This window comes from Lissotriton helveticus, chromosome 12, assembly GCF_964261635.1.
Source record: "Lissotriton helveticus chromosome 12, aLisHel1.1, whole genome shotgun sequence".
Lineage (NCBI taxonomy): Eukaryota > Metazoa > Chordata > Amphibia > Caudata > Salamandridae > Lissotriton > Lissotriton helveticus.
Window position 1 is genome coordinate 113,177,635 of NC_136073.1, and position 288,358 is coordinate 113,465,992.

The 288,358-nt window shown below is 46.7% G+C and overlaps 1 protein-coding gene across 1 annotated transcript; it reads left to right on the top strand.

Annotated features, from left to right (window-relative positions):
- Window positions 1-18,260: 18,260 nt before the first annotated feature.
- On the top strand, window positions 18,261-234,044 carry LOC144798985 (transmembrane protein 272-like). The gene is made up of 5 exons (XM_078670127.1): window positions 18,261-18,300; window positions 45,750-45,866; window positions 106,738-106,788; window positions 110,219-110,407; window positions 233,562-234,044. The coding sequence occupies exons 2-5, from the start codon at window positions 45,785-45,787 to the stop codon at window positions 233,765-233,767; spliced, it is 528 nt and encodes a 175-aa protein (XP_078526253.1). The 5' UTR covers window positions 18,261-18,300; window positions 45,750-45,784; the 3' UTR covers window positions 233,768-234,044.
- Window positions 234,045-288,358: the final 54,314 nt, after the last annotated feature.

Sequence of the window (288,358 nt, forward strand, 5' to 3'; positions counted from 1 at the left end):
GCAAGCAGAAGAGGTAATTGTTGGGTTGAGTTAATCTGTGGGGCATCTTGTACATTGTAGTATAACAGATTGCATTCATGAGCTAGGCGTCAACGTAAGCCAGCTTTCCTTATTTTGCAGGCTTTGTGGGACAGCAGGTTCAAACCGGCGGGTACGGAAATGTTCAAACGCAAAGCTGTATCTTCGGGAGAGTGCAGTGCTTCACCGCAAAGGAAGAAATGTTGCCTTGTATTCAAGGAAGAGTGGATGAAGGAAATTGTGGAGGCTGAGACACAGAAGTCACGAAGCAAAGTTCGCATGCAACTCGGGGAACTATTTCAATGCAGTCCAGATGTGGGCTTGATTTGCAAAGCATGTGCCGAAGCCAAGATTGTTGGGGACTTTTCCACAGGGAAGAAATGGAGTGATGGCTGGAAACTGGACTACATGAAACGCCATCTATTTAGCAAAGTACACAAGTCTGCCATGATGATATTGAGAAACAGAAGTGCTGCTGCCAGGTTTGGTTTTAGAGTGCGGGCAATGCTGACAGAAACTGCCACTGACAAAGCAAATAGAATGGAAGTAGTTGAACGCCAAAGATCTATGCCTGAGGAGATAAAGATTCTCATCAACAAAGTGTTGCTGGCAGTCAAGATGAATACTTCAATGTTATCTGTACAAGACATCCATGACCACCTAGCTTTGTATGTGAAGATCCAGACAGCTGGAGAAGCAAGAACTATGCCTTTGAGTTCCTTGAGGCCATCAATAGCGTGATACACTGTGAAGCTATGACAGAACTTCGGCAAGATTTGTATCACACCTTGATAATTGATGAGAGCACAGATATTTCTGTTACAAAAATGCTCATCCTGTACTTCAAGTTCCGACCTGTAACATCAACTGAGCACAAAACGTAGTTTGGGGGCATAGTGAAGCTGACTAGCTGTAATGCTGAGGCTATCACTACTGCCGTGAAAGAATTCTACACTGCCAATGAACTGGCCCTCATGAAATGGTCATGTTCACATCTGATGGTGCGTCTGTGATGCTGGGGAAGAATAATGGTGTTGCTACTCGCCTTAAACAATCCATTCCTCATCTAGTTGAGCAGCATTGTGTCGCCCATCGAGAAGATTTGGGAGTTGATGATGCCTGGAAGAGGGTGATGATGATCACATCAACACACAAAAGGGGAGAGTGCCAAAATTGTTTAAACTCCAATACCCCAAGCCCCCTGGAGCAAACCAAATGATCACACACAAGGGGTATAGAGAGTACACAACTACAACAAAGGAAAATTCTCCAATTTGGAAAAACTGCCCTCACTCACATACCGAGGTATGTGACATGCTTCATCATAGGGCCTGCTACAAACGCCTGGAAGAGGGTTCCAATGATTAAAGAGATGGAGACATTATTAAGGACTGTCTACACTGTCTTCTCCAGATCTCCTGCAAGGAAGTCCAAGCTGGATGAAAAATTGCATCGGTCACTGAATGTGAAGTTGTCTCTTTTTGACCACTGAATGAAGTCCGGTGGCTTTCAAGGCATTTTGCTGTTGGTGCACTAATTCGTAATTACGAGACTGTTCTTAAGTACTTTGAGCATGAGAAATTTGAGGAGAATGATCCAATTGCTAAATATTGTTATAAAAAGCTATCGGACTCCAACTACCATATTTCCCTTGCAGTACTTAATGACATTCTGGGTGAATTTGCATCTTTGTGCAAACTATTCCAAAAAAGTTCTTTAACTACTGTTGAAGCTGTACAGTATGCAAGAGCAAAGATTGGCCAAACTAAGCAACAGTATTTGGAAGACACTGTCCTTTGGAGCAGCAATGTAAGAGAGCTGATGGTGTTGTACAAGGAAAGGCAAGAGTTTGAGAGTGGGCCTATTTTGTCTTTTGTTTCCCTTTTTTGTGAGCACATGCAAAAAAGGTTCCCTGAAGATGAGCTAAAAGAATGGGCAAGTTTTGAGATCCAGGCAATAGCCACACAATCGCATTTTGATTTTGGGACTGAGAATATTGAAAGACTTGTTGAAAAGTATAAAAATGTTTTTGCCCTGGGTGATAAGCTAAAAGAATGGGCAAGTTTTGAGATCCAGGCAATAGCCACACAATCGCATTTTGATTTTGGGACTACGAATATTGAAAGACTTGTTGAAAAGTATAAAAATGTTTTGGCCCTGGGTGATTGTGAAACACCATAAGATGTTGTTCGACAGTACAGAGACTATAAATATGTGGTGGCAAAACATGTAAAGGGTGGGTTATTTACCACCTTTCAAGACATGGTGATTTTCACTGTATGCAATGCTGCTCAGTATAGTGTGGTGTCTCAGCTTGTTGATGTCTGCGCAACATATCAAGCATCTAGTGCAGACTGTGAACGAGGATTCAGCCTCATGAATACTATCAAGAGCAAATTGAGGAATAGACAAGAGCAGAAGCATTTGGACATGCTGATGAGGACAAAGGCCTACCTCCTGAATGGGAAAGTTGACCTAGACCGAGTTTATCAACACTGGAAAAATGGTAAGGATCGCCGTGAGAAGCAACCCTGTCACCCATCTTGTGACGCCACTTGACGTGTCTGAACAGCCCTCTCCCTTCTTGTGTATATGTGATATTGTATAGGCTTGCAACATTTCCCCACCCAATGAACTGTGCTCCAATTAAGAATATTTATTAAAATCTTATGATGGTACCACCATTGAAGTCTTGTGCTTTTCTAAACTTGAAGTGTACTTGCCAGTGTAACCAATTCATGTCATGGCGTGCTTATCCAATTTGCAAACTGCCCTTAAGAACCTTATTGTGGCGCTGTATGTGTGAAAATGCACCATCTTTTCACTTTTTAAAGTAAACGTTTTGAGTGCCATTTGGCGCTGCAGACACGCACGGTTTGGTTCCTGGGGCACATAGCCATGGTTGCAGCGCACAGAGACCCTCCACTGCTGCACACAGACGAAAAAAATTAGAGGGAACATTGCTTCCAGTTGGTCAAATTTCTTTGCAAGCTAATGAGGCATATAGTCCTTATCTTGGGGGCACTTGCCCATTACCGAATTAACCATGACGGGACTAATCGACATCCCGGCCAGTCCAACTGGTTGCGCCGCAGCTCCAGGTGCCCCCACCTGGATGTTGCTTGAAAAGTATTGCACTAAAGCCCTATGTACTCCAACAACGGAGGTGTAGAGAAGTCGCAACTCGGCTATATGGACTGTTAGATAACGTGGATGTGGTGTGAACCCAGCCAAAACTGGCCAGGTGGCCCCAGGTATAGACAACGGGCCTAAACGAACCGGAGTGACGGGGTGGGGAAGGGCGCCTTTAAACCAGATATGATGCTGCCAAGCAGAAATCGGAATCTCCTGTGTCCTATATGGTGTATATATGTTAGGTAACGCAGTGGGAGTGTAAGTATGGAATGTATGATCATCCACATTCACTGCAGGAAACATAACCCAAGAGTAGAGAAGCTCAAATGGGTACTGTGCATCGGCACTCACCATGAAAAGAACCGAAATACCATCAGCAGGCACCCCAAACATCATCAAATGACACTGAAGGGCTGCACGACTATCTGGAGCTATATCAATATCCGTCACTGCTGTCAACCAGAAACAGGAGTGAGCGTGTTGTGGACTATTATAAGCACTACTCAAGTGTCTTGACTATAAGACCAAACGGTAGGTGCACCATGTTGCGGGGATTCTGCACATGCACAGAACTATGCACAGGAAACCAGGACCTCAGTGAATTGTGGTGTACCACAAAACTCACCTCAGTACCCAGAACCCCTATCCGACTAGCATCAGTGTTTCATTAGCTCTCCATCCTATAGTGAAGCTACCAATGATTAGACAACCCAGAACAAGCGACTTAGGGTACTCTCTGGAATGGTGGGAATCAAGAACACTGTTTTTATTCTCATAACAGACCACAACGTGAGTAATCAGAGACACGGAAAAGTTTAAAATGTTTCTTTTTAACTATGTGCTCTAAGATGCAGTATTTTGACTAACATAAGCAGGCATATGATTAGAAATAAAACAATCAGCATTGTTACAATTCCATAAAACACAATGGGAGAAATCATATTATAATGATAGTGGAAACAAGTCATAAAGCGCCTTGTGTACCACCCTCCCCTTGCTAGAAACTAGGTTTTATAATAATAGAAGATCTCTTAGGCTTAAATGGGGAACCCCATACCTCCAAGATCAGCAGAGGTGAATAACATCTCAGGATCAGCAAAGTTCTCTGTTACTGGAAAGGTTCTTTCTCCAAGTGCCCAAATCATGCATGCACTGTAATATTAAAGGCACTCGAATTTCAGCAATGTGCAGCTGTGTGCGTGTTTTGTCTAGAGCGTGGGCCGATCAACCTGAATCACAGCATACATTGTTATTATGACCCTGAAGACTTCTGCACACGGTGTACAGACTAAGGTCGCGGTGTAAGTCTAGGGATGTGAAAAACAGACCATTCTCATGCGAAGAAAATCAAGCAGTTTAACTTACAACAACAGTTACAGTTAGTGTTGTGTGCAAAAGCTGCGAAGTGGCAAAATGGTGTTTAAACTTCTAATACGCTTATGCTTACATAGCAATGTGTGCAAGCAGAACCCTGTCTTCACTACAACTGTAAATAAGCAGTTTCCGTTCATACCTTACCTTGGAGGATAAATGTTTTAGACAGCGCTGTTGAGGTTGAAAACTTGAGGTTGTAAACATTTCTCAGCACAAACCTTTAACACCCTAAGCTATCTTAACTACATTAAATCCAGGCCATATGCCACAGTGTTTAAATTTCCTATTTGCATCACCTTTCTTGAAAGCCAACCATACTTTAAGAGAAGACTGAATGGTTAACAATTTCATCTCGATGACACATCTTAAAATACCTTCTCTGTGACTTAAGTGACCAAGATAATCGATAGGTTGCAGTTATGTGGCAATTAAGAACAATAGGCACATTAGTCCTTTGGACACCTGCTGACTAAGCCTCAGCTTTAAAAGGAAAAAAACTACAAGCCTCAAGTAGGGATGGTTGTGCTTCCCCCATTTAATGCTTGCTATTATAAACTTTTCTGTTGGCAATTCAAGACGAGAGTGGGAAGAAGGCAATTCCCCATTGTGCTTCACAGCATAGGTAAAGACAACAACACAAAGTATACTAACAATGCCACTTTAGCACAGCAGAAGATGTTTATAGAAAAGAATATACTTACTAATAGCTCCCAGTGATTTGAAAAAAACCATACTGATTCATATGGCAGAAACAGCCTGGTTTCCCTGTTTCATATTTATTTGCAAGAAAACTTCTGCTCCAAGTAGCTTGACAAACATAAAAGGAGAAGAAAGTGTTAGTGTGATAACTGAGTAAAAGTGAGTGACAGGAGCCACATAGGCAAAACACATCTTTGAGGAAAATTGAAATAGCGTATATGTGATGTTTGTGAACCTCAGAATTGGAAATCGCATCCATTGTTAGAGCATTATCCTCCATTGTCCGTGACTCCAATGACCACCTCCTTCGGAGATTGCAGGAGTGCGGGTATGGGGGCACAGTGTTGAAGTGGATGTCCTCCTTTTTGGAGGCAAGGCATCAGGAGGTGTGGTCACCCCCTTCCTCAGCGGGACTACCTCCTCTTGAGGTGGGAGTGCCTCAGGGATCCATTTTGAGCCCTGTTCTCTTTAATCTATATATGGCCCCTCTGGCCACACTGTTGGAAGCTGGTGAGGCTGTAATTATATCTTACGCCAACGACACCCAGCGGCTGTTTACTTGCAAAAAGAATGAGGCGTTTAATGGGGAAAAAATTAATAAATGCCTGAGAGACGTTTTCGCTTGGTTCCAATTGAACCATCTTAAATGCAACTCAGAGAAGTCTAAAATCATTGTCTTCGGCACCCCGCCCCTGGACGCCTGGAAGCAATGGTGGCCCCCTGATATGTCCCCTCCTCAAACTCCAGTTAAGACGGTAAAAAACTTAGGAGTAAAGCTGGATGAGACATTATCCATGAAGTTACAAGTACAATCAGTTGTAGGCACTTGTTTTGGCATGCTGAAGATGCTGCGCAGGTTTCTGTTCCTGTTACCTATTTCTAATAGGAAGACAGTTATACAGGCCCTTATTACTTCTAGGCTCGACTATGCCAACAGCCTTTATATTGGACTCCCGGAGTGTCTGCTCAACAGATTGGAAGTTTTGCAGAACTCGGCAGCAAGGGCAGTTCTCAGCCTTGGGCCCAGAGAGCGGATCTCTCGACATCTGAAGGCAATGCACTGGGTGCCAATCCGCTGTAGAATACTCTTTAAAGCTCTGGTTCTGGCTTTCAAGGCCCTGCATGGTATGGGGGCACTCTACACACGTAAAAGAATTTCATTCTACACCCCCGGCAGACCTCTTAGGTCTGCGTCTCAACATCTGGTAGCAACTCCGAAATGTGCCAAAGCCCGTTGTGGGGGTCGCTCTTTTCAGGTCCTGGTGACCAGGTCCTGGAATAGGCTCCCTCTACCGCTTCGACAAACAGCAAATGTTTGTGTTTTCAGAAAGAAACTGAAAACATGGCTGTTCCAACAAGCAGGCTGTCCTTCCCACTTGTAGGACCCTTGTCTCTCTCGCACTGACTGTGTTTCTGCATCTTTTTCTCTGTCTCAGCACCGGGACACTCTTTGAGTAGCTGTGCGCTCTATAAATCCGCCTTTACAGAACATAACATTGTGAGATGCACATAGAGCAATAAGGGGCAAATTGAGTACATGGTGACTTGACCTGTCCAGGAGGAGACCAGGCGGGTAGATGGTCTGTGAAAATACTGCAGATAGGCACTTTGGTTTGGTTAGGCTGCAGCAGCTGTGGCCCATGCAGGTAAGAGCGGTAGGGGGGTGGGGCCGTGTGGGGGGATTTCGACAGACGACGAGGAGGGAAGATAAACTATTTATTTAATTTTCCACCAAGGTCATCTTTCAAATCCCCCACCAACCCGGTCCCACCTCTCTTACCTGCAAGGGCTGCGGCTGGAATGCAGTAGACGTGCCCCATATAGCTAGAGGACTATTAAAATTATTTATCATATAGAGCCATTTTTTAGGTCCATCATAGGCAGTGCTTGTGCTGTCTCTTTGAGACATGTTGTATACACTTTGTGGGTTTACAGCCTGCCCACTGCCTTTTTATTCATTAATTCAATTGTCCTTTAAAAATGTGGTCTTGCTAGTGGTTAATACTTCCTACCTACCCCTCCTTATTGTGTTATATTTCCTCCCACAGAGCACTGCCTAATTACTGGTATCTTTACGCGTTAGTGTTTATGTGTTCATTTTGGGGGACTATTTTTTCTTTTTTGCTTGCTTTTTCTGTTGCCTGCAGCACGTGTGTGCATGTTTGTAAATTATTGTATTTTTTACTTTAAATCCAAGAGCAAAGTGATTGCGTGTTGGTGTCAGGTAAACAAACTTCCTTTTATTAATTATTAAGGTAGCGTGTGTGAATGGGTTATGCCAAGTGAATGCGTGTTGGTAACGTATAAACAAACTTTCTTTTTATTGGCAAGGTAACGGGTGTGTTGTTTTGCAATTGATTAATTTATATGCTCCAAAGTTGTGAAGCACAATGTATTACAAGCATAAAAACATTTATATTTAAAACTCGCCCTCACACGATATTTGTTTACAGCACTTTAACAATAGTGCTTCAACCAGATGATATGCGAATGAGGCAATGTTTACCGCTCCCTTGGCATGCCCCTCACAACCAGCTCTCCCATTCTCTTTTAAAAACTTGCTACCCATGTTGTCTTAGCATCCCCCTGCCCTTCTTAGTGTTGCTTCCATGATTCCCCTCCTCCCTCTTTTCCTTTCCCACGAAGCCCTCCCTGACAGTACGGTTCCAGCTATCTCTCTTCCCACCTTCTGCAATGAGTCGCTCTCTCGCAACTTGCTTCTGTGCACCGCTGCATGCAGTGTCGCTGTCTCACCAGCCAATATTACTTCCTGTTGCCCATATACTTCTGTTCCCCACTCTCATTGCTGTCTCTCTTTCGTGTGACTCTACCTGCCATCTGCTTCGCTCCTTTTTTTGTCTGAAACACTCAATGAGAGTGCATGTTTTCTAGCTCTAGAGTATAAATTACAGAGTAAATTAGAAAAATGCATGTGGGGGGCTGAAAGGGCACTCCCCTCAGCCTACTCTGGAGCTTGGGGTGCCACCTGCCACAGCTGCATAGCAGTTGGATGCCCGCTGCCTTTTCCTGTCGTCCTCCACTTCTCAGAACTCTGATTTCAAAGCACATTTATGGCAGCTCCCCAGGGACTGGGCTGTGAGGCATTACTTGACTGCCCACTCTCACACCTCATCCCAGCCTGCACACAAAGAGCACCAGAGATTACGTCTTAGATGACATCACCGCACCATCCACACCGACCGTGAAGGGATCTCTAACTGCCGGTTCCACTACACCACAGTTGAAGTTGAGTCTGTGTCATACTCAGTGGCGTAGCTAGAACTTTTGCCAACCAGTGCGGTCCCTGAGTTTGCTGCCCAGAGATGGCCGGGGCAGGTAGAGCGGATGTGGGAAGTTGAAAAAATGACGAGGGAAAATAAAATGTAAAAAAAAGAAAAACACTTATCTTGCACTTGCTGAAATTGCTCACCTCACATGTAGTGCCACCACCCTCAAAAAAGTGCCGCCCAGCACGGACAGCTCCCATCATCCCCCCTGGCTACGCTACTGGTCGTGCATGCAAACTACTTTGGGAATCTTTGGAAGGAAAAAGTACTGCGTTGTCAATTTGGACATTGCTCTAACTTCACTCCTCAGTCACTCATTATTCCAGTTTGAAGCACTCTTAGCATCTGGTTCCTCCTGTTGCTTTTAGCTATGCTGTATTAGTACATGCTCCGTTTTTAGGTCGAGGACCTAAAGGCTGCGCTTGCGCAGTCTGGGGTCGGAGAATTAATGTCCCTTAGTAGCGCTTTGGAACCCGCCTCCCTGCCCTGCCTCTCCTCCATTGGCTGGCTTCCTAAACGGAGGCCAGCCATTGGAGGAGAGATGCATCACTCCGATTTAGCGCCGTCTTTTTCGGATTTGGGGGCGTACGTTTTGCTGTTCTTTGGACAGTGACGTTGTCTGTCACTCAAAACAGCAAAACCACGCCCCCGATTCCGAAAAATTCGGAAGCTTGCGGCCGCCATTTTGCTGCTCGAGCAGCGTCTACCAGGACATGAGGTAAGCCTCTGCCCCCCCTGTTTGTGCCTCGTTACTTGTGTGCGTGTTCGGTATGTATTTCTGTCTGCCTGCTCCCCTGGCGAGCCTCACCCCCTCTCTGTATCATTAAGGGAAGCATCCCGGGAGTGTAGTGTGCGGGCCGCAATGAAAAGCGCATGGCATTCTGACTGGTTTCTCTTTGCGCTATCCGGGGTGAGCACCCGCCCGCTCCATTCTTTTCACTTTTCCCGCTCCCTGCCCGCAGCAGCTTCTCCTGCTTCTCTCGCGGGGGGGGGAGGGGCTAGGGCATAGCTTCGTCGGCACTTTGATGCGGGTGGGCTCCGCTTTTACTTCATGACGCCTAGCAGCTCTTCACACGCTGCAGGCGCTCCCTTTCAAACTTCTTCACCCCCGCCACCGCAGCTTCACAGCTTACTTGCTGCGCGGTGGGGAAGGGTGCTGGCACTGTTCCCCTTTCACCCTCCCCAGGGCCTGGCGCTTTCACAGGTGGGGCAAAGTTAGCGATCACAGCGGGTAGGCTCCGCTTGATGTAGTGTAGTTCATGCGGGTGGGCTCCGTTTATTTTTACTTTCACTCTCCCCGCCCGCGGCAGTTCCTCTGCTCACACGCTGCACTGGGCGGGGAACAGGGGACGCTTCAGGCAGGCCGCGGGTGGGCTCCGCTGGCCTCGCCTTAATCTGGGCAGCTCTCCTTTAATGTTTATTCACCCCGCCGCCGCACTTCACACACACGGCGCGATGGGGGACGGTGCAGGCAGGCCGCGGGTGGACTCCGCTGGCGCTGCTGTCATAAGGGGGGTCGCTCCTGGCATCCGCGACCCCCTGGGGCCATACACAGCACCTGGGCTCACCTACGGCCCACGGGCCTTTTCCCCAGCGCGGGTGGGCTCCACATGGCTCTTGCTTGTTTTATATAGCGCAGACTCGACCCGAAGGTATCAGAGCGCTTTACATTAGCACCAGTTGTTTTACAGACTGACACATTTATTTTGTTAGGCAGGGGGATATTAAGTGATTTGCGCAGGTGACATGGGATGGACAAAGACCACTCGCACGTCTGGGAGGGGTTTGGTTCGTGCAACCCCTCCCATCTTGATGCCTATCCACCCTCTTAATTACACGGCTTCTGTGCCACCCCCTGCCCTTTTGTGATTCATTCTTCTTAAAATCCTTGGTGCCTTCCATCCCACCCCAGGAACCATACCAGCCCCTTACAGTGACCTCAGTCGTGCCCTCCCATTCCCGCTGCACCCCCGAAGCGCCCATTCGTTCTCTGGTTCTTGTTCCTATCGTGTCCTCGCCCCCAGGATCCTTCCCCCATTACCTGTATGATGTTGAAAATGATGTCTGTTTACCTGGCCAACAATCTGAGCTGTGCTCTGCAAGTGAGCCCAGCTCTCACGAATGCAGCTCCCAGTGTCTGCTCTAGAACAAAGACACGGCTCAGGCGGCAGGGGTTGAGGCATCCGAATTTACCTGTAACCCTTTACTTACAGACCATTTCTGAGATGTAATGAATCCGAGATACAGGCAATTCCTGGAAATGACTGCGCCCACTTTACCTAAGACTCTCAGTGCCAAAAACAAGCGATCTATTCTGTCACAATAAGCAGAGTCAGGACAGGAAGGATGAAATTCTCTGAAAGGGCGAAGCTTGTGATGCACAGGCTCCCAGGGTTGGCACAGCGACCCACAACACGTTCTTAATCTAGCACACTTTTTTAAAACTGAATACACAAGCAGATTAACCTGCCCTTTTGGCTTCGCCCATTGGGGTCACTTGATGATCCCAGAGCACCCTTTTCCGACCCCAGGCTTTATTTAACAAATGGGTGTGTTCCAGAAATTGTAGTCTTGCTTCCGTTTAATGGAAGTGCTGGGGTTGACATGCACGAAAACAATGGTTTTTGAAGGTAAGTCATAGGGCTACAGCTCACGTGGCCTGATGTCGTCATCTGGTAATCCTATTCATTGCACAATGTCCATTCTTCCATTTGGTCCTGTGCCCTGGCTGCCAAATGTGTCTTTGTCCTGGCTGGCAAGCTTGCTAGCGCTGTGCACTGGTTGCCAGGTGTATCTCTACCATCCCTTCCCCGTTTGCTATGTCTGCATTCAGAACCTCTGGTGTGTCAGTCCTGTATATTGCCTGCCTCCTGTAAATTGCCTGCCTCCTGTATATTGCCTTCCTCCTGTATATTGCCTTCCTCCTGTGTCTGTGCTTTGCCTGCCTCCTGTGTCTGTGCTTTGCCTGCCTCCTGTGTCTGTGCTTTGCCTGCCTCCTGTTTCTGTGCTTTGCCTGCCTCCTGTTTCTGTGCTTTGCCTGCCTCCTGTTTCTGTGCTTTGCCTGCCTCCTGTGTCCGTGCTTTGCCTGCCTCCTGTGTCTGTGCTTTGCCTGCCTCCTGTTTCTGTGCTATGCCTGCCTCCTGTTTCTATGACACATAAGCCTCGTGTCCTGTCTGCTCTGTATTCCTGTGCCCTGTCTAGTGTTTATTACAGACTCAGTTAATTTAGTTTATGTGCCTGCTGAATGCAGGCTTCTGTGTGCAAGCTGCAGATTGCAGCTTCAAATCCTCCTGTAAATTGCCTGCCTCCTGTATATTGCCTTCCTCCTGTATATTGCCTTCCTCCTGTGTCTGTGCTTTGCCTGCCTCTTGTGTCTGTGCTTTGCCTGCCTCCTGTGTCTGTGCTTTGCCTGCCTCCTGTGTCTGTGCTTTGCCTGCCTCCTGTTTCTGTGCTTTGCCTGCCTCCTGTTTCTGTGCTTTGCCTGCCTCCTGTTTCTGTGCTTTGCTTGCCTCCTGTGTCTGTGATTTGCCTGCCTCCTGTGTCTGTGCTTTGCCTGCCTCCTGTTTCTGTGCTATGCCTGCCTCCTGTTTCTATGACACATAAGCCTCGTGTCCTGTCTGCTCTGTATTCCTGTGCCCTGTCTAGTGTTTATTACAGACTCAGTTAATTTAGTTTATGTGCCTGCTGAATGCAGGCTTCTGTGTGCAAGCTGCAGATTGCAGCTTCAAATCTTAGTGGGCTTCTGTAGTCTTTTATACTTCAGAGCATTTTCCAGGCTCGCTAGCATTACAGAAATCCTCTTTACTACATGATGGGCGGCATACTGTCAGTCAAAATACTCTTTATTCGATTTTTGTTAAAATCATAAAAGACATAAAACAAACACAAATACAATATTCTATTATAACATTACACGATCTAATTACAAAACAGATTTCTGCATAGTGATTACATATCCTCAGGTTATTACTCCCAAATACAAATATATTTACAAATATTAAAAGTTTTTCTTTTAAGAACAATTTTAAGTTTAAAAAAGGTCTGTCCGGGGTAGTGGGCGGCATACTGGTTTGTTAATGATGCAGTGTTTATCACTCATGCTTACACAACTGACATCCTTGTTGGCTGACCTGCTTGTACTTAGGACCTTGTGTGGGTTCAAGATGTGTATGGAATAATACACTTTTCTGCAAACTGATCTGCCTTTGGTGTCACAAGAGAATAGGGGGCCTTTACACCTTTTCGTGTTTCTGGTTGTTTGCCTCCTGTTTATTTCAGACTCACCACACCAAATGTCCACCTTTTGCAAAATCAACTCACCTTTCCAGAGTGTGTGAAGCGTAGAGGGCTGTGAGAGCTGTGTGGGCTGTGAGAGCTGTGCAGGCACGGTGCGTCCATTGGGGCGTAGGGGCGTAGCCCCCCTAAGTCCCATGGCCCACCGCGTCGTCGCTAAAATAAAAATGCTAATATTTAATGATTGCGCTACCTGCCGGCCGGGAATGCTGGAGACACCTGACTTTTCCGGAGTGCGAAGGGGGTGCTGGGCCTGCTGCAGCTTGAGTGACAGTCCACTCAGCTGCAGCAGTACTGCGCACGTGAATGTTTGGGCAGAAACTAGCCTGCGCATGCGCAGATGGGTTTCCAGCTCAAGTTCCCCTTACAGAGAGGAGCAGGGGGCGGGCCGCAGCCCCCGGGGTTGCTAAGGGGACTGGGCGAGCAGACATGGTGCCCCGCTAGCCAATCCTGGCGCTGTATGCAGCACCAGGATTGGCTGGTCCAGTGGTCCAAGTGCAGGCCAATCACTCTGTGACTTCGGGATGGCCGCCGCTGTAACGTTGTAACTTCCACTCTTAAATTCATCTAGCCTGGAGCTCGCTTCGTGCCAGGCTGCAGATCGTGTATGACTCCCGAGTCCCGCCTCACCTTCACGGTACAGCCAGGTAAGGCCAAGCATTATGCGTTATGTTTTGCAATGTTATGTTTCCCGTTTGTCTTGCCTGCTTTTAATCCGGTTTTTTTGCCCTCTTTGCATTCGTTTGCCTTACCCTCTGAGTTTCTCCCGATTTCCTTGCCCTCTGTTCCGTGTGTGTGTGTGGGGGGGGGAGGTGCTTCGTGCTTTGTGTGTGTATGGATGCAGGATGGGTGGGTGGATGGATGGGTGGATGCATTAATGATGTATGGATGCAGGATGGGTGGATGGATGGATGGGTGGATGCATTAATGATGTATGGATGCAGGATGGGTGGATGGATGGATGGAAGGGTGGATGCATGAATGAATGATGTATGGATGCAGGATGGGTGGGTGGATGGATGGGTGGATGCATGAATGATGTATGGATGCAGGATGGGTGGATGGATGGATGGATGGGTGGATGCATGAATGATGTATGGATGTAGGATGGGTGGGTGGATGGATGGGTGGATGCATGAATGATGTATGGATGCAGGATGGGTGGATGGATGGATGGGTGGATGCATGAATGAATGATGTATGGATGCAGGATGGGTGGGTGGATGGATGGGTGGATGCATGAATTATGTATGGATGCAGGATGGGTGGATGGATGGATGGATGCATGAATGATGTATGGATGCAGGATGGGTGGGTTGATGGATGGGTGGATGCATGAATGATGTATGGATGCAGGATGGGTGGGTGGATGGATGGGTGGATGCATGAATGATGTATGGATGCAGGATGGGTGGATGGATGGATGGATGGGTGGATGCATGAATGATGTATGGATGCAGGATGGGTGGGTGGGTGGATGGATGGGTGGATGCATGAATGATGTATGGATGCAGGATGGGTGGGTGGATAGATGGGTGGATGCATGAATGATGTATGGATGCAGGATGGGTGGGTGGATGGGTGGATGCATGAATGATGTATGGATGCAGGATGGGTGGATGGATGGATGGATGGGTGGATGCATGAATGAATGATGTATGGATGCAGGATGGATGGATGGGTGGGTGGATGGATGGGTGGATGGGTGGATGCATGAATGATGTTTGGATGCAGGATGGGTGGATGCATGAATGAATGATGTATGGGTGCAGGATGGGTGGGTGGATGGATGGGTGGATGCATGAATGATGTATGGATGGATGCATGGATGCAAGCATGATGGGTGGATGCATGATGGATGGGTGGATGCATGAATGAATGATGTATGGATGCAGGATGGGTGGGTGGGTTAATGCATGAATTATGTATGGATGATGCAAGGTGGTTCGGGCTCGCTCGCTCGCTGCGGTGCAATATGCAAATTAGTTTACGCCTCACCACTTTCAAATGTCACCAGCCGCCCCTGGAGCTGTGAGAGCTGTGTGGGCTGTGAGCTCTGTGTGTGTGTGTGTGTGTGTGGCTGTGTGTGTGTGTGTGTGTGTGTGTTTGGCTCTGTGTGTGTGTGGCTCTGTGTAGATAGCTTTTTTTGTAGGTAGTCTGTGTGGGTGGCTCTGTCTGTGTGAGGGTGGCTCTGTGTAGGTGGCTCTATGTGAATGACTCTGTGTGGGTGGCCCTGTGTGGGGGGGCTCTGTATGTGTGTGTGGGGGGCTTTGTCTGTGTGGCTCTGTGTGGGTGTAAATGCAATAGGTCATGCATTTGCGAGCGATTATGCTATTGGCATTGTAAATGCCAATGCCATTTATTTAAAGATTAAGCTATTGGCATTGTAAATAACAATGCCATTTATTTATGATAAAAAAAATCATCAGCAATGCCAATAGCTCTACCTTTAATAATGCTGAGACCATTGCATTGTAAATGCTTGTTTGTAACATTTATCAAGAAAGCAGCTTCAAGATGGCCGCACACAGGAGGTGATAGTGCTTTGCCTTGCATCAAGTAAGGGTAGAAGGATTGTTATTTGCATATAGAAGCACAAAATACAACTAAATTGAAGTAACCATAACAATCAAATGTGCACTGGGAGTGTTACAGTGAATAAACGGCGCAGTGACACATGTGATTAGGAAACAACGCAAGGCGGTGAAAAAACAGTGGATCAAACGAGTCGACGGAGTTTCGACCACTTTAACTTGAGGTCATCATCAGGATGATGGTTGCACGATTAGAAGAGTGCTCTGGAGGCACTGTAGGGTGGCGAACGGGGAATCGTCCCCTGACCCCCCGGACTAATGCCAGCCCTCTAGACCACAAACTAGCTGGTCCGATTCTTCACCAGTGCCAAGGCTCCATTCCCCTGCAGCCATCATTATTCATCTCTGAGAGCGCAGCCCAGGTACCCATACGCCACTTCCATTGACATTGGATGTTGAACCTTCCAACCGATCTCACATCAGCTATTCACCGCTGCCTTCTCCCAAGGGACGCTTCATTGCGGCTCCTGACAATGGATTTCATCCTCTGGACTCCCCTCTCGCTCCCCTATAGTGCCTCCAGAGCACTCTTCTAATTGTGTAACCATCGTCCTGATGATGACCTCAAGTTAAAGAGGTTGAAACATCGTCGACTCTACAAGGCCATTCGGGGCAACCCAGGGGGCATTTGCAAATAACAAAATTATGTTTGAGTTTGTAAGTACTTTCATTTGATCCACTGTTTTTTCGCCGCCTTATGTTGTTTCCTAATCACATGTGTCACTGCGCCGTTTATTCACTGTAACACTCCCAGTGCACATTTGGTTGTTATGGTTACTGCAATGTAGTTGTATTTTGTGCTTCTATATGCAAATAATAACCCTGCTACCCTTACTTGGTCTCCCTCGTCCCCTTTCTGTGCTAGGTGATTGATACACAATTTACACAGTCCCCCTGCATGATATACCAGTTGAGACATTGTCTTATTGTTATAGTACTTGCCCGGTCTCAGCTGGGATAACGGGTTTACTCCTTTTCCTGTTTACTTACTTGACTTGCATCGAGGCTCCTGTCTTTCTGTCTGTGCGTTAAAAAGCCTTGGAACGTGTCCATAAATATTTCCTCAGGCAAGCATGTATTCCTGCATCAGAGTGCATACTCCAGTGTGCAGTATTTGTGTAGCTTTTCAATCGCTGGCGGCACAGCACCCATGACAACGTGCTGCATGGCTAAACACATAAGGTCCCAAAGGCGAGACATGTTGGCTATACCAATGTGTGTGCTTTTAAGGCACGGGGAGGTTACGTGATTTGCCCAGAATCACAGGATGTTGAGCGCACACCTAGACTCGAGCCTGATTTCACAGATCCAAAGCCGGCATCTCTGGCCACACCCACATCTCCTCCCATGTGCGATAAAGTGCTCTGGAACAGTCTCAAAAGGCTCGGTCCTCCTCCTCACTCCTGTATTTGGGAGGCCTTAAAAAGCAACACTGTTATAGGAAAAAAACTTTTTTCCTTCTTTCCACCTATTTCTGACAGGGGTGTGTCATTGACTTTGGCTTGGATGACCAGAATTTGAAAGCCAAAAACCGGGACATTTCACACAAAAAAGAAGGACTACAATTTTACTTCAAGAGATGAGAGTGCTCCTCAGCAGAGAATTACAGAACAGGCAGTAAGAAAATACATAAAATACAATTTTTAAACCCAGTAGCTTGCCTGTTAATTAAATTGCTTTCTTGAAACAACTGGTAACTATCCCTGCTTTGTAAAACATAAAAAACACCCCCCGCCGTTTTCAGTCGACCTCTTTAAAAACAAGGACATGAGCTACACAGAGACCTGAGCTGCAGCAGCAGGTGCATTAACTCTCAAACCAGTTCGCGGCTCAGTTCTCGTTTGGCGGCATACCACGGGGCCTGGGGCCAAATGTGTATATCCATATAGTATATCCAGTCTTATCCCCTCCCTATGTATATAGAGATAACTCTAATCACTAGGACATGCAGTAGTCCGCTTTGCTCTCTTCCATTCCTATGTGACTTTTAGAGTATATCCAGTCTTACCCCTTCCCTATGTATATAGAGATAACTCTAATCACTAGTTTATGCAGGAGTCCGCTGTGCTCTCTACCATTCCTCTGTGACTCTTAGAGTATATCCATGTGTATCCCCTCCCTAAGTAGATAGAGATATCTCTAGTATATGCCTAGAGTTTATCCATTTGTATCTCCTCCTTGTGTGACTCTATCTCTTGTACATTTGCAATTTTTTCTGTTTGTACCTTTTTTTGTAACGCATGTAATCCTAAATCCGTATGTTTTCAACTGGTTCTTATGTAAGTCAAAAATTTGCAAATCTGTTTTTCCGAATGTAACCATCAGTCCTTGTGGTTGAAACTGGGTCCTATGTAAAGCGCTCTGACACCTTCGGGTAAAGTTCGCGCTATATAAAATCGCATAAATAAATAAAAATAAAGAAAGAAACACACAAGGGCCTCCTGCTCTGGCAGGAAGCCGCCAGGGCTCCATCATTAGACGGTGCGCAGCACGTGGTGCCGGGGAAGGGGCGCGGCTGCTCCAAAAAGCAGGAGGCGGAGAGGGGTTGTGCCAGAGCGTCGGCCTCCCCCGGACATCAACAACCACAGAGAAAGCGTAGCGGCGGCCCCTGGAGACGAGTTTCGGCGCAGTCTCTCCAGCTTAAGTGCTATCTCTGCTGCTACTGACTTGTAAGTGCGCATCGCCTACTGAGGGACAGGGAGAGAGGAAGGCGCTAGGGGCCCAGGCTAGCATCTGGGGCCGGAGGCGGCACCGAGGGGGCTTACTAGCAGGTACTGGGCACAACCTGAGCCTCTCTTCCGCCTGCACACGCCCTCCCTAGCTACTTTCACTTTTACCTCTAAAGAGGGTTGCGCCTGTATCACGAAACATTAAGACTGGCGCCGTTCCATGTCCTGGTGGTAAGGCGGTACAACCTCCCCGTACCACCGTGTTATAGAGGTGGAAATGTGTGACAAGAATGTTTGTGCATGTTGATTATGCAGTGTTTCTGTTGTGGTGGTGAAGTGTATTTTGCTGTTGTGTTTTTGTGATGCGTTTTCTCATTGTTTTGTTGTAGTTTTGTACTGCGTGGCTGCACTATATTAGTTTGTAAGTGTGTTGTGTTATGTTGTGTATTATATTGATTGTGTTACTTTGTGTTGTTGTTTAGAGAGGTCCGCGCGTGCTGCTACATTCCCAGCAGACGCAGCTCCTTTTCCTTTAAAGTTCCACGACAAGCAGCCATTCACCACAATCGGCGGCGCCACACACGCTGCTGCTCCTGCGCTGTTTAAGACGCCAGCATTTCAGGCGACCCTCCCCTTGCCCACTTTCAGGAAACGAAACCGTTCCCTCGGCACTAAAGGCACCCCTCCCCTAGACGCGGGGGCTCTCAGTCTTGACTCAGCAGCTGCGGGGCGCACTTCATCCGCCTCCACCAGGGGGAAGTTCGGCACTTCGGTCCTTCTCAAAGCCATAAGGTTGGGGCTCAGTCAGTCACATCTCAGTAGGTTGGTGCACGCGCAGCTGTCGGTCTTTTAGTCGACAATGTTAATGTCTCGCGTGACACACTAACACTATCTGCTATTACAAAGAATTTTGTATCAAAATCATAAGCAGAGCTTTAAATGGCCGCGTACTCGCAGCTACTGAGTACTTGCACTTTTTAATTTCAAGAGACAGTACCTTCACTTATCTGCCAGAGCGCAATACTTCTAATAGGGGAGTACCCGGCACTTATCAATAGCAAACAGGTACTCTGGGAAGTGAGTACCTGCACTTTTCAATTTCCCTTTCAAGCACTGATCACAAATATAGTTAAAAAAAAAAAGTGACAAGTTGAACTTCCCGCGCCTATCGTGGGACATTTGGAGTCGGACTAACTTTCTTCTTTGGGCCAAGTTATGAGACGGTGGGCAGGGGCGGCTCTAGGCTCATAGTGGCCCTGGGCAGGGAGCGTAGGTAGGGGGCCCGGAAGAGGGGGTCGGGGCGGAGCGCGGAAGCCAGTGAAGAGTGGGGGGTCAGGGTGTTTGAAAGTGGAACAGAGCCAGGGCCGCCAAATCCCTGCCAGGGTCCTCCACGCAAATATGTATCCATCCTCAGAGGATTATTATATTAAGGTTATATAGTGTCGTGGTAGCCCCTGGGGTTTGGTGGCCCTGTGCAGGTGCACAGCTTGCACATGCCTAAGGCCAGAGGCGCAACTAGGTCTTAATTTCGGGGGGGGGGCTAACATGGCAGATTAAGGGGCGTGGCTAATGTAAATCAATGGGGCGGAGCTAAAATGGCAGATAATCAGGATCGGTTAATGCTCAGGTCAAGCTGAGAAAAAAATGTGGTGAATTCTGCATTTGAAACTGGACAACAATTAAAGCACACATTTTTGTTAGTTTGATGCATTGCCCCCCAAAACCCATACTCACCCTGAATCTTAAAATTACCCCTGGCACACCAAAACACATACCCACGCTGAACCCTAAAATTAACCCCCTCACACCCTAAAACCCATACCCGCCCTGAAATCTATAATTACCCCTGGCACCCCAAAACCCATACCCACCCCACACCCTAAAATTACCCCCTGGCACCCCAAAACCCAATACCACCCTAAAATCACCCCCCTGGAGCCCCAAAACCCATACCCGCCCTGAACCTTAAATTACCCCTGGCACCCCAGAAACCATACCCATGCTGAACCATAAATTCCCCCCTTGCACCCCAATACCCATACCCATGCTGAACCATAAATTACCACCTGGCACCCCATAACCCATACCCACCCTGAACCCTAAAATAGCCCCCTGACATCCCAAACCCACACCTGCCCTAAACCCTAAAACTACCCCTGGCACTATAAAACACATACCCACGCTGAACCCTAAAATTAATCCCATGGCACCTCAAAACCCACACCCACCCTGAACCTTAAAATTACCCCTGGCACCCCATACCCATGCTGAACCATAAATGCCCCCTGGCAACCCATAACCCATACCCTCCCTGAACCATAAATTGCCCCCCCGGCACCCCATACCCACCCTGAACCATAAATTCCCCGCTGGCACCCCATAACCCATACCCACCCTGAACCCTAAAATTGCCCCCTGACACCCCAAAACCCACACCTGCCCTAAAATTACCCCTGGCACACCAAAAGACATACCCACGCTGAACCCTAAAATATCCCTTGGCACCCCATACCCACCCTGAACCCTAAAATAGCCCCCTGACATCCCAAAACCCATACCCATGCTGAACCATAAATTCCCCCCTGGCACCCCATAACCCATACCCACCCTGAACCCTAAAATTGTCCCCTGACACCCCAAAACCCACACCTGCCCTGAACCCTAAAATTACCCCTGGCACCCCAAAACCCATACCTACCCTGAACCCTAAAATTGCCCCCTGGAACCCCAAAACCCATACCCGCTCAGAACCCTAAAATTACCCCCTGGCACCCCAATCCGGAACCCACCCTGAACCATAAAATTACTCACTGGCACCCTAAAACCCACACCCACCCTGAACTCTAAAATTACCCACTAGCACCCCCCCAAAAAATGAACATTACAAACTTACACTACATTTGCATATTTGGAGGGGACTGTCCTCTTTGACGTTTCTATGTATGTAAGTCAAGAACAACATTCACAGTAACCTAGATATGCAGGCAGTAGGTAATGCTGTGCTGAAAATGCATTAAAGTTACTGGAACTTACACAAAAAACTGCTGCCTGCTCTTCTGATACTATACTGTGGAGTCTGGCTGATCTGCAGCTCTGTGTCCTGGCATCCAGCCCCTCCCGAAGGTCTCACTGTGTAGATCAATGTGGGTCAAATGCATAGACAGCAGGGGGAAAGGGATGGCAGTGCAGGTGACGCTTTTTTTTTGTAAATTAATTCCTGCTGGCGTCATACATAGCCCAGGGTTTGCTGTCTGTGCACTTGTATGGTATACACATCTATACAAGTGCACAGACAGCACACCCTGGGCTATGATGCCAGCAGAAATTCCTTTACAAAGGAAAAGCTTCACCTGCACTGGCCATGCCTTCCCCCTGCTGTGCACATCTTCATACCCCATGCTCACAACCCATCAAGTGCTTAGGTGAAATCCCTGCCTTCAGGCAAGGATTTCACCTCTGCACCACTCTAAAGGAAAACAAGAGGTGGGGGCAGGGGGGTTCACTCGCTGAAACAGTTCAGAGGCTGGCTGGCTGGCTGGCTCGGGCTGCTGGGCCTCTCAGAAAGCATGAAAAAAATCACATTCTCGGATCGGATGCGCAGCCTTCTTGCATCATTTCAGTGCGTGTCATCTTAGCCCGGGCAGAGGAGGCGAGGGGGGGGGGGGCTGAAGCCCGGTGAGCCCAATGGGTGTTGCGCGCCTGCCTACGGCCGCCCCTGCGGTGGGAAGTAATCCGCTTCAGCTGGTAACCGCAGGTGCAGTATACATTCAGTTTACAAATTATTTGGGAACAATGCCACGCGCGCGTTTAGCCAGGAAGTAACATTTTGTAATGTTTTTCAGAAAAAGGGACCAGGAATAGGTGGAAATGTATACCAATGGGTGTGCCAATGCCCCCAGGCGTGGGCGTGCCAAGGCCCCCTGGCGTTCCCCATTCAACAGGTTCTCACCAGGGGTCGGTAATACCGCGCCCAGGATTCGCAGGGCGGCACTACAGCGCTGGTTTCTACAAGGACGCCTTATTGAGGCTGTTGTTTTAAAACACTCATTTCTTTTAAAAATGACAATTGTGACCTCCAAGCAAAAAGATCTGATACTTAGTAGAACACCACAAGAGCGCACAGTTTGCTGTGTGACAGGTGTGCGAAGGTCAGCCCTTCCTATTTCTTCCCTTGCATTCCATTTTATCGGTTTTTGTATAATAAATGCAGAACTACAAGTAACAAGTAGCAGAATACAAAGCGAACAAGCATTGGCAAAGCCAGTAAACCTGGCCTTGGCAGACTGACGGGGTGTTTAATATTTGTAGCATCGCCAGCTAACCAAGGACTCCAATCACGCGTACCTCCAGTGATACAAAGTACACCCAAGTGCTTTTAACAGTAACATTAAAAAGAAGACAGAAAAACGAATTAAGATTTTACTGGGCAGCCGAAGTGCAAAAATAATAAATACATGGCTGATACTTGGAATTAATAAAAAAAAATACAAGTAAAATAAAATACTATTTAAGCCAGTTTTGTTACTGAAGAGAAAGGAGCTACTTTAAGTGGATGTGACAGTGTGCCCAGACTTTGCATAGTTACTGGAAGTGAAGGTCGCCAGTTGACAATGGGGGCTGACTCATTGCCCCTGTATGCTGTGCTGGGGGCGGAACCAACATGTGAATGGCAATTGAGCAGTACAGGGGGCGGGCTAACCAAAAGCCCCTCCAGGTATGTGGATTATGTGTGAATTTGTGGAACAATAATGGTCTGATGAGAAAGGCCAGACCTAAAAACTAGACTTGTTGATCTACTTATAACGAAGGATAATTAATAGCCGTTCAAGGACCATCGAATAATCATGTTATCTACTGATATTATTTTAATAATATCATGTATCATTCTACAATAAACCTATTCTTTTTGTGATGCAGTTCACACTGCACTGTCTTACTTTCATACAATTCAATCGTTTTGTGAAAAATCCACCCCAACCCTTCATTCGCCATTTTCATAAAAACAAACTGCATAAAATGTGGCCGGTTCCACAGATCCTGCCTCTTCCAGGGCAACATTTAAAACCTCTTTGTAATGCACAGAAGACACGGCTTTTGTAAGCAGCAGCTCCCTGCCGTGTGTAGGCACCACTCTCCAGAGGGCTGTCTGATGACTCTTATCTCTCACTTCATCTCTGTGGCTCCAGCTTCCAATGTCAGCTGGTCCATGAAGCAATGATGCTTTGACTAAACATGAAACCACGAGCAGAGCGTGACGTCAGAAGGACAGCTGGGAAAGTGTGGTCTGGAGGCTTCCAGCCTCTCAAGTCCCTCCAGAGACAGTTGGCCACAAACTCTTGAAAAGTAGGCATCGGTAAGCCACTCCTTGGCGGGAACGGGGTGATGAGTCCAATCTGTGTCAGCGTTGTAGCTGCCAGGCCTGCAGTACCTCTAAATCCTCAGGGGACCCTATTTCGATCATTGTCGGCCCTAGAGTCCATCCAATTGGGTCAGTGGAGCAACTCATGACTACAAATCCCAGAACGCATTAGGTTGTCACATGGATGCCCAGGAGTGGAAACAAAGTGGAAAAAAGTTCCCACAATACATGCTAGGGCCAAGTTGGTCCTGCATCATAGCGGCTATATAGTGGTCATGTCAGAGGAGTTCAGTGAAGACTGGCCTTGCATGGTGTGAGCCCGGTTAGTTCTGCAAATAAGCCTGTGTATTCTCATTGGCCAGGGTTGATTTTGGATTCCTCTCTGACCCTGCCTAGGCGGGGCGCTTCCTTGGGAGGGGAGGTGTTTTGTGAATGAGCGGTGTTTGGGAGGGCCACACTTTACTTGTCCTGTGGCCCCGCCCCCAGTGACCAGGCGTTACCAGCTTGCTGATTGTGTTCCCTCCCTCTACTTGGGATCTAGCGCTTTGGAGAGTTGGCTCCAAGTTGATGGGCACTAAGGCACATCATCCCGTAAGGCTGCCACATTACTCCTTGGCACCATGTTTCCAGCCCAGGGCTTTTTCTGTTGCAAATATTTATTGTAAATGTTATTTCAAAGCAGTCACTAGAAGAAAGCCAAGACCCCAACTTCATAATGCATTTATTTCAAACTAAATCCCAGGACTGCTCTCCCGGCTCGACATACTTGCGCTTTCACTTTCGTTCGCAGTAAGCACACGCGCGTGCACCACTTGCCGGCTCACCTCCAGCTCCCTACCTCCTCTCTCTATCTCTCTTCGCCCACACGTCCCTCTCTTTCCTTGCCCACTTGCTCCGTGGCCCTCAGTGTGACTTCCCATTGCCTTTTAATCTGCCTGCCCGCATGTTACATTTGTAATTGTAATTCCATTAGTCCAGGCGTTGCCCCGTTTGCCAAAATAAGCGTGTGTATATATACAACACCTACATACGTACAGAAGATGGCCCAGAGTCCCTCCCTCTCTCCAGCCTGCAGCTTTCTCTTTCAGACCCCCTTCCATGAGTAAATTGTCCTGAGAATCTTCGCCTGCTTGCACTGTTTATTGTTTTAGGGACAGTGTTTCGTTTGATGTGGTTGCCATAGAGCAAGGCTGCCTGGTTGTGATTCCAGCTCATGTCTTTCTTCTACTCTCTTCCACTTCCTGCTTCTTTATTTGACTCTTCCAGACTCTTTACGATCTCTCCTTTCTCGCTCTTTATCCACATTTGATTCATCCTTGTTCCCGCCCCCCTCTCTCTTGCTATGGGTAAAAGTCTGACAAAGAAAACTTGTAGACCTCAAAAAAGAACACAGGTGCATACTACTTAGTGGCATGAGCACACATTAAGCACTAGATGTGCTTAAGAGGAAGATCAGTGGTGCTACATTAAAGTGTGCTTGCTATGTAAAAACTGTGGCTTTATTTGCAAGGAATGTCAAAGGGCAAATGGGTTTGTTTCAGGATGACGTGTGGATGGTATTTAATAAAGCTAGTGTTCTACCTTCTGTAGTCTTAGGCAATATGGATATATATGTTAAGCTGTCCTACATGTCGATGACGTGCATTGGTTCCATGGGTGATGCTGACATCATGGTTGGAAGGACATTTTACCTGTTGGACAAGATAATGTATCATAAGATCCCCCTGCTAAGTGACACGAAAGATTATGGATTTATTGAACCATTCACAATATGTTGGTAGTTCATAACATCCCACACATAGCCTATTGAACTATGTTAATATAAATGCAAAGTAAAACAAATAGAAATTAATTATGCCACTGCCCAAATAATTGCAAAAAAGAACAATTGATGGACAGAATGCAGAACAATGTCATACAGTCACCCCATTACAGAGATCTGGGGCTAAATCGATCGTTTTTTGCTCCTCATGCCATTCCTGTTTGAACCCAGCCATATGCAAGGCAGTCTTGACCCTGTGCCCAAACAGAACAGTTCAGCCCGAACTGCCAGGCCAGGTCTTCCCTGGAGTGGAAACAAGCATCCTAGATCTAGTTTAGGGGGTTCACCCCTCATCAGTCAGGATAGCTTGACTCCAGTGGCATGGAAAACACAGGACCCACTTCTGGGCATACCCATCCCACTCGGGGTGACATGCAAACAAGCATTTGCAGTGCAATAGGTTTCGCATTTGTTAAACTTAGAGCTGTTGGCGTTTGAAAATAACAATTTTTTTACTTTTAGTTTTTTATTTGTAGTAGTTATATTTGCATAGCACTATTGGCAATGGAATAACAAGCATTTGCAATGGAATAGGTCTCGCATTTGCAAGAGTTTGAGCTATTGGCATTGTAAATGACAATGCCTTTTATTTATGTGTTTTGAAAACATACAAGGGGTGTGTGAACATGCATTTTGTACTTATTGTCTTTGCTTACGAGAAGCAAGGCTGTCAGTAAAAGGGGCGCAGTTACTGCCAGCTTTGCTTCTCGTAAGCAATGGCTATAAGTGCAAAGTACTTGTTTACGCATTGCTTTCAGGTTTTCTAAACACATAAATAAAAGGCATTGTCATTTAGAATGCCTTTAGCTCAAAGTACCGCAAATGCGAGACCTGTTGCATTGCAAATGCCTATTGAGCATATTAATCTGAAACTGCTATTGTAGAGGCCTTTGGAAAGGGAGGGGAGGTGTGGGCTTGTATTGTGCACAGTTCATGAAGGAGTTTATAAAGCCTTATTAGAGTACAGTTGCGTGTAAGTGTGGAAATTAATTAATAAGGGCAAAATGAAATATGAAGAATCAGATTAAATATCGGTAGTAATAGTGATTGGGCGAATGCTTATTTGAGGGACAGCGGCTTACAACTGCTACAGCGTTTGTTTATTGCTCTACGATCTTTTGATTAGCAGTAGAACATGTCAAAGGACGGCCAACACGGGGGAAGGTTAAAAGCAAGTAAATGGCGAAAAGAGTTATGCGGCAAGGCGATGCCAAATGGTGGGAAAGATAAGATTTAGAAAAGTGTTTGAAGCAGCCGAAAAGGGCTGGAGGGCAGGTGTTGAGGCCGACTGTTTATTCTTTTGTTGGCGTGTGACTAGCAGCCAATGAATGGAGGGGGGAGGGGCTGGGCCCAGGAGAGAAAGTGTGTGCGGAAAGGGATACAAACATTGTGGTGTGGTGGGGTGGGGGGGTAAAACCCTAAAAATATACAGAGATGTAAGGGAAAACAAGTACATTGTTAAACTACACATAGACACGCAGACAGAAGCGCACAACACCTACACACAAAGAGCAAACCAGACAAACTGACACCACATATATACAACACCCGCACGTCCGGGATACCAGGGCGAACGTACAAAGACGAGAAGGGAGGGGAAGGGGGAGAAGTGGGGGTGGGCTCGTCACCTCAGAGCACTGGGCCGGTAACATTTTGCCGCGGAGTACTTGTTAGGAGCCAGCCCTCCACCAGAGCACTGCGAAGCTCAGGGTGCACGGGGGTGACATTCAGCTCCCAGCTTTAAGAGAAGAGCTGTACACCTTTGCCGCTGCGCACCCAGGGGCAGGGGAACAGTTCAGAGCTAAACGCTGTGCACCAGCCCCTGACCAAGGGCTGTGAACAGCATGGCACTGGGCACCGGTCCCGAAAAAGCTCAGATCCGCAGAGCAATGCAGGCTGTGAAGTGCTTAGAAGTTAGCACTTAGCGCCAGGCTGGGCAACGGCTCCGTAGTGGTGGCTACTTGTCACTTAGAACCAGGGGACAGAGCAGTACTGACTGCCAGGCAGAGGGCGGCTCCGGTTTATACAGAGTCACACACAGATGCGAAAGCCATTAAACTTAAAGTAAATGACAGCGTGCACCATGCTCGCGCTATATACATGAATGCATCCTAAACCTCCAGGCAGAGGGTTTATACAGAGTCACACACAGATGTGAAAGCCGAACGTTTTTATGCAGTTAATGTCATACAAAGCTGAGTTTGCTAAGGAAAAATCAAAGCAAAAACTTTATAATTGCTACATACCACCCATTTATATAAATAACCAACTTAAGAGTTTGCTGAAAGCAGGTTTAAATCACAGCGCTAGCTCACCATTTTACTTGTAATCCCCATGCCTACAAAAAAAAATCTAGTAACGTTCTCAGCAGTAGACTGACTCCATGTTCTAAACAGCACCTACTTCCGGTTTGGCCGGCAATGCTTCCGGGTCGCCGCAGGCAGCGCGGCGGCCCGCCCTGCACGGGGAAGGGAGGCAGCTTTCGAGGAGGACAGCACCTGGCCGCGAGCGCGTTCTCGTGCGCGTGACCTTAACAAATCGCCGCGCGCGGCCAGTGCTGTCCTCCTGGAAAGCTGACACGCTAACTATAGGTCTTTGGCGAGAGCGAGCTTCGCTCGCTTCTAGCCGAGACCTAAAAAAGCAAAAATAAAAATAATTTTCAATGCAAACCGCTCTAACTTTAACAAATAAGACCTATTGCATGCCCCCACGCTGTGCTTGTCCACTCATCTCCTCTGCTCTCAAAGACCCTCCTACCCAGAAAGTCTGGATGAGCACGTCTACTTATCTGGACCAGCTTATACAGGTGAACTCTGTCATCAGCTCATGAGAAGTGACTGTCCGATGTTTAGCTGAGACCCATCCTACCTGGTGATGAGAGGAAGTGAGTGTGTTTCTCTAGAGAGATTGAAGAGCTTATGGGAGGCAAACTTGATTACTTCACCAAGGAGGGATGAGACGTATTACTAAAGACTGATGCCCTGCCTGGACTTTGAACTTCGCCTTCTTGTGCTGAGGGCAGTGGCATTTGCTGGCCTGACACTTCTCCTGCTAATGCAAGCCGCTGCAGCCAGACTCGGTGCACCGGCTGCAAAAAAAGTGCTTACCGCCTTCAGGGTGGCCCTTAGGCATGTGCAAGCTGTACACCTGCACAGGGCCGCCAAATCCTAGGGGCCGCCACACCAATATATATCCTTAATATAATAATCCTCTGAGGATGGATACATATTTACGTGGCAGGGATTTGGCGGCCTCTGGCTCTGTTCCACTTCTAAACGCCCTGACCCTCCCCCCCCCCCCCCCCCACTGGCCTCCAAGCCAGCGCTCCTTCGGGGGCCCCCTACCTACGCTCCCTGCCAAAGGTCCGCTATGAGTCTAGAGCCACCCCTAAGTTCTTCACACTCCTTTCTCTCTTAAACATCCTTCTGGTGTCCCAGGTCACTGATTCACACGCGCGCTACCTTTTCTCACTCCCCTCTCATTAAATCCCCCCCCCCCTTGCACCTCCTTCTTCTACTCAATCGATAAAACTGGAATAACCAGTTCATCTGGCTTTGGGAGTGGGGGCTGAAATCATGCAGCCTGTCTGATTCAAACAGTGGTGGAGGGAGGGAAGGACAGGTACATTAAGACACAGCCATTGACATAGCCAATAGGTCTCTCCTTTGGGACCTTATAAGTGTTTAGTTATCAATCACAATATCCTTGGTGCAACAACATCAGCTGTTGCATGGCTAAACACTTATAAGGTCCCAAAGGCGAAACCTATTGGCGATGCCAATGCTTGTTTTTTTAGGAGTCCGACCACCCTCGGCTGCTGTATACAGGTTGACACCTTCTTTTAATGAGCAGAGATGGCCCCCAAAATGGGGGGGAAGTCATTGCAGAATATTATAGCAGTGCAGAAGGTGACACCCCTCCTCCTCCCTTCCCGGAGGGTGCAGTAAACGCTTGCCTATGAGATGCCCCCTGCGAGGTGGACAGAGCTGCTGGCTGAGGTCTGATGGAGGTAAGGGGTGGGCAGAAAAGCGAGCAGACCACGACGGCAGGGGAACCCTGGGGGACAACCCACCTTTAAATCTAAATCTAAATCCACATTTGTAAAGCGCACAATCACCCGTAAGGGTCTCTAGGCGCTGGGGGCCGTCGGGAAGATTAAGCGAGCTATTGCCCAGAGTCACATGGTGCTGGGCTAACCTGCCGCCGGCGTTGGGGATCGAACCGTGATCCCCAGATTCCAGCGTCAGTCGCCCTGGCCGCGGCGCCACACCTCTTCCACCTTTGCATTTCGGAGTTTTATTCCTCTGCACCCCTCCTAGCGCCTTCTTCTTCACTCGTGATTTGTTTATCCCCGTCTTCCCCTGGGGTGTATCTATCATGGGTGCAGGGGCACCCGGGCCTGAGGGGCCCACCGAACCCTGATTGTTGCTGTACTTCACACTTCGGGCAGCAGGGGGCTCATGTCCTTCCTTGCACGAGGGCCCAGTGCACACTGGCGCCGCCACTGGTCTTCCCCAGGCCTTCTGTTCTTTGCTTCGGACCTCAGGCCACGCCTAGAAACAGCCAGCACAGAGCGCGCGTCCAGGAAACAAAATCACAACAAGCAAAGTGGATGCTCTCAAGCTGATTTCTGGAGTGCTGCAACTTCACACCTGCTTTCTCTTTGGACAAGGCGAATGCCAGATTTAGAAATCTCCTAATTCTGGCAGCCTTCAAGAAAAGACTCAACCCCTGCTCCTTCACTGAGCGTTTCACGTCATTCCATGAACCCACTGTGTTGATCAGGGACCGAGCCATCAGGGGCGTAGCCATCAATAGTGCAGCAGGTGCAGTAGCACCGAGGCCCAGGGGTCTGAGGGTCCCCTTCGCAGCGACCAGTGGTCGTTTTGTATTGCCAGGCACGGGGATGTATGCACAGACAAGTGGATGTATGCACTGACCCCTCTTCACTTGCATTACGGCTCGTTATACCCCAGCTACACCATTGAGGGCTCCTGCTGAGTGCAGATCGACCTTCAAGGACAAAGCTGAGTTTACAACAGGCAGATCCCTATTCTGTATCTACACCTTCAGCCCCTGCAAAGCGATCGGCAACAGTGACAGGCATTGGCAAAGCCAATTAGCGTGTCTTATTGTTTGGGGATGTGTTTGATGACAGATCAGTGACTGTGTCTTACCACCAGCTGTTGTGGGGAGAACATCTCCATAACCAATCAACATCGTTGTCTCTATTGGGATCAGTCTTCATTATCAGGGTGAAGCTGCACCCCGAAAAAAGAGAGTTAAGAAAAGGTGTCATAAGAACAAGTTTGCATTGTGAGTGTGAACTTAAGACAAAATATTTCACAATGGAAACTTTTGACTAAGGGTCAGTATTTTCAATACATCTTGAGAAAGCCTACGTGCATGCACAGCTTTAGTGAGTGAGCCTAAAAAGCAGCAAATCATACATGTTATCTATCATGTAAAGCTGACAAACATACAAGGACAATACATTAATATCACTGTAAAATAAAAAAAAAGTCAAATTAGAAATTAAACTGCCATTGTGTCAACAAAGTTAATATATATAAAAGAATACACACAACATATCTGCAGTTTAACGAAAGGCACACTGGATGCCAACCCCTATGGGAACACAAATGGGACAATGGAACCATCTTCGAAACGCCGTGGCCTGGTGGAGAGCCCCACTCAACAATGGTAACCATGCAAAAGGCATGGAAACCAGTGGATGAAAGGGGCTGGCTCAAAGCAAACTCTTCTGTATTGCTTCACATTGTGCTTATTTGAAAAATTGATGGCCTGAGGTCTTTCTGTCAAAGGAAGCTGTCTGCAGCCAGACCTAAAAAAATAACTGTCTAACTAACGGCTCTACGAAGCAGCTTTCTATCTCAAATAAGCGCTTTACCAAACTCCAAAATAAAACCAAAGAAAGAAACCACCTCTGAGCAGGGCCTTGTAATCTGGTTCAGCCAGCTCTGGCTGGTCTGGATGATGGCTTTGATTGCTGCATAAAGATCTAACCGCTTCAGGACCCAAATGCTCTGGGAATCGATCTCGATTTCAGTTTATTGAAAAAAGTGGAGGTGTTTAAGTCTATACTTTCACGCGTAGCAAAGGACGTTGTACAACATAGCGATGAATGTTGTAAATTGCAGCAATGCCTTGGACTTGAGCACCTTCCTCGGCGAGGGACACTGGCAGAATCCGCTGGCCTATTTTTTGATAGGAGGGCTTCTTTTGCCTGTCTGTAATAAAGTGATGAACAGCAAGCAAGACCAGTTTAATAACTGCAAGATCTATGACTGCAGCACAGTACAGGTGTAGGAAGCTGGCTCTTTGTGTGATCTATCAGAAATCTGAAATGCATTGTTAGGGGGTAGTGTAGTCGAGCAGCCTTATGCTTAACACGGAGGAGTGCAAGACATTTGCAATTCCACACAATGATCAAATAATGACCCATACGACTTAAGAAGGAGATCCACACCAATTTATAAAAATAGCAAGTATCTTTATATATGTTTAGACAGAGAAAAACCATTCAGGTAAGCCTGTTTTTAAATATAAATTCTTTTCAGTTCAAAAAGTGGACACTGTCATTTTTGAGTTCTGCAATGTTATCACATGGAAGGAAGAAAAGGTTCTGCAAACAGATACAATACAGCAACTTACAGGACCAATCTCCAGGAGTTAAGGTGAGTGGTGGGCAAGGTCCAAGGCCGCAACAGCCACACACTGCCAAAGGCATGGGCGCGGCCGGGTGCAGGGTGCAAAAAAGAGTCAGGAGCCCAATAGATTTCTTTGGCGATTGGTCACTGTGAAAAGAGGCTGCATGCTCTGGCTGGAAGGCCATTCAGGGTGAACCTAGTCTTTCAATGCTATTGGGACTAGGGACACATTGGGTCCTCTTCTCCACAGCCCGGTGGCAACGGATGCAGAGGTGGCTTAAGGCGTTTGATTTTCTTACCTGGAGCAGTCACATTCGAGGTGGGGGAGGGCGGGCTGCGTGCAGAGGCTGCAGGTGGCATCGGGGAGTCCACGAGGGGTGAGTCCAGGCATCAGAGTATCCACGAGGAGTGAATCCATGATTGACTCGAGGGCTGGGGGACCTTGTTGACACCATAGGTCCACTTCAGCTCTAGCCGAGGTCGACTGATGCAGTGGTTGCTTCAGGTGTCCCTTTTGTGACGGCTCCGGAAGCCTCAGAGTCTTAGCTTTAGAATTCCTGCAGGGTGCAGGAGAGCAGGTCCTTTGTTCACAGGAGATCTTGGGTCTGTATCAAAGGCAGGCAGTCTTCCCAAGCTTCTGGAGTCAACAGCTGCAGGACTAGTCAACTTTGAAGCAGATTTTGACGAGGGATACAGACAGACGGCAGAGGTGCTACCAGGTCAGCTGCTTCTTCTCCCCTCTCTGCTTTTGTGGCTCTTCAGTGTTCGCTCTCTTCTTAGGTTGTCGGGGTCTGGTTTTCTGGTGCCAGAGACTCCCCTAAATGCTGGATGTTGGGGCATTAGGGGAGTGTCTGGTAGTAGCCAATGGGCTACCGACCCTTGGAGTCACTACGCCTCATATATGACTACTTTCTGTGCGAAGTGGGCATAACCCGGTCCCAGAATTCCTAAGTATGCCATCACAAAGACGGCTACTTCTGGAAAATCATGTCCACCCCAGTGTAGCCCACCTTTTGGGTGGTACTAGCCTGGAGGTGGCACGCCTACCTGACTCAATTTGTCGTCATTCCGTTCAGCGGTTTGGGTTGGAGCGTGTCAACAAATTGCAAATCCCAATAGACACTGCATGGGGAGAACTTTTTTTTAACACCCCCCCCCCCCCTTTTCACACACTGCTTCACAAATTACCCCAAAACTTTCCACACACCAGCTAAAGTTAGTGTTGAACTATTTTGAATTTTTCGAAAGGATTTATCGAACTGCACCAAAGATATTGGCAAAACGAAAGTGCTTTGTCTATGGGAATAGTTGGTCTTCACTATAACTACGCACTGGCTATTGCCAGTAGGATGACATATGTAACTACCTACTGGCAGTTGCCAGTAGGTTGTTATAGTGAGGACCATGTTTCCATAGGAAAAGCATTTTTGACTTGCCTATATTTTTGGCGCTGTTTGACAAATCTTCACAAAAGTTTCCCAAAAAAGTGTGCCGATTTAGTTGGTCATGGAACGTTTTGGGGCTATCCATCAAGCCTGGGCTGAGGAACAATGGGAAGTTAAACAAATATTTGTTTCCTTTGTTACTAACTGTAGGGATTTTGAACACAACTATAGCCTGAACCGCTTGACGGAATTACGCTGTGTTTGTGCCCACTCTGCTCATTTTTCTACCTCTTTCTGCTTGTTCCTGCCCTTTATTTGACCTCTTTCTGCTTGTTCCTGCCCTTTATTCTGCCTCTTTCTGCTCGTTCTTGCCCATTTCCCTCCTCCTGCCATTTCTTTTCCTCTCAGCGCTTGCCCCCTCCCTCCCAGGACCTATGTAATGGAGGCCGCAGCATGACCCCAATGAGCAGGTCCTCTGGCCAACTTCCCCCCCCCCCCCCCCTTTTGTACCGCTTTTGGCCGCCATAAGTGTGGCAGGGTATGCTCAGACGTGAGTCCCTTGCTCACTTTGCCACTGGATTCAAGCAAGCCGGGCTGAAGACGGCTGGAATGCCAGAAACCGGTCCTCGGAAGCTTGTTTCCGGTCCAGGGAAGGCATGGCTTGGCAGTTCGGGCTGGACTGTTCCCATGAGGCACAGGGTCGGACTGATTTGCATATAGCCATGTCTGAACTGGGGTGGCAGAGTGGGCTAAAGAACGGTGATGGATCAAACCCAGATCTTTTGACTGGGGGTGAGTGTTTGATTGGTTCAGATGCTCCGTCCATTACCACCCCCTTTTGTACAACTCCCCCCCCCCCCCTGCCTGTGATGGTCCTCCTGTCCAGCTTGCCTGCAGTCCACTACCCTTTGCTCCCTTCGTTTTGTTCCTCCTCTGCTCATATTTCTCCTTCTCTATTCGCTTCTGTCCTGTATTTTGTCTTTCCGCTTCTTTCTGACTTTTATTCTGCCTCTTTCTGCTCGCTTCTTCTTCTTTCTTTTTAAAATGTTTATTATTTTCCATTCAGCACATAATTTTTTAGACAAAGCGCTGGCATTTCAAGGCCGTAAATTGATAAGCGTAAACATAAACATAGTCATGACAATACTTCATCTCTGATTCCAATAAATGAATTTAGAAACATACAAAAAAAGAAAAAAATCCTACTTACAAACATTTCCTAAACATTACCCCAAAATTGCCGTGATCCTCATGCCTATCCCAACCCCGCTCTCCATTTACTAATAGGTTCCCAAATTCGTAACCCCAACTGTCTTCCTTTCCTGCCTTTCCTTGTGTAGATGGGTTTTTCTAAATTATATGCTGCCAACAAATTAGACAACCATGTTTGCAACCCAGGAGGGTTCTTATCCAACCAAGCCCTGGCTATGCATAACCTATACACAGCCATGGCAACAAAGATGAAATCCCGCTGCGAGATATCATCTTCAGGGACTACTCCTAACAATATGTGTACAGGTCTAAGACTTATCTTAATGCTTAAGGAAACCTGAAAGAAGTTCTCTATATCCTTTAAAAGTGTGTGCAGCTGTGGGCATAGTGCAAACATATGTATTATATCTGCTTCTACTGAATTGCACCGCGGGCAGGTAGTGCCTGTAGTCCCACCCCATTTCGCTATCCTGGCCGGAGTATAGTAGAGTGAATACAGGGTTTTATAGTGTTGCGACTGCAACGACGCAGAACATAGAACTGTCCGTCCTAAATCCATTGAATCCTGAAACCACCCTATCTCGCCCTCCAGTTTCCCTGCCCATTTATCGCTATGCTTATCCATATCATCCTGCTTTGTATCTAAGAGACTGGCATAGAAACTTCGTATCGAGCGATCCCCCCCTAACCTTATTTTCTCTATGATCTCAATTCTGTTAAACCCCACCTGCCCCCCATGCTTACTCCCTAGATAGCTCCTTATCTGTAAGTACTTAAAAAAATCCTGTCTATCCAATCCGTACCTATCCCTCAAATCTGAAAATAATATAAAACCCTCCGAATTCCTAACATCTCCAATCTGAGCAATCCCCTTTGCCGCCCACCTTCCCATTGTCATATCCCCAAATACCTCAGTTGGAAAATATCTATTTTTAAACAACCTTGTATACCGGTTAAATCTCCCTATGCCCAACTTTTTCATAAAAGCACTCCATACCTTAATACCCGCCTCGACTGTCTTAAACCTGGTCCTTTTATAATACCCATGTTCTACACATGTTAAAAAGCAGTTTTCCACATCCTCCCCCAGGACGGCAGCATACATTCTAGATGAGCAGTCAGTTATTCTTTGATCTAAACCCCCCCTCCTATCAGCCCTTGCAGATACTGAATTGCGGCAGCCCAATAATATAGTCTGAAATCCGGAGCCCCCCATCCACCTCTTCCTCTCGGTAATGTCATGAATCTGTATGCCCTTCGAGTTTTGCCCTGTGCCCAGATAAATCTATTGAGAATACCTTCCAGTGTATTGAACCATTTTGCTTCGAAGAAGAGAGGGATTGCCCTAAAATGATACAAAAATGTAGGCAGTATAGGCATCTTAATTATGTTCGTGCACCCCACTAAAGAAAGATGGAGGTTATTCAACCGTTCCAAATCCGATTTTACACTAGCCATCAAGGGAGCCATGTTGTTCTGCACGACAACTTCAACATCCGCCGATATTACCACCCCCAAGTATACTGCTGACTCTACAACTCTTGGGTCTATACCCCCTTGAACGTGCTGATTACAGATTATCTGGGTCTTAGATTTATTCAAACTGTAACCAGAGACCTGGCCGAAATTCTGAGCCTCCATCTCAACCTCCCTAATGGCGCCCTCCGGGCTAGATGTTAAAATGGCTACGTCGTCTGCATAAGCCAGTGTTTTTGCTTCACAACCATTCAGGCTCAATCTGGGGATCCCTTGGTTACCTTCCAGTTTACGCAGAAAGGGATCTAAATATAGTGCAAATAGAAGAGGGGATGATGGGCAGCCTTGTCTAGTTCCTCTTTCTATTTTGACCGCAGCTGAATACCCTCTGTTGACCCTAATTCTAGCTGATGGGTTCTTATATAAAGTCTGCATTGCTTTAATAAACCGTTCCCCTATACCGCTCCACCTTAAGGTGCACCATAGATATTCCCAGGAGACCCTATCGAATGCCTTTTCGGCGTCAAGGAAAAGTGCCGCCATAGGGTCTCCCAGAATACCTGCTGCATCAAACATTGTGATCACCTACCTGGTGTGTTGTGTAGTCCCTTTGCCCGGTATGAAGCCATGCTGTGAACAGATTACTAAGATCTCAATAATCCCTGCAAGTCTCTTGGCCAGCATTTTCGAATAGACTTTGACATCAGCGTTCATGAGGGTGATCGGTCTGCAGGAGCCTGGCTGGTTTGACGGTTTCCCCTTCTTAAGAATCACAACTATATCTGCTCTACCCCATGAGTCAGGAATTGCTTCCCCAAGTTGTGCTTGCCTCATCATATTAAACATATCTGTGCCTAATACTCCTTGAAATGCTTTATAAAATTCCACCGGCAGTTGGTCAGGACCGGCGGCTTTACCCGATGGTAGAGTACTTAATGCCCTTAAAAAATTCCTCCGCCTGGAAAGGTGCTTCCAGCTCCTCCTTGCTTTCCACGGCAATAAGTGGCGGTGTGACACCACTTAAGTACCCCTCAATCTCTTGGTGCGCCCCCCCCCCCCTGCCCTCCCGGTATAAGGATGCATAGAACTGCCTAAAAACTTCCCTCACTCCTTCTACCCCTACAACACTATCCCCTTGGCCATCTATGATCTCCAAGATATCTGATGCTGCAAGCCTCTGCCTAGTTCGGACCGCCAATAGATGGCCCACCTTTTCACTAAACTCATATGCCCCTTCCTTCCTAATTAAATAGTTTTCCGCTGCCTTCTTAGATATATGCTCTGTGGCTGCTGCCTTAAGAGAGGCGATTCTAAGTAAATGTGTTTCTAATGACAACCGTTGCCGAATGGCTACCACCAATTCCTCTTCAGCTTCCATCAGTTTTTTGTTTGTTTCCTCTATTCTGCTTTTTTCCCTTTTCTGTGCTGAGAATACATAGCTCATAGTTTCCCCCCCCCCGCACACCGGCCTTGAATGCATTCCAGACCACCCCTGGAGCAGCTGTTCCTCTATTAATATCAAAAAAGCTCCTAATCCAACCTTCCATGTGCTCCCTATATCCCTCATCCTTGAGCAAAGCTCTCTCAAAGGTCCGTTGTCTTTACTTCCTCTGATCCTGACCTATTTTAATAGTTAAAACTAAGGGGCTATGGTCTGATACCACGCGGGGATGTTTTTCCATCTGTGCCCCCTTCAGCAAGGACCCAGAAATCAAAAAATAATCTAATCTGACCATCACTCTATGAGGGACAGAATAAAATGTACTGCCATCTCTACTTGGATAAATCTTGATCCAGGGATCAATCAAAGAATTGTGAATAACCAGATCAGATGGTGCTCTATACGTTATCCTTTTCCTTCCTGGATAACAACCTCCCGCCTGTGAAAAAGTACTTTTTAGATCATGTATATTAAAGTCCCCACAAGTTACTATTGGTTCTGCCCAATGCGCCAATTCCATGTCCAAATACTGAAAGATCTCGGGATCATCCTCCGTTGATCCATAGACCGTAACGAGGGTAAATTTCTCTCCTTTAAAGGTTAATTCTAGAATTGCCCATCGCCCCCACTCATCCTCCTTTTTCCTAATCGCAGCCACGTCCCCAGTCCTACCCAAGATAGCAACTCCCCTATTCCTAGATCCTTGCTTAGAATTTGCAAGAACAGCAAATCCCAGTTGTCCCAAAAGATAGCTTTTTGATGCCTCTATGTGCGTTTCTTGCAGGCATACTAAATCCAGCCGCAACATTCTCAACAGTGCCGCCACCCTGAGTCTTTTATTTACATCATTTAAACCACAGACATTTATGGTAGCAATCCTACAACTCATTTAGACATTTCAAACATCTCCCCATAGGCTGAGATCCCTTCCGTACATGATAGTAACCAACCCCACATGCTATTTCTCAAGTTGAGACCGTCACTTGATTGCATGTATTGTCTTTTCATGACCAAGTACTGTGTTTGCTGTTTTACTTGTGCGCTACTCTGTCCTCCTCTGTGCTGTACCAACCAGTGCAACCCAATTCTTCTCCACCATTTCTTCCCTACCCCCCCTTCCTGACCCAACCCCCTCCCCCCCCTCTACGGGCAAATAGGTCAAAGAGACCTATGCGTGGTTGCTACAGTATGCGGAAGTCGCTAACCTCCCTCTCTGCCCCCCCCGAATTCCTTATAATCCCCCGTGCTCTCCCATTAAAAATACCCGAACATTGCCATCCTATACCATATCCTTAGACACTTTAGCTAAGCGCCTACTTTTTAACCTCCTTTCTGTGACTTTAATTGCTCCAGAAACTACCGAGCTTTGATTTGTGACCAAAACATTGATGCTTTCCCTCTTGTAACCACCTTTAGCATTGCTGGAAATAGGAGATAAGCCACAGAGCCCAATGACTGAAACGGCTTAATGAGCTGCCTCAGCCTCCACCTCCTCTCTACGGTGACATGGCAGAAATCTGGCCTGGCGAAAAAGGAGGTACCCTCAAATGTCCGTCTACTATCTGGCCTTGCCTTCTCCATAAGCTCTTCTCTAAGGAGATAATTCCCAACATATATCAGAATTGCTCTAGGGAGGGGTGGTTTACCTGTCTGACCCCCTCCTCGCCGTCCTTTCCTGATTGTAAAGGGGAACCTATGGGCCTGTTGTATCTCCCTCTCCCACTGCCAGTCTGATTCCGGAAAAGCCCCTCGAAGCAAATTTACAACAAATTGCAGAGTATTCTGCCCCTCTGTCCCTTCTTCCACACCCAAAAGGCGAATGTTATTCCGCCGCTGGCGGTTTTCAAAGTCCTCCATTTTCCAGAGCATATCGTCAGTCACCTTTTCCTGGTTGATTTTAAACTCCTGCCAAGCTCCCACGTCGTCCTCCAATCTTCCTGTTCTCTCTTCAACCTCAGTGACCCTATTTGCCATACCCTCATATAGTTTGTTGACCTTCTTCATAGTGTTATGTAGTTTTTTCGTCGCGTGTCTTGCCCTTCGACTTTCGGCCCTGGCCTCCCCTTGGATCTGCTTCAGCGTGCTGGTAATCATTTCCAAAGGGGCCTGAAGCTGTGCTGAATTATTCTCCTCATAGGTCTGTGAGGTGGCCGAGTAATCCCAGAGAAGCTCCTTCCCCACCCTAGTAGGTGACCCTGATCCCAAGGCCTGCTTTCTTCCTTTAGTCCATCTCTTTTTCTGTGTACTTTCTTTCCCTGACATGCTAGAGTCCGAGAGTGACCCATCGTCCTCCTCCTCTGACCCAGTCTCGCTTGTAACTGAGCGATCCGTATCCTCGTTCACAGAATAGAAGCAGTCTCCCTCTACTGAGCCTCCTTCAGCTCCCTCGGGCCCCTCCACATTGTTCGATAACAAACTCCTCTTATTAGCCAGGCTGGTCTTGCTGCCCCATGAACTCCCTGCTTTCAGCTCGGCCTCGACCTGCATTAGGGCCTCAAGCATGTCTGCACTCCCTGCTGTACCGGACCCTAGCCCCTCATTCACCCCGCTGTCAACCAAGGCGTTTGCCCCTCCGGTATGCGTAGTCTTACCCGAGTTTCTGTCTGCCTCATGGGCTGCGGGAGACACCGTTGTCCTGCTTACGCTCGGCGTACTTCCAAGGAGCTCACCGTCACCACCGCCTCCATGCGAGCCTGAAGCCGAGTCTGTGTGCGAGTGTTGCCTAGCAACAACCAAAGCCACGTCAGAAGTGGCGTCCTCTGCAGCGTCCTCGAGGACGCTTTTCAGCACGGGCAAACCCTTCCTCAAGCCGCTGCCCGATTTTTGGGGTAAAAACTTCCGTCAGGGTGGGCTGCCGAAGCGCAACATCCTTGCCTCTTACCAGCCCCCCTATTTTCTGTTTCTCCGCATCCGATGATGCTACTGCTGCGGGACCCCCGTCCACGGGTTGCTCCCTTGCTGGCACTTTACTTCGGACTTCTGTTTTTTTTCCTTTAATTGCAGGAGCCGGCACGACAATCTTCCAGATCGCACCCGATTTCAGGGTCGCAGGTATGACCTCCTTCCTTACAGTATCAGGCGGCTGTTTGACTGCAACAGAGTCCGGGAGAGACTTCCCCTTCTCCTTATCCTTCTCCTTCTCCGACCGCTGGGGTCGTGGAGGCATCCTCCTGAAGTATTTCACCTCCCGGATAGCTCCAAATACTACAAAAGCGCTTGCCACCTTCAGATGCAGGGCCCTGGGACTGAGTCTTTTGACGAGACCCCTTTTCAGACTCTCGTAGCAGCGAAGGCTTTTCTGAAACAGGAGCTCAAACGTCATCGGTGGGGAGCACGCATCTTTTTCAGGTAAGAGCCATCATGGGGGGGGGTGCAGTGGAGAGAGGTCTTGCAGCGACTGCTCACCACAGCCTGTCGGCAGCCATCTTGCCCTCTTTCTGCTCGCTTCTGACCTTTATTCTGACGTTGCTTCCACAGCGTCCAGATACTCCTAGGTGTGACAGAGCTGCGCCATACAAACGCTGATTGATTGACTAAAATTGTCTGGTAAGTGGTTGTATTATTGAAGAAATGGGTGTGTGAGTAGTTGTATGGTTGAGTGAGTGGCTGTGTATCAGTATTTGTATGGGTCTGTGAATGTGTGTGTGTCTGAGGTGTGTACGAGATGTTGTCAAAAGTGATGTCACTGACCCTTTCATGAGTGATGTAATATGTGAGGTCATAAGCAGTGCTTTACAAGGGCATAAGACAGATGACTCAGGCAACTAAAACTATTGAATTTTAATTTTGTACAAGTGAAATGTGAGCCAAACTATAACTTCCATGTAAACTTTGTTTTTTGAGTGCAAATATATATTTTAAATACAGCCTGTTTTCCTTAAAGGAAATGGTGCTACATTTTAATAAAAACATTTCGAAAGTTTGTCTGAGAGAAGACAGCGGTCCCCTGGATCACTTCCTGTTCCACAACAAACTTTTTTTTTTCTTTTTCTTTTTTTCCTCTCATTAACAGAGGGGAACAAGAACAAGGGGGGTCATATGACTTTGTGAAAGGCTTACCACACCATTCTGGGAGTTGGTAAAATGTCATTGTTTTGCAAACAGATTTTGGTCACAAATATTGATGCATACCTTACCAAATGGTTATTTGGAAGAGAAGCCCTATTAACGCCCCTTCCAAATAGCGGTTGGTTATACCCTTCTAGACCCATTGAGAGATTCTGTAAACTTGTGCTGAATTTCAAAATGGAGCGATACCAAACTCTGAGAGTTTGTCAATCTCCGGTTTTGCAACTGCTAAATGTCCCTATTCCTCTAAACATTTTGACAGAGTAGATGAAAGAACCTTTGGTTTCTAGTAAGTTCCTTCTCCAAAGTGAGGAAGTGTAGTAGCCTCCATTCCACCCATGGTTCTGTTTTCTTTTAAGAAGTGGTGGATTTTTTAGTTCAGGGGAGACTGATTTATTATTGCGGCCATTGACTTTCCCAGAGCTCCTCTTCCCCTCATCCTGATTGACGGCCCAGCCTGCTAACATGTATTTGTCTCACTGTCTTGAAGTAATAAACAAAGACCCACTTCCAGCTACACCTAGTCATATGACCCAGGATACAGGCTGCAGGCACCAGAAGGGTGGGACAAGAAATGGTGAACTTTCCAAAAGTGACATTTTCATAACTGTGACTTAAAATCCAACTTTACAGTTTACAATTATTTAGAGACCAAACTAGACTTTCCTACTAGCTCCCAGTTGAAAGTTAGCACTTTGTATAAAGAGGTGACCCAATGTTATCCTATGGCAGAAGTGGGCCTTACAATGGTGAAATACACATTTAGGAGTTTTTCAATACCAGGACAGGTAAAACTTAAAGTACATGTACAGCCTTTTATGTTCACCGCACTCTGCCCGGTGGGCTGTTTAAGGCCTACCTCAGGCGTGACCGGTATTAAAAAGGGAGCTTTAGCCCTAGCAAAAGGTTTATTTTGCCAATTTGAAATCACATTTTAAATCTACACACAGTTTGCAATAGGAGGCCTGAGACTGCGTTAAAGGACTACTTATGTGGATGGCACAATTGGTGCTGAAGTCCCACTAGTAGCGTTTAAATTACATGCCATGTTTACATGTTGTACCACCTCATTAGGGATTTACAAGTAAATTTAAATGTGTCAATCGGGTGTTAGCCAATTTCACCATGTTTAAAGGAGAGAGCACAAGCACTTTGTGTATTTTACTACTGCTAACCAGTGCTACAATTCTAAAAACAAATTCAATTCGTCAAAAATAGGAGAAAGGCAAAAAGTCTGGGGAAAACAACTCTAATGCTGACAGGTTTAACAGAGCAACTTGGTCTAATATACAGGTTGGAATGCAAACAATCGATGTATCGTTGGTAACGCATATTCCTCTTGTGGGATGGTGGTCAGTAACTGGTTTCAACTAGTCTCACATCTTGTTATTGTTAAGTAAAGAAACATATTTTTTTGGATTGCTATTGACTGTCACTGCTTGAGGGGGTGTGGAGAAATCCTTTTTCAGAAATGAGTCCTCAAAACCTGGCCTTGGGCATCAGAGTAACCCTAGCTACCAGGATGGACCTGTGTCACATCTTGTCCTTTTTTAAGCTAACAGCAGGCTGCTATTGTTTTTAACACTGTCCTATTGGTTTAAAAATCTCGGTGAAGTGATGCTGCCTAAAAATCATGGACTGTTAGACAATGTCACACAATACATGAGACTACATACTAGTTACAGAGGTAGTCTGACATGGTCCACCCTTCCCTAGTAAGACACGGGTGTAAATGTCAATATAAAGAATTACCAGTCATGCATTCAGGGAGTTGTAATCTACACATGCGGTAACTGAACTAATGCCTGGAACAGCGTCTCATGGTGACATGGAAAGAATACAAAGACAACTTTGTTTGTCCACAAGAACATGGGTAGATATAATAAAGTCAAACAATTATCCTGTGGGACTCCTTCATCAACACGTGTGCATCTGCTTAGAGGTGTGAACATTCAATAACATATATCCTAAATATTTGTAAGAAGGGTACAGGACAAAATATTTTGTATGATAAATATTCTTAAGTTTGTGATATAGGAACAATATACACTTATTACATTCTAAAAATAGTGCGAGAAATGCAATTTCATGACCTATGTGAAGATCTTATCTGTACATATATAGTATCTCTTCACAAACCATGAAAAGGTAGCATGCAACTTAGGAAGGGCTTGGCGTCATATCGATCTGTAGTTATTATTTGGATCTCATCAGGTCAGGTCATGTCATCTGACTGAAGTAGCCTAGAAAACATACATTTTGGGCTCTTCAATCAATTCTTCTTTGAGCAATGCGCAGAAAAAAACACATCCCATCAGTATAGTGGGTCCAGCCCCTATTAAGTATACTGCATGCCGTGAGTCCAACTCACCCCCAAGTTGCACTATATCCAATAACCTCAACTCTGTTGACGTGCACCCCAGTAGCTTCAACGCCCCATTGACATGCACTAGCTTCCACCCCTCCCATTGACATGCACTAGCTTCCACCCCTCCCATTGACATGCACTAGCTTCCACCCCCCCCATTGAGATGCACTAGCTTCCACCCCCCCATTGAGATGCACTAGCTTCCACCCCCCCCATTGAGATGCACTAGCTTCCACCCCCCATTGAGATGCACTAGCTTCCACCCCCCCATTGAGATGCACTAGCTTCCACCCCCCCCCATTGAGATGCACTAGCTTCCACCCCCCCCTTGAGATGCACTAGCTTCCACCCCCCCATTGAGATGCACTAGCTTCCACCCCCCCATTGAGATGCACTAGCTTCCACCCCCCCATTGAGATGCACTAGCTTCCACCCCCCCATTGAGATGCACTAGCTTCCACCCCCCCATTGAGATGCACTAGCTTCTACCCCCCCATTGAGATGCACTAGCTTCCACCCCCCCCATTGATATGCACTAGCTTCTACCCCCCCATTGAGATGCACTAGTTTCCACCCCCCCATTGAGATGCACTAGCTTCCACCCCCCCCATTGAGATGCACTAGCTTCCACCCCCCCCATTGAGATGCACTAGCTTCCACCCCCCCCATTGAGATGCACTAGCTTCCACCCCCCCATTGAGATGCACTAGCTTCCACCGCCCCATTGAGATGCACTAGCTTCCACCCCCCCATTGAGATGCACTAGCTTCCACCGCCCCCCATTGAGATGCACTAGCTTCCACCGCCCCCCATTGAGATGCACTAGCTTCCACCGCCCCCCATTGAGATGCACTAGCTTCCACCGCCCCCCATTGAGATGCACTAGCTTCCACCGCCCCCCATTGAGATGCACTAGCTTCCACCGCCCCCCATTGAGATGCACTAGCTTCCACCGCCCCCCATTGAGATGCACTAGCTTCCACCGCCCCCCATTGAGATGCACTAGCTTCCACCGCCCCCCATTGAGATGCACTAGCTTCCATCCCCCCTATTGAGATGCACTAGCTTCCATCCCCCCTATTGAGATGCACTAGCTTCCATCCCCCCTATTGAGATGCACTAGCTTCCATCCCCCCTATTGAGATGCACTAGCTTCCATCCCCCCCTATTGAGATGCACTAGCTTCAACTCCCCATTGAGATGCACTAGAACGAATAGCGTGAATTCGCCTGTGTTGCACTAGATCCACTAGCTTTGACTCCCCATTGAGATGAACCAGATCCAAAACTTCAGCTCTGGATTGAAATGCTCTAGATCCCATAGCTTGAGTCCCACCTTGAGCGGCCCATCTCCTAACTGTAGTACTCTGGCTGTTTGTGAAAGAGAAACATCAATAACAAAGTATGGTCAATGGTCAGTCTCGACTTATACACTGTGCATTCTAAAGAGTGAGTCCCAGAAAGTGAGTATATTTCTAAAGAATAGATCACTGCTAACATCGCGAGCCTGTCACCAAGGAATACATATCTAGAGCTTCTCAGTTACTGAACAAGCACGAGCGCGACTCTGGAAAGGGGGTGGTGAGTGAGGCTCAGAAAAATCGTGTGAAGCCATTGATGGGAAATGATTGCAGCTTAGAGGAAGCTTGAGCACCTGGTGATGGGAAATAGATCAGGGTCCTATGAAGCGTTTGCAGCCTGTGAAGGGCACTGAGTGGCACTCCCATGAAGCATCTACAGGCAGCATTGGGGGACTGAGTGACTCCATTGAATTGTATGAAGCCAGGAGGATGGTTATTACTCCTGTAATGTGAGACCAGTTGTGTCTCTGGTCACCTTCAATGTGGATTTGATTTCACCTACTCGCCTCTCTCCACAGCTCCATCTCTGCGTCAAGGCGGCCGAAGCAGAAATATGGCGGAAACATCAAATGAGGGTTCCTTCCCCCCTCTCCTCAGTAACCTCAAGGAAAAGAAGATGCCCCAAGAGATGTCCGGTAATATTAAGGGGGAGAGGGAGACTTTGCAAGGTATAAAGCTACTGTGTGATATCAGTGATAGACTGGTACAGGAATTGTCATATCAGTGATGCACCAGTAACAAGCTGTATAATTGATGCATAGGGGGCGGAGCTGTGAGGGAGTTAGGCAGATATAAGCGTTACTCAGGTATAGAGGTGCAAGGGTCTTTGGGGATCATTTCAGAGATGCACAGGATCAAAAGATGTCGGCTCCTGTTGGGGTGCATGTGAGTGACAAGTCCTAAATGAGTAAAGTCACTTGGAATGATATCTGCAACGTGCATATGCTGGAGCAGTGAGGGTTTGGGAGAGATATTGGTGATCGCAGGTAAAGATGTGACAGTGGTGAATATAAGTGATACCAAAGGGGATGATGGACGGAGCGTTTGAGCAAATCAAATACTCACCCCCAGAAAACTGATCTGGGTTTAATCCGTCACCGTTCTTTAGCCCACTCTGCCACCCCAGTTCAGACATGGCCATATACAAATCAGTCTGACCCTGTGCCTCATGGGAACAGTACAGCCCGAACTGCCAAGCCATGTCTTCCGTGGACCGGAAACAAGCATCCTGGGACCGGTTTCGGATTCATAATCCTCATCAGCCAGGCTATCTTGAATCCAGTGGATGCTTTAGCCCAGTCCCGGGAGGACCTGGCTTGGCAGTTTGGGCTGGATGATGTATTTAGGCCCAGATCTCTGTACTGGGGTGAATGTATGACATTGTTCTGCATTCTGTCCATCAACTGTTTTTGCGTTTGTCACCCCGAGTGGTAACGGGTATGCTCAGACGTGAGTCCCGTGCTCTCCATGCCACTGGAATGAAGCTATCCTGGCTGATGAGGGCTGAAAGCCCGAAACCAATCCTAGGATGCTTGTTTCCAGTCCTGGGAGGACCTGGCTTGGCAGTTCGGGCTGGACTGTTCCCATGGGGCACAGGGTCAAGACTGATTTGCATATGGCTGGGTTCAAACTGGAATGGCATGGTGAGCAAAACATTGATGGATTTAGGCCCAGATCTCTGTACTGTGGTGAATGTATTACATTGTTCTGCATTCTGTCCATCAACTGTTGTTTTTGCAGTGGTGAATATAAGTGGCTGGTTTGATATCTGTGATGACACATGGTGTCACAGCCTCTGCGAGCGACGTCAGTGACTCACAAGTGCAAAAGGTCTGATGATTGGTGATCTCTGTAATGCCCACGTACAGGAGTAAGGGTCAGATGTATTAAATTCCTATTTTGCATTTCCTAAATGGTGATTCCACAGGAATCGCTTTTTAGGAAACACAAAATGGTATGTACAAAATTAGTGATTTCCTAATAATGCTTCCTAAAAAGTAGGAAGCGTTATTAGTAAATCACAAAAAAATGCTGTTGCATTTCCACCTATGGGCCAAATATGAAATGGTTTGAATTTCCTAAATTGCGATTTCCTAATTGGAAAAAGCAATTTAGGAATTCCAAACCCAAGGGTGCCTCTGGGATTAAGCCCCCCCCCCCCCCCCCCCCTTGAGGCATCACAAAATTAGTTTTTCACATGTAAATGATCATATGTCGTAGGGGCACATGTGCGCTTTATGTCACATTAAAAAAAGTTTTTTTTTTAAATTTTGCACATGGTTACCATCGTCTTTGAGTTGTTGGTAAATGCATTTCCAAAATGCCCAATTCGCATTTAGGAAATTCTTTGTACATGTGCTTTAGGAATTACAAATTGGTCATCCTTATTTGTGTTTCCTAAATCGCAATTTCTACTTGGTAGAAAACTCAAATTGTGACAGTTGTTTAGCCTTTGTACATAAGAAAAAGCGGCTTTGCATTTCTTTATTTTTTTTTTTTAAGACCTTTATTTGCATCATTAGGATAAACATGTACGGGCCTACAACCAATCCGGCCGGCCACAAATCAAAGACAGTCAAGAGGCAAAAGAGGCGACACAAGGCCAGGTGGCAGGCAAGCAAACATAATCGAACAATGCTAGAAATGGGAGAAGCAGCAATAACGGCCCAACATCAGGATCAATGAGGTCTATTTTATAATAAGAGGACAAGCCTCATGGCTGACTCGCAATTACGGAAAAACCCAAAATCAGGATTAGACCCATGCCAGAACGAGAGAAGGAGGAAGGGGGGGTGGGGGGAAGGAGGATATAAGGGCATGATACGACCATAGCACAAAACAGACGCAAAATGTAGTGGAAAAGCATACAAGTGCTACCAAGATCTAATGACCCCCACCCAATAACACGCTCACGGAGGCAAGGGGAGCGGAAAAATGTACAAATCAAGCCCACTTCTCACAATACGAGCCTGGGAAAAAGGGGGAGGGGGGGGGGGAAAGGGGGGGGGGGGAGAAGGGAAGGGGGGGAGAAGGGAAGGGGGGGAAAAAATAGGAAGGAAACTAGGGGGAGGAAACCGGGAGGGGGAGGAAGGGAGGAGAACAAACTAAAGAAAATTAAAAGAGAAACACAATCGCGCGAGATGGGCGCCACCCCGGGCCAAGCAACCCGTGGCTAATAGTACAGAAGAAAGTGGTAGCTGGCGAAAAGAAGGGTATGGCAGTCGCAACGAAGCATCGAGACCGAGAAAAGTGGCAAAGCAATAGACCCCAACCCACCCAAGCCTGAGAAGCGAGGACAGAAGCGGCACCGCTATAAAGGGATAGAAAAGGGCCATAGAACCAAAAGAAAACATCTGAAAGACCCCACCCACCCGTCCCACCCCGCACCCCTGCAGAAGGCTACGGCCTACCCTCCAAACAGTGTGCCTGTCGCCCTAATCTGAAACCCGAAATATAGTGAAAGAAAAGTAGAGGAAGAAGACAAAAAGAGAAGGAAAGGAAATACAAAACAAAAAATAAATTGTGAGGGAGGAGCCAGAGGATATGAACAAACACAGTCGGCCACGACCCTCCCCCGACCAACAAATGAATAAGTATCAAATCAGTACTACACCTTCACATACAGCAAGAACCACAGGGAGGGGGAGGAGGGAGAGATCGTAACGATTCACCGTGTCGGGAATACAAACATCAATGCAACGGGCAGGTAGACCAGCAAACTATCATGTCGTGCAACTCACCCCCAACCCTTCCTGATCACGAAACCAACCCAATAAAGGATAATGTGGAGCGGACCACCCAGCAAAAAATAATCATAACGTAGTCCAGAGTCACGGTAATGATACAAATCAGGTAAAGCTTTCGTACGGAGGGAATACAAAAAGTCAATTAAGCAAGTCAATTGTAGCAATAACGACAAGGCAAGCAAAGGCAAGCCGGAGTCCAGGTGTGCAGTTCGACAGTACAAAGGTATCCCTCCAGAACAAAAGTTCGAATCCAACGAAGTAGGAGCAAACAGCGGCCCACCATGAGTCCCAGGCACCCGGGAAGGAGCAGATCTCCGCGGCGTGTGGAAGTCCTCGAAATCCAGGCGACGAGGAAGCAGAGGGTCAAAAGTCACCGGCCCATCAAGCGGCCGAAGAACAACAACAGCAACTCCTGGCGCAGCCGAAGGGGGTGAAGCAATGGCGGCATCAGGACGATAGGGGTGCATGAAAGAGCGGCGGCCCAAAATGGCGGCGAGCCGCACGGGGTCAGCAGAGGCACCGGGGGCCAAGACAGCGTACAATGACATCAAGGCGTCCAGGACATCTCCGGGCGTGGGCGCTCTAGTACACACCCAGGCCTCTGCACAATCCGGCCGGCAAGGAGCATCGGTGCAGAGCGGAGTACCCCCCACATTGTCGGCAGCCATCTTGTGAGTTTCGCCGCCCCACACTCCACCGTGGGCCCCCAAACAGTTCCCAAATGTAGGACTTTACAGACCCCCGGAGGCTCCCAACAACGGCCTCACCGGCACAGGATGGGAGAGCGCCCGATTGGGGGGGGGATCCTCTCCGAACAGCGGCAGGCCCCACAGGCGAGAGCCAGGCGCGGGGTCCAGGACCGCCGGACAGGACAAAGGCGAAGGGACCCCTTCACACGGTCAGCCCCCAACACAGCTCGTCCCCCTCCAGCCGCACGGCCCAGTCATCGGGCCGGTTCAGGATCTCCGGGGCACACGCACAACGGTTCCCACCAGTGGCTCACTTTCGCGGCCGGGGCCGGCAATCTCTTCTCCGCCGGTCGGGTCCCGCAGGAATCTCTTCTCCGCCGGTCAAGTCCCGCAGGCGAGGTCCCGGTCTCGAGCGCCCGGAGGCCCCAATCTCACCGAGGGCACAGCTGCGGATCCACAGCACCCAGGGACCTCCGGATCAGACGGTGAGTAAGAGTGGGTGTTCAAAGTTCGAATTCTGTATGGAAGTAGCGTCGCAGTGCAGGATATATGACAGGATAGTCAAAGTTAGCCGGAGGGTCGACGGAGCCGAGCTAAAAGGTGGCCATTACGTCCGCGAGCTAGGCTCCTCCGGCTTTGCATTTCTTAATGGACCGAAATTGCTATTTGGCTTGTTAAGAAATGCGAAAAGTTTTCGCTCATCTGGCCCTAAATGTCCCAGGCATTGGCATCAGTGATTCATAAATGCTGATAACTTGAGGGCCTTTGTGGGTGATATAGTGATATACAGGTGAGGCACTTATACTGACAATCTGAGGGTCACTGAGAGCAATATGAAGCAGAGGTACAGTGATGTCATGACCTGACCAAATGCAGGCCCATCCCAAACTCTTGAACATTTCTGTACAGAAAGCTGTTCCAATGCTTGCAACACATTCCATAATCGGCTCGGCCCTGTCCCCGTGGGCTGCTGCACAAATAGAACTGAAGCAGCTAATCTCCACTTGGCACAAACTTGTTATGCTAGATATTCTTGTTCTACCCGGGCTCTTGGTAACTTTGGATACAGTCAACCAACCCATTTTTATTTCCAGACAGAATAACATGAACATCTAGGGTTTTATCCACATATGAGCCCTACCATTCCTCACAGCACGTGGCCCCTTTCTCCTCTGATGCGAGCAAACTTCAATGTGGAGTGGCCAAGTGTTAAACCCTCTCGCCCTTCTTCAGCACCTACAGAAGATTCTTGTTCTTATAATACAAACGTTTGGCCTGATCTCCTCCCCATATGCGGACAACACTCCATGCATAGAAAATATGTGAATCGCAATGCAATATGTGCTCCCACTAGGTATCGCTCAGCCACCCATGATATTAAATTAGCGGACATTATCTTGTACAGCGTCCTAACAATAGGTCGACGTGAGGGATAACGTTGAAAGGGAACCAATTGGTATTTTGAACCGTTATGTAGGAAACCTCTAAAATTGGGCTTTTGAGAGCACATATTTCAGGGGAAAGTAGAATATGAAACACAGAAGGAATCCCAATTTTGAGGGTGGTACTTAAAAAAACCTGGCTATTGCAGTGTCTCAAGATCAGCCTTGAATTGTGAGTGGTAATGCACTGTGATCGAAAAGAAGACCTTTAGGATCAAAAGAGGTTTCATGTGATCCTTTGATTTATGATTTGGGGTGACTTTAATGAAGATGCTAAAAATGAGATCCTTACATTAACATGAAGTATATATACCTCACTCTTTTTTTTGACAGATTCTAAAGATTTTAGTTTATATTTCTTTTCAAAATTATAACGAACACAGTCATCAATAGATCTTTCCTTACTCAAACACGCATTTTTCTTTAGAGGAAAAACATTACCACTAAACACAGGTTTCACATTTTTTTTTGCATCCCTGCCTTTCAATAAAAAGAAAGGTGTAAAACCTGTAATTGAATGTGGTGTATTTAAATAGCTCCAAACTTAATCTTGAATGTGTTTTCTAACATCAAGACCTGAAGATAGTGCCGTTTGTATTCCTTCCTTAAAAAATGTATTCGCCCTTTCAACCAAACCATTAGCAGAAGAAAAATACAAAGGTGTTTTTTCATGCTTAATGTCATGTTTTTTAAGGAAATTTACAATTTTTTTTAGAAATAAAATGTGGTCCCATTGTCTGAAACTAACTTCTTTGGAAACCCTTCTGCACAGAATGTTTTTTCCAGAAAATTAATAACAACATCAGTTGTTGGAAAATCAACAAAATCATACACCACCCACTTAGAATAATAGTCTGTTAATACAATTAAATATTTCATGTCACCATTCAAAATACTGTACGGACCTGAAAAATCTATTGCCAGTTTTTCCCAAGGCTGATCCGACAACAAATTAGTGGTAGTAGACTTTTTAGATATCTTCCAATGTTTATCTGACAATAAACACTCTGGACATTTATTGACAAACTGATCTATATAAGAATCCATACTTGGCCACCAACAATACTTTCTAAACAACTTCTTAGTTCCTGATATACGTGGATGGCCTAAATGTGCCTTCTTAACCAAACCATCAATAAGATTCTTGCGTGGCACAAAAAATCCACTTCTTGTTACTAATTCATTCTCAATTGCTAATTCGGAAGATATTTGTTGAAAAGGAATCAAATTCTTGTCTAAATTTCTTACTGGTGGCCACCTATTGATAATGTATTTTTTAACCTTAGATATTATCTCATCATTCTTATAACCATCAATCCAATCCTTTTCATCATAAACCCCAATGGAATTCTCAGAAGCATCAATAGCTGAAACCACAACACAATCATCATCCTGACCTTCCAAATTATCAAAAGAACTATCATAAGGTAATCTCGATAAGCAATCTGCTCTAAAATTAGCACCTCCAGAAATGTGTTTGACTTCAAAATCATATTCCTGCAATTTAGATATTATTCTAACTAACCTTGAAGAAGCCAATCCTGTTCCATTTCCATTCATTAAATATATCAATGGTTTGCGGTCAGTTGCATCGACAGTGACAGTACATTTTACACCACAAGTATTGGGTTGTAATGCTGGAGCACACTTAATCATATCCTTAACTTTATAAAAAGATTCTTCTTGTTCTGGATTCCAAACAAATTTTTCATTTTTCCTAGTCAACAATTTGAATGGCTCTACAGCAAAAGCATATCCATGCACAAAACGTGCATTGTACTCGCTGAGTCCCAAAAAAGACCTCAGCGAGTCTTTATCAACAGGTGCAGGTGCTTTGATTATCGAATCAATAAGATTCTCTTTAGGCTTTATACCATCTTTAGTGATAGAATGTCCTAAGTAATCCAATTAATTAACCAAAAAATTCTCTAGACACAGTCATCCCTCTTTTCCTCAAGATGTTTAAAACTTTTTCAAGAATTGCATTGTGCTCATCAATACCTTTACCAAAAATGAGAATATCGTCTTGAAACGCCTGTACTCCTTTGATGTCTTTAAACAATGAGTCCATAAGCTTCTGAAAAACGCTAGCTGCAGAAGCTAGTCCAAATGGAATCCTCATATGTTTAAAGGCACCAAAGGGTGTCACAAACGTAGTTCACTCCTGGGATTTTTCAGAAAGAGCAACTTGATGATAAGCTGACTTTAAAGCTATGAGAGAAAAATGCGTAGATTCTCCTATGGCCATCAACATCTCTTGGATCAAAGGTAATGGATGACAGTCGACTAATATGTTTTTATTTAAAGAACGTAAGTCAGCACACATGCGTAATTTTCCATTTTTACGTTTGGCTAAAACTACAGCTGACACCCATTCAGCTGAATCAGATGTTCTTTTAATTCTTTCCTGATACTGAGAGGAACACTCCTAACTTTATGTTTTACAGGCAAAGCACCATCTTTCAACCTGATCTCATGTTCAACTCCCTTAACACATCCTATCTTGTCCTCCAACACATTTGTACTTTTTAAGAATCTCATTAATATCACTTGAAGTGTGACTATCCTTGTATAGTTCAATGGATGAAACAGGAATATCTCCTAAAATTATTGGAGTGTCACAGCCTGGTTTGAGAATTATTCCCATTCTCCCCAAATCACGCCAACCAATAATACCTCTACCTTTCTTAGCCACATACACCTTGGTTGTAATTGTCCTACCAAGAAGTTCCACTTTCCCATTAAAATAACCAACCATATCAATTTTCTGCCCTCCAAATGCTCTTGGGTTAACATCTGTATCTAAAAGGTCAATGTCATTAAACATTTTGTAATATGTAGAATCATCTAAAATAGTTATTGGCGATCCAGAATCCGCCATTACTTCTAAATTTACATTTTCTATGGTGGCTAAACCCAAAGGTGCTTTAAATGAACCATCAGAATCAATTACATTCACATTAACAATGAGATGATTTAAATCATCTTGCAACTCTTCTATTGCATTGACACTAGTACGAGATACATTTCTGTTCTTAAAACTAGTTTTACAAGAATTTTCAAAATGTCCTATTTTTTTACATTTTGTACACCTCTTGCCATGCGCTGGGCAAATGAGATTATTTCCAATGTGATTTTTTTTAACCACATCGATAACATATAAAGTCTTTTTTTAGGGCTCGACCTCTGCCAATGCTCTTGCGCATTGCAGATGTCGGGACATATTGGGGCTTAACGAGAGCTTAACCAAACAGGCGATTTGATGCTGTGCCCGTGAAAAAAGCGCGTGCACGCATCAAAGCCACCAGCCTCCCTCCCACAAGCTTCCCCCAGCGTGCGCTCTGGCATTTCTCCTCCCCTAATTATTCACTGCCCACGGCCGGCCGGCACATCAAAGGCTGCTGCTCCTCGTGCATCTCGTCACCCTTACTCTCCCCTATTCGTCCCTTCTTGCCTCCCCCCCCCCCCATCCCCCCCCACCACAGCAATGCAGAGGGCTTGTTTTTTTTAACGTCACGCAAACAACTTTTCGTGGCTTTGCAAATCCCAAAATGGCAAAAAATGTGATGCAACCCATCGCAATATCTTAGTAAATTACGGCCAAGAAGTAAGGATTTCTACCATCGCAATATCTTAGTAAATCACGGCCAAGAAGTAAGGATTTCTACAGGTTACATTAAATTAAAAAACAAAAATACTCACGAAAAAAAGCATGATCTTTTCACCTCTCCTAGAAGCATTTTACGCTTTGCATTTCTTAACACGCAATATAAAATGATGCGACAAAACTAAAAACATTTACTTCAGAGGAAAATATCCAAAAACTAAACCCATGGCGTTCTCCGTGTGCTGATGAAATAGGAATGTCAGATTAACAGTAAAAGGTCTCTGATGGGATAATGTTGCATTGTTTAGTGATAGCTGATTGAGACAGCCTAATCACCTTTATTGTTTGGATTCAGAATACTAACTGATGATTCAGAAATGTGCTGTTATGGAATTGTCCCAGACAATTTCCTACCGCTGTAAAGTGATCAGAGCAACCCCGAAGCATCAGATGCAGAAAAAATTGCACTTATGAAAATGACGTGTATTTTCAGCAGGAATCCGTCGCAAGAGAGTAAAACAATCAACTGACTCTTGTGTAGAATAGCAGTCATTATCAGCAACGGCAGATAATGACTTTTCAAAAATTTATGAAACGGAGTCAATGATATGGTAAGCAAAATATAGGGAAAATCTAACCACTACAAAAGGCCGCAGAAATGATATGATTTCTGTAAAATTGCACAGGCCACACAACCACTCTATCATGGGCTGGGAAGAGGGAAGATAGGAGGGGGCAAGGTAATGGCACAATACTTACGAACACATTTTTTAAAATTTCGACTCTTCGCTGAGCATAATATTGTTGTAATGAAAATGAGACCAAGCTGAAACAGACTAAAAAGTATTGTGTAGAATAATAATGTGCCAATATTATGTGAGGTCGTTACCCATATCCATGACAATGCAAATACAACCTAGTATTATCACAAGTAAGAGTGCGTGCACGTGTTCCCTGCTGACCAGAATATTGGAGACTTGATGTGAAGTGGAAGGATAATCTTTCATTGTCTCTCTTGGTAGAGTTTTCCTGTTCCCACAAGCATGTCCCTAGCACTTTGCTTCCATTAGTTTGGGTCACGTTGAAGCCGATTCCCATGCCCTTGAAGAATGCAGGTGCGTGCATGTAAAGGCTGTTGGCCTGTATGTGTAGAGTGCAGCGTGTTGACTGAAGAGATGCTCTAGTTTCGGGCAGAGTGAAAGTAGCAGCAAAATTCAGAGCTTGCATGGGACAGAAATAATGGAAGGAGGGCAAAAGGCAGGAAATTGGAGAATAGCAGTAGGGCGGAATTGCAGAGGAGGGTAGAGTCTAAGTGAACAGGAGTATAAAATGGTAGATTGGCTTCATATAGCTGTAGGTGAGATGCATGATTGCCAAATATGTTCTGTGATTGTGCCTCTACTAGTGGGATGGGTGGTGGGTGAAGGAGAGTCCCTGAAAAGATATGTAGCTAGGCTTCCCCAGCCATTTTTCCTCCTTACTTGAAAGCAACCCCGTCTTTTTTTTGCTTTTTAGAAACAGTTTCTAATTCATCTATCTATCGCCCTCACGCCATCTATCTATCGCCCTCACGCCATCTATCTATCGCCCTCACTCTATCTATCTAGCGCACCACCACCGCATCCCTCAGGGGCACCACAGCATCACTATGCGCTACCACAGCATCACTGAATGCCACAGCATCACTCGGCGCCACCACAGTATCAATCTGTGCAACCATTCAACAACAACTGGTTCAAATATTTTCTCTCAATGTTTCAAGCTTTATAACAAATGTCACAAAAAGATGTTAATATTTCACTTCTGTTCTTGGATTTTCGTCACAATAAAATACACTGAACAATTTACAAAAGTTTAAGCTATTGCCATTATAAATTACAATAACTTTTATTTAAGTATTAATTATTTAAAAAAATTAAAAGCCATTGTTATTTGTAATATCCATACATCTAAGTCACGTAAATACAAAACATGTTGCATTACAAATGCTATAGGTGTCACATTTGCAAAAGATAAAAGTATTGGCATTGTAAATGACGAAGCTATTAATTTCGCTATTTTCAAAACCAACACATGAATAAAAAATTTGTCATTTACAAGACCAATAGCTCAAACTTTCCTAATGCGAGACCTATTGCATTGCAAATGCTTGTTTACATTAACATTCCCTTTCATTTTACTATTATCCTGAACTTTTAACCTGTTAGTAACCGCACAAATAGCTTCAGTATTACTGTCAGATCCAGTAATAACTTTCGTCGATACTGAAGATCTTTCAATTCCAATAGCAATGTCAATTACTTCATTTAAAGTTGGATTTCTACATGCCAAAAGACGTTCCTGAACCTTTTTTGAGAAACAATGAAAAACCAACTGATCACGCAAATAGATATCAAGCATTTCTCCAAAATCACATTTAGATGCCAAAATTCGTAAATTAGAAACATAGCCTTCAATACTTTCTTCAGCTAATTGTTTCATTTTGTTAACCCCTTCGATGCTCATGACGGAACGGTTCCGTCATGAGCTACGGTTGAGCTGTGCTCATGACGGAACCGTTCCGTCATGACCACGCCCGTTTTTATTAGGGCCCAGCACCGGAGGGGGAATCGCGGTCGCGCTGAAAAGGTTAAAGCTGTGTCTCTACCATTATGTTTGGCTGTTCAATAAACCTTTCTTCCAACCTTTTAACTGCTTCTGTGTACACATCCCAAGGAATAAATTGTCCCGGAGGAGGTTCAGATTCAAGAATATTATCGAAAATTTCCCTTCCAGCATCTCCCAATAAACCATAAAGTACTGCTTTTTTCCTTTCTTTTGAATAATCCTTTCCATCAATAGCGATAATGTAACTTTCAAATGATTTAAACCATTGTTGCCATCGTACTGGTGGTTTTCCTGCATTTTGTAGAAATGGATTAATCTGATATGGCTGTATTTGATATGCCATACTACTTGATGAAAAATTATATATAATATCTCACCTTTAGGTAGTTGTCAAAGTAGTAAAATACTTCAAAATGATTTAATTCTGCAAATAATTTATTAGTTTGAAATATACTTTCAAAATAGAGACACCTAGTGTAGTAAACCAAAGGGTGGAATGAATTTTTCCCCTTTGAAAAGAATGCCTCCATCAACAGAAAGTTCATCTAAGACTTTGACATAGGGCCTGACAGAAACTGAAACAGAGCTTTCACGCCTAGACCCCAATCTAACCAATTTTATGACCTCCTGAAGAGTGACGTCCAAGCTCATTTCCCTAGACCAATCACTAGAGGAGAAAGCACCTTCACCCACAAAAACTGCATCTTCAACAGACGCCACAGCAACATCCTCTAACTCTTCAGGTTCCACCATACTACTAGAAGAACGCCAATCTAAAGACAATCTTGAAAGGCAGTCCGCTTGGACATTCCTCCAACCAGGGATGTATTCCAACATGTATTGAAACTCCTGTAACCTGGCCGCAAGCCTCATCAAGCGAGCAGAGCCTTTTCCCGCTCCACCAGGTGAGAGAACCTTAATGAGTGGTTTGTGATCTGACCTTAATGTAAACTTCATGCCCCACAGATATGTGCGAAAATATTCCACAGCCCAAGATGCAGCTAACGCTTCCCTTTCAATGACAGCATAATTTTTCTCAGTGTCAGTGAGTGTTCTGGAAGCAAAAGCCACTGTGACTTCTGATGTCCCTTTTATCTGAGATAACATGGCACCCAAACCATGTGCACTGGCATCCACCGTGAGTATTGATTTGTTGTGAACGTCGAAAGGAGACAACATAGCAGCATCACAGATCTCATTTTTGATATTTACAAAACAATCCTGTTGTTCAGTCCCCCTGACGAAACTAACACTACGTTTGAGTAAGGACCTTATGCATGCAGTTTTGTCAGAAAAACTTTTCACAAATTTTGAATAGTATTCTATTAAACCCATGAAAGAGCGTAATTGGTTTTTATCACAAGGGGCAGGTGCAGAGCGAATAGCTTCACACACCTCTTTTGGGTTTTATGCCAGCAGAAGTGATGGTGTATCCCAAATAATCCACCTCACTTATCCCAAACAAACATTTGTCTTTGCGAAGAGTGAGACCAGCATTGGACAGTTTCTCCAAGACAACTTTAAGAGTAAAATTATGCTGATCTTCAGTGAGTCCATATATCAATATGTCGTCCTGGAAATAAACAACTTTAGATACCCCTTCAAAAAGATTCGATACTAATCGTTGAAAAACACTCGCTGCTGATTTTAGGCCAAATGGGAGTCTAGTAAATTGATAAGTACCCCAAGGAGTGATGAATGCTGTTAAACTCTTGGAGTCCTTGTGTAAATCGATTTGGTGATAAGCACTCCTCAAGTCCAGCTTCGAGAAGTACTTGGCACCATTTAATGTGGTAACTAATTCAGCTATATTTGGTAAGGGAAATGTGTCGGCTATAACACAATGATTAAGCGACCTGAGGTCCACACAGAACCGAAGCTTGCCGTCGGATTTCTTGGTGACGACAATAGGCGAAACCCAAGGAGACGCCTCTACAGGTTCAATAACTCCTGACGCTAACATTTCATCCAGAAGAGACTTGACCTCATCTCTAATGATAATAGGGATGCGTCGCACTTTGTGTTGGACAGGAATTGAATCTGGTTTAAGAATTATTTTATGAGAGTAGCCCTTGAGTCGACCCAAACTTTCTCCAAAGACGTCCTTAAAATTCGACAATAAGGGAAGCAACTCCATATCCTCCGCTACCATGACCTGGGGATTTGCCCTGGGATTAACAACTATGTAGAGGTCATATTGGTGTACCCAACCTAGTATAGCTGGGCCAGATTCAGAAACATAAACTTTCCCAAAGATTTGTCTAGTGAGAAACTTAATGTTCGCTTCAAAATAGCCTAAAATGTTCAAGGGTTCTCCCTGATACCCACCAGGAGAAATATCTTTTGGAAGAAGTGATAATCCCCACGTATCCATGAAAAGAGAATTAGGTACAATGGTGTATCTCGAACCAGTGTCTACCATCAAATGTACACTTTTATCATTAATAATGAAAAGTGCGTTTGGTCTATTCTTTCTCTTATGGTCTTCATGCTGGGAACACTCAGTATTTTCTACAACTAAAATGTTGTTATTTTCATCAGTAGTATCATCAGAAATGTCATTTACACAAGAGACTGATGGACGAGCTTTGCTCCTGCACACACGAGCATAGTGCCCAATTTTACCACATTTCATGCATTCCTGTTTGGCCGCAAAACAAAATTTCGAGTCAGACGTGTGACCCACACCTAATGCACTGTTTTGAAGGAAAAGATTTAAAACTATTTTGACTCTTGACATTCAATGTCTTCTTGTTAAACAATTTCTTCTGTTTGACAACCGCAACATCATCTTGCTCTTCATCCTCCTGTGGAGAATAATTATGAGAAAGGCAAGACACTTCACTTACATCACTTAAATTAGATCTCTTTTCAAATTCTCTCATACAACCTTCGGACTGTTCTACAACTTTTGCTAAGTCAATTGCTGTCTGAAGATTAGGGTTCTTTGCTGCCCATAGACGCTGTTGTATTTTTTTGTTATTACACTGTACCATTAACTGGTCCCTAATCAGTTCGTCTGTCATATTACCAAATTTGCACTTTACAGACATTTCTCGCAATCTTGAAACAAAGTCGTCTATAGTTTCTCCTGTTTTTTGGCTCTTGGTGTAAAACTTGTATCTGTTCATTACAAGGTTCTCTTCTTTTGCATACCTAACTTCGAGACGAGATATGGCTTCTTTATACTCGTCAACTGGAGCCTGCGCACCAGCCTGTAGCGCCTGTGGTAGGAACCTAAAAACACGCTGGCCTTCTTTACCCAGTGAACTTAGTAGTAGAGCTTTTTTTCGCTTTGCCGAATAGTCTTGTGCTTCTAAGGCATCTAAGTAATTCTCAAACATGGGGAACCAATCCTCCCATGATACACTGGGTTGGCCTGGATTAGATAAGAAGCTGGGCGGTAAGACTACAGCACCACTATGAGGAGCTATCTGCTCTGAGATATTCAATTAATGACTGTAAAAAGGTTAGTGAGGAAAAAAAAACGAAGGAAAAAAAAACGTACTTTCACACAGTCGATTTTGAATATGAATAGTCAATAGTCAATGCTGAAGAACAGTATACAAGTATCCACTTTTAAAATTTTCCAAAATAAATGTTTACTTGCTTTGAATGCGCAAAAGACGTGCGCATCGTCGTTGCTTTGCCGGGGATGAATTGGTTACTATGGTAATCCAAGATGGCCACCTTGACGTGAGGACGTTTGACGTTCGAGCGTAGCCTGCAGCGCTGACGTGTATTAGCCGCGAGGGATCGCAGGAGTGGAGACTCTTACACGGATAGAGCGCACAGGCTGGCTACGTCATTGAAGTAATCGCTAACTCCCTTCAGCATTCTAGTACGTCATCACATTAGACGAGGGAGCGATAGGAGTAAGAAGTGGCTGGAGCGCGAAGAGTCTAAGTCAGGTAAGAGGATTACTGTAGACAGGAACATTTAACAGTCATTTTTCACTTGCCGTTTTGTCGAAGAGGAAGACGAGGCGTCGTAGCAGATGCACTCCGTACACAGTTGAGTTCCTTCAGATTGTCATTTTCGTCAGTTTCATCCCGATTTGGTCTGCTCTGTTCTGTTTTTGACTTGCCGGTTTTTAGACGATGGGTTCGTTTGGAATTCCTTGCGTCGCCAAAATATTGTAGTAAATAAGCCGGAGATGAGAAGATTATAAATGAATTCTTTATTCCAGATAAGCAGTCATGAAAGAGCAGACCTTCCAGTGCGGTAGCAACAGTCAACTGCCACACCGAAGAATCCACATACAAGGAATACAGAACACAGAACACTTACAATGAATATTATATGAAAAGCTAGAATGATAACTTACTTCTATGTACTACACCTAGCTCGTCACGTTTTAAATGAATATTGCTCCGTGTAAATCGGTGAGGTTGCTATGGAAAACAAAACTTAAAGTGGCCGCCACGTAGTCTCACGTTGTTGTGACCTTGCATGATGATATTGCTATGCGCAATGACGTTCACACGCAGCGTTTTCCTTCCGTTCCAAGGATGACTACCTCCATTCATTCAGAGTGACGTAGAAAGGTTCCAGCGCACTCAGCAATAATCCAGCACGCTCTGTCCAACTCGAGCCTCGGTCAAATGAAAACAAGGCAACGGTTCAACGCGCGTTCTTCAGAAACCTAAGAAGAGGTAAATTAATCTTACCCTTTGTTTCTCGTACTCCGCGTTAGAGTCCTGAGTCACTTTCCAGAATTAAAGATGTAGAAGATTGCCGATCTTTATCCTTGGTGGGTTAAATGAAAGAAGAACTCCAAAAATGACTTAAAAATGATTTTAAAAATCCCATCTCATCGTCGCCAAAATTATGTTGTATTGATGACTACATAAATCCTTAAATATACAAGGAGTTTATTTAAATGTAAATAAAATATGTTGAAATAACCCACAGGAAAAGATAGAAGATCCAGATGCGATGTTGCCAGGTCTTAAGCTGAAGAAAGTATACCTACCAACAACGCATCTGGAACAGAACACATAGAATGTAGAATGCATACATCAAATCTAAACATAACATCATGAGGAACATGAGCTGTTAAAGAAATATGCACACAATATAATACCATGTATATGGATACAACACAGTGACACGCAAGGAAAGGAGATGCGAGGGTTCCATGGGAGACCTGCCAGTGACACGCAAGGGAAGGAGGTGCGAGGGTTCCACAGGAGACATGCCAGTGACACGCAAGGGAAGGAGGTGCGAGGGTTCCACAGGAGACATGCCAGTGATACACAAGGAAAGGAGGTGCGAGGGTTGCACAGGAGACATGCTAGTGATACGCAAGGAAAAGAGATGCGAGGGTTCCATGGGAGACATGCCAGTGACACGCAAGGGAAGGAGGTGCGAGGGTTCCACAGGAGACATGCTAGTGATACACAAGGAAAGGAGGTGGGAAGGATCCTCATTAGACATGCCAGTGACACACAAGGAAAGGAGGTGTGAGCATTCCACAGGAGACATGCCAGTGATTCACAAGGAAAGGAGGTGTGAAGGGTGTCGAGGGGAAAGCCAGTTGTGCTTTGGGACAGAAAGTGTGCAGGTCCTGTGAAGGGATGTCTGTTCCTGGAACGGAGTGCAGAAATGGGAGAAGGCCTGATTTGTGGTCTTTCCTTTCTTGAATGATTGTGTCTCCAGTCTGAGTTCTGGGCTCCTGTTCCCAAATGTCATTCATTTCTCAGCCAGGCATGGAGGGTGTCATTTCCAAATGCCCAGGAGGAGATGCTGCTGGTCTAGGAGACATTGCAGGCTTATAAGGGGGAGCAGTTTAGGTCCTTTGGCATTGGGGTGATGTAGTCACCTTTCTTCAGGCTGCTGATGAGATGCGATGCACCATGTATGAGGCCTGTCAGCAGTCTCAATTTATTGTTTGAGCACCGACTGAGCATAGCAGGGCCTCATTGATGGTGCAAGAGGCCCAAGACCTGCACTGTTGTTCTGAAGTTTGTTTCCGGTAGAAATACTTGTATCTTTTTTTCAGGGGGAAAAGCAGATAGTATGCACACTTGGTTTGGTTGGTGATGTGCTCATTAAATGAGTGGTCTGAGGCAAGGAAGAAATGTGTGATCACCTTCATTGACTGTCAGTCAGTAAATCCTTCTAGGCTCATGGCAAATACTTGGGGTTGCACATGTGATTGTTCGGTGCTATTAGTGATGGAAATAAACAATTTCATTCCTCCTGTAGTAATGGTGCCCAACAGAATTCATGCAATCAGTTGTTCATCTGATGAGTGAGACCCATGGTGCCAGCTTGGGCAGTGAAGTCTGGCAGTCTGATATCCTTTACGCGCCCCTGGCTGTTGGAGCTAGTTTGACAGCTTCAGGGCCCGAATTCCAGAAATTTAATCCGGTTACCTCTGATGTCCTGGGGCTGACTTACTATGTGATCGAAAAATAGAGCACCAAGTCACCCCTTCAGCATTTGACTCTCAAGGTAGTGAGATGAGCAATCCAGGGCTTACTCTGGGGGAGTTGGTGTATTCAGTAAATTACAAACTAACTTTTAATAAATCTATTAGTAAGCCAGTACTAAATCTTCAATAAGAGAAAGTGCTTTATTCTACCTATAGCACTACCCTACGCTACAGTATTGGGATATGCGAACAATTACAGGAAATAAACATGCAACGCTTCAGGTTTTTGAGCAATTCCGCTTCTGGATATGATCCTAGGGTTTAGTCTTTTAGTTCTTACACCGGCTGTGCCTTTATCGTTATCACAGATGCCAAAGGGGAGGACTGTATGTGCAAATTTAAAGTCTCACTTTGCTATTGGCTTCGAAGGGCCCATTTACCTTGATTTCTGTGCAAAGGACTCAGTTTGCGGTGCAGGTGCACAGCTGCTGCGGCTGCCTGGTCACATCTTCTTGAGCTGCCATATTACTTGGATTACATTCCGGTAGTAATCTTCATTACTCCGATTCTCTCTTCCTTGTCCCAGTAGTTAAACCTTGAGGTTTACCTCTGGAATCCCCCTCAGGCACAATCTACTAAGCTGTTTTCTCTCTTTACTAAAACAAAACTAAGCCCCTCCCTGTCCTATCACACTTCATGTACACCGAAGGTGGAACTAAAGGCAGAAATGGCTAGAGACTGCACATGCAAGATAGTTTCCTGTTTTTTCCACACCACAGAATCGGTCTTATCACAACAACTTCAATAATGCATTGAACGAACCAAGAAACTCGGTATAATCAAGACATAGGCTTGCACAGGGAAGAACCTTGTCTCTGATAAAGAGGTTACCAATTCTTCACGTGGACCAGATCAAGCAATTACCTTATATTTTGTCACATCAGCCAACGTTATAACGTGTTTTACATCTAGGATCCTGTAGCGCTGGGAGCGGGTGGTGGCGCTGCAGGGATAGGCAATAGACGTGTTCTGGGTAAGATGGGTTTTATTGAGGCAAACAACTGGTCTGTACAACTCTTTCTCGATGAAGGGGGTCTTCTGGGGGACCGGCTTCTGCTTCTCCTCCGCTGGCGAACCTTCTCTGTTTTGCGACTCCCTTCCGGTACTTTCGGCGGGGGCTCTTCTTCCTCGGAGTCCGTCTCGTCGTGGGGAGTAGCTCTCCAGCCCAGAAGCAAAAGAGAAGACAAGACCGGGGTGAGAGTTCCGTTCAACACCAACAGAACAGGGAAGGGAGTGAAGGGATTTCACACCGGTGCTCTATTTTTACAGTGCACTAAAGTGAGGAGGGATATGTGCACAGGGAAGGGGCACCGGGTGTCAGACGTCCCGTGGGTTTGTACCTAGTGTACTCTTGTTCCCTACCCAGCCCCTAATCCGATCACGCACCTGGCTGAGCCACGCACCTCCCCTGGGTGAGTGGCTGGGCGGCTCACAGGAACGGTGGCCTCCTGGCTTTCCTCCGTCCGATGCAGGCGCCGAGTCTGCTCTGGTGACGTCCCAGGGTCTCTCGCTTCCCCTGTCGCTGGTGGGCTCCCTCCGGGCTTCTTCCTCCGATATTTCGCTCCTCCCGTCCTCCTCTCGTCCTGCCTCCAATGTAATTCTCCTTTCGTCCTCCGTCTTCTCCTCTCGCTCTTCCGCACTCCAAACACTCCTTCCCGCCGACCTCCGGGTATACAAGCACACCTGGGTCTCGGTATGCTCACCTTTTGTTGGGAAGCGGTGATAGGCCGGCTCCTCCCACTCCGACTCCGTCCAAGATTTAAAGGGCCACTCCTCGCAGTCCAGATCCGTCACGCTGGCTCCGGGGTCCTGCGATGGTGGAAGAGAGAGAAGGGGGGGGGGGCACATTCATTAAGGCAGGCTTCCCCTCGGTCCACCCCCCGCCTTGGGGGTGACAGGCACCAAGTTTCTGGGGAGTCATGACATCTCCCGGACCCCTCCGGTAGACCCCGTTACAGATCCCCAATAAGCCTCACGCAAGACCTACATTCTTCAGCCTTATCGTTTGGAGATGTAGCATCAGAGTAAACCAGTCATCCTTTTACAATTATAAGACAGTACTTTCATTTTAGCAGACCAGTTTATCGGCTACAGGCACCAAGGATATGCCTCGCTGGTTTCATTAGAACAGGTTCTGCAACCATTCCAACTTCATATATATATGAAATAGAAACAAGTGCCACAAGTTTTTTATCAAGATTGGTGTTTCCGCAATAATTACAGCCAGATCAGTGTTTTAGATATAAAGAGAATTTCAAGCACTTTGATTTGGAAGACCGAGCCAGATATCAGCACATTACATTCTATGCTTTATAGTAAATTAGTATGCCACTGGTAAATTCACCCTGAGGAAGGTTGAACACCGAAACGCGTTGGTGATAATGTCTGTTTGATACCAGTGCTCTCTGCACATTATTCATTGATTAATTGGTGCTTATATATTGGACAAATTCATCTTTTAAAAAAAGCATTCCTATTAATTTGCTGATTTATTTTTGTCTTTCTGAGTAGTTTTTCCTATCTAGGAATTAAATTGTTCGTGTCTAGAAAGAGATTAGATTTGATTCATTGTTATTTGTTCATGTCATGATACAAAAAAAAAGTTTTTAAACACGGTTTTATCATTTTTTTCTAATTATGTGAGAAAAGAAAGAAATATATATCAACTTCTAATGAAACTATATAAAAAAAACACAATAGACAAAATAAAGATATATTTTTGACTATAAACGTGTGGTGTATACTAAACTAACAGTGTTGTTATGATACAATTGTAGCACAGAATTATTAGTAGTACCTTAACCCAGTGCTTGTTCTTCTTTACCCACTACGAACCAAGAAACATTCATTGCGTATTTAGCAGACTTCATTCAGGCACCATTTTCAACATCAGCCCAAAATATGAAATACAAACTGTTCATTGTCCACCACAACTGCTTACGCATTCTGCTACACGGATACCATGTGCACACCTATGACATATGTGACACACACCATATGCTGCGAAGGAACCCGGTACTGGGCACTGGCGGACCAATAAAAAGGGTTGGCTAGTAGAGCATATTAACGCAAGTGTATGCCCAGTGAGAGGCACTACCTCTCCCTGGGCACAGCCCAGTGAGCTGATTGTAGTCGCACTCGATTAACGAGGGTGTGCATGAACCCCGCTACATCATAAACTGGGCCATCCATGTGCACGCTTCATGTTGTGTACACAGAGGCAAAAAGAAATGTATCAAACTCCAGAGGCTTGGTCGTTGCACACTCTGAGCCATGGAGGGACATTCACGTCCCAACACTGGCCTTTCACATCGAGGTGCCCAACTGGCCGTCAGCCTGACTGCTGAAGTCTTACTCTGTCAGCACCTTCATCTTCCATGTCAATTTACAAATTCCATTTTTAAGTTAAAAAACAAACTAAAACTAAGAATCAAAGTAATTAAATGCATTAGTCAGTTTAGCATAACTTTAAAGAGAAAATGACTGGTATGTAAATTGATCAGTGCAAATAAAAGAAGGTTACAATTCATGTAAAATCTTAATACAAAATGTAAAATAACCAGTTAATAAAAATATCAACATGAGTAAAGTCAAGGAGGTTTAGAGACTTCTTGTTGCACTGGATTCAGGGAGAAGGAGCGTCTAGCACTGTAGTGTAGTTCCTATATTCCCAATAGGCTCTGCGCATTGGAATAACATAAACGGTAGTTTAGACGTAGGACTGAGGTCGACTAGGTCTCCACTGAATATGTTAGACTTAATTAGGTATGCCAGCTAGCTCAGAGGTTACTAGAAACTTTATCGAATGAACAGGAAGGAGTTAACTTTCCTGATTAGACAAGAAGGGATTAGTTTCTGACAACCGCATAAACATGACAACTTTGCTCCCCCTAGAACAAGGAGTATATCTCCAGAGTCGTGTGAAAACAATAGATAGCTATTTCACTCAGTCAAACGTGCATGCTTAGTTTCACCAGAGTGCAGAGAAATAGAGAGACGGGCGTTTTCAATAAAAGGTGTTATTTATTGAGCAGTCTTCTTTCTCATTTGCAATACTTATCATAAAGTAAAGTGCGTACAGTAAAAGGAGTATTATGAAATAATACTGTAAAAGCATTTATATGGTTTCTGAGCCATATGATACTTAAAACGGGTAAAATATATACAATTACATACAATGATAAAAGTTGACTAAACGTACTCAACTGGTGCTTCTAAGATACGCCTACCCCCGGTGTACCTAACCTAAGCCTAGTACATGGGAAGGAGTAAGAGCTGCAGTTTAAGTTAAGTTAGTTTTTGCCAAGAATCTGAATCAAGAATTCTCAAAGGATCTAATCAGCTCCGTACCTTGGTTTTAGAATGAAGGAGGTCTTGTATCTCGTTCTCAGGACTCGATCTCCCAGTAACCCGCATGGGTGACTGGAAACACTAGAGCTGGATTTTCTCAGCAGGAGAAAAGACAGCGTCTCTCTCAGTGCGTCAAATGGGAGGGACGGCTTCCTTCGGCACTCACATCAGCTGGGCTTCGGATAAGTAGATAGCCGATCTGCTCCAAACCACCGTGTGTTTGCTTAAGGCAGAGGCTGGTATATTTATACCTGGAAGGTGCCAAGTTTGACGTAAGGTTGGACATAAGACGTCACTAAGAACTGTCACTAAGAACTGGCAGTTCTTTCAGGACTCTCAGGAGTTCTAGGACAAATCAAAACAGAAGCAGGGGGAATTCCCGGTCTGCTGGAGGTTTGGTTTGTTTAAAGAACGCGTTGTACTTTCTAGGAGTCCATGGAAGTAGCCTTGCCGTATTTGGACGGCATTGGCCATGACTAAATATGGATATGATTCTTGTGCCTTTATAAGGATATGATTTGTTATAACCGCATAAGGGCATGAATCGGGAATATTTAATTAGGGTCCTAGATACATTCACAACACCCACTCCACGTATAATGTCCATCATTACTAAATACTAAGCAATATATAAACATATAAGTATGCATCTGTTTTCCAGCCCACCCCAAAATACATCAAATGCATTTGAAATTGTATAGATACACGAAAATGAGTATTATAATGTACGCTTTCAAGCATTGGTATCATTCAGATACATTTTTTTTGTAGTGCATTATAATCTTCACTGAATGAATCACGAAAAATTACATTTATGAAATGGCTCTTAATACAGAAGAGAAGGTCGAGACCATTTCATCACATATTTATACAAGATTGTACATGTGCTAGAGGCTGATTCAAAATATTGTCTCTAGAGTCTCTAAAAATAGAAGTTCTGTTCTCTAAGAATAGTTCTACTTTAAGCAGAGTACCATGTGCCAAAAATTGGTAAATATTTTGGGAACTGGAGAAAAATAATTTTGCTCTCGAAGGGAGAAAAAAAATAGTTCCAATATCTTCTGTTTATCAAAACTGAAGGCCGAATTCAAAGTTCAGGGAACGCTGTGTGCTCGCTATTTCAAAAGTTATTCTCGTTGTTAGGAGAGAACATCAAATCAGATAGGCAGGTGAAAAATTTGTCTACAACAGTAGGTGAAAGTCATACCAAGTTTGAAAAAGCTGAAATAGTGCATATGTGAGAATCATTGCCATCATCGATTTCTACATCCGCAAAGCTCACAGAAGGTTGTACCTGTGTGGTGGCGCTTTCATCTCGTACTTAACCGCCATCTAATCGTAATGGTGAAGTCTCAACGAATGCCGTCATCAGAATAGGTAGCCGCTGGGGACAACACGTTGCATGAGTCGTTACCGGACCGAGCAAAGCATCGATATCCATTGGTACTGCTGATGGTAGTGTAAGACCGACGGCCAACACGCATTCTTCTCCGCATAGCAGACATCGAAGCACAGGTAAGATGCAATCTTGCCAGATTGGTCTGCATGAGAGAAACCAGGTAGTATTCAGGTCTCTTAGCCGGGCCAATCCGAGGACTTTAGTGATACGTTCTCGGTATCGTATTGCTAGGATCGTTTCACCCATTGTTGCCTGGGTTTTGTCAGTGGCTTGGCTTGCCATATCTGAGCAGAAGGAACAAAAATAAAATTCCTGCTACGAGTCCCAAAAGAAGAGGCAGGCCGCCGAATAGAGAATGCACAAAATTCGGGAAGATGCCAAGAACTGCTTCGAAGGGTGTTGGCAGTCCCGAAAAAATTGTCTTAAATACATGTGCGATGCCACTGGTATCAGACATGTTTAAGATTTGACTTAACATTTCTACGAAATGCACGGGGCAATTTGTCGATAATAGGGTATGTATCTCTGCCGCTGTCCTTGCAACTTGCAGATCATACGTCTCTTTGGACGAGGTTAAAGGCAGAGTTGTCTGTAAAAGAATAGACTTCATTCTGCTTAATGTATCAATTTGAATAGAAGAGATATTCACATAAGGCCATATTGCCGCCTCCATGTCTGGATTGCTGGTTGGATACAATACTTGCATACAACAAATGACCCTGGAAGTAACGCTCACGAGATAGGCTTTTCCTGGCATCATGCCACAACAGCTGTGGTCACTTATTATAATGTAGCTACCGTTGGAAAGTTGTCTGAAAAAGGGCTCTATCTGTGTAGCAGGGGTGCCGTGCAGATGACATGAAAGGTTGTTTGATGAACCTTCGCAGGCTCAATGCAAGTTAATACCTTGACATAGAAGTGCACCGCTTAGTGATTTTTTACAATTGTTACCACTAAGAAATACCTCTTTTTTTTTTTTTTTTTCTTTTTTTTTTTTTTTTCCCTTCACTATAACATCTATGTGTATAAGGTAAATTCCAGGTTGACTTGATGTATCCTTTACCCAACCTTTCATACAGGCCTGCTGGTATATACTTTTGGCAGTATTGAAACTAAAAAGTTGTTATCTGGATTGTAATGGTGCCATGTATTATCCATTCAATGACCGGTCTTTCTGACATTGTCAATGGTAATCTTTCTAGTTTTTCAATGCTCAGTATCGTATAGTCTGCCCCTCTTTGTGCCAAAGAGATTTGTCTATCAGTAAGGTTAAAGATAGAAAATAATGACGTTATGTTGATTAAACGCCATGGCACATAGCCTGAACGCAGGTTTTGCAACGTCCAGCCTAGCTTTATAATAGAACGTAATTGGGATTGGCCATGTTGTAACATTAGCATATCCTGTTCTATTATATCAATAGCAGATGATACAATGCTGTCCAGTGAATAAATTCTGGAGGACCGAGTCGTTAACCCATTGTCCACTACAGAAAGTGATTTTTCCAAATTAATACGATCAATTTCTCGTATTTTTTCTGCAGTTTCAATTTGTTTTAATTTCCAAGCTTCATTGTAAGCTGCGTATATTCCGGCGTATATAAAATGTTTTTGACGCTGTTTGCGAGGTCCCATTATGAAATCTTGCAAGTCATCACCTTCTTTAAGTAAAGTTAGTGTCTGTGGGCCAGATCAACCATTTGTTCCAATCAGGAATTGTTTTAAAATATAGAACACGTCTAACCCCTCATCTGTAGTGGTGTTTCTATCAGGCATAGGCTTTGGTATAGACTGGTTGTTTAAATCTTTTATCTTGGCTAGGTCAAGAGCGGTTGTTTGCTGAATGGTGTCATTCAGGAACAGGATTTGTTCTGGGATCATGCAGGCTCTAAATAATGATTCTAAACTGTTTACCTGCCATTCTTTTGTACCCCAGACAGTTTTTGTCTCAATATTGTTTTTCCAAAATTCAAAACCAAATGTAGACATTTTTTCATAACATTTTTCAGAATAAATCAATTTAGTATTTGTCAACATGTTTTTCATTCCTGTCTTATTTAACATTTTGAAATAAAACGTTTCTGGATCAGTGATGTTAAACCCTGAGAAGTATTGGAATTTCTCATAAAATGTTTTTGAACTGCCTTTTGGCGGAGTTGGACAATGTTCCCACTGATTATAACTGAAAACATTTCTAGGATTAGCAGATTTATGCAGATAATGATGCCCAAAGTGGTTGAAGCAATACATTTCTACATAATTCGATGAACCCTGTAAATAATCATGTTATGTAAATTTTGCTGACATTTCTAAATCTGACATTATATTATTAATATTTTCAAAGTCCCAATCATCAGAGAAAGTACTAGGTGATACAAAGTCACTTAAGGAGATCTTGAATTGGTGTGGATATTTCAAGAGCTCAACCGGGCCATAGATTTCATAGTCAGTTTTGTCCCAAGCTATACCACCAGGTATAGAGATGGCTGTGATGTTCACGGATGATAGTTCTCTTTTTTCGATGTGAGAGGATCTGTGTGGTTTTAGGACCAAGTTGATGTTCTGACTTGCTGTGTCCATTGTACTATATTTTCCATCAATAAATCTACCCAAACGTAATACCAAGATGAGCCACAGAAGGAGGAAAAGTACACCTTACACAATCCATAATTTAATCCATGGTGAAATTGGATATGTTTCTCTGAGTTGATGAAGCTCTGTGATTTTTCTTTTTGAAAGTTTTTGTTGCTGGCTTGTCTCCATGTTCACATGGATCATCGGAAAAGTCATCAAAGTTGATAAAGTAGCCAGATGCAGTTCTGTCAATTGGTGGAATTGCTTCCGGATTGTTATTAATCTTTGGATTTGTTTCTGTTACATTTGTATAGTTCGAGGCTACATCGTTGTAGACAGGTGTTTCTTGACGAACTGTTGCAATTTGGGTTTCAAGAGGCACAAGTTCCATGGCTTTGTTGCATAGTCCTTTTTAGGTTTTGCCTGCAAGTGCGCACGTAGTGCGCATGCGCTAAAAAACCTTATGAGTCTTATGTGGGATCGATGACCCGCCCCCGGCTCCCATTGGCTAGCTCCCTAAATGGAGGCTAGCCATTGGGAGCCGGATCTGTCCGTCAAGGCCGGACCAGATTCGGGGGCGTTCCCGCGTTTTTTTCCCTGGGCGTGGTTCCGTTCGTCTTGGAGGCGGCCTCTCCTCTACCGGGCCCGATTACACTGCTGCAGCCGTCGGAGTTGGTAAATGTGCGGTGAGCGGAGTTTCGTTTGGGTTTGTTTTCTTGAGTCCATGCCGGCCGCCGTCGGAAGAAGTCCAGGTGAGTGTTATTTTATTTATTGCTTTCCCGCCCCCCCTCCCGCTCTCTGTGTGCTGTCCTGTCTTCCCCGCCCCCCCCCCTCCCGCTGTCCGTGTGTTCCTGTCCCCCCTGCCCCCCCCGTGCCGAGGGGTTTCCCAGAGACCGGAGTGTTTCCCAACTTAGGGCTCGCACTGCACGGATGGTGCGCGCTGAGTCCTCGAGGCCGCCTGCTCACATCACTGGGGCATTGGGCTAAAGGTATATTATGTTTCATTGTATGTGCTTTCAGATTGCGTTGCTCGTTCCCAACTGCCGGTGACCGGGACACAGCCCTGGTAACTTCCTTTTTTTTGTGCAAGGCATTTACACTGTAAGTATTCCAGATACCCTAATGATTTGGCAAGGAGAACAAAAAAAACCTCTAGAACATGATGTTTGGATGACTTCAAATGATCTCTTGTGTTCGTTTCTGTGGAATCACCGAGGCTTGATGAACACTAAGTGAATCTGATGCATAAACGCAGCTTCTACCTCGATTCTGATGAGTGCCAGATGTGGGGCGCATGTGATGTGTGTGTCTTTGTGATCAGGCAGAATCCATTGCTGTTTTTAACCTACCGTAGCGCTGTCATGTTGATTGCCCCCACTCAAGGGCTGCTGCTACGGGGTTTGACTGCAAGGGGCTGGATCTTTTCAAAGGTGGGGTGCTCTGGTGGTGCTGGAGGCAGCAATAGGGTGAGAGAAAGGTGGGGGTCGGGCTCATTAAAAGCTGCATCTCAGAATATACACTCAGAAAGAAAAACAGCAAAGCGCACACTGCAAAAATAAAAATCATGCAAAGCACCAAGTGCTTGTTCTCACACTGGAACAAAAGCAGTGATTTAATTCACTTTTAAAATAGATAGGAAGTCGGGTGGGCTAGATTTCTTCTTTTATTTCACTGGATGCACAGTTTTTTAGTGGCTGGTGTCTTTCTACGGACTTTGCCTTGCATTCTTAACAAAGTTAGGCAAAATGGATCATTTGCAGGCCTGGCGAATTAACATTATTACGTGTCTGTTGATTCGATCTTGAATGTAGAGCAACATTTATTTGAAAATGTTACTTTAAGAAAAGGTAACTCCTCAGACATCTGTAGGCAGTAGTGCTTCATTCAAATAAGCACACACACTACTATCGAAGTGACAGATTTTGTATGTACATGTCCTCCATTTACACTCACGATTATCTGATATCCTTCGGGATCAAGTTCGCGCTATATAAAACTTTATAAATAAATAAATAAATAAAAAGTTACTTTCCGTGAATTGCTTCGAATAAGTCAGAAGCGGCCCATGGTCTTCCGGTGAGGTCATCGGACACCCCAGACTGAGAATGAAGAGAAACGGAAACACAACTTCTCTAATGCACCCCAGGTGTGTGAATGTGCGAGAGCCGCCCATGGTAAATGGAAGACCAGAGCTGTAAATACTGATGGGAACCAGGAGATGGTATGACAGAAGCACATTACGAACGTCGGCTTCTAATCCTGGTTACAGAATCAAAACTGGTGGAATGTGATGGTCGTAAAGTGCACTTACGCACCGGCCTCCAAGGCAGAACGGCGGCATTCACACATTCAAGATCAGGGGTGGGGTTCTAGGCGTTCTTTTGTGTGGCAACCTGAAAAAGTATTTTACACCCACAAACTTACTCCTGTCAAAGCAGGGAAAAGTTCATTTTCATAGTGTGGCAGCCTGATTTACACCCACAAACCTACTCCTGTCAAAGGCAGGGACACCTTCATTTTTTTTGTTTTTTTTGCAGAGTTTTATATAGCGCGAACTAGACCCGAACCGAATCGGGTATCAGAGCGCTTTACATAGCACCAGTTACGTTATATGAGGACACACATTCATTTTTGTTAGGCACGGGGAGATTAAGTGATTTGCCCAGAATCACAGGATGTTTGGCGTCGTTACCGAGACTCGAACCCAGGTCCGTTGGGAGGGGGTACGCAGATATTTAATAAAGGAATTAGCCCCTGCCCTCACGTGTCTCATCTCCAGATGCAAAGCACAGACCAGAATCAGGCAGCCGGCACTGTACTGACTGAGCCTTTCCGGCACGGTGTGTTAGATAAAATGAACCTACATTGAAATCAAGCGAGGCCGCTTGCCCTCTGTGCACTGTTGCAAAGTCCAGAATGGAAACTACTTCCCCAAATCTTATCAAAACGTATCAAAAAAATACAATGCAAATTATACTTCTGTTTTCATTTACGTGTTTTTACTAACAAATCGTCAAGTATCATCATAGCATGGCATATAATTCATGTGCAAGGATACATTAATGCATGAGTCAAATCAATCCAAACGACAATATTTGATCATAAGCGTTTGTATCATAACAAAGAACTGGTCATTTTTCTTGCCCTTGCCCAATGCATTTCGGGCCCTCCGGCCCTTCGTCAGGGGCGGTACCTAAAAAAGCAAAGAACATAAATTTTGTCACTGAACTGAGTGTGGTTCGTCAAAATGCAAAGTCCATAGCGAGTCACTGCGTGCATCATAAATACTGTGATGAAATTTTAACAAAAAATCAAGGTGGTTCAATTCCCTGGTCTATTGCGTCATACTCACTCTAAGGCCAACTGATGCTTTGTGGTAAATGGACGTATTCAGAAAATCGATGCGGAGGATGATATCAGCCACTCTGTGGGACAACACAATGCACCTTTGTCATAACTCTGACCCGATAATTACGAATGAGCAAAAGACGCGACAATGTGCCTCACTACTTACTCGTAAAATAAGCACACACGTAGGGGTGCGGATTCTCACAAAAACAGCTGTTCTACTTATGCAGAAACGAAAAGCTCGGAGACTTCTGGGTATATCACTCTGGCCACTACAAAAGGAAATCTATCTACAAAACAAAAAAGGAGGAATCACATATTCTGGATCAATGAATTCCGTTTAGCCTAAGACATTTCTAAAAACGTAACTATCGATATTGCATGTCCGGGAGATAACCCGCGACTATCAACACAAATACAGGGAACTACTAAACGCACCTCTAAAGTTGCAGCTGCGCGGAACAATCGTTCTGCAATATACGGCGTGACGCTCTCCAAACGAAAAAAAACTGCAAAATACAAACAAAGCTTAAGCGAGGCTGAACAACCTGTGTAAAAGCAGCGTCTAAGCTATCTATGTTCAAACGGCATCTACCTGTTTCTCGTGTCTGCCTCGCGCTCAAAGTTCCTCGGGTCTAACCGCTCCTCTTCATTGTGATTCCCGGCACTCTGTGACCAGCCATATTTAAAAAGCCGCCTCTAGTACTAATTGGCGCGATAATGACGTGGTTGCGATGCGCATCAATGTTCAACATAAACGACGGACTGGGACGAGACGGTGTCTCAAACCTATGTGCGTTGTGTAGACGCCATATTGGTGTGGTGCTGGATGTAAGCATGACAATACAGGGGTGTATTTTTTAAAAAAATTACCACAGTATTCAACAATACATGTATATAAAAATTAAACATTACAGCAGAGGCTAGTAAAAGATTTGCCTCGCGCGTTCTCATTCGTGCAAATATCAAAGAAAACAAATAAAGTCTGCTCTATCATTGATCCCTTTGGGATCTTGAGTCTGTAACTTTCTGATCCAAAAAATCTCACGCTGCAATAGTCTTAGTGAGACTTTTTCCAGGTGTGGGGATAACCATTTCGAGGATCTGGAATTTTAACTGGGCAATGGTATGTCTGTTTTTGTCCCAATGCACTGCCAGGCTGCTATTGGCATTCTTGTTACGGATGGTGCTTTTGTGTTCTGAAATTCGTATCTTTACTTTTCTCTCGGTCTTTCCCACATATAATAGGCCACAAGGACATTTAATGGCATATATAACGTTGGACGAATTACAGTCCGCATTTACCCTGATGGGGATATTCTCACCAGTATGTGGATGTTTGACCGAATCCGTGACAATCACATTATTGCAGTGGGTGCAGTTCTGACATTTTTTCATACCTTTAACGTTTTCTACATTTCTCACAGTTTTTGCCTTCAATAATTCTCTGATGTTGCATGACCTTTTGTAGGCAAAAATAGGTCTGTCTGAGAACAGCCCTTTGAAATCCGTTTCATTGCTCAGCAGGTCCCAATGTGAATTAATACTCTTTTTGATTTCTTGTGAACTCGTAGAAAACTTGGAAACAAAAACCTGGCGGTGTAGTTGATCCTTGGTTTTTTTAAGCAAAAGTTGCTCCCTTGGTAGTTTCTCAACCTTGTCCTTAGCCGTTTGTAGTACAGTGATTGGGTACTTTTTAGACACATATTTGTTATGAATGGAGTTTAAATTCATCTGAAAAGACTCCTCTTGAGAACAAATTCTTTTAGCTCTTAACATTAATGAAAATGGCAAATTGTCAATCAGATTCTTGGAATGGAAGCTATTATATGCTAGAGCAGTGTTTTTGTCTGTGGCCTTATGGTATACTTTAGTTTCCAGAGTGTCATCATACAACTTCACTAGTACATCCAAGTATGGAATAACCTTTTTGTCAATGTTGTGGGTGAATTGGATATTCTCATCATATGAATTCAACTCTGTGATTTTCTGTTCCAACAGTGCTGTTGAGTTCTGCCAAATCAAAAATATGTCGTCTATGTAACGACAGTACAGGACTGTGTTGTCAGTCCAGTCTCTGTCAGTCACTAAAAATTGATCCTCAAATCTTGCCATGTAAGTATTCGCGTAGGCAGGTGCCCCCGAAAAACCCATGGAGGTGCCTTTGTTCTGCAAATAGAATGTGTTGTTCCATTAAAAGTAGCTGTGATGAAGACTAAAGTGAAGAAGTTCCAGTAAAAAAACTTTACTCACTGGAAGGTTCTCTTGCTTCAACAACGCCCATTCAACTGCCTCAATTCCCTCGGTGTGTGGAATCGAGGTGTAGAGGGCTTTGACATCTAAAGTACATAAACACATTCCTGGTTTGATGACCACGTTAGATAACTTTTGCAAAAAATGCGTTGTGTCTTTGGTGTAGGAGTACCATGCCTGGACAAAAGGCTGCAAAAAACGATCAATAAACTGCCCCAGAGGTTCGAAAATGGTGCCACACCCAGTTACAATTGGACGGAATGGTGGATTGAGAAGATTTTTATGGACTTTAGGCAGCATGTAAAGACCTGGTTGTTTTGGAAAAGATACAGTAAGAAACTGTCTGGTTTTGATGGTAATCCATTTCATGACCTCTGCTTTGTCTAAAATTTTTACAAGAGTTTCTTGCAATTCCTTGATCGGATCTCTGTCAAGTTTCAAATAGGTATGGACATCAGATATGTGCTCCATGACTTTGGTTTCATAAAATGACCGGTCCATCACCACTATGGCGCCGCCTTTATCTGCTTGTTGAATAAGAATCTTGGGGTTTTGCGAAAGTTCTCTCAATGTATCTCTCTCATATTTCGTTAGATTATGGTGACGTTTTTTGTGAGTTTTGATGTTTTGCAAATATTTTAACACAAGATTCTCAAAGGCATCCAAGATCTTATGAGATGTCGGTGATTGGAAGGTTGATTTTGGTCTAAATTCCAAAAACTCTGGAGGATCTAAAGCAGTTTCTTGTTGAGGAATGTTGGAAAAAAAGTACCTTAACCTCAGAATTCTCATGAATTTGAAAAAGTCTATTTCAATCTCCAGTGAGTTGGTTTGGTAAGTGGGTACGAAGTTCAATCCTTTGTTAAGAACTTTAATCTGTTGTGCTGTGAGATCATATTTGGAAATGTTAATCACTAGGTTGGACGGGTGCTCCTCAAGTTGGGTTTTGTTACCTCCTTTGCCTCTCCTGGTTTTCCTTTGGTTTTTCCCGGCGGTTGGGTGGTCTCCGCGTCCTGGGCGAAAAAGACGTTTTGGAGGAGGCTGCTCCTTCACTTTCTACAACATTCGGTGCACTTGATGTTGTGGGCACAATTGTGGGAGGTGCCCTATTAGTGTTGGTTTCTCCTTCTGTAGCTACACTCTCTTGGGATGACGTGTTGGGAGTGCGTTTTATGAAGGTTCTCCTCTGCGCGTACACCTCCGCCCACGTGTACACCTCGTTCAACTTGTAATCGAGGGTATCTCGTTTGTACTTTCTCAACTTACCCTCTTGGATTTCTTTCGAATGTTTGTCCATCCTAGCATTCATTTCTTCTAGAAATTTAGACCAATCATCAGAGTCCATTCTCGTTTGTAAATCTGTTTCAATGAGTGTGATTTCATCAGTTATGTCTTTGATAGCTGTAGCTAATTCTTCCAGTAATAAAAGGATCAAATCAAGAGAACATTTATTCAACACAGCATACCAGCGGTCCATAAAATCTTTCTTCATGTGGAAACGAAAGAGCATAGGTTTGATGGGCATTCTAAGACCCCTTGGAATCCTCTTGGCGCGATGATATTGCACTAGAGTGGACGCGTGGAGGCGCTGGTTTAATTGTCTCTTTGTTAAGAACTCCAACTGTTTCAGTTGCTGTGACAGGCTGCTTCCCTGCACGTTGAAGGACCTCACATCATGGATCAGGGAATAAATTTCAGATGCTTGCTCATTGGTGTATGCCAAAATATTAGCGCGATTGTCCGTCAAACTGGTTATGGCATCAAACGACATTCTTATAGTTAGGGTGGGTGCTCAGTCCCTGTGGACAGGGTACAAAACAACAATTAATCGTGGGAAAGGCACTCCTTAATTATCAAATACAGTACTCCAAATTACTTTATAATCAACGAACATGATCATTCATGCGTGCTACAGAAGGAGATGCTGTGTCCAAACTGCATCTAGGAATTAAACATACATTGAAATCAAGCGAGGCCGCTTGCCCTCTGTGCACTGTTGCAAAGTCCAGAATGGAAACTACTTCCCCAAATCTTATCAAAACGTATCAAAAAAATACAATGCAAATTATACTTCTGTTTTCATTTACGTGTTTTTACTAACAAATCGTCAAGTATCATCATAGCATGGCATATAATTCATGTGCAAGGATACATTAATGCATGAGTCAAATCAATCCAAACGACAATATTTGATCATAAGCGTTTGTATCATAACAAAGAACTGGTCATTTTTCTTGCCCTTGCCCAATGCATTTCGGGCAATAGCAGCCTGGCAGTGCATTGGGACAAAAACAGACATACCATTGCCCAGTTAAAATTCCAGATCCTCGAAATGGTTATCCCCACACCTGGAAAAAGTCTCACTAAGACTCTATTGCAGCGTGAGATTTTTTGGATCAGAAAGTTACAGACTCAAGATCCCAAAGGGATCAATGATAGAGCAGACTTTATTTGTTTTCTTTGATATTTGCACGAATGAGAACGCGCGAGGCAAATCTTTTACTAGCCTCTGCTGTAATGTTTAATTTTTATATACATGTATTGTTGAATACTGTGGTAATTTTTTTAAAAATACACCCCTGTATTGTCATGCTTACATCCAGCACCACACCAATATGGCGTCTACACAACGCACATAGGTTTGAGACACCGTCTCGTCCCAGTCCGTCGTTTATGTTGAACATTGATGCGCATCGCAACCACGTCATTATCGCGCCAATTAGTACTAGAGGCGGCTTTTTAAATATGGCTGGTCACAGAGTGCCGGGAATCACAATGAAGAGGAGCGGTTAGACCCGAGGAACTTTGAGCGCGAGGCAGACACGAGAAACAGGTAGATGCCGTTTGAACATAGATAGCTTAGACGCTGCTTTTACACAGGTTGTTCAGCCTCGCTTAAGCTTTGTTTGTATTTTGCAGTTTTTTTTCGTTTGGAGAGCGTCACGCTGTATATTGCAGAACGATTGTTCCGCGCAGCTGCAACTTTAGAGGTGCGTTTAGTAGTTCCCTGTATTTGTGTTGATAGTCGCGGGTTATCTCCCGGACATGCAATATCGATAGTTACGTTTTTAGAAATGTCTTAGGCTAAACGGAATTCATTGATCCAGAATATGTGATTCCTCCTTTTTTGTTTTGTAGATAGATTTCCTTTTGTAGTGGCCAGAGTGATATACCCAGAAGTCTCCGAGTTTTTCGTTTCTGCATAAGTAGAACAGCTGTTTTTGTGAGAATCCGCACCCCTACGTGTGTGCTTATTTTACGAGTAAGTAGTGAGGCACATTGTCGCGTCTTTTGCTCATTCGTAATTATCGGGTCAGAGTTATGACAAAGGTGCATTGTGTTGTCCCACAGAGTGGCTGATATCATCCTCCGCATCGATTTTCTGAATACGTCCATTTACCACAAAGCATCAGTTGGCCTTAGAGTGAGTATGACGCAATAGACCAGGGAATTGAACCACCTTGATTTTTTGTTAAAATTTCATCACAGTATTTATGATGCACGCAGTGACTCGCTATGGACTTTGCATTTTGACGAACCACACTCAGTTCAGTGACAAAATTTATGTTCTTTGCTTTTTTAGGTACCGCCCCTGACGAAGGGCCGGAGGGCCCGAAATGCATTGGGCAAGGGCAAGAAAAATGACCAGTTCTTTGTTATGATACAAACGCTTATGATCAAATATTGTCGTTTGGATTGATTTGACTCATGCATTAATGTATCCTTGCACATGAATTATATGCCATGCTATGATGATACTTGACGATTTGTTAGTAAAAACACGTAAATGAAAACAGAAGTATAATTTGCATTGTATTTTTTTGATACGTTTTGATTAGATTTGGGGAAGTAGTTTCCATTCTGGACTTTGCAACAGTGCACAGAGGGCAAGCGGCCTCGCTTGATTTCAATGTATGTTTAATTCCTAGATGCAGTTTGGACACAGCATCTCCTTCTGTAGCACGCATGAATGATCATGTTCATTGATTATAAAGTAATTTGGAGTACTGTATTTGATAATTAAGGAGTGCCTTTCCCACGATTAATTGTAGATAAAATGAACCTACCTACTACACTGTAACTGGGGGTACTGGCAGGGACCGCATGAGCATGTGAGGTGCAATATGTGTGCGCTGGTATGACCGTAACTCCATGTCAGTGGAGGCAGGAGCCTGGCACCCCGCCCCCGCTTTATAGTGCTATAAGCAGTCCGGTCTCTGCGTAAGCAAACCAAGTATTTCACATCACTTAGTGCGCTCAGCAGAGAAGCCAAAGAGATAATGAGCAAATAGTCAGAACCCTTTTACAGTCCGGATTATTTCATACGCTCAGCAACAAGGCCAAAAGGTGTGCTGTTTTAACATTAAGCACCTAATGTTTATTAACTGCGAAACGTTTTAGCCACTCACGATTGTGTGCCTGGTCGGTATTACGCCCTATCACGTTTGTGAATGTGTATATATTTTGCAACGTGACCTATGTACTAATAGATATTTATTACTGTGTTTGGTACTGTGTACAGACAGAAATGAAGCTGAAACTTGAGGACATATAATAACAGCGTTGCATTTCTAGTCTGCTTGTTTTCTGGCTTAATTGTAACTCCACAAACCCTTTCATATCTCATCAGCTTTTCCCATCCTCTCACTCTTTGTGTTTGTGTTTAGAATTTGTATTTGGCATCCTCTCCCTGACGAGGCCCTGAAGTGCTTGCAAGTGAGAGGCTCCTCCATTTGTTGTGCATTGTTAGTAGAGTGTAGGTTTACTGTGTAGCTTACATGGGATGCGTTGTGTGTATGGTGATAGAGGCGTGCTGCAATCATATGGCAGCAAAATTGTGGCTCCACTTATGCATGGAGTGAAGCTGAAGTGTGAGGGAGAGATAGTAATGTGATGTCCTCTTGTGTTTTTCACATTGTTCTTAGAGATCTTTTTACTGACGTTTGCAGAAACATTATATTTCAAGTTCCGTATTCAATCACATAAATTCCTAGACCCCTCTCCCTCCACAAAAGACCACAGGGTTGATACAGTGATCAGTTATCCAGTATTTGTTTATGCATAATACAGTCTCATTAGACTTGGTGCATTTGTTTTCCTCCTTACTAGGAATTGTTCATTTGTCTCTCCTGTTCAGTCAATTTCTGCGTCACAAAAATGTAACCAATGTTCATATTTTTATGAGCTGCCCCTGCCCTTATTCATTGGAAGATGAAGAACCCTGCACATATCTAAACTTACCTTACATGTTTCAATTTCTAAGGGCGGATACACTTCGCCAGGCCTGTGTGATATGTCACTTTACTAGGACTAATGCTAGTTGGGATTCAACCATTACAACGCGGTCTTTACACCTCGCTACCAGGAGGCGGCCTGGGGCCCCGCTGGTAGCGAACTGTGGGGGAACCAAGACCCCCGTGATAGCAGTACTTAGCGGATTACGGCGGGCGGGAGGGGCACTCCACGCAGCAGTTGTGACTGCTCCCCATAACATTTGTAATATGGGCAATTCAAGTCACCATAACATTTGTAATATGGGCAATTCAAGTCACCAAGGAGCATTGTGACCTTCTAGGGGAAAGAGTCCGAAAGCGGGTTACTTAAAAAGGTCTTGGAACTGCAGGTGTCTTGCAATATCATTTTAATGTATAGTTGGGAAAGAATATATTCTTTATAATGAACAGTTGCAGAATAACTCTCTCCAAAGCTGTATGGAACTCTGAGGGCCTGATGTACATTGCCAGACAGTGTGTGGGGCTTGCGGTGTGTGTAGGGCTTGCAGTGTGTGGGGGGGCTCTCAGTGTGTGGGGGGGCTCTCAGTGTGTGGGGGGGCTCTCAGTGTGTGGGGGGGGCTCTCAGTGTGTGGGGGGGCTCTCAGTGTGTGGGGGGGGCTCTCAGTGTGTGGGGAGGGCTCGCAGTGTGTGGGGGGGCTCGCAGTGTGTGGGGGGGCTCGCAGTGTGTGGGGGGGCTCGCAGTGTGTGGGGGGGCTCTGTGTGGGTGTGTGTGGGGGGGCTTTGTGTGGCTGTGTGTGGGGGGCTCTGTGTGGGTGTGTGTGTGGGGGGCTCTGTGTGGGTGTGTGTGTGGGGGGGCCTCCGAGTGTGTGTTGGGGGGGCTCTCTGTAGGTGTTTGTGTGTGTCATTTGCGAGAGATAAAGCTAGTGGCATTGTAAATGACTGGCATTTATTTATGTTAAAAAAAAAACATAAATAAAAATAATGTCAAGAGCAATGCCAATAGCTCAAACTTTAACAAAGGCAAAACCATTGCATTGTAAATGCTTGTTTATTCACTGCAGGTTTATCAAATGTGATTAGTCTCTCAGTTTGAACCTCTTGGATTGTAGCAAGATTTGGTCTTCTGCTACTTCTTTGGAGTCCACTGGGCCTGGGACGCCAGAATCATTGCTCACCTGCCGTGAGGGGAACGGCTGCTGTACTTTTCTCCTGCCCTCACCTTCATCTTGCTGTGCAGCGCGAGTGAGACGCCGTGAGGGGAACGGCCGTCGCGCTTGCACCGCCATTGAGCCTGCAGCCACCGGGGGTCCAGACTACACCTCCCAGGTGCCCCGGCGGCTGAGTCGCGTCCCTGACGCCATCTCTGCGCCCGGAGGCGCCTGAAAAGAGAGGAGCGCCGAGCGCTCTGAGGGACGCCAGAATCATTGCTCACCTGCCGTGAGGGGAACGGCTGCTGTACTTTTCTCCTGCCCTCACCTTCATCTTGCTGTGCAGCGCGAGTGAGACGCCGTGAGGGGAACGGCCGTCGCGCTTGCACCGCCATTGAGCCTGCAGCCACCGGGGGTCCAGACTACACCTCCCAGGTGCCCCGGCGGCTGAGTCGCGTCCCTGACGCCATCTCTGCGCCCGGAGGCGCCTGAAAAGAGAGGAGCGCCTCTCGCCCCGCGAGTCGCGCGCGGGAGCGCCCAGGCTAAGCCCGGGCAAAGGGCGGGCCCTCTGAGGCCCTCAGAGGTCAACAGTGGTCGGGGGCCACATCTCTAACGCCCCTCTTTTAAGGTGAGACTTTTCTTGGCTAGTTGGCTGTAACCATGGCCAAACGCAATGTTTATTTAATGACATTTATTTATTTAATGACATTTATAAAGCGCATACAATTACCCGTGGGCGTCTCGGCGCTGTTAGCAAAAATGTCTCTCCCTGAACAGGTGATCCGGAGCTTGATTTACTGGTTAAATAACCATGTCTTCAGTTTTTTCCTAAACTGAAGGAGTGAGGGGCTTGTTTTTAAGTAGTATGGCAGGGTATTCCAGATTTTAGGAGCTGCAACTAGGAAGCGGCGATCTCCCCAAGAGACTGTTCTGCTTCGTTGAACCACCAATTGGTTAAGTGAGGTGGATCTGAGTGTTCTAGACGGATTATAGGGAATTAGTTGCTCTTTAAGGAACCGTGGTCCTTGGTCCTGCAGTGTTTTGTAGACTATGCACAATGATTTGAACTTTATCCTATTTTGGATGGTTAACCAGTGATAGCTTTTCAGAGTATCTGAGATTGGTGCGAATTTAGGTTTTTTGGACAGCACGCGTGCCGCCGCGTTCTGCACGGTCTGTAGTTTTTTGGTTACTCTGTTTTGTGCGTTGAGAAAAAGACCATTACAATAGTCTGAAGATGTCAAGACCAGGGAGGAGACTAACGACTTAGCAGCCGAATCTGGTAAATAAGGTAACATTTTGCCTTATTATTTTGAGCTTGAAGTGGGCGTTTGCTGCCACCTTATTTGCATGAGCCAGGAAGTTAAGCTGGTCGTCGAATGTTACTCCTAGGTTTCTGACCTTAGCAGTGGGGCGAGGAGGAGTGCCTAGAGCCGGTGGCCACCAGACTACAGACCAGGCTGGCAGCAAGTTGCCAAAGATAACCACCTCCGTTTTATCGGAATTGAGCTTCAAGCAGTTTTTTGCCATCCACTCACCGATAGCAATCATCCCGCTTTGAAACCTCGCTGCCACCTCCTGTCCATCACCCTTTATGGCCAATACCAATTGGGTGTCGTCGGCGTACGAGGTCAGGCTCATCCCATGTGCTTTGATGACACTTGCAAGGTCCGACACATATATATTAAATAGTGTCGGACTTAGGGATGAGCCTTGAGGAACCCCACACGGTAACGACAGATTTGCCGATTGAAAAGGGCCCAGTGTAACCGCCTGGGTTCTGTTGGCTAAAAAGGAGGCGAGTAGGTCCCTTGCAGTGAGCTGAATACCCATCCTTTCGACACGATCGACCAGGATCTTATGGTCGACCGTGTCGAAGGCTGCTGATAGATCAAGAAGGATAAGCAAAGCTGTTCCTCCTTGATCACGGATGAATCTTATATCATCAGCTGGTTTGATGAGAGCGGTTTCCGTACCATGGTGTTTACGGAAACCGAACTGGGTGTCATCCAGCAAGTTGTTGCTTTCTATGTATTACGACAATTGCTGATTCATAGCCTTTTCTGTAACTTTAGCTAAGAAAGGGAGACTCGCTATGGGGCGATAGTTTTTGAGTTCACCCTTATCCAGACTAGGCTTTTTGAGCAAGGGTTTGATCAACGTGTTTTTTAAGGAATCAGGATAAGTTCCAGATGTCAGAATTATATTGCAAACATGAGTGATAATAATGTTGTTAGCAAAACTATAAATACAGCCACTCAGGACGTTGAAAACTCTGTATCCCTTATTACGTCCTTTGAGGCACTAATAGACACTGCATTTAATGAGATTGTTGAAACTGAGAGGAGGTTCTCAATGGGTTCGTCTACCACTAACTTACCAGCTGCAACAGGAAACCTAAATGGTAACATGCACATATTTCCCGAAGTAACTGTGGAGAAACAACAATCTGTTGCTGTAAATGTGCCAATTGTTCTTGAGGATGAAAACACTATCACCTACACAGTCTCAGCCGCAGCCCCGGACCCTACCCCTCCATCAACAACCATTGAACTTACTGAGAATACAGGAGCTAAGCGCAAAAGAGGCCCAGTAAAATCAACATATAATAAAAGAAAGCAGCCCCCTAGGACTGTCAATCAACCAACACCGCAAAGTATGTGGAATAGGGGGAAGAAACAAAAACAACATACAGTATCCGAGCAGGTTCAACCCCATCTGGATGATGTCGTTGTCATAAATAATGATGGTCTAAATTCAATGACTACTTCCACCCAGACGGATTTTTCCAATGTAAATAGCTCGCACTCTAAATCTGAGGGAAATCTCATTGAGACCATTGCGGATACAATTTTTAAGCAACTTGAAGGTCAAATGATCAAACAATTTAATAATATTTTTAAGAGACTTGACAGACTGGAAAATCTAATTAAAAATGATGATGCCAAAAGAAAAGGGACAGTGTCACTGGATAAATTAAGAGGTGAACGTCTGCTAAAAGATCTGGAATTTACTACCCGTGCGCTCACTAGCAGTAATCACACAACAAATGGAAATCCGCCGACAGAAAATAGGGCTAAGGTATCAGAAGCTGTGAATGGTCTGTCAACAACTGTACCACCTGTGGCGACCACCAGCATAAGGGAAAGCAACACCCCTGATCCACCAAGTAAACCTTCATTGCCCTCTACTGTCACTAGTGCACCTAAGAACAACTATAAATGTAATTCCGCTATAGGTACAACAACGCAGAATGCCCCTTCAAACCCAAGTCAGCGCTATAATAAGACCTTACATGAAGACACCAGGCCTCTTAAACATCAAGGCCCTGCCTTACATCTACCACCTGAGGCGTGTCCTTATGTTTTAGTTCTGGCTGGGATTCCACCGCTTAGGGAAGGGCAAGGAGAGTCGTGGGTGCAATTGCATAATAAATGCATCGACTGGCTAACCAAGCACAAGGGGGTTGGCTATGATGTTTCCAAAGAAATTATATCCACATGCCGAGTAACATGGGTTGGTCCTCCTTTTTAAAAACATTAATGGGGACTGCATTATAGTCAATTTTAGGAATCCTGGTACTGTGAAGTCCTTGTTAAACAAGAACTTTGTCCATCATGGCCCATCCACTCTGGTGACCCCTTTACCGCTAAATTATTTTTATCGCCCCCCACACAGAATGATGCAGCCTCCACCTGTGTTTCCATTACATAACAGGTTTTCACCACTTCAAGATTTGGGTACACTGGATTGACTGCCTTCCACTATTGAAGTACCTGTTTCTATGTGTCCGGCTTCTGATTACACAGTGGAAACATCCTCTGAGGCACCCCCATTAACATCTGAAACTTTCCAAGTTGAAACACCATGTGAACCACAGGGGCAAATTACAACAGTACTTTCTCTAGTAACTGACCAGGGGCCTTGCTCGAGGCCCGATAATAACCTGTCAATACTCAGCTGGAACATTGCTGGCCTGAAGGCCAAGATGGTAATTACATCTTGGATGGATTGGGTCTCTTCTCACGACGTACTAATGTTCCAAGAAACCTGGTGTACCGATGACTTGCTACTCGAGGGGTACTGTTGCCATAACAGGATTGCCCCGGCCCCCCCCTTAGGCCGCCCCAGTGGGGGCCTTTCCATCTGGGTTAAAATATCTGCAGAAGTAAAAACTGACCTACTTCAAACTAATAGCCCAAGTTTTATGGCATTGGCATACATCAATAGGATAAGGCTATGTTTGATCAATTTTTATAACAATGATTTCTTGTCCCAACCAAATTGTAATTTTATTCTTTTATTTGAGTTTATTGATGAAATTATGGATGGACAGAAATATGGGAAATTCGATGGCATTTGTATAGGAGGGGATTTTAATGCACATTTACATCTTAGAAACCCCCCCTGTAGAAGAGGTATAGAGCTATCAAATTTCCTTGCAGGTAGAGAACTTGTAAATTGTATGGAGCATGCCGGTATGGAAACCAGCACTGCCCCGTTTCCCACTTTTATTGGTCATGGTAGTGGCACCACGATTGATTATGTATTTGTCTCACCTACTGTCGCCAATGTTTTAATGAATGCTGAGGTTGTGTGTGAAGTATATAGTGACCATCTCCCCATTGTAATCCACATACTGCTTCCGAGTGGCAAATGCCCACAAATTGAAATAGACGCAAGGAACGTGGAAGTTTCAACTGACAAACTGAGGGTAGCCTGGAGGGGCGTGAATAACAGGGAAATTCTGGTAAAAGTCATCAAAAAACATCCAGCCCTGATTGACATCTGCCTCACCAGTGATGACCATGGGGGTAACATTATCAATTCATTTAGTGAACTCTGCTCTGTAATAAAAAGCGAGATCTCCAGACCTGCTTTGAGGATATCTGAGGAAACACCTAGATGGTTCGATGCCTCTTGCTCTAAAGCAAATAGGAAGTTAAGGGCCGCTTTAAAATCTGAACCCAGAGATATTCCTCAAATAAGGTTACTCAGAACAGAGTATAAATCCATACTACGAAATAGAACTAATGAACTGGTTAAGACTCACTGGGATTCTTTGGCACGCTCGGCCGAACTGAAAGACACTACCGGGTTCTGGAGGGAGGTAAAGAACTTAAGATCCATAGGGTCGAAATTAACGGCAATTAATTGTAACATCACTGGTCCCACACGGGTCGAACATTTTGCTAAAATTTACGCCACACCGGACCACCCTGCTTTAACCTGCCCCCTTAACATCTCCGAGGTCGAGGATGCCATAGCTGAAAGTGCAGGAAATAAAGCGCCTGGCCCCGATGGGCTCTCATTCGATCAGTTAAAGTGTGAACTTAACTTTTGGGCACCATTGCTATGTAATGTTTTTAATAACTTAACGAATGAACAAATACCAGAAACATGGTCTTGTAGCACCATCGTGCCCATTTTTAAAAAAGGTGACAGGCTGGATCCGGGGTGTTACCGTCCTATATCGTTAATCGATAATACCTTAAAAGTTTTGGGAAGGGTTATTTTTAAAAGGATTAAATCTTGGGCGGAGGAGAGTAAGATTCTACACCCCAGCCAGCTTGGTTTTCGTAGTAATATTGGCACGGTGGAACAATGCTTGAACTTGAGTTTGATTATGGCAAAATATAATACTGCTAAAAAAACTCCTTTACATTTTGGTTTTATGGACTTAAGTTCTGCTTTTGATTTTGTTAATCGTTCCCGTTTATGGTCCACCCTTCTTAATTATGGTTTGGATGAATATTTGGTGAACTTTTTAGCTTTCTTACATAGTGATCTAAGAGCTCGTGTGCGTATTAATCAATCTGGCGAAGTCTCGAACGACATCAGCATTGGCAGGGGGGTCAGACAGGGATGTGTGCTGGCCCCCCTCCTTTTTATTCTTTACATCAATAATTTAAGCTCCTCTTTGAGTACCTTAACAAAAGATGTACCCTATGTGAATGGAGTCCCTATACCTACCCTCCTTTACGCTGATGATGCGGTCCTAATGGGCCGCACACCAAAGGCACTCCGTATTTTAATCTCAGGCTTTGTCCATTTCATGGCAGACCTAGGTTTGACCACTAATTTTAAAAAATCGTTTATCATGAGCTGTGGCCCCAAAAAACATAAAATTGCTGAGATTAAATCAGGGTCAAATGTTTTGAAAAGCACTTGTACTTTTCCCTATCTGGGGTTGCTATTTTCAAGCTCTGGTTCGTGGCAACCACACGTTTCTTATGCCAGGAACAAGTTGGGTAAAGCTATAAATTGTGTCACTTCTTTGCGACAACCCTCCCACGCTGATGTGATTACACCACTAGTAAAAATTTATCAAACCCAATGCATCCCAACTGGTACTTATGGCGCCGAGGTTTGGGGTTACACAAATTGTACCCATCTCCAAACCGAAGAAAACAGGTTTTGTCGGAAGGTGTTGGGAGGGGTCATTTGTTCCCCTCAATATATATGCCACAATGAATTAAACATCTCATATATTGAAGACTTTGTAAAATCAAGACCAGCACTCTCCTGGCTAAAATTATGGATTAACCCGGCTGCCACCTTGACCCGTGATATAATTTTGGACTGCCTAAAATGTGACAGGGCACACTATATACCTTGGTTAAAAGCTGTAAAAGATTGCCTTGACAGCGTAGGACATGGTCATTTGTTTACCTCACCTACTTTGATAAATCGTTCCCACAAGATTATTATTCAAAGGGCACTGTATCATGTGTATAGAGAAGAGCAGGAAAGGAAAAATCTGTCAAAGTGTACTGTTACAAAATACGTGGGCTATTCCGATTCGCAAATCAAACACCCAGGCCCTCCTCATAGATATCTATGTTTACACCTTGGCAGATGGAACAGAAGCTTGCTGTTTCGCTTTCGTGATGGGAGCATAGTAAATCTGTTAAATTTTCCTTTGGGTTACAATAAACATCTAGAAACACTGTTTTGTCCATGTAACCAAAATATGAAACGGAGCCTTTTGCACTTTTTGTTTTTCTGCGGTTTTTATAAAAAAAATTCTGCTCATTATTTAATGTCTTACTGTAGAAAACATAAGTTTGACTTGCTTTAGAAAAGCACTGAGAACCTTTTTAGTATTGGAATCTGACGAAGTAATATTCAGAGTGAGCTGTTTTCTCAAAGCTGCCGTTCGTTCACGAGCCACTTTATATATTGATGTATAACATCCGCACACTACATCTTTTATGCACTTTATATGCGCTCTTTGCACATTGGGTTTTATTCGCTCCTTTGCACATGACTGATGAGGATTACTTAAATGTTGCTGCTATTTCTTTCATCCATCTTTTTATCTCTGTTTGTTAGAAAACAGTTTTAATTGTGTAAAATGTTGTTTTTAAGAATAGGAGGGACATTTTATGTGTTTATGTAAAATAAGATTGATTGGTTTATGCCTTTTTCTTTTCAGCTGTCATATTATCATTGTACTGTATTGTTTTTAAAATTGCACTTGTATGCACTTTTATGGATGTTTTTTATTCCGAATAAAGATCATTTGACTTGACTTGACTTGGTCTTCTGCTACTTCTTTGGAGTCCACTGGGCCTACTACTTATTATTGGCCACATGGTTGTGGTTTTACCAGGTCGACTGATACAACTCTGTTCTCCTTTTTACCAGCAAGGGGCGGTAGTACTACTGATCTTGTTCCGCTGACAGCTAAGACAGGTACTGCTTTTCTGTAAGAAGGCCCAAATTCCTTCTTCACCGCGATCTTTTCTCTGACCAGATCCCCAATCTTTGGAATCCAGACAGGTCTTGCTGGGACAGGTGGTTTTTCTTCAGTGGTCGTTGGCTTTAGTTTTTCGTTACTCAGACTTTTTCTTGATTCATTTAAGTCCTGTAAAACAGCCAAACTATCTTTGATATCAAAGGTTTTTTGTTTCACCACTGAAGTGTGACAATCGAGATCATGAATGATCATTCTTGTACCAAACAAAAGTTCGAACGGAGTGATACCTCCTAGAGATTTTCTTGGCAGATTATTAAGACTACGTTGGACACTTAGATGTTTGACCCACCCGTCACCCGAACCTAATACCCTCGCTGTTATAGATTGCTTTATGTCACGGTTTTTTCTCTCCACTACCGCATTTCCCTCGGGATGGAATGGACTAGAATACCGCAATGCAATGCCCATGCTGGCCATGGCCTCCTTGTAAGCCCGAGAGCTAAACGCAGGACCCTGGTCAGAATGTAGCATGCCAATTGCGTATGTGCCGATAAAGACTTGCAAATCTTTTATAACAGTTCTGGCGTCAGCCGAGCGCTGGGGCCACATCCAAATGAATCTCGTCTTAATATTCATGGGATCGCATTCTTCCGTCTGGATGTCTGCATATAGATAGCCTGATACTGTCTAATAGAGGTGTCTGGGCAGGTGTCTGGTCCGGTTCATAACTGGGATCTCTGTTGCAGTCCTGACAATTCATTGCAAAGTTATAAATGTGCACACTCCTCCCCGGCCACCAGTACTGTGATTGTAATTCTATTAGAGATTTCAGGATATCTTGCTGCCTCAGACCCAATCCCATGTGTGCTTCTTGAATCAAGAAGACCCTCCGGTTCGTGTTTGGAATTACTCTATCCCCCACTCCAGGGATTTGAGCAAACGGAACGGAGTTCGCATCAATTATGTATGTATTTCCGAGTGGATAGTTTAGAGGTAACGCCGCATAATTGCCTTCCATTGAGGCTTTTACTGCTAGTAGCGTTTCTCCATCTATTTGTTTTTTAGAACGCTTTTTTGTGGCTACGGAAGCCGGTTGACCAGCTGCCGCTGTGGCTCTGTTAGCCAATGAATTCCCTGCAACGTGAACGCCTTCACGTCGATGACTCAGTGTATGTATCACGTGAGTCTTTTGTAGTTCTTTCTGCAAAAGAACTACTTGTTCCCATAGTTTTTTATGCTTTATTGTGGCACCTGTCATCTTTGTAACCGTTTTTTATCCAGGTCTGCATGGAATTATTGTAAGACCGGACACAGTAATGCGAATCGCACACTATTAGTGTGGGGAATTCGCAATCGGCATTTTCAAGCGCCATCTTTAGAGATCTTATTTCAGCTCGCTGAGCTGTACAGTTTCTGAGTGATTCAGTTTTAGTGACCATCGGTCTGAATTTACCTAAGCGCCAGCGACCTTTACCAATCGCGCACGCAGCATTGTAAATTTGTTTTTCCACAACGTAGTGTTGTGCAAATCTGTCCGTGTAGATTACACAGGTGTACTGTTCGAGAGGCAGAATTTCGATGGACAGAGGATATTCATGTTCGTATTCCAGAACTTCTAGTTTTTTCATTTTTGGATCAAAAACGTGTTTCACGTCTTCTGTAACAAGAGAATTTTCCCTTGTATCCATTTTGGATCTAGAGCTATAGCATTTTGAATGCCTGGTCTTGTTACTGCCTCTAGGGCTGATACTGCTGTTAAAAAAGATATTCTCTTCCCTTGGGCTAGGGCTCTTTCTTTTGCTACAGCAGTTTGAACCGCAGTTAGAATTTTTTCAGTAGAACTGAATTTCATTTCAGCTTGTGTGTACAAGTGTGATTTGTAAGCTATTGGTACCGTTTCTCCCTCATTAGAGGTCAGGTATGTGAATCCGCATCTTCCTGGGATGACTCGGATTACAAGGTTGCGTTCGTTTGCGCGTGTTTGCAGTTTTGTTTTAGTTAACATATCTGTTTGTAATGATCTTAAAATTTCTGTGTGTTTTTGAGTCCAATTAATTGGTTTGAAATCAGGTTTTATTAATTCGTAGAGGGGTTTAACCCTCTCTGCATAATTTAGAATGTATGTTCTTCCGAAATTCAGGAAACCTAGAATTGATTGTAAGTTCTTCAGCGTTTTTGGAGTTTGCAGAACTGCACACTTCTCTAAGAAGTTGTCTGCTAGGCTTTTGCCTTCACTTGATAATTCATATCCTAAAAATAGGACTGTTAGGTGGGAAATTCGTGACTTTTTAAAGTTAAATTTGTACCCTTCAGATGCGAACCCAAGTATTTTGGTGTTCACTCTTTTCAAGTGAGTCTCCAGGTCATAGTCTGTAAGATAGATGTCATCGACATAAGATAATGCCTCATCATCATATATTTGTAGTAACTCTGTTACCCTGGCTGAAAATTACCCTGGGCTATTGAATCCCTGTGGGAGACGACAAAATTGCTTTCTGGGTCCCCATGCTGGAGAAAGCGGTTAAATATCTGCTTTCAGGTGCTATGTTTTGACAGAAGAAACCATTTGAAATATCTAATGTCGTTTTATATTTCTTGCGCACGATGTTATTCATTAGTGCAGCACTGTGTGAGTTTTGTACTGCAAAGGTTTTACAGCAGGGGTTTAGGTGTCTGTAGTCCAAAACTAGACGATATGAATCATCTGGCTTGGAGACAGGAAACAAAGGATTGTTCATTTGTGAGGTGCATGTTTCAATCACCCCCTGATATTCAAGTTGATCTAAGATCTCTCTGATTTGTTTTTTAGCTTCTTGCTTAACAGGATACTGCCTTTGTGCAGTAGGTTGATTTTTTTTTTTAACTGAATTTTATGGTGAGGAGAATCCTCATCCCATCCTACATGATTTTTATATAATGCAGGGGCTTGGGCCACTGCCCATTTTCTAGCAAATGTGTATTTTGTATGAATTGGAATGTGATTTGAGAAGGCAGGCATAATCATTTCTTCGCCATGTGGGCACTCCCTGACAAACTCTGGTGGCCAGTCTTTCTCAGCTAGCAGGATATCATAGCCTTTAGATAGATTCTCCCAAAAGAGACCTTTTATTTTCCTAGTTTTATCTCCCTCTATACGTAATGTTATTTCATATAGTTTATCGGGCACGCTAACTCTGGTGTCTGCAGTTTCCACTTGAATGTATTCATTTGTGTCCACTGTCTCCAGAAGATTCATCAGGATCTTGCGAGCTATGGTCACTTCTGCTGCGCTGTCTAGCATTGTCTGGGCCCACTCTCTGTTTTTCAGTTGTGTCCTCAGAATTCTCGGCATGTTATCTTTTAATACTGGCTACCTTCTTGTTTGGAAATTGTAATTTTTTACTTTGATGAGCAGGTTCCTTGTCTTTGGACTTGACGTGCTCTTCTTTGTGTTCTGACCGTCCTCTTCTTTCCGATTTCTTTGAGGAAGTCTGAAAAGATCGAGAGGGACGTGTATCAATATCTTGATATCTATCAGGTTTTCTCAAATTGTCCCTATTTCTAAGGTTATATCTTTTTTCAGAGGGCTCCCGTTGTGGAGACTTGCGCCCCCCCCCCCTTCCGGAGAGCTCTCTCTTCGTTGGGGGAGACCTTCCTCTGGTCTGAAACTGTTTTTCTCTGGGAGTGGTTTGTTTATTACCCTCCCGCTTCTTTTTTTGAGAATTGAGATTATTTATAATAAAAGTTATTTCAGGATTTTCAATTAGTTGGGGTTTTACTGGTTTACCACCCAAACTATCTCTACCTAATTCCTCATAGGATTTTTCAATTATTCTGGCAAGTTCAAATGGTTGGTCTGCTATATCTGTTTCTTTCAATTTTTGGCGGATCGCCACAGATGCTGCTTCTCCTCTTATGTTGGCTAGTAATATAGCCGAGACCTGCTTAAAGTCTTTCAGTAATTTCATACCTAGATTTAAAGCTGGTTCTGGACCGTATTCATTTTGAATCTGTCTTAGTACGTCTGGTATAACCGCCATAGACGGAACACCATGTGTTTTTGTGTAGATAGAAGCAAAGACTGTGCCCCAGGTGTCCCAATCCTCCACATGTGGTGCGATCCCCATTGGAAGACAGACAGTCAGAATTCTGTGTTTTTCGTGAGGGGTAGTATTAGGAAATACTGCCTCTATTTGAGTGATTTTTTTGAGCTAACCAGAATGGAATTTGTTCCCGTTTTGCGGGTGTTTTACCTAGACATGATTGTATATTCTGTAGTATAATTTTATTTGTGTTCCCCTGTTGAGGGGTGTTTTGTGGAATTTTAATTGCAGGTTGGACTGTTGCAGTCCGCATGACATATTGGACCAATTGTCTATGTATTTTAATTAGTTGTTTTAACTGAACTAAAAGTTCTCGGTCTGACATTGTTTCAATGTCGGGGTGTGGTGTGTAGCTGGCTAGAACCGGCCATGTGGCTCCTGGTCTACCTAGTGGACCGAGCCTGGTAATGTGATTTTGATGTTTTAGGGCGCCATTAAACCAGAGCAGGTGCTCTTGGTATGTTAGTGGAATTTCAACTTCCTCGAAAGGAGAGTATTCCTCTGGAGATTCCTCTATTTTGTAGTAGTGGAACTCTCGTGTTACAGCATGTGCTGCTGGAAAAATTATCCAGGAATAGAATACCTCTGTCTGCCGATATTCATGGGCCTCTACCACAAATACAACTGTACCACCTCTTGATGATACCCCATTTTCTATAAGTTTTATAGTTATGGTTTTTCTTATATTGACCGGGATGAGTATAGCATTCGGGTCGTCATTTTGGATAACTGTGTCCTCCGCTAAGAGTTCTCTTTCTTCGTCACTGTCCAGCATTTTTTCTGACAGAAAGTTTGCAAAGTAAGTTTCAAGGAAGCAAAGATTAGGTGCACAATATTTTGGAACACTGTATCCTTCAACGTTGACTAAACCAAAAACTAATACATAGGATTCTCATCCTACTAAGTTCTGGCGGATATTAACCTTTTACCCACTCCAGACGTCGATTGGAGTTTTTACGGGAAAAGGGGTCTGTGTGAAAAGCACGACTGAGTTACTCTAGTATCTTGCGTTAGATTATCGCCTTACCAAACGTTGGGCGCCATGTAGTGTAGTTCCTATATTCCCAATAGGCTCTGCGCATTGGAATAACATAAACGGTAGTTTAGACATAGGACCGAGGTCGACTAGGTCTCTACTGAATGTTAGACTTAATTGGGTATGCCAGCTAGCTCAGAGGTCACTAGAAACTTTCTCGAATGAACAGGAAGGAGTTAACTTTCCTGATTAGACAAGAAGGGATTAGTTTCTGACAACCGCATAAACATGACAACTTTGCTCCCCCTAGAACAAGGAGCATATCTCCAGAGTCGTGTGAAAACAATAGATAGCTATTTCACTCAGTCAATCGTGCATGCTTAGTTTCACCAGAGTGCAGAGAAATAGAGAGGCGGGCGTTTTCAATAAGTTATTTATTGAGCCGTCTTCTTTCTCATGCAAGAGAAATGAATTGCCACAATTGCAATACTTATCATAAAGTATAGTGCGTACAGTAAAAGGAGTATTATGAAATAATACTGTAAAAGCATTGATATGGTTTCTGAGCCATATGATACTTAAAACTGATAAAATATATACAATGATAAAAGTTGACTAAACGTACTCAACTGGTGCTTCTAAGATACGCCTACCCCGGTGTACCTAACCTAAGCCTAGTATGTGGGAAGGAGTAAGAGAGCTGCAGTTTAAGTTAAGTTAGTTTTTGCCAAGAATCTGAATCAAGAATTCTCTAAGGAACTAATTAGCTCCGTACCTTGGTTTTAGAATGAAGGAGGTCTTGTATCTCGTTCTCAGGACTCGATCTCCCAGTAACCCGCAAGGGTGACTGGAAACACTGGAGCTGGATTTTCTCGGCAGGAGAAAAGACAGCGTCTCTCTCAGTGCGTCAAATGGGAGGGACGGCTTCCTTCGTCACTCTCATCAGCTGGGCTACGGATAAGCAGATAGCTGATCTGCTCCAAACCACCGTGTGTTTGCTTAAGGCAGAGGCTGGTATATTTATACCTGGAAGGTGCCTAGTTTGACATAAGGTTGGACATAGGACGTCACTAAGAACTGTCACTAAGAACTGGCAGTTCTTTCAGGACTCTCAGGAGTTCTAGGACAAATCAAAACAGAAGCAGGGCTAATTCCCGGGCTGCTGGAGGTTTGGCGTTGCATTTTCTAGGAGTCCATGGAAGTAGCCTTGCCGTATTTGGACTGCATTGGCTATGACTAAATATGGATATGATTCTTATGCCTTTATAAGGATATGATTTGTTATAACTGCATAAGGGCATGAATCAGGAATATTTAATTAGGGTCCTAGATACATTCACAACAGCACTAGCATCAACAAACAATGTGATAGGTATATTTAATCAAAAAGCTTCATTCATGTACACAGGCCGTGAGACGGTATATCTTGGTTCTCCACCTTGTTAAACACGTGGCCGCATCATCATTTGGTTTCTTTTCTCGTATGCTTCCTCCACCAGGAGGAAAAACCAATGGTTATTACAGTAGTGATCTTTGATGAAAACATGGAAGTGCTCAAGGCGAGATAAAAAAGGAAAACTTCGCATTACCTGAACTGTACCTTTATTCAGTTCGGAATGGAGGCAAGTGAAAACAGTGTTGTGCGTGAGAAGACAAATTATTCATCTAACACACTGAATTGTCCATGTGAATGGTTGACCTGTTTCAGCCCCATAAAATTGCCCTCAATGGTCAGGGGGCCTTCTTCAGGACCTTAAAATGTGGAGGCTGTGAGTTGTCACAGCATGGGTGATTGCTACATTGGCTCACCTAATTAGATAAAGGTATTAAAGTACCTTTGAGTCCTTAATTACGGACTTCCTCAGGGTGCCGGCGGGCGTATTGACCTGCTGGCTTGAATGTGCAGCGCGACTTGTGCTCACTCTCCTCTCGGTGCCCCGGCTCAATGTAGTAGGTAACCATAAATTTGAGCATGTTGTTGCCATGTGAATAGGGTATACAAAAGTTTTATCTAATCTATGGGGTGCCGCTCGAGAGTGATTTTCACAGCCTGACCCTCTTCACCGCTACAGGAGTAGTGCGTCAAGGTCCCTGCCTTTTCTGGACCCCTTCATGGAAGAAAAGACCTTCGTGGCCGCAGAGGAGGTGAGAGGCGCGGTGACCGGGACTGCGAGGACCAGCATTCCAGGAAACACCGACAGCTGGTTCCTCTTCCCGGCCGAGCCGCGCCCCCTCCCAGTGCCACGGCCCCTTGCGTATCATAAGCAGACCTGCTAACGCGCATCGCGGGACGCGTGCGGGTCGTAGCCCGGGGCGAAGCCCGGGCAAAGGGCGGGCCGTTCGAGGACCGGAGAGACTGGACTGGGCCACTCCCTTTTTAAACCATTAATTAACTTGTATTTTACACGTCTTTTTCCACCTGTGTTCCCTCCTACATAACATGGTGGTGACCAGAGGAAAGAAGACTGTGGCCCCAGGGAGTGTGGGTAAACTATTAGGTCCAATGGATGATTTTATTACCAAAGCTAACACTTTTATCGACCAAAGCATCTCACTGATAGAGTAAACGGTCTCCTTAGATTTAGAATTTGCTAAAAGATCCTCTCTGGGCAACCTGGCAGAAGCTATAACTCCTGCTCCTACCTCGGGTAGCAACAAAGAAGGATCAAGGGTGCTCGGCGAGGGGAGACGTAGTTTGCCTAACAACGTAGACTTGTCAGTATCCGAGCTCGCAGACTCACCACTGAGCTCTGACCTAGAAAAAACCCCTGACTTACTTCCCCAATCCCCCATACAAATGTCATCCTTGGAGAGAATTCAAGCTAGGGGAAGGAGGGAAGGTGCAATAAGCAAAAGAAAGAATAACCAGAAAAACCCTAACATCACTACGACGGAACATCTCCCTAGTACCCCACACCTCCCCCCCTAAGATTAGACCAACATATTGCTACTGCTTTAATACATCAGGACGACCAGGAATCCGCCACCCCCATGACTATAGATTCACCAATTCTTGTATCTACCGATAAGGAAACGACAGACTCCGATAATTCACTTCTTTTAAATAAGATTGCTGATCTCCTTAAGCTATTCTTACAACCAGTAGAACAAAAGCTAGCAAAATTAGAGAGTCAGATCTCCAAGCTTATTAATCTCTCACAAAATAACCAGATGGCTGTCCCTCAGAAAAGAGGGGGAACCATTTCCACCAAGCACCCCCCTCTGAATCCTTTAGGCGCTACTTCGAAACCTGTCATCCCCCAAATAAATGCACCACAGGCTGTAACATCTACAGTACCGACGCCCACTCCAACATCCTTAGCAGCGTCCACCACGAGTACACCAAATCCAACCAGCAATGTAGTAACTACACTGAAACAGGGAAATGCCTTGCCACCAACAACTTCCTTGTCGCAGCCAGCGGCAAAAAACAAAGCACCCCCTAAAACTCCGGCACCCAATTTATTTCCTCAACCAACTAAAAGAAATGTTCCGAGAGGTCCCGGTGAGGACAGAATTCCTGTAGATCTGCCACCAGAGGCTTCACCGTATGTAGCGGTCATGACTGGTGTCCCTGAGTTAGTGACCCATAACGTGGAACCTCCTTGGTCCTTGAAGAACAAGGTACAACACTGGCTACAGATAAATCGTCCCATGCCACCAAATTGGCATGGAAGGATTTCCTCAATACGTAGGACTCCATGGGTGGGCAAAGGTAGAAAACTGTTTCCAGGGGACTGTATTGTTATTGCCTTTGAAGACCCCCGGGTAGCAGATTACATCTGCTCCTGGGACCATACAAACGTAAACGGGGGCATTGGTGTTAAACCACTTTATTTTTTCTACCCCGCAAGACAATCCAACAATAACAATTTCTTTGAGGATTCTGCCTTCCCCTGGGTCGAACCACTCCCTCGTCAGGTCGCATCCTACGATACTAGACAATATGGGGTCCCCAGACCTCGTGAGTATGAGAATCCTTGGCATCTAGTAAGACCACGCTATCAGGGAGGGAATTCTGGGAAATCTATTCAGACTAATATACATGTGATCATGTTCTGTAAATTTTACCATCCACACAGAAAAAGTTGGTTACTCCCCACATTTAGGCGGTGGGGCCTTAGACAATGTCGACCAGCATTCCTTCGACTGCAAATGTTAGAGACCGAAGATGTTTGTTATGCAGTTCTTAATTTTCTAAAATGCATTATGAACATCTCTCTGCAAATGTAACAATGATGAAATTTTTTACCCTTTTAATATGTCTGCTTATATCCATTGTATACTGCTCTTACATGAATTCTCTTAGAAATTATTATATAACTTGCATTTTGTATATCATATAAATTGTATTATTGATTGCTCCTTTTATGGTTTTCCTTGTGATAAACCGAATAAAGAAAGAATTATTATTATAATCTATGGTTATAACAAACAGCGTACCACCATGCTTGATAGGATAATTTGGTAAAATCTTTACAATTTTTGGTTATTTGTTGAAGAGCAACTGCTAACAAGTCTATTATCTTTGTATTAGAATCGCAATCTGCCCAGATGGGGGATAAGCTTCCCAAAAACACATAAGTAGAACAAGCATTTGCAATGCAATAGGTCTTACATTTACGCAAGTTTAAGCTATTGGCATTGTAAAAGACAATGCATATTATTTTTGTTTTTTAAAACCTAAATTAAAGGGATTGTCATTTACAATGCCAATACCTTAAACTCGTGTAAATGAGACCTATTGCATTGCAAATGCTTGTTTTCTAAAGGTAAAAGGCCAGGGCTTCCATGTCCTTACATAGAGACCATGATCTTGGTCAACGACCTCAATGTTAGGACATCTGTATTTCCTCTTCACCAGATTTGTCCACCTTGCCCCCTCAGTATACATAGTAGTGTGATTGCCTGATATGCCCCCACCCCCCACATCTGAGTAGGCGACCCATCAGAATCTCTGAGGGTTCTTTCGTGGCCATTGCATCTTTAGTTTCAATCAGGAATCAGAATTCCAAATTCATGCCTCATAAGATCCAGTCACAGTATTCCATCTATCAGAGCCTGAAAGGTAACAATGACCTGACAAGTGCCTGGGCCTCGATTGATAAGAGGTAGCCTATCTGTGAGCTCTGGAGGCCTGTCCCTTTCGATCAGCTAACAGTATGGGTCTGGTGGCCTATCCTTTTCGATCAACTAACAATATGGCCAGGGCTTGAAGTGGGACGGGCCCTGTCGGTGCTCAGCAACTGCAGTTCTAAAAAGCAGGTGCTGAGACTGGTCTCTATCGGGCTGCCAGGGTGAAAAACAAATCGTAACTCTGCAGCAGCACCACCCCTCATTGCCTTTGATGTTACTTCAAAGAGACTTGCTAGGGTATTTTCACAGTCTTGTTTTGGAATGAAAGCATTTTCAATATTATATACAATGTAGACATAGTTTTTGCTTATGCCTCTTATGCAAATAAGAACCTGGATGCAATGACGGAAGCAGCAAAATACCAGCCGGGCGGCACACTGTTAAGCACAGAATTTTAGCTTGCATGTTTTCAAACCACACTCTTAATTATCAACCATGCCCCTTCGAGAGCCCCCCCCCCCAGTTTTTTCGTCCCACTTAAACCGCTTAATATAGCACTGGTGGCTTGTCCCTTTCGATCAGCTCGAAGTATGTCCCCTAGCCTGACCGGAAATAAATGCCACAGGGAAGGTAAGCAGTCATGCAACAATCACCAAAGGCCCTCACTAGTCACATGTACTACCATATTGTGTTATTCTGAACAAATGGATAGAAAGACAACAATGCCAATCTAAACAACAAGCATTTATCGTAGTGACAGACAATCGTTTCCCCATGTCGGCACATTTGTGATTCTCTCTGAAAAACAATACATTTCACAAGAACTTTGTGCTTGTGGAAATACCTCATGCTTTGCGTATGGTATTCTTGAAAGACCAAGCTTGCGCCCTGGTGTCTGAACCATTGACATATTTAACTCCTAACGAGCTTTTGACGAGATCCTTTCCATGCACAAGTTATCAGTACCCAAATAGCGCCGCATGTATCCCTTTTATCTAGTATAATCGGGCAAAGCCTGCTGTGATTGCGGACATCCGTCTGACAAGACCCAGCGTGGCTAAAAGATGCTACAGCAGCTGCTGACAAAAACAAACAACAAACATCACCGCTGCAATAGTTCCCGGATGCCCGGGTCTTCCCTAGAGCTGCTATATCTTAGCACTGGGTGGGCTGGAATTTGTGGCAGATGCTATTGATGCCATTCAGGCCAGAGTGACCTTACCGTGACATGCTTTTACAGCCTCCTCCACCTTGAAAGCCATAAGACATGCTTTATCTCGCCCGTCCAGGATTGCTTCAACTGAAAATTTATCAGCCGCAGTCCCTTGTTTACATGCACTTTAAACAAGCTGAAAGAGACGATGTGATTGTGCGTGTGTGCACATTGGCTGTCCAGACGCAAGCTGAAAGACACGCCGTGCGCGTGCCCATGTGCTGTCTGGGCACGCACCTGTTTTGTCCCCTTCGCGCACCAAACCGACAACAATAGTCTTGCCAAGGCGAAGCAGCAGATACGCTGCGTTTGCTAGGCAAGACCTAAAAAGAACACCTGGAATAAAAAAATGGATTAATTTGAGACCATACATTTTTCCCAAAATTATGAACAGGCGGCATGTAAAAAGTAAGTTGTATAGATCTGCATGTGGAGAAGAACATGTCCAACAGGCATCTGAGAGCTCAGCGTGTCTTGCATTTAAAGTAACCGGGGATAACAGAAGTCTATTGTATATATAAAAGTGTCTGTGTGGTGTTCGCTGCTCTAGAGGATTTCCTCATTTTAGTCAATATTTTGTTCCATATCGCTGTGGACCAACAAACCTCTAAATCTTTTTCTCAATAGAGCTCCCTCTTAGTTTTCCCTCGTGTATTCTTGTGTACAGGAAGTATGTAAATAAATATAAATAAGAGGCTTTGTGGTTAATGCGTAAAAGAATATGTAATTTGTTGACCGGAGAGGAAGCAGGATCAGTAGGAGGTTTTGGGAGTATGTATTGGGCTTGAGCATTTAAAATGGCTTGTTTCAGAAGGCGATATTTAGGTTGGAAAGATGTAGATAGGCCATAGAGTCTACTAGCTTGCGAGAAAGACATAATCTCATCTTGTATATACAGTTGATGTATCCAGATTAAACCTCTTTGCCTCCATGATTTCCAATATAAAGGCCTGGCACGTATCAATATCATGTTATTATGCCATATTGTGGATCTGGAGAGAGAAGTCCAATCCATAGAATCTAGCGGAGAGTTAGGCATCAACATTTTTGATGGGTGTTTAAGTACTGGAGTAGATAAAGATTGTGGTTTGTGTGAGAAAGGTAAATATTCTTGAAAGGAGAGCTAAAAAATGGTTCAAGTTCAGCCCAAAGAGGACAATCCACGAGAGACTCAGAGCCATCTCGACGCTTGACAAAATGAAAGATTTGTGGTATGTAGGGAAATCGGGGAAATTAACACCACCTTCTGACTTTGGAGGAGTCAATTTTGATAAAGACATACACAATTTTTTATTACTCCATAGAAAAGGGGATAATATAGAGTTAATTTTCTTTAAAAAATTCAAGGGAATAGAAACTGGGATATTGGAAATTATTTAGAGATTTATAGGGGACAACATCATCTTTATGGTGTCTAAACGGCCCCACCAAGATGGGTATAAAGGGTGCCATCTAGTGGTCAAAGAGGATATTCTCGGTGTACAATTTTCCATCCAACGTGAAATTGTACCTGAAATAGAAGGGTTGAACTGTAAGCCTAAATACGTAATATGTTGAGGGCTACATGTGAAGTTGGAGATAACGAAATCGTCTTTGAAAGTATATTTTGTTAAAGGTAAGATTTCACATTGATCTTTATTTAATTTATATCCAGAAACCGCTGCCATGGAATAAACTTTTTGTAGGAATGCGGAGAGAGAGGTCTGAGGTTGTGAAATAAATAATACATCATCAGCGTAACCTGCCAATTTAATATGAGTATCTTTAAAGTGAAATCCATGAATATATTTATATTGACGGATTCTTGATAATAAAAAAGGGTCTAAGGCTAAGTTGAAAAGGAATGGGGACAGTGGACAACCCTGTCAGACACCTCTACCTAAATTAAAGTAAGAAGATGTACCACCGTTTGCACACACGGCTGCTTGTGGATTAGTGTATAAAATTGATATTGAAGAAATAATTTTAGGACCAAAGCCAAACCACTTAAGTGTGGGAAATAGGTAAGGCCATTCCACTCTATCAAACACTTTTTATGCACCTAAGGCTATTGCTGCCAAGGAATGTGAGACATGGAAGGATTTGGACCGGATGTCAAAAAATAAACGAGTATTGCCTGTAATAAGGCGACCCTAAACAAAACCAGATTGTTCCATTCCTAATAAATCAGGCAAATAGGATTCCAGGGTTAATTTACAAATTCCTTTGAAGAGTCCAGGAGGCCTTTTATAACTTGCTTATTTAATAGCTACTTCCCTAACGCTATAACCAATTAGTTGTGTGCATTAAGGTACTCCAAGACAACCAGCAGCAGCGTTTGATGGGAGAAGTTGAGATGAAAGAGACTTTGGAAATCATCCCAAACATAGAGATTAGTAAAGTTTCTCAGTTTGGTAAATTCTCATCTGTTACCTTTTATACAGAGTGTCTCTTTCTGACTTGTAAAGATATAAACAAGTGTTCCCTGGGATTCAATTTCAAACAAATAACAATCAATCTAAAGCAATCAGTGGTTCAGAAATGTACTGAAATCTTCCAGAGGAAAAACATGGGTCCATGTGTGTTTAAAAAAAAAATAAATAATAAGTTATGTGACTGAAATTATAATGAAAACTACAATTGAGTTGTAGATCCAATACCAGACACTGTATGTGTGTGGACGGATTCACTGATGTAGCAGAGTGTATGGTGCATTAATGTGTTCAAGAAATCCCCAAAACCACCAGAGCAAAGGAGCGAACGGGTCTCCTGGGTAATCAATGGTTTCAGAGACTAGCTGCCTCAGAAGGAAAGGGTACATTTAATTAAATTAGATATATTCAGTCCCAGCAGTGGTGATCTTTCTGACTGTAAATACATTGTATTGCCATTTTGTCTGCTCAGTGACTCCAGCCCACTGGTTCCTGCAACAAGAGTAAAGGTAACAATAACATCACCTCTAGATGAGCAATGAGGCAGCTCGTAAGTGAACCAAAGGTTAATCCTCTAGTTGTCTTGCTTAAATGACGTCTAATCAGATGACATAGACTAGATCTTGGGCACTGTTCCTTTCACGATAAGCCAGGGCGTGAATATGAAGAAGGGTGCCTGCAGCCTGGATAATGACAACTTTATAATTCCCCCTGTTTAAGCAGGAGGAGGATTCAGCTCATGGATATGAATAAAGGGGTAGCTGCTGCTACCCGTGTCACCGTATCCTGGCCTTTGATCCCCTTTGCGCTATCTAAGCAATCCCTGGTCCAAAATGTAGGATCAAAAAGTAAATTGAGCTGCAAGGAGCCTTGACTTTTTTTCTAACTTTCCCTCCTTGCCTTCCCCCTACCCCTCAGTAGCTAATCGGGGGTGGGGGGTATTGTGGGGCTGAGGGTAAGCACTGTGATGTCATTCGGTTTGAAGGGTGCGTGACGTCACTCCTGCTACCACTGGCATTTTGGTGAATCTACATCATGGTGGGGCAAGGGTTGGGGACTGAGTTGTTGTTCGGGATAAGGGGGCGGGTCTGGGTTTCCTTAGGTGGGATTGCAGTACAGAGCAGGCCTTAAATACAGAAGGGCTTATCAGAGCTTGGATGTTGTCCCCAGACCTAACTTTCTTTAACCTGATTTTCTCTTCTCCTTTGCAGTGTCTGGGACAGTCATCACAGCAGTGATGTCCTTTGCAAGCATCACTGTCGGTGAGTTGGTGCTGCCCTGGTAATGTGTAGGCTGAACCTGCTGCATGTCTTGAGTTACACCCTAGAGGGGTTTAGGATGTTGTAGCAGGGTAAACCTGATGTGTCTGCCTTTGACTAGAGGAATCCAATTGAATTCTAGGCTGCATGGTGCCCTGATGTACTTGGTCCAGGATTTATTTTTCGTTTTATTTGACAACAGTCCTCTCATAAAGCTGGGAGCTCATCGCCACCAGTTGTGTCTGGCCATTATTCTACCAGCATAGCCACTAGTTTAATGTTGAGACTATTAAAAACAAATCGTAAAAATAAGCAAAAATGTTTTTTTTCCTTTTTGAATCTTTAACCTAACACAGCAGTTAAACGGAGACATCATTCAAAGGTATTTTAGCACTGCCTAAACTATTCCTAAATGATTGTTAAAGCAGCTAGAGGCAGAAATACCATAATATAAAGTAATAGAGGATTTTGCAAATATTCCCTTGAGGTATGCGCTCCTGACTTTCAAAATCTGAAGACACAAAAATTGGCTGTTATTCTTCTTTGAAAAAGGTGTCAATCCTAGCTCGACCTGTACTATTGGCTCCAGACCTCTCTTGCCCCAGGAGACTAGACCCTGATAAACACTGCTCTCTTTTAGGGGGCTTTACACCTTGTAAACATGCTGGGGAAGGAAACATGTCCCAAGGAAGCAAGACCTTGGCCCATTTTTGGTGCACGCTTCTTCAGCCATGAAACCATGGAACTCTCAGCTCAATGTGCCATCTACCCAGCTATCAATCACACCATCACAAGCATATTAACTATCACTGCTTCAAGGTACCAGTGACCATACGTACACCCTGGCTCACCTGCTGCTTGCATTCTAAACCTCCATTCCCTCAAAGACAGTCCCAAATCAGACTAGAGTTGCATTTATTGTTGAAGTGCAGTTTTTGTGTAAATTCTATACCACACCCAGAAAACCACAGAATAAAGTCAGTAAAATTATACATGAACCATTATGAAACAAACCGCCTTCTGCAGGCGCGTTGATGCACAGTGCTGTACACAGTTCTACACCAGGATCCTGGACAACCATTACTAAGCCATGTGTTACTCTGTTCTAACCTTGCTGGCCTCTATCCCATGCGATTCCCTTCTGAACAATAGGAAACTGAATTAAATGCAAATTCAGCGGGTCACTTTTCCTCCAGCCATTGAGAATTCAAGAACCATAGAGCATGCCCACATATGGGCATATTCCATGCCCATTTCCTGCTCAACTGTCTCTTGTCATCTGCCCAGCATTTGAAAAATAATTTGTGTCTGTTTTCTAAATTCATGTGTTGAAAGTATTGACATGAAACAGACTTAAAGCAGGCCGTGCCTGTTTATATTCATCATTTCAAGCATTAGGTGCCTGCCTGTATTTGGGCACTGTTTACATCAGCACCATCACTTGCCAGTAGAGGGGGTAAGAATGAAAAGGTGGTGTGAGGGATGTGGTATGCACAACCAGGGATGAGGGTGTCCCAAGGTGGACAGATCAGTGTACATTTGAAGTCACTATGTCATTTCACTCCTCACTCTTTACGGTGCGAGAGGGGCAATGGATGGTGAGTGACGGACGAGGAGTGAGGATTCAGGGGTATGGAGGCTGGGATGAGAAATTAAGAATAGGTGAGGGCTGAAGTGTGAGTGAGAGATGGTAAATGAGTGAGGAATGAGGGTTTACAAGTGAGGAATGATGTGGACCGGATACAGGATGATGATGAGTGAGGGATAATTGGAGGTAGAATAGTCGGAGCTGATGAGGAAAGGAAGATGATCTATTTCACAAACATAGATGTACAGCGGCCCATGACACAGCAGAACACGATGGCCTTCTCAATCATCTCTGAGGTTGGACAGAAGCAGCGGTCCAGGATCTTCACTGAACTGGGCATTACCAATGGACAGGGCTTAGTACAAACCGAACCATCCTGATAACTTACAGGTGATACCAAGTTCTGCCTCCAACGAGAGCTCAGATCCAGAAATTGGGGCAAAATCCCAGAGCGCGTGGATCACATCGAGCATCAGAGGAAAACTTCTTCTGCCTCAGTGTGTCCAAAATGGAAATGTGTGATGAAAACAGCACCTCAGCGGCCCTTCGCCGCATACTTTGGTGGTAGCCTCAGCGGCGGTCCTGAGTGTAGTATGTGATTCCAAGCTTTCTTTCACCTAGAAGGGCAAACATAGTCAACTGCACTTGCTCCTGCAGGGTCAACCCTTCCTCCAGGCCACACACACACACTGGAGCTGAAAAGACCCTTAACTGTGCAGCGATACAACATAAGGTCAGGCATGTCTGGCCAAAAACACATTCAGAAACGAATGCATGCAAGACTGGCCCTAAATTGCTACACTGCTTGCCAGCAGAACAAAGAACAACATTCAAGACAAAAAGCACCATCACCAAATGCTTTAATCCTGGCTAAAGTCTACAGTCAGGCAGGCACAGAGAGTGGGTGTAGAGTCCGGAACAGTACGGCACAAAATTACGTACTTTTCACCAAGTGACTTCGATATTTCTCATCCACCAGAGTAAAAGGGGAGGCATAACTGCCACCAGATTGATTGCCATCAGCCTGAACCTTCCCGGCGTAATACTTGTGTACTACAAAGCCATGCAGATTTAGGGTCAACCTCATAAAAATTGTTGTTCTAGCTCTAAAAAAACAAGACAAATGGTTCCATTTAGACCTGAGTCAAACACTGAAAGTTTGTACAAACGATATGTGTTCCTGTTTGACTCTTTTTCCTGTTAGAAGATGGTTCCTTATTCTGCTGACGACTGCTTGCACTTCACCTCAAATTATTCCAAAACGTGTTTAGGAGGTATTAAGGTCGCAAAATGAGTCTTAAACACATAATGAATGGCCACGCATCAGGTAGAAGAATGTGATAGAGCAGAATAGTATCTGACTTGTGTTGCTTGTTGTTACGGTACAATATTGCACTACTAGTAGTAGATGCAAGTCATGGTTGTTTATGAGGAAGCATCTCTAAAGCACCTTTCTAAGTGGTACCCCAGAACAATTTTGGGAGTAAGGGCAAACTAAAATTCCTGTCTCCAAAAACAAACCACAAAGGAACAGGGGGTACTTGGGATTAAAATGAAGGGAGTTGAGCAACAACAAATTGCCATTATGTGCTTATCCCCTCAAACTACCCCTCTGTTAAACATCAAACTAGCTGCCACTTTGCGGTTTACACTGATCTGCCTGTACATAGTGGCTTTAAAACCATTTTACACATTAAATGAGAACCCAACTTGGCTACTTAAATACATTTTAGTGCACAGATGCTCGCCTCCTTCCTCTCACTGAAAGAAGCCGAAATGAAAGGAGGCTTGGGATAGAAGGTGCAGCAATACTTCTCTGATGATGCTCTCTTCTTGCTCCCACAGGGTCGGTGTTCTTCCACGACTGCCCCGCACAGTACCTCATCCCCTACTACCTGATCATTTCCGGGGTCGCCAGCTTCCTGCTTCTCATTCCAAGCATCTTGCCCTGCAGAAACCGAGAAGAGCCCTCCATTCTGATCAACGCCTTCCATTCGATCTTCGGCCTCTTCCAGCTGGCGTTTTTCATTGCAGGTCAGCATTAATCACTGGGTGGGACACAGGTTTCAGCTTCATAGAGGTTTACCTGTAGAGTATCATCACAGCTCCACATTTGAACATTGCCACTACTGACCGTTACCTCAACAAAAAATACTTCTACCATACAATTACCTCATTTGCTTCTACGTAGTATTAAAAATATATATGTTAGAGGCATATGAGCAGTAGATCATATGCTTTAGGATAGATCGCCATCTAGTGTTGGGTCCAGATGTTTGCATTTTGTTTTTGTTCGAAGAAGTCTTTGCAGTCACAAGGTAGGGGACTCCTCCTTTTGGTGATAGCGCGCATGGGCATCGACTCCAAACCCAAATTTTTTTTTCCGCCATCGTGTTCCGATGTGTATTGCTGTGGTTCTGTATCGTTCTCAAACTCCTTCGACGCGCAATCCTCTACCCTCTATGGTATTGTCTTTCGATCGCGGTTTCCTGTTCGACGCGTATCGTTTAAACTGTTAAAACCTCCGATCAGGAGCTTCGGGGCGGGCCGTCGGGCCTACCTGTTCTGACCACGCCAGCAGTTGATGGAACGGACTCCATTTAAGCTATGTCCTGGGTGCAGTGCTAAATTGCCATGGACACACTTGCACGAGGTGTGCAACCTCTGCTTAGCCCCGGAACACGACAAAAAGGACTGTGAAGCGTGCCGATTGTTCAGATCCAAGAAAACTATTTGTGATCGTCGGGCTCGAAGCCACGAGTTACAACACAGTAGCGGCTCCATACCGGATATCTTCGGTGAAGTTATAGATTCCCATCGTCCAGCTTCAGAAGCCGAGGATGAAGAACTGGTCTCTGTGTCCGAAGCTGACTCCGACATGGAAGAACTACTGGTCAACGTACCGGGAGTACAGAACTGCATGTTCCCACTCAACTAAAACCTAACGCTCCGGTATCACCTTTGCCCTCTGGCTCAGGTCGGCACCGAGAAAAGGTTTCAGATGCCCCGCCATCCAGCTATGAAACACAAAGACGAGCCTTCCGGCACGTTCTCGAGCCAGCTACATTCCGGTGCCGAACCAACACCCTCGACACCGAAACATAAGACGAAGCATTTGCCAGTCTCCACACCACCGGCACCTTCGACACCGAAGGCTTTGGAGACGAAATCCTGCAAATCTAAGGCTTTGGAGCCGAAATCCTGCAAATCTAAGGCGTTGGAGCCGAAATCCTGCAAATCTAAGGCTTTGGAGCCGAAATCCTGCAAATCTAAGGCTTTGGAGCCGAAATCCCCCAAATCCAAGGCTTTGGAGCCGAAATCCCCCAAATCCAAGGCTTTGGAGCCGAAATCCTCCAAATCTAAGGCGTTAGAGCCGAAATCCTCCAAATCTAAGGCGTTAGAGCCGAAATCCTCCAAATCTAAGGCTTTGGAGCCGAAATCCTCCAAATCTAAGGCTTTGGAGCCGAAATCCTCCAAATCTAAGGCTTTGGAGCCGAAATCCTCCAAATCTAAGGCTTTGGAGCCGAAATCCTCCAAATCTAAGGCGTTGGAGCCGAAATCCTCCAAATCTAAGGCGTTGGAGCCGAAATCCTCCAAATCTAAGGCTTTGGAGCCGAAATCCTCCAAATCTAAGGCTTTGGAGCCGAAATCCTCCAAATCTAAGGCGTTGGAGCCGAAATCCTCCAAATCTAAGGCGTTGGAGCCGAAATCCTCCAAATCTAAGGCGTTGGAGCCGAAATCCTCCAAATCTAAGGCTTTGGAGCCGAAATCCTCCAAATCTAAGGCTTTGGAGCCGAAATCCTCCAAATCTAAGGCTTTGGAGCCGAAATCCTCCAAATCTAAGGCTTTGGAGCCGAAATCCTCCAAATCTATAGCTTTGGAGCCGAAATGGTCTAAACCGAAATCTTCAGAGCTGAATTCCTCGACATCTGAAGGCTCAGAGCTGAGATCCTCGACATCTGAAGGCTCAGAGCTGAGATCCTCGACATCTGAAGGCTCAGAGCTGAGATCCTCGACATCTGAAGGCTCAGAGCTGAGATCCTCGATATCTGAAGGCTCAGAGCTGAGATCCTCGACATCTGAAGGCTCAGAGCTGAGATCCTCGACATCTGAAGGCTCAGAGCTGAGATCCTCGACATCTGAAGGCTCAGAGCTGAGATCCTCCGCGCCGTAAAGTTCAGAACCAAGAACTTCCATTCCGAAAGCTTCAGAGCCCAAACCCGCTAAAACCAAGTACTCAGATTCAAAACTTTGATGCCCAAAGACTCTCAGCCTAAATCTTCGACGCCAAAATCAACTCCTAAAGGAAAAGATACCCCATCCGAAGAGCCTCAGTCCGACGACCCTCCTTTGGATCCAAAACAAAAGACGAAGTATTGACCCTAAAACTGGACACCTCCTGGCCACTCTTCCTCAAGAAAGGAAGCTGTATCTCTGAGGATTGCTCTATACCTCTGAAGAAAAAGGGCATGGATACTAACTCCTCTCCCCCTTACATACCCCCTTATCCTCCTCCTAACTCAAATGTAATCCTTACACCATCAATTATACAACACCACATCCACTACCACCCGACCCACAGGATGAAGATTATGGGGATGGGGATGAAGATCAGGATATGCCACAAGTTCAGGACGTACCACAGGACACTGATCCCTGATAGAATTATAATGAGGAACCAGATCAGGACCATGACCCTGACCCTTATCCCTCCAGACCCTCCCCACCTGACGACAACGTTGGCAATGTTCAGCTTATCAACAGGGCTGCTCAATATCACGAGGTGGAGCTTCTTACAGACCTTCTAGAAGAGAATTTCCTTGTTGAGACACTAACACACTCCCAAAGGTCTACTAATTCTTTACCAATGCTCAAGGGCATGTTAAATCACACGGATGAGGTATTCAAGCCCCCCGTTAGATCCAGAATACTCACACCTAGACTAGATAAAAAATACAAAGCCGCTCCTACAGACCACGCATACATAAAAGGTCAGTTGCCCTTAGACTCTCTTGTGGTATCGAACACCCGCAAAAGAGCTAACTCTCAAACCACAGGCGACACCCCTGCTCCTGATAAGGAGTCTAAACTCATTGACGCCTCAGGCAAAAGAGTGGCTTCGCAGGTGGCTAATCAGTGCCGTATTGCCAATGCTCAAGCGCTTTTAACATGCTACGATAGGGCTCACTACGATGAGTTGGAAAAACTCATGCAATATTTGCCTGATGAGTATAAAACCAAAGCTAACGATCTCGTTCAAGAAGGGAAGCTCATTACCAACACTTCCATCCAAAATGCGCACTGGATGCGGCACACACAGCATCTCGAGCCATCAACACTAGCATACTATTTCGCTGACATGCTTGGCTTAGAATCTCTGGATTCAAGCAGGAGGTACAGTCCTCCATACTTAATCAACCCTTTCATAAGGAGCATCTTTTCGGGCCAGCTGTCGATACTTCCCTAAAAGAGATAAAGAAAGACACAAACTGCAAAGTCCATGGGGGCCTTACAATTACCTTGTAGCAGGGGTTCCTTTTGCCGCTCCTTTTACAGGGGTGGCTCAAAAACAGTGTCCACAGAGAATCCCTCCTTCTCTTATAAGGGTAACAACCAATCTCACTTCTCCAGAGGTTGTTTTCAAAGAAGCAACAAAGGAAATAATATGGGAAGAAGCAGAGGCAACTCCAACCACACATCCCCTAGCAACAAATATTGACTTCCCTCTGCTACCTTCGATCATTCCACTCCTGTCGGGTGAAATCTCACAGTTCCTACCTGTCTGAAAGTCAATCACCTCAGACAAGTGGGTAATACAAATCCAGTATGAGTATTGCCTGGAACTTACCTGCACTCCACCAACTATTCTTCCAAGAAAAAGTGCAATGTCACCAGAACTCCTCACACTCTTTAAACAAGAGGTTCTCTCTCTGGTACAAAAACACGCAATAGAACTAGTCCCATTACATCATCAAGGGACTGGAGTGTACTCCCTGTATTTCTTAATTCCAAAAAAGGACTACTCTCTCAGGCCTATATTGGACCTCAGACAGCTAAATCTCTACATTTAGTCAGACCACTTCCACATGGTCACCCTCCAACAGGTGCTCCCACTGCTTCAGCACGGCGACTTTCTATCCTCCCTACATTTAAAAGACGCCTACTTCCATATTCCCATTCACCCGGCTCACAGAAAATATCTCTGGTTCATGGTGGACTGACAACATTACCAATTCAAAGTTCTCCCTTTCGGGGTAACTACAGCACCCAGAGTTTTCACCAAGTGTCTGGCAGTAGTTGCAGCTTCCTTAAGAAGACCACACATTCACGTCTTCCCTTGCCTGGACAAATGGCTAATAAAAGCCAGATCACAACACAGCTGCATTTACCGCACTCACATTTACCACACTCACAAGACAGTTCAGCTGCTTCACGACTTGGGTTTCACTGTAAACTTCACCAAGTCTCACCTCCACCCATCCAACATGCAAGCATACCTAGGGGCCACAATAGACCCTTGCAGAGCTCTAGCATACCCCAACCCAGCCAGTATACCAACATTCAAAATCTGATATCACAATTTCAGCCTCAACACTCACTACGAGCCTGAGTGTTCATGCAATTGATCGGCTAGATGGGTTCTTGCATTCTCATCGTTCCTTACACGGTAATTCAAATGCATCCCCTACAGGAATGCTTAGCACGTCAGTGAAACCAGGCTCCAGGTCAGTTAAGAGATCTAGTGTTGGTGGATAGCCGCATCCATCGCTCTCTACAGTGGTAGAATACACAAAACCTTTCTGGGGGGTGGGGCATTTGTTGACCTTGTTCCACAGATAGTGCTAACAGCAGACGCATCGCTCACTAGTTGGGGAGCTTACCTTCAAAAACATACGATTCAGGGCATATGGACCCTATAACAAAAAGCATTTACAATGCAATGGTTTCGCCTTTGGAAAAGTTAGAGCTATTGGCATTGTAAATGACAAAATGTGTATTTATGTGTTGGTTTTAAAAACAGATAAATAAATGGCATTGTCATTTACATTGCCATTAGCTTAATCTCTGCAGTCACTCTGCACTCCCTAGTCACTCTGCACTCCCTAGTCACTCTGCACTCCCTGCAGTCACTCTGCACTCCCTAGCAGTCACTCTGCAGTCCCTAGCACTCTGCAGTCACTCTGCACTCTCTAGCACTCCCTAGCACTCTGCAGTCACTCTGCACTCCCTAGCACTCTGCAGTCACTCTGCACTCCCTAGCACTCTGCAGTCACTCTGCACTCCCTAGCACTCTGCAGTCCCTAGCACTCCCTAGTAACTCTGCACTCCCTAGTCACTCTGCACTCCCTAGTCACTCTGCACTCCCTAGTCACTCTGCACTCCCTAGTCACTCTGCACTCCCTAGTCACTCTGCACTCCCTAGTCACTCTGCACTCCCTAGTCACTCTGCACTCCCTAGCTCTCCCTAGTCACTCTGCACTCCCTAGCTCTCCCTAGTCACTCTGCACTCCCTAGCACTCTGCACTCCCTAGCACTCCCTAGTCACTCTGCACTCCCTAGTCACTCTGCACTCCCTAGTCACTCTGCACTCCCTAGCACTCTGCACTCCCTAGCACTCTGCAGTCACTCTGCACTCCCTAGTCACTCTGCACTCCCTAGTCACTCTGCACTCCCTAGTCACTCTGCACTCCCTAGTCACTCTGCACTCCCTAGTCACTCTGCACTCCCTAGTCACTCTGCACTCCCTAGTCACTCTGCACTCCCTAGTCACTCTGCACTCCCTAGTCACTCTGCACTCCCTAGTCACTCTGCACTCCCTAGTCACTCTGCACTCCCTAGTCACTCTGCACTCCCTAGTCACTCTGCACTCCCTAGTCACTCTGCACTCCCTAGTCACTCTGCACTCCCTAGCACTCCCTAGTCACTCTGCACTCCCTAGTCACTCTGCACTCTCTAGCACTCCCTAGTCACTCTGCACTCCCTAGTCACTCTGCACTCCCTAGTCACTCTGCACTCCCTAGTCACTCCCTAGTCACTCTGCACTCCCTAGTCACTCCCTAGTCACTCTGCACTCCCTAGTCACTCCCTAGTCACTCTGCACTCCCTAGTCACTCTGTGTGAGAAGTTGGCCTGATATATGCTGTCCTCAGTTCTGAGGGCACCTTGTATCAGTCCAAACAATCTTTATGGTGTCTGGTTGTAAGTCAACCTTTATAGACAAGCTATCCTAGGGGTAGCATGGACTAAGCAGCCTTAAAGGCTTAACTCAAGAGGTCGTGTTAAGCAAGCTGTTTTACCAATCACAATCCTGTAATATCAAATGAAAGGACACCACACAAGTATATATTATAAAAATATATGTATTTATTACTCAAAGTAATCCTCAGTACTCTTTGAGTAAAGAAGCACAAGCGTTTAAACAAAAGCACAGTATAACATATGAAAGTTGCACAATTATGGATGAGCCCTAGGGGCCACTCAAACCATATACTAAGAAAGTGGTATAAGAGATACCAATCGAACAGTGGTCAGGCCTAGGGCCTGGGGAATTGCTGGGAGCAGTCAGGACTAGCAATGCTGAAGTCGGGAAAAGCCCGCGGGATTCGGGTGCAGCACTTAAAGTGCGGCTTACACCAATGCAATGTCAATGGTGCGTAAAAGTTACACAAATAGAGTTTAGGGTACTTCCGCTGAACCTAGAAGGACCAAACTTTAGACACAGACCCTAGAGGTGTGTACCAGTGTGGGAACACCGGCGTTGCAATGTTACCTCACCCACAGGAAGCGGGTGCATAGGGTCGAAGTGGCGTCGGGTTTTGTCACGCAGGCTCTTGGTGCTTGTAGCTGAAGATGCTGCAGGCGATGTGAAGGAGAACTGTCCGGTGTGATCCAAGGGTGGATCAGAGTAGAAAAGTACCTGAAAGCAGAGGGGACAGAGTCTGGGTCACTCAGCAGTGACCAGGGTGGAACCAGGACGGAACCAGGCAATGTCGGGCGCAATCAGGTGGTTGTCGAGGAGCTTCTCTCCGCTGTCACGTGGGCTCTGGGGCATCTGCGACGTCCAGGAGCAGGTCACGATCTGTCCCATGTAGGCTCTCACCGTCGGCGCAGTCGGCTTCAAGATTGGAGCAAACAACACTTGGCAAGAGCAATCCACGCAGGACCGGAAGATTGCTTCTCACTCGGACCAGGAGGGTCAGAGTGGGGGCTCCTTTTCAGGGGAGCTGGTGCAAGTCTGGAGCAACCAGAATCACAAGTCGTATTTAGGTTTTTGTCGGCACAGGGGCCACAAGCCGGCTGGCAAGTGACCGGGCCAACGCGTTGAGCCAAAGAAAGCAGAAGGGCCCCACGCAGCACTCGTCGAGTGTAGAGGGGTGAACTTCAGTGCAAGAGTGGCTCAGGGTTAGGGCTTCTCAAACCCCGGTGTACAGCTTCGAGGGTCACTCGTGGGCTGCACGGTCAGCGTCTCGTGGTCTTTTCAAGATGGCTGGCCCCACGCTTCCGGTCGCCTCCACGGGTCTCAGCTCTGCAGGGACTGTGGATCGGGCTGTAGGAAGGCAGGCAAGCTTGATCTCGTCGATCTCTGTCGCTCGAGTTCAGGCGGTAACGGCAACAAAGCAGGCGTTGAGGTGCTGGATGGTACCTGTTTGCACAGGGTGGTCACTCCTTGACCACAAGGGAGATTCTTCAGTCTTCTACGTCGAGTAGGATGTCGAAGGGTCCAGAGTTTCGTTTCTTATGATTCATCAGGATAATCTGAAGTGCATTGGCACTGCTCCCACTCTTCTTCGAATCTGGGGGGCTGGGTTACCTGCTAGGTCCCCTCCTATGGGTGGGACCCAGGAAGGGGGTGGATACACCCCTTTCCTTTGATCCAGGCCGCGCTGGGACGGGGGCTGGGATGCCCCAGAACCGGTTTGGCCGGATTATGCAAGGGGCAGCTTTGTGCTCCCCAGGCAGTGTCTGGTTTCTTTCAAACCTCCCTGCTACAATCCACTATCTCCTGTCTGGGGTGGTGTGGCACCTCCCTGCAACAGGAAATCCTTTGTCCAGGCCCCCTTGGCTGAGTTTCGGTCAGCTTCAGGGGGTCAGACTTGTGTCTGTGGCAGAAGCATCCATTTTGTGGATCTGAGGCTCTTTTAAAAATCAACCGTGTTTCAGCAAAGTAACATGTCTTACCCCTCTAGAGGGGTGGAATGCTATCCCCGTCGACAGGACTGTCGAGGGGATAGTATTCCAAATCGTATGACACCTTACACGACATGTTTTGATAAAGCCAAACAAAAAATGACATATAACCGCGAGGATTATAATGCACCTACTAGTATATGGCAATATCCCGGAACAGCTTAGGGAATTGGTCCCGACAGCTGCAGACAGGCTCAGCTCATGCTAGAGTCCCATCTCACATAAAACCACGCACTCTGCCTCCAGGATTGTTAAGGCCTGCCATAGGAGTAACTGACAGGTATATATGTGTCCAGATATAGGTTTAGATATAGGTATACTACATCTAAGCAAGGGGTGATTACACCACCTTGCCCCAGCTGAGTGATCAGCCAGTTGTGTCAATTTAAGAACCAGCCAGGGGTGGCAAAAGTTATGCTGCAGCCCCTGGTAGGCCTTGGTGGCTCCTATGCCCTGAGCACCTATAGTGCATGGTACAGGGGCTGACAAGGAGTCCATTTCCAATTGGGGTATGTACCTAGGGTACATGGAATCCATTTTACAGAGAGAGCAGGTAGCCTGGGGCCCTGATTAGCAGGGAACCAGGCCAACTAAGTCGAAAACCAGCTAAACACAAGGCAAAAAATCTGGGGTAACCATAGTCTGGTAGCCACCTTCCTACACTCTGCACTCCCTAGTCACTCTGCACTCCCTAGTCACTCTGCACTCCCTAGTCACTCTGCACTCCCTAGTCACTCTGCACTCCCTAGTCACTCTGCACTCCCTAGTCACTCTGCACTCCCTAGTCACTCTGCACTCCCTAGTCACTCTGCACTCCCTAGTCACTCTGCACTCCCTAGTCACTCTGCACTCCCGAGTCACTCTGCACTCCCGAGTCACTCTGCACTCCCGAGTCACTCTGCACTCCCTAGTCACTCTGCACTCCCTAGTCACTCTGCACTCCCTAGTCACTCTGCACTCCCTAGTCACTCTGCACTCCCTAGTCACTCTGCACTCCCTAGTCACTCTGCACTCCCTAGTCACTCTGCACTCCCTAGTCACTCTGCACTCCCTAGTCACTCTGCACTCCCTAGTCACTCTGCACTCCCTAGTCACTCTGCACTCCCTAGTCACTCTGCACTCCCTAGTCACTCTGCACTCCCTAGTCACTCTGCACTCCCTAGTCACTCTGCACTCCCGAGTCACTCTGCACTCCCGAGTCACTCTGCACTCCCGAGTCACTCTGCACTCCCGAGTCACTCTGCACTCCCGAGTCACTCTGCACTCCCGAGTCACTCTGCACTCCCGAGTCACTCTGCACTCCCGAGTCACTCTGCACTCCCGAGTCACTCTGCACTCCCGAGTCACTCTGCACTCCCGAGTCACTCTGCACTCCCGAGTCACTCTGCACTCCCGAGTCACTCTGCACTCCCGAGTCACTCTGCACTCCCGAGTCACTCTGCACTCCCGAGTCACTCTGCACTCCCGAGTCACTCTGCACTCCCGAGTCACTCTGCACTCCCTAGTCACTCTGCACTCCCTAGTCACTCTGCACTCCCTAGTCACTCTGCACTCTTCACTCCCTAGTCACTCTGCACTCTGCACTCCCTAGTCACTCTGCACTCTGCACTCCCTAGTCACTCTGCACTCCCTAGTCACTCTGCACTCCCTAGTCACTCTGCACTCCCTAGTCACTCTGCACTCCCTAGTCACTCTGCACTCCCTAGTCACTCTGCACTCCCTAGTCACTCTGCACTCCCTAGTCACTCTGCACTCCCTAGTCACTCTGCACTCCCTAGTCACTCTGCACTCCCTAGTCACTCTGCACTCCCTAGTCACTCTGCACTCCCTAGTCACTCTGCACTCCCTAGTCACTCTGCACTCCCTAGTCACTCTGCACTCCCTAGTCACTCTGCACTCCCTAGTCACTCTGCACTCCCTAGTCACTCTGCACTCCCTAGTCACTCTGCACTCCCTAGTCACTCTGCACTCCCTAGTCACTCTGCACTCCCTAGTCACTCTGCACTCCCTAGTCACTCTGCACTCCCTAGTCACTCTGCACTCCCTAGTCACTCTGCACTCCCTAGTCACTCTGCACTCCCTAGTCACTCTGCACTCCCTAGTCACTCTGCACTCTGCACTCCCTAGTCACTCTGCACTCACTACTCTGCACACTCACTACTCTGCACTCTGCACTCACTACTCTGCACACTCACTACTCTGCACACTCACTACTCTGCACTCTGCACTCACTACTCTGCACAAAGATCTGTTACAATTAAAATAAAATTAAACGATGTGTAAAAAATTATATGAAGTAATCTTCCTCGAGTTTTTCTAGCACCCGATTCTCTCCCTTCCTTCACCCTTCTAGCTCCCCACCTCACCTTCTGCCCACACTTTTTCAGATTATGCTGTGAATGGGTGCAAGTATTTATTTTACTTAATGCAGTTTTATATAGCGTAAATTTTACCCAAAGTTGTCAGACCGCTTTACAATAGAACCAAGTAAATTACATAATTTCATTTTACAGTGTTTTAAGAAGACGCAAACACACTGCAGACTGGGTTTAATAACGTGGCTGCTGTGTGGCGTCTTAATTACAAGCTCCCTTGCGCCGCCCCTACGTCACTTTTGTCCATGTTTAAAAGTGACGCACTGGCGGTGGAAGGGGCTTGTAAGTTAGCCCCTCAGCGTTATTCTCCCCAAAGCATGTGACAACTTCAGGCACCGACACAATGGATTACCGGACGGTACAACCACAGTTATGTATCATAGATTATATACTCGCAGAGGTATGTGACAGCATTACAATTACACAATAAGATATCGCCGCACAGGGCGAGCTGTGAGGGGATCTGGGTGGAGGGACAAAGGGAATGAGGTATGGCGGGCAAAAAGAGATGGGTGAAGGAGGGACGAGGGGGTCGTAGGGAGGGGGGTGGGGTGCCAAGGACGGATGGTGGACGTGGTATACAAGGACGAGGGAGGGATAGAGTTATTGGGTGTAGGGATAGGGAGGGTCGTAGGAAGTGGGTACGAAGGGAAGGGGCCGGAATGGAAGGGGGGAGACGAAGGAGGAGATGAAGATAAGAAACGGCAGGAGAGCTGAAGGGAGGGGGCCGGACAAGCTGGCTGCAGAGGAAAGAATGGCTGAGTGAAACCGGGTAGTGGAGAGAAGGAGGGACGAAGTGAAGGAGATGTGAGAAGGATAGGATGAGAGGGTTGGAAGGGAGCCTGGCTGAGGCTCGGCAGGGGCTGGAGCTGAATAACAGACGGGATGCACCGGGGGTCTGTGTGGAGTGATGGAGGGGTAGGTGAGGCGAAGGGTTGTGAACTGATGGTGGGAAGAAGGGGCACCAGAGGAGAAGACTGACTCAGGAGAGACAGGCAGGGAGGAGGAAATGAAGGGGAGGTGGAATGAGAGATTGGGGTAACTGGAAGGCGTCTTGGAATGAAGGTTTGGCAAGTATAGAGCCGAGACAAGAGTGAAGGGATGGGTGAAAGGGGCTTAGGGGGTCGTGGTAGATGACACTCGGGAGGGGTGGTGTTCGAGGTGATGTAGAAATGACCACACATCATTGATAGGCTGGTGCAGACGAAAGAGGCATATCTATGTGTGAGCAAAATGCAGACATAGAAAACCTGCCGGACAACTTCCTGGTTACGCGAGCCGCTTTGCATTGACTGCCTCGAGACCACGCCAGCGCTGTGTTTGACAAGATTAGAGCTGTTGACATTTTCCCGACGATTTGAATGGGACCGAAGAATACCTGTTTGCGGTAATGACCCAAATGAAAGGCTACTGCATAGCCCCTCCACTCTTAAGGAGGTCTGCCCACTGCCCCAATGTCCTGATGAAGACCCGCCTTGTAAGGGCCATTTACCCTACCGCATAGGGTCGAAACGTAGACGTTTTCCCTGATATGTACTCCTATGGTTACACTGGATTTGTACAGCCATAGATAGGAGATATTGTTTCTTTTTGATTTTTGATTGTGAATCATTCCGTTTGAATGTGGCTCCGAATTCAGGAGACCAGTATATATATATATATGTATAAAAAAGAATCCTTGATCAATGATGTGCAATTGATTATTTATGTATTTTGTCACTTTTTTCACACAAAATCCCTCACTTCACTTCCCACCCCCTCTCCATGTGGGCACTAATATGCTTATGAACTGCAAAGGAACCTTTACAAATTGCTTGAACCATTTATCGGTTTGCTTGGTTACTCTGTGAAATAAAAACACTGTAACCCTTAATTCATATGCTGTAAGAATTTTTTTTTTCTAATTTGTGTTGTTTCACCAATTTCTAAATAATTGTCTGACAGTCTGGGACCCCTTTCTCTTCACAATAACCTATCACCCAGGTCCCAATGACTATCTGGGTCTGACCCTGTTACTTGCTAACGGACATGTCATCATGGACATCCACAAAAGCGGTGAGCAGGGTTGTACTATGCACACGAGTACACATTGTTATTATTTTGCCGTTTTATATAGCGCAAACTCAACCCGAAAGTATCAGTGCGCTGTACGCGAGCACCAGTTGCATTACGGACGGACACATTCATTTTTAGGCAGGGGTAGATAAAGTGATTTGTCCAGAAACACAGGATGTCGAGGCTGCCAAGACTCGAACGCGGATCCCCAGCTTCAGAGTCGGCCGTTCCAGCCCTTAAGTCACGAGAATGGCTGCGCTGCGTCTCTGCGGGCCGTTCACAGAAGCTAGAGCCAGTGTTTGTGCGCAGCAATCTACATAGATACATCAAAAGACAGTGGGAGGGGGGGCGGGAACGGATGAAACAAGGAAAGGCACGGACAGCGGGAGGGAGGGCAGGAAAGGCACGGACAGCAGGAGGGGGGCGGGAAAGGCACGGACAGCGGGAGGGGGGGCGGGAAATGCACGGACAGCGGGAGGGGGGTGCTCACCTGGACTTCCGTCGGCGGTCGGCCGCAGAATGACCAAACGAAACATGGACTACAAAAAAAATAAACCCCGCCCACTGCCGCATGACAATCAGAAAAGGGTGGAGAGGGAAGAAATCGCGGGAACGCCCACGAATCTGGTCCGGCCATGACGGACAGATCTCTGTTTCAATGGCTAGCCTCCATTTATGGAGCTAGCCAATGGAACAGAGGGCGGATTCCCAAGCCACATAGTTATTCTCATTAGGTTTTCGCCTGCGCGAAAAGCTGCGCATTAGGCGAAACCTAAAAACTACTCCACATAAACCATCTGGAGCTACTAGCAATTTTCCTAGCATTGAAAGCTTTTTAACTGCATCTAGTAGCCAAAGCAGTCCTAGTTCGTAAAGACCACATGACAGCAATGTACTACATACAAAAACAAGGGGGGGGGAGACTCTACACCTTTCACAACTAGGTCCAAGCATATGGAGATGGGCCATACCTCAAAAAATATAGCTCCTTACAGAACACCTCCCAGGAGCAAACCACCAGATTGCATATCTGATCAGTCGTCAAAGACAACAGATCCATGAATATGGACTACATCCTCAAGTTCTCCCATTCTTCCAGATGTGGAGCTACCCAGAAATAGATCTCTTTGCCACACACATCAACGCAAAATGCCCAAGCTTCGCACCTAGGTATCCTCACCCATTGTCCAAAGGCAATGCGCTATGGATGAATTGGTCAGGAAAATTTGCTTACGCTTTTCCACCTCTCCCGCTAATTCCATTACTGGTTCGGAAGCTCGCATAACATTCCCTGACAAAAATCCTAGTTCATCCCACATGGGCTCGACAGCCATGGTTCCCAACCCTGTTGGAACTGTCAGTAGTTCCTCACCAAAAACTACACCCCCAAGCTTTTCACTCTGAACCACAGAGAGATCCGACATCCAGATCCCAGTCAACTCAACCTTGCGATTTGGCAACCTTAATCTTCCGCCAGACTGCATGAACATCATTAAAGAGGCTAAATGCCTTACCAGAAGAGCATGCTATGCTGCAAAGCGGAAACAATTTGTAATTTACTGTGCAAACAATAACATCAATCCACTAGATGCTTCCATACAAAACATAATCTGCTACACCTACAGGGTTCTAACTTAGCATATACATCTATACGCTTGCACCTTGCTGCAATAGGGTTGTATCTACAAAACAGACAACACTTGTCTTTGTTTCGAGTGCCTGCTATCAAAGCCTTCATAGAAGGACACAAAAGAATCATTCCTCCTAGACGTCCACCCTCTCCAGTGTGGAATCTTAATATAGTCCTTACAAGACTCATGGGTCCACCCTTTGGGCCATTGCACAAATGTGAACTACAATTTCTCACCCGGAAGGTAGCCTTCCGGGTGAGAAATAGTAGAGTAGGTGAGCTCCAGGCACTAACTATACAAGAACCATTTTTTCAAATTTACCCAAATAAAGTGTTTTTTAGGACTAACCCCAAATATTACCTAAAGTCGTTTCTTCATTTCATCTCGACCAATCCGCTGAGTTAGCTGTTTTTTTCCCTCAGCCAGACTCAGTGGCAGAATGTACTCTTCACAAACTGGATGTAAAACAAGCCGGCAGAATGCACTCTTCACAAACTGGATGTTAAACAAGCCATACTATATTACCTTGAAAGAACTAAATCTTTTAGGAAAACTAAACAACTCTTTGTTGCTTTTTCACCACTGCATAAAGTCAATCCCATATCAAAAGCTGGTATTGCACTGTGGATAGTTAAGTGCATCCAAACATGCTACATTAAAGCTAAGCGCTCATTAACACACTCTACACACAAACTAGGGGCTTCCATGGCATTCTTAGGGAATATACACTTAGATAACATCTGCAAGGCTGCAACATGGCCTATATCTCACACATTCACAAAGCACTATTGTGTAGATGTGTTAGCAAAACAACAAGGTAGTGTGGGCCAGGCAGTTTTAAGAACACTATTTCCAACCTCTGCAACAGATACAGGTTAACCACTGCATGGGGGATAACTGGTGTATAGTCTATGATCTGCAGCTCATATGCCTCGAACGGAAAATGCTACTTACCCAGAATGCTTCTGTTCTTGGCATATAGAGCTGTAGAGCCATATGCGCCCACCAGCCTCCCCGGGTACCTTTATCTGTTGCAGTATTATCTTACTTAGATACACTATACATGGACATCCCTTTACTACTTTTACTAACTCCATCATCACCCTTACAGCAAAACAATCTGGGGGTGGAGTCGATGGGCATGCGCACTATCACCAAAAGGAGGAGTCACCTACCTCGTCACTGCAAACACTTCTTCGAACAAAAACAAAGTGCAAACATGCGGACTCAACACTAGATGGCGATCTATGCTAAAGCATATGGCTCTGCAGCTCTATATGCCAAGAACAGATGCATACTGGGTAAGTAGCATTTTCCTTAACATGCATTTATTTTAGTTTAATTAAATGCAATTACATATAAATGTAAATTATATAAAGGATCCAGTCACAGTATTCAAGAACCAGACACGAGAACCCAAAGTCTGCAGTATTTCAATTTATTGCAGTGTCTCCAAATACGTCATTCAGTTGGTATCAGCCTTGTTCACATTAAAGAAACCGTTGTTATTGTGTTATTTACATGCTTGCGTGCCACATGGCTCAGTGAACATAGTGAAACTGCTTGTGACCAGCTTATTGCCTATTTCATTTCCAAAATATTTAGTGATTTTCAGAAATACAGCCATAAATATAAATTAATCTAATCACATACCTATTGGTTGGGGTTAGTTTTAAACTCACATTAAAGTTATTTGTATATTCATTTACCAGTCAGTGGTAATTCTGGTGCTATGGTAAGGGCACCCTATTTTATTAAAAAACATTAATTGAATTTACGTCTATTATATATTTATCATTGGAAAGCGTTTGTATTAGGGGCTATAGTAAGAGTTGCTTAATTGGAGCTATCAATATAAAAAAAATATTATAGATTTTAATTTGTAAGTCTTAGTGCAATGGTTAGGCACAAAAAATGAAGCTTAATCATATTGTATTTTTATTAAATATAATTTAAAACTAGATATTTATCACAGTTTATAAATACAGTGAATGCGTTTCTTACTGAAATACATTTATATTTTTATTTGTAAGCTCTATGATTAGGCATTAAAGACAAGGTAAACATCCAAATGAGGAAAAATAGAGCTGAGAGGTAATGGAAGACCATTAATAATAATTTTAAGGTAATTGTATTGTAATTGCATTTATATAGCGCTTACTACCCCAGACGAAACACTGAGGCGCTTTTTCGGCAAGTATCACACTATTCCGGGACCCATAAAGGAATTGGTGTTGAAGTAGTATAGTGAAATATGAAAGTAATTTAAGTGGTGGATAGGTTAAGCAGTTATTTGGATTCGGAAGGATAGAAGAGGTAAAAAGGTTTGTATTTATATAGCGCTTGTTAGCCCTGATGGGGTGTTGAAGCACTCTTTTCGGCGCGTAGCACGATACTCTGGAAACCCATAAAGGATTAGTGGTGAATTAGTATGGTGAAATATGAAAGTTATTTGAGTGGTGGATATTAGTACGTTATTTGGAGTGAGAAGGATAGTGGAGGGATAGAAGGGGAAGAAAGGTATGCATTCATATAGCACCTGTTATCCCTGATAGGTGTTGAAGCGCTTTACTGGTGAGTAGCACGTTACTCCAGAACCCATAAAGGATTAGTGTTGAAAATTAGTATAGTGAAATATGAAGTCATTTGAGTGGTGGATATGTTATTCAGTTATTTGGATAGAGAAGAGTAAGCGGCGGGACAGAAGAGGGAAAGAGGTTTGTATTTATATATGCATGCTACCCCTGATGGGGTTTTGACGCGCTTTTGTGGGCAAGTAGCCCCCTCCTCTTGAACCCATAAGGATTAGGGTTGAATTAGTATAGAGAAATATGAAAGTAATTTGAGTGGTGGATATGTTAGTCATGTATTTGGATTGAGAAGGGTTGGGGAGGGGTTGAAAAGGGAAAACGGTTTGCATTTATATAGCGCTTGTAACCCTGATGGGTGTTGAAGCCATAAAGGATTAGTGGTGAATTAGTATAGTGGAATATGAAATTAGAGAAGTGAACATGTTAGTCTGATATTTTGATGGAAAAGGATAGTGGAGGGATAGAAGAGTGAAGGATTTAGAGATGTATATTTATATTTTTTGGGAGGTCATAGCAGTAGGCGGAGGGTTTTGGATGAGTAAAAAGGGGCTGTGGAGGGGAAGAATCAGATGGAAGAGTTTAGAAATGTTTGTTTTGGGGGATCGGTATAGTAAAAGAGGTGTCAGATGATGCAAGGTGGGGTAGAGTAGGGGAGAGTCTAGAAAGGGTTATTTTGGGGATCATAGTAGTGGTATGGGTTTGAGATAAATAAGAGTGAATGTAGAGGATATATTGATAGATGTATAGGGTGAGAAATAGGGTAGTGCATTGGAAAGAGTAGTTGAAAGATGACTGAGATGAGTCAGAAAGTTGGGCGAGAAGGTATATTGAGAAAAGTATAGGCTGAGAAATGAGGTAGTGCATTGGAAATGCTAAATTTGAAGAAAGTGATATATATATATATATATATATATATATATATATATATATATATATATATATATATATATATATATATATATATATATATATAACCTACTGCGGTCGCCAGTAGGTATATATAGTTAGGATTTTTTCTCTATGGGATTTTTGAAAATTCTATGTCTAATAACTTTGGCGTTTGTGGACGAAATTGGCTGAAATTTTCAGGAAAATGGCACATTTTGTTTCTGAGCAGCCCCTGAAAATTTTGGGGGGGTTCGTCAAGGGGGGGCCGAGAAAAAAGGGGGGTCCCAAAACGCGTTTTTCCCATGTTAATTTCCATAGGGCGGTTGGCCTCACTTTTAGCCCGAACGGCTGAATGGATTTGCACGAAACTTGGCAAAATTGTAGGGACTGGTAGCCCGATGTGCCTTTTGTAGGTCTCAATATATGTGCTCCAGTGGATTTTGAGAAATTAACGTTTAAAAAAAGATATATATCTGTAACAGCGGACCTGGCAGCGTCCCAGGACGCGTACTTTTCGCGCAACGGAGCTTTGTGAAGCGAAGCTGATTGGTTCTCCGGCGTCTGTCAACATTCCAAACAGTCCGTAGCGGCCGCCATCTTGTCTCTCGGTAGGATCGAGAGACAAGAGGAGGCGAAAGCGAAGGGGCAAATGACCATAAGGGGGAATAGTAGATCCTCGCTGACCCCCTAGGTTTGATGTGGAGGTTTTAAAAGGGCCCCGCGGGGCAAAAAAAAAAAAATAATAATAATCGAACGGCTGAATGGATTTGCACGAAACTTGGCAAAATTGTAGGGACTGGTAGCCCGATGTGCCTTTGCTAGGTCTCAATATATGTGCTCCAGTGGATTTTGAGAAATTAACGTTCAAAAAAAGATATATATCTGTAACAGCGCTCCGCTTCGCGTACTTTTCGCGTTACGGAGGTTTGCGAAGCTGATTGGTTTTTCGGCGTCTGTAAACATTCCAAACAGTCCGTAGCGGCCGCCATCTTGTCTCTCGGTAGGATCGAGAGACAAGAGGAGGCCAAAGCGAAGGGGCAAATGACCATAAGGGGGCATAGTAGATCGTCCCTGACCCCCTAGGTTTGATGTGGAGGCTTTGAAGGGGTCTCGCAGGGCAAAAAAAAATATACTGTTTTTTTAGTTTATTTGCGTGGAGTGCGCCCGGTTCGCGAACCGGGAAGCGTTCTGGGGAGCGTACTTTCTTGAAAATTAGTGAAAAAAGTTAGAGTAACATAATAATTGTGAGTGATCAGATGTAGGGTAGCTCTGAGAAGAGCTTTTGGGTTTATGGTACATTTAGGTACTTATAAGTAGGTACCAATGCACATTCTTAAATTCAGAGTGAAAACTCTGTTGCCCTCATCTGAGAAGTGAACTCCATCTCCTCTGTAGATATCTTGCATGTAGTAACGCAAGTTATTGTTGTACAGGGAGCCCATTCCATGGTCTCTCATGTAAGCTGAAACAGATTTGTTTACATGCTTCCTCGACTTCTCAATTTGTGGACAAAATTGGTTCGACCACCTCCATTTCTGTCTTTGGCATATATTTGAATATACCAAGGCAGTCTGAGGAAAAAGTGCCATCAATTGCTCAAAGGTGTCCTTTAAAAGCATTTCCAGACCTACCCCAGTCAAAGTGCCCAAATCATTACCTCCACAGTGCACAATTAACAGGTCAGGTTTTGGCAAATGCATAAAGGTTTTCACCAATGGTATCAATTGGTGACATTTTAATCCTCTGTGGCCAAACCACTTAATTTCCACATCTTGTAAATTGAGGTTAGGTAAATTCCTGTTTTCAGCGTACGTTTGAGCCCAATAGATGTAACTATGTCCAACAATCCAGACAGAAAACATGGTGAGAGAAGGTTCTGTTGCAGTCAGATGAAGTGTGGCAATGAAATGGCAGTTGAAAAAATGAGAGTGTAAAATGAAAAAAACTGAGGAGTTTCTGTGTTAATGAAGCAGTAAGAGTGATTGGTGGATTTTGATTGCTGAAAACAGAAAGTTAGTGTGCATGGATGAGTTCGTTGAAAGATGTATTTTGAGTGGCGAAGAAAAAATCATTAAATGAAAGAATGCTCTGGATATGCAGGTGCACTGAGAGTTCAGAGTTCAATTGCAACATTGTTGTGTGAGAGGTCTTGCAAGAGGTGGTTGCTATGCAGAAAAAGCAGAGAGGGGGCAGAGGGGGGAAGGGTTTTGCTTTGAAAAAAAGTGAGGGAAGAGTTTTGATTGGGTGACATGAGAGATATGTGTGAGGAATTACAGCATTTCTGTGCTTTTGATAGCTGCAGACTCTGGAGTGCATACCTTTTGCTCTGCTGAAGACAAATTGGTGTGTTTCTGAGACTGTTTTGAAACTCAAAGTATTTGCTAAGGTGAGAAAAGATTTCTTTAATTTAGATAGAAAATAGTGTGCTTTAAGGAGAAAATTATGAAGAAAGTTGTGTTTTTCAAATGTTGCTTTGTCTCAAGTGTTTCACAAATAGATTTTGTTTCTTTGAGAAATTGTAATTGGAGAAAATGTGAAGTATTAGTACTGACAGGGCTTTTATGTGCATAGGAGCTGTGGAGTGTTTTCAAATTATGACTTGTAAATCGTTTTTGAGAAAAAGCAATGGTTTTAATATTGATGAGAAGGACATAATGGTGTCTGCTTCTTTATAAGGTAATTGAGAGTCTCTGATGTTATTTTTCCCATTTCAATGTAAGAAGTTTGTCTGTGGAGCAAATTGCTTGTAAATATGCTCCCACCTGTGCATGGCAAATTTAGATTTTGAATGTTTCCGTTACATAGGCATGTTAAAGGTGACTGAAACATGCTGCAAAGGCAATCAAAAAATGCTTTTATGTGTCTTAAGGACATTTTAAGTCATTTCCCCATGTGCAGTGTTTTCAAATTATGAGTTGAAAATCGTTTTTGAGGTAAAGTAATGTTTTCAAAATTTATGTGCGCCATATGACCCCAAATTTCTTTTTCAGGGGTGCAGCAGGGTGTTCTTGAGACACCCCTGCACCGTCGGAAAAATTCGTAATTTGCGATGAGGTAATTGCTAATCGCAAATTGCACCTTCATTCCTATGGGCCTCCTGCTGCATGGAAATGAATGGGTAATTTGTAATTAGCAAATAGGTCATCGCAAACTAGGAATGGTAAAGAATCGCTATTTATTCCTTAAAGTTCGCTATTTAGGAAATGCAAAAAACTTTGATGATACATATGGCGGTTTATCTCTAACAAGATAAGAAGCATAGGGATAGATTTATGATGACTGGCGCATCACCAGGGATGTGTTAGTCATTCTGTGCCGCTGTTCCGTCACCTATGGTGTGCTGCATTTACAATGCGGCGCATCATGGGGCAAAAACAGCACAGATGCGTGACGTATTTGTGCCGTAAAGTTGGCGCATTGCTGGAGTTGTATCGCAAGTGTGATGAAGCTCCAGTAAGGTTGAGGGGTGCCCCTGTCGCAGGGTTTCTGTTCTGACACAGAACTGTGGACAGAGGATTGGAACCTCGGCGAATTAGGGTGTCCCAAAACTCACCTTAGTAATCAAAACCCCTTAGCAAGCTAGGTACAGTGTCACATTGGATATAACAAACTCTCAATGTTTAGACAATCCAGAATATGAATTTATAGTACCTCAGGATACGTGGAACTCATGAACAGTCGGTCGTTATATATTTCTTAGAAACGAGAACATGGAGTTAAGAAGAACACATGTGTATTTGAAATGTTTATTTACTAATGCCGTCTTCTCAGGCGTAGTATCTTAGATTATACAAGTACACATATTATCAGTAGCAAAATTACCAGCATAGTCAATAGTACATAAAAAGCGAATGGTGACAGTATGTTAACATGCTGTAAATGAATAAGAGTTAGCAACACTTATAAGCAGCCGCGGGCCGTGGAGGGAGTTACGGTGGGCAGGGAGGCGGGGAGGGGGAGGGGCAGGGTGGAGAGGGCTCCACCCTGCCCCTCCCCGCATCCCTGCCCCACCGTAACTCCCTCCACGGCCCGCGGCTGCTTATATCTCACCCTCCCTAATACACATAATATATTATTTGCTAAGAAGGTCTCTTTGTGTTGGTTTAGGGCGTGCCGATACTTTAGTGTCTTAGATTTGAAGGAATCACATCAGCATAGAAAAGATAATCCATATGCCGTGCTTAATATCGCCAACGGCATTGTGCCATAATATTCTAGCATGCGATTGCGGAACAGTGTCAGCAGCTGCAGGGCGGGAGCTTGCACAGGAGGGACATCCATATTTAAAAATGTAAAAAAGCACAAGAGCGTCCGCTGGTAATGCAAGTAAAAATGGGAATCCACGAAGCAGAGTGGAAAAAATAGAATGTAAGAAAGCAGGGATGACTCCAAAGATTTTCTCAAATGAAGTCACGAGACCACTGGTAACAATTTTAAAAAAGTGCGCCAGGCCCTTTGTGGAGGACGCGTTAGAGATAGTCCGAACCATCTTGCTGAAATGGAAAGGCGAATCTGTATTTAAAAGGGTCTGCACCTCTGTACGGGTGTTCGCTGTGTGAAGCACGAAAGTTTCACGGGCTGAACTCAAGGCACCTCTCTCTGAGACAAAATAGCTCTTATTCTTGCCATGCCGTTGAAATGTGCTGCCAAGGTTGGTATTTGTGGCCAGATTGAAAACTCCCTATGTTCATGTGTGGGAGGAAATAGAACATTTCTGCAGCAAATAACCCGTTCATTTACTGTTACGATAAAATGAATACTTTTAATTAACCCAGAACAATCTTCATTATTGAGCATCAAATAACTACCATTTTCCAAGAACTTGAACGTGGGGATGATAGCAGGAACTGGTGTGCCTTGCAACACGCAAGCCATATTTGGTCGGTGTTTGTTGCATGAACCGTGTAACTGTATGTGCCTACACATTAGTGAATGATCTGGCGTCTCAGTGCATTCCTCTCCATTCAGATAAAGTTCTTGATCATCTTTGAAAATCTGTATGTGTATGGAAGCGACCAGACTTCATGAAGAAAACCACTACCTAAAGGTTAATAACGACCTATTGGTATATATTTCATACAATTTGAAAACTTATATAAAGCAAAAGGCAGCGTTATTAAACCGTGGATAATGCACGTTGCCAAAGCAGTCAACCTTTTGGATTTATACTGGAAATGTTAAAGGAAGAATTACGGAGTAGGGCCTGTAAATCTTTAATAGACAACGAGTAAAATTACTCCAACCATCATATTCCTCTAACTCCGGGATAGTAGGGGTGTTTAATTTTTTAGAAGTAGCCAATCCAAAGCATTTGGTCTGGGAAATTGTTTCATTCACAAACCACATATGTTTTGGGATGAGACATGCACGGTGGAAAGCCTCAGTGCCTTGTACCTGCCAGGTTCGTGAACCCCAAACTGATGTAGATCCTGGATATTTTTACTCTGTATTACGTTAGCATGGTCTCATTACTGGTTTAAACGCCATTTTTCCTTTTTTGTAACTTCTGCACACGACACTTAGTTGTTGCTTTAGCTTTCAGCCTAACTGCGTCAAGATCTATGCCTGCTTCAAGCAGGCGCAGGGTTTTGATGTAGCTTTGTCCTATCTGATTGTAAATGCGGCACACCGTGGGTGGCAGAGCAGCGGTGCACGTTAACTGGTGCATCCCTGGGGATGTGCTAGTTAATATAAATCTGCCCCTTTACATTTAATTATGTGCAGGGGACACAGAGTAGGTGAGGTTTATCCAAGGTTAAGAAGAGATGAGTCCTGTTCAGTGAAAAATTGGAGATAGGCTTCAGTATATTATATACTTAAGTAGTGTGTTAAGTTTTTGATGACTGTTATTAATTTACTGTTGGGTAATAGTGGTTAATAACATTTTTTATTATATTTTACCACAGATTCAACTGCAGATTATTTCAAGATTTTAGGATGCCTAGCAAAGAAAGAGTAAGAAAGGCTGCAAAACGTCAAAGACAGCAGGACCATGGAATAATGCAGCAGTCCTCTAACAAAAAGATTTGTCAAGTCACCAAGAAAGCACCGGGTAAGAGTCCAAAAACAGTCATAAGAAATATGTGTAGTAAAAAAAATATTACTACAGAAAATGTTTCAGTCCAGAAAAGGAGAAAGAATTCAAATGGTAAGGAAAGGCCAATGAGAAATGTTACTGCTAGAGTAAGAGATAACTCTATGCATGAAAGTAGAAGGAAACAACAGTTTAGGGATATTCGTAAACGAATGTTCCGCAACAGGATAATTGGGAATTTGTTAAAAAATATTAAGAAAGGTCAGCAGAAAGTGGTTTTTTATAAGAGAAAAAAAATAGTTGAGAAAGTTATTGATCAGGCATTTGAAATTAAACGTAAGTTATTTATTTTGACAATCAATAGAATTAGGAAGCTAAACAAGGTAATTTATGATTTCAAAAGAAATAGTAGATGGAAGAGAATAGTTAATCGTAGTAATTTTTGTGAAGTTTTTTCTGGAGAATGGATGCATAGTTCAAGCTCTGAGGCATTTTTTAATGAGGAGAGTTATTTCCAGGATAATGATTTGGTGCATGCAGTTGACACCAGTGGTCGAGCTTATGAAGTGAAAGATGGTTGTCCAGTTGAAAAAGAAAAACTTGTGAGAACAGAGATAGAAGAGGTGTTAGGTAATGAGGTTTTAGGGAGACGTCCTAAGGGTCCTGTGTACACCTGGAAGTGTAGTAGTATTTGCAGTGTACGACAGGATTCCATCAATTTGCTTTGTGATTTTATACGGTCATTTAGTAAGAAAAGTTTGAAGCAGAAAATGAAGTTGTTGCAAGAATTAGATCCTTGCAGAGTGAGAGAAGTGATAGGTTTGCATGGTCATTCACTGGCTTGTCTTTCCAGGAGAGTATGCCAGAGTGTTTTTCATCATTTCAGGATGCTAGCAGTGCATCATAATAAAGTGAGGAAATTAGTTAGAATGTTGTATTATGCTAAGAGTCCAGCAATTATGCTTAAACAATTATGCGCTGCTCTTTTGCATGGTTCTGAAATAGATGTGAAGAATATATGTGAAGAAATTGAGTTTTGTTACTTTGGAAGTAAAGAGGAGAATGTTGAAATTGACCAAGAAGAAGAGAGTAATGTGGAAGATAGTGTACAGGTTTCCAGTACAGATAATTTCCAGAGGGAAATTGCGACGTTTGAGGTGAAATCAAGTGAGAGGCCAAATTTCACTTGTGTGTGTTGTCGACGCACTTATTATAAGAATCAGACTAAGTTAGTGGATTTATATGGAAAAAGTGAAAGGGAAAATAATAGTGAATGGAAGGATTTTACAACATACTTGATGGTAGAAAATTCTTTTGATTTGGGATTGGATCAACGTGTGTGTACTTATTGTTCTTGCAAATTAAATCAAAACCAGATGCCTGCTAGAGCAGTTCATAATAATCTGGAATTGGTTGAGATTCCTTCTGAATTGAAGGATTTAAATACTTATGAATCTATTTTGATTCAAAGTATCCATCCCTTTCAGGCTATTGTAAGAATGGAGCCAAAGACAGGGAAATTGCCTCCATCAGATTTACAGAGAGGATTAAAGGGAAGAGTTGTTTATTTGCCTCTATATTTGAAGAAAAACATTAACACAATTGGAGTAGAAAAAGTGGAAGAGGAACCTCTTGTTATCTTAGTTAATGGGGTTCCGACAAAGAATAAGAAAATATGGCAAGATTTAGTAGATGTTAGGAAAGTCAAAAGGGCAACATTGTATTTGAAAAAATATAATAAATATTATAAAAATGTATATGTTGCAGAAGAGGAAGTAAGTGAGGAAGAGGATAGCGATTTGTGTGCTGGTCAAATTGAGAAAGTAGAACCCTGTACTAGTGAAGAAATATATGAACATTATAGTGTTCATCCTTTGCATTCCAAGGAAGTCATGGGGAATGCTATTGAGTTGTTTCAAATGAAACAAGCGAAAGGGAGTCCCATTAGTGTTTGGGAGGAAAGTTTGGAAGCTCGTGTTTCCCACAGCTTTTTCCAACAGGTCAGGGAGGAAGATATGATGAGCGACCTCATCAAATTCCTGCTTCTGAATACCGGACTTTGCGATTGTATGCAGGAGATCCTAGGTTTCGACAATGCATTCCTTATTTGTTTCATCTCCTGTTTGAAAGCGATCTGTCTGGACTGTCATATGCAGTGAACCACATCTTGAAAAGTGGTATACACATGCAAAACATCTCGGCAAGTGACTTTATGGATAAAGTCAATGTCCAAGACAGTATTTTGGATTCTCACCTGATTAATCTCATGGCGTGTCAGCGTGGTACTAATGAGTACTGGTACCGTCGTCATGGTGATTTAAAATGTATGCTGAGGAACTTAGGAACTCCCACATGGTTCCTCACTTTGAGCTGTGCTGAGTATGGCTGGGAAGACTTACTTGAATTTCTACGAGAGGCAAATGCTAACGTAGAAAACATCGAATTCAAGACACCCGGAGAACTGTGCTCTTTGGATCCAGTCAATGTATGTAGGTACTTCAATCATAGATTTGAAGGTATGATGTCTTTCATCATGAATAAGAAGAATCCACCTCTTGGAGAGGTGTTGGATTTCTTCTGGAGGAAGGAGTACCAAGCAAGAGGTGCTCCTCATATACATATGTTGCTGTGGATCAAGGATGCACCTAAATTTGGAACGGATGCAGACGACTCAGTGATGAGTTTCATAGAACAGTATTCTACGTGTGCTGTTCCAAACGCAAAGGAGAAAAAAAGCCTAAGAGAAAAAGTTCTACGTTTCCAAAGCCATTGATGTGGAAAGTACTGTCGTCGTAAATTCCGGAACAAAGACAAGTTCTACACCAAATGTCGTTTCGGCTTTCCACGATCGGTGATTTCTAAAGGAAGAGTGAACAGTTTGATGTCTTCGCTGCGACATAATGTGATGAAGAAATCACCTAAAAACACATACAATTTGAAGAGGAACGAAGAGTCTAAGTACATCAACGACTACAACCCGGTGATTTTGTCCATGTGGAATGCTAACATGGATATACAGTTTGTGGCTGATAACTGTATGGCTGTGGCTCGGTATGTGACATCTTACATCACCAAAAAAGAGAAGACAGAATTGAAGGATATGTGGGAGGACATTTCCCATGAAAAGAGCCTCAGCAAGAAGTTGTACAGTTTCAGTCTGAAGATGTTGTCGCATCGAGAAATCGGAGCTTACGAATGTTCTGACCGGTTGTCTTCAGCAAGTCTCTATGCCAAGTCCAGGAGTATCGTTTGGGCGAGTGTTGGTCTTGCTGCAACGCGTAATCGAGTTCTGAAACCTGTGCGGGAAATTGAGTATTTGGCGGAAAAGGAGCCAAACAGTACCGACATTTTGAAGAGCAACATGTTGGATACATATTATCCAAATCGAAGCAGTCACCTCGAGAATGTTTGTCTGTATGAGGTTCTGCAAAATTACATATTCAAGAGGAACATCAAAGAAGATACTGAGAAAGGAGTGTATGCTGTAATAGGAAGTGAGGGATGTCTGGTCAAGCAAAGAAAATGCCACTTGATAAACCATCGAAAATTGAGTGGCGAATCTCCTGAAAAAAAGGAGTTTTTCTATTTAGCACTTTTGCAACTTTTTAAGCCTTGGCGTGCAGAAGAGGAACTGCTTGGAGATTTCCTTTGTTACGAAGACTCATTCAATGCTGCCAAGGAGACCATAGAATGTCCTGCTTTTCCCAAATATGTAGAAATGTTGAATGTGGAAATTGAGCAGGAAGCAACGATTGCAGCCGAGATTGCCAGAGACAGTTCTCAGGACAGTCAGAGTTCTGCTTCATTGAGTCAGGATCCACTAGGAGGACCTCTTATCGAAAATGAAGCTGCCACTGCTATGAATGAAGTGGAAAGAGCCATGGCACATGCTCAGGAGGATGTGGTTAACTTAGAAGAGTTGGAAAGACAACTCAACGTTGAGCAGAGGAAAATATATGACGAACTTACCATGCAAATTGATCATGGATTAAGTCATGACAAGAAAGAGTGCTCATGTACGTCGTTGAAGCCTGTCCGACTGTACGTGAGTGGAGAAGCGGGAACTGGAAAAAGTTTCCTTATTAAAGCAATTTCATGTTATTTGCAGGAAAGGACAGAGTCATCGCTGTCTTGTGTTGTCACCGCTCCAACTGGACTGGCAGCACATAACATTAAAGGGATTACTTTACATCGTTTACTGGTGCTGCCAGTGGAGCATGACAACAAATTAGAATTTCACAAGCTATCTGGAGATGCTTGTTTTGAAGTTTCAAGAGTCTTGAGGAAAATGAAACTTCTTATCATTGACGAAGTAAGCATGGTTTCCAATGTCATGCTTGCCTTTGTGCATTTGAGAATGCAAGAAGTTATCAAAACAGAGTATGATGTGTTATTTGGTGGCAAACACATCATTGTTTTCGGAGATCTTCTGCAGCTGACACCAGTGAAAGGGCAACCTGTGTTCAAAATGCTCACGCATGAAGATACCAGGAAGTGCTTAGGGAGTATTGGCAACGTCAATATATGGTTAAACTTCAATTATGCTGAACTGCATGAAAATATGCGTCAGGCAAAGGATGAAGTTTACAAGACTATTCTACAAGATGTTAGAATTGGAAAAGTGACCGAGCATGGGAAAGAAGCTTTACATGCACGATTACTGACAAATTTATATCCAGACGAAGATGTTGTGCCTGAGAATATTTTTCAGAAAGTTACTGAGAAAAAATCTGGAATATGTTTGATGCCAACTCTTGCAGAATGTGCCAAATTCAACAACAAAATGTTGCATTTAGAAAAGCAAGAGATTGTGAAATTGGAAGCTATTGACAGAGTAGAGCATATGGGATCAACAATTATTTTGTCTGAGAATCTGAAAACAAAATTGGATTCATTAGAGAAGAGTATATCTAAAACTGCGGGTTTTGAAAAGACTCTGAATGTGTGCTTGAACTGCCGTATAATTTTAAGAAGGAATTTACATGTTGAAAGAGGTCTGGTAAATGGATCAATGGGTAATGTTGTTGATTTTGTGAAATACAGAAATAGAGATGGAATTGAATTTTTTAAAATTAAATTTGATGGCATTGAGGAAGTACAGCTAATTGCTCGTTGTTCTGCTAGATTTTTGCTTGTAAAAGACTTATATGTTCGTCGTAAGCAGTTTCCTGTTTGCTTGGCATATGCGGTGACAATCCATAAATCGCAAGGTTTAAGTGTAGACTGTGCATTGGTGAATATTGGCAGTTCTGTGTTCAAGGAGGGTATGGCATATGTGGCATTGTCACGAGTTAGGACTTTATCGGGATTGTACTTGATTGAGTGTGATGTCACAAACATTTGTGCGGATCTAGATTGTGTTAAGGAATACAATAGGTTGAGAAGAGAGTATGCGCCACATTTGCCTCAGTATCCTTTGTTTGAGAAACGTGTGGTAGGCCGGAAACGAAGAAATGTGACCAATACTGGGGAGGTTGTAGCAAAAAGACGAAAAGTCGATGAACCTGAAATTATAAGCAGAAACAAAAAGGATTCTGTTGAAGATGTTGTTGGTTTTCAATTTGAAAACAGTTCTGGTGTCAACTGCTATGCTAATGTAGTGGTTAATGTTTTGTTTTCTCTACAAAATGTCAAAGAAGAGATTGTGGTCAATTCTGATCAAAGATTTTGCAGTTTGTTAAATTCTGTGTTAGAGAAATGTAGCACTGATAGAACAAACATAGAAAGTGTGTCTGAAATTCGAAATCTGTTAGACAGATGTTCAGGCCAAACACAATTCTCTCAAAATAGTCAGCAAGATTGTCAGGAGTTTTTAATGTATATGCTTGATGTATTGTATGCTGAAGGTGTAGATGTAGATCATCTGTTTGGGCTTTCTTATCAATGGCAGCATGACTGCGAGAACTGTAGGGTATCAAGTAGTACTAGTGTAGACTCAGAAAGATTTATATATTTAACTTTGCCAGACAGTAAATCAGTCTCTTTTAATAAGCTAGTAAAAGCAGCTGATCACAATATGGAGTGTAGGCAATGTAAATCTGAAATGATGTCCACATTATTTATACGAACATATGGCCAGTATGTCATTTTAATGTTCCAACGATGTAGGCCTGATGGAACAAAATTGACAACTTTAATTAAAAATGTTGTGGCTTCACAGTTGTCAATATCAGGAAGGACTTTTGTAACTGTAGCAATTATATATCATGATGGTTCTTCAATAACATCAGGACATTATACAGCTTATTTAAAGTGTAGAAATGGCTGGTCATTCTGCAATGATTCTGTTTTAATTTTCAAAAAAAAATTGCCATATGACCTTAAAAACTGTTACCTGGTGTTTTTAAAACCAAAATTTTAGGGAAAGAATCTCGGGATGTGCTCTGAGGAATTTCAAGAAGTTCTCATGGCTCCTACACTATTTGGCCTTGAAGATAAGTGTAGTACAGAGACATAACTTTTTACCATAACACTGGACGTTATTGAGAAATACGTGCACTTTGAATGAGTTCAGAAAAACTATTTCTTTTTATAAGCTAATTGAAGCAGCGAATCAAAACATGGAGTAGAGGGAATGTAAGTCTGCAATGCTGTCTACTGTTTTACATTGCTTTGTGATTAAAAGTGATGTAGAGAATTAAATAATTGTACTAGTCATAAAGGTAGTGTAAGTCTGCTTCATAGTAAGCAGTATCAGTGTGATAGGAAATGTAGAACATGATTGAGCAAGAAGGGGAAGATATTACTACTCCAGGATTGTGTAAATGATCTTCAACATTTTAATTCTGAAAGTTGCGGAAATGCGAAAAGACGGGATTGGCTAACAAGAATTCCAAGAGTTATACATGGCTCTGACAAGATTTGGCCTTGTGGAATCTTGTGGTAGAGAGCAAGAAGTCATTTATTGTATGTAACATGTTTTTGAAAACGATGGAGGTTTTCTTTCAGAAAGTGGCGGGTTGAAAGTAATAACAGCACAAAAGAGTGTAAGCTGTTCATAGGACATCCTTGGCCGTCATGGAAAGTAAGTTAACTTTAAGGAGTTCTGAATTCTGATTTGTAATGTTGTATGGGTTTTTAAAACACAATCATTTTGATTGTGTTTTTTTTTCCCCGCTGTTATATGATGAATACCTTCAAGTCACTGTTTTAGTGAAATTTGATACATTCTGAGAACAGCAAAAATAAACCATTTAACATGTATAATTAATTCTGTTCTGTTTGCATTTATGATGTACATGTAGAACTGTGTAGGAGGCATGGAGAAGGTGAGGCTTCTGTAAGTGTCAAAGTTGTTGCATACAGTGCTCATATTCTACGTAGTCTTTTATATTTCATTACTTTCACTGTTTCTGACTGATCTAAAACATTTTTTTTAAAAAGAACAGTAAGTATAAGGGAAGGAAACAGACAGTTATGTTAAAAGAAACACAGCTATAGGGAATAAACTAGGGATACTGTTACCCGCAATCCTCTGCTGATGATGTCACTGAGCATGTCATGAATGATGTAATATGTGACATCATCAGCAGTGGATTACGGGTAATAGTATCTCTAGTTTACTCCCCTATAGCTGTCTTTCTTTTAACATAACTGTCTGTTTCCTTCCCTTATACTTACTGTTCTTTTTTTTAAAAAAAAATTTTTGGTTCGCGTACCGGGGAGCGAACTGGGAAGCGAACTAAGAGAAATAGAGGTTGGCACAGTTGCAAATATTGTACCAATTTTTTAATAACGGGGAGGTAGTTCTGAAAAGAACTTTTTTTTAAATTGTTTTTGTTGTTTTATATTTTTTTTATTATTTTTCTGAACATTTTTTTACTTTTTTTGAATTTTTCTGAACAGTTTTATATTTTTTTTGGTTTTTTTTCGGAGGGGGCAACGAAAACGATTCATTGTAAAGGGCTCAACAGGAGCAAGAAAACAAAAAAAAAGAATTTATTGTTTGGGGAGTTTCGGACAAACATGAGCATGATTGTCAATAGCTCTGTTGATCAGAGTGATGCTACTTTCTCCGTAGCAAATGAATCCACTGCAATGTACGCAGACTTGTTTTACTTCACGAAATCTCGTTTGTATATTTGGCACCATCTCCCTGCCCTCTGGTCCCGTTACTTCCGGTACAACAGATCTTCTGGCCATAATAGGGAGATTATCTAGGTCGTCCTGTTCCTCTTCTTCCTCTTCTTGCTGAATTATAACTTTAGCAGGTGGTCCACTCTTCCTTGGATGTGGTGGAGGTGGTGGGGAAGCACCAGCTGAAGCTAGTAAAGAAGCCATTGCTCACTGGTAACAAAGGGTCTTTCTCTCACAATGATGAAAGTCAGAGTGAGGAAAGAAGGAGGGATTTTCACCATTTGGGAAAAAAAATAGTTCTCAACCAATGAAAAGTGTTCATTTTAGATCATATGACCTAGTCTTACATCATTAGGAAACCGAAAGTGAAATGAACCAATGAAAAGTGTTATTACCAAGTCACATGACCTGCTGTGTTTACGTTACGCGCTTTGCAGGGCCTCCCGGTTTGCTTCCAGAAACCTGTGCTTTGCGACTCGGTAAGCGTACGAGTTCGCTAACGTAGCACATCATATGACGTATCACGCGACAACGCGAAACGTCATGCGGACGGGACGCGTCACGATGTTGTTTTCTAACGCGGCAGTTGCGGTAAAGAAACGTTTACCGGCTCGCGGTCTATTTCGCGGCATCAAGGTCAGCTAACGGGAAGCTTCCCGATTCGCGAAGCGGGAACGAAGAAAAAAAAATATTAAAAAAAAGTTATTAATAAACATATAAAATATATTTTTGGATTTAAAGAAGAATACATTTTACAGCTACAGATATTAGCTGTTAAAAAACCAATGAAATTCACTGAAAAAACCATAGGTTATAGACCATATATAGTTAGGAATTAGCATTTACAAAACCTTGAAAATTCACTGAAAAAACCATAGGTTATAGACCATATATAGTTAGGAATTAGCATTTAAAAAACCTTATTTTACTCACACAAAACCATTGAAATTCCATATATATTTAGTTGCACTAACTACATATCGCGCACCCGCAATCCACTGCTGATGATGTCACATATTACATCATTCATGACATGGTCAGTGACATCACTGATGACATCACTGATGACAACATCCAGTGATTATGTGTTTCTGTAAAGTTTAAATATGTTTTACATATTGAAGAATGAGTGGATGTATAAGTGTCTGAATGAAGGTTTTAGTAGGTGCGTGATTGACTGTATGAGTGAGTGATTAAATGCGTCTTACTGAATGCACGGGTTAGTGACTAAACTGTCTAAAAGTGTGCATCAGTATGTCTGTTGTTGTGCAAGCTGCTGCATGTGTTGATCAGTAGCTATACGAGAGGCTATATGTGTTATTAATTGGTTGCCCAAGTATTTCTATGGCAGATTGAGTTTGTGTGGGGGTGGCTGGAAGGTGTGTGACTCTATGCATAGATGTGTGAGCAGTTTATTCACTAGGTGTATGAGTTCAAGAGTGCATGTGGAAACAGCTACATGGGCAGTTGACTGTGTGCATGAGTGTATTGATGAGTGAATGGATATCTCAATGCTACATGTCATAGTAAGTACATATGTAAAACACAGTACATGTGAGAGTTGGCATATATAAATAACTGTGCATGAGAGCCACTGAATGAGTGAGTGGTTGTATCGATCATTGTGAACTTGTATCAGGGATTGTATAAGAGAGTAAATATGTGTTAGTATATGTTTCAATAAGTAAGGTGTGTTTAACTGTATAGTTGAAGAAATGGAGGTGAGATTGTTTCTTTGCATGACTGACTGGGTGTGTGAGTAACTCCATGGATGAGTGGCAGTGTGTGAGTGTCTGTATACACTGAGTGTATCTAAGGTTATATTAGAGTCTGAAGAGGTTTATCGTATTAGCACAAGAATGATGTCAAATGAGATGTCATCAGTGATGTCATTTGAGATGTCATCAGTGATGTCACTGACCATGTCATGAATGATGTAATATGTGACATGATCAGCAGTGGATTGCGGGTGCGCAATATATAGTTAGTGCAACTAACTATATATGGAATTTCAATGGTTTTGTGTGAGTAAAATAAGGTTTTTTAAATGCTAATTCCTAACTATATATGGTCTATAACCTATGGTTTTTTCAGTGAATTTTCAAGGTTTTGTAAATGCTAATTCCTAACTATATATGGTCTATAACCTATGGTTTTTTCAGTGAATTTCAATGGTTTTTTAATAGCAAATATCATAAGCTGTCGAATGTCAAGTACGTGGTAAGTGAAAACATTTTCGTGTTTATGCACACTGATCTGCTTTGAATGGTGCCCCCCCCCCCTCATTTCTATTAGGAGTACTCTCTCTTTGCAGATAGTGAAAGGTAGTTAACGCAGGCCTTTGCCCCCGTTGTAATCCGTCGTGCCTGCTTCTCTCTCCATTTGATTGATTGTTATCCAAGTATTTACTGTTTTAGAATTAGTTCTCTTTGGTTCATTCTCTATTTACAAACAAACACAGAGTCGCAATACTCTGTTTAGTCTTTGCAGATAACGAAAAATCGTGTAAGAAAAAAGAAAAGGAATCGAGCAAAATCAGTAGGCCACTAATGGGATCTTTTTTTGACCTCGCTAAAATAGAAACATTAGGAACAACCCCTCATGACAAATACAAAACTAGTGAGATGAACTGAACTCCACACAATGATGGCTGCAAAACAGCTCGGCTCCGCCACCCACCCCGCCCAAAATAACGATAAAGAGCGGCTGCCATGATTGGTTGCGGAATGGCCACAACGGAGCTACGAAATGGTGGTGCTCTCATGCTAACCCCAGCTTCAGTCTGAAACATCCAGAAACACTGTAGACTACCAATTCGATCAGTTCCGGTAGCGCCCCAATGTAACCCGGTAGAGAAGAACTAGCCCTCCCCTCTTTGACTGATGGTTCTTGTTGCCTGTCCCTTCTGTTGTCATTTAACAGAACTATTTAGCCTGCTGAAAGGGGTTGTGTTTCGACCGCTGGGTGGTGGAGACATTTTGACTATATTCTGGACCTGCGTTGTCGCGTAATGCGTCATATGACGCGCCGCGTTAGCGCATCCGGAAGTCATCCGGGGCGCGCAGCGCGTAACTTAAGCATAACAAGTCATGTGACTTGTTAATAAAACTTTTCATTGGTTCATTTTACTTTTCTTATTCTAATGATGAAAGCCTTGGTCATATCACCTAAAAATTACGCTTTTAATTACTTCCGAACATTATTTTTTCTTAAATATATGTTATAATGTTCCAGGCTAATGTACTTTCCCGGAAATTTTACAACTGTCCTGCAAGTAAAATATATTCTTTTTTCGAGAAAAAGAGCGTTTCTTCGTCCCATGACGGAGCCGTTGAGCAAAAGAGGGTCGACCTGCTGTCTTAGTCGCTGATACACCTGAATATGAGATTCTTATCGATCACTTTATATTGCAGGAATAGAAAACACAACAGCCCTTGACCATTTATCTTTACTGCGTTCCTTCGTATTATACCTTTTACCCTTCATGTAATTGGTCTGCTTTATTTCACTTGCCTTTTAATGATTCTAAAACAGTGACTATTATTAAAAACTTTACCAATGTATATACTACTACCATGTTTTCTTTTAAAAACCTTTATTGTGAAAATTTCATTATACAAATACGAGCCTATAACCACGTGGGCCTGCCACGGAGCAAACTGTAATCGTATATGATGAATAGACATTTACACTGTAGAGGAACGTAACGGGCGGGCCATTAGGTTGCAAGAACTAAGGTGTCTAACAGTTACGGAATCGGTGGACGTACATTTTATAATTAAAATACGACGGGGCCAGTTACAATAAAATTATCTAGATATACATTTGCGGGCAAGTACCATGGGTGACGTTAATTCGAATTTTCAACAGTACAGTAATCAATAACACATCAGAACTTAATATCAATAGGGATGTCGAAATATTCAATCAATTCTCGTCCCCGCCCGCCATGTGCTTCAAAACTGCATACGTATCTCGTGATTTCAAGGTTCTGCAACCAGTACACAACAAGGAGTTACGAGTCCCATTTATTCCGGCGCCATTTTGGGCGAGGACGGGCAGGTCCAGGATATAGTCAAAATGTCTCTACCAACCATCGACTATGATGATGTTCATATGCTGTATTTATTAGAGTAACACTCATCTGTCCACATGAAATTAATTTACCACAATCTAAACATGTCATTTTAATCTTTCCAAAGTTCTTCTAAATATTTGGGACCGTTTCCCTTGCCTCTGAAGCTCTCAGTGCCACTTCTTTGATGAATGTACTAGCAGGTCAGGGGTTCTCCTCCAAATCTCTCTTTTATGCAGCACTATAATTAATTGGTGCCACCTCTCCATATGACGATGCATGGTATAGTTACCACAACTATATTTTTTTTCGGTTCCTCTGGAGAGTTCATCGTGGCAGATGAAGCGTGTAACGTACCGGGCATTTACCTTTTTTTGCATGTACAGGAAAGGAAAAAAAAATCGAGCGTCCGAGTTCTAAGGTGTCCCAGGGCCATTTTAGTGGACCAGGCCCAAATCCAAAGAACAGGCCGCCATTTTGAGAGTCCTCTTGCAGCCGCCTGTCGCTGTAGCATCAAGAGCAGCCGAAACTCAGCTGAATGGCAACTGAAACGGTAAATGGGCGCCCCACTACATTTCAGCATTGTAGGATGACCACACCAGTACAGCAACTTGCTAGACATCACCTCGGTGCCATCGGATCTCGGCGCCCCACTGCAGATGAAGTGCCTCTCAACTATGAAACCACCACGGTGACATCCGGATCTTGGCGCGTTGTGCTGCCTTCGGCCTATTCGCACATCGGTCCGCTACTGACGCCATCTCACAGGCTAATGGGGTGACCCACGCCGAGTTTCAGCATTGTAGGATGACCACACCAACTTGCTAGACATCACCTCGGTGCCATCCGAATCTTGGCATCTCAACGCCTAGTGGTATCTTCCATACAGAAAATATTGTTACGCTGCCTTTGGCCCCATTCGCACATCAGTCCGCAACTTAGACATCACCTCGGTGCCATCCGGATCTTGGCATCTCAGCGCCTTGTGGTGTCAGTCAGAAAATATTGTTGCGCTGCCTTTGGCCCCATTCGCACATCAGTCCGCTACTGACACCATCTCACAGGCCAATAGGGCGCCCCACGCCGACTTTTACCATTGTACGATGGCCACACCAGTGGCACAACTTGCTAGACATCACCTCGGTGCCATCCGAATCTTGGCATCTCAACGCCTAGTGGTATCTTCCATACAGAAAATCTTGTTACGCTACCTTTGGCCCCATTCGCACATCGGTCCGCAACTTAGACATCACCTCGGTGCCATCCGGATCTTGGCATCTCAGCGCCTTGTGGTGTATTCTCTTCAGAAAATATTGTTGAGCTGCCTTTGGCCCCATTCGCACATCGGTCCGCAACTTAGACATCACCTCGGTGCCATCCGGATCTTGGCATCTCAGCGCCTTGTGGTGTCTTCTACTCCGAAAATATTGTAGAAAATATTGTTGCGCTGTCTTTGGCCCCATTCACACATCAGTCCGCTACTGACACCATCTCACAGGCCAACAGGGCGCCCCACGCCGACTTTTACCATTGTACGATGGCCACACCAGTGCCACAACTTGCTAGACACCACCTCGGTGCCATCCGGATCTTGGCATCTCAGCGCCTTGTGGTGTCTTCAAATCAGAAAATATTGTTGCGCTGCCTTTGGCCCCATTCGCACATCGGTCCGCTACTGACGCCATCTCACAGGCCAACGGGGCGCCCCACGCCGACTTTCAACATTGTAGGATGGCCACAGAAGTGCGACAACTTACTAGACACCACCTCGGTGCCATCCGGATCTTGGCGCGTTGTGCTGCCTTCGGCCTATTCGCACATCGGTCCGCTACTGACGCAAACTCACAGGCCAACGGGGCGCCCCACGCCGACTTTCAGCATTGTAGGATGGCCACACCAGTGCGGCAACTTGCTACACACCACCTCGGTGCCATCCGGATCTTGGCATCTCAGCGCCTAGTGGTGTCTTCTATTCCGAAAATATTGTTGCGCTGCCTTCGGCCCCATTCACACATCGGTCCGCTACTGACGCCATCTCACAGTCCAACGGGGCGCCCCACGCCGACTTTCAGCATTGTAGGATGTCCACACCAGTGCGGCAACTTACTAGACACCACCTCGGTGCCATCCGGATCTTGGCGCGTTGTGCTGCCTTCGGCCTATTCGCACATCGGTCCGCTACTGACGCAAACTCACAGGCCAACGGGGCGCCCCACGCCAACTTTCAGCATTGTAGGATGGCCACACCAGTGCTGCAACTTGCTGGACACCACCTCGGTGCCATCCGGATCTTGGCGCGTTGTGTTGCCTTCGGCCTATTCGCACATCGGTCCGCTACTGACGCCGCCTCACGTGCCAACGTATTTTCTCCGCATTTTACACCCTATGCCGCATAACAGGTCATGTGACTTGTTTATAAAACTTTTCATTGGTTCATTTTACTTTTGGTTTCCTAATGATGGAAGGCTTGATCATGTGACCTAAAAACAACACTTTTCATTGGATAAAAACTTTTTTTTTCCCCAAACGATGAAAGCCCCACCTTGTTTCTGGATGTTTCAGACTGAAGCTGGCGTCAGCATGAGAGCACCACCATCTCGTAGCTCAGTCGTGGTCATTCCGCGAGCAATCATGGCAGCCGCTCCCCACCAGAAGCCTGCAGGAGTCGGAGCCCCCAAAACTTTTGATGAATTCTCAAGGCGGAGGGGACGCTTTCGAGAATGGGGTCCAAGACCTAGCAGACAAGCGTCCGATTTCCAAGGTGTCCCAGGGCCATTTCAGTGGACCAGGCCCAAAAAGGAAACAGCCTGCCGCCATTTTGAGAGTCCTGTGACAGCCGCCTATCGCTGCACCGCAAGAGTGGGCGCAACTCAGCTGAATTGCGGCTTTTGACACAGTGGACCAAAAACGGACGGAATGGCAACTGAAACGGTAAAGGGGCGCCCCACTACAACAGATGACACTCCACCTGGAGAGGCCCGTTCACGCCGCCTCCCCCGGGGCGCCCCACGCCGTTATTCGGAGCAGCATTGTAGGATACCAAAACCAGTGCGGCAACTTACTGGACATCACCTTGGTGCCATCGTTCTGCTGCCTTGGAACTATTCGCACAACAGTTTGCTACTGATGACCCACCCCCGCGACGCCCCACGCCGTTATTTGCTGGGTGGCAACTTACTAGACATCACTTTCGTGTCATCTAGATTTCAGCGCGTTCTGCTGCCTTGAAACTATTCGCACAACAGTTTGCTACTGATGACCCACCCCCCGCGACGCCCCACGCCGGAAATCTGGACGTTGTGCTGCGTTGGGACTATTCGCACAGCCGACCGCTACTTCGTTGTTTTTCCCTAAAAATGTTTATATGTTATTACTATTTTTGTTTTCTTGTATATATTTATAAATTATTAAAGTTTTATAATCTTACTACTTTGTCGGAGTGCTATATATTTTTAATGTGACACATAATTGTAAAAACTTTGATGTACAAAGAGTCATCCCTGGAATCTTCCGCTTCAGGCTCGGTCCCCTCCCCAATCACAATACAGGATGGTTTTCAGATAATAGCAACGCTTCTGCTGTGACGGATCTCATCGAGTGTGGGCCTTGATCTACTATAACTCCTTTGAAGAGGGGTGATTCTTTACAGCTGTGGCCATAAACTACATCTGCAGGGCTAGCTGATACCCTAGGACCAGCCTGGACAATCGGACACAGACGAAAAGGAGTTTCAGAGGGTGCGGTAGTGAATAGGGCGAAAGGGAGGTGTCGGGCGGGCACAGGGTGTGATTCTCAGGGAAGAGCAGCGCAGATGGGGGGAGGTTTATTACCCATGCATAAGACAGAGAGCGGGGGTGACCACTGCCTGGGGGAGATGCTTGCGAGGGTGGGGAGCCATGCTAAGGATCGACAGCGTGCACAGAGTGGGTCTGGTCAAGGCATCTAAAATGGCTGCCGTGCACGACAAAAGTGTGGCATTTGAAAAAAGACAAGATGGCGCAGACAATGTTTTTCAACACTTCCTGATTTCCTTCGAATCGAACGTTAACAGACGTTGGGGCATATTACCAAAGTTAAGCGATATTTATCCCTAACGATGCTTAGCAACGATTTTTTTACCGTCAGAAATTATCGCAGATAAACCTTGCTATTATCAAGGTTTATCGGAAATACGATAAAAAACGACCGCAATGCATTAATATCGCTGAAAACTCAGCGATATTCATGCATTACCGAGCTAATGCTCTTAGCCATGTTATCCACCTCCCATTGGATAACATGGCTAAGAACTGCTCAGGGCAGGTGGTAGCTTTTGGAGATATTCGCGCTTATCTCGAATATTTCCAAAAGTTGATAATAGGAGATAGCGATGTTAGCGACTGTTTCCAGTCGCTAACATCTTGGCATGCCCACTTTGCATGTCATTAGTGATAAATATCACTCACATGCAAAGTGGGGCCCAAGATGGTCGCTATCTTCTACTAGCCGTCGCTAACTGGTGTTAGCAACAGCTAGGTAATACACATATAATTTTATCTCCGCGAAGCGGAGCGCTGTTACAGATATATATCTTGTTTCTGAACGTTAATTTCTCAAAATGCACTGAAGCACATATATTGAGACCTAGCAAAGGCACATCGGGCTACCAGTCCCTACAATTTTGCCAAGTTTCGTGCAAATCCATTCAGCTGTTCGATCCTACCGAGAGACAAGATGGCGGCCGCTACGGACTGTTTGGAATGTTTACAGACACCGGAGAGCCAATCAGCTTCGCTTCGCAAAGCTCCGTAACGCGAAAAGTACGCGAAGCGGTGCGCTGTTACAGATATATATCTTTTTTTGAACGTTAATTTCTCAAAATCCACTGGAGCACATATATTGAGATCTAGCAAAGGCACATCGGGCTACCAGTCCCTACAATTTTGCCAAGTTTCGTGCAAATCCATTCAGCTGTTCGATTATTATTATTTTTATTTTTTTTTGCCCCGAGGGGCCCTTTTAAAACCTCCACATCAAACCTAGGGGGTGAGCGACAAGGTACTATGCCCCCTTATGGTCATTTGCCCCTTCGCTTTGGCCTCCTCTTGTCTCTCGATCCTACCGAGAGACAAGATGGCGGCCGCTACGGACTGTTTGGAATGTTGACAGACGCCGGAGAACCAATCAGCTTCGCTTCACAAAGCTCCGTTGCGCGAAAAGTACGCGTCCTGGGGCGCTGCCCGGTCCGCTGTTACAGATATATATCTTTTTTTAAACGTTAATTTCTCAAAATCCACTGGAGCACATATATTGAGACCTACAAAAGGCACATCGGGCTACCAGTCCCTACAATTTTGCCAAGTTTCGTTCAAATCCATTCAGCCGTTCGGGCTAAAAGTGAGGCCAACCGCCCTATGGAAATTAACATGGGAAAAACGCGTTTTGGGACCCCCCTTTTTTCTAGGCCCCCCCTTGACGAACCCCCCCAAAACTTTCAGGGGCTGCTCAGAAACAACATGTGCCATTTTCCTGAAAATTTCAGCCAATTCCGTCCACAAACGCCAAAGTTATTAGACATAGAATTTTCAAAAATCCCATAGGGAAAAAATCCTAACTATATATACCTACTGGCGACCGCCAGTAGGTAATATATATATATATATATATATATATATATATACCTACTGGCGGTCGCCAGTAGGTATATATAGTTAGGATTTTTTCTCTATGGGTTTTTTGAAAATTCTATGTCTAATAACTTTGGCGTTTGTGGACGGAATTGGCTGAAATTTTCAGGAAAATGGCACATTTTGTTTCTGAGCAGCCCCTGAAAATTTTGGGGGGGTTCGTCAAGGGGGGGCCGAGAAAAAAGGGGGGTCCCAAAACGCGTTTTTCCCATGTTAATTTCCATAGGGCGGTTGGCCTCACTTTTAGCCCGAACGGCTGAATGGATTTGCACGAAACTTGGCAAAATTGTAGGGACTGGTAGCCCGATGTGCCTTTTGTAGGTCTCAATATATGTGCTCCAGTAGATTTTGAGAAATTAACGTTTAAAAAAAGATATATATCTGTAACAGCGGACCGGGCAGCGCTCTGGTTCGCGGACTTTTCGCGCAACGGAGCTTTGTGAAGCGAAGCTGATTGGTTCTCCGGCGTCTGTCAACATTCCAAACAGTCCGTAGCGGCCGCCATCTTGTCTCTCGGTAGGATCGAGAGACAAGAGGAGGTCAAAACAAAGGGGGAAATAACTATAAGGGGGCATAGTAGATCCTCGCTGACCCCCTAGGTTTGATGTGGAGGTTTTAAAAGGGCCCCGCGGGGCAAAAAAAAATAAAAATAATAATAATCGAACAGCTGAATGGATTTGCACGAAACTTGGCAAAATATTAGGGACTGGTAGCCCGATGTGCCTTTGCTAGGTCTCAATATATGTGCTCCAGTGGATTTTGAGAAATTAACGTTCAAAAAAAGATATATATCTGTAACAGCGCTCCGCTTCGCGTAACGGAGGTTTGCGAAGCTGATTGGTCATTCTGTCACTGGGCTATAGTTGGGCTACATCTGGCTGATATTTGGGCTACATTTGTTTTTTTGTGTGTCTGGCGGCCATCTTTGGGCTACATTGGGCTACATTGGGCTTCATTGGGCTACATTCGGCTAATTAGCAAATAGCTCATCGCAAACTAGGAATGGTAAAGAATCGCTATTTATTCCTTAAAGTTCGCTATTTAGGAAATGCAAAAAACTTTGATGATACATATGGCGGTTCATCTCTAACAAGATAAGAAGCATAGGGATACATTTATGATGACTGGCGCATCACCAGGGATGTGTTAGTCATTCTGTGCCGCTGTTCCGTCACCTATGGTGTGCTGCATTTACAATGCGGCGCATCATGGGGCAAAAACAGCACAGATGCGTGATGTATCTGTGCCGTAAAGGTGGCGTATTGCTGGAGTTGTATCGCAAGTGTGATGAAGCTCCAGCAAGGGTCGGGGGTGCCCCTGTCGCAGGGTTTCTGTTCTCACACAGAACTGTGGACAGAGGATTGGAACCTCGGCGAATGCATTGCTGGAGTTGTATCGCAAGTGTGATGAAGCTCCAGCAAGGGTCGGGGGTGCCCCTGTCGCAGGGTTTCTGTTCTCACACAGAACTGTGGACAGAGGATTGGAACCTCGGCGAATTAGGGTGTCCCAAAACTCACGTTAGTAATCAAAAACTCCTTAGCAAGCTAGGTACAGTGTCACATTGGATATAACAAACTCTCAATGTTTAGACAATCCAGAATATGAACTTATAGTACCTCAGGATACGTGGAACTCATGAACAGTCGGTCGTTATAGATTTCTTAGAAACCAGAACATGGAGTTAAGAAGAACAGATGTGTATTTGAAATGTTTATTTACTAATGCCGTCTTCTCAGGCGTAGTACCTTAGATAATAAAAGTACACATATTATCAGTAGCAAAATTACCAGCATAGTTACTAGTACATAAAAAGTGAATGGTGATAGTATGTTAACATGCTGTAAATGAATAAGAGTTAGCAACACTTATAAGCAGCCGCGGGCCGTGGAGGGAGTTACGGTGAGGCAGGGAGGCGGGGAGGGGGAGAAGCAGGGTGGAGAATACAAGTACACATATTATCAGTAGCAAAATTACCAGCATAGTTACTAGTACATAAAAAGCGAATGGTGACAGTATGTTAACATGCTGTAAATGAATAAGAGTTAGCAACACTTATAAGCAGCCGCGGGCCGTGGAGGGAGTTACGGTGGGGCAGGGAGGCGGGGAGGGGCAAGGTAGAGAGGGCTCCACCCTGCTTCTCCCCCTCCCCGCCTCCCTGCCCCATCGTAACTCCCTCCACGGCCCGCGGCTGCTTATATCTCACCCTCCCTAATACACATATTATATTATTTGCTAAGAAGGTCTCTTTGTGTTGGTTTAGGGCGTGCCCATACTTTAGTGTCTTAGATTTGAAGGAATCACATCAGCATACACCAGCTCTCTCTTCATGTGAACCGCATCAACTGTTGTGTATGTGTGTTCGGCAAAGCAATATAAAACCCGCCTCATGCCCAGAATTAGCAGAAGTTGCACTTATGTTATGAGTATGAAGTCGTGGAGATCAGACCTCATAACAATTCTGTATCGTGTTGTTCTTGAAACTTTAGCACTCGCTGTACAGATATAGTTTAACAAGTAAAGCAGATAGTAGACCAATAACATATTATTCTCATGTAAACCACGATGAACTACTAGGTGGAAAGCTAAAGCAACAACTAAGTGTCGTGTGCAGAAGTTGCAAAAAAGGAAAAATGGCGTTTAAACCGGTAATGAGCCCATGCTAACTTAACACGGTGTAAAGATATCCAGGACCTAGATGACACCTCCTCATGATCCGGAAACGAACTGAATAAGATAATAGAAGTGCCATCTCATGAGAGCAGATTGCAAGTTTATATGTGGACGGTCCGCAAGGTAAAGCATTAAAAACTAGGAAAATGTAATGCTAAAGAAAAATAAAACAGCCAAGTACTTTATCGAGTCTTAAGCCAATAGGCAAGGTAAATAATAAAAACTTGACAAATAAGTCAATGAATTGTCAATGAAATGCTATACTCAGCATATCAAACATGAAAAAGGTCTATGACATAACTGTGTATGCAAAATAAGCTGCAACAGCCTCCAATAGGAAGTCACCGTCTTCATCCGAAAACAGTTCAGCCATCCAATTTAAAAGCGGAAAAGAACATACGTGCTCTCCCAGCACCGGATCCTCTATCACCATCAGAGGACAGCTCGGTGGGTTTTCAAGAAAGCTCTGTTCGAAGAAAGACTGTGCTGCCGCCAGTAAATTCCAGGGACCAAGTAGTCCATGCATCAATGCCACAGCCATAATCCTTTCGCCAGGACAAACCAACTCGTGAGTAATGATAGGAGTCATCAGCTGATTAAAGTCGACGTCAGGAGAAACCGGTCCGCAGAGACACAAATCAATGGCCCAATCGAAATCACAGGTCAGGCAGTGAAATACAGGCTGGACACAGGTGAAGTAGGAGAATCGAAAAGATAATCCATATGCCGTGCTTAATATCGCCAACGGCATTGTGCCATAATATTCTAGCATGCGATTGCGGAACAGTGTCAGCAGCTGCAGGGTGGGAGGTTGCATAGGAGGGACATCCATATTTAAAAATGTAAAAAAGCACAAGAGCGTCCGCTGGTAATGCAAGTAAAAATGCCAATCCACGAACCAGAGTGCAGAAAATAGAATGAAAGGAAGCAGGGATGACTCCAAAGATTTTCTCAAATGAAGTCACGAGACCACTGGTAACAACTTTAAAAAAGTGCGCCAGGGACTTTGTGGAGGATGCGTTAAAGATAGTCGGAAACATGTTGCTGAAATTGAAAGGCAAATCTTAATTGAAAAGGGTGTGCACCTCTGTACGGGTGTTCGCTATGTGAAGTACGAAAGTTTCACGGGCCGAACTCAAGGCCACCTCTCTCTGAGACAAAAGAGCTCTTATTCTTGCCATGCCGTTGAAACGTGTCCCAAGGTTGGTATTTGTGGCCAGATTGAAAACTCCCTATGTTCATGTGTGGGAGGAAATAGAACATTTCTGCAGCAAATAACCCGTTCACTTACTGTTACGATAAAAGGAATACTTTTAATTAACTCAGAACAATCTTCATTATTGAGCATCAAATAACTACCATTTTCCAACAACTTGAACGTGGGGATGATAGCAGGAACTGGCGTGCCTTGCAACACGCAAGCCATATTTGGTCGGTGTTTGTTGCATGAACCGTGTAACTGTATGTGCCTACACATTAGTGAATGATCTGGCGTCTCAGTGCATTCCTCTCCATTCAGATAAACTTCTTGATCATCTTTGAAACATCTGTATGTGTATGGAAGCGACCAGACCTCATGAAGAAAAGCACTACCTAAAGGTTCATAACGACCTATTGGTATATATTTCATACAATTTGAAAACTTATATAAAGCAAAAGGCAGCGTTATTAAACCGTGGATAAGGCATGTTGCCAAAAAACCCGCAATCCTCTGCTGATGATGTCACTGAGCATGTCATGAATGATGTAATATGTGACATCATCAGCAGTGGATTACGGGTAATAGTATCTCTAGTTTACTCCCCTATAGCTGTCTTTCTTTTAACATAAGTGTCTGTTTCCTTCCCTTATACTTACTGTTTTTGGTTCGCTTCCGGTTCGCGTACCGGCGAGCGAACTGGGAAGCGAACTAAGAGAAATAGAGGTTGGCACAGTTCCAAATATTGTACCAATTTTTTAATAACGGGGAGGTAGTTCTGAAAAGAACTTTTTTTTTTTTTTTTTTTTTTTCTGAACTTTTTTTACTGTTTTTGAATTTTTCGGAACAGTTTTATATTTTTTGGGGTTTTTCTTGGAGGGGGCAATGAAAACGATTCATTGTAAAGGGCTCAACAGGAGCAACAAAACAAAAAAAAGAAGTATTTATTATTTTGGGCGTTTCGGACAAACTTGCATATGATAGTCAATAGCTCTGTTGATCAGAGTGATGCTTTTTTGTCCGTAGGAAATGAATCCATCGCAAAATGCGCAGATGTGTTTTACATCACCAAATCTCATTTGTATATTTGGCACCATCTCCCTGCCCTCTGGTCCCGTTACTTCCGGTACAACAGATCTGGCCATAATAGGGAGATTATCTAGGTCGTTCCGAAACTGTGCAGCACTGTAGTTGTTAGGATGCCACCTAGTCATATGGCGATGCATTGTGTAGTTTCCGAAACTGTATTTTTTGTTGGTCCCTCTGGACAGTCTATCTTGACATATAAGGCAAGTTACGTATCTTGCATTTACTTTTTTCTGACCTTTGGGAATTTTAAAAAATTGCCAAATGAAGTTTTCTTTCCGGTGAGACGTCCTGGGCTGCTCAGGCAAAAACTGCCTCTCTTCGTGCTCGTCCTCCTGTTCCTCTTCTTCTTCTTCTTGTTGAATTATAACTTGAGCAGGTGGTCCACTCTTCCTTGGATGTGGTGGAGGTGGTGGGGAAGCACCAGCTGAAGCTACTAAAGAAGCCATTGCTCAGTGATCACAAAGGGTCTTTCTCTCACAATGATGAAAGTCAGAGTGAGGAAAGAAGGAGGGATTTTCATCATTTGGGAAAAACAAGAGTTCTCAACCAATCAAAAGTGTTCATTTTAGATTATATGACCTAGTCTTACATCATTAGGAAACCAAAAGTGAAATGAACCAATGAAAAGTGTTATTACCAAGTCACATGACTTGCTGTGTTTACGTTAAGCGCTTTGCAGGGCCTCCCGGTTTGCTTCCAGAAACCTGCGCTTTGCGACTCGCTTCGCGTACCAGTTCGCTAACGTAGTACGTCATATGACGTATCACGCGACAACGTGAAACGTCATGCGGACGGGAGGCGTCACGATGTTGTTTTGTAACGCGGCACTTGCGGTAAAGAAACGTTTACCGGCTCGCGGTCTATTTCGCGGCATCAAGGTCAGCTAACGGGAAGCTTCCCGATTTGCGAAGCGGGAACGAAGAAAAAAAAATATTTAAAAAAAAAATTATTCATAAACATATAAAATATATTTTTGGATTTAAAGAAGAATACATTTTACAGCTACAGATATTAGCTGTTAAAAAACCAATGAAATTCACAGAAAAAACCATAGGTTATGGACCATATATAGTTAGGAATTAGCATTTACAAAACCTTGAAAATTCACTGAAAAAACCATAGGTTATAGACCATATATAGTTAGGAATTAGCATTTACAAAACCTTGAAAATTCACTGAAAAAACCATAGGTTATAGACCATATATAGTTAGGAATTAGCATTTAAAAAACCTTATTTTACTCACACAAAACCATTGAAATTCCATATATAGTTAGTTGCACTAACTATATATCGCGCACCCGCAATCCACTGCTGATCATGTCACATATTACATCATTCATGACATGGTCAGTGACATCACTGATGACATCACTGATGACATCTCAAATGACATCACTGATGACATCACTGATGACCTCTCATTTGACATCATTCTTGTGCTAATACGATAAACCTCTTCAGACTCTAATATAACCTTAGATACACTCAGTGTATACAGACACTCACACACTGCCACTCATCCATGGAGTTACTCACACACCCAGTCAGTCATGCAAAGAAACAATCTCACCTCCATTTCTTCAACTATACAGTTAAACACACCTTACTTATTGAAACATATACTAACACATATTTACTCTCTTATACAATCCCTGATACAAGTTCACAATGATCGATACAACCACTCACTCATTCAGTGGCTCTCATGCACAGTTATTTATATATGCCAACTCTCACATGTACTGTGTTTTACATATGTACTTACTATGACATGTAGCATTGAGATATCCATTCACTCATCAATACACTCATGCACACAGTCAACTGCCCATGTAGCTGTTTCCACATGCACTCTTGAACTCATACACCTAGTGAATAAACTGCTCACACATCTATGCATAGAGTCACACACCTTCCTGCCACCCCCACACAAACTCAATCTCCCTTAGAAATACTTGGGCAACCAATTAATAACACATATAGCCTCTCGTATAGCTAATGATCAACACATGCAGCAGTTTACAGAACAACAGACATAATGATGCACAAATTAAGACAGTTTAGTCACTAACCCATGCATTCAGTGAGACACATTTAATCACTCACTCATACAGTCAGTCATGCACCTACTAAATCCTTCATCCAGACACTTATACATCCACTCAAGACATATTTTAACTTTACAGAAAAATACAGTCACTGGATGTTGTCATCAGTGATGTCATCAGTGATGTCATTTGAGATGTCATCAGTGATGTCATCAGTGATGTCACTGACCATGTCATGAATGATGTAATATGTGACATGATCAGCAGTGGATTGCGGGTGCGCGATATATAGTTAGTGCAACTAACTATATATGGAATTTCAATGGTTTTGTGTGAGTAAAATAAGGTTTTTTAAATGCTAATTCCTAACTATATATGGTCTATAACCTATGGTTTTTTCAGTGAATTTTCAAGGTTTTGTAAATGCTAATTCCTAACTATATATGGTCTATAACCTATGGTTTTTTCAGTGAATATATAGATCCATAAGAACATTGAAAGGATATAGATGCATAAAGGAGGTAAGTATATGTAGATTAAAGATATTGATAGAGGTACAGGATGAGAAATAGGGTAGTGCATTGGATATGCTTTTTCAGGAGAAAAGTAACAAACCCACAGATCCAAGTACATGGAAGGTACATAGATGCACAATGGAAGCAAGTACATGTAGACCAAAGATGCACCAGATAAACTCCGGTTTTCAAGTGCTATTGTACTTAATTTTTTTAACATAATTATTGTACATGTTTATAAAAAGCGATACACAAAGATCGGTACATATCTATAGTGAAAATAATGCTTATCCACAGAGGGATATGCTGTAAATTTCTGTTTGCGTATGGTGCTTATGCGGGGAAGAGCCAACTCTTGAGTAGTTTTCTGAAGATAAGGTGGCTGTCCGTGGATCTTCTGTTGGGGGTAAAGAGATCCATAGTTTGGCTGCTTGAACGGAGAAGGATGTGCCACCCATGTTTTTAGGTCTCGCTGGAATAGCATCCGAAGGATGCGTCCAGCTGGAGACGGATAGCTGCCCGTCTCGGGGGAATTAGGGACAAGAGGGTGTTACGAGCTTTTCATTGGGATTTGGGTGCGCGAACGCGCACGTCCAGCCCCGCGCCGCGCCCTGCACATCCCCGGCTCCGATTTCTCGAAGTTGGCACACATGCGCGCGCATATACAGACACAGACAGACGCTCGCTCACACACACACACCCTCCCCCCCCGTCATCGGCCTCTTTTAAACACACACGCATACACACACGCATACACACAGACTCCAAGACACATACACACACGCACACACACATACAGAGCCCCCAGCCGCAGCTCTTAGTGCAAATGGCGGACTCGAGACAGCCAGAGAATGCCCCCAAGAGCCACCAAGGCGAAGCCCCACTCACTGGCTTCCTTGGTGCGGCGGCTCTCCTCTCATCGGCAGCTGCAGGGCTCCTCTATGCCGGTTACCACGGGCTCTCCCTCACTCGTGGAAGGCGCCGGCAGCAGGACTCTTCCTCCCTCCTTCTCAGGGCAAGTGCACCGGGGCGCAGGGTAGGCTCCTGCCTGCTCCGGTGCCAAAACAGTCGCGGCTCTTCCGTGGGAGGCGGGGTAGGCTCCCGCCCTCCTACTTCCGGTTTCCGGTTGTCCCACCCGGCCTGCCTGACTTCCTGGTCGCAGGCCGGCGGTGATGTTCGGTTTGTCCCGGGCTGCGGCGGTGATGCGGGGGGACACACGAGGGGTAGGCTCCCTCCAGAATTTAATTATAAAGCGAGGTGACACTCGCTACAAGTGGAAATACGCCGCAATTTGGGGCAAATGCCATCACTTTTTTAGTTCGCATGTCACAAAGCTTGGAAAGTTTTTTTTTTTTTTTTTTAAATGTGCAGAGCTGTGATTTAACGATTGTGCATCCCTCAGTGTTAAGAGAGGTAACTATATAACATGACCTCGAAATACATTTGCCTGGTTGAATACAACGGTGCTCATATTACCCCAGAGAAAGAGACGTAGCCGTGTGGCTTAGACGGGGCTCGAGTCGGGATACCACGCAGATTGCGTTGTTTTTCGTGCACAACAGGGGTGGACTGGGGCAAGCCAAATGGGCTGGTTTGACAGGTCCGTGTGTGGGCCGTTTTTTGGCACTTTGTGTGCCTGTTTTGTTGTCTTGTTATCGATTAAAAGCGCCGTTCCTGCAGAGTTTAACTTTTCCTCTGTGCTAGTTTAAATTAATTTTAAAAGGACTATAATTCCAAATTAGGGGGAAATATGTGAAAACTGAGCAGGCGTGTTTTCAATTTTTCCCGCTAAAGTATGCAGTGTCAGCAGAAACTATGTTGAAAAATCACAATGACGCTTCTCCGACCACTGACAGCGAGAAAAGTCCATCCAAAATGCGCTCCGCGGTTCCTTAATCCTGACGTCACTGGCCTTCTCCCTCCCACACAGTCTCCCCCACCGTCTCCCCCACCACACCTCCGTCTTTCTGGGGCCCTTAGGTGTATGTTTGCCCCGTACATATCCTGTCTCCTCTCTACTTGGCTTCTCTGCACGCCTACCAGCGAACAAGTGCTCGCAAGGTGCGGTTCTAGAGGGCCGCCGACTCTGGAAGGATGAAGAGTGGTCGCTTCCCTGTAGACTTGCGATGATGATGTGTCTGCTCGGGTAGAAGCAATGCGCCCCAGTACGGACCTTTGATGAAATAATTGATATGAATATGATTTTTCCTATTGTAGCATTAACGTATATTGAAACATTTTATTGCTGCAATTTTTTTTATCATGAAGTGCATTTTTCATGAAGTGCATTTTTGTTATGATTTTAAGTAATTGTACAATAAATTAATTCATCTAATCTGTTCACTCCGGTCCCAGTTTAGCTGATAAAAGCAGTCGCTCCCGCTCAGCTCTCCTGGCCCCAATCATTCCTGCTTCTTGGCAAAATTGGATCATTTGTTTCTAATTTTCTAAAATTAAAAAAAAACATTTTTTTGAAAAGCCTAACCTGTCCAGAACCTGTAGAAAACGAGGTTTGGAGCGGCCCTGGCCGTCGCTTCTGTTCACGCTGTTGTTTTAGGCGTCTGCGTCGGTAATCCTTTTACCCTCGCTTGTCGGTGTCGGGAGGATTGTTTTAAAGTTTTGCTGACATTCCCCGTTTGAAGCGGACCGGAAGGTGCCTCGTTGTACAAAGCACTGGAAACAATTTAATTTATCACCTTGCAATCTATTTGTTTAATCAGTTTGCTTACATTTCTTTTTGAAGCTGTTTCCCTTTAAGTCGCAGGGATACTGGTAATAAAATCTAAGAAAAGCTTTCAGGAGCAGAGCGAGGGCAGGGGACCCAAATATCCCAAAAATGCTCTTCGGACAGGCCATTATACAGCCTGTTTTAAATCAGCAGACACACAGCCGAATTGCTGACTGGTGAAATGCCGTATGAGAATTGATAAAACTTGAAAAATCAGCCTTTGAAACAGAGACTAGCCAACAGCCCCCACATAGCCGTCCAACTGATTGACAGCCCACACCGGAAATGATGTGCAATTAAATCATTGAGGATACTAACTTACTTTGCGCTAGTCAGATAGACCATGCACAGTCATTGTACTGAATTTTGTAGTCCAGAATCAACATCAGATGGGTACGAATTCTACCTGCCTTCTTGACTATTTGTTCCCAGGCAACTGACAATAGAGCAGCAGCAGGATATTATGCCTAACTGAGCCCTGGACCGATTGCTTTACTGGAAACATGCTGCTAGCATGGCCCTGTTTACTGCCACTTCCTCTTCCCAGACAAAAGCTTTGCTACCACTTCTTTCATGATTAGGCTTGAACACATGCAGCATATATATTTTTAACTAATATCCAATTGAAATTGGTATTCATTTTATTGACCTCAAAAGATGAAAGTCTGAGTCAACCTTGCAATTTCCGAACCTGTGAGCTCCGCCGCCATGTACAGTGTTGTTATCAATGATTTCATTTCAGATGTCATCAGTGATGTTATCAATAATGTCATAAAACATGTCATGAATGATGAAATATGTGAGGCCATAAGCAGTGTATGGTGAGGGCGAGAGTTCTAGTTACTTCAGTTAACTATCACTGAAGAAGTTCAGAGGTTTTCTTTTAGTTTAAAATGTTCTGTTAAAATTGAAATTTTTAGCTATGATGTAACTTTAACCTTAGTTTTTAGGTCTCGCTGGTGTTAGCAGCGCATAGCGCTGCGTCCAGCGAAAGACCTATTGTTGTGGGTTTGCCAGGAATAAGGACAGGGGATGTGCACGCGCTTTTCCTTGGCGATTTTATCTCGTGGGCGCGCACGCCCAGCCCGGCGCCGTGCACATCTCCTGTCCCACATTCGCGCACAGACACAGCGACACTCACGCATGCGCACACACAGCCACACTCACGCATGCGCACACACACACATACACCCACGCAGGCACAATGCATCAGGACGCACTTACACAGACACACAGCCCCACATATACACACACACAGCTAACAGACACACAGTCACACATATACATACACACGCACAGCTACACACGCGCACACACACAGCTACACGCGCACACATCTCCCACTCCCCCCCTCTCCTGCCGCCACCCCCACTACAACTAAGCCCCACTTACCGCATCGGCGCAACTCCGGACTTCAGCCGCCACCGCGGGGCTCTCCCTCGGGCATGGGAGCCCCGCGACACCACTGCTCCTCTCCTGGCCAGCCACTCCATGGGCGCAAGCTTCCAGCAGGAAACGGAAGTCCCGCCCCACGGCAGTTTTCGTCACGCGCACGTCTTGTTACAAAGCCGAAAACCCAGCTTTCCTGAATTGACTTCAGTTTTCAGGTCTGCATTGGTGTCCTTTAGGTGTCTCGGATCACCCTGGTCTGTTTCGTCGCATAGATGAGTGGCCTCATGCTTCTGTCTAGTAGCCAATACTAAGGCTCGAGACTAGGTTACTCAGACTTGAATCATCTTTGGCTATTGGACAGCAAGGTCACCCTTCATGGAACAATTCATACCCCAGTGTTCTACAGTAGAGCTAGCCATGGCAACGCGTCATACTCTGGGCTTGTGCAGCACAGGTCAGCAGCACAGGTCAGCAGCTGGGCCTCACTGCAGAGCTGGTACCCCACAGATCCCAGCCCTTTGGGTGCGAATGTGATGCTCTCTTGTGACATCCTGCCCCCTCTGGGAATGACGTCTCCCCGGTTCGGTGCCAGCCTCGCACCCTTCCCCTCCCTGATACAGTCTGCAGCCACCTGCAGCTCCCCGGTCAGCCCTGCTGTGGTTTACGGAGTGCTACATTCCTGCACTGTGAAGTCACGGCTCCCCGGAGATAGATTTATGAATGAGTGCAGGCCGTGACTCATTCCCAGTAATTAGTACCACCCTGCCCCGTCCCATGCATGGGGCTCGGATACTATAATAGAAATGTCCGCTACTCCCAGCTACTGTAAGAACAGTGAAGGCCAGCACCGGAAGTCGCAGTGAGTGCATGTGCGCGTGACAGGTGCGCGAGAACATAGCTCCCCTGCCTGAGGACTGGTGCCCTGCTGTGGCGTCTGCAGCGCGCTGGCATGTGCTGCTTGCTGCCTATGGGAAGCAGCGTGCTGTGACTGTGCTGCTGCCGATGGGAAATGGCCTGCTGTGACTGTACGGCCTGCTGCCCATGGAAGCAGCCTGCTGTGACTGTGCTGCCTACTGCCTATGAGAAGAAGCGTGCTGTGACTGTGCTGCCTGCTGCCTATGGGAAGCAGCGTGCTGTGACTGTGCTGCTGCCGATGGGAAGCGGCCTGCTGTGATTGTGCTGCCTGCTGCCCATGAAAGCAGCCTGCTGTGACTGTGCTGCCTGCTGTTGATGAAAACAGCCTGCTGTGACTGTCTGCCTGCTGCCTATGGGAAGCAGCGTGCTGTGACTGTGCTGCTAACGATGGGAAGCGGCCTGCTGTGACTGTGCTGCCTAAGGGAAGCAGCCTGCTGTGCCTGTGCTGCCTGCTACCTATGGAAATAGCCTTCTGTGACTGTGCTGCCTACTGCCTATGGGAAGAAGCCAGCTGTGACTGTGCTGCTGCCTATGGGAAGCAGCCTGCTGTGACTGTGCTGCCTGCTGCCGATGGGAAGCAGCCTGCTGTGACTGTGCTGCCTATGGGAAGCAGCATGCTGTGACTGTGCTGCCTATGGGAAGCAGCCTGCTGTGACTGTGCTGCCTGCTGCCTATGGGAAGGCGCGTGTTGTGACTGTGCTGCCTATGGAAAGCGGCCTGCTGTGACTGTGCTGTCTATGGGAAGCAGCATGCTGTAACTGTGCTGCCTGCTGCTATGGGAAGCGGCCTGTTGTGGCTGTGCTGCCTGCTGCCGATAGGAAGCAGCCTGTTGTTACGCAGCAGCAGCAGCCGCCTCAGCGTGCCCTTGGATGCAGCTTGCAGTGAAGGTACATTTATGCTTCCTGTGATAGGTGCTGTGCAGTGGTGGGGCAGGTAGCGCACCATCACTCCTGGGAGGAGCAGCTGGAGTAACTTCATGGGCCATTGTGCTGTGATAGTGCAGCAGTTGTGCCTGCTGGCAGCTGCACACCCTGCTGATCCAGTGGAGGTGCCTGTGGAGGAGAGAGGTGGGTGAAGGTACCGTGATGGTACAGTGAAAGTCCTTGTGATGGAAGTGATTGTTTGCTCTGTTGATGTAGTTGTGGTAGTTATGGGAGGGTATCTGTTTTAGCAGCAGATTTGGTGTCTGTGGGGGCATTGAGCTGTGCTGATTCAGTTGTACTGCCTGCATGGGAACATGTTCTATGATGGTGCAGCGGTGATGCTTGTTGAGGGCAGAGCCCTGTGATGACTGAACAGTGGGAGACACTGTTGTGTGATGGTGTACGTGTGGCACACCAGGTAGGAAACGTGGTGTGACAGTCTTTAATGAGAGGTGGTGGCTGTCCGTGAAAGGCAAGTGCTGTAATGTGGCAATGGAGATGTCATTGGTGCCAGTGGGGGGAAAATAAGCAATACTGGCGAACTGCCGGTACCTGTGGGATGAATGGTGTCCTAGTGGCTTGTTCAGGCCATTACTCTTTCATTGGTGCTGGGTGTTTCTGTATTACGTAATAATAGGATCCTGTTTGAGCAAATTAAGTTTGGGCTGAGTGTCCACGCCCCCCTCCTCCGTCTACCAAAGGCAGACCTGTCCATCTTGTTTTTAGAGGGCTCGCGTTTAAAAGTGCTATAGAGCAGTTAGTCTTGATGTCTTTAGACTTGCTGGTAGTAAGGAGGTCGGGTATTGGGGGCCGGGTTCCTGCAGTTATAGCAATCAGTGGATTTGATGTGGTGACTGAGTTGACCGTTGCTGAGTATTTAAGAAGTTAGCTGGGGCTAGTGAAACGTTCGGTTGTAGTCAGGGCACAAGTCCTAAATAAAGAAGTGGGGGGACGCTCAGAGACCGGAAGTGACGTCACGACAGGAAGTGACGTCACGGAAGGTAAAACCTAGGAGTGGGGGGATGCTCAAATACGTGAAGTGACGTCACGACCGGAAGTGACGTCACGAAAGGTAAAAAACCTAGAAGTTGCTACCAGTGTGCGAAATGATAGCGCCACCAACACTGTTTAGTTCAAAACCCGCAATCCCAATCCCTGAAGTGCGGGGCTAGTTGTGCCCCTAATAGTACACACACCTGCTTGGGTTTGCTTCTCCAGGGCAAAAGTGCTAACGTTAGCTACATGTAGTAGAAGGATACGAGCACTCGGATGCCAAGAAGTAACCCCTCCCGCAGACTGTGAAAGGATATGCCGTGGCTCTGCAGGATGGCTCTGCCGGAAGACCTGAGGGCGTCCACCACCCGGTTGGGAGTTGTAATCTCAACACTTAAAAAGGCAAATGCCCTTTGTGCGTGCCTGCTTCTGGTAGCTGTTTGGGGCTTATTTCTGCACGCTTATCTTGCACACAGGCTTTAAGAATCTGACCTAAAACGTGTCCTGTGCGCCAAGCAAGAAAAACACTTCCTCGTGAAAAAATCTTCCCAAACATACATTTAAGTGGAACAAAAAACAAGAACACTTTTAACAAATGAAAGCACTTAAACCCTTAAACGAAGGCGTACCTATTCCTGTACCACGAAACTTAAAAGAGCTGTCTCCTAAGGTGATTGCTTGTCAGCTACTTACATAGACTATCAGTGAACTCATGCTGATGATATCTGTTGCCCGTTAGCCATCATTTTCCGGTAACATCAGTACTTCCGGGTCTCAAGACCGCCAATACCATGCCGCAACATAAGGAAAGAGAAAGGGAAAGGGCTCGCAATATGTAAATACGGCCGTAATATGCAACATGACGTTAGATCGGGGCATCGTAGGCAGCTGGGCCAATCCCAGTGCACTGTACAGAATTTCAAATGCTTATTGGCTGTCGAGTCCGCGCGTGCCTTTGTTGTTGTCCTGATTAGAGACAGACTGACTTGGAAGATCGACGGGGCGGCCGGCCGTGAGGGCGAATAACGCTATAATTTAAAGCCCAGCTTTTGCGCAGGGGGGACGGCGTCCACCCGGTAAGACCCCTTAAAATAAGTGGGGGACGTCGTCCACCCGCGTGGTACCCCGACTCGAGCCCTGGTTGTAGTTGTGTATAGTAGTTTAACCAATTGAGTATGTGATCCCTGGCACTGGTCAGAGACATTGATTAGCGTCAAATTTGACAGTTTGTCAGGCGTCGCGTATGTCGGGTGTGTTACTAGCCGAAGCAGAGTCTTTTGGTGTTAACCTTAATTAAACGGTTTTAAAGTGGACACCTTGATTTTCACGTTTAGCTTTGCGGTTTGTGTTGTAACTGTGCATCTTGTGAGGTCGTTTTAGCATTAGAAGTCCACGAAATTATGAAAGCATTGTAAGGTGTTGGAATAGGAATATGAAAGCGGTTCTAGCAGTGACAGTATGGCAGTTGCTGCTAGAATCTTACTTGTTCTAGAGGTGTTCATGTCGTGGGCGCATTGTGTAACAAGTAAGCCTTCTTTGAAGATTTACTGAGTGTTCACTTACTTCATATCGGGACGAGTATGGGTTGTTGTGAGAAGTTGGCCTGATATATGCTGTCCTCAGTTCTGAGGGCACCTTGTATCAGTCCAAACAATCTTTATGGTGTCTGGTTGTAAGTCAACCTTTGTAGACAAGCTATCCTAGGGTTAGCATGGACTAAGCAGCCTTAAAGGCTCAACTCAAGAGGTCGTGTTAAGCGAGCTGTTTTACCAATCACAATCCTGTAATATCAAATGAAAGGACACCACACAAGTATATATTATAAAAATATATGTATTTATTACTCAAAGTAATCCTCAGTACTCTTTATGAGTAAAGAAGCACAAGCGTTTAAACAAAAGCACAGTATAACATATGAAAGTTGCACAATTATGGATGAGCCCTAGGGGCCACTCAAACCATATACTAAGAAAGTGGTATAAGAGATACCAATCGAAGAGTGGTCAGGCCTAGGGCCTGGGGAATCGCTGGGAGCAGTCAGGACTAGCAATGCTCAAGTCGGGAAAAGCCCGCGGGATTCGGGTGCAGCACTTAAAGTGCGGCTTGCACCAATGCAATGTCAATGGTGCGTAAAAGTTACACAAATAGAGTTTAAGGATACTTCCGCTGAACCTAGAAGGACCAAACGTTAGACACGGACCCTAGAGGTGTGTACCAGTGTGGGAACACCGGCGTTGCAATGTTACCTCACCCACAGGAAGCGGGTGCATAGGGTCGAAGTGGCGTCGGGTTTTGTCACGCAGGCTCTTGGTGCTTGTAGCTGAAGATGCTGCAGGCGATGTGAAGGAGAAGTGTCCGGTGTGATCCAAGGGTGGATCGGAGTAGAAAAGTACCTGAAAGCAGAGGGGACAGAGTCTGGGTCACTCAGCAGTGACCAGGACGGAACCAGGCAATGTCGGGCGCAATCAGGTGGTTGTTGAGGAGCTTCTCTCCACTGCCATGTGGGCTCTGGGGCATCTGCGACGTCCAGGAGCAGGTCACGATCTGTCCCACGCAGGCTCTCGCTGTCGGCGCAGTCGGCTTCAGGATTGGAGCAAACAACACTTGGCAAGAGCAATCCACGCAGGACTGGGAGATTGCTTCTCACTCGGACCAGGAGGGTCAGAGCGGGTGCTCCTTTTCAGGGGAGCTGGTGCAAGTCTGGAGCAACCAGAATCACAAGTCGTATTTAGGTTTTCGTCGGCACAGGGACCACAAGCCAGCTGGCAAGTGACCGGGCCAACGCGTTGAGCCAAAGAAAGCAGAAGGGCCCCACGCAGCACTCGTCGAGTGTAGAGGGATGAACTTCGGTGCAAGAGTGGCTCAGGTTTGGGGCTTCTCAAACCCTGGTGTACAGCTTTGAGGGTCACTCGTGGGCTGCACGGTCAGCGTCTCGTGGTCTTTTCAAGATGGCGGGCCCCACGCTTCCGGTCGCCTCCACGGGTCTCAGCTCTGCAGGGACTGTGGAACGGGCTGTAGGAAGGCAGGCAAGCTTGATCTCGTCGATCTCTGTCGCTCGAGTTCCGGCGGGAACTGCAACAAAGCAGGCGTTGAGGTGCTGGATGGTACCTGTTTGCACAGGGTGGTCACTCCTTGACCACAAGGGAGATTCTTCAGTCTTCTACGTCGAGTAGGATGTCGAAGGGTCCAGAGTTTCGTTTCTTATGTTTCATCAGGATAATCTGAAGTGCATTGGCACTGCTCCCACTCTTATTCGAATCTAGGGGGCTGGATTACCTGCTAGGTCCCCTCCTATGGGTGGGACCCCGGAAGGGGGAGGATACACCCCTTTCATTTGATCCAGGCCGCGCTGGGACGGGGGCTGGGATGCCCCAGAACCGGTTTGGCCGGATTATGCAAGGGGCAGCCTTGTGCTCCCCAGGCAGTGTCTGGTTTCTTTCAAACCTCCCTGCTACAATCCACTATCTCTTGTCTGGGGTGGTGTGACACCTCCCTGTGACAGGAAATCCTTTGTCCAGGCCCCTTTGGCTGAGTTTCGGTCAGCTTCAGGGGGTCAGACTTGTGTCTGTGGCAGAAGCATCCATTTTGTGGATCTGAGGCTCTTTTAAAAATCAACCGCGTTTAAGCAAAGTAAAATGTCTTCTCCCTCTAGAGGGGTGGAATGCTATCCCCGTCGACAGGACTGTCGAGGGGATAGTATTCCAATTCGTAGGACACCTTACACGACATGTTTTGATAAAGCCAAACCAAAGATGACATATAACCGCGAGGATTATAATGCACCTACTAGTATATGGTTTGGCATTATCCTGGAACAGCTAAGGGAATTGGTCCCGACAGCTGCCGACAGGTTCAGCTCATGCTAGAGTCCCATCTCACATAAAACCACGCACTCTGCCTCCAGGATTGTTAAGGCCTGCCATAGGAGTGGCTCACAGGTTTATATGTGTCCAGATATAGGTTTAGATATAGGTATACTATATCTAAGCAAGAGGTGATTACACCAACTTGCCCCAGCTGAGTGATCAGCCAGTTGTGTCAATTTAAGAACCAGCCAGGGGTGGCAAAAGATATGCTGCAGCCCCTGGTAGGCCTTGGTGGCACCTATGCCCTGAGCACCTATAGTGCATGGTACAGGGGCTGACAAGGAGTCCATTTCCAATTGTGGTATGTACCTGTAGTACATGTATTATGAATTTAGAGAGAGAACAGCAGGCTGGGGGTCTGATTAGCAGGCCCACAGCCTCAGTGAGTCGAAAACCAGTGAAGCAAAAAGCAAAAATTTGGGGTGACCATAGGATAGCAGACCCTACTCTCCCACACACCCCCCCCCCCCCCCAAACGCAGGGACATTAAACTTAACCTTGACCAGATAAGTCTTCATGTTCTAAGTGGAAGTACCTGGAGAGACCATCTGTATTACCATGGTCAGTCCCTGGGCGGTGCTCCACTGTAAAGTCCATCCCCTGTAGGGAAATGGACCACCTGAGCAGTTTGGGATTTTCACCCTTCATCTGATTTAGCCACAAGAGGGGCTTATGGTCTGTCTGAATTAGGAAGTGAGTTCCAAACAAGTATGGCCTCAACTTCTTCAGGGCCCAAACCACAGCAAAGGCGTCCCTCTCAATAGCTGACCAACGTTTCTCCCTGGGGGTCAGCCTTCTGCTAATAAAAGCAATGGGCTGGCCTTGACCATCTTGATTAAGTTGTGAAAGCACAGCTCCCACCCCCAACCCAGAAGCATCTGTCTGTACAATGAACTGTTTGGAGTAGTCAGGACTCTTCAGGATAGGTGCAGAGCACATGGCCTTCTTCAGGTCATCAAATGCCTTTTGACAGCTAACTGTCCACTGAACATTTTTTGGCATCTTCTTGGATGTCAAGTCATTTAATGGTGTCACAATGGACCCATAGTTTTTCACAAACTTTCTGTAATACCCAGTCAGGCCCAAGAAGGCTCTGACTTGTGTCTGGGTAGTTGGAGGAGCCCAGTCCTGTATGGTCTGGATCTTGCTCTCCAGTGGTTGAACCTGACCCCCACCTATTAGGTGGCCCAGGTACACAACCTTGCTCTGCCCTATCTGGCACTTGGTAGCCTTGATAGTCAGGCCTGCCTTTTGCAGGGCCTCCAGAACTTTCTTCAGGTGGATCAGGTGATCCTCCCAGGTGGAGCTAAAGACAGCAATATCATCTAGATATGCTGCACAAAAGTCATCCAGCCCAGCAAGGACTTGGTTCACCAACCTTTGGAAAGTGGCAGGTGCATTCTTCAAACCAAAGGGCATTACCACAAACTGATAATGTCCACTAGGGGTAGAGAATGCTGTTTTGGCTTTTGACTCTTCAGCTAACCTGATCTGCCAATAGCCAGCTGTCAAATCAAATGTGCTCAGAAACTTGGCAGAAGCCAATTTATCAATGAGCTCATCTGCTCTTGGAATGGGATGTGCATCTGTCCTAGTGACAGCATTGAGACCTCTGTAGTCCACACAAAACCTCATTTCTCTCTTTCCATCTTGGGTATGAGGTTTTGGCACAAGGACCACTGGGCTAGCCCATGGGCTCTCAGATGGCTCAATCACTCCAAGCTCCAACATCTTTTGCACCTCAGCCTTTATACAATCCCTTACATGGTCAGGTTGCCTGTAGATTTTATTCTTCACAGGCAGACTGTCACCAGTGTCCACCTCCTGGGTGCACCAGTTAGTTTGACTGGGTGTGAGTGAAAACATGTGTCTGTGGGCCTGCAACACCTGTCTGCAGTCCACCTGTTGCTGCTCAGTGAGGCTGCCTGCCAAGGCTACTCCATCAACTGAACCATCATCAGGGTTCTGGGAAAGCAGGTCTGGGAGAGGGTCACTCTCTTCCTCCTGATCCCCATCTGTGGCCATGAGCAAGCTCATGTCCTCCCTGTCCACAAATGCTTTCAAACGATTTACATGGAGCACCCTGTGGGGGCTCCTAGGGGTTCCAAAGTCAACCACATAGGTGACTTCTCTCTTTCTCTCAATGATAGGGTAGGGTCCAGTCCATTTGTCCTGGAGAGCTGCTGGGCCCACTGGGTCCAACAACCACCCCTTCTGCCCTGGCTGGAACTCAACCAGAACAGCCTTTTGGTCATGCCAAGCTTTCTGAAGTTCTTGACTGGCCTCCAGGTTTTTGGATGCTCTCTCCATGTATTCAGCCATCCTGGAGCGGAGACCAAGTACATAGTCCACCACATCTAGCTTAGGCTTTTTGAGAGGTAACTCCCATCCTTCCTTCACCAAACATAGTGGACCCCTCACAGGGTGGCCAAACAAAAGTTCAAAAGGGCTGTAGCCAACCCCCTTCTGTGGGACCTCTCTGTAAGCAAAGAGCAAGCAGGGTAAAAGGATGTCCCATTTCCGCCTAAGCTTCTCTGGTAAACCTTTTATCATTCCCTTGAGGGTCTTGTTGAATCTTTCCACAAGCCCATTGCACTGCGGATGATAGGGTGTGGTAAACTTGTAGTTTACTCCACACTCTTTCCACATTGCTTTTAAGTATCCAGACATGAAGTTTGTACCTCTGTCTGAAAGAACCTCCTTTGGAAAGCCCACTCTTGAGAAAACTGCAATGAGGGCTTTTGCCACAACAGGAGCGGTTGTGGTCCTCAGGGGAATTGCCTCTGGATACCTGGTGGCATGATCCACTACCACCAGTATAAATCTGTGCCCAGATGCTGTTTGAGGATCCATGGGACCCACAATGTCTATTCCAACTCTTTCAAAGGGTACCCCCACCACAGGTAGTGGTATCAGGGGGGCCTTTGTTGTGCCACCTGACTTACCACTGGCTTGGCAAGTGACACAGGAGCGACAAAACTCCTTGACATTTTCTGACATATGAGGCCAGTGAAAGTGTGGAACAAGCCTGTCCCAAGTCTTATTCTGGCCTAAGTGACCTGCAAGGGGAATATCATGGGCCAAGGTTAGAAGGAAGCCCCTAAATTGCAAAGGTATGACCAACCTCCTGGTTGTACCAGGTTTGGGGTCTCTAGCCTCTGAATAAAGGAGCCCATCATCCCAATATACGTTATGGGAACCTTGAGCATTCCCTGCCGCCTCAGCAGCAGCTTGCTGTCTGAGGGGTTCAAGGGAAGGGCAAACTAATTGGGCCTGCCCCAAATCTGCCCTTGAGGGCCCCCCTGTCCCCAGGAACTCAACCTGATCAGGTTCAAGCTCCTCAGAGACAGTCTCCTCTTGGACTGCAGGATCAGCTTCCTGTGAAGGCTGATCCTCAACCTGGGGCAAGTGGGAAGGCTCAGCCTTAAGCCTTTTGCTCCTTCTCTTGGGTTGTGGTTGGTCTATTGTTTCAAGATCCACCACTGGTTCAGGAAGGCACTTCTTAGCCGGAGACCTTGTCACTGCAAGGACATGAGCTGAAATCCCTAGCATTTCTGCATGAGTCCTGTACTCCACTTCTGACCAAACTGAGTTTTCCAGATCATTGCCTAACAGACAGTCTACTGGGAGGTCTGCACTCACAACAACTTTCTTTAGGCCAGTTACCCCTCCCCAGGAGAAGTTCACAACAGCCACACTATGTGTAGTAGTGGTATTGCTTGCATTGGTCACTAGGTAATTCTCACCTAGTACAATCTGTCCAGGGTCCACAAAGTTAGGTGTCACCATAGTGACACTGGCACAAGTGTCCCTGTAGGCCTGAGCCAGTTTCTCATTTATCAAAGGCGTCTGCCTATATTTGCCCAGGTTACTGGGACTCACTGTAGTGGACAAAGATAAGTCCACATCATATAGGAGAACTGCCTGAGTAGGGATTCTGACTAGGCCAGATTCCATCTCAGTACCCAGGGTCAACCCTACTAAACCCTTTGGCTGTGTACCACCACTGCTAACTGTACTAGGGGGTGCAGGTGCTTTAGGAGCTGCAGTGGTGGGGACTGGATTTTTCTAGGTGCATTCACTGCCCCAGTGTGAAACTGATTTGCAGGTATTACACCAAGGTTTCTTTGGGCCATCATTCTTCTTTTTCTTGTTTCCATTTTGGGAACCACCCTCCTTATTACTAGTTTGGGGGCCTGAAGACTTCTGGTCCTTTTCTTTATCTTTCTGATTCCCACCCTTCTGGTCTGTTTTCTTCTGGTCACCACCTTGGTTCTGGGGTTTCTGCTTATTCCTTGTTCTGACCCATTTGTCTGCCTTCTTTCCCAATTCTTGGGGAGAGGTCAGATCGGAGTCAATAAGGTATTGATGCAACAGCTGGTTCTGACAGTTATTAAGGATCTGTTCTCTCATTAATAGATTGTACAATCCTGTATAGTCTGAGACTTTACTTCCCTGCAGCCAACCCTCCAGAGCCTTAGTGGCACACTCAACAAAATCAGTCCAGTCCTGGTTCTGTGCTTTTTGGGTGTCTCTGAACAACAACCTGTATTGCTCAGTGGTTAGGCCAAACCCTTCAATAAGAGCACTCTTCAGGACAGAGTAGTTTTTGGCATCCTCAAGTCTAACTGTGAGGAGCCTATCCCTCCCTTTCTCAGAAAAGGAGTACCATAAAATTGCAGCCCACTGTTCCTGAGGAACCTGCTGTACCATGCAGGCTCTCTCCAGAGCAGTCATCCATTTATGGATGTCATCACCTTCCTTGTAGGGGGGCACAATTTTTGTCAGGTTTCTATTGTCATAGGACATGTCTTTCTCTCTAGGAATTATGCTGCCACCAGTGGAGTCTAATCCACACAACTTTTGCTCTCTTGCCAAAGCAAGTCTAGCTTGAGCTAAGGCTACCTCTTCCCTCTCTATCTGGAGTTGGACAGCCCTCATTCTGGCCCTATGCTCCTTTTTCTGGGATGGAGTGTGAGAAGTTGGCCTGATATATATGCTGTCCTCAGTTCTGAGGGCACCTTGTATCAGTCCAAACAATCTTTATGGTGTCTGGTTGTAAGTCAACCTTTATAGACAAGCTATCCTAGGGGTAGCATGGACTAAGCAGCCTTAAAGGCTTAACTCAAGAGGTCGTGTTAAGCGAGCTGTTTTACCAATCGCAATCCGGTAATATCAAATGAAAGGACACCACACAAGTATATATTATTATAAAAATATATGTATTTATTACTCAAAGTAATCCTCAGTACTCTTTATGAGTAAAGAAGCACAAGCGTTTAAACAAAAGCACAGTGTAACATATGAAAGTTGCACAATTATGGATGAGCCCTAGAGGCCACTCAAACCATATACTAAGAAAGTGGTATAAGAGATACCAATCGAACAGTGGTCAGGCCTAGGGCCTGGGGAATCGCTGGGAGCAGTCAGGACTAGCAATGCTGAAGTCGGGAAAAGCCCGTGGGATTCGGGTGCAGCACTTAAAGTGCGGCTTGCACCAATGCAATGTCAATGGTGCATAAAAGTTACACAAATAGAGTTTAAGGATACTTCCGCTGAACCTAGAAGGACCAAACTTTAGACACAGACCCTAGAGGTGTGTACCAGTGTGGGAACACCGGCGTTGCAATGCTACCTCACCCACAGGAAGCGGGTGCATAGGGTCGAAGTGGCGTCGGGTTTTGTCACACAGGCTCTTGGTGCTTGTAGCTGAAGATGCTGCAGGCGATGTGAAGGAGACGTGTCCGGTGTGATCCAAGGGTGGATCAGAGTAGAAAAGTACCTGAAAGCAGAGGGGACAGAGTCTGGGTCACTCAGCAGTGACCAGGACGGAACCAGGCAATGTCGGGCGCAATCAGGTGGTTGTCGAGGAGCTTCTCTCCGCTGCCACGTGGGCTCTGGGGCATCTGCGACGTCCAGGAGCAGGGCACGATCTGTCCCACGCAGGCTCTCGCTGTCGGCGCAGTCGGCTTCAGGATTGGAGCAAACAACACTTGGCAAGAGCAATCCACGCAGGACTGGAAGATTGCTTCTCACTCGGACCAGGAGGGTCAGAGTGGGGGCTCCTTTTCAGGGGAGCTGGTGCAAGTCTGGAGCAACCAGAATCGCAAGTCGTATTTAGGTTTTCGTCAGCACAGGGGCCACAAGCCAGCTGGCAAGTGACCGGGCCAACGCGTTGAGCCAAAGAAAGCAGAAGGGCCCCACGCAGCACTCGTCGAGTGTAGAGGGGTGAACTTCGGTGCAAGAGTGGCTCAGGGTTGGGGCTTCTCAAACCCCGGTGTACAGCTTCGAGGGTCACTCGTGGGCTGCACGGTCAGCGTCTCGTGGTCTTTTCAAGATGGCGGGCCCCACGCATCCGGTCGCCTCCACGGGTCTCAGCTCTGCAGGGACTGTGGATCAGGCTGTTAGAAGGCAGGCAAGCTTGATCTAGTCGATCTCTGTCGCTCGAGTTCCGGCGGGAACTGCAACAAAGCAGGCGTTGAGGTGCTGGATGGTACCGGTTTGCACAGGGTGGTCACTCCTTGACCACAAGGGAGATTCTTCAGTCTTCTACGTCGAGTAGGATGTCGAAGGGTCCAGAGTTTCGTTTCTTATGTTTCATCAGGATAATCTGAAGTGCATTGGCACTGCTCCCACTCTTATTCGAATCTGGGGGGCTGGATTACCTGCTAGGTCCCCTCCTATGGGTGGGACCCAGGAAGGGGGTGGATACACCCCTTTCCTTTGATCCAGGCCGCGCTGGGACTGGGGCTGGGATGCCCCAGAACCGGTTTGACCGGATTATGCAAGGGGAAGCCTTGTGCTCCCCAGGCAGTGTCTGGTTTCTTTCAAACCTCCCTGCTACAATCCACTATCTCCTGTCTGGGGTGGTGTGACACCTCCCTGTGACTGGAAATCCTTTGTCCAGTCCTCCTTGGCTGAGTTTCGGTCAGCTTCAGGGGGTCAGACTTGTGTCTGTGGCAGAAGCATCCATTTTGTGGGTCTGAGGCTCTTTTAAAAATCAACCGCGTTTTAGTAAAGTAACATGTCTTACCCCTCCAGAGAGGTGGAATGCTATCCCCGTCGACAGGACTGTCGAGGGGATAGTATTCCAAATCGTATGACACCTTACACGACATGTTTTGATAAAGCCAAACCAAAGATGACCTATAACCGCGAGCATTATAATGCACCTACTAGTTTATGGTTTGGCATTATCCCGGAACAGATAAGGGAATTGGTCCCGACAGCTGCAGACAGGCTCAGCTCATGCTAGAGTCCCATCTCACATAAAACCACGCACTCTGCCTCCAGGATTGTTAAGGCCTGCCATAGGAGTGGCGCACAGGTTTATATGTGTCCAGATATAGGTTTAGATATAGGTATACTATATCTAAGCAAGAGGTGATTACACCAACTTGCCCCAGCTGAGTGATCAGCCAGTTGTGTCAATTTAAGAACCAGCCAGGGGTGGCAAAAGATATGCTGCAGCCCCTGGTAGGCCTTGGTGGCACCTATGCCCTGAGCACCTATAGTGCATGGTACAGGGGCTGACAAGGAGTCCATTTCCAATTGTGGTATGTACCTACAGCACATGTATTATGAATTTAGAGAGAGAACAGCAGGCTGGGGGTATGATTAGCAGGCCCACAGCTTCAGTAAGTCGAAAACCAGTGAAGCAAAAAGCAAAAATTTGGGGTGACCATAGGATAGCAGACCCTACTCTCCTACAGCGATGAATGGAGGGAGGCCGATGGATGGATGGATGGATGGATGGATGGAGGGCGGGCGATGGATGGATGGATGGATGGATGGATGGATGGATGGATGGATGGATGGATGGATGGATGGATGGATGGATGGATGGATGGATGGATGGATGGATGGATGGATGGAGGGAGGGCGATGGATGGATGGATGGATAGAGGGAGGGCGATGGATGGATGGATGGATAGAGGGAGGGCGATGGATGGATGGATGGATAGAGGGACGGCGATGGATGGATGGATGAATAGAGGGAGGGCGATGGATGGAGGGAGGGCGATGGATGGATGAATGGATGGCGATGGATGGATGAATGGATGGATGGAGGGAGGGCGATGGATGGATGGCGATGGATGAATAGAGGGCGATGGATGAATAGAGGGTAATGGATGAATAGAGGGCGATGGATGAATAGAGGGCAATGGATGGATAGAGGGCGATGGATGGATAGAGGGCGATGGATGAATAGAGGGTAATGGATGAATAGAGGGCGATGGATGAATAGAGGGCGATGGATGGATAGAGGGCGATGGATGGATAGAGGGCGATGGATGGATAGAGGGCGATGGATGGATAGAGGGCGATGGATGGATAGAGGGCGATGGATGGATAGAGGGCGATGGATGGATAGAGGGCGATGGATGGATAGAGGGCGATGGATGGATAGAGGGCGATGGATGGATAGAGGGCGATGGATGGATAGAGGGCGATGGATGGATCGAGGGACGGCGATGGATGGATGGATGGATAGAGGGACGGCGATGGATGGATGGATGGATAGAGGGAGGGCGATGGATGGATGGAGGGAGGGCGATGGATGGATGGATGAATAGAGGGAGGGCGATGGTTGGCTGGATGGAGGGAGGGCGATGGTTGGATGGATAGAGGGACGGCGATGGATGGATGAATAGAGGGACGGCGATGGATGGATGAATAGAGGGAGGGCGATGGATGGAGGGAGGGCGATGGATGGATGGAGGGAGGGCGATGGATGGATAGAGGGCGATGGATGGATAGAGGGCGATGGATGGATAGAGGACGATGGATGGATAGAGGACGATGGATGGATAGAGGGCGATGGATGGATAGAGGGCGATGGATGGATAGAGGGCGATGGATGGATAGAGGGCGATGGATGGATAGAGGGCGGGCGATGGATGGATAGAGGGAGGGCGATGGATGGATAGAGGGAGGGCGATGGATGGATAGAGGGAGGGCGATGGATGGATAGAGGGAGGGCGATGGATGGATAGAGGGAGGGCGATGGATGGATAGAGGGAGGGCGATGGATGGATAGAGGGAGGGCGATGGATGGATAGAGGGAGGGCGACGGATGGATAGAGGGAGGGCGACGGATGGATAGAGGGAGGGCGACGGATGGATAGAGGGAGGGCGACGGATGGATAGAGGGAGGGCGACGGATGGATAGAGGGAGGGAGGGCGACGGATGGATGGAGGGCGACGGATGGATGGAGGGCGACGGATGGATGGAGGGCGACGGATGGATGGAGGGCGATGGATGGATGGAGGGCGGGCGATGGATGGATGGAGGGCGGGCGATGGATGGATGGAGGGCGGGCGATGGATGGAGGGCGGGCGATGGATGGATGGAGGGCGGGCGATGGATGGATGGAGGGCGGGCGATGGATGGATGGAGGGCGGGCGATGGATGGATGGAGGGCGGGCGATGGATGGATGGAGGGCGGGCGATGGATGGATGGAGGGCGGGCGATGGATGGATGGAGGGCGGGCGATGGATGGATGGAGGGCGATGGATGGAGGGAGGGCGATGGATGGAGGGAGGGCGATGGATGGAGGGAGGGCGATGGATGGAGGGAGGGCGATGGATGGAGGGAGGGCGATGGATGGAGGGAGGGCGATGGATGGAGGGAGGGCGATGGATGGAGGGAGGGCGATGGAGGGATGGATGGATAGAGGGAGGGGGAGGGATGGATGGATAGAGGGAGGGGGATGGATGGATGGATGGATAGAGGGAGGGAGGGCAATGGATGGATGGATGGATAGAGGGAGGGCAATGGATGGATGGATGGATAGAGGGAGGGCAATGGGAGGGCGATGGATGGATGGATGGATAGAGGGAGGGCGATGGATGGATGGATGGATGGATAGAGGGAGGGCGATGGATGGATGGATGGATGGATAGAGGGAGGGCGATGGATGGATGGATGGATGGATAGAGGGAGGGCGATGGATGGATGGATGGATAGAGGGAGGGCGATGGATAGAGGGAGGGCGATGGATGGATAGAGGGAGGGCGATGGATGGATAGAGGGAGGGCGATGGATGGATAGAGGGAGGGCGATGGATAGAGGGCGATGGATGGATGGAGGGAGGGCGATGGATGGATGGAGGGAGGGCGATGGATGGAGGGAGGGAGGGCGATGGATGGAGGGCGATGGATGGATGGAGGGAGGGCGATGGATGGAGGGAGGGAGGGCGATGGATGGAGGGAGGGAGGGCGATGGATGGAGGGAGGGAGGGCGATGGATGGAGGGAGGGAGGGCGATGGAGGGAGGGAGGGCGATGGATGGAGGGCGATGGATGGATGGATAGAGGGAGGGCGATGGATGGATGGATGGATAGATGGATAGAGGGAGGGCGATGGATGGATGGATGGATAGATAGAGGGAGGGCGATGGAGGGAGATGGATGGAGGGAGGGCGATGGTTGGCTGGATGGAGGGAGGGCGATGGTTGGATGGATGGAGGGAGGGGGATGGATGGATGGAGGGAGGGCGATGGTTGGATGGATGGAGGGAGGGCGATGGATGGAGGGAGGGCGATGGATGGATAGAGGGAGGGCGATGGATGGAGGGAGGGCGATGGATGGATAGAGGAAGGGCGATGGATGGATAGAGGGAGGGCGATGGATGGATAGAGGGAGGGCGATGGATGGATAGAGGGAGGGCGATGGATGGATGGAGGGAGGGCGATGGATGGATGGAGGGAGGGCGATGGATGGATGGATGGATGGAGGGAGGGCGATGGATGGATGGATGGATAGAGGGAGGGCGATGGATGGATGAATAGAGGGAGGGCGATGGATGGATGGATGGAGGGAGGGTGATGGATGGATGGATGGAGGGAGGGCGATGGATGGATGGCGATGGATGGATGGAGGGAGGGTGATGGATGGATGGATAGAGGGAGGGCGATGGATGGATGAATAGAGGGAGGGCGATGGATGGAGGGAGGGCGATGGATGGATGAATAGAGGGAGGGCGATGGATGAAGGGAGGGCGATGGATGGATGGATGGAGGGCGATGGATGGATGGAGGGAGGGCGATGGATGGATGGAGGGAGGGCGATGGATGGATAGAGGGAGGGAGGGCGATGGATGGATGGAGGGAGGGCGATGGATGGATAGAGGGAGGGCGATGGATGGATAGAGGGAGGGCGATGGATGGATGGATGGATGGCGATGGATGAATAGAGGGCGATGGATGAATAGAGGGTAATGGATGGATAGAGGGCGATGGATGGATAGAGGGCGATGGATGGATAGAGGGCGATGGATGGATAGAGGGCGATGGATGGATAGAGGGCGATGGATGGATAGAGGGCGATGGATGGATAGAGGGCGATGGATGGATAGAGGGCGATGGATGGATAGAGGGCGATGGATGGATAGAGGGCGATGGATGGATAGAGGGCGATGGATGGATAGAGGGCGATGGATGGATAGAGGGCGATGGATGGATAGAGGGCGATGGATGGATAGAGGGCGATGGATGGATAGAGGGCGATGGATGGATAGAGGGCGATGGATGGATGGATGGATAGAGGGCGATGGATGGATAGAGGGAGGGCGATGGATGGATAGAGGGAGGGCGATGGATGGATAGAGGGAGGGCGATGGATGGATAGAGGGAGGGCGATGGATGGATAGAGGGAGGGCGATGGATGGATAGAGGGAGGGCGATGGATGGATAGAGGGAGGGCGATGGATGGATAGAGGGAGGGCGATGGATGGATAGAGGGAGGGCGATGGATGGATAGAGGGAGGGCGATGGATGGATAGAGGGAGGGCGATGGATGGATAGAGGGAGGGCGATGGATGGATAGAGGGAGGGCGATGGATGGATAGAGGGAGGGCGACGGATGGATGGAGGGCGACGGATGGATGGAGGGCGACGGATGGATGGAGGGCGACGGATGGATGGAGGGCGACGGATGGATGGAGGGCGACGGATGGATGGAGGGCGACGGATGGATGGAGGGCGACGGATGGATGGAGGGCGACGGATGGATGGAGGGCGACGGATGGATGGAGGGCGACGGATGGATGGATGGAGGGCGACGGATGGATGGATGGAGGGCGACGGATGGATGGATGGAGGGCGACGGATGGATGGATGGAGGGCGACGGATGGATGGATGGAGGGCGACGGATGGATGGAGGGCGACGGATGGATGGAGGGCGACGGATGGATGGAGGGCGACGGATGGATGGATGGAGGGCGACGGATGGATGGATGGAGGGCGACGGATGGATGGATGGAGGGCGACGGATGGATGGATGGAGGGCGACGGATGGATGGATGGCGACGGATGGATGGATGGATGGAGGGCGACGGATGGATGGATGGAGGGCGACGGATGGATGGATGGAGGGCGACGGATGGATGGAGGGCGGGCGATGGATGGAGGGAGGGCGATGGTTGGATGGATGGATGGATGGAGGGAGGGCGATGGTTGGATGGATGGATGGAGGGAGGGCGATGGATGGAGGGAGGGCGATGGTTGGATGGATGGATGGAGGGAGGGCGATGGTTGGATGGATGGATGGAGGGAGGGCGATGGTTGGATGGATGGATGGAGGGAGGGCGATGGTTGGATGGATGGATGGAGGGAGGGCGATGGTTGGATGGATGGAGGGAGGGCGATGGTTGGATGGATGGAGGGAGGGCGATGGTTGGATGGATGGAGGGAGGGCGATGGTTGGATGGATGGAGGGAGGGTGATGGTTGGATGGATAGAGGGAGGGCGATGGTTGGATGGATAGAGGGAGGGCGATGGTTGGATGGATAGAGGGAGGGCGATGGATGGATAGAGGGAGGGCGATGGATGGATAGAGGGAGGGCGATGGATGGCTAGAGGAAGGGCGATGGATGGATAGAGGGAGGGCGATGGATGGATGGAGGGAGGGCGATGGATGGATGGAGGGAGGGCGATGGATGGATGGATGGAGGGAGGGCGATGGATGGATGGATAGAGGGAGGGCGATGGATGGATGAATAGAGGGAGGGCGATGGATGGAGGGAGGGCGATGGATGGATGGATGGAGGGAGGGTGATGGATGGATGGATGGATGGAGGGAGGGCGATGGATGGATGGAGGGCGATGGATGGATGGAGGGAGGGTGATGGATGGATGGATAGAGGGAGGGCGATGGATGGAGGGAGGGCGATGGATGGATGGATGAATAGAGGGAGGGCGATGGATGAAGGGAGGGCGATGGATGGATGGAGGGCGATGGATGGATGGAGGGCGATGGATGGATGGAGGGAGGGCGATGGATGGATGGAGGGAGGGCGATGGATGGATAGAGGGAGGGAGGGCGATGGATGGATGGAGGGAGGGCGATGGATGGATAGAGGGAGGGCGATGGATGGATGGATGGATGGCGATGGATGAATAGAGGGCGATGGATGAATAGAGGGTAATGGATGAATAGAGGGCGATGGATGGATAGAGGGCGATGGATGGATGGATAGAGGGCGATGGATGGATGGATAGAGGGCGATGGATGGATAGAGGGCGATGGATGGATAGAGGGCGATGGATGGATAGAGGGCGATGGATGGATAGAGGGCGATGGATGGATGGATAGAGGGAGGGCGATGGATGGATAGAGGGAGGGCGATGGATGGATAGAGGGAGGGCGATGGATGGATAGAGGGAGGGCGATGGATGGATAGAGGGAGGGCGATGGATGGATAGAGGGAGGGCGATGGATGGATAGAGGGAGGGCGATGGATGGATAGAGGGAGGGCGATGGATGGATAGAGGGAGGGCGATGGATGGATAGAGGGAGGGCGATGGATGGATAGAGGGAGGGCGATGGATGGATGGAGAGCGATGGATGGATGGATGGATGGAGGGCGACGGATGGATGGAGGGCGACGGATGGATGGATGGAGGGCGACGGATGGATGGAGGGCGACGGATGGATGGATGGAGGGCGACGGATGGATGGATGGAGGGCGACGGATGGATGGATGGAGGGCGACGGATGGATGGAGGGCGACGGATGGATGGAGGGCGACGGATGGATGGAGGGCGACGGATGGATGGAGGGCGACGGATGGATGGAGGGCGACGGATGGATGGATGGAGGGCGACGGATGGATGGATGGAGGGCGACGGATGGATGGAGGGCGACGGATGGATGGAGGGCGACGGATGGATGGAGGGCGACGGATGGATGGAGGGCGACGGATGGATGGAGGGCGACGGATGGATGGAGGGCGACGGATGGATGGAGGGCGACGGATGGATGGAGGGCGACGGATGGATGGAGGGCGACGGATGGATGGAGGGCGACGGATGGATGGAGGGCGACGGATGGATGGAGGGCGACGGATGGATGGAGGGCGACGGATGGATGGAGGGCGACGGATGGATGGAGGGCGACGGATGGATGGAGGGCGACGGATGGATGGAGGGCGACGGATGGAGGGCGGGCGACGGATGGATGGAGGGCGGGCGACGGATGGATGGAGGGCGGGCGACGGATGGATGGAGGGCGGGCGACGGATGGATGGAGGGCGGGCGACGGATGGATGGAGGGCGGGCGACGGATGGATGGAGGGCGGGCGATGGATGGATGGAGGGCGGGCGACGGATGGATGGAGGGCGGGCGATGGATGGATGGAGGGCGGGCGATGGATGGATGGAGGGCGGGCGATGGATGGATGGAGGGCGGGCGATGGATGGATGGAGGGCGGGCGATGGATGGATGGAGGGCGGGCGATGGATGGATGGATGGAGGGCGGGCGATGGATGGATGGATGGAGGGCGGGCGATGGATGGATGGATGGAGGGCGGGCGATGGATGGATGGATGGAGGGCGGGCGATGGATGGATGGATGGAGGGCGGGCGATGGATGGATGGAGGGCGGGCGATGGATGGATGGAGGGCGGGCGATGGATGGATGGAGGGCGGGCGATGGATGGATGGAGGGCGGGCGATGGATGGATGGAGGGCGGGCGATGGATGGATGGAGGGCGGGCGATGGATGGATGGAGGGCGGGCGATGGATGGATGGATGGAGGGCGGGCGATGGATGGAGGGAGGGCGATGGATGGATGGAGGGAGGGCGATGGATGGATGGAGGGAGGGCGATGGATGGATGGAGGGAGGGCGATGGATGGATGGAGGGAGGGCGATGGATGGATGGAGGGAGGGCGATGGATGGATGGAGGGAGGGCGATGGATGGATGGAGGGAGGGCGATGGATGGATGGAGGGAGGGCGATGGATGGATGGAGGGAGGGCGATGGATGGATGGAGGGAGGGCGATGGATGGAGGGAGGGCGATGGATAGAGGGAGGGCGATGGATGGAGGGAGGGCGATGGATGGATGGAGGGATGGATGGATGGATGGAGGGAGGGGGATGGATGGATGGAGGGATGGATGGATGGATGGAGGGAGGGGGATGGATGGATAGAGGGAGGGCGATGGATGGATGGATGGATAGAGGGAGGGCGATGGATGGATGGATAGAGGGAGGGCGATGGATGGATGGATGGATAGAGGGAGGGCGATGGATGGATGGATAGAGGGAGGGCGATGGATGGATGGATGGAGGGAGGGCGATGGATGGATGGATGGAGGGAGGGCGATGGATGGATGGATGGAGGGAGGGCGATGGATGGATGGAGGGAGGGCGATGGATGGAGGGAGGGCGATGGATGGATGGATGGATGGAGGGAGGGGGATGGATGGATAGAGGGAGGGCGATGGATGGATAGAGGGAGGGCGATGGATGGATGGATGGATAGAGGGAGGGCGATGGATGGATGGATGGATAGAGGGAGGGCGATGGATGGATGGATGGATAGAGGGAGGGCGATGGATGGATGGATAGAGGGAGGGCGATGGATGGATGGATGGATAGAGGGAGGGCGATGGATGGATGGATGGATAGAGGGAGGGCGATGGATGGATGGAGGGAGGGCGATGGATGGATGGAGGGAGGGCGATGGATGGATGGATGGATGGAGGGAGGGGGATGGATGGAGGGAGGGCGATGGATGGATGGATAGAGGGAGGGCGATGGATGGATGGATAGAGGGAGGGCGATGGATGGATGGATGGATGGATAGAGGGAGGGCGATGGATGGATGGATGGATAGAGGGAGGGCGATGGATGGATGGATGGATGGATAGAGGGAGGGAGGGCGGGCGATGGATGGATGGATGGATAGAGGGAGGGCGATGGATGGATGGAGGGAGGGCGATGGATGGATGGATGGAGGGAGGGCGATGGATGGATAGAGGGAGGGCGATGGATGGATAGAGGAAGGGCGATGGATGGATAGAGGGAGGGCGATGGATGGATGGAGGGAGGGCGATGGATGGATGGAGGGAGGGCGATGGATGGATGGATGGAGGGAGGGCGATGGATGGATGGATAGAGGGAGGGCGATGGATGGATGGATGGATGGATGGATAGAGGGAGGGCGATGGATGGATGGATGGATGGATGGATAGAGGGAGGGCGATGGATGGATGGAGGGAGGGCGATGGATGGAGGGAGGGGGATGGATGGATGGATGGAGGGAGGGGGATGGATGGATGGAGGGAGGGAGGGGGATGGATGGATGGATGGATGGATGGAGGGCGATGGATGGATGGATGGATGGATGGAGGGCAATGGATGGATGGAGGGAGGGCAATGGATGGAGGGAGGGCGATGGATGGATGGAGGGAGGGCGATGGATGGAGGGAGGGCGATGGATGGATGGAGGGAAGGAGATGGATGGACGGAGGGAGGGCGATGGATGGAGGGAGGGCGATGGATGGATGGATGGATGGATAGAGGGAGGGCGATGGATGGATGGATAGAGGGAGGGCGATGGATGGATGGATAGAGGGAGGGCGATGGATGGATGGATAGAGGGAGGGCGATGGATGGATAGAGGGAGGGCGATGGATGGATAGAGGGAGGGCGATGGATGGATAGAGGGAGGGCGATGGATGGATAGATAGAGGGAGGGCGATGGATGGATAGAGGGAGGGCGATGGATGGATCGATGGATAGAGGGCGATGGATGGATGGAGGGAGGGCGATGGATGGATGGAGGGAGGGCGATGGATGGATGGAGGGAGGGCGATGGATGGAGGGAGGGAGGGCGATGGATGGATGGAGGGAGGGAGGGCGATGGATGGATGGATGGAGGGAGGGCGATGGATGGATGGATGGAGGGAGGGCGATGGATGGATAGAGGGAGGGAGGGCGATGGATAGAGGGAGGGCGATGGAGGGAGGGAGGGCGATGGATGGAGGGAGGGAGGGCGATGGATGGAGGGAGGGCGATGGATGGATGGAGGGAGGGCGATGGATGGATGGATAGAGGGATGGCGATGGATGGATGGAGGGATGGCGATGGATGGATGGAGGGAGGGCAATGGATGGATGGAGGGAGGGCAATGGATGGATGGATGGAGGGAGGGCGATGGAGGGAGGGCAATGGATGGATGGAGGGAGGGCAATGGATGGATAGAGGGAGGGCAATGGATGGATAGAGGGAGGGCGATGGATGGATAGAGGGAGGGCGATGGATGGATAGAGGGAGGGCGATGGATGGATAGAGGGAGGGCGATGGATGGAGGGAGGGCGATGGATGGATGAAGGGAGGGCGATGGATGGATGGAGGGAGGGCGATGGATGGATGGAGGGAGGGCGATGGATGGATGGAGGGAGGGCGATGGATGGATGGATGGAGGGCGATGGATGGATGGATGGAGGGCGATGGATGGATGGATGGATGGAGGGCGATGGATGGAGGGCGATGGATGGAGGGCGATGGATGGATGGATGGAGGGCGATGGATGGATGGAGGGCGATGGATGGATGAATGGATGGATGGCGATGGATGGATGGATGGAGGGCGATGGATGGATGGCGATGGATGGCGATGGAGGGAGGGCGATGGATGGATGGATGGATGGATGGAGGGAGGGCGATGGATGGATGGATGGATGGCGATGGATGGATGGATAGAGGGAGATGGATGGATGGATAGAGGGAGATGGATGGATGGTGGGAGGGGGATGGATGGATGGAGGGAGGGGGATGGATGGATGGATGGAGGGGGATGGATGGATGGAGGGGGATGGATGGATGGATGGATGGATGGATGGATAGATAGAGGGAGGGGGATGGATGGATGGATGGATGGATAGAGGGAGGGGGATGGATGGATAGAGGGAGGGCGATGGATGGATAGAGGGAGGGCGATGGATGGATGGATGGAGGGCGATGGATGGATGGATGGAGGGAGGGCGATGGATGGATGGATGGATGGCGGGAGGGTGATGGATGGAGGGAGGGCAATGGATGGATGGAGGTAGGGCGATGGATGGATGGAGGGAGGGCGATGGATGGATGGAGGGAGGGCGATGGATGGATGGAGGGAGGGCGATGGATGGATGGAGGGAGGGGGATGGATGGAGGGAGGGCGATGGATGGAGGGAGGGCGATGGATGGATGGATGGAGGGAGGGCGATGGATAGATGGATGGAGGGAGGGCGATGGATGGAGGGAGGGCGATGGATGGAGGGAGGGCGATGGATGGAGGGAGGGCGATGGATGGAGGGAGGGCGATGGATGGCGATGGATGGATAGATGGATGGAGGGCGATGGATGGATGGATGGATGGATGGCGGGCGATGGATGGATGGCGGGCGATGGATGGATGGATAGATGGAGGGCAAAGGATGGATGGCGATGGATGGATGGATGGAGGGCGATGGATGGATGGATGGAGGGCGATGGATGGATGGATGGATGGAGGGCGATGGATGGATGGAGGGCGATGGATGGATGGAGGGCGATGGATGGATGGAGGGCGATGGATGGATGGATGGATGGAGGGCGATGGATGGATGGATGGATGGAGGGCGATGGATGGATGGATGGATGGATGGATGGAGGGCGATGGATGGATGGCGATGGATGGCGATGGATGGATGTATGGAGGGCGATGGATGGATGGATGGAGGGCGATGGATGGATGGCGATGGATGGATGGATGGATGGAGGGCGATGGATGGATGGAGGGCAATGGATGGATGGAGGGCAATGGATGGATGGAGGGCGATGGATGGATGGATGGATGGATGGCGGGCGATGGATGGATGGCGGGCGATGGATGGATGGATGGCGATGGATGGATGGCGATGGATGGATGGATGGATGGATGGATGGATGGATGGATGGATGGAGGGCGATGGATGGATGGATGGAGGGCGATGGATGGATGGATGGAGGGCGATGGATGGATGGATGGAGGGCGATGGATGGATGGATGGAGGGCGATGGATGGATGGATGGCGATGGATGGATGGATGGATGGAGGGCGATGGATGGATGGAGGGCAATGGATGGATGGAGGGCGATGGATGGAGGGGGATGGATGGCGGGCGATGGATGGATGGATGGCGGGCGATGGATGGATGGATGGCGATGGATGGATGGCGATGGATGGATGGATGGGGATGGATGGAGGGCGAGGGATGGATGGATGGATGGATGGAGGGCGAGGGATGGATGGATGGAGGGCGAGGGATGGATGGATGGAGGGCGAGGGATGGATGGATGGAGGGCGATGGATGGATGGATGGAGGGCGATGGATGGATGGAGGGCGATGGATGGATGGATGGAGGGCGATGGATGGATGGATGGATGGAGGGCGATGGATGGATGGAGGGCGATGGATGGATGGAGGGCGATGGATGGATGGATGGATGGCGGGCGATGGATGGATGGCGGGCGGGCGATGGATGGATGGATGGAGGGCGAGGGATGGATGGATGGAGGGCGATGGATGGAGGGCGATGGATGGAGGGCGATGGATGGAGGGCGGGCGATGGATGGATGGCGATGGATGGATGGAGGGCGATGGATGGATGGAGGGCGATGGATGGATGGATGGATGGAGGGCGATGGATGGATGGCGATGGATGGATGGATGGATGGAGGGCGATGGATGGATGGATGGATGGAGGGCGATGGATGGATGGATGGAGGGCGATGGATGGATGGATGGATGGAGGGCGATGGATGGAGGGCGATGGATGGATGGAGGGCGATGGATGGATGGAGGGCGATGGATGGATGGCGATGGATGGCGATGGATGGATGGATGGATGGATGGATGGATGGATGGATGGGGATGGATGGATGGCGATGGATGGAGGGCGATGGATGGAGGGCGATGGATGGAGGGCGATGGATGGATGGCGATGGATGGATGGATGGAGGGGGATGGATGGATGGATGGATGGAGGGAGGGGGATGGATGGAGGGCGATGGATGGATGGAGGGCGATGGATGGATGGAGGGCGATGGATGGATGGAGGGCGATGGATGGATGGAGGGCGATGGATGGATGGAGGGCGATGGATGGATGGAGGGCGATGGATGGATGGAGGGCGATGGATGGATGGATGGATGGATGGATGGATGGCGATGGATGGATGGATGGATGGATGGATGGATGGATGGAGGGCGATGGATGGATGGAGGGCGATGGATGGATGGAGGGCGATGGATGGATGGAGGGCGATGGATGGATGGAGGGCGATGGATGGATGGATGGAGGGCGATGGATGGATGGATGGATGGATGGATGGATGGATGGAGGGCGATGGATGGATGGATGGATGGATGGATGGAGGGCGATGGATGGATGGATGGATGGATGGATGGAGGGCGATGGATGGATGGATGGATGGATGGAGGGCGATGGATGGAGGGCGATGGATGGATGGATGGATGGATGGAGGGCGATGGATGGATGGATGGATGGATGGCGATGGATGGAGATGGATGGAGATGGATAGATGGATAGATGGATAGATGGATGGAGGGCGATGGATGGATGGAGGGCGATGGATGGATGGATGGAGGGCGATGGATGGATGGATGGAGGGCGATGGATGGATGGATGGAGGGCGATGGATGGATGGATGGAGGGCGATGGATGGATGGATGGAGGGCGATGGATGGATGGATGGAGGGCGATGGATGGATGGAGGGCGATGGATGGATGGAGGGCGATGGATGGATGGATGGATGGAGGGCGATGGATGGATGGATGGAGGGCGATGGATGGATGGATGGATGGAGGGCGATGGATGGATGGATGGATGGAGGGCGATGGATGGATGGATGGATGGAGGGCGATGGATGGATGGAGGGCGATGGATGGATGGATGGATGGAGGGCGATGGATGGATGGAGGGCGATGGATGGATGGATGGAGGGCGATGGATGGATAGAGGGAGGGCGATGGATGGTTAGAGGGAGGGCGATGGATGGTTAGAGGGAGGGCGATGGATGGTTAGAGGGAGGGCGATGGATGGTTAGAGGGAGGGCGATGGATGGTTAGAGGGAGGGCGATGGATGGTTAGAGGGAGGGCGATGGATGGTTAGAGGGAGGGCGATGGATGGTTGGAGGGAGGGCGATGGATGGTTGGAGGGAGGGCGATGAATGGTTGGAGGGAGGGCGATGGATGGAGGGAGGGGGATGGATGGATGGAGGGAGGGCGATGGATGGATGGAGGGAGTTCGATGGATGGATGGAGGGCGACGGATGGATGGATGGCGATGGATGGATGGATGGATGGATGGATAGAGGGAGGGCGATGGATGGATGGATGGATGGATAGAGGGAGGGCGATGGATGGATGGATGGATGGATAGAGGGAGGGCGATGGATGGATGGATAGAGGGAGGGCGATGGATGGATGGATAGAGGGAGGGCGATGGATGGATGGATGGATGGAGGGAGGGCGATGGATGGATAGAGGGAGGGCGATGGATGGATGGATAGAGGGAGGGCGATGGATGGATGGATAGAGGGAGGGCGATGGATGGATGGATAGAGGGAGGGCGATGGATGGATGGATGGATAGAGGGAGGGCGATGGATGGATGGATAGAGGGAGGGCGATGGATGGATGGATGGATGGAGGGAGGGCGATGGATGGATGGATGGATGGATGGATAGAGGGAGGGCGATGGATGGATGGATGGATGGATGGATGGCGATGGATGGATGGATGGAGGGCGATGGATGGATGGATGGATGGCGATGGATGGAGGGCGATGGATGGATGGAGGGCGATGGATGGCGATGGATGGAGATGGATGGATGGATGGATGGATGGATGGATGGATGGATGGATGGATGGATGGATGGATGGAGATGGATGGATGGAGGGCGATGGATGGATGGATGGATGGATGGCGATGGATGGATGGATGGAGGGCGATGGATGGATGGATGGAGGGCGATGGATGGATGGATGGAGGGCGATGGATGGATGGAGGGCGATGGATGGATGGAGGGCGATGGATGGATGGAGGGCGATGGATGGATGGAGGGCGATGGATGGATGGAGGGCGATGGATGGATGGATGGATGGAGGGCGATGGATGGATGGAGGGCGGGCGATGGATGGATGGATGGAGGGCGATGGATGGATGGATGGAGGGCGATGGATGGATGGATGGAGGGCGATGGATGGATGGATGGAGGGCGATGGATGGATGGATGGAGGGCGATGGATGGATGGATGGAGGGCGATGGATGGATGGAGGGCGATGGATGGAGGGCGATGGATGGATGGCGATGGATGGATGGCGATGGATGGCGATGGATGGCGATGGATGGATGGATGGAGGGCGATGGATGGATGGAGGGCGATGGATGGATGGAGGGCGATGGATGGATGGAGGGCGATGGATGGATGGAGGGCGATGGATGGATGGCGATGGATGGATGGAGGGCGATGGATGGATGGATGGAGGGCGATGGATGGATGGATGGAGGGCGATGGATGGATGGATGGAGGGCGATGGATGGAGGGCGATGGATGGATGGAGGGCGATGGATGGATGGATGGCGATGGATGGATGGAGGGCGATGGATGGATGGAGGGCGATGGATGGATGGAGGGCGATGGATGGATGGAGGGCGATGGATGGATGGAGGGCGATGGATGGATGGAGGGCGATGGATGGATGGAGGGCGATGGATGGATGGAGGGCGATGGATGGATGGAGGGCGATGGATGGATGGAGGGCGATGGATGGATGGAGGGCGATGGATGGATGGCGATGGATGGATGGATGGAGGGCGATGGATGGATGGATGGAGGGCGATGGATGGATGGATGGAGGGCGATGGAGGGCGATGGATGGATGGATGGAGGGCGATGGATGGATGGATGGAGGGCGATGGATGGATGGATGGAGGGCGATGGATGGAGGGCGATGGATGGATGGATGGAGGGCGATGGATGGATGGATGGAGGGCGATGGATGGATGGATGGAGGGCGATGGATGGATGGATGGAGGGCGATGGATGGATGGAGGGCGATGGATGGATGGAGGGCGATGGATGGATGGAGGGCGATGGATGGATGGAGGGCGATGGATGGATGGAGGGCGATGGATGGATGGAGGGCGATGGATGGATGGAGGGCGATGGATGGATGGAGGGCGATGGATGGATGGAGGGCGATGGATGGAGGGCGATGGATGGATGGAGGGCGATGGATGGATGGAGGGCGATGGATGGATGGAGGGCGATGGATGGATGGATGGAGGGCGATGGATGGATGGAGGGCGATGGATGGATGGAGGGCGATGGATGGATGGAGGGCGATGGATGGATGGATGGATGGCGATGGATGGATGGATGGCGATGGATAGATGGATGGATGGCGATGGATAGATGGATAGATGGATGGATGGATGGAGGGCGATGGATGGATGGAGGGCGATGGATGGATGGAGGGCGATGGATGGATGGATGGAGGGCGATGGATGGATAGATGGATAGATGGATGGATGGATGGAGGGCGATGGATGGATAGATGGATAGATGGATAGATGGATGGATGGATGGAGGGCGATGGATGGAGGGCGATGGATGGAGGGCGATGGATGGATGGAGGGCGATGGATGGATGGATGGAGGGCGATGGATGGATAGATGGATAGATGGATGGATGGATGGAGGGCGATGGATGGATAGATGGATAGATGGATGGATGGATGGATGGAGGGCGATGGATGGATAGATGGATAGATGGATGGATGGATGGAGGGCGATGGATGGATAGATGGATGGATGGATGGAGGGCGATGGATGGAGGGCGATGGATGGAGGGCGATGGATGGATGGAGGGCGATGGATGGATGGATGGAGGGCGATGGATGGATGGATGGATGGATGGAGGGCGATGGATGGATGGATGGAGGGCGATGGATGGATGGATGGAGGGCGATGGATGGATGGATGGAGGGCGATGGATGGATGGATGGAGGGCGATGGATGGATGGATGGAGGGCGATGGATGGATGGATGGAGGGCGATGGATGGATGGATGGAGGGCGATGGATGGATGGATGGAGGGCGATGGATGGATGGATGGAGGGCGATGGATGGATGGAGGGCGATGGATGGATGGATGGAGGGCGATGGATGGATGGATGGAGGGCGATGGATGGATGGATGGATGGATGGAGGGCGATGGATGGATGGATGGAGGGCGATGGATGGATGGATGGATGGATGGAGGGCGATGGATGGATGGATGGAGGGCGATGGATGGATGGATGGATGGAGGGCGATGGATGGATGGATGGATGGAGGGCGATGGATGGATGGATGGATGGAGGGCGATGGATGGCGATGGATGGCGATGGATGGCGATGGATGGCGATGGATGGCGATGGATGGCGATGGATGGATGGATGGATGGATGGCGATGGATGGATGGATGGCGATGGATGGATGGCGATGGATGGATGGATGGCGATGGATGGATGGATGGCGATGGATGGATGGATGGATGGATGGCGATGGATGGATGGATGGCGATGGATGGATGGATGGCGATGGATGGATGGATGGCGATGGATGGATGGATGGCGATGGATGGATGGATGGCGATGGATGGATGGAGGGCGATGGATGGATGGAGGGCGATGGATGGATGGATGGAGGGCGATGGATGGATGGATGGAGGGCGATGGATGGATGGATGGAGGGCGATGGATGGATGGATGGAGGGCGATGGATGGATGGATGGAGGGCGATGGATGGATGGATGGAGGGCGATGGATGGATGGATGGAGGGCGATGGATGGATGGATGGAGGGCGATGGATGGATGGATGGAGGGCGATGGATGGATGGATGGAGGGCGATGGATGGATGGAGGGCGATGGATGGATGGAGGGCGATGGATGGATGGAGGGCGATGGATGGATGGAGGGCGATGGATGGATGGAGGGCGATGGATGGATGGAGGGCGATAGATGGATAGATGGATGGATGGATGGCGATGGAGGGCGATGGATGGATGGAGGGCGATGGATGGATGGAGGGCGATGGATGGATGGAGGGCGATGGATGGATGGAGGGCGATGGATGGATGGATGGAGGGCGATGGATGGATGGATGGAGGGCGATGGATGGATGGATGGAGGGCGATGGATGGATGGATGGAGGGCGATGGATGGATGGATGGAGGGCGATGGATGGATGGATGGAGGGCGATGGATGGATGGATGGAGGGCGATGGATGGATGGATGGAGGGCGATGGATGGATGGATGGAGGGCGATGGATGGATGGAGGGCGATGGATGGATGGAGGGCGATGGATGGATGGAGGGCGATGGATGGATGGATGGAGGGCGATGGATGGATGGAGGGCGATGGATGGATGGAGGGCGATGGATGGATGGAGGGCGATGGATGGATGGAGGGCGATGGATGGATGGATGGAGGGCGATGGATGGATGGATGGAGGGCGATGGATGGATGGATGGAGGGCGATGGATGGATGGATGGAGGGCGATGGATGGATGGAGGGCGATGGATGGATGGCGATGGATGGATGGAGGGCGATGGATGGATGGAGGGCGATGGATGGATGGATGGAGGGCGATGGATGGATGGATGGAGGGCGATGGATGGATGGATGGAGGGCGATGGATGGATGGATGGATGGAGGGCGATGGATGGATGGAGGGCGATGGATGGATGGAGGGCGATGGATGGATGGATGGAGGGCGATGGATGGATGGATGGAGGGCGATGGATGGATGGATGGAGGGCGATGGATGGATGGATGGAGGGCGATGGATGGATGGATGGAGGGCGATGGATGGATGGATGGAGGGCGATGGATGGATGGAGGGCGATGGATGGATGGATGGATGGAGGGCGATGGATGGATGGATGGAGGGCGATGGATGGATGGATGGAGGGCGATGGATGGATGGATGGAGGGCGATGGATGGATGGATGGCGATGGATGGCGATGGATGGCGATGGATGGCGATGGATGGATGGATGGAGGGCGATGGATGGATGGAGGGCGATGGATGGATGGAGGGCGATGGATGGATGGAGGGCGATGGAGGGCGATGGATGGATGGAGGGCGATGGATGGATGGAGGGCGATGGATGGATGGAGGGCGATGGATGGATGGAGGGCGATGGATGGATGGAGGGCGATGGATGGATGGAGGGCGATGGATGGATGGATGGAGGGCGATGGATGGATGGATGGAGGGCGATGGATGGATGGATGGAGGGCGATGGATGGATGGATGGAGGGCGATGGATGGATGGATGGAGGGCGATGGATGGATGGATGGAGGGCGATGGATGGATGGAGGGCGATGGATGGATGGAGGGCGATGGATGGATGGATGGAGGGCGATGGATGGATGGATGGAGGGCGATGGATGGATGGATGGAGGGCGATGGATGGATGGAGGGCGATGGATGGATGGATGGAGGGCGATGGATGGATGGCGATGGATGGATGGCGATGGATGGATGGATGGATGGATGGATGGCGATGGATGGATGGAGGGCGATGGATGGATGGAGGGCGATGGATGGATGGAGGGCGATGGATGGATGGAGGGCGATGGATGGAGGGCGATGGATGGATGGAGGGCGATGGATGGATGGAGGGCGATGGATGGATGGAGGGCGATGGATGGATGGAGGGCGATGGATGGATGGAGGGCGATGGATGGATGGAGGGCGATGGATGGATGGAGGGCGATGGATGGATGGAGGGCGATGGATGGATGGAGGGCGATGGATGGATGGATGGAGGGCGATGGATGGATGGAGGGCGATGGATGGATGGAGGGCGATGGATGGATGGAGGGCGATGGATGGATGGATGGCGATGGAGGGCGATGGATGGATGGAGGGCGATGGATGGATGGAGGGCGATGGATGGATGGATGGAGGGCGATGGATGGATGGATGGAGGGCGATGGATGGATGGATGGAGGGCGATGGATGGATGGATGGAGGGCGATGGATGGATGGATGGAGGGCGATGGATGGATGGATGGAGGGCGATGGATGGATGGCGATGGATGGATGGCGATGGATGGATGGATGGATGGATGGATGGCGATGGATGGATGGATGGCGATGGATGGATGGATGGCGATGGATGGATGGAGGGCGATGGATGGATGGAGGGCGATGGATGGATGGAGGGCGATGGATGGATGGAGGGCGATGGATGGATGGAGGGCGATGGATGGATGGAGGGCGATGGATGGATGGAGGGCGATGGATGGATGGAGGGCGATGGATGGATGGAGGGCGATGGATGGATGGAGGGCGATGGATGGATGGAGGGCGATGGATGGATGGATGGAGGGCGATGGATGGATGGATGGAGGGCGATGGATGGATGGATGGAGGGCGATGGATGGATGGATGGAGGGCGATGGATGGATGGATGGAGGGCGATGGATGGATGGATGGATGGAGGGCGATGGATGGATGGATGGAGGGCGATGGATGGATGGATGGAGGGCGATGGATGGATGGAGGGCGATGGATGGATGGAGGGCGATGGATGGATGGAGGGCGATGGATGGATGGAGGGCGATGGATGGATGGATGGAGGGCGATGGATAGATGGATGGAGGGCGATGGATAGATGGATGGAGGGCGATGGATAGATGGATGGAGGGCGATGGATGGCGATGGATGGATGGATGGAGGGCGATGGATGGATGGATGGAGGGCGATGGAGGGCGATGGATGGATGGATGGAGGGCGATGGATGGCGATGGATGGATGGATGGAGGGCGATGGATGGCGATGGATGGATGGATGGAGGGCGATGGATGGATGGAGGGCGATGGATGGATGGATGGCGATGGATGGATGGAGGGCGATGGATGGATGGATGGCGATGGATGGATGGATGGAGGGCGATGGATGGATGGATGGAGGGCGATGGATGGATGGATGGAGGGCGATGGATGGATGGATGGAGGGCGATGGATGGATGGATGGAGGGCGATGGATGGATGGATGGAGGGCGATGGATGGATGGATGGAGGGCGATGGATGGATGGAGGGCGATGGATGGATGGATGGAGGGCGATGGATGGAGGGCGATGGATGGATGGAGGGCGATGGATGGATGGAGGGCGATGGATGGATGGATGGAGGGCGATGGATGGATGGATGGAGGGCGATGGATGGATGGATGGAGGGCGATGGATGGATGGATGGAGGGCGATGGATGGATGGAGGGCGATGGATGGATGGATGGATGGAGGGCGATGGATGGATGGAGGGCGATGGATGGATGGAGGGCGATGGATGGATGGAGGGCGATGGATGGATGGAGGGCGATGGATGGATGGAGGGCGATGGATGGATGGAGGGCGATGGATGGATGGAGGGCGATGGATGGATGGAGGGCGATGGATGGATGGAGGGCGATGGATGGATGGAGGGCGATGGATGGATGGAGGGCGATGGATGGATGGAGGGCGATGGATGGATGGATGGCGATGGAGGGCGATGGATGGATGGAGGGCGATGGATGGATGGATGGAGGGCGATGGATGGATGGATGGAGGGCGATGGATGGATGGATGGAGGGCGATGGATGGATGGATGGAGGGCGATGGATGGATGGATGGAGGGCGATGGATGGATGGATGGAGGGCGATGGATGGATGGATGGAGGGCGATGGATGGATGGATGGAGGGCGATGGATGGATGGCGATGGATGGATGGCGATGGATGGATGGATGGATGGATGGATGGCGATGGATGGATGGATGGCGATGGATGGATGGATGGCGATGGATGGATGGAGGGCGATGGATGGATGGAGGGCGATGGATGGATGGAGGGCGATGGATGGATGGAGGGCGATGGATGGATGGAGGGCGATGGATGGATGGAGGGCGATGGATGGATGGAGGGCGATGGATGGATGGAGGGCGATGGATGGATGGAGGGCGATGGATGGATGGAGGGCGATGGATGGATGGAGGGCGATGGATGGATGGAGGGCGATGGATGGATGGAGGGCGATGGATGGATGGAGGGCGATGGATGGATGGATGGAGGGCGATGGATGGATGGATGGAGGGCGATGGATGGATGGATGGAGGGCGATGGATGGATGGATGGAGGGCGATGGATGGATGGATGGATGGAGGGCGATGGATGGATGGATGGAGGGCGATGGATGGATGGATGGATGGAGGGCGATGGATGGATGGAGGGCGATGGATGGATGGAGGGCGATGGATGGATGGAGGGCGATGGATGGATGGAGGGCGATGGATGGATGGATGGAGGGCGATGGATAGATGGATGGAGGGCGATGGATGGATGGATGGAGGGCGATGGATAGATGGATGGAGGGCGATGGATAGATGGATGGAGGGCGATGGATAGATGGATGGAGGGCGATGGATGGCGATGGATGGATGGCGATGGATGGATGGATGGAGGGCGATGGAGGGCGATGGATGGATGGATGGAGGGCGATGGATGGCGATGGATGGATGGATGGAGGGCGATGGATGGCGATGGATGGATGGATGGAGGGCGATGGATGGATGGAGGGCGATGGATGGATGGATGGCGATGGATGGATGGAGGGCGATGGATGGATGGATGGCGATGGATGGATGGATGGAGGGCGATGGATGGATGGATGGAGGGCGATGGATGGATGGATGGAGGGCGATGGATGGATGGATGGAGGGCGATGGATGGATGGAGGGCGATGGATGGATGGATGGAGGGCGATGGATGGATGGATGGAGGGCGATGGATGGATGGAGGGCGATGGATGGATGGATGGAGGGCGATGGATGGAGGGCGATGGATGGATGGAGGGCGATGGATGGATGGAGGGCGATGGATGGATGGATGGAGGGCGATGGATGGATGGATGGAGGGCGATGGATGGATGGATGGAGGGCGATGGATGGATGGATGGAGGGCGATGGATGGATGGATGGAGGGCGATGGATGGATGGATGGAGGGCGATGGATGGATGGATGGAGGGCGATGGATGGATGGATGGAGGGCGATGGATGGAGGGCGATGGATGGATGGAGGGCGATGGATGGATGGATGGAGGGCGATGGATGGATGGATGGAGGGCGATGGATGGATGGATGGAGGGCGATGGATGGATGGATGGAGGGCGATGGATGGATGGATGGAGGGCGATGGATGGATGGATGGAGGGCGATGGATGGATGGATGGAGGGCGATGGATGGATGGATGGAGGGCGATGGATGGATGGATGGAGGGCGATGGATGGATGGATGGATGGAGGGCGATGGATGGATGGATGGATGGCGATGGATGGCGATGGATGGATGGATGGATGGCGGATGGATGGCGGATGGATGGATGGCGATGGATGGAGGGCGATGGATGGATGGAGGGCGATGGATGGATGGAGGGCTGGCGATGGATGGATGGATGGCGATGGATGGATGGATGGATGGAGGGCGATGGATGGATGGAGGGCGATGGATGGATGGAGGGCGATGGATGGATGGAGGGCGATGGATGGATGGAGGGCGATGGATGGATGGAGGGCGATGGATGGATGGAGGGCGATGGATGGATGGAGGGCGATGGATGGATGGAGGGCGATGGATGGATGCAGGGCGATGGATGGATGCAGGGCGATGGATAGATGGATGGAGGGCGATGGATAGATGGATGGAGGGCGATGGATAGATGGATGGAGGGCGATGGATAGATGGATGGAGGGCGATGGATAGATGGATGGAGTGCGATGGATAGATGGATGGAGGGCGATGGATAGATGGATGGAGGGCGATGGATGGATGGATGGATGGAGGGCGATGGATAGATGGATGGAGGGCGATGGATGGATGGATGGAGGGCGATGGATGGATGGAGGGCGATGGATGGATGGAGGGCGATGGATGGATGGAGGGCGATGGATGGATGGAGGGCGATGGATGGATGGAGGGCGATGGATGGATGGAGGGCGATGGATGGATGGAGGGCGATGGATGGATGGAGGGCGATGGATGGATGGATGGAGGGCGATGGATGGATGGATGGAGGGCGATGGATGGATGGATGGAGGGCGATGGATGGATGGATGGAGGGCGATGGATGGATGGATGGAGGGCGATGGATGGATGGATGGATGGATGGATGGATGGAGGGCGATGGATGGATGGATGGATGGAGGGCGATGGATGGATGGATGGATGGAGGGCGATGGATGGATGGATGGAGGGCGATGGATGGATGGATGGAGGGCGATGGATGGATGGATGGAGGGCGATGGATGGATGGATGGAGGGCGATGGATGGATGGAGGGCGATGGATGGATGGAGGGCGATGGATAGATGGATGGAGGGCGATGGATAGATGGATGGAGGGCGATGGATAGATGGATGGAGGGCGATGGATAGATGGATGGAGGGCGATGGATGGATGGATGGAGGGCGATGGATGGATGGATGGAGGGCGATGGATAGATGGATGGAGGGCGATGGATAGATGGATGGAGGGCGATGGATGGATGGATGGAGGGCGATGGATGGATGGATGGAGGGCGATGGATGGATGGATGGAGGGCGATGGATGGAGGGCGATGGATGGATGGATGGAGGGCGATGGATGGAGGGCGATGGATGGATGGATGGATGGAGGGCGATGGATGGATGGATGGAGGGCGATGGATGGATGGATGGATGGAGGGCGATGGATGGATGGATGGATGGAGGGCGATGGATGGATGGATGGAGGGCGATGGATGGATGGATGGAGGGCGATGGATGGATGGATGGAGGGCGATGGATGGATGGATGGAGGGCGATGGATGGATGGATGGAGGGCGATGGATGGATGGATGGAGGGCGATGGATGGATGGATGGAGGGCGATGGATGGATGGATGGAGGGCGATGGATGGATGGATGGAGGGCGATGGATGGATGGATGGAGGGCGATGGATGGAGGGCGATGGATGGAGGGCGATGGAGGGCGATGGATGGAGGGCGATGGATGGATGGATGGAGGGCGATGGATGGATGGATGGATGGAGGGCGATGGATGGATGGATGGAGGGCGATGGATGGATGGATGGAGGGCGATGGATGGATGGATGGATGGATGGCGATGGATGGATGGATGGAGGGCGATGGATGGATGGAGGGCGATGGATGGATGGAGGGCGATGGATAGATGGATGGAGGGCGATGGATAGATGGATGGAGGGCGATGGATAGATGGATGGAGGGCGATGGATAGATGGATGGAGGGCGATGGATGGATGGATGGAGGGCGATGGATAGATGGATGGCGATGGATGGATGGATGGAGGGCGATGAATGGATGGATGGAGGGCGATGGATGGATGGATGGCGATGGATGGATGGATGGAGGGCGATGGATGGATGGAGGGCGATGGATGGATGGAGGGCGATGGATGGATGGAGGGCGATGGATGGATGGAGGGCGATGGATGGATGGAGGGCGATGGATGGATGAAGGGCGATGGATGGAGGGCGATGGAGGGCGATGGATGGATGGATGGAGGGCGATGGATGGATGGAGGGCGATGGATGGAGGGCGATGGATGGATGGAGGGCGATGGATGGATGGATGGAGGGCGATGGATGGATGGATGGAGGGCGATGGATGGATGGAGGGCGATGGATGGAGGGCGATGGATGGATGGAGGGCGATGGATGGATGGAGGGCGATGGATGGAGGGCGATGGATGGATGGAGGGCGATGGATGGATGGATGGAGGGCGATGGATGGATGGAGGGCGATGGATGGATGGAGGGCGATGGATGGATGGAGGGCGATGGATGGATGGAGGGCGATGGATGGATGGAGGGCGATGGATGGATGGAGGGCGATGGATGGATGAAGGGCGATGGATGGATGAAGGGCGATGGATGGATGAAGGGCGATGGATGGATGAAGGGCGATGGATGGATGGATGGAGGGCGATGGATGGATGGATGGAGGGCGATGGATAGATGGATGGAGATGGATAGATGGATGGAGGGCGATGGATGGATGGATGGAGGGCGATGGATGGATGGATGGAGGGCGATGGATGGATGGATGGAGGGCGATGGATGGATGGATGGAGGGCGATGGATGGATGGAGGGCGATGGATGGATGGAGGGCGATGGATGGATGGAGGGCGATGGATGGATGGAGGGCGATGGATGGATGGAGGGCGATGGATGGATGGAGGGCGATGGATGGATGAAGGGCGATGGATGGATGGATGGAGGGCGATGGATGGATGGATGGAGGGCGATGGATGGATGGATGGAGGGCGATGGATGGATGGATGGAGGGCGATGGATGGATGGAGGGCGATGGATGGAGGGCGATGGATGGATGGATGGATGGAGGGCGATGGATGGATGGATGGATGGAGGGCGATGGATGGATGGATGGAGGGCGATGGATGGATGGATGGATGGAGGGCGATGGATGGATGGAGGGCGATGGATGGATGGATGGATGGCGATGGATGGATGGATGGAGGGCGATGGATGGATGGAGGGCGATGGATGGATGGAGGGCGATGGATGGATGGAGGGCGATGGATGGATGGAGGGCGATGGATGGATGGAGGGCGATGGATGGATGGATGGAGGGCGATGGATGGATGGATGGAGGGCGATGGATGGATGGATGGAGGGCGATGGATGGATGGATGGAGGGCGATGGATGGATGGATGGAGGGCGATGGATGGATGGATGGAGGGCGATGGATGGATGGAGGGCGATGGATGGAGGGCGATGGATGGATGGATGGATGGAGGGCGATGGATGGATGGATGGATGGAGGGCGATGGATGGATGGATGGAGGGCGATGGATGGATGGATGGATGGAGGGCGATGGATGGATGGAGGGCGATGGATGGATGGATGGATGGCGATGGATGGATGGATGGAGGGAGGGCGATGGATGGATGGAGGGAGGGCGATGGATGGATGGAGGGAGGGCGATGGATGGATGGAGGGAGGGCGATGGATGGCGATGGATGGAGATGGATGGATGGATGGATGGAGGGAGTGCGATGGATGGATGGATGGAGGGAGGGCGATGGATGGATGGATGGAGGGAGGGCGATGGATGGATGGATGGATGGAGGGAGGGCGATGGATGGATGGATGGATGGATGGAGGGAGGGCGATGGATGGATGGATGGATGGATGGAGGGAGGGCGATGGATGGATGGATGGATGGATGGAGGGAGGGCGATGGATGGATGGATGGATGGAGGGAGGGCGATGGATGGATGGAGGGAGGGCGATGGATGGATGGATGGATGGAGGGAGGGCGATGGATGGAGGGAGGGCGATGGATGGATGGATGGATGGATGGAGGGCGATGGATGGAGGGCGATGGATGGATGGATGGAGGGCGATGGATGGATGGAGGGCGATGGATGGATGGATGGATGGAGGGCGATGGATGGATGGAGGGCGATGGATGGAGGGCGATGGATGGATGGATGGAGGGCGATGGATGGATGGATGGAGGGCGATGGATGGATGGATGGAGGGCGATGGATGGATGGATGGATGGAGGGCGATGGATGGATGGATGGAGGGCGATGGATGGATGGATGGAGGGCGATGGATGGATGGAGGGCGATGGATGGATGGATGGAGGGCGATGGATGGATGGATGGATGGAGGGCGATGGATGGATGGATGGAGGGCGATGGATGGATGGATGGAGGGCGATGGATTGATGGATGGAGGGCGATGGATGGATGGATGGAGGGCGATGGATGGATGGATGGAGGGAGGGCGATGGATGGATGGAGGGAGGGCGATGGATGGATGGATGGCGATGGATGGATGGATGGAGGGAGTGCGATGGATGGATGGATGGAGGGAGGGCGATGGATGGATGGATGGATGGAGGGAGGGCGATGGATGGATGGAGGGAGGGCGATGGATGGATGGATGGAGGGAGGGCGATGGATGGATGGATGGAGGGAGGGCGATGGATGGATGGATGGATGGAGGGCGATGGATGGATGGAGGGAGGGCGATGGATGGATGGATGGATGGAGGGCGATGGATGGAGGGCGATGGATGGAGGGCGATGGATGGATGGAGGGCGATGGATGGATGGATGGATGGAGGGCGATGGATGGATGGATGGAGGGCGATGGATGGATGGAGGGCGATGGATGGATGGAGGGCGATGGATGGAGGGCGATGGATGGATGGATGGAGGGCGATGGATGGATGGATGGATGGAGGGCGATGGATGGATGGATGGATGGAGGGCGATGGATGGATGGATGGAGGGCGATGGATGGAGGGCGATGGATGGATGGATGGAGGGCGATGGATGGATGGATGGAGGGCGATGGATGGATGGATGGAGGGCGATGGATGGATGGATGGATGGAGGGCGATGGATGGATGGATGGAGGGCGATGGATGGATAGAGGGAGGGCGATGGATGGATAGAGGGAGGGCGATGGATGGATAGAGGGAGGGCGATGGATGGATAGAGGGAGGGCGATGGATGGAGGGAGGGCGATGGATGGATGGATGGAGGGAGGGCGATGGATGGATGGAGGGAGGGCGATGGATGGATGGAGGGAGGGCGATGGATGGAGGGAGGGCGATGGATGGATGGAGGGAGGGCGATGGATGGATGGATAGAGGGAGGGCGATGGATGGATGGATGGATGGAGGGAGGGCGATGGATGGATGGATGGAGGGAGGGCGATGGATGGATGGATGGATGGAGGGAGGGCGATGGATGGATGGAGGGAGGGCGATGGATGGATGGATGGAGGGAGGGCGATGGATGGATGGATGGAGGGAGGGCGATGGATGGATGGAGGGCGATGGATGGATGGATGGATGGATGAAGGAAGGGCGATGGATGGAGGGAGGGCGATGGATGGATGGAGGGCGATGGATGGATGGATGGAGGGCGATGGATGGAGGGAGGGCGATGGATGGATGGATGGATGGAGGGAGGGCGATGGATGGATGGATGGAGGGCGATGGATGGATGGATGGATGGAGGGCGATGGATGGATGGATGGAGGGCGATGGATGGATGGAGGGCGATGGATGGATGGAGGGCGATGGATGGATGGAGGGCGATGGATGGATGGATGGATGGAGGGAGGGCGATGGATGGATGGAGGGAGGGCGATGGATGGATGGATGGATGGAGGGAGGGCGATGGATGGATGGAGGGAGGGCGATGGATGGATGGATGGATGGAGGGAGGGCGATGGATGGATGGAGGGAGGGCGATGGATGGATGGATGGAGGGAGGGCGATGGATGGCGATGGATGGCGATGGATGGATGGATGGATGGAGGGAGTGCGATGGATGGATGGAGGGAGGGCGATGGATGGATGGATGGATGGAGGGAGGGCGATGGATGGATAGAGGGAGGGCGATGGATGGAGGGAGGGCGATGGATGGAGGGAGGGCGATGGATGGATGGAGGGAGGGCGATGGATGGATGGAGGGAGGGCGATGGATGGATGGATGGAGGGCGATGGATGGATGGATGGAGGGCGATGGATGGATGGATGGAGGGCGATGGATGGATGGAGGGCGATGGATGGATGGATGGAGGGCGATGGATGGATGGATGGAGGGCGATGGATGGATGGAGGGCGATGGATGGATGGATGGATGGAGGGCGATGGATGGATAGAGGGAGGGCGATGGATGGATAGAGGGAGGGCGATGGATGGATAGAGGGAGGGCGATGGATGGAGGGAGGGCGATGGATGGATGGAGGGAGGGCGATGGATGGAGGGAGGGAGGGCGATGGATGGATGGAGGGAGGGCGATGGATGGAGGGAGGGCGATGGATGGATGGAGGGAGGGCGATGGATGGATGGATGGATAGAGGGAGGGCGATGGATGGATGGATGGATGGAGGGAGGGCGATGGATGGATGGATGGAGGGAGGGCGATGGATGGATGGAGGGCGATGGATGGATGGAGGGAGGGCGATGGATGGATGGAGGGCGATGGATGGATGGATGGATGGATGGAGGGAGGGCGATGGATGGATGGATGAATGGATGGAGGGAGGGCGATGGATGGATGGAGGGAGGGCGATGGATGGATGGATGGATGGAGGGCGATGGATGGATGGAGGGAGGGCGATGGATGGATGGAGGGAGGGCGATGGATGGAGGGAGGGCGATGGATGGAGGGCGATGGATGGAGGGCGATGGATGGATGGAGGGCGATGGATGGATGGAGGGAGGGCGATGGATGGATGGATGGATGGAGGGAGGGAGGGAGGGCGATGGATGGATGGAGGGCGATGGATGGATGGAGGGCGATGGATGGATGGATGGAGGGCGATGGATGGATGGATGGAGGGCGATGGATGGATGGAGGGCGATGGATGGATGGAGGGCGATGGATGGATGGAGGGCGATGGATGGATGGAGGGCGATGGATGGATGGATGGAGGGCGATGGATGGATGGATGGAGGGCGATGGATGGATGGATGGAGGGCGATGGATGGATGGATGGATGGATGGATGGAGGGCGATGGATGGATCGATGGATGGATGGAGGGCGATGGATGGATGGATCGATGGATGGATGGAGGGCGATGGATCGATCGATGGATGGATGGAGGGCGATGGATGGATGGATGGATGGAGGGCGATGGATGGATGGATGGATGGATGGATGGATGGAGGGCGATGGATGGATGGCGATGGATGGATGGAGGGCGATGGATGGATGGATGGATGGAGGGCGATGGATGGATGGATGGATGGATGGAGGGCGATGGATGGATGGAGGGCGATGGATGGATGGATGGAGGGCGATGGATGGATGGATGGAGGGCGATGGATGGATGGATGGAGGGCGATGGATGGAGGGCGATGGATGGATGGATGGATGGATGGAGGGCGATGGATGGATGGATGGATGGATGGAGGGCGATGGATGGATGGATAGATGGAGGGCGATGGATGGATGGATGGATGGATGGATGGATGGAGGGCGATGGATGGAGGGAGGGCGATGGATGGAGGGAGGGCGATGGATGGAGGGAGGGCGATGGATGGATGGATGGATGGAGGGAGGGCGATGGATGGATGGATGGATGGATGGATGGATGGAGGGAGGGCGATGGATGGATGGATGGATGGAGGGAGGGCGATGGATGGATGGATGGAGGGAGGGCGATGGATGGATGGAGGGAGGGCGATGGATGGAGGGATGGATGGATGGAGGGCGATGGATGGATGGATGGAGGGCGATGGATGGATGGAGGGCGATGGATGGATGGATGGAGGGCGATGGATGGATGGATGGAGCGATGGATGGATGGAGGGCGATGGATGGATGGATGGATGGATGGAGGGCGATGGATGGATGGATGGAGGGCGATGGATGGATGGATGGATGGAGGGCGATGGATGGATGGATGGAGGGCGATGGATGGATGGATGGAGGGCGATGGATGTGGATGGATGGATGGAGGGCGATGGATGGATGGATGGAGGGCGATGGATGGATGGATGGATGGATGGAGGGCGATGGATGGATGGAGGGCGATGGATGGATGGATGGAGGGCGATGGATGGATGGATGGAGGGCGATGGATGGATGGATGGAGGGCGATGGATGGATGGATGGAGGGAGGGCGATGGATGGATGGAGGGAGGGCGATGGATGGATGGATGGATGGAGGGAGTGCGATGGATGGATGGATGGAGGGAGGGCGATGGATGGATGGATGGAGGGAGGGCGATGGATGGATGGATGGATGGATGGATGGAGGGAGGGGGATGGATGGATGGAGGGAGGGCGATGGATGGATGGATGGAGGGCGATGGATGGATGGATGGAGGGAGGGCGATGGATGGATGGAGGGAGGGCGATGGATGGATGGATGGATGGATGGATGGAGGGCGATGGATGGAGGGCGATGGATGGAGGGCGATGGATGGATGGAGGGCGATGGATGGATGGATGGAGGGCGATGGATGGATGGATGGAGGGCGATGGATGGATGGAGGGCGATGGATGGATGGAGGGCGATGGATGGATGGAGGGCGATGGATGGATGGATGGAGGGCGATGGATGGATGGATGGAGGGCGATGGATGGATGGATGGAGGGCGATGGATGGATGGATGGAGGGCGATGGATGGATGGATGGATGGAGGGCGATGGATGGAGGGCGATGGATGGATGGATGGAGGGCGATGGATGGATGGATGGAGGGCGATGGATGGATGGATGGAGGGCGATGGATGGATGGATGGAGGGCGATGGATGGATGGATGGAGGGCGATGGATGGATGGATGGAGGGCGATGGATGGATAGAGGGAAGGCGATGGATGGATAGAGGGAGGGCGATGGATGGATAGAGGGAGGGCGATGGATGGAGGGAGGGCGATGGATGGATGGAGGGAGGGCGATGGATGGATGGAGGGAGGGCGATGGATGGATGGAGGGAGGGCGATGGATGGATGGAGGGAGGGCGATGGATGGATGGAGGGAGGGCGATGGATGGAGGGAGGGCGATGGATGGAGGGAGGGCGATGGATGGATGGAGGGAGGGCGATGGATGGATGGAGGGAGGGCGATGGATGGATGGAGGGAGGGCGATGGATGGAGGGAGGGCGATGGATGATGGAGGGAGGGCGATGGATGGATGGATAGAGGGAGGGCGATGGATGGATGGATGGATGGAGGGAGGGCGATGGATGGATGGATGGATGGAGGGAGGGCGATGGATGGATGGATGGATGGAGGGAGGGCGATGGATGGATGGAGGGAGGGCGATGGATGGATGGATGGAGGGAGGGCGATGGATGGAGGGAGGGCGATGGATGGATGGATGGATGGATGGATGAAGGAAGGGCGATGGATGGATGGAGGGAGGGCGATGGATGGATGGAGGGCGATGGATGGATGGATGGAGGGCGGGCGATGGATGGATGGAGGGAGGGCGATGGATGGATGGATGGAGGGCGATGGATGGATGGATGGATGGAGGGCGATGGATGGATGGATGGATGGAGGGCGATGGATGGATGGATGGATGGAGGGCGATGGATGGATGGAGGGCGATGGATGGATGGATGGATGGAGGGCGATGGATGGATGGATGGAGGGCGATGGATGGATGGATGGAGGGCGATGGATGGATGGATGGAGGGCGATGGATGGATGGATGGAGGGCGATGGATGGATGGATGGAGGGCGATGGATGGATGGAGGGCGATGGATGGATGGATGGAGGGCGATGGATGGATGGATAGAGGGAGGGCGATGGATGGATGGATAGAGGGAGGGCGATGGATGGATAGAGGGAGGGCGATGGATGGAGGGAGGGCGATGGATGGATGGATGGAGGGAGTGCGATGGATGGAGGGAGGGAGGGCGATGGATGGATGGAGGGAGGGCGATGGATGGAGGGAGGGCGATGGATGGATGGAGGGAGGGCGATGGATGGATGGATAGAGGGAGGGCGATGGATGGATGGATAGAGGGAGGGCGATGGATGGATGGATGGATGGAGGGAGGGCGATGGATGGATGGATGGAGGGAGGGCGATGGATGGATGGATGGAGGGAGGGCGATGGATGGATGGATGGATGGAGGGAGGGCGATGGATGGATGAATGGATGGAGGGAGGGCGATGGATGGATGGAGGGAGGGCGATGGATGGATGGATGGATGGAGGGCGATGGATGGATGGATGGAGGGAGGGCGATGGATGGATGGAGGGAGGGCGATGGATGGAGGGAGGGCGATGGATGGAGGGCGATGGATGGATGGAGGGCGATGGATGGATGGAGGGAGGGCGATGGATGGATGGATGGAGGGCGATGGATGGATGGAGGGCGATGGATGGATGGAGGGCGATGGATGGATGGAGGGCGATGGATGGATGGAGGGCGATGGATGGATGGAGGGCGATGGAGGGCGATGGATGGATGGAGGGCGATGGATGGATGGATGGAGGGCGATGGATGGATGGATGGATGGAGGGCGATGGATGGATGGATGGATGGAGGGCGATGGATGGATCGATCGATCGATGGATGGATGGAGGGCGATGGATGGATCGATCGATGGATGGATGGAGGGCGATGGATCGATCGATGGATGGATGGAGGGCGATGGATGGATGGATGGATGGAGGGCGATGGATGGATGGATGGATGGAGGGCGATGGATGGATGGATGGATGGATGGATGGAGGGCGATGGATGGATGGAGGGCGATGGATGGATGGATGGATGGATGGAGGGCGATGGATGGATGGATGGATGGATGGAGGGCGATGGATGGATGGATGGATGGATGGAGGGCGATGGATGGATGGAGGGCGATGGATGGATGGATGGAGGGCGATGGATGGATGGAGGGCGATGGATGGATGGATGGATGGAGGGCGATGGATGGATGGATGGATGGAGGGCGATGGATGGATGGATGGATGGATGGATGGATGGATGGATGGAGGGCGATGGATGGAGGGCGATGGATGGAGGGCGATGGATGGAGGGCGATGGATGGAGGGCGATGGATGGAGGGCGATGGATGGATGGAGGGAGGGCGATGGATGGATGGAGGGAGAGAGGGCGATGGATGGATGGAGAGAGGGCGATGGATGGATGGATGGATGGAGGGAGGGCGATGGATGGATGGAGGGAGGGCGATGGATGGATGGATGGAGGGAGGGCGATGGATGGATGGATGGAGGGAGGGCGATGGATGGATGGATGGAGGGAGGGCGATGGATGGATGGATGGATGGAGGGAGGGCGATGGATGGATAGAGGGAGGGCGATGGATGGATGGATGGATGGATGGATAGAGGGAGGGCGATGGATGGATGGAGGGAGGGCGATGGATGGATGGATGGATGGAGGGAGGGCGATGGATGGATGGATAGAGGGAGGGCGATGGATGGATGGATGGATGGATAGAGGGAGGGCGATGGATGGATGGAGGGAGGGCGATGGATGGATGGATGGATGGAGGGAGGGCGATGGATGGATGGATGGAGGGAGGGCGATGGATGGATGGATGGATAGAGGGAGGGCGATGGATGGATAGAGGGAGGGCGATGGATGGATAGATAGAGGGAGGGCGATGGATGGAGGGAGGGCGATGGATGGATAGAGGGAGGGCGATGGATGGATAGAGGGAGGGCGATGGATGGATGGAGGGAGGCGATGGATGGATGGATGGAGGGAGGGGGATGGATGGATGGAGGGAGGGCGATGGAGGGAGGGAGGGCGATGGATGGATGGCGATGGATGGATGGAGGGAGGGCGATGGATGGATGGATGGAGGGCGATGGATGGATGGAGGGCGGGCGATGGATGGATGGAGGGCGGGCGATGGATGGATGGAGGGAGGGCGATGGATGGATAGAGGGAGGGCGATGGATGGATGGATAGATAGAGGGAGGGCTATGGATGGATAGAGGGAGGGCTATGGATGGATGGATGGATGGATGGATAGAGGGAGGGCGATGGATGGATGGAGGGAGGGCGATGGATGGATGGATAGAGGGGGATGGATGGATGGATAGAGGGAGGGCGATGGATAGAGGGAGGGCGATGGATGGATGGATAGAGGGAGGGCGATGGATGGATGGATGGATAGAGGGAGGGCGATGGATGGATGGATGGATAGAGGGAGGGCGATGGATGGATGGATGGATAGAGGGAGGGCGATGGATGGATGGATGGATAGAGGGAGGGCGATTGATGGATGGATAGAGGGAGGGCGATGGATGGATGGATAGAGGGAGGGCGATGGATGGATGGATAGAGGGAGGGCGATGGATGGATGGATAGAGGGAGGGCGATGGATGGATGGATAGAGGGAGGGCGATGGATAGAGGGAGGGCGATGGATGGAGGGAGGGCGATGGATGGAGGGAGGGCGATGGAAGGCGATGGATGGATAGAGGGAAGGTGATGGATGGATGGCGATGGATGGATGGAGGGAGGGCGATGGATGGATGGAGGGAGGGCGATGGATGGATGGATGGAGGGCGATGGATGGATGGATGGAGGGAGGGCAATGGATGGATGGATGGAGGGAGGGCGATGGATGGATGGATAGAGGGAGGGCGATGGATAGAGGGAGGGCGATGGATGGAGGGAGGGCGATGGAAGGCGATGGATGGATAGAGGGAAGGTGATGGATGGATGGAGGGCGATGGATGGATGGATAGAGGGAGGGCGATGGATGGATAGAGGGAGGGCGATGGATGGATAGAGGGAGGGCGATGGATGGATAGAGGGAGGGCGATGGATGGATAGAGGGAGGGCGATGGATAGAGGGAGGGCGATGGATGGAGGGAGGGCGATGGATGGATAGAGGGAAGGTGATGGATAGAGGGAAGGTGATGGATGGATGGATGGAGGGCGATGGATGGATGGATGGAGGGAGGGCGATGGATGGATGGATGGAGGGAGGGCGATGGATGGATGGAGGGAGGGCGATAGATGGATGGAGGGAGGGCGATGGATGGATGGATAGAGGGAGGGGGATAGGCGATGGATAGAGGGAGGGCGATAGGCGATGGATGGATAGAGGGAGGGCGATAGGCGATGGATGGATAGAGGGAGGGCGATAGGCGATGGATGGATAGAGGGAGGGCGATAGGCGATGGATGGATGGATAGAGGGAGGGCGATAGGCGATGGATGGATGGATAGAGGGAGAGCGATAGGCGATGGATGGATGGATAGAGGGAGGGCGATAGGCGATGGATAGAGGGAGGGCGATAGGCGATGGATGGATAGAGGGAGGGCGATGGATGGATGGATAGAGGGAGGGGGATAGGCAATGGATGGATAGAGGGCGATAGGCGATGGATGGATAGAGGGAGGGCGATAGGCGATGGATGGATGGATAGAGGGAGAGCGATAGGCGATGGATGGATGGATAGAGGGAGGGCGATGGGCGATGGATAGAGGGAGGGCGATAGGCGATGGATGGATAGAGGGAGGGCGATAGGCGATGAATGGATAGAGGGAGGGCGATGGATGGATAGAGGGAGGGCGATGGATGGATAGAGGGTGGGCGATGGATGGATAGAGGGTGGGCGATGGATGGATAGAGGGAGGGTGATGTATGGATAGAGGGAGGGCGATGTATGGATAGAGGGAGGGCGATGTATGGATAGAGGGAGGGCGATGTATGGATAGAGGGAGGGCGATGGATGGATAGAGGGAGGGCGATGGATGGATAGAGGGAGGGCGATGGATGGATAGAGGGAGGGCGATGGATGGATAGAGGGAGGGCGATGGATGGATAGAGGGAGGGCGATGGATGGATAGAGGGAGGGCGATGGATGGATAGAGGGAGGGCGATGGATGGATAGAGGGAGGGCTATGGATGGATAGAGGGAGGGCGATGGATGGATAGAGGGAGGGCGATGGATGGATAGAGGGAGGGCGATGGATGGATAGAGGGAGGGCGATGGATGGATAGAGGGAGGGCGATGGATGGATAGATGGAGGGCGATGGATGGATAGATGGAGGGCGATGGATGGATAGAGGGAGGGGGATGGATGGATAGAGGGAGGGCGATGGATGGATAGAGGGAGGGCGATGGATGGAGGGAGGGAGGGGGATGGATGGAGGGAGGGAGGGCGATGGATGGATGGAGGGAGGGAGGGCGATGGATGGATGGAGGGAGGGAGGGCGATGGATGGATGGAGGGAGGGAGGGCGATAGAGGGATAGAGGGAGGGCGATAGAGGGATAGAGGGAGGGCGATAGAGGGATAGAGGGAGGGCGATAGAGGGATAGAGGGAGGGCGATAGATAGAGGGATAGAGGGAGGGCGATAGAGGGAGGGATAGAGGGAGGGCGATAGAGGGAGGGCGATAGATAGATGGGTGTGGTGTGTGTGGTTGAGTGGGTGTGGGGGGTGTGTGTGGGGGGTTGTGTGTATGGGGGGTTGTGTGTGTGTAACCCTAAATCTTTTGGGGTTGCTGATATATATATATATATATATATATATATATATATATATATATATATATATATATATATATATATATATATATATATATATAATCTCCAACTGCAGCAAATTTGGGCTGCAGAAAGCTTCCATTCACTTCTGTATCCGAAATAATAGGCACACAGAAGATTTATTATATGAAAAGCATGTATTTTTATAACCAATTATAAAACGAAATTATAACCCTTTTTGAACACCTCTTTTGGAAGAAGTCATTTGATAGTGATACCTTAGCAAGGTCTTTACACACTACACGATGCACAGCCCTGTAAAACAGAATTGCCAGAGTAAATGCAGAATAACTAAACACCATTCGGCAGGGACATCTTAATACGTTTCGCCACAAAGTAAGATCGACAATTATGTATTAAATGCAAGCGAACATTGCTGGATGAAATGTAGATAAGTAGTGCTAGATAGGATTATACCCTCCAACCATGATATTGAAGAGCAGTTTTAAAATATGGAGGGCTCTGCAATAGAACATACTGCGCAACATCGTCATCGTTTTTTGTGTCGACTGCCCCCAACAAATATGAATCTGTAATGCAGCTACTAGGAATGGCGAAGACATAACGACCACCAGAAATGGGGCAAAAACACTCATCTGCGCACGTGACAACACTGTCAATAGTGCTGACGAAGCTTTAATTGTCACCTCGGTGCGAACGAAGAGAGCATTGTAAGTGATTGTGGCGTTGTCTGTAAAAATATGTCTGTGAATAGCGCTTAACCTCTCTCCAGTTGTTTTGGAAAGTCTGTAGTGCAGCCATTCTCCAATGCATGGCTTGGTTCCTGAGCCCGAGGCCACAGAAGATTGCTGCGGGCTGTACTTGTGACTTCCTTGCTAATTGAAATCCTCACATGAGACAATGAACAGCAATGTCCTTTTGCCTCACGCATGCCAGATGTCTGAAAGGCAGCTTTCAATTACTATCTGTGCCTGTTACCTCAGCGCTCGCTGAAGGCCTCCGGGCACAAAGATAAATATTGAAGCCACTAGACCACACACCCTCGAGCATTGGGTCAACATCGTGAAATAGGCATTGGGTGGTGGGGGAGCGGCATTGGGTGGTGGGGGCGGGGGAGCGACATTGGGTGGCGGGGGCAGGGGAGCGGCTTCCTTTGAAGTCTGATGCCGAAGCTCAGACAAATGGTGTTGTGTGATATGCGATGTGGCTGGCGATGAGGTGCACACGCCTGGCTCACATGAATTGTACCTAATCCGCAGTTTGGGGAGACTTTTCAAAAGCCTTACTAAAAAATTTCGCCCACCATCCCTATGGGATGGCATAGGCTCGACCCTAAAAAGAATTTGCAAAGCAATAGGTCTCACATTTGTGAGAGTTTGAACGTTTGAGCTATTGGTATTGTAAATAACAATGCCTTTTGTTTGTGTTTTGAAAACCTGCAAATGGTGCATAAACACGCACTTTGTACTTATAGTCCTTGCTTACGAGAAGCAAATCTGGGAGTAAAAGAGGCACCATTACTGCCAGCCTTGCTTCTCGTAAGCAGCAACAAAGTGAATATTTTGCACCACTTGCAAGTTTTCAAAATACATAAATAAAAGGCATTGTCATTTACAATGGCAATAGCTCAAACTCTCCCAAATGTGAGACCTATTGCATTGCAAATGCTTGTTAAATTGGGTGCCCTCTCATGTAGCTCTGGGAAGGCCACTCACTGACTCTGGCTGAAGTTTGTTGGTGTTTGTTTATGAAAGACTAGACAAAGCTATATTCATTGTTTAGTTTAGAAGTGGTTTGCGCAGTATATGGCGAAGGAGGATTGCGGCCCATGTTGGGAGGGCCTTGTAGAGTTTTGTCTGTATGTATGGTTACGTCAAAGGGCTCTCCCGTGTTTCTGCATTGGGTGATTGACTTTTCCTTGCTTCTCCAGATTAAAGTGTCCTCTCTCTAAGCATCAGAGTCCAGGTATGTAGTTGCATTTATATAGCGCTCACGACCCCTAACGAGGCGTCAAAGAGCTTTTTCGGCGAGTAGCACGCTACTCCGTAACCCAAAAGGATTAGTGGTGAATTAGTATAGTGAAATATGAAATAAATTTGAGCGGTGGACATGTTAGTCTGTTATTTGGATTCTAAAACAATTAGTATTACCAACCATGAAAGAGGTAAAGGCATTTACAGACATGTTAATAATAATTACCAACATCCTGAAAGTGAAGTCATTATAACTGATGACGTGGGGGTAGGCGAGAGGATGCTCAGAGAGTGAGTGATGGAGGGATGCCTGGTTGTGCCTCAGTGCTACCGTTTTTTTTTTATATTGTTAATCTTTATATGAGGCGCGATAAATCGCTTTCGAAACCAGGCGCTTTATACATGTGCAGTCACACAAAGAGCAGGGGAGCCTGGCAGTCAGGGTGATTCATTTTCAAAGCTTTAGTAGTAGGCTTCTCAGCTGCTCTTAAAATCCGGACTTAATCCTTTTGAAAGGCATCCGCAGGCCTGGAGCAAAGAAAGTGAGTCCCCGGGGCCTGTGTGAGGGAGTATTGATGCACAAAGGCACTTTGACAACTGAAAGAGGAGCTGGAGGAGGAGAGAGACTGGAAAATAACCCCCTACGTCGGACCCTTCAAGACCCCCAAATTTTATCAATCCATGCAAGCGCCAACAATTGCACCTAACAACTTGGTTTAAAAAAAATCTGAATGTGAAGGAAATACCCTGGGAAGTATACACGAGTGGGAATTTCCACAGGCCTAAAAAATCTACCGGGAATAACCTAGAAGGAAATGCCTAGCTGTCATTTTGAGCACAATTAGAAACCGGAAGTCCTTCAAGTTTGACCGCCTCAAACTCTCCCCTGCATGACACCTTTCCTAATGAGTTGGCTAATAGACATCAGGATTAAAACCATAGCAAAACTCTGCTCAAGAAACAACCCGATACTTTAAAGTCAGCCGTGACAATGTCCAGGTTCCCACCTTTCCTAGAACTAGAGGTAAACATTGCATATACCTTTTGAATCCCTGTAGTATATGAAAGTAACACCCGTACATTAATTTTTGCAATATTGAAGTACTGAAAGTCTGTGTGCGTTGGCATATAGTACACACACCTGCCTGGCTGCCTAGCAACAGTGTCTGTGTAGGAATGTGGGGTTTGAAGACTATCTGAGTACATCATGTGGAGTTTTACGAATCAGACCCACACATTTTCAAATTGCACATAATCACAGTTGGTGCCCCACAAGAGATGACGTGGCACATAATCACAGTTGGTGCCCCACAAGAGATGACGTGATTTGCTCAAAACTGCGCAATTTTAGTTAAGTGACGAAGCCGCAATCAGAAACCAGAACTCCAGTCCGCGAGATCGCATCACCTCTCCTGCCCATGTGCTTAGAATAAAAGGCGTGCTCCTTTTATTCCAACTGCATTTCCTGTTATTCATAATGGAAATGCTACTTTTATGTCAAACCATCTTGTGCAGGACACAAGATGGCAGTGGTGATACTGACTATGAAACTGGACTCTACTCTCGGCTCCCCCGTTTGACCAGTTGTGTTACTTTTGACACACCGTTTCCTCTTCCTGCTGCTCTGTTTCCACATCAGCCTAAATTGGGCGCCCTTTGAAGCAAGCTGGTAAGTACAGCTCCTGAAGTAACTGGCTTTTTCAGCCGAAACTTCCTATGCCCCTTTTCACTGTTTCGCCTTAACCGAGCCCGCCACTGCCAATAGCAAAAGCCTTGTTGTATTATGCTCCAGTTCCTAGAGATGTCCCTGCCTGCTGTGATCACCATGGCAACAGAGATGAAACAGCCTCTCGTTACTGCGAGTGTCCCCACAGCCTCCCCTGGGGTGGGACTTCCGCATTCTGCGGGAAGCCCGCGCCCACAAAGTGACTGGACGAGAAGGGCAGAAGGCGGAAGTCCCGCCCTAGGGGAGGCTGTGAAACGCTGTAGGCACGTTACCCCGCATGTAGGAGGAGCAGAGGCCGCTGATGCAAGTCAGGGAAGCCCCGCGTGACGGAGCCTGTAGCCTGGTGAGTGGGGCGGGTGGGGCTTAGTTGTAGGGGTAGGGGGGTGTGTGTGTGTGTGTGTCTGTGTGTGTGTGTTTGTGCGCGTGTGTATGCAGTGTGTGTGCATATGTGTGTGCCTGCGTGTGTGTGTGCGTGTATGCACATGCGTGAGTGTGGCTGTGTGTGTGTGCGCACGCGATTGAGAGAGGTGAGAGGCTGACTTACTGTGAATGTGAGACAGGAGATGTGCACGGCGCCGGGCTGGACGTGCGCGCTCACGAGGTGAAAGCGCCGAGGGCTTGCGCATGCACATCCCCTGTCTCACATTCCCATGAAGTGGACAACAAAAGATGCTTCGCTGGACGCAGCTGCGCTGCTACACCAGCTCGACCTAAAAAGGGAGACAAAAATAATCCCCAAAATTATCAACCAATCTCACTGATCGATACGACGGCCAAACTTATGGGCCGCCTACTTTTAACGAGAATAGAGGCATGGGCGAGGAGTAAAAACTTCTTAATGGAGTCCCAAAATGGATTCCAAGAGGGAAAAGGAACAATAGACCAATGCCTGAATCTGTCATTGATCATGGATAGATATGTCAGAGCTAAGGGTGGGAAGATCTATCTCGCCTTTATGAACTTATCCGCAGCTTTCGACTGTGTGTCCCACCCTAGACTCTGGCAGATAATGGAGGACATGGGAATAGATCAGGCACTGGTGGATTTCAACAGGCAGTTGTATTCTGAAGCCTCCTCCTCAGTCGGGTATGGGAGGAACGGGGAATGTACCTGCTCATTTAAGATCTTGAGAGGGTTAAGACAAGGCTGCGTCCTGGCACCATTTTTATTTTCCATCTACACTAATGGTGTGGGAAAACATCTTGAGGGCGCAGCCTTCGATGCCCCGTGCTCGCCAACCATCAGCGGTTACCAATGTTGGCATATGCGGACGACGCCGTATTGATGGCAAGAACTGGAAGGGGGCTCCAGTATCTTATATCTGCGGGGGGACACGACAGGCCTCCTTTGTTTTTAATGGACTCCGGCAAGATTGAGGTGGTGGACTTGTTCCCCTATTTAGGAGTCCTTTTTGATAGAAATCAATCATGGTCTAAATTATTAGAGGGAAGAGAATTGGGCATGCAGAGAAACCTTATGCACTGAAAACATTCACTAAAAGGCTGGGAGATAAACCTCTGATCCCAATGAAAAATATGTATCATGCTAAAACGAAGGCAGCAGCAGTATATGGTGCAGCGATTTGGGGGATGGCTCCCTGTGATACTCTGCAGGCCATAGAGAGCAATTTTTTTAAGTCCTTTACTTCTGTTCCACAGTCCTACTCAAACTATGTGTTACACATGGAACTGGCTTTACCATACATCATTGACAACAATTAAAATGGCACCACTCCTACTGTGGCACTCTATCTGGCGCAGGGTGACAGTCCCCCCTCACACAAAATTTGATAACACTAATTTTAAAGTCGGACAATTATAGTAGGGTTAAGTGACTACAGTATGTGGAGTCGAAATTATCTGTTATTGGTTTAAGACCCCTCTACTTGTTAGTCCATGTCTAAGCAAAAACTGGCTGAGATATTCATTTTGAGGGCTCAATATCTGAGAAAGGAAAAAACTCCCACACCCAGACAACTCGTCTGTATGAATTAACAACTGTGCTGATGGAGGGACGTTTTTTGTATCTGGCGGATGTCACATTCTCAAACCACAAATATATACTACTGAGATTTCGCTTAAATATGATCCCATTGATGATAGGATTTCCAGGGAAGCTATACAAACATTCCGATCTCTCAGTATGTCCTTGTGACAACAAGTCCCCACAAAATGATCTCCACGTCTTGTTTATTTGTGGTTTTTATTGTCAAGAACGTTACAAATGTATTGTACCAATTTGTAAGAGTCACAATTTTAAATTTTGCCGTGTAGCTCTGTTTTTCCCTAAATCCTTGCAGAATTCTTATATTTGTTTTTCTCTAGCCTCATTTCTCTGGGCATGTCTGAAAAAGAGACAGCAGTTGGGCCCTTAAGATACAGCAGGATGGCTTGTCATGTTTTTATTGTATACATATTGATAAATTAGTTTTTATGATATAATGAATTTTTGCATCATTTTCATACTTGGGTTTATGATAATTTTTATTATGTTTTTTATAAACTGTAACTGTAAACACTTATGATCTTATGAGTAAGATCGAATAAAGCACTGGAATTGAATTGAGTAGTGATGTAAGTGTTTGAAGAAACCAGATTAAATAATATGTGCTCCCTATAACTTGTCCAGAAACTACATTTACCCTGACTGGTTAGTGCAGCGCTGCAATTTTGCCAGGCTGGGCTTCTTTTGAGAGCCACTGCACCCACACTTGCACATAGAGGTGTTTATGCACAGGTTCTGGGGTGATGATTCCAGAGAATACTTCCACCACCCGTTTAAGAATAGTCGGATAGGAGACGTGGAGACTTTACTACTAACTAGGCAATGAGCCTAACAGTGGGTGTATCTACCTAACCGGCACCCATCTTGGTCAGTAGGACTATTTAAGGGCTGGAAGGGTGTCCTCCGTTTATGGTTATCTAGCTGCATTCCCAGTATGTATCTGTTTCTTAGCATCTATTCCTTAGTGTGACTATTACACAGCGAAGGCACTTAAAAGATCAATGTTGTCTTCGGCTGAGCACATGTGATTTTGTTTTTTAAATATGCCAGTCAGCAAGGGTTAATTCATGGGTATCCTGTATGGTGACATTTGAAGTGCACAATATTAAGCAATGAAAATATTCTCATATATAGCTGGGAATAAACACATTGGATCCTCATGTTAGATAGTGCCTCAGATTGTTAGTGATGCACTACAGCATTTGGAAAAAGCCAGAGTTATGAGTTTTAATTTCTCATAAATTGGGACTCAGTTTAAATTCAGGATCCTGAGGGCAATAACCTTTTAAGAGTCCAATATTAACAAGTCGACTAGAGAGGCCTAGGAGAGTTGAAGAAACACAATAGTCCTATTGGATCAGACCGATATTCACATGGTTCCACATATCTCCAGGTTAGTAACAAAATAGATCCATTTGAAGGGTAAGACAAGTGAGCGCTTATAGTTTGTGTACAGGCTTCTCTGAGTAGCTGTGACGAGCAGAAGCAAACCACAATTCCGAACAGATTATTCGGGCAAGGTGAATGTGGAACTGGTGGAGGTGAATGGATACCACACAATTTGGTTCCAGTGTCACAGTACTGCTGCAGCTATCTCCGAAAGCCGTAGATCCATACCTAGGAAACATTATTTACATGGCTTAGGAGTGGACCGATTTGTTCAATGTGAACAGCTTGCTACATATGGCTGCCCTGCACATCTCCACCTCGCCCTCCAAACACGATTTTGAGATACAATTTTTAAAGTGGTCCTGTGAATCTTGATTGGGTACACAACCTCTCACCCGCCGTACAGCCAACTCTCTCATCCAGTCACTACACTGTTCTCATATTAAGCAGTAGGAGTAAATCTTCTTGATTAGCGAGAGTGGGCTGGCTCTGCCCCTCAAAAGATACAATAGGCTTATTCCTGCTCTCCAACCCAGCTGTCCAAGACAAAGCTTGGCTCCAGGTAATGGAAGGTAAATCATACACACTTTTTCAAAAATGCCCGTAGTGTGGGTGAAAGTACACTTACTCTGCACGACATCTGTAACCTTTGCCTGTCGCTGGAATGGAACATAACATACAGGATTGCGCAGCCTTCGACCTGTTCAAGAACAAGTAAACGCTTCACTCTTGACACAATAGACCTCTATCTCACACCATGGAGCTGGCGACCGAGGCAGAATTCGCCGCAGAGGAAGAACCATTGGGGCTAACAGAGAAGAAGAAGAAGAGGATGGTGCCGAAAGGGGTGTCCTCTTGTGCAGTCCACATTATTTCACTTCTGAGAAGTCCAAACAATGTGAACAGGAAGGACCGGATGAAGCCTCACCACCACCTCTGGAACTACTAGACCAGCCCACGACTACGAGATCCAGGCCAGAATGAAGACTACTCCAAGGGCCGTGAGTACCCAAGGTCACCAGACCCATGCTTACACCATGAAAGTACACCCATGCATCACCGCCTTTGTACGCCACAGCCTTCTGGTTCTGGTCTAAACTAGAGCGCTCATCGGAGTTGACAGGACCTCTGCATCAATCCTAATTGGGCTCAGGGCCTACAAGACAAAGGAGGAGGAGACATGCAGCCCTCGAAGCCAAAGCAATATGCAGTGCCCACAAAGCAATTGACACCTGCAGTCTTCAACGCCAAACAAACCATTGGTGCTGCGTACCAATTCGGTGCCGGCAAAGTCGTCTGAGTCAAGTAGACATACAACTTCGACTCCACTCGCATCATCCGCTTCTAGGCCTAAAAAGCCATCCGCACCAAAGACTTCAACAACAATGTCTTCGGCTCCACTGGAGTGTCAGATAAAAAGAGACTTGAGAAAAGTCCATAGCACAGGCCGCGATGATGCAGAGGGCAATGTCTTTGAGAACCTTCAAAGACTAATGAATGGTCATGGACCATTTTTTAGAAAAACCAAGTCCTAAAAGAACAGGGCAGGATATGCTTCAGCCCCTTAAATAGAAAGACTACTGAACACAAAGCAACCAGATCTATGCCACTGGACATTTCACCACAATCCATGTCACCAGTTTCCATGCTCTCATGTGATATAGACACAGGGAGCCCTACTCATGACCATGACTTTCAGAGAGTGGCCCCAGATAGTACAGATCCTTGGGACGCATTTAATGTCATTCCACCAGACCATGACATTGATGTGCTGAACCCAACATCACCACCAGGCAACACTACTTCCTATCATAGAGTTCTACAGCGCACAGCTGACTGTCACAAAATTCAGATGCACACAAGAGAAGAGGAAGGTGACTTTTTAGCGGAGACTCTCTCCAAAACTGAGTGCTCAGGTCAATGCCTTCCTATGATAGGGTTAATGCTTAGAGAGTCTACAGCAATATTTATAGACCCAGTTAAGTCTAGGATACTAACCCCTTGTATTAAGTGCAAGTACAAAACTTCTTCAAATGATCCGTGTAACATTAGGGGACACCCCACTGTGGCTTTCCTAGTGTTTACAACAGCTAGGAAAAAATCTGCTTCCCAAAGTACAGGTGACACTCCCCCTCCGGGTAAGAGGAGTAAGCATATAGGACATGCCAGTCATTGGCGCATAGCCAATTCAGTGGGCCTCCTCTTGTGGCATTATAGAGCTACCCGGGATGACATAGAGAAGCTGGTACAACATGTACTAGATCAGGGGCGGCCTTAGGCATGTGCAAGCTGTGCACCTGCACAGGGCCACCAAACCCCAGGGGCCACCACACCAATATATATCCTTAATATTATAATCCTCTGAGGATGGATACATATTTGCGTGGCGGCCCCTGGCAGGGATTTGTTCCACTTCCAAACACCCTGACCCCCCCCCCCCCACCCTGCCCCCCCTTCACTGGCCTCCGTGCTCCGCCCCGCCCGGACCCCCTCTTCCGGGGCCCCTACCTCACTCCCTGCCCAGGGCCGCCATGAGCCTAGAGCCGCCCCTGACTAGATAAATATAAACAAAGAGCAGAGGAACTAGTTTCAGAGGGCAAACACATCTCCTAGGCAGCTATTTTGTGTGCCCTGGACAGCTTGGATACTGTAGCACAAGTGATGAATTCTTCAATTGTACTACACAGACATGCTTGGCTGCGCATATCCTGATTTAAACCTGAGGTTCTGCAAAACCTCTTAAACATCCCTTTTGATGGAAAAAACATTTGGCCCAGAGATGGAAAAAAACATTTGCAACAGAGATGGATACTCCATTAGAATAAATGAAAAAGACAAAGAAACTGCAAAATCCATGGAGGTGTTGCAGAACACAACACGTAGGTAGCCGTCCTTTCATAGGGTTCAGAACAGGGGGGGCAGTCAAGACCACCACCACTGACATCCAGTCCTACCAGAAACAACAACTGGTATACCATCAGTAAAATGCTTGGGGTTACTACAGAGGAGTATACAAGAGGGGCTAGCAAAGGTACTCCTGAAAGGGAGCCTCTACTTCTAAACAATGATTCTCCTCAACTCCCCCCCCCCCCCCCCCCCAATCACACACCTGTTGGGGGAAGACTGCAGCAGTTCCACCACCTTTGGCCTGAAATAACATCTGAATAATGGGTGCTGTTCATCTTTTAACATGGATGATGTTTAGACCTCATACCCCATGCCCCAAACATGCCTCCATGCACACAGACCATCAACATCTTCACCTTCTCAAGGAGCAGGTCAAAGCTCTGCTGTCCAAAGATGCCATAGAGCCAGTTCCAAAGAACGCCTTGAAAGAGGCGTGTATTCCCTATACTTCTTGATACCCAAGAAGGATGGAACGCTGAGATCAATACTTCATCTTTGCCTTTTCAATCCATACACGTTATCGGAACACTTGCATATGGTAACATTACAGGATGTAACCCATCTGCTTCAAAAAGGCAACATCATGGTGGCACTCAAGTTTTTATTTTTATGTTTTTTATTTATAAACAGTTGGCATGTTACAGACAGGAGCTTTTAAATTGGAAAGAGAAAATTACATGGTGGGCATTGCACATACTTCTGGTGCACAGCTAGACACATAGCACAAATTCTGTAAACCTCTAGGATGCAGAAAGGGTGTCCTCCCCAAACCCCTGGCGCAACAGTTCAATGCAAGGACCTGATTTCGTTACAGTATTGTGGACCCCCCAGGTGAGTGATTCGTAACCCTCAAGTGCTTGGGAGGACTTATGATTACTATTTGGGGGCCTTGGGTAAGATGTGTTTGCCGACGATAGGTGGTAAAGGGTTCCCAGTTGTCTCAGAGGCGGTCCCCCGGCAGCATCAGGTCCCAGTAGTTGGATAATTGTTTGTGACAGTATGTAATGTCTGTGACCCAGTCTTGGGCTTGTGGTGCTCATGCGCGTCTCCATTTTATTGCTATTCTTTGATTTGCGGCAAGGAGCATCAAAGCAAGCAATTTACGGGAATCACTGGGCATGTCCTTTACAAGGCCCTGTAGCCCCAACATTGGGGGCGGGGATACCGGTATGTTTGCGACTCTCCATATTATGCAGAAGATCTCCACCCAGTAGGCAGCAATTGCAGGACAGTGCCAGGCCAAGTGAATGAAGTCCCCATGAGGTGAATAGCAGCGTGGGCAGCGGTACTCTGGGGATAGCCCCATCGGGTGTATTGGTATAGGGGTTCAGTATAATTTGTGCAAATATTTTAAATGGATAAGTCGTAGTCTGTAGTTGGGAGAAAGCCTCTCAAGCTGGCCGCAGCAGAAGGCCCTCTGGGTATCGGTTAGGAGAAGGGCGAGGTCTTTTCGCCAAGGCTTCTCAGGCTGGTGTGGCTACTGCTGGTGCGGTGCGCTGCATGTGGTTTTATAGGGTTGTTATCAGTTTCCGGGGCGAGGGTGTCGTGTATATGTCAGCAAACGCTGTGAGTGTCGTTGGGGGAGCTGGGAAGGTGTTGTGAAGAGCCCGGCATGTTGCACGCAATTGGTAATACAAAAGGACGCCCAAGGGTGCACCTGTTAGTGGCCGAGGTTGGATGGGCAAGGAATTGGCCGTCCGGATAGAGATCCGCAAAGGTGTGAATATTTTGCTTGCTGGCACGGCTAATTGTGGGTGTTTTGCCACTGGAACGGATGGGGCATAGAGTTGAGTGTTGCCTGTGCATCTTGCCATCCTGATCCACGCCCAACGCATACATTGCGGAGTGTCGACCTCTGAGCCTGCCAGTTTATAAGGAAGAAATAGTGCTGTATATAATGGCCACGGGGAGATCCTGTCTGTCTTGAGCATGATGTTTGTTTGAAAAGGTGTGGGGTGAGTCCAGTAGTGTACGAAATGTGCCTGGGCACACAGCGCATAAAGCTGCAGATCTGGTGCACCCATCCCTCCCTGTGATTGTGGCAGTGTTAGAAGTTCGTATGCAATGCAGTGCTGTTGGTCCGCCCAGACTAGCATGATGAGGTTGGAGCAAAGACGTTTAAAAAAGGCCTTTGTAATTGGGATAGGAATATTCACAAATAAAGAAATTTGGTTTGCACTACCATCTTTGCAATGGCAATCCATCCTGCCATGGACAATGGAAGCTCAGACCACAGAGGAACATGGTCCTCTAACCAGGCTATGGCTCTGCTAAAGTTAGCTTGCTATAGTTCCTCAACATTCCTGCTGACCATGGTGCCCAGGTATTTAACGGGCCCAGTGGCCCATTAGAGCGGGTAATCTATCGGGAACGGAACTGTGGCATCAGTTAAGGGAAGAAGCGTAGATTTGTCCCAATTAACTTGAACACCAGACAAGCCCCTAATTCATATGACTTCACAGATTAATGGGGAGAGATTAGTCTTGGGGTGAATAGCATAAAGGGTAATGCCACCATAAAAGGATAGGACGAGTCCGCGAGATGTAAAGCCTATGTCCCGGTTCGCGTGGTGCCGACTGATTTTGGCCGCTAGGGGTTCTATTGTGATGGCGAAAAGTAAGGGGGAGAGCGGGCACCTTTTCTGCGTGCCAATTGTCACCGGGAAAGGGTGTGATATTTGCCCATTGCGGCATACTAGGGCGGTGAGCAGAGTGTAGAGCAGGCGTCTCTGTGGAATGAAGTTAGTGCCGAGACCTAGTCGAGATAGAAATGGGAAGAGGTATTCCCACTCCAGCCTTTCCAACACTTTTGTGGCATTGAGCAATGCAGCCACTGCAGAGTTACGGGGATGCAGATGATGCATAACTGCAAATATGGTTCCTAAGTTATGGGCCGTGGAGCAGCCCAGTATAAATCTGGGTTGATCAGGTCTGATCCTTACAGTACTATATCAAATATTTTGTTGTCTATGTTGATGAGAGACAGGGGGCGATATGAGTCGCATTGGTTAGCTGGTTTGTCCGGCTTGAGGAGTGTGAAAATGACTGCCTCCCGCATCAATGGGGGGGGGGGGGGGGTTGGAGGGAGCCAGCCCACCTTAAGGGTGTCCTGGTAAACGTTCAGAATTTTAGGAGTAAGAATTGAAGAGTATTCTAGGCCAGGAGCTCTATCAGGGGGAGGCTGACGATTGCCTGCTGCATTTACTCCGCAGTGATCGGGAAGTCTAAAAACTCCAGCTGTGCATCTGATAGCCATACCAATTCGATGGCATCAATGTAGGCATGGAGGCCAGAGAGAGCTGCCATTTGCAAAGTGGAGTAGAGGTGGGCAAAAAAGTCAACCATGATTTGTAGGAGCTCTGGTGTGGAGGAACAGGATTGAATCGCTGGGTCGAGAAGTTCGGAGATGTAGGATGAAGCATGTGGACTCTGGAGCAACCTGGCCAAAATTCTAACAGGGCGATCACCCTGACCGTATCTACGGGCTTGAGTCTCTTTCTCCATGAAAAGTGTTTCTCTCAGCGCCTCATCCTGATACATCGACATCTTGTTGCGTATGTTGGCCAGCGTACGGGGGATGCTGGAGTAGTAGAAATGGGCTTCAAGCGTAGCAATGTTGGTTTCGAGTTTTGAAAGTGTCCCACGTATGGATTTGAGGATGCCGTGCTGTTTGGCTATACACGTGCGGTGTATGACAGCTTTGAAAGCATCCAAAAGCATGGCTTGAGAGTCGACTGAGCCTGTGTTTTGCTCAAAGTATTCTTGAATAGTTGTGCATATTTCCTCTCTGAAGATCATGTTCCTGAGAGCTCACTGGGGTAGTTTTCACGAGAATGCGCCAGGTAGGGTGTGGAGAGGCTGAAGAACTAATTGCACCATGGAATGATCTTGGAGAGTGTGCAGTAAATAAGAGACCGTTGTCTCCAGGCCAGTATGTCCCTGGTTGCCAGTCAGTAGTCAGTCCATGCCCGTGCAGCAATGAGAAGCATGTGCTTTAATGCATGGTATGGTGTATATCGCGCCAGAGATCAGTGAGGTGGTTGTCCATGATTATAACGGTGTGTCGAGGCCGCTTGGTGATGGGGTCATCTGGAACTACCTGCTCTGTCCATCATGTCGTCCAGTGCGTTATTAGAATCGCCACACCAAAGTACTGTAGACGGGCCAGCACTGGCAATTAGGTGCCAAACCCTGATGAAGAAGTTGGGGTTGTCTATATTTGGTCCGTAGATGGTAGCAAGAGTTATGGAGTAAATAGTAAAATTGATACTTGTATAGCGCACTACTCACCCGTAAGGGTCTCAAGGCGCTTGTACGAATACCGCTGTGGAACCCATCCTGGCTTTCCCTGTGAGGCGTCCACTCCTGGGCACCCCCAAGGTGGAGGCCAGGCATCTTTAGCGTTGTGGGGGCCGTTGTGGAGATTAAGCAAGCTATTGCCCAGAGTTGCAGAGTGGGACTCCATGATTGGAATAGGCGCCGAGGCGAGAATTATCAGGTCCGTGGAATTTTGAGCCCAAGGCCCGCCGAGGCGGGTAATTGAACCCTGGTCCCAGGCTAGACCTCTGCATCAGGGTCTGCCGCTCTAATCATTGAGCCACACTGCTCCACAGTGATTGTATAATGTGCCTACTAATATGACATATTGACCTTCGCTGTCGCAAATGCAGTGGGTGGTGGTCCAAGCCTGGCCCCTACATATAAGTACACACTCCCTCTCGCGTAATTAGAGTATATTGATGAGTAGGATAGTCCCCAGTCCCTAGTGAGTAAGGTGGGAAGAGTGTTGATTACTAGGTGAGTTTCTTGGAGTAATCAAATATCGATCTTGTGCCTGTTCAGGTACTCATGCACTAGATGAACTTTCCTGCCATCATTGAGGCCCTTTATGTTCCATGTGATGAGTTTGACCTTCGCTGCCCTATTCATCCTTACACTTGGGGGGAGATCGCCAAGTGGTTGCCATGCTGTGTATGTGGTGGACTGTGCAGTGCCCTACATGCTAGTACGATAATAGTGTATGTGTATGCCATTAAGCCAACGATTTTGAGATGCATTAAACCAAACTTATTTAACTGTCCCACAAGAAAAAAAAACTGAACCACCCACTGCACCCACACCAACCCCCAATAAGGTTCTGATTCCCTCACCCAAAACATTGTCAACTGGAAGTTATCCCCAGGGGCAGTGGAATCTCCGAGCTTACGACCCGCCGTGAAGGCTGAGTGGCAGAGCATCAATCATGGGGGGGCCTCCAGCCACATAGCACACCACAGCATGCCCCACAAACACAGGCAGACTGTCTCTGATAAAACATTTGGGGAGTGCTCTGACTGCATTCCAATACATTAGAGAAGAACAGCACATTTAAAAAGGCAAATGGTTTGTAACCCAGCACGGCCTGTGCTTCTAAACACTATAACAACTCTTGTACTATTGAACAGAAGAAAAGAAATAGTTCAAACCTAATCAGTGTCACTCAGTAGCACCTCAGATGGGGGTCGTGATGTGGCTTGCCGGAATCAGAGAGCCTTGACTTGTTGCTTAGCAAACTTGAAGGCTTGTTTTGTGTCTGTGAAATGGTTCGTTTTGCCATTTGTGTAATTTCGAGCTTGGCTCGATACAACATGGCATATTTTATATTGGCCTGCTGCAATAGATGTTTAGTTGGTTGGAAGTCCCAGTGGGCCGCCTGCACCGCCAGAGTAAAATCGGGATAGAAGGATATATTGGATTTGGCCCCATTCTCTGGCCAGCCTAAAGATCGGGTCACGGTCCTTGTAGTTCGCAGGTGAGCCACAATCGAGCAGGGGGGACTCCTGGCGGAGGCCTGCGGACCATCGACCTGTGGGCTCTTTTAGTGATTAAGATCTGGGAAGAGTCTGCGCCTAAGAGGTCCCATAACATGGTATCCACAAAGTCCTCCATTCTCAAGACCGCGGTGGACTCAGGCACCCCCACCACTCGAATATTATTGCGCCTCAACCAGGCTTCAAGATCTTCATTGTTTTGTTTGAGTTCTAGGACTTTGTCAATGCACAGGAGTTGTTCGGAGGTGGTAGCAATGTTGTCTTCTGATTCTGAGATGCAGGATTCCATGTGGTTGAGTATTGAATTGTGGGCATATACTCGGTTCTTCACCTTGTCAAGGCGGGAGGACAGTATATCTAGCTTGGCGTCTGTTTTTCTGTGAAACACTCCATTGCTACTTCTTTGATGTAACTCCACACCAATGATGGTGTCAGGGCACATCTGAGACACAAAACTAGCAGGCGAAAAGATGGGGTAATATAGTCTCCCTTCTTCTCTGGGGCGGATGGCTCTTCGTAAGACACCTAGAAACTTTGCAGGCAGATGAACAGTGGGCCTTTGCTTGTGCCCAGGTAAACAGTATGTTGCTGAATGATAGACATGCACTCGTCTAGGTCCGATATCTTATTTGATAAAATTACTCCCCAACAGATTTTAAAGCTATTGGGATTATCAAGAATGCAACAAGTCCTAGATGTTCACATAGTGAAGCTGATTTCATACACTCATTCTAGTAATGCCAGGGTTGACTGCTTTTTGGAAAGAGCTATTCAGTGATTTACACTTGATGACACAGCTGAAGACAGACCCTCACTCCTGGTGGTGCTACTAGGACATGCCGGATATATCCTCCTCCGTAGATACACAGCCTTGTGTTGGAGCCTCCCAATCGTGGTAATGTGGGGGGTACAGGTCCACTGCCTGAGGTCCATGTGGGACTAAAGACCTGATTTTCTGCAATGATTCATCACACACGTATACATTTCTCCTCCAAATCTTCTGATGCCCAAAGGGCATCTAGACCCTAGGAGAAAAGACCTACACCAAAAAGAGGGGAGCCCCGAAAAATGATTGGTGGAGACCTGGCCTATTCTATATACTGGGCATGCATGCTACATGCCTGCACATAAATACCACTGTCTAGCCTACCAGTACACCAATAGTTATGTATATCTTGTAATATTGAAACGTGTGTTAGATGTTGATATTAAAAATGACTACTAAAAAGTAAAATTTTTTCATGAAGGCTGTTTGTTTCTGCTACGTAAACACTGGTGCAATAGTATCATTGTTGTGTTGCAAACACAAGGAGATGATGGACGGTGCGCTAAAACCTTTGAGACACTCACCCTCCCCCCAGTCACAGATCTAGGTTGAATCCATCATCGCTCTTTAGCTCACTTCGCCACCCCAGTTCAGACCCAGCCATATGCAAATCAGTCTTGACCCAGTGCCTCATGGGAACAGTCCAGCCCGAACTGCCAAGCCAGACCTCAATGTCTGTCAGCGACAGGTTGGCTTGTAGTCTATAGTAATGCTTTATAAAGTAAATAAAGTTGGAAAAAATATCCAGTTGGCATGAGATGGAACAGTGGCAGAAAGTGAAGTTGAAAAAAGAACATATTCATGCATAGAAGTCTCATTCCAAGAACTAATGCTGGAGGGAAAGACCACAGACTTCACTTGTGTGTTAAGGTCTCTGGATGTTTCTGATAAGCTGTGGCAGTCTCTTTGATACAGCCATCCTGCAGTCATATTCTTCCTCTCTTCTCCTCATTTAGTCTCCATTCTTTCCTGTGTTTTACTCTTTCCAGTCCCTCTCTGCCCCTCATTCACATCCTTCTGCCCTCACCCTTTGTGCCTCCCTTCGGCTTCACTGTCATCTTGTTTCCTGCTGGACAGTTTTTCTCTTTTCCTTCTGTTCTCTCCCAGTTTTGTTCCTTACTAACTCACCTTTTGTTGCCAAGATAGAGTTTAGGTAAAAGGAGTACAAAACTATGTTGGTCTTGAGCGTATACCAAGTACAATCTGTTTTTATTCATTACTTGTAATTCAATGTTTATCGCTCTCTCTTTCTCACCCAGGAAACGTTTGGATTTATTCCATTTATGCCCCAAATTATACAGACCGCACTGCTGCAAACTATTGCCACAAGCGGCTCTACCTCTACGCCTTCTGGATTACAACGTTGGTGTACATTTTCCTGGGACTGTTCATCGTCATTGGCTGCAGTATGCTTCTCTGCGCCTGTTGCATGTCGTCCAGATCCTCTTCGGAAGTCCCTGAGTAGAAAGATAGCGCTGTGCCCTAACTCCTGATTGACATTTCAGTAGACTTGCTATTGTTGGCTGTCAGACCAGCTGACATCATCTAAAAAAAATTATTTACTGGTCTACTCCTTTTTCTGTCCCATCAGCAGCTCTTCTGGTTCCTGTTGCAACAGGCTGTACTGGGCAAAAGAAAACACTATGGACCCAATAAACAAAGACCAAAAGGAGTCAATTAAAACCAATAGAAGCAAAATGTACGAGCATGAGTTATACAAAGTAAAGGTCACAAAGACCTGATCACTGGTCGTGTCATTGAAAGTGTGTCATTTGAAGTCATTAAGCACCAATATTTTCCAGAAAAAAGCCTAATGTAATCAACAGAGGTCAGTTTTTGGATCCATCTGGAATTCTTTATTGCAGCCTCAAGTCCTCTTCCTGAAGAAGTCGAGAACAACCGCCTGGGTCTGATGCCCGAGAGGAAGTGGCCAACTTAGCTTAACTTTGACCTCCACCCTCCTTCCGGCTTCCTGACAAAGGCAGCCGGAAGAGCTCCAGAAAGGGTATACCCATTCAGCTCTTTGTGTAGAGAATCATCCTGTTCTTGCACCCCGGACCTTTTTCTGCTACTTCAGTGAGAAAAGTCCCTCCCTCCATAGAATTTGCCACTCCAGGTTCAAATTCACACTCCATTTTAAGACAGTGCACTTATGTGTTTCTGCATATCATATTCAATGGGGCTTGAACTGTAATATGGGGCTTTGAGTGAATTTTTGTGTCAAAATATGCCTGACAGTCAACTTTAATTTAAACAAGCCTTACAAATGTCAACCGGTCTGGCTTATAAAAAGTGCCTCTTATTCTTGCACTCACACATCCATTCTTCCACCCACTGACTCATTCTTGTATTTATCCACTTGCACAACCAAGCAGCCCCAAAAAACTCAACAACATATGCATGGTAGGCATATGCTTGCAATAACAAATAAAATTAAACATAGCAGCAGATAACCATATCACAACTGTATTGTACATAGTGTATCATTTTTGAAGATATAAGGCATGGCCACCATGTTTAGAACCAACACGCTGTCAATCTTGAAATGGTAAAACAATTAGTACACCGTGGACATTACCATTCCATTATAGTCACCTGATTTAAAGGCAGCGGGCGCACAAGATACGGCGCAGTGCAGATTTAATGAGCGGTAAGCAAGCGGCTTGTTAATGCTCTCTGGGGAACTCTGGAATGCTCTAAACAAAAGTGAGGGTGACAAATCATGGCAGCGCATTCATTATATCAGAACTCTGATAATAGCCTCAGTGATTATTCCAGGACTCATATTGTAAATGGATTTAGATTCTAGCAAGGCTCTGATTGTGCCTCCTTTCCACAGTGTAGGTCAGAAAGAGGCATAAGAGGTAGTTCAAGTGATAGATTACCATGTGAGTCGGTGCACTTCCAAAAACGTGCATGATTAGTGGTATTCTTCAACTCCTATACAATCTCTTCCCACTCTGAAAAAGAGTGGAAAGTCAAGAGTAAAACCTTTTCCAGGGAGGGAAAAGTAGGATGTGGGGAAAGTGAAATTGCAATCACTGAGCAAATTTTTGGATGAGCAAATGTAAACTTGTATATTTGCTCATGCAAAAGTGGCCTTCATAAAATGTTGCTAGTATTGTGTAATTCCACACTTCCCAGTAGGAAATGTGCATTTGTTGGGCAACATAAACGTACAGATGGTGCCAGACTGATTTGACGCTCCTCTGCAGGATATGTCATCTTGAGACCAACTAGCCCACAATGCCACCAGATGCACCCCTAAACCTAGACAGGTAGCAAATGGTTTTGGCAACCACAGAACATGACATCCCTGAACCACTCTCAGAGCTCCTGGTAACTGATCTAGAACCTTTTTGCTCAGTCACTACTGCTCTCCGAGAAATATACAAAGAATACACAGTGGGGCATTTTAAATATTTATTGAACCATCGTGATTTTCATATAAAATATGTGCTGCTATGATTAGTAGACAGAAGCAGATAAAAGTGATTAAGTGATTAGCAATGTAAGGACAGTTAACAGAATGAAGAGCTCCACCACCTTGCTAAGACAATGTATATATGGAGGCATATAAAACCAATATATATATATACATATATATATTCACTGAAAAAACCATAGGTTATACACCATATATAGTTAGGAATTAGCATTTACAAAACCTTATTTTACTCACACAAAACCATTGAAATTCGCAAATATAGTTAGTTGCACTAACTATATATCGCGCACCTGCAATCCACTGCTGATCATGTCACATATTACATCATACATGACTTGCTCAGTGACATCACTGATGACATCCCTGATGACATCTCAAATGACATCACTGACGACATCACTGATGACATCTCAAATGACATCACTGATGACATCACTGATGACTACATCCAGTGACTGTATGTTTCTGTAAAGTTAAAATATGTCTTACATATTGAAGAATGAGTGGATGTATAAGTGTCTGGATGAAGGATTTAGTAGGTGCATGACTGACTGTATGAGTGAGTGATTAAATGTGTCTCACTGAGTGCATGGGTTAGTGACTAAACTGTTTTAATTTGTGCATCATTATGTCTGTTGTTCTGTAAACTGCTGCATGTGTTGATCAGTAGCTATATGAGTAACTATATGTGTTATTGATTGGTTGCCCAAGTATTTGTATGGGAGACTGAGTGTGTGTGTGGGTGACTGGGAGGTGTATGACTCTGTGCATAGATGTGTGAGCAGTTGATTCACTAGATGTATGGGTTCAAAAGTGCATGTGGAAACAGCTGTATGGGCGGTTGACTATGTGCATGAGTGTATTGGTGAGTGAATGGATATCTCAGTGCTACATGTCAAAGTAAGTACATATGTAAAACACAGTACATGTGAGAGTTGACATATATAAATAACTGTGCATAAGAGCCAGTGAATGTGTGAGTGGCTGTATGGATCATTGTGAACTTGTATCCGGGATTGTATAAGAGAGTAAATATGTGTTAGTATATGTTTGAATAAGTAAGGTGTGTATTACTGTATAGTTGAGAAAATGGAGGTGTGATTGATTCTTTGCATGAATGACTAGGTGTGTGTGTAACTTCATGGATGAGTGACAGTCTGTGAGTGTCTGTTTATACTGAGTGTATCTAAGGTTATATTAGAGTCTGAAGAGGTTCATCGTATTATCACATGAATGATGTCATCAGTGATGTGATCAGTAATGTCAAATGAGATGTCCAAAGTGATGTCATCAGTGATGTCATTTGAGATGTCATCAGTGATGTAATTTGAGATGTCATCAGTGATGTCACTGAGCATGCCATGAATGATGTAATATGTGACATGATCAGCAGCGGATTGCGGGTGCGCGATATATAGTTAGTGCAACTAACTATATATGCGAATTTCAATGGTTTTGTGTGAGTAAAATAAGGTTTTGTAAATGCTAATTCCTAACTATATATGGTGTATAACCTATGGTTTTTTTCAGTGAATTTTCAAGGTTTTGTAAATGCTAATTCCTAACTATATATGGTCTATAACCTATGGTTTTTTCAGTGAATTTCAATGGTTTTTTAATAGCAAATATCAAAAGGTTTAAAATGTATTCTTCATTAAATCGAAAAATATATTTTATATGTTTTTAATAAAAAATGTTATGTATTTTTTTTTTTGTTGCGCTACCGGTCCGCGAACCGGGTAGCTTCCCGTCAGCTCAATTTGGTGCCGCGACTTGGTCCGCGAACCGGTAAACGTTCCGTTTGCGCAACTGCCGCGTTAGAAAACAACATCGTGACGCGTCGCGTAAGCGCGACGTATCGCGTTGTCGCGTAATGCGTCTTATGACGCGCCGCGTTAGCGCACCCGGAAGTGCTCCGGAGCGCGAACCAAGGCGCGAAGCGCAGCACCCCGGAAGCGATCCGGGGCGCGGCGCGGAGCGCGTAACGTAAGCGTAACAGGTCATGTGACTTGTTAATAAAACTTTTCATTGGTTCATTTCACTTTTGGTTTCCTAATGATGTAAGGCTAGGTCATGTGACCTAAAAATAACACTTTTCATTGGTTTAGAACTATTTTTTTTTCCAAATGATGAAAGGCCCAACCTTTTTTCTCACTCTGACTTTCAACTTTGTGAGAGGAAGACCTATTTTGATTCATAAGAAATGGCTTCATTAGTAGCTGCAGCTGGTGCACCCCCACCACCACCTCCTAGGAAGAGAGGACCACCTCCTCAGGTTATCCTTCAGCAAGAGGAGGAAGAAGAGAAAGAGGAGCAAGAGAGGAGGCAGTTTTTGCCTGAAGAGCCGAGGAGGTCCCATGTGAAAGAAAATTACATCTGGCAATTTTTCACATTTCCCCGGGGCCAAAAAAAAGTAAATGCCTGCTACGTGACCTGTCTCATCTGTAAAAAAGATCTCTCCAGAGGGACTGATAAGAAGTACAGCTATGGCAATTACACCATGCATCGGCACATGGACAGGTGGCACCCTATAAATTATAGTGCTGCGCAGGTACGTGACCTGCAGGATAACCCCCTCCTGTGGCCAGAACATCATCTGAACAGGCAGTGACGGGACCAGAGGCGAGGGAGACGGTCCCAAACATACAGTTGAAGTTCGGGGACGTGAAGCAAGTGTGCATTTTTTGCGGCAAATCAATTTGCTACAGGGAGAGTAGCATAAATTTGATCAACACAGCTATTGAAAATCACAAATGTCCAAAACGCCCCAGAAAATAAATTAACTTTTTTTTTGTTGCTCCTGTTGAGCCCTTTACAATGAGTGATTTTCGTTCCCCCCCCAAAAAAACAAAAAAATATAAAACCGTTCAAAAAATACAAAAAAAGTAAAAAAATGTTCCGAAAAATAATAAAAAAAATATAAAACAACAAAAACAATTAAAAAAAAGTTCTTTTCAGAACTACCTCCCCTTTATAAAAAATTGCTAGAATGTTTAGCACTCTGGCAACCTCTATTTCTTTTGATTCGCTTCCCGGTTCGCGCTCCGGTACTCGAACCGGAAGCGAAACAGATTTTTTTTTTTTTTTTTTAAAAGGAAGAGTGAGTATAAGGGAAGGAAACAGAGAGTAATGTTAAAAGAAAGACAGCTAGAGGGAGTAACACAGATACTGTTTAATAGATCTATTTACCGAAGAAAAGATGTAAGAGGGTATAATTGAGAAAAACAAAATAGATAAGGAAGTGAAAGAAAAAAAGGAGAGTAGAAGAATAATAAACAAGAGTTTCTTAGAGAATGTGAGTGAATGTTCAAATTAAGAAGAAAAACAGTAAAGGATGTGGAATGAGAGGTAGGGATAGAACCGGACTAAAAGAACAACCCTGAGGGAAAGTGTTAAGAAAACAGTAAGCGAAAGTAAATAGGAATAAAACAAGATGTATGACAGTGACTAAGGTTAAAACATGTGGAATAACAGAGAGAAAAAACAGAAAGCAGAAAAGAAGAAGTGACAGAAAAGGAATGATTGAAACAGCAAAGAAATGTAAATAACATAGTGTGCTTGAACTACAGGGAGAAAGCATAATGAACAAGTAGTGAAAGAGTGATGAGTCAGAGACAGTGAGAGTAATAGAGACGGAGTGAGTGAACAGGAGTGAGGAACAATGAGAACAGAGGGACTGAGAAAAGGAATGGAAGGAGTAGAGTAAGTAAGTAATAGAAAAAGGAATGAGGGAAGTAGCAAAGGCAGGAAACTGAGGGTTAAAGAAATGAAGCAGTGGAACTAATAGAAGTTAAATGTGATAGAAATGTAACGAAAAGAGTACAAAACACTTACCTTATAATTGTCGTTAACTTAGTCACTTGTTATTTTTATACTTTCAATCTGTGAAAGAACAAAAATTTAAAAAATATTAAAACATGTATTTAAAAATTAGAAAAGACAAGGGAAAAGATTGAAAATCATCCAATTTTACAAAGAAATAAAGTTAGAGATAAACATGCAGAAAAATAAGAGAAAGAAACGGTGATAGACAGTCAGAGACAAAAGAAATTGTAATAGAGTAAATTACTAAGAGAAAAAAAAGGAAGATATTTTCAGTGACAGAAAAGAAGGATAGAAGAGAAAACTAAATTGAAGTTGTGTAAGCTACTAAAAGAAAGTGAGTAAGGTAAACTATATAAGGAAAGGGTGAATAAGGAAAAGAGAGTGAGGGAGAGAGGAGACAGAGGAAGTGAAGGAAAGAGTGTCAGATACAGACTGAGTGAGGCAACAAAGAAAGATAAATGAGTGGAGTGAGTTATACTAACTGATTGCACCAAAAAAGGAGAACCCAAAAATATTTAATTTAGAAAACAAAGGGAGGAAAGATGGAAAAGACAAGCGAAGCAGAAGGTCTAAAAACTGAAAAATGGTGCAAGGGAGAAAAGAAAAAAGCAGAGTTGGAATAGGGAAACAAAGGTTGAAAGATAAGTGGAGTTAGAGAGCAAGGGTGAAAGAGAATAAAACAAAAGGCAATGTGAGTATGTAAAGAGGATTGATAGAAGGTAGTAAAAGATGAGTGAGCATGAGACAAGAAGAGTACAAATTAAAATTCACTATACAAAGTACAGAATTAATTATACATGTTAAATGGTTTATTTTTGCTGTTCTCAGAATGTATCAAATTTCACTAAAAACAGTGAGTTGAAGGTATTCATCATATAACAGCGGGGGAAAAAAAAACACAATCAAAATGATTGTGTTTAAAAAACCCATATAACATAACCAATCAGAAATCAGAACTCCTCAAAAGTAACTTACTTTATGCTACTTACCAGTATGCATCTGTTCTTGGCATGGAGGGCTGCAGAGTGGTACATGCCCTCCCTGCCTCCCCGGAAACCTGTGTCTGTCCCAACATTATCTTATTTAGATACACTTTATGTATTCTACTACACTACTCCATCTAACCCTACTATGGCAAAACAATCTAAGGATCTAAGGATGGAGCCGATGCCCATGCGCACTAACACTCAGAGGAGGAGTCATCGATGAAGACAAAGACTTCTCCAGAAGAAAAACAAGTGCAATCATCCGAGCCCAACACCAGATGGCGATCTATTCATAAGTGTACCACTCTGCAGCCCTCTATGCCAAGAACAGATGCATACTGGTAAGTAGCGTATTCCTTCCATGACGTCGAAGGATGTCCTATGAACAGCTTATACTCTGTTGTGCTGCTATTATTTTCTGCCCGCCACTTTCTGAAAGAAAAGCTCCATCGTTTTGACAAATATGTTACATACAATAAATGACTTCTCGCTCTCTACCGCACTTCCCCTCAAGGCCAAATAGTGTAAGAGCCATTTATAAGTCTTGGAATTCTTCTAAGCAAATCCCGTCATTTTCTTTTTCCGCAACTTTCAGAAAGAAAACGTTCAAGATCACTTTCACAATCCTGTACTAGTAATATCTCACCTTTCTTGCTCACTCATGTTCCACATTTCCTATGACACTGATACTGCTTACTATGAGGCACACTTACACTACCTCTATGACGACTACAATTATTTAATTCTCTTGATCACTGTTAATCACAAAGCAATTTAAAACAGTACATAAAATTATATCAACTCCTAGAATCATTATAGGCCAGTTACCTACCCTAAATTCTCTCTTCTGAAAACACAAAATAAGAAGTCAAAAGGCAACATTGTTTCATAGTCAAATGGGAATCATTTCCGAAACACCAGCTTTTTTTTACATTTTAAATAAGCTGTGTAATAAGCGGATGTTGTCAAAGGACCATCATGTCATATAATAGCTGCAGTTACAAATGTTCTTCCTAAAATCAACGACTGTGTAGCCACAACATTTGTAATTAAAGTTGAAAACTTACTTTCATCAGGTTTATATAGTTGGAATTTTAAAATGACATTATAACCAAAAGTTTGTACAAATAATGTGGACAGCATTGCAGACTTACATTACCTCTACTCCATGTTTTGATTGGCTGCTTGAATTAGCTTATTAAAAGAAACAGTTTTTCTGAACTCATTCAAAGTGCAGTTATTTTTCCATGACGTCAAGTGTTATGGTGATAACACCGTTTGCTTTGGGAAATACTCTGTTGTCCTTTAACTAATCCGTGCCCACCACTTTCTGTAAGAAAACCTTCTTTTTTTCCAGGAACTACTTAAAACTCAGAAATAACTTTCCACTCTGTACTACACTTATCCTCAAGGCCAAATAGTGTAGGAGCCATTAGAACCTCTTGAAATTCTTCAGAGCAAATCCCGTGATTCCTTCCCTAAAATTTTGGTTGTAAAAACACGAGGTAAGAATTTTTAAGGTCAAAAGGCAATCTTTTTTTGAAAGTTAAAACAGAATCATTGCAGAATGACCAGCTGTTTCCAGACTTCAAATAAGCTGTGTAATGTCCTGATGTTGTTGAAGGACCGTCATGATATATAATTGCTGCAGTTACAAAAGTCCTTCCTGATATTGACAACTGCGAAGCCACAATATTTTTTTATTAAAGTTGTCAATTTTGTTCCATCAGGCCTTCATCGTTGGAACATTAAAATGACATACTGGCCATATGTTCGTATAAATAATGTGGACAGCATTGCAGACTTACATTGGCTACACTCCATGTTTTGATCGGCTGCTTTTACTAGCTTATTAAAGGACACTGATTTACTGTCTGGCAAAGTTAAATATATAAATCTTTCTGAGTCTACACTAGTAGTACTTGAAACCCTACAGTTCTCGCAGTCATGCTGCCATTGATAAGAAAGGCCAAACAGATGATCTACATCTACACCTTCATCTTGCAATACATCAAGCATATACATTAAAAACTCCTGACAATCTTGAGAGAATTGCGTTTGACCTGAACATTTGTCTAACAGATTTCGAATTTCAGACCCACTTTCTATTTTTGTTCTATCAGTGCTACATTTCTCTAACACAAAGTTCAGTAAACAGCAAAAACTTTGATCCAAATTGATCACAATCTGTTCTTTGAAAGTTTCTAGAGAAAAGACAACATTAACCACTACATTAGCATAGCAGTTGACACCAGAACTATTTTCAAATTGAAAACCAACAACATCTTCAACAGAATCCATTTTCTTTCTGCTTATAATTTCGGGTTCATCAACTTTTCGTCTTTTTGCTACAACCTCCCTACTATTGGTCACATTTCTTCGTTTCCGGCCTACCACACGTTTCTCAAACAATGGATATTGAGGCAAATGTGGCGCATACTCTCTTCTTAACCTATTGTATTCCTTAACACACTCTAGATCCGCACAAATGTTTGTGACATCACACTCAATCAAGTACAATCCCGATAAAGTTCTGACTCGTGACAATGCCACATATGCCATACCCTCCTTGAACACAGAACTGCCAATATTCACCAATGCACTGTCTACACTTAAACCTTGCGATTTATGGATTGTCACCGCATATGCCAAGCAAACAGGAAACTGCTTGCGGCGAACATTTAAGTCTTTTACAAGCAAAAACCTAGCAGAGCAACGACCAATTAGCTGTACTTCCTCAATGCCATCAAATTTAATTTTAAAAAATTCAATTCCATCTCTATTTCTGTATTTCTCAAAATCAACAACATTACCCATTGATCCATTTACCAGACCTATTTCAACATGTAAATTCCTTCTCAAAATGATACGGCAATTGAAGCACACATTCAGAGTCTTTTCAAAACCAGCAGTTTTAGATATAGTCTTCTCTAATGAATCCAATTTAGATTTCAAATTCTCAGACAAAATAATTGTTGCTCCCATATGCTCTATTCTGTCAATAGCTTCCAGTTTCACAATCTCTTGGTTTTCTAAATTCAACATTTTGTTGTTGAAGATGGCACATTCTGCAAGAGTTTGCATCAAACATATTCCAGATTTCTTCTCAGTAATTTTCTGAAAAATATTCTCTGGCAGAACGTCTTCTTCTGGATACAAATTTGACAGTAATCGTGCATGTAAAGCTTCTTTCCCATGCTCGGTCACTTTCCTGATTCTAACATCTTGTAGAATATTCTTGTAATCTTCATCCTTCGCCTGACGCATATTTTCACGCAGCTCAGCATAATTGAAGTTTAACCATATGTTAACGTTGCCAATGCTCCCTAGGCACTTCCTGGTATCTTCATGCGTAAGCAGTTTAAACACTGGTTGTCCTTTCACTGGTGTCAGCTGCAGAAGATCACCGAAAACAATGATGTGTTTGCCACCAAATAACACATCATACTCTGTTTTAAGAACTTCCTGCATTCTCAAATGCACAAAGGCAAGCATGACATTGGAAACCATGCTTACTTCGTCAATGATAAGAAGTTTCATTTTCCTCAAGACTCGTGAAACTTCACAACAAGCATCTCCAGATAACTTGTGGTATTGTAATTTGTTATCATGCTCCACTGGCAGCATCAGTAGACGATGCAAAATAATACCTTTAATGTTATGTGCTGCCAGTCCAGTTGGAGCGGTGACAACACAAGATAGCGATGACTCGGTCCTTTTCTGCAAATAACATGAAATTGCTTTAATGAGGAAACTTTTTCCAGTTCCCGCTTCTCCGCTCACGTACAGTCGGACAGGCTTCAACGACGTACATGAGCACTCTTTCTTCTCATGACTTAATCCATGATCAATTTGGTTGGTAACTTCGTCATATATTTTCCTCTGCTCAACGTTGAGTTGTCTTTCCAAATCTTCTAAGTTAACCGCATCCTCCTGAGCATGTGCCATGGCTCTTTCCACTTCAATCATGGCAGTGGCAGCTTCATTTTCGATAACTGGTCCTCCTAGTGGATCCTGACTCAATGAAACAGAACTCTGACTGTCCTGAGAACTGTCTCTAGCAATCTCGGCTGCAATTGTTGCTTCCTGCTCGATTTCCGCATTCAACATTTCTAGATATTTTGGAAAAACAGGACATTCTATGGTCTCTTTGGCTGCATTGAAAGAGTCTTCGTAACAGAGGAAATCTCCAAGCAGTTCCTCTTCTGCACGCCAAGGCTTGAAAAGTTGCAAAAGAGCTAAATAGAAAAACTCTTTTCTTTCAGGAGATTCGCCACTCAATGTTCGATGATTTACCAATTGGCATTTTCTTTGCTTGACCAGACATCCCTCACTTCCAATTACAGCATACACTCCTTTATCAATATCTTCTTGATGTTCCTCTTGAATATGTAATTTTGTAGAACCTCATACAGACAAACATTCTCGAGGTGACTGCTTCTATTTGGATAATATGTATCCAACATGTTGGTCTTCAAAATATATGTACTGTTTGGCTCCTTTTCCGCCAAATACTCAATTTCCCGTACAGGTTTCAGAACTCGATTACGCGTTGCAGCAAGACCAACACTCGCCCAAACGATACTCCTGGACTTGGCATAGAGACTTGCTGAAGACAACCGGTCAGAACATTCGTAAGCTCCGATTTCTCGATGCGACAACATCTTCAGACTGAAACTGTACAACTTCTTGCTGAGGCTCTTTTCATGGGAAATGTCCTCCCACATATCCTTCAATTCTGTCTTCTCTTTTTTGGTGATGTAAGATGTCACATACCGAGCCACAGCCATACAGTTATCAGCCACAAACTGTATATCCATGTTAGCATTCCACATGGACAAAATCACCGGGTTGTAGTCGTTGATGTACTTAGACTCTTCGGTCCTCTTCAAATTGTATGTGTTTTTAGGTGATTTCTTCATCACAATATGTCGCAGCGAAGACATCAAACTGTTCACTCTTCCTTTAGAAATCACCGATCGTGGAAAGCCGAAACGACATTTGGTGTAGAACTTGTCTTTGTTCCGGAATTTACGACGACAGTACTTTCTTTTTTTTACTTTTAGGTATCTCATTGTGCAGATGTAGTCTAGCATATCAAAGAGTACGCAGAAGGTGAGGACTGTATGCAACAACTTTGACACTTACAGAAGATTCAGCTTCTCCATGCCCCCTACACAGTCCTAAATGTATACAGTTTAAACTGACGGTATCTTGTTGCAGATGAAGTGAGGCCTATCTTTTAAAATGGTGCATCTTTTGCACCGCTGCTGCGTCACAAAAGTCACAAAAGTGACGCAACGGCGGCGCAAAAGAGGCGCACGGCCATCATAAATCTGCCCCTAACATTTTAAATGATTGATTCAGGATGCCGATAAGGTGTGGCCTATCCAGAGGTTTGGTTCAGGTGAGGCCTACTCAGGGTTGCAGATGAAATTTAGGCTTGTTGAAGAGTACAGAGGAGATAATACATGTGCAGGCCTACAACAAAGTAAGTCATGTCCACTACACTCTTGAACAAAGGCCAGACCTTCTCTGTCTCCCTGGACAGGCCTAAACCTCATCTGCAAAATGTGATTCGTAATGTTAGGAAACACAGGTGATATAATTGAAAAACGTGCAAATATTTTTGCTCATTTCACAATCACATCACCTGTCTTTCCTCAGCTTAGGTATCTCATTGTGCAGATGTAGTCTAGCATATCCAAGAGTACGCAGAAGGTGAGGACTGTATGCAACAGAGCAATGTACATTACTCACCTCCCTTGACACTTACAGAAGCCTCAGTTTCTCCATGCCTCCTACACAGTTCTAAATGTATATCATTATCATCATAGTGACTATGAAACTCTAGCAGTACATATTGTGAATCCTAAATGTCTTAAAGTAACGATTTTTTAACCAACAAACAATTAAAATATTCTCCCAGATTGATGGTGAGAAGTGATATATTTATTTAAAGAAGCAGACACCTTTTTGTCATTGACATAAATGTAAAAAGCATTCTTTTCTTTATGAACCATTTTCATGTCATAATTTGAAAACACAGCACAACTCCTATGTACAAGTACACCCTGTCAGTATTTAAATTTGCCAAGCACACATGGGGGCGTATTTACAAGAGCCTTGCACCACAGAGAAATGACTTAAATTTACCAAGCACTCATGAGGGCTTATTTACAAGGACCTTGCACCACCTTTAAAGTCACTTTTAACATGGGGAAAATGACGTGAATGTGGCTCATAAGCTTTGTAAATTTGCCCCCATGTTGACTATGAAACTCTTGCAGAACATATTGTGAAACCTTAATGACTTCAAGAAACGTGTTTTTAAACCGGCAAACAATAAAATTATTCTCCCATATTCATGGTGGAAAATGAAATATTTATTTAAAGAAGCATACACCATATTGACCTTCTTATAAATGTAAAAAGCATTTCTTTTAAAAAAAAAACGATTTTCTGGTCATAATTTGAAAACACAACACAGCTCCTATGTACAAGCACACCCTGTCAGTACTTAAATTTGCCAAGCTCACATGGGGGCGTATTTACAAGGACCTTGCACCACGGGGAAATGACTTAAATTAAAATGGGGAAAATAACGTCAAAGTGACTCAAAGGCCTTGTAAATATGCCCCATGCAGCCTATGAAACTCTAGCAGTACATATCAAGAAACCTAATTGACTTCAAGAAACGTTTTTAAACACATCAAGTAAACAAATTAATCACCCAGATTCATGGGGAAGTGACTTAAAATGCCCTAACACACATGAAAGCGTATTTTTAAAGCCCTTGCACCATTTTTGCGTCACTTTTAACATGGCTATGTAACTCAAATAAACAAAATCTATTTGTAAAACACTTGACACAAAGCAACATTTTAAATACACAACTTTCTTCATAATTTTATTTACAAGGACCTTGCACCACGGGGAAATGACTTAAATTAAAATGGGGAAAATAACGTCAAAGTGACTCAAAGGCCCTGTAAATATGCCCCAAGCAGCCTATGAAACTCTAGCAGTACATATCAAGAAACCTAATTGACTTCGAGAAACGTTTTTAAACACATCAAGTAAACAAATTAATCACCCAGATTCATGGGGAAGTGACTTAAAATGCCCTAACACACATGAAAGCGTATTTTTAAGGCTCTTGCACCATTTTTGCGTCACTTTTAACATGGCTATGTAACTCAAAGAAACAAAATCTATTTTTAAAACACTTGACACAAAGCAACATTTTAAATACACAACTTTCTTCATAATTTTATTTACAAGGACCTTGCACCACGGGGAAATGACTTAAATTAAAATGGGGAAAATAACGTCAAAGTGACTCAAAGGCCCTGTAAATATGCCCCAAGCAGCCTATGAAACTCTAGCAGTACATATCAAGAAACCTAATTGACTTCGAGAAACGTTTTTAAACACATCAAGTAAACAAATTAATCACCCAGATTCATGGGGAAGTGACTTAAAATGCCCTAACACACATGAAAGCGTATTTTTAAGGCTCTTGCACCATTTTTGCGTCACTTTTAACATGGCTATGTAACTCAAAGAAACAAAATCTATTTTTAAAACACTTGACACAAAGCAACATTTTAAATACACAACTGTCTTCATAATTTTCTCCCTAAAGCATACTATTCTCTATCTAAATTAAATGAATCTTTTCTCACCTTAGCAAATACTTTTTGAGTTACAAAACAGTCTCAGACACACACCAATTTTTCTTTAGCAGAGCAAAGGGTATGCACTCCAGAGGCTGCAACCAACAAAGGCACAGAAATGCTGTAATTCATCACACATATCTCTCATGTCACCCAATCAAAACTCTTCCCTCACTTTTTTCAAATCAACACCCTTCCCCCCTCTGCCCTTTCTGCCTTTTTTCCATAGCAACCACCTCCTCAAACACCTCTCATGTTTACAAGTTCACACAACAATGTTTCAATTGAACTCTGAACTCTCAGTACACCTGCGTATCCAGTGCAATCTTTCATAAAATGATTTTTTCTTGACCATTCAAATTACATCTTTCAAAGAACTCATCCATGCACCCTAACTTTGTTTTCAGCAATCAAAATCCACCAATCACTGCTACTGAATCATTAGCACAGAAACTCCTCAGTTTTTTTCATTACAAACTCCTACTGTTTCAACTGCCATTTCATTCCCACACTTCATCTGACTGCAGCAGAACCTCCTCTCGCCATGTTTTCTGTCTGGATTGTTGGACATAGTTACATTCACTGGGCTCAAAGGTATGCTGATAACAGAAATTTACACAACCTCAATTTACTAAATGTGGAAATCAACTGGATTGGCCACAGAGGATTAAGATGTCACCAATTGATACCATTGGTGAAACCTTTTAGCATTTGCCAAAACCTGACCTGTTAATTGTGCACTGTGGAGGAAATGACTTGGGCACTTTGACTGGGGTAGGTCTGGAAATGCTTTTAAAGGACACCTTTGAGCACTTGATGGCACTTTTTCCTCATACTGCCTTGGTATATTCAAATATATCCCAAAGACAGAAATGGAGGTGGTCCAATCAATTTTGTTCACAAATTGAGAAATCTAGGAAGCATGGAAATAAGTCTGTTTCAGCTTACATGAGAGACCATGGAATGGGCTCCATGCGTTACTACATGCAATATATCTACAGAGGAGATGGAGTTCACTTCTCAGATGAGGGGAACAGAGTTTTCATCCTGAATTTAAGACTATGTATTGGTACCTACTTATAAGTACCTAAATCTACCACATACCCAAAAGCTCTTCTCAGAGTTACCCTAACTATGATCACTCTAAACAAATTTGAAATGTAACTTTTTTTACTAATTTTCACGATTTACGCTTTCCGGAGCGCTACCCGGTTCGCGCACCGGATGCTAACCGTGCGAATTTTTTTTTAAAAATGTGTTTTTTTTTCTCGCATATATGGGCCTCCTCAGCCACCCTCAGAAAACCTAGAGGGTCAGGATACGTCTCCCGTGCCCCCTTATACCCATTTCCCACATTGTTTTTCCTCCATCTTGTGATTAAATTTCACCGAAACACAACATGGCGGACTCCCGGTACGCTACCGGTTAGCTACCCGGTTCGCGTACCGGGTAGCGCCTCTACCGCGGAAAAACTGATTTTTTTTTTTTTGCCCCGCGGGACCCTTTAATAGCCCCCTCATCAATCCTAGGGGGTCAGGAGGGGTCTACCTTGCCCCCTTTCATTAATTTCCCCCTTCGTTTTTCTTCACCTCTTGTCTCTCGATTCTACCGAGAGACAAGATGGCGGCCGCTCCGGACTGTTTAGAATGTTGACAGACACCAGAGAGCCAATCAGCTTCGCTTCGCGAAGTTCCGTTACGCGTCAGGTACGCGAACCGGGGCGCTAACCGGAGCGCTGTTACAGATATATATATTTTTTTGAACGTTAATTTATCAAAATCCACTGGAGCACATATATTGAGACCTAGCAAAGGCACATCGGGCAAACAATATCTACAATTTTGCCAAGTTTCGTGGAAATCCATTCAGCCGTTCGAGCTAAAAGTGAGTCCAACCGCCCTATGGAAAATTGCATGGGAAAAACGCGTTTTGGGACCCCCCTTTTTTCTCGGCCCCCCCTTGACGAAACCCCCCCAAATTTTCAGGGGCTGCTCAGAAACAAAATGTTCCATTTTCCTGAAAATTTCAGCCAATTCCGTCCTGAAACGCCAAAGTTATTCGACATAGAATTTTCAAAAATCCCATAGGAAAAAAATTCTAACTATATATACCTACTGGCGACCGCCAGTAGGTAATATATATATATATATATATATATATTCACTGAAAAAAACCATAGGTTTCAGCCATTTTCTAGTTAGGAATAAGCATTTAAAAAACCTTAGAAATTCACTGAAAAAAAACCATAGGTTTCACCCATGTTATAGTTAGCTGGACATTTCTCTCATACAAAACCATTGAAATTCCCCCGTTATAGTTAGTTTAGCTAACTATAACTCGCGCGCCGCAATCCACTGCTGATGACGTCACATATTACATCACTCATGACCTGGTCAGTGACATCACTGATGACATCATCCAGTGAATGTGTCTTTCTGAAAAATACATATTTTTTAAATATTATAGCTAAAGGTTGATGAAAGAATAAATGGGTAAATGAGTGTCTAAATGGATGTTTTTTTTTGTAAAATTGATTGTATAACTGACTTAAGTGTATCTTAGTGAATACATGCATTAGCGAGTAATGTTTAAATATGTAAATATCTGTATCTTACTTTGCATAAATGTTTCTGCATGGGTTGGTGAGTGCATGAGTGTGCATATGGGTTATTAGTTGTTTTTTTGAGTGTCAGTATGAGTGTCTGTACGGTTCGCTGTGGGATATTACTTAGTGGATAGATGCATGAATAAATGACTCACTGTATGTGTTTTGAAGACCGCATGTGTGCAGGACTATATGGGTGGATGAGTGTGTGTCTGGGTATGTTAGTGAGTGAATACCTGTCTCGATAGTGTCTTTATGAGTAAGTACATATGTTTTAAACTAGTATATGTGAGCATTGATGTATATATGAGAGTGAAAGATTGGAAGAGTTGTTGTATAAATAAGTATGTGTTTCTATAAGTGATTGTTTAAGAGAGTAAGTATGTGTAGGTTTCTGTAGAAGTAAGTGTAGTGGCGTATGTATAGCTGTATATGCAAGTAAATGGATTTTTTTTGCATGTGAGTATGTCTGTGAGTAACCCTATGGATGAGTATTAGTGTGTAACAGGATGTATAGGTGTATGAGTACATATGTATGAGTGACTATATAGAACTGCTGCTGAATGAGTGGATATGTATGTAGATTTTGGAATTACTGAATAGGTTCTTCTAACTGGTGTAGGTATCTCCATTGTTTTGAAAATTTTAGTTTCTATTTTTCAGTCTGTTTATCAAATGTTATATTCGGGTGAGAGGAGGTCTACCACTCTTTCACAAGGATGATGTCATCAATGATGTCATTTGAGATGTCTTGAGTGATGTCACTGACCATGTCATGAGTGATGTAATATGACGTCATCAGCAGTGGATTGCGGGCGCGCGAGTTATAGTTAGCTAAACTAACTATAACGGGGAAATTTCAATGGTTTTGTATGATCGAAATGTCCAGATAACTATAACATGGGTGAAACCTATGGTTTTTTCAATGAATTTCTAAGGTTTTTTAAATGCTAATTCCTAACTATAACGTGTGTGAAACCTATGGTTTCTTCAGTGAATTTTTAAGGTTTTTTAAATGCTATTTCCTAACTAACGTGTGTGAAACCTATGGTTTCTTCAGTGAATTTTTAAGGTTTTTTAAATGCTTATTCCTAAATATAACGTGGCTGAAACCTATGATTTTTTTCAGTGAATTTCTAAAGTTTTTTAAATGCTAATTCCTGACTATAACGTGCCTGAAACCTATGGTTTTTTCAGTGAATATATATATGCACTGGAAAACTAAACACCCACTTCGTTTACAAAGAAATGGAAAGTTTGCATCTCTACAACCTCTCTAATGTTTGAAGTTTTTCATCTTCCATTCATTGTACACATCATCCACACATCTAATTTCTGCATTACTTAACTGATTATCAACTATCTTCTATTTTATATTCATATTCAAAGTGCAAACCCTTTATCAAGCCTTTTTGTTGTAACTACTGTTCCAGGAATTCTGCTCATACACAGAACCGTGCATAAAGACTTAGGACCTCAGTGTATTACGGTGTTCCAAAACCCACCTTACTACACAAACAACCTACCAGACTAGCAATCAGTGACTCATTGGTTCTTCGCCTTAGAGCAGTGTTTCCCGAACTGTGGTCCGCGGACCCCCATGAGTCCCTCACACATTCCCAGGGCGTCCGCAGGCAGCAGTTTTAAAAGCACTGCAAAGTATCTTGTTTAATTACCAGTTTTCAAAGAACAATAAAAATGTGAAGATAACAACAGTGATTGAGTTCCCTGCTGGAGAGACATGAGAGTTTTGTCCAGTGACAGATGTGACTGAACATGTAACACAGAGGGTTAATATGCCTACTGCAAAGAAGTGTACCATACATTTTAAAAAACAGTATTTGATATGCATCGGTCAGTGGGTTACTGCTTTTGTCACACAGATTCTTTTGTTACACTGCAGTTCATAAGTGACAATCGTAATCTAGCACAGTGACCAAAAAAACGTCATCAAACAACTGCTTGCAAACTGCAAGGTACAAGTTAGTGACATGCTTTTTTTCAGTCTTTTAGTATCCTGATGCTTCTAAAAAGGTTTCTTTGGGTGGAAATACATTTTTATTATTGAAGTCAATGCTAACCACTGTGTTATGCTCTGAATCCTGAGTTTGTGCTTCTCCAGACCAGCACTCCTTAAGTTTATACTTCTCCAGACCAGCCTCCTTGGCTTAACAACACACTCTACTACTTCAGAAATGCAAGGCTGCACCATATTTACAAGAATATGTGGCAGCCCTGCGTTTCCCCTACACTGGCGCTACATGTAATAGGGGAAGATTGTTTATATGAAGGAAGGTCCCCCTTCCTGCACATAAACAATATTGAAATGTAATTTTCTCACTTCTATATGTACTGCTTAATGCATCACACATGGAAGCTACAAAATGTCTTTTTTTTTTTAAAGATTGTTTATGTGCAGAAAGGGTCGCCTTCCTGAACATAAATAATCAAAGGCGTTTTACAAAAACGAGGAGAAATGAAGCATTTCTCATTGTTTCGCCAAGTTAAGACCAGGTTTTCCCTGGCCTTAATTTTGAGCCTGCTTCCCATTTATGCTGCTCTTGTAAATAGGCGGCAGCGTCAAAATCAATGGGTGTTCCAGAAGAAACACCCACCACAACACGCACTGCCCACCGCTTTCACGCTAAGCATTGTGTCAAAGGGAGTCTTATTTACAAGGGACCATTAAGCCACCTTAAGTGGCTTAACGATGCCTTGTAAATAAGACAAAGCCCCTATCGCCACAGAAAACTCTCACAAAGTGATGTTCCCATGGTGATAGGGGCTTGTAAATATGCCACTAAAATCATTAGTAATTTGAGTATTTGTTTTGTGTACACATATGTGTTAATTTTTTCCGAATTATGGTTTTAATGTTTGAAATTTTAATCCTACAAATTGCTTGGGGGTCCCCAGCTTCCAGTGGTGACTCTATGGGGGGTCCTCACGAGTCAAAAGTTTGGGAACCACTGCCCTACAACAAAAACACCAATGACTAGTCAACCCAGAACATGCCACTTAGATTACATGAAGTAACGTGGATAACAATAGCACTCTTTCATTATACTCTTACACCAGTCCAATACAAGATGTAAAGAAAGAACGTGCAACTTTGAAATGTTTATTTCTAACGCCAAAATCTCATGCACAGTACCTTAGATAATACAACCGAACATATTATCACAAACAAGGTTGTCAGCATTGTTACTATTCTATAAGATACAAACAGAAAAAGCATCCTATAATACTAAAGGTAAACAAATTTAAAATATACCTACATTTCACCCTCCCTACCTAGCAGATTAGTTTATAACTACAGAAAGTCTCATAGGATTACATGGTCAGACCCATACCTCTGGTACTCAGCAGTAATACATCACATCCAGTGCGCCACAAACTATCAAGTTACGAATATTCTCCAACTGTGTGTAACTTTGCCTCCACAATGCATTATGAAAAGCGCAAGTATCAAATGTGAACACAGCTACATATGTATTATGGCTCGAACTTCCGATGATGATTCTGAACAGACACAGTATTCAAGCTAACTTTGATGTTCCATGCTCTCACTATACACACAAAACCAGCGAGGCACTTTACAAATCTAGCATACGAAATTATTCTCATATAAAACAAAATACTCAGCCTTCTCTAAACAATATCACAAGTATGTGTCATGTGCAAAGCAGAGCAGGAAAGCAAAAATAGCGTGTAAGCTTCTAATAAACCCATGCTAACTTAACAGGGTGTGAGTGAAAGTCTCAGCCCCACAGCACCCTTTCTTCATCAAAGCACGTGATATAAACGTGTGCCACTTAGAAACGCACACTCCAAGACTAAAAACCAGAGTCAAGTTCACATTTCCCCCAAAAAGTTATTCGTTCTTTGATAGAAAGCAGTAGCTAAAAAATAAAGAATACGCAGAAAAATCAAAGTCTTATTCCAACAGCATGTAAGCACAGTATGTAGCAACAGCCTCCAACAGGAAGTCATTGTTCTCATCTGAAAACATTTCAGCCATTCAATTCAATAGTGAGAATGAACATACATGTTCCTCAACCACTAGCCTCTATCACCATCGGAGGAAAACTCAGGTAATCTTCAATGTAACTGTGTGCCAAGAACTCAAGCGCCGCTGCAAAAACATTCCAACGTCCCATTATTCCATGTGTCGCTGCTAAGGCCATAATCCCGCCGCCAGAAACGAGCACGTCACGAACCACTAAAGGACTCAACTGGTCGTAATTAAGGGTGGGCGTAGTTCGCGAAGTAGCGCTACGCGAAGCTACGCGAAGTGCACTTCGCACTACGCGAACTTCACGTAGCACTACGCGAGCTGCGTAGTAGCATGTTTGCACTGTGCAAGATGCGTTTTCAATGATTGCACAGTGCGGACAAGCATCCGGCACTGTGCAAGCATTGAAAACAGCATCTTGCACAGTGCGAGCTGTAGTTTTCTGCTGCTTGAGGAGATTATTACTCGAGCGGCAGCTTTCTCAATGCGAACAGGTAGTTTCTCATTGAGAGCGGTCGCGAGCATGCGCAACCACTCACAATGAGAAACCTGACCTCCTCGCGTTGAAATCTCGCCGGGATGTGATTTTGCTTGCTCGCGGTCGCAAACATGACGTTCAGGACCGCGAACAAGCAAAAAATGAGCGCTACGCTGCACTACGCATGTTCGCACTGTGCTACGTGCTGCTCGCGTAGTGCGAAGTTGCAAAAACTTCGCAAACTCCGCGAGCGGAGCGTAGTGCTTCGCCCAGAGTTAGTCGTAATCCGCGTTGGGAGACACCGTACTGCAGAGACACAAATCCAGGGCCCAGTCGAAATCACAGCTCAGGCAATGGAAGACAGGCTGAACGCATGTGAAAAAGGAGAATCGAAACCATAATCCATAAGCTGCACTCAACGTTGCAAGAGGCAGCGCGCCATAGTAACTAAGCATTCGGTTGTGGACCAGCAACAACCGAGAAATATTGTCGTCTGCTGCAAGATGTGCATCCATTTTTAAGTAAACAAATTAATACAAGCACACTGGCAACTAATGTGACCATTAAGCACAATTCACCAAAGATGCTGCGAAAAATGCAATGAAGAAACACCGACAAGACCCCAAATATACTTTCTACAGAAGTCACAAGACCAATACTTATAATTTTAAAAAAGGTAAGCTAACCCCCTACTCGAGGACGCATTGAAGATAGTCTAAATTAACTCCCTAAAATTCCACTGCACATCTGGGGTGACCTGACCTCGTCAGAGACGGTCGCTCCACCCGCCGCGTGGCTCTTCCTGAGTTCACCCTGTCTCCCTGCTCCCACCGCTCTCCGCCGCTCCTGAGGTCGTGACCCCTGTGCCTTTCTTTTGTTTTGTTTCTGTGTGCCAGTTGTGCTGTTCTCCCCCCGTGTGGGGCCCCTGACTGTTATTTTTTTCTTCCCCCCGTGTGGTGACCCTGTTTGAGTGAATCCCGTTGCTGCCGTTTTTCCTGCCTTTCTGCCGTCGCACCCCGCTCCCTGCCGCTGCTCCCCTGCGGCCTGCCCCCATCTCTCTTAGGACCTCTCCCCTTCCCTTCCCATTCGCTACCCCGCTCCCGCCTCCCAGCTGCTCCTCCCTCCCACTGGACACTTAAGGCGCCTCCACGCAACGGGGAGCGGTGACCTGACCTCGTCAGAGACGGTCGCTCCACCCGCTGCGTGGCTCCTCCTGAGTTCACCCGGTCTCCCTGCTCCCACCGCTCGCCGCCGCTCCTGAGGTCGTGACCCCTGTGCCTTTCTTTTGTTTTGTTTCTGTGTGCCAGTTGTGCTGTTGTTTTGTTTTGTTTCTGTGTGCCAGTTGTGCCCCTGACTGTTATTTTTTTCTTCCCCCATGTGGTGACCCTGTTTGAGTGAGTCCCGTTGCTGCCGTTTTTCCCGCCTTTCCGCCGTCTCACCCCGCTCCCTGCCGCTGCTCCCCTGCGGCCCGCCCCCTTCTCTCTTAGGACCTCTCCCCTTCCCTCCCATTCGCCACCCCGCTCCCGCCTCCCAGCTGCTCCTCCCTCCCTCCCGCCTCCCTCCCACTTCGCCACTTATGGAGGAGTCCACGCGTACGTGCAGCGTTCACGCGCAGCGGGCGCGCCGATTGCACGCCGTCCGCGCCTGGACCGCGCCCAGCGCCAGAACCCCTGACCCCCGTCGATGCCAGCCCACACGACGGTCCTACGACACCGCCACCCTCAACGCGCTCAAACCGGACTTGAACCCCGCTTGCTACCAAGCCACCCCGAAACGCACCCATGGACCCTTCACCTGCCAAGCCTGCAAATTCACCTGCCTCCGGACCTGCATCGCACCCGCCAAGCCAAGCACCAGCAGCAGGATATATGATGATACCACGCATACTTTTAGCACGCAGACCATTACCACGCAATTTTTACAACGCAGGACCCTTTACCACGAATACCTTTACAACGCAATACACTACAACGCAGGTACTATTACAACGCATACCATTACAACGTAAGTATAGGTAAGTATATAATATGTTAAAATAATGTAATTATTATTAATATTTCTTTTAATTATTAATTTATTATTTTAATATTAAATATTTTATTTAATTATATTAATTTTTATTTATTAATTTGTAAATATATATGTTAAAAATACCCCTGTATTTCAAAACCCAAAACCAACCCTGAAACCTAAAAATACCCCTGTACCCCAAAACCCAAACCCAGCCCTGAAACCTAAAAATACCCCTGTACCCCAAAACCCAAACCCAGCCCTGAAACCTAAAAATATCCCTGTACCACAAAATCCAAACCCATCCCTGAAACCTAAAAATACCCCTGTACCCCAAACCCCAAACCCAACCCTGAAACCTAAAAATACCCCTGTACCCCAAAACCCAAACCCATCCCTGAAACCTAAAAATACCCCTGTACCCCAAAACCCAAACCCAACCCTGAAACCTAAAAATACCCCTGTATCCCAAAACCCAAACCCAGCCCTGAAACCTAAAAATATCCCTGTACCCCAAAACCCAAACCCAGCCCTGAAACCTAAAAATATCCCTGTACCCCAAAACCCAAACCCAACCCTGAAACCTAAAAATACCCCTGTACCCCAAAACCCAAACCCAAACCTGAAACCTAAAAATACCCTTGTACCCCAAAACCCAAACCCAACCCTGAAACCTAAAAATACCCCTGTACCCCAAAACCCAAACCCATCCCTGAAACCTAAAAATACCCCTTTACCCCAAAACCCAAACCCAACCCTGAAACCTAAAAATACCCCTGTACCCCAAAACCCAAACCCATCCCTGAAACTTAAAAATACTCCTGTACCCAAAAACCCAAACCCATCCATGAAACCTAAAAATACCCCTGTACCCCAAAACCCAAACCCAATACCCCTAATAAATGTTTTAAAAAAAAGATAAACTTACCTATACTTACGTTGTAACGGTATGCGTTGTAATAGTATCTGCGTTGTAGTGTAATGCATTGTAAAGGTATTCGTGGTAAAAGTACTTGCGTTGTAAAAGATGCGTGGTTATGATATTACGTTGTAAAAAATGCGTGGTAACAGTTGTATACCCCAGCAGCAACCACCTCAAGTGCATCCTGCTCAATACCCGCTCCGTCCACAGACACGCCGTCGAACTCTTGAACCTGCTCGACACAACATCACCAGATGTCGCCTTCCTCGCGGAAACCTGGATGAACGCCTCCTCAGCGCCCGACATCGCCATCGCCATCCCGGACGGATACAAGATCACCCGGAGGGACCGCGTCAACCAGACTGGAGGAGGCATCGCCATCGTACACAAGAACACCATCCGCATCACGACCAACTCCGACGACACCTCCGCCGCCGAACACCACCACTTCCAGATAAACACCGACCCCAAGACCACACTCAGAGGCACCCTCATCTACAGACCCCCGGGACCACGCACACAATTCAGCGAAGACATCGCAGACTTCATCAGCCCACACGCCCTCCCCTCCGCCGACTACATCCTCCTAGGGGACCTCAACTGCCACCTGGAGAACAACAAGGACAGCAACATCACCACCCTGCTGGACAACCTCGCCAACCTCTGACTCAAGCAACTGGTGAACACCCCCACCCACTACGCCGGCCACACACTTGACCCAGTCTTCTCCTCCAGCAAGTACATCTCCTTCAGCCACTCCACTGGACTTCATTGGACTGACCACAGCTGCGTCCACTTCAGCTTCAGAAGAACCACGACCCACCACCACCCGCAACAGGTTCCTCGCAGGAGCTGGAACAAGGTCACCGCCGACCAGCTCACCACCTCCCTCAGCCAGAACCCTCCCGCCAGCACGACGAACCCCAACGAAGCAGCCAGCAACCTCACTCAGTGGAACACCAACTGCGCAGACGACCTCGCACCAATGAAGACCCCTCCCAGCAGACCCGGCAGCAAGAAAGCCTCTTGGTTCACCGACAAACTTAAGAACTCCAAGAAGAACTGCCGCACCCTTGAAAGCCTGGCGCAACGACCAGACCACAGGCAACATGACTGCCCTCAAGCACGCCACCCGCAAACACCACCAGCTTATCCGCACCACCAAGAAGACAGCCTTCAAAGAATGACTGGACAACAATGCCCACAACAGCAAGGAACTCTTCAGCATCGTCAAAGAGCTCTCCAACCCCAGCGCCGGAAACAACGACATCACTCCCTCGCAAGACCTCTGCGACTCGCTCGCCTCGTTCTTCCACCGCAAGATCGCCGACATACACAACAGCTTCGGCGCACCAACCACGCACCCAACCACCGAACCAACGCCTCCCACCACCACCCTCTGCGCCTGGACCCTGGTCAGCACCGAAGACACCACCCGTATGATGAACACCATCCACTCCGGATCCCCAACTGAACCCTGCCCCCACCACGTCTTCAACAAGGCCGACTCAATCATCGCACTCCAACTCCGGGACATCATCAACACCTCCTTCAACACCGCCACCTTCCCGGAGAGCTGGAAGCACGCCAAGCTCAGCGCCCTCCTGAAGCAACCAACAGCGGACCCCACCGACCTCAAGAACTTCCGCCCCATCTCGCTCCTCCCTTTTCCTGCCAAAGTCATCGAGAAGACTGTCAACAGACAGCTTGCCACCTTCCTCGAGACAAACGGATCCCTCGACCACTCGCAGTCCGGTTTCCGAGCCAACTACAGCACCGAGACCGCCCTCATCGCAGCCACTGACGACATCAGATCCCTGCTCGACAACGGGGAAACAGCGGCCCTCCTCCTCCTTGACCTCTCCGCAGCATTCGACACTGTCAGCCACCGCACCCTAGTGCAGCGCCTCAGCAACATCGGAATCCGAGAGAAGGCACTGGAGTGGATCCTTTCGTTCCTCGCCGGCGGAACCCTGAGAGTCCGCCTCCCCACGTTCAGATCCCAGCCCACCGAAGTCCTCTGCGGCGTACCACAGGGATCATCACTCAGCCCCACCCTCTTCAACGTCTACATGAGCCCCCTCGCAGCCATCGCACGCCAACACAACCTCAACATCATCTCCTACGCCGACGACACCCAGCTGATCCTCTCCCTCACCAACGACCCCGCCACCGCCAGAACCAGCCTACACGAAGGGATGAAAGACGTCGCCGAGTGGATGAAGAACAGCCGCCTGAAACTGAACTCAGACAAGACGGAAGTCCTCATCCTGGGATCATCTCCCTCCGCCTGGGACGACTCCTGGTGGCCCCCTGCCCTGGGCACCATTCCCAAGCCAACGGACCACGCACGTAACCTGGGCTTCATCCTGGACTCCTCCCTCTCGATGACCAGACAAGTCAACGCCATCTCATCATCGTGCTTCAACACCCTGCGCATGCTCCGAAAGATCTTTCGATGGATCCCCACCGAAACCAGGAAGACGGTCACCCAAGCACTAGTAACCAGCCGACTGGACTACGGAAACACCCTCTACGCCGGAACCACAGCCAAACTTCAGAAAAGACTCCAACGCATCCAGAACGCCTCCGCACGACTCATCCTGGACTTCCCCCGACACAGCCACATCTCCGGCCACCTGAGAGACCTGCACTGGCTCCCCGTCAGCAAGAGGATCACGTTCAGACTCCTCACCCACGCACACAAGGCTCTCCACGACCTGGGCCCCAAGTACCTCAACAACCGCCAGACCTTCTACACGCTCAACCGCCAGCTACGATCGACCAGCCTCGCCCTCGCCGCCGTTCCACGCATCCGCAGAGCCACCGCCGGAGGAAGATCCTTCTCCTACCTGGCAGCCAAGACATGGAACTCCCTCCCCATCCACCTTCAGCTAACCCAGGACCATCTCTCCTTCAGGAAACAACTCAAGACCTGGCTTTTCGAGCAGTAACGGACCCCTCTCCCCCAGCACCTTGAGGCCCTTCCGGGTGAGTAGCGCTCTATACAAATGTTATGATTGATTGATTGATTGATTGATTATTTAACAAAGCATACACTTCTGTGCAGGTGTTTGCTACATGAAGGACAAATGTTTCTCTAGCAGATGTAAGAGCGACTTCTTTTTGAGACAATAGCGCTCTTATACGACTCATTTGGTTGACTCTGCTTTCAAGGTCGAAATCGACAGCCAGATGGAAACATCCAGCTTCCAATGCAGAGACTTTTTTTTAATCAAACCACACGCTCAGTTACCGTAATCATGTAAGCATTGCCTAACATCGCACAATAAGACACACAGCTGAATCGGATCTCTAACTGACTACTTCTAACTATTCTCATAGCTCGCCCTGTGCTCTCATTTGACAGTGAGAGAATGATCGCACCATAGTTTCTACTGCTAATCATTCTCAGCATACGCTACGAATATGATAAAACATCGATAATTTTAACACCAGTCCTTGATAATATGCCCCGAATTTCGTAACGCGCCCTGTATCGCAAAATGCCATGTAGGGCACGGAGCGAAGCGGCATATTATGAACAACATAAGGCAATACATTATCGCCGCTTTTATCGACAGAAAACTGCTGATAAAGCTGCAATAATGGGCTTGATAATAGGCCCTTGTAAATTCCCATAGCAGCCCAGGTTCTGGTGTTAACCTGGGCTGCCATGGAAATTCACAAGGGCATATTATCAAGACCATTATCGCCGCTTTATCAGCAGTTTCCTGCTGATAAAAGCGGCGAGAATGTATAGCCTTATGCTGTTGATAATGTGGCCTGAAATTCGTTTTATTAATTTAATTGTTTACTTACCTACAATCATGCAGATTCCGTTCTTTATCACCCCCCTCCCCCGCTCCGCCTGTCTCACCGCAACTCCCTCCAGGGGACGCGTCTGGACTTGATAATACGCCCTTGTTAATTCCCATAGAAGCCCATGTTAACACCACAACATGGGCTTCTATTAGAATTAACAAGGGCGTATTATCAAGAGCATTTTCGCCGTTTTATCGTCCGTTTCCTGTCCATAAAACGTCGATAATTTTAACACCGGTCCTTCATAATATGCCCGTCAGCACCATATTATCAGTAAAGGGCGATACATTATTGCCGCTTTTATCGGCAAGAAACTGCAGAGAAAGCGATGATAATGGGCTTGATAATAGGACCATGTAAATTCCCATAGCAGCCCAGGTTCTAGTATTAACCTGGGCTTCTATTGCAATTCACAAGGATATATTATCAAGCCCATTATCGCTGCTTTATCAGCAGTTTCCTGCCGATAAAAGCGACGATAATGTATCTCCTTTTGTTGATAATATGGGCCATTGCTCTTTTTTTGACCAGTAAACTTAGGTGCATATTATCAAGGACCGGTGTTAAAATTATCACTGTTTTATTGGCAGGAATCTGCCGATAAAACGGCGATAATGAGCTTCATAATACGGCCTTGTTATTTCCCATAGAAGCCCATGTTAACACCAGAACATAGGCTTCTATGGGAATTAACAAGGACGTATTATCAAGCCCACCCTCCCAACATAAATAAAAAACTCCAGACAATGCAGGTACCCGGAGCAGGAAGGTAATTTTACAAATCACTACCCCAGAAAGGTGGCGTTCCCCTCGACGTGTACGGTGAGAGAGGGAGGGAGAGCTCAAAACATATATATTTTTTTTAAAAGACCCGAGGGGTGCCGCTCCCTGAGACTGCGGGGAGTAGAACCGTAACCCCCCCCGCATACTTCAAAATAAAACCAGAGAAGTGCCATTCCCCAGTGCTCGGAGCACCTTACAAGCCCCCATTATGCAGAAAAATTGCCCCCCGGGACCTAATGAATAAAACGGACTTCTACTTTTTTTTCACCTTTTCCACCGCGTACAAGTACATCACGAGTACCCCGCCATTTTTTATTTAAAAAAAATAAAAATTCACCCTAAAGATCCATGTACCACCCCCTGACCAAGACTATAGGCTCAGAATGTTTCTACCCTGCCCCCTTTCCTTATTTCTCAACTTTGTTTTACTGTTTTCTTGTGACTCTGCTCTCCCGACAAACAACATGACTGCCAACAATTCCTGGTTTGGAGTATTGACAGCCAATCAGCATGCAGCTCCTGCTCGTAATTGTAGGTATTTACATGCGTGTACGCCGCAATTTTTCTTTAAAAGAAAGAAAATAAAAAATAGAGCCTAAACACCCATGTACGACCCCCTGAGCAAGCCTAGAGGGTCAGAATGTCTCTACCCTACCCCCTTCCCTTATTTCTCAACTTTGTTTTACTGTTTTCTTGTGACTCGGTTCTAGCGAGGCACAAGATGGCCGCCAACACTTCCTGGTTTCGAGTGTTGACAGACAGTTCACAGCCAATCAGCATGCAGCTCACGCTCGTAATTGAACAGATTTCAGTGCGCGTACTGAACTCCAACTCTAGATATCGCTATGATTTTACTTGCAATTTTCTCAGAAACTACTAAATGGATTTACACCATTTAACAAAAAGCACAATCTGCGAACAGAACTCTACCTCTCTGCCAAATTTCGTGTAATTCCGTTCAGCCGTTCGGGCTGTAGCCCTGGCTAGAGGTCCCTATGGAAAATTGCATAGGGAAAACACATTTTGGGATCCCCCTTTTTATCAGCCCCCGCTTCACGAATCACCCCCAAACTTTCAGGGAAGGAGCAGAACCGAGCAGGCCATTTTCTTGGAGGAATTCGCGAAGATTCGTCCAACGGCGCCAAAGTTATTCCAAATAGAATGTTGTGGATTTCCTATGGAAACGAGGTCCTAACTATAACTACCTACTGGCGACTGCCAGTAGGTAATATATATATATATATGTATATATATATATATATATATTCACCACAAAAAGACGTCCATGTGAGGAGCCACAACAGAAAGTTGGAAAGCCTTTAATGTAGGACAAAAAGCAGCGCAGTAACCAACAGGATGACTTCTTCAAAATTAAAAAGCCCTACGCGTTTCGAACAACAGGGTGTTCTTGTTCACGGGCAGCAAGCTGAAATGGCAGTCATGATGGGGAACGCCTTGATAAGTATAGTTAAGCTCCGCCTCCGTGGATGAGTGCCTAAGGGCATGCTGGAGCCTGTAGTTCACCATCGTTTCCCCATGTTGTGGAAAAGTAAATTTTGTCATGTTCTGTGTCCCTACGCCTCATCCATCATATGTTATGTGTGCATGACCAATATGCATATGTTACTCCCCATGTCTGATTAATGACGCAATTACAGTTGTGTCCACCTCTAGTATGCCAGTTTCCAGGCCTCGTGAATACTACGAATATCAGGCCTATGTAAAGTAATGTTGCCACGTTTCTCAGTGTGCACGTTATTCCATTATAAAGTCCCCGTTTCCAGGCCTCAACAGGGCCCGGACACTAGATTCAGCTCCTGTCTCCTGAAGTCCTCGCTGAGGAGCGATACAGCCCCCACCTGTATCCTCGACCCTTCACTTACTTCCTGCCTCGCAGTGCCCGGTGCAGCTTGGCTCTGCCTCTGAGTCTGCCAAAAGTATGTTATAGTTCCAGTTATCAGTTCAGTCCTCCTTCTCTGCATTCCTAAGCTACTGAACTGCATCAATAGTTTCCGTCATTGTCTAGCCTTCACGTCTCCATGTTAGAGAAATACTGTATTTACTGGTCATTTAATATTCTTCATCACGCACTACATGTAGAATAATGCATGGTCCAGTCCTAGAATCAAGTTAGCCTCTCCCCTCTTGACTTCTAGTTTATATCACCATGTTCTCTAAACATCAGATACTAGATAGAGTTTAGGTACATGTCGCTCCGACCCTCCAGACTTTAGTCTCTGCTCCTAACACAGAGTTCATAGCCCTCAGCTTCTCCTAGTAACACGTCATTGCCAGTTTGCGCGCACCACCAGGTTAGAGGTCCCGGCTCCTTAGGTAGCCCCCTCCAATGTTTCCGCCCCATTCATGACATATTCTGTTACGTTTACACCACATGTCTATGTATACGCCCAGTTACACCTACTGTTACTCTTATCTTTCGCGACTGCTACGCGTCACGCCTTCTGTTCCACCCACTGCTACGCCTACTGCAATGTAATGCTATGTGTTTGCGCTATGTATATATGCTCGTGTATTGTTATCAAAAGTTAGCGCGCTCATCCCAGACCCAGCCCCGGCAGCTGCTGGGCCCTGCCATCCTATTCCCGTGCAGGTTGTCCTGTTCCTGTCCTTATGCTGTAATAAACCTGCAAAACTCCTACTACCTCGAATCTTGACTCTTATTTATTGAGCTATCTGTTATGATTTATGCCTAGTCAAAAATAGGGTATTATTTATTTATTTACCACATAATGGCGCCCGAACAGGGACTTGCCCTTTCCCGACGCGTCGGTGAAGCCACGCCGACCCCCTGACCCTCTGCAGTCGTGACGGAACCATACTGGCCAAGTGCAGATATTTCTGCTTCAAGTATCCCTCAGGCCCACGGAGGAGACGGAGGAGGCGGTCCAGCATCCAAACGAGACGGTGGAGGAACGCGGCGAGTCCCGACCAGAGCCCAAGCCGAGAGTCCAAGGTCCGAGGTATCCGGAGGCCCACCCGTAACTGAAGTCCGAAGTCCGAAGTTCGTCGTCATCAGTCCAGTCCAGTCCGAGGCTTTCCGTTCCGTGCTGCCCGGTGAGTACCATTGCTGGGGTAGTATCTAGACAGGACCAATCTAAATTGACTCCTGGTCCGTGGGTTGGTGGTACCCAGACTCACAAACGAAGTGTTCACCTAGGTGGATACGGGTCTTGATGCGTCCTTTTATGGGACCGGTATGTTCCGTACTGTTACAGCAGTGCATCCAGTAACTCTAGTCTGTTCCGTTCTCGAGAAAATTCTTGTATTTCTGTTCTCAGTATTCCAGGTAATATTCTGTTCGAACTGTTATGTTATGATATTGTTTAATGTATTTTCAATGTCGTGGTATGCCTGAATTGTTTTCCCAATTGTTATTGTTCTTTGTGTATTGTATTGTGTTCCGATTCAAGTTTACAATGCCGCTCTTTTCCAAGTTACGTCAGTTAAAAACTAGAAAGGGTTTATTAGAAGAAGCAGTTCCTGTTCCGCCGAGGGACAGTCCAGGTCATTTTATGTATCAGAAACATGGCATAAGCGCCATATTGTATCTAGATTTATGGGTAGATTATACCAAACAGTTAGAAGAAAAGTATAGATGGCCCGTATCGGGTACATGGGATGCCGAATGTATCATGCGAGTAGAAGAAGCATTATGGAAAAAGAAAGCCAGACAGTCACAGAAAGATGCCATCGAGTTATGGCGTAAAGAAGCGCATAGAAGAACCGAAAAGGAAGTCAGAAAGTCAGAGTTAAGTAGAGAATCCCAAGAACGAGCCCAAGAAAGAGAATTAATCGAGATAGGTGAACAAGTCAAAGCCGAACAGTCAGACAGACAGAGGCATGCCCTTATTAAGGGTATGTATCCTCTTCTTGCCGAGGGCTTGCCAAAAGCGACCCCAGAGGCATCCAGTAATTTCCCGCCACCATTAGTTCCGACCAAGCTACGTCACAAACAGACCGCAGCTGATATTTTTATTTCGTCCTATTTGGACGACACAGTCCCAGAATATGCAAATCCTGTTCGCGCTCCGCCAGTCCCTGTAAATCAGGCACTTCCCGCTCTTCCAGACACCGGAGTACCTGCTACGGTACCCCCGGTCCAGCCAGCATTTCAACTTCCCGCTCCGCCACGAAGAATGTCCGTCGATGATTCTAGTATAGGGGCCGCAGGAGGAGGTCCTCCTCAAACCCCGCCGCCACACAAGCGTTTAACGTTAGCCGAATTACATGCACAAGCGTCACAGCGTACGCCTAGACATCAGACTGTAGCAGAAATAAGAAAATCCCTTGCCGAATGTGTCTATGATCCAGTCCCAGGCGAGGATAATATGGTTTTATATTCGTTCCGCGTAAGAAAGGTGGCCGAGTATCTAGTCACCTTACCGAATATGAAAGAAGATCTAGACAGAATATATCGTTTCATCCGTACAGGGGATGATCCAGAAAGTATTCACGAAGCCATGTCTCAAAGGAAAGCCGAGATCCAGCTCATGATATTAAAGTTTCTGATTAATTGTCTAATAAGAGAACAAGATTACCCGTCTAAAGATTCTGCCGAAATGAGAATCCTGACAAGGTGGAGTGATAATATAGCCGAGGGTAAGCACAAGACCGTCGGTGCCATGGAAAGTATGTACAAGAAAATCCGTAAAGAAATAATAAAGATACACGAACAGCGTAAAGCAGCACAAGTAAGCGAGAAAGAAAGTACCTCTGATCCTGAAGAGGAAGACGACGAGAATACTGCCAGAATAGCGTATGTAGGAAAATCTAGATTTCCAGACCGCCATTTGCGTCTAGAACACAAGTCTATTTCCCATCATTCAGTACCAGAACAAGGTTCTCTAGAACAAGTGTTCCAAGCTACCGATCACATTCTGAAATCACGAATTGGTTATAGTGAGTTAAGTACTATGCATGAACAGGAACTAGCCCGATCAGCAGTCCGATGGATTACTGATTCTACCACTTTTCCAGACGAAATAGTGGCACAAATGTTTCTGAAACTGCCCCCAGCCGAACAACGACTGGTGGGTATGTATATGATCCAGCACCTCATTACTCTGTATGAGGGTCAGCACTCTGATCCAGGTCCGTTACATGATATCCTGAACGAATTACTCCAGTACAAATGGAGAGGTCTAGGTACCGATTTAATTAGTGTCATTCTAGAACAGCGTCACAAATATAGAACGTTTCTGAACCCGCATTTTGTTCATGTCTCACCCCCAGGAAGTAAATCATTCTACATAGACAGACAGAATCCGTTACGAGAAGTCCACCCAGTCAAAGGAACGGGTGGCGAAATGCAACGAGTGTTTGTATACACTCCGATTACAAAGATGGAACTTCTCGAGATGAAGAAATTAATTCCTTGTCATGACAAAGATCCAGCAGGGTTCCATAGAGAATTAAAAGACATGCTCCGTATGGGAGAATACACTTACCCAGATATCATTAAAATGTTAAAGGTTCTGCTACCCGCAGGGGTGTATGACAAGCTAAAGGAAAAAGAATGGGAGGTGGGAGAGAAAAAGATCGATTGGACAGTTCTAGAAGCTGAAGACAAGGCACGAGTACCAGGTACCGGTCTTGGAGATAAATGTAAAGAGTTACCAGAATTATTAATTCAAGTTTTACCCAGATTATTGACAACTAGAAAAGAAGACTGGGATGCAATCTCAGCCTGTAAACAGAAGCAAGATGAAGATATTAGTGATTTTTATTCTAGATTTGAAAAATGTTTCAGTATCAACAGTGGTCTCAAGACAAGTAGTGAGTCATACCCTCACCTTTTTGTTACTAAATTAGTCGAGAATTCAAGTCCATCAATTAAAAATCGAGTTTTGAAAGTCGAAAGCACCTGGCAAGCAAATACTCCGTCCCAGATGCTCCAGATGCTCCAGTACCACCAGAATAGAATCAGGGAAGAGCAAGAACACGAAAGAAAACGTATGAAAGACACGAAAATGAAAGTGCTAGTTGCACAATCTGTTCCTCAAGACAGTCAGAAGAGGGGTCCGAATCAAGCCAGTCATCCTGCAGCTCCCGTTAAAGGGAACTGCAATTATTGTAAACAGCCAGGTCATTTTATAAATGAGTGTGCAGTTCTGAAACACAACATAGCTACTGGTAAGACTAAAGAAAGACCACGTCCGCCTAGACAAGAACAAGTTTCACAGATTCCTCAGCCACAGAATGCACCCCAGACAGTTACAGTACCGCAGCCTATCGCTGCAACGCAGCATGTTACATCGCAGATGTACCAGTATGCACAGTCTGAGTATCCAGAGTACCAGCCATATTCATGAAACAGCCTAGAGAGGGAGGTAGGCTTGCCTCTCATCGAGATACCTGTAGATCAAGAAGGTCCCTATGTTCACAGTCAAGTATTAGGGAAAGATAGAAAGTTTTTGATCGATACAGGGGCAAGTAGGACCACAATTAGTCATGCCGAAGTTCCAGGGGCTCCGCTCTCAGGCTCAAGAAATGTTTCCCTTGGATTTTCAGGAAAGCCTATCGTTAATGAGATTTCACAGCCAGTTACTCTAGAAGTAGGTCCATTGTCCCGCACTACTGATCTGTTACTTACTAAGTCATGTCCAGAAAACCTATTAGGCATTAAGACACTGAAAGAATTAGGTGCAGTTATATGCTGTTCCCCAGAGGGAATACGTCTGTTCCTACGTGACTTTAAGGGTCACTATGTATTACGAGATTTTGATTCAAGACTGTCTAAAGTTCCGCAGCATTTATGGGCGCAAGGTCCAACTGATGTAGGTTACATGCAAATCACACCCTATCGTGTGACTCTCAAACCAGGTGTAGTGTTACCCCGAATCAGACAGTACAGATTGCCACCCGAGGCTGTAGCAGCCTTATCCAAAATTATTGACGAGCTCATTGCTCAAGGAGTAGTTGTAGAAACTGACTCCAATGTATGTAACTCCCCGATCATTCCAGTCATGAAACGTACTGATCCAAATGCACCCCCAGTATATCGATTAGTGATTGATTTACGAGAACTTAATAAATGTATTATTCCGCAGTACCCAGTTGTCCCAGACATCTCTTCCCTATTAACAGCCATTGATTCCGAAGCCACGTTCTTCACTGTCATAGACCTCAAGAACGCATTTTTTAGTGTTCCTATTCATCCAGACAGCCAGTTTCTTTTCGGATTTTGTTTAAATGGAAGGAGCTATATGTTCACACGCGCTCCTCAAGGTTTCACAGAAAGCCCTAGTATTTACAGTCAAGCACTTAAGAGACAACTAGATAATATTCACATGCCAACTGACACTGCCCTGCTCCAGTATGTCGATGATCTACTGATCACAGCCCGTTCTGAACGTGACTGCGAGCGGGCATCACTGACAGTTCTGTATTTCCTAGCCGAGATGGGGCACAAGGTGTCCCCTTCGAAGCTTCAATTCTGTGTCCAGCAAGTGGTCTACTTAGGACACTTACTGTCCAAGAGGGGTAGGCAGTTGACACCCGACCGTATCCAGTTGATAGCGAGTCTTCCCCAGCCCAGAACCCAGAAGGAGGTACGTGCCTTTATCGGCCTTACTTCTTATTGCAGACAATGGATTCCTCAGTATGCATTTCTAGCCAAGCCACTGATACAGTTAACGACACAGGAGGCAGCCGTATCGACTGTCCTCCCTTGGACATCTGAACATACACTTAGTTTCAACGAGTTAAAGAAAGCTTTATGTCAAGCTCCAGTTCTAGCAACACCGAACTACAGTAAGCCTTTTACACTTTTCGTTACTGAACGCGAAGGTACAGCATTATCTGTTCTCACACAAGATCAAGCAGGACAATACAAGCCCTGTGCTTATTTTTCGAGCACATTAGATCCAGTCGCCCAGGCGTTGCCTGCGTGCCTCAAGTCAGTTGCAGCCACAGCACTAGCTATCAGACAAAGTGATTCCATAGTCTTAGGACACTCCCTGACAGTACAAGTTCCACACTCCGTGGAAGTTCTTTTAAACCGAACACAAACTCAGCACTTGACAATTGCACGTTTAACAGGTTATGAATTGACATTGTTTCAGCCACACATAGATATTAGACGTTGCAACATTCTGAATCCTGCTACACTGTTACCATCAGTTAGTTCAAATCCTGCCGCACACGACTGTGTGGAAGTAATCAACATTACGACAAAGCCAAGACAAGATCTGACAGACATTCCATTACCAGATCCTGACCTGACACTTTATGTGGATGGTTCATGTATGAGAACTAGTACAGGAGAACTAGTCGCCGCGTATGCAGTGACTACTGACACCGAAGTTATTGAAACACATCGTATTGATACCCTGTCCGCTCAAGCAGCAGAGCTAGTTGCTCTGACACAAGCCTGTATACACGCCAAGAACCTGAAAGTTAATGTTTACACAGATTCACGTTACGCATTTGGAGTTGTACACGACTTCGGAGTGCTCTGGCAGGAGAGAGGTTTCATGACTTCTCATGGAACCAAGATTCAGCATGGTCTCCTTATTCAGGCTCTGTTAGATGCCATACATTTACCGACATCTATAGCTATCATGAAGTGCAAAGCACATACGAAAGTTACTGACATTATTTCTCAAGGTAACGATCTAGCAGATCGCACAGCCAAGCTTACAGCACAGACTCCAGACACTCAAGCTAATCCGACACAGACACATACTCCAGATCTGATTACATGTATGACAGTTAAGGACCCTACTCAAGATGTCATAGATATCCAGTTACATGCTACTCCCGATGAAATCAAGAAGTGGTCTGAACAAGGAGGGGTCCAGACAGATCAAGGATGGTTAACGAAGGGTAGAGCCACATGGTTTCTCCCCGACTCTATGGTTCAAGTCATCATTAATACCGCACATAGTCCAGCACATTTAGGAGAAAAAGCTATGTTAGACAGTATCCAGAACATTTGGTTCAACAAGCATTTACGAGCTGCAGCCAAGCAGAAAGTCCGTACCTGTATGATATGTTGTCAGTTTAATCCAGGTAAAAGTGTCCCGGTGGAGCAAGGTGGTTTCCAGCCTCCTGACCACCCTTTTGAAGTCCTCCAGATGGATTATATTCAGATGGAGCGATGTCGAGGTTTCAAGTATGTCCTTGTAGTTGTATGCGCTTTGTCCAGATGGACAGAAGCATATCCAGTCCCAGATTACACAGCCGCGACCACTGCTAAGCAGTTGGTTCGTGAATTCTTCCCTCGATACGGACTCCCTAGAGTCGTATATTCTGATAACGGTCAGCCATTCTCATCTGAACTCATGAAGCACGTTTCCCTTTTGTTAGGGTACCAGTGGAAGTTCCATTGTGTACGCCATCCTGAAGCAGCCGGTCTAGTCGAGAGACATAATCAGACTCTGAAAATCCGCATCGCCAAAGTATGTAAAGATAAGGGTGTGGACTGGCTAGTAGCTCTGCCAGTCGCTTTGTTTTATATGCGCATGGTCGCACATTCCAGATCAGGTCTGTCCCCGTATGAGGTTGTATTCGGCCGCCCCCCTAATATGTGGGGTACTCCTAGACCCCGAAGTATTACCGATGTTTCATGTAATATGCTGACAGATTACCTAGCTTCCTTGATGTCTGCCCTCAACTCATGTCGTTCACAGGTTGCCGCCGCATTTCCAGACAATACCGAGGTGGCACCGCATTAAATCGTTCCAGGTTCGCTGGTGATGATCCGAAACTTTGACAGATCAAGTCCGCTGGAACCTCGTTGGAAGGAACCCCGTCAGGTCCTCCTCACCACCCGTACAGCCGTGAAGTTGGAAGGCCGGAAAGGATGGATACATCTTTCTCATGTAAAACTTTTCAATGGATTAAAACCCGTTTCTAAAAACATTTCCAAGGATTCCCAGGATTTTAAGGACTGCCGAAATATTGTTCCTAAGGACTGTCCCGCAAAAGACATTGACACAACCCCTCCCTTGGTAGAGAAAACTCCGCAGCAGGAGTATAAGCAAAAGTTAAGGTCTAGTAAAATAAGTCAGTCAGTTTGATTGTATAAGTCCTCCCCTAGGTGAAACGGTTAGACTGTTTCTGACATGTATAAAATAGACCCCCATAGTGAGAGAGTCAGTCAAAGCTCAATTCAATGTATCATTTTTCTAAGCTTCATATTATTCATCAGCATTATGATTTCTTGCATCAGCTATGCATTTTTCCTGTATTTTTCAGTTCCTCATGTAAATAAGTCTGCTAATGTTACAGTAGAGCACACGTTTAGTGATCTGCCTCCTCACGAATATGCTTACCGCCTCGCTATGCGTAACAATTCATTTATCCGTATGTTACATTACTCACACCAGACCAGCAATGCCACTAATTGTTGGGTGTGTGGTCGACTCCCCCCTTTCCAGACCCCGAAGGGAGTTCTGCCACTCTTTCCTTATCCCTTTTCACATAATGGTTCGTGTGGAGCATGGTCCACGTTAACGTCATCCTCAACAGATATGTCTTTTCTTAACAGTACATGTTTCCCAGACAAGCAAGGTCTCCCCCACAGAACAGGTTTAGATCTAGAAAATGAAGTGTATAATTTAGGTAATTATTCGTCGAATTTTATGGTCCTGAATGTCCAGTCTGATACTAGTCCAGACACACCTGCTATTTCAGTACTACCAGTCAAAGGCGAATTATGTGTCCGTAGTCATGGTTCTGTACATGTAGGACATAGTGATTGTACTACTATTATCAAGTATGGTGACAGTGGGAAATCTATTTTCAAAGCTTCACGTCATTCTTATTTTGTTTGTGGTCAGACTGCATATGTTCGTCTGCCCCTCGATTGGGAGGGAACCTGTTACATTGCCTTCCTACTGCCACCTGTTTTTCTAGCCCCACCTGACTATCATAGAAACACACATCTAGTACATACTAGACACAAGAGAAACCTCCCGATTGTCGATTATACTGAAACTGCTGCAGAACAATTTATTGATATAGATAAAGGTGTGTTCCCTTATTTAGGTACAGTTGTAAACAGTAAGCTAATCCGTAGGTTAACAAGAACCCTTGAAGCAGTAGTAGATGAGACTGCCTCCGCTCTAGGTAACTTAACCGAAGAGCAATCCTTTATGAGAATTGTCGTTTTACAGAATCGTCTCGTCCTTGACGTCATACTGGCCGATAGGGGCGGGGCCTGTAGAGTCCTCGGATCTAGTTGTTGCATTTTCATTCCTAATAATGCGCCGTCTGTTTATTCAGCTATAACCAGACTCCATAAAATTGCCCATCTGTTACACCAGAATCCAGGCACCTGGACATGGTCCGGTTGGTTCTGGAATATAATTTCCGCCTGGGGATGGAAAGTCCTGTCCTTTCTAGGTATTACAGTAGCGATCATATTCAGCTGCTGCCTCTGTATACAATGTGGCCCTGCGATTTGCGGCATTTGTGCTACCTCTTGTATTCCTAGTCCCAAGCCCCGTTCTAAAACCCGTTCCAGGATAATTAGAGACGAGCAAATGATACTATATGAAATGATAGATGGTATCATGAATATTGATGTTTCCTGATGGAAACGTAGTGACAAGGAGGGAATGTGGAAAAGTAAATTTTGTCATGTTCTGTGTCCCTACGCCTCATCCATCATATGTTATGTGTGCATGACCAATATGCATATGTTACTCCCCATGTCTGATTAATGACGCAATTACAGTTGTGTCCACCTCTAGTATGCCAGTTTCCAGGCCTCGTGAATACTACGAATATCAGGCCTATGTAAAGTAATGTTGCCACGTTTCTCAGTGTGCACGTTATTCCATTATAAAGTCCCCGTTTCCAGGCCTCAACAGGACCCGGACACTAGATTCAGCTCCTGTCTCCTGAAGTCCTCGCTGAGGAGCGATACAGCCCCCACCTGTATCCTCGACCCTTCACTTACTTCCTGCCTCGCAGTGCCCGGTGCAGCTTGGCTCTGCCTCTGAGTCTGCCAAAAGTATGTTATAGTTCCAGTTATCAGTTCAGTCCTCCTTCTCTGCATTCCTAAGCTACTGAACTGCATCAATAGTTTCCGTCATTGTCTAGCCTTCACGTCTCCATGTTAGAGAAATACTGTATTTACTGGTCATTTAATATTCTTCATCACGCACTACATGTAGAATAATGCATGGTCCAGTCCTAGAATCAAGTTAGCCTCTCCCCTCTTGACTTCTAGTTTATATCACCATGTTCTCTAAACATCAGATACTAGATAGAGTTTAGGTACATGTCGCTCCGACCCTCCAGACTTTAGTCTCTGCTCCTAACACAGAGTTCATAGCCCTCAGCTTCTCCTAGTAACACGTCATTGCCAGTTTGCGCGCACCACCAGGTTAGAGGTCCCGGCTCCTTAGGTAGCCCCCTCCAATGTTTCCGCCCCATTCATGACATATTCTGTTACGTTTACACCACATGTCTATGTATACGCCCAGTTACACCTACTGTTACTCTTATCTTTCGCGACTGCTACGCGTCACGCCTTCTGTTCCACCCACTGCTACGCCTACTGCAATGTAATGCTATGTGTTTGCGCTATGTATATATGCTCGTGTATTGTTATCAAAAGTTAGCGCGCTCATCCCAGACCCAGCCCCGGCAGCTGCTGGGCCCTGCCATCCTATTCCCGTGCAGGTTGTCCTGTTCCTGTCCTTATGCTGTAATAAACCTGCAAAACTCCTACTACCTCGAATCTTGACTCTTATTTATTGAGCTATCTGTTATGATTTATGCCTAGTCAAAAATAGGGTATTATTTATTTATTTACCACAATGTGGGTGCCGCCATTATCAGTCCAAAGTTCCTCATTTGAAACCCCAGTGGGTGAAGATAACTTCCATGTGTACAAGGCTGCATACATTCAAAGTCCCAAAAACGGCCTTTCTGCTCGTCTGTGCTCAGAATTACAAAGCGCTGGATCTGCCTGAGATAAGCAGCGGGCTTCCTCGCGACCGGACACGGCCGCATTTAATTCACCACAAAAAGACGTCCATGTGAGGAGCCACAACAGAAAGTTGGAAAGCCTTTAATGTAGGACAAAAGCAGCGCAGTAACCAACAGGATGATTTCTTCAAAATTAAAAAGCCCTACGCGTTTCGAACAACAGGGTGTTTTTGTTCACGGGCAGCAAGCTGAAATGGCAGTCATGATGGGGAACACCTTGATAAGTATAGTTAAGCTCCGCCTCCGTGGATGAGTGCCTAAGGGCATGCTGGAGCCTGTAGTTCATCATCGTTTCCCCATTTGGGTGCCACCATTATCAGTCCAATGTTCCTCATTTGAAACCCCAGTGGGTGAATATAACTTCCATGTGTACAAGGCTGCATACATTCAAAGTCCCAAAAACGGCCTTTCTGCTCATCTGCGCTCAGAATTACCAAGCGCTGGATCTGCCTGAGATAAGCATCGGGCTGAGAAAACCATAGGTTTCAGGGACGTTATAGTTAGTTGGACATTTGCTCGTACAAACCATAGAAATCCCCCCGTTATAGTTAGTTCAGCTAACTATACCTTGCTCCCCCGCAATGCATGCTGATGATGTCACATATTACATCATTCATATCATAGTCAGTGACATCACTGATGACATCATCCAGTGACTGTGTGTTTCTGTAAAGTTTAAATATGTTTTATATATATGCCACGGTGTATTGAAAAATGAGTGTGTGTATAAGTGTCTGGATGAAGGATTTAGTAGGTGTGTGACTGACTGTATAAGTGAGTGATTAAATGTGTCTTACTGAATGCATGGGTTAGTGACTAAAGTGTCTGAATGTGTGTATCAGTATGTGTGTTGTGTAAGCTGCTGCATGTGCTGGTCAGTAGTTACATGAGTGTCTATATGGGTTATTGATTGGTTGCCTGAGTATTTGTATGGGAGACTGAGTGTGTAGGTGGTTGGGAGGTGTTTGACTCTGTGCACAGATGTGAGTGGTTGATTCACTGGGTGTATGGATGCATGTGGAAACAGCTGCATGGGTGGGTGAGTGTGTATATGGGTGTGTTGGTGAGTGAATGGATGTCTCAGTGGTACATGTCCAAGTAACTACATATGTAAAAGGCAGTGTATGTGAGAGTTGGAGTATATAAATGAATATACATGTGTCAGTGATTGTGAGAGTGGCTGTATGGATGAGTGTGTACTTGTGTCAGTGATTGTATAAGGGAGTAAGTATGTGTTAGTATATATTTGATTAATTGAGGTGGTGTGTGTATAACTGTATAGGTGAGTAAATAAGAGTGTAATTGATTGTTTGCATGACTGACTCGGTGTGTGAGTAACTCCATGGATTAGTGGCAGTGTGTGAGTGTCTGTATAGGTGTATGAGTGCATATGATAGTGTTGTATTGATGAGTGACTGCATGTATGAGTGATTGTGTGGGTGAATGAGTGGATGTGTGTGTAGACCTAGGAATCAGTGAGTGTGCTTATGTAGTAACTGGTATTGGTGTGTCGATGGTTTCGAAAATGGTAGTCGATATTCTACAGTGGATTTATGAAAGGTTATATTAGAGTGTGAGGAGGTGTTTCAGTTTTTCACGTGGATGATGTCATCAGTGATGTCATTTGAGATGTCATCAGTGATGTCACTGCCCTTGTCATGAATGATGTAACATCATCAGCAGTGCATTGCGGGTGCGCGAGTTATAGTTAGCTGAACTAACTATAACAGGGGAATTTCTATGGTTTTGTACGAGCGAAATGTCCAACTAACTATAACGTCCCTAAAACCTATGGTTTTTTCAATGAATTTCTAAGGTTTTTGAAATGCAAATTTCTAACTATAACGTGCCTGAAACCTATGTTTTTTTCAGTGAATTTTAATGGTTTTTAGGTCTCGTGACCTATCGATGCGCGCAATCGCATCGAGCGGAGCGAGAATTCAAGTAGCCAAAATCCTCATGAAACCACCAGCTTTTTGCTGGCGTTTTCATGAAGTTCACGTGAACCACGTGATCAAACACGAACGCGCATCAGCCTCCCTCCCTCCTAATTGCATTTGCCGCACAGCACATCAAAGGGCTTCGCCCAGCGTGCGCTCTGCGGCTTCTCGGCTTCTCCTCCCCTAATTATTCTTGGATGGCCGGCCGGCACACAGCCTTCCTTGCATTTCTCCTCCCCCTCCCCAGCCAGCTTCCCCCAGGCCGTGTTCCCTCCCCTGCTACCCCATCCTCACTCATCCCTCGCACCCCCTCCTCCTTCAGGCCCCCACCATTTGCCTTTGGTTGTTTTTTTTTTTTTTAGCTCTAAGCCTTGCGGTTACGAGCAGGGGCCATCATTTCGACCGTCTGTAGTTTAGCGCGTGCTCGTGTTAATTGGTAACAGATGCTCGTGTTCACTTTTGCGGCTGCTTTTAAGTTTGGCGCTGTCTCCCATCAATAGAACCTAGTGCTGTCCAGCTACATAGTGAAAAGTTACACTTTATTAGAGGAGCTAAAACTATGCTTCATTCATTTACCCGCAACCACGTCACACCCTGACTCGGCATTTTCGCTGTGACCGCCGTCAGACGGGGAGCAGAGGTGAACAACCTCACTCTAATTCCTACCGGCAGAAACAAGAAGCTCTATTCTCATCTCTTAGTAACTCTCCCCCTTCTCATGACCTCTCACTTCTTCCACGCATTGCCTCATGCTCTTTTTCCAGTAGCCTAATTTTCCTCGCCCTTATTTTCTCCCCGTACTCTTGCTTCCTCTTCTTCCGTTTAACCCCTTCTTCCTCCCCTGCGCCACTTATCCTTGCATTTCCTTTTGTGTCTCTTTTTTCCTGTCTGAGAGGAGCCCAGAAAGGATGTCGAACTCCAGGCACAAGAAACAGCTGCCGCGCCCCTCAAGACATCATTTCCATTTAATGGGATGTCTTCTCTGAATCCCACTGTCTTTTTAGCACAATGGCTGCTGATTAATAAAGCGGGCTGCCTGGCCGATTCCCTCTGCAGTGTCGTGCACACAGCATCCTGAACAACAAGCAGCAGCAGCGGGAAAAGCACATCGATGTTCACGTCATACCAGTCTTCCGTTCTCTGACAAACGACTTCAAGTGCCGGCTTTTCAGAGCTTTAATTTATTATGACCTGGTTGTTTCTTTATTGAGTCAGTCTCCCACAATGTAAAACGGTGCAGAGGCAGAAGTGGGGGCTACAGTCTGCTCAGAGAGGCACAGTTTGTATCCATTAAAAGTGATTGTTTTTTTGTGTGGGTACATTAGCTTCTTGTGATTGCACATACATAACTGTTTGTCGTAAAATCCGGGTACTTTTTTCACACAATTCTGGAAAACATCAGCTGCGATACCAGGCACTGGCGGTGCACTCTCTGGTATTCTTTTTGGACCGAACACGCAGATCTCTCGACGACCACCCACAGGTAATTTTAAAAAATCCTCTCAAAATATTTTAGCACACCGGCCCCAGCTCCATCAGTGGAGGCTGTGTACGGGCGTTGGGCATTGAAGTGTTCCCCCACACTTCCACTTCCAGATAAACACCGACCCCAAGACCACACTCAGAGGCACCCTCATCTACAGACCCCTGGGACCACGCACACAATTCAGCGACGACATCGCAGACTTCATCAGCCCGCACGCCCTCCCCTCCGCCGACTACATCCTCCTAGGGGACCTCAACTTCCACCTGGAGAACAACAAGGACAGCAACACCACCACCCTGCTGGACAACCTCGCCAACCTCTGACTCAAGCAACTGGTGAACACCCCCACCCACTACGCCGGCCACACACTTGACCCAGTCTTCTCCTCCAGCAAGTACATCTCCTTCAGCCACTCCACTGGACTTCATTGGACTGACCACAGCTGCGTCCACTTCAGCTTCAGAAGAACCACGACCCACCACCACCCGCAACACGTTCCTCGCAGGAGCTGGAACAAGATCACCGCCGACCAGCTCACCACCTCCCTCAGCCAGAACCCTCCCGCCAGCACGACGAACCCCAACGAAGCAGCCAGCAACCTCACTCAGTGGAACACCAACTGCGCAGACGACCTCGCACCAATGAAGACCCCTCCCAGCAGACCCGGCAGCAAGAAAGCCTCTTGGTTCACCGACGAACTTAAGAACTCCAAGAAGAACTGCCGCACCCTTGAAAGCCTGGCGCAACGACCAGACCACAGGCAACATGACTGCCCTCAAGCACGCCACCCGCAAACACCACCAGCTTATCCGCACCACCAAGAAGACAGCCTTCAAAGAACGACTGGACAACAATTCCCACAACAGCAAGGAACTCTTCAGCATCGTCAAAGAGCTCTCCAACCCCAGCACCGGAAACAACAACATCACTCCCTCGCAAGACCTCTGCGACTCGCTCGCCTCGTTCTTCCACCGCAAGATCGCCGAAATACACAACAGCTTCGGCGCACCAACCACGCACCCAACCACCGAACCAACGCCCCCCACCACCACCCTCTGCGCCTGGACCCTGGTCAGCACCGAAGACACCACCCGCACGATGAACACCATCCACTCCGGATCCCCAACTGAACCCTGCCCCCACCAGGGGAAACAGCGGCCCTCATCCTCCTTGACCTCTCCGCAGCATTCGACACTGTCAGCCACCGCACCCTAATGCAGCGCCTCAGCAACATCGGAATCCGAGAGAAGGCACTGGAGTGGATCATCTCGTTCCTCGTCGGAAGAACCCTGAGAGTCCGCCTCCCCCGTTCAGATCCCAGGCCACCGAAGTCCTCTGCGGCGTACCACAGGGATCATCACTCAGCCCCACCCTCTTCAATGTCTACATGAGCCCCCTCGCAGCCATCGCACGCCAACAAAACCTCAACATCATCTCCTACGCCGATGACACCCAGCTGATCCTCTCCCTCACCAACGACCCCGCCACCGCCAGAACCAGCCTACACGAAGGGATGAAAGACGTCGCCGAGTGGATGAAGAACAGCCGCCTGAAACTGAACTCAGACAAGACGGAAGTCCTCATCCTGGGATCATCTCCCTCCACCTGGGACGACTCCTGGTGGCCCCCTGCCCTGGGCACCACTCCCAAGCCAACGGACCACGCACGTAACCTGGGCTTCATCCTGGACTCCTCCCTCTCGATGACCAGACAAGTCAACGCCATCTCATCATCGTGCTTCAACACCCTGCGCATGCTCCGAAAGATCTTTCGATGGATCCCCACCGAAACCAGGAAGACGGTCACCCAAGCACTAGTAACCAGCCGACTGGACTACGGAAACACCCTCTATGCCGGAACCACAGCCAAACTTCAGAAAAGACTCCAACGCATCCAGAACGCCTCTGCACGACTCGTCCTGGACTTCCCCCGACACAGCCACATCTCCGGCCACCTGAGAGACCTGCACTGGCTCCCCTTCAGCAAGAGGATCACGTTCAGACTCCTCACCCACGCACACAAGGCTCTCTACGACCTGGGCCCCAAGTACCTCAACAACTGCCTGACCTTCTACATGCCCAACCGCCAGCTACGATCGACCAGCCTCGCCCTCGCCGCCGTTCCACGCATCCGCACAGCCACCGCCGGAGGAAGATCCTTCTCCTACCTGGCAGCCAAGACATGGAACTCCCTCCCCATCCACCTTCAGCTAACCCAGGACCATCTCTCCTTCAGGAAACAACTCAAGACCTGGCTTTTCGAGCAGTAACGGACCCCTCTCCCCCAGCGCCTTGAGGCCCTTCCGGGTGAGTAGCGCTCTATACAAATGTTATGATTGATTGATTGATTGATTGATTGATTATTTAACAAAGCATACACTTCTGTGCAGGTGTTTGCTACATGAAGGACAAATGTTTCTCTAGCAGATGTAAGAGCGACCTCTTTTTCAGACAATAGCGCTCTTATACGACTCATTTGGTTGACTCTGCTTTCAAGGTCGAAATGGACAGCCAGATGGAAACATCCAGCTTCCAATGCAGAGACTTTTTTTTAATCAAACCACACGCTCAGTTACCGTAATCATGTAAGCATTGCCTAACATCGCACAATAAGACACACAGCTGAATCGGATCTCTAACTGACTACTTCTAACTATTCTCATAGCTCGCCCTGTGCTCTCATTTGACAGTGAGAGAATGATCGCACCATAGTTTCTACTGCTAATCATTCTCAGCATACGCTACGAATACGATAAAACATCGATAATTTTAACACCAGTCCTTGATAATATGCCCCGAATTTCGTAACGCGCCCTGTTTCGGAAAATGCCATGTAGGGCACGGAGCGAAGCGGCATATTATGAACAACATAAGGCAATACATTATGGCCGCTTTTATCGACAGAAAACTGCTGATAAAGCTGCAATAATGGGCTTGATAGTAGGCCCTTGTAAATTCCTATAGCAGCCCAGGTTCTGGTGTTAACCTGGGCTGCCATGGAAATTCACAAGGGCATATTATCAAGACCATTATCGCCGCTTTATCAGCAGTTTCCTGCCGATAAAAGCGGCAAGAATGTATAGCCTTATGCTGTTGATAATGTGGCCCGAAATTCGTTTTATTAATTTAATTGTTTACTTACCTACAATCATGCAGATTCCGTTCTTTATCACCCCCCTCCCCCGCTCCGCCTGTCTCACCGCAACTCCCTCCAGGGGCCGCGTCTGGACTTGATAATACGCCCTTGTTAATTCCCATAGAAGCCCATGTTAACACCACAACATGGGCTTCTATTAGAATTAACAAGGGCGTATTATCAAGAGCATTTTCGCCGTTTTATCGTCAGTTTCCTGTCCATAAAACGTCGATAATTTTAACACCGGTCCTTCATAATATGCCCGTCAGTACCATATTATCAGTAAAGGGCGATACATTATTGCCGCTTTTATCGGCAAGAAACTGCAGAGAAAGCGATGATAATGTGCTTGATAATAGGCCCATGTAAATTCCCATAGCAGCCCAGGTTCTAGTATTAACCTGGGCTTCTATTGCAATTCACAAGGATATATTATCAAGCCCATTATCGCTGCTTTATCAGCAGTTTCCTGCCGATAAAAGGGACGATAATGTATCTCCTTTTGTTGATAATATGGGCCATTGCTCTTTTTTTGACCAGTAAACTTAGGTGCATATTATCAAGGACCGGTGTTAAAATTTTCACTGTTTTATTGGCAGGAATCTGCCGATAAAACGGCGATAATGAGCTTCATAATACGGCCTTGTCATTTCCCATAGAAGCCCATGTTAACACCAGAACATAGGCTTCTATGGGAATTAACAAGGACGTATTATCAAGCCCACCCTCCCAACATTAATAAAAAACTCCAGACAATGCAGGTACCCGGAGCAGGAAGGTAATTTTACAAATCACTACCCCAGAAAGGTGGCGTTCCCCTCGACGTGTACGGTGAGAGAGGGAGGGAGAGCTCAAAACATATATTTCTTTTTTTAAAAGACCCGAGGGGTGCCGCTTCCTGAGACTGCGGGGAGTAGAACCTTAACCCCCCCGCATACTTCAAAATAAAATCAGAGAAGTGCCATTCCCCAGTGCTCAGAGCACCTTACTAGCCCCCATTATGCAGAAAAATTGCCCCCCGGGACCTAATGAATAAATTGGACTTCTACTTTTTTTTCACCTTTTCCACCGCGTACAAGTACATCACGAGTACCCCGCCATTTTTTATTTAAAAAAAATAATAATTCACCCTAAAGATCCATGTACCACCCCCTGACCAAGACTATAGGCTCAGAATGTTTCTACCCTGCCCCCTTTCCTTATTTCTCAACTTTGTTTTACTGTTTTCTTGTGACTCTGCTCTCCCGACAAACAACATGACTGCCAACACTTCCTGGTTTGGAGTATTGACAGCCAATCAGCATGCAGCTCCTGCTCGTAATTGTAGGTATTTACATGCGCGTACGCCGCAATTTTTCTTTAAAAGAATTAAAATTAAAAATAGAGCCTAAACACCCATGTACGACCCCCTGAGCAAGCCTAGAGGGTCAGAATGTCTCTGCCCTACCCTCTTCCCTTATTTCTCAACTTTGTTTTACTGTTTTCTTGTGACTCGGTTCTAGCGAGGCACAAGATGGCCGCCAACATTTCCTGGTTTCGAGTGTTGACAGACAGTTCACAGCCAATCAGCATGCAGCTCACGCTCGTAATTGAACAGATTTCAGTGCGCGTACTGAACTCCAACTCTAGATATCGTTATGATTTTACTTGCAATTTTCTCAGAAACTACTGAATGGATTTACACCATTTAACAAAAAGCACAATCTGCGAACAGAACTCTACCTCTCTGCCAAATTTCGTGTAATTCCGTTCAGCCGTTCGGGCTGTAGCCCTGGCTAGAGGTCCCGATGGAAAATTGCATAGGGAAAACACATTTTGGGACCCCCCTTTTTATCGGCCCCCGCTTCACGAATCACCCCCAAACTTTCAGGGAAGGAGCAGAACCGAGCAGGCCATTTTCTTGGAGAAATTCGCGAAGATTCGTCCAACGGCGCCAAAGTTTTTCCAAATAGAATGTTGTGGATTTCCTATGGAAACGAGGTCCTAACTATGACTACCTACTGGCGACCGCCAGTAGGTAATATATATATATATATATATATATATATATATATATATATATATATTCACCACAAAAAGACGTCCATGTGAGGAGCCACAACAGAAAGTTGGAAAGCCTTTAATGTAGGACAAAAAGCAGTGCAGTAACCAACAGGATGACTTCTTCAAAATTAAAAAGCCCTACGCGTTTCGAACAACAGGGTGTTCTTGTTCACGGGCAGCAAGCTGAAATGGCAGTCATGATGGGGAACGCCTTGATAAGTATAGTTAAGCTCCGCCTCCGTGGATGAGTGCCTAAGGGCATGCTGGAGCCTGTAGTTCACCATCGTTTCCCCATGTGGGTGCCGCCATTATCAGTCCAAAGTTCCTCATTTGAAACCCCAGTGGGTGAAGATAACTTCCATGTGTACAAGGCTGCATACATTCAAAGTCCCAAAAACGGCCTTTCTGCTCGTCTGTGCTCAGAATTACCAAGCGCTGGATCTGCCTGAGATAAGCAGCGGGCTTCCTCGCGACCGGACACGGCCGCATTTAATTCACCACAAAAAGACGTCCATGTGAGGAGCCACAACAGAAAGTTGGAAAGCCTTTAATGTAGGACAAAAAGCAGCGCAGTAACCAACAGGATGACTTCTTCAAAATTAAAAAGCCCTACGCGTTTCGAACAACAGGGTGTTCTTGTTCACGGGCAGCAAGCTGAAATGGCAGTCATGATGGGGAACACCTTGATAAGTATAGTTAAGCTCTGCCTCCGTGGATGAGTGCCTAAGGGCATGCTGGAGCCTGTAGTTCATCATCTTTTCCCCATGTGGGTGCCACCATTATCAGTCCAATGTTCCTCATTTGAAACCCCAGTGGGTGAATATAACTTCCATGTGTACAAGGCTGCATACATTCAAAGTCCCAAAAACGGCCTTTCTGCTCATCTGCGCTCAGAATTACCAAGCGCTGGATCTGCCTGAGATAAGCATCGGGCTGAGAAAACCATAGGTTTCAGGGACGTTATAGTTAGTTGGACATTTGCTCGTACAAACCATAGAAATAATCCAATCCAACAATAGCCGATTCAAAGGCCCTGTTGGAAAAGGTGGCGAAGGAGATACAAGAGTTTAAAGATTACACTATAACACAGAAGACCAATCAATTTGAGAAAGACAAAAAAGGCTTCTCACTAGATAATATATATCCATACCTACAGGTAGACTTCTATTCGAAAGCAGAATCACGACGTTTTCTCCCTGGTAACCAGGGGAGATCTCGGAAACAGTTTATCTCTTTCTCAGATACGTCATCTTCAGGGACAGACAGTGACACTAGTGGCAATTTTAATCGCCCCAATAAGACCCGCAATTGGAATACCAATCAACAACAGCAGAACCAATCTTCCAATTCTCATTTTTTAGAGAGAGGCCAGACACGTCCCAGGGGGAGGGTGAGATATACAATCCCATGGGAAATGAAAACACGACGTCAGCATTACAAGAATTGAAAGTGTCGCCAATCTTCAACTTATCCAAAAAGGTACTCACATTAAAAGAAGAGAGTATCCTAGCAAAGGGCCTATCATTTGTCCCTTCAAAAAGAACGGATTTTGTGAAAATGAAATCGGAATTAATTGAATTCTGTAGAAAATTAAGACTAACTCTGTTCTTTAGTGAAAACTCTACCCATCAGTCAGTGGAAGTTACCGGCCTAAGAAATAAATCGACTTTTTGTCCACCAGCCAGCAAAATTCCAAAAGAACTGGTGACCTTTGAAAAAAGCGTCTTGTCTGCCATTTCTGCAATGGAAAAAGAGAGAAAATTTGTAAAATTTAACACCACCAAAAAACAGCTGACCGCGTTAAATAACCTCAAAAATGACACCTCAGTGATAATTAGGCAGGCCGATAAAGGCGGTGCTATAGTAGTCTGGGACATCAAGGACTACACAACGGAAGTAATGAAGCAGTTAGATGATCCAATTTGCTATCGAAAGATAGGCAAGGATCCTACTACAGAACTACAGAATGAACTTTTTGCTTTAATACAGGAAGGTTTCGATCTAGGATTTGTGGGTCCCAAGGAACTTGATTATCTAAAAATTAAACATCCTAAAACACCGATGTTTTATGTATTACCCAAAGTTCATAAGGACCCAGTTCACCCGCCAGGCAGACCCATCGTGGCAGGATGTGGTTCTTTGCTTGAGCCGGCTGCTAAATATGTGGATTGTTTCCTCAAAGAATTTATGACCCAAGTGAGTTCCTACTTACAGGATACTGCAGATTTTTCAAGAAATTGGACGATATCAGCTTCTGTGAGAACAGGGACTGTCTAGTCACCCTGGACGTGACGTCCCTTTACACCCAGATCCCCCAAAATGAAGCTATAGCAGTCCTATCCCATTTTCTAGACTCCAGACCTCGGCCAATGCGAGTGCCGACTAAAATTCTCGTAGACCTTGCAGCATTTGCACTGAAGAAAAATTATTTCTGCTTTAACAGCGAGTTCTACTACCAGGTCAAAGGGGTAGCCATGGGCTGCCCCTTTGCACCGGAATTAGCGGTACTTTTTATGTCAATGTATGAAGACACTTACATACATAACAACAATCCATTCCATCAATACATCGGGGCTTGGCTCCGATTTATTGATGATGTATTCATGGTATGGACAGGAGACAGTGATACTTTGTCCCGTTTTCATCAATGGCTAAACTCCAGGACTGCTGACATAAAGTTCAGCCTAACCAAGTCCACAACCAGGATTGCATTCCTTGATGTAGAGATCTTCTCACAAGAAGGTAAACTTGCGACTACTTTGTATGTCAAACCCACTGATCGAAATAAATCGTTGATGTTCCACAGTAACCACCCGAGAAGCCTTAAAGAAAATCTTCCTTACGGGCAGTTTCTGCGGGTTCGCAGAAATTGCACGTTTAGAGAGGACTTCCACTATCATTCTGGAAATTTGATATCTAAGCTTTGTGACAGGGGGCCCCCTAAAATATTAGTAAAGAACTGTATGAAGAGAGCCCAGTGGACCCCACGAGAGACACTCCTGGAACGGAAAGATAAGCCTCAATTGAAGCGACAAGTTTGTGTCACCACTTTTTGTCCTAATGCGAACCAGCTTAAACGGATTATAGGACATAATTGGCACCTAGTGAAGAACTTATATGAGACTCTCACTCAATTACCTTTATTCGCGTTTAAAAAGGAAAATAATATCGCTAATCACATAGTCCGAGCGGCTATGCCAGCTTCAAAACCTGCAACGTTGCGCCAATTGATGGGAATGCCCCCCGTAACAGGACACCACAAATGTGGTACTTGCATCTGTTGCGAATCTACTCTTGAGGGTTCGCTTTTTCAGCATAATGGGATCTCCTGAAAGCATAACACATTCAGCAATTGCAAAACGAAGTTTGTAGTTTACGGTATTTTATGCCCATGTCAACATCTATACATAGGCAAAACCAATCAAGAGGTACGTCAACGTATCTCACAACACAAATCCAGACTAAAAAAGAAAGTTGAAAATGCCCCACTGGTGCAGCATTGGACACGTATGCAACATGATATAAGCGACCTTAGATGGACAGTGATATCACGAGTCGAAAAAGACTCACGAGGAGGTGATTGGAATGCTCAACTATCGAAAAGAGAAGCATTCCTTATAGTAAAATTCGATACGGCGACATCAGGACTCAATGAATTGAGTGAAATCTTTAAATTGTGATTCCATTTTAGCGCTGCCAATGCTTGTCTATTCCAGTGTTAGTTGGTTGAGATGGCGGTGTATTCCACTCGTACGAAAATTAAAAAGTGGGCTTTTATACCTCCACACTAGTGCTGATCTCCGTTACTTTTCTCGTACTACAACTTGACTACTAATCGACTCCCCCGCCCCGGCCCTGGTTTTGCTTTTTCCCATTCCTCGTCTGAGTAAGGGCGGTGCTCCGCCTTCAA

Bases quoted from the DNA above. Each gene is read 5' to 3' on its own strand.
- LOC144798985 (XM_078670127.1), top strand. From the start codon at position 45,785: ATGGCGGAAACATCAAATGAGGGTTCCTTCCCCCCTCTCCTCAGTAAC. The intron at 45,867-106,737 runs GTAATATTAAGG...TCTCCTTTGCAG, and splicing joins GATGCCCCAAGAGATGTCCG to TGTCTGGGACAGTCATCACA. The intron at 106,789-110,218 runs GTGAGTTGGTGC...TTGCTCCCACAG, and splicing joins CTTTGCAAGCATCACTGTCG to GGTCGGTGTTCTTCCACGAC.